Source organism: Apis florea, unplaced genomic scaffold (genome assembly GCF_048593485.1).
Source record: "Apis florea isolate Af1SG1 unplaced genomic scaffold, ASM4859348v1 contig_3793_pilon, whole genome shotgun sequence".
NCBI lineage: Eukaryota > Metazoa > Arthropoda > Insecta > Hymenoptera > Apidae > Apis > Apis florea.
In genome coordinates, this window is record NW_028256856.1 from 733383 (window position 1) to 1017500 (window position 284118).

General features: G+C 40.2%; 19 protein-coding genes, 9 long non-coding RNA genes and 2 other non-coding genes across 61 annotated transcripts in view; 19 read left to right on the forward strand and 11 right to left on the reverse strand.

Annotated features, from left to right (window-relative positions):
- The window catches only part of ND-51 (NADH dehydrogenase (ubiquinone) 51 kDa subunit), a 5651-nt gene extending 4933 nt beyond the window's left edge, over window positions 1-718 (reverse strand). For both annotated transcript variants that reach the window (XM_012484142.3, XM_086915710.1), the window contains exon 1: window positions 672-718. In XM_012484142.3, coding sequence (XP_012339596.3) covers window positions 672-693 — 22 coding nt within the window. In that variant the 5' untranslated portion in view covers window positions 694-718. The remainder of the gene's footprint in view (window positions 1-671) is intronic.
- A 1343-nt stretch (window positions 719-2061) lies between these two features.
- Window positions 2062-13739, reverse strand: verm (LDLa and CE4_CDA_like_1 domain-containing protein vermiform). Of its 2 annotated transcripts, none has more exons than XM_012484151.3 (6): window positions 13604-13739; window positions 11612-11744; window positions 10173-10285; window positions 5599-5748; window positions 4209-5131; window positions 2062-3061 (listed from the first exon to the last, which is right to left on the reverse strand). In XM_012484151.3, the coding sequence occupies exons 1-6, from the start codon at window positions 13677-13679 to the stop codon at window positions 2825-2827; spliced, it is 1632 nt and encodes a 543-aa protein (XP_012339605.1). In that variant the 5' UTR covers window positions 13680-13739; the 3' UTR covers window positions 2062-2824. The 2 variants fall into 2 exon arrangements, with proteins under 2 accessions (XP_012339605.1, XP_012339604.1); XM_012484150.3 differs by lacking the exon at window positions 10173-10285 and adding an exon at window positions 10355-10485.
- On the forward strand, window positions 8587-10512 carry LOC105734935 (uncharacterized). The gene is made up of 3 exons (XR_001111723.2): window positions 8587-9161; window positions 10058-10339; window positions 10393-10512. It is a non-coding gene; the product is annotated as an uncharacterized LOC105734935 (long non-coding RNA).
- On the forward strand, window positions 10564-11083 carry LOC147656363 (uncharacterized). Of its 2 annotated transcripts, XR_015294580.1 has the most exons (3): window positions 10564-10722; window positions 10810-10887; window positions 10963-11083. It is a non-coding gene; the product is annotated as an uncharacterized LOC147656363 (long non-coding RNA). The 2 variants fall into 2 exon arrangements; XR_015294581.1 differs by lacking the exon at window positions 10963-11083 and having other exon boundaries at window positions 10810-10961.
- A 192-nt stretch (window positions 13740-13931) lies between the features above and the next one.
- LOC147656364 (uncharacterized) lies at window positions 13932-14600 on the forward strand. Its single transcript, XR_015294579.1, has 2 exons — window positions 13932-14162; window positions 14237-14600. It is a non-coding gene; the product is annotated as an uncharacterized LOC147656364 (long non-coding RNA).
- Window positions 14601-22252: 7652 nt separating this feature from the next.
- LOC147656365 (uncharacterized) lies at window positions 22253-26927 on the forward strand. Its single transcript, XR_015294582.1, has 2 exons — window positions 22253-22751; window positions 26616-26927. It is a non-coding gene; the product is annotated as an uncharacterized LOC147656365 (long non-coding RNA).
- Window positions 26928-28477: 1550 nt separating this feature from the next.
- TRNAY-GUA (transfer RNA tyrosine (anticodon GUA)) lies at window positions 28478-28581 on the forward strand. Its single transcript has 2 exons — window positions 28478-28514; window positions 28546-28581. It is a non-coding gene; the product is annotated as a tRNA-Tyr (tRNA).
- A 597-nt stretch (window positions 28582-29178) lies between these two features.
- On the forward strand, window positions 29179-29279 carry TRNAY-GUA (transfer RNA tyrosine (anticodon GUA)). The gene is made up of 2 exons: window positions 29179-29215; window positions 29244-29279. It is a non-coding gene; the product is annotated as a tRNA-Tyr (tRNA).
- Window positions 29280-31753: 2474 nt separating this feature from the next.
- serp (chitin deacetylase-like protein serp) lies at window positions 31754-37495 on the reverse strand. The gene is made up of 5 exons (XM_012484053.3): window positions 37235-37495; window positions 35422-35820; window positions 34997-35318; window positions 33510-33809; window positions 31754-33358 (listed from the first exon to the last, which is right to left on the reverse strand). Exons 1-5 carry the CDS (start codon window positions 37281-37283, stop codon window positions 32830-32832), a joined length of 1599 nt encoding a protein of 532 aa, XP_012339507.2. The 5' UTR covers window positions 37284-37495; the 3' UTR covers window positions 31754-32829.
- Window positions 37496-43171: 5676 nt separating this feature from the next.
- On the forward strand, window positions 43172-53324 carry LOC100866446 (uncharacterized). The gene is made up of 4 exons (XM_086915724.1): window positions 43172-43299; window positions 49437-49652; window positions 50142-50431; window positions 52565-53324. The coding sequence occupies exons 1-4, from the start codon at window positions 43294-43296 to the stop codon at window positions 52857-52859; spliced, it is 807 nt and encodes a 268-aa protein (XP_086771850.1). The 5' UTR covers window positions 43172-43293; the 3' UTR covers window positions 52860-53324.
- A 4085-nt stretch (window positions 53325-57409) lies between these two features.
- On the reverse strand, window positions 57410-70149 carry Ac3 (adenylate cyclase 3). 2 transcript variants are annotated; one of them, XM_086915721.1, is made up of 9 exons: window positions 69459-70149; window positions 65618-65997; window positions 63373-63657; window positions 62511-62797; window positions 61170-61498; window positions 60748-61086; window positions 59917-60222; window positions 59281-59619; window positions 57410-59212 (listed from the first exon to the last, which is right to left on the reverse strand). In XM_086915721.1, exons 1-9 carry the CDS (start codon window positions 70008-70010, stop codon window positions 59030-59032), a joined length of 3000 nt encoding a protein of 999 aa, XP_086771847.1. In that variant the 5' UTR covers window positions 70011-70149; the 3' UTR covers window positions 57410-59029. The 2 variants fall into 2 exon arrangements, with proteins under 2 accessions (XP_086771847.1, XP_086771846.1); XM_086915720.1 differs by lacking the exon at window positions 69459-70149 and having other exon boundaries at window positions 62511-62794; window positions 65618-66793.
- Window positions 70150-70699: 550 nt separating this feature from the next.
- On the reverse strand, window positions 70700-76529 carry LOC100866333 (alpha-tocopherol transfer protein). 4 transcript variants are annotated; one of them, XM_031915333.2, is made up of 5 exons: window positions 76222-76529; window positions 72978-73266; window positions 72820-72914; window positions 71883-72197; window positions 70700-71305 (listed from the first exon to the last, which is right to left on the reverse strand). In XM_031915333.2, the coding sequence occupies exons 2-5, from the start codon at window positions 73147-73149 to the stop codon at window positions 70949-70951; spliced, it is 939 nt and encodes a 312-aa protein (XP_031771193.1). In that variant the 5' UTR covers window positions 73150-73266; window positions 76222-76529; the 3' UTR covers window positions 70700-70948. The 4 variants fall into 4 exon arrangements, with proteins under 4 accessions (XP_031771193.1, XP_086771849.1, XP_003691963.3 ...); XM_086915723.1 differs by lacking the exon at window positions 72820-72914 and having other exon boundaries at window positions 76222-76357; XM_003691915.4 differs by lacking the exon at window positions 76222-76529 and having other exon boundaries at window positions 72978-74017.
- A 3716-nt stretch (window positions 76530-80245) lies between these two features.
- Window positions 80246-93156, forward strand: LOC100866215 (alpha-tocopherol transfer protein-like). 3 transcript variants are annotated; one of them, XM_086915733.1, is made up of 6 exons: window positions 80246-80460; window positions 82251-82408; window positions 90930-91103; window positions 91191-91744; window positions 91852-92002; window positions 92184-93156. In XM_086915733.1, the coding sequence occupies exons 2-6, from the start codon at window positions 82393-82395 to the stop codon at window positions 92210-92212; spliced, it is 924 nt and encodes a 307-aa protein (XP_086771859.1). In that variant the 5' UTR covers window positions 80246-80460; window positions 82251-82392; the 3' UTR covers window positions 92213-93156. The 3 variants fall into 3 exon arrangements, with proteins under 3 accessions (XP_086771859.1, XP_086771858.1, XP_031771195.1); XM_086915732.1 differs by lacking the exon at window positions 82251-82408; XM_031915335.2 differs by lacking the exons at window positions 80246-80460; window positions 82251-82408 and adding an exon at window positions 89218-90364.
- On the reverse strand, window positions 92666-99246 carry LOC100866101 (alpha-tocopherol transfer protein). 3 transcript variants are annotated; one of them, XM_086915735.1, is made up of 7 exons: window positions 98816-99246; window positions 97436-97682; window positions 96129-96220; window positions 95783-96028; window positions 95283-95477; window positions 94769-94940; window positions 92666-93739 (listed from the first exon to the last, which is right to left on the reverse strand). In XM_086915735.1, the coding sequence occupies exons 2-7, from the start codon at window positions 97638-97640 to the stop codon at window positions 93699-93701; spliced, it is 951 nt and encodes a 316-aa protein (XP_086771861.1). In that variant the 5' UTR covers window positions 97641-97682; window positions 98816-99246; the 3' UTR covers window positions 92666-93698. The 3 variants fall into 3 exon arrangements, with proteins under 3 accessions (XP_086771861.1, XP_003691961.2, XP_086771860.1); XM_003691913.4 differs by lacking the exon at window positions 98816-99246 and adding an exon at window positions 97922-98231; XM_086915734.1 differs by lacking the exon at window positions 98816-99246 and having other exon boundaries at window positions 97436-97782.
- An 835-nt stretch (window positions 99247-100081) lies between these two features.
- On the reverse strand, window positions 100082-104835 carry LOC100863209 (retinaldehyde-binding protein 1). 2 transcript variants are annotated; one of them, XM_003691740.4, is made up of 5 exons: window positions 104390-104835; window positions 101290-101630; window positions 100968-101096; window positions 100508-100742; window positions 100082-100408 (listed from the first exon to the last, which is right to left on the reverse strand). In XM_003691740.4, the coding sequence occupies exons 1-5, from the start codon at window positions 104517-104519 to the stop codon at window positions 100377-100379; spliced, it is 867 nt and encodes a 288-aa protein (XP_003691788.1). In that variant the 5' UTR covers window positions 104520-104835; the 3' UTR covers window positions 100082-100376. The 2 variants fall into 2 exon arrangements, with proteins under 2 accessions (XP_003691788.1, XP_086771862.1); XM_086915736.1 differs by lacking the exon at window positions 100508-100742 and having other exon boundaries at window positions 104390-104833.
- A 2506-nt stretch (window positions 104836-107341) lies between these two features.
- On the forward strand, window positions 107342-109738 carry Tmem18 (transmembrane protein 18). Its single transcript, XM_003691726.4, has 5 exons — window positions 107342-107722; window positions 108400-108517; window positions 108617-108671; window positions 108765-108858; window positions 108952-109738. The coding sequence occupies exons 1-5, from the start codon at window positions 107660-107662 to the stop codon at window positions 109087-109089; spliced, it is 468 nt and encodes a 155-aa protein (XP_003691774.1). The 5' UTR covers window positions 107342-107659; the 3' UTR covers window positions 109090-109738.
- Window positions 109739-111505: 1767 nt separating this feature from the next.
- Window positions 111506-113316, forward strand: mTerf3 (mitochondrial transcription termination factor 3). Its single transcript, XM_012484054.2, has 2 exons — window positions 111506-112715; window positions 112811-113316. Exons 1-2 carry the CDS (start codon window positions 111749-111751, stop codon window positions 113086-113088), a joined length of 1245 nt encoding a protein of 414 aa, XP_012339508.1. The 5' UTR covers window positions 111506-111748; the 3' UTR covers window positions 113089-113316.
- On the reverse strand, window positions 113150-116605 carry LOC100865900 (endoplasmic reticulum-Golgi intermediate compartment protein 3). Of its 3 annotated transcripts, none has more exons than XM_003691989.4 (8): window positions 116394-116605; window positions 115830-115988; window positions 115638-115754; window positions 115505-115545; window positions 115323-115387; window positions 115030-115253; window positions 114827-114955; window positions 113150-113824 (listed from the first exon to the last, which is right to left on the reverse strand). In XM_003691989.4, the coding sequence occupies exons 1-8, from the start codon at window positions 116476-116478 to the stop codon at window positions 113487-113489; spliced, it is 1158 nt and encodes a 385-aa protein (XP_003692037.1). In that variant the 5' UTR covers window positions 116479-116605; the 3' UTR covers window positions 113150-113486. The 3 variants fall into 3 exon arrangements, with proteins under 3 accessions (XP_003692037.1, XP_086771856.1, XP_086771857.1); XM_086915730.1 differs by having other exon boundaries at window positions 116360-116531; XM_086915731.1 differs by having other exon boundaries at window positions 116259-116406.
- LOC100872802 (reactive oxygen species modulator 1) lies at window positions 114053-114814 on the forward strand. Its single transcript, XM_003691736.4, has 3 exons — window positions 114053-114169; window positions 114409-114542; window positions 114615-114814. The coding sequence occupies exons 2-3, from the start codon at window positions 114415-114417 to the stop codon at window positions 114721-114723; spliced, it is 237 nt and encodes a 78-aa protein (XP_003691784.1). The 5' UTR covers window positions 114053-114169; window positions 114409-114414; the 3' UTR covers window positions 114724-114814.
- Window positions 116537-118855, forward strand: LOC105734923 (uncharacterized). 2 transcript variants are annotated; one of them, XR_015294584.1, is made up of 5 exons: window positions 116537-116662; window positions 116720-116851; window positions 117029-117062; window positions 118256-118492; window positions 118588-118855. It is a non-coding gene; the product is annotated as an uncharacterized LOC105734923 (long non-coding RNA). The 2 variants fall into 2 exon arrangements; XR_001111709.3 differs by lacking the exon at window positions 116537-116662 and having other exon boundaries at window positions 116672-116851.
- On the reverse strand, window positions 117088-134431 carry vari (MAGUK p55 subfamily member vari). 8 transcript variants are annotated; one of them, XM_003691924.4, is made up of 8 exons: window positions 134188-134431; window positions 129603-129718; window positions 122013-122312; window positions 121039-121275; window positions 119878-120352; window positions 119387-119721; window positions 118679-118753; window positions 117088-118448 (listed from the first exon to the last, which is right to left on the reverse strand). In XM_003691924.4, the coding sequence occupies exons 1-8, from the start codon at window positions 134291-134293 to the stop codon at window positions 118272-118274; spliced, it is 1821 nt and encodes a 606-aa protein (XP_003691972.2). In that variant the 5' UTR covers window positions 134294-134431; the 3' UTR covers window positions 117088-118271. The 8 variants fall into 8 exon arrangements, with proteins under 8 accessions (XP_003691972.2, XP_003691971.1, XP_012339504.1 ...); XM_003691923.4 differs by lacking the exon at window positions 134188-134431 and adding an exon at window positions 131329-131845; XM_012484050.3 differs by lacking the exon at window positions 118679-118753.
- LOC105734924 (uncharacterized) lies at window positions 123585-128218 on the forward strand. Its single transcript, XR_015294585.1, has 4 exons — window positions 123585-124170; window positions 124693-125142; window positions 127441-127611; window positions 127684-128218. It is a non-coding gene; the product is annotated as an uncharacterized LOC105734924 (long non-coding RNA).
- Window positions 131776-132225, forward strand: LOC147656366 (uncharacterized). The gene is made up of 2 exons (XR_015294586.1): window positions 131776-131909; window positions 132109-132225. It is a non-coding gene; the product is annotated as an uncharacterized LOC147656366 (long non-coding RNA).
- Window positions 134432-137309: 2878 nt separating the features above from the next.
- Window positions 137310-144448, forward strand: LOC100865726 (venom dipeptidyl peptidase 4). Of its 2 annotated transcripts, none has more exons than XM_086915737.1 (13): window positions 137310-137417; window positions 138983-139046; window positions 139380-139621; window positions 140332-140406; window positions 140519-140571; window positions 140851-141047; window positions 141109-141278; window positions 141400-141500; window positions 141577-142040; window positions 142353-142635; window positions 142747-142941; window positions 143567-143727; window positions 143800-144448. In XM_086915737.1, exons 1-13 carry the CDS (start codon window positions 137403-137405, stop codon window positions 144117-144119), a joined length of 2340 nt encoding a protein of 779 aa, XP_086771863.1. In that variant the 5' UTR covers window positions 137310-137402; the 3' UTR covers window positions 144120-144448. The 2 variants fall into 2 exon arrangements, with proteins under 2 accessions (XP_086771863.1, XP_086771864.1); XM_086915738.1 differs by lacking the exon at window positions 137310-137417 and adding an exon at window positions 137855-138022.
- A 10264-nt stretch (window positions 144449-154712) lies between these two features.
- Window positions 154713-237420, forward strand: LOC100867195 (A-type potassium channel modulatory protein DPP6). Of its 7 annotated transcripts, XM_086915740.1 has the most exons (17): window positions 154713-155118; window positions 155225-155402; window positions 208463-208707; window positions 223176-223282; window positions 224743-224941; window positions 227457-227531; window positions 227983-228035; window positions 228117-228671; window positions 228790-229108; window positions 229184-229362; window positions 229424-229646; window positions 229725-230169; window positions 230272-230477; window positions 230593-236330; window positions 236426-236636; window positions 236729-236885; window positions 236977-237420. In XM_086915740.1, the coding sequence occupies exons 3-14, from the start codon at window positions 208606-208608 to the stop codon at window positions 230692-230694; spliced, it is 2565 nt and encodes an 854-aa protein (XP_086771866.1). In that variant the 5' UTR covers window positions 154713-155118; window positions 155225-155402; window positions 208463-208605; the 3' UTR covers window positions 230695-236330; window positions 236426-236636; window positions 236729-236885; window positions 236977-237420. The 7 variants fall into 7 exon arrangements, with proteins under 7 accessions (XP_086771866.1, XP_086771867.1, XP_086771868.1 ...); XM_086915741.1 differs by having other exon boundaries at window positions 154713-155402; window positions 236981-237420; XM_086915742.1 differs by having other exon boundaries at window positions 154713-155402; window positions 208463-208698.
- On the forward strand, window positions 186969-188761 carry LOC147656367 (uncharacterized). The gene is made up of 3 exons (XR_015294542.1): window positions 186969-187430; window positions 187507-187856; window positions 187919-188761. It is a non-coding gene; the product is annotated as an uncharacterized LOC147656367 (long non-coding RNA).
- Window positions 193135-194032, forward strand: LOC147656368 (uncharacterized). The gene is made up of 2 exons (XR_015294588.1): window positions 193135-193710; window positions 193922-194032. It is a non-coding gene; the product is annotated as an uncharacterized LOC147656368 (long non-coding RNA).
- Window positions 236847-238704, reverse strand: mei-W68 (meiotic W68). The gene is made up of 4 exons (XM_003691909.4): window positions 238595-238704; window positions 238042-238475; window positions 237534-237894; window positions 236847-237245 (listed from the first exon to the last, which is right to left on the reverse strand). The coding sequence occupies exons 1-4, from the start codon at window positions 238702-238704 to the stop codon at window positions 236945-236947; spliced, it is 1206 nt and encodes a 401-aa protein (XP_003691957.4). The 3' UTR covers window positions 236847-236944.
- Window positions 238705-276847: 38143 nt separating this feature from the next.
- Window positions 276848-284118, forward strand: part of LOC100866509 (uncharacterized) — a 7747-nt gene continuing 476 nt past the window's right edge. Inside the window, exons 1-6 of the mRNA XM_086915787.1 lie at window positions 276848-276960; window positions 277530-277632; window positions 277917-278147; window positions 278362-278633; window positions 278957-279069; window positions 279575-284118. The exon at window positions 279575-284118 is cut by the window's right edge and continues 476 nt beyond it. Coding sequence (XP_086771913.1) covers window positions 276848-276960; window positions 277530-277632; window positions 277917-278147; window positions 278362-278633; window positions 278957-279069; window positions 279575-280929 — 2187 coding nt within the window. The 3' untranslated portion in view covers window positions 280930-284118. The remainder of the gene's footprint in view (window positions 276961-277529; window positions 277633-277916; window positions 278148-278361; window positions 278634-278956; window positions 279070-279574) is intronic.
- Atg17 (autophagy-related 17) overlaps window positions 281295-284118 on the reverse strand; it is a 39993-nt gene continuing 37169 nt past the window's right edge. For all 3 annotated transcript variants that reach the window (XM_086915558.1, XM_086915557.1, XM_086915559.1), the window contains one exon: window positions 281295-284118. This exon is cut by the window's right edge and continues 4275 nt beyond it. The gene's annotated coding sequence lies outside the window, so the exon portion shown is untranslated.

The following is a 284118-nucleotide window of genomic DNA, read 5'->3' on the forward strand; positions in this document are numbered from 1 at the left end:
GATAAATTATTTTTTAAATAAAATTTATATTCCCATTTCTATCTAATTGTAAAAGTGTAAGAATGGTAAGTATTTTTAGAGAAAACTACTGTTGAAAAATATTTAATAAAATAACAATTATGAAAGTTTTATTCTTGAAAATATCGAAAAATTTTTACGAGACATTTTTAGGTTATATTCACATAATATAAAGTCTAAGCTATAAAAATTTTTTAAATTTCAGAAATTTGATATTATTTCCAAAAATTTCTTTCAAAATCAAAACAAACAATACAAAAAAATGTAAATTATTATTATTTCTTTTTTAACAAAAGAAAATTCTATTTCTCTTCCTCAAGATCGAAGCTTAAAATTTTTATAAATTTTCGGAAATTTTTATAAATAAATAAAGAAACAAATCTTTCTTTGGAAAAGAAAATTTTAAGTTTGGATTTCGAAAATATTGAAACTATTCAAAGAATTCGATATCGTTGTTGAAATTTTTCATACTTTTGTATTGAAAGATGTAATACAAGATAACATTTGAATTTTTTTTAGAATTTAATGTACTTATCTTTTGAACTTATCTTTACTATTATTATATTTATTTTTGTAGATATTATTCTCAAAAAAACATTTTTTCATCACTTTACTACTATTTTAATACTAATTATGGAATTTAACATATTTACCTGTTTCATATTCAGCTGTCATGTTTAAAAAAATACAAAAATATATAAAAAAATGTATGTATTTTATTTATATATCTTATATATATGTATATATATATATCTTTATTTTAACAAAATTTATTATATAGAAAACAAATATAAAATTTTTGTTATTATTGAAAAATATATACATACATTTTATACACATTATTTATACATTATACTTTCTTTTTTGAATTAAAAATAAAATTTACTTGTTTTTAATTCGATAACTTATAATATTTTATTCTTAAACCAATTATTTAAAGTATATTTTTTATTTCTTTTTAAAAAAATAAATTAAATCATTTCTTTTCCCTTTTTCGAAATTAGCATAAAAGAAAGTAAGAATTAAAGATTACTGCCATCTATCGACTACCAAGATTATCTTTTTAAAATTAGTCAGAAAATGGCGTTCTAAATTCTTATTCTACTTTACCATGCTCTCGAAGAAGTATCATTAGCATTCAAGAGATGGCGCTGATAGTTAATTCTTATTCTATTTCTATCCTTTTTCTTCTATTTGTCCTCCTTTTTTATATGTGTTTCATTTTCGGCACTCTGAAGATGGCGTTGATTTTCATATTTTAATCATATCTCTATCCTTCTCCCACTTGTTATTCTTATCTGTGTTGTCAAGAGAAGATTCTTAAAAACCTCACGCTTAAATATGTGCCTATTATAAAATATAAATGTGAAAATATATTTGAAATATCTATCAAATATGCAAAAATTGAGGTTCTTAATTAAGGTTGTTAAGATGTACGATGTATTCGGCAATTGACAAATCTTTATGGACAGAGTAAAAACATCGAAAGATTGCCAATCAAAGAAAGTGCAAGGAATTGCTTTTTCGAACGACGACTCGTGGTCGAAAAGGAATGCTATCTGAAATCGAAAGGTATCCTCGGGCTTCTGTGCAGGTGGGGAAAGGACGAGTTATTAATGACATTTTACGATCTTAACGTTGGCGTTTATCGATGATTTTCAAGGCTGCCAAGAATGTATCATCACGTCCAACAATTAAATCGTTTTCAACTCGATTCTATTTCGAGATTAATGTTCTTGTTCTATCTAAAGTTTTCGAAACTGACTTTTACACGTTGAATAATTTCGAAAGTTGATTCCTTCTTTTTTTTGCACACAGTTTAACTGTCTTATATTAAATTAATCGCTGAAAAAGGTGGAATTTACTTTATCCATTTTTTTTTTTTTTTTACTAACTTTACTTATTTTACCAATTAAAAATTAATTCTTAAGAAGAATAAGAATACGTGCATTAGAAATTATTATTTATGTCGATAGAATTTGTTACGTGATTAAAAAACTATTCTCACAAAAGTGTAGATGGTAAGAATAAAAAAAAGAATTCTTAGTTTCGTACAACGTTTATTGTGAAATACTTTAATAGGGACTCTAAGAATTACACACTTAATTACTCTCACTTAATTATTCTTTCTTAAGTGCTAAACGTTAACCAAGTGAACACGGCGCCTCAACGATCGATGAATCAATACGCACTACGCGCCGCAGAAGAAAGGGATCGAGGGATCAGAGAAGGGCAAGGATACGGTGGTTATGTACAAGTTGAATAAACTTACACGAAGAACTCGTTCCTCCATAACAAAGAGGAAATAAATCCCTTCGTTCTCTTTTTTTTCCTTTTCTTTTTTTCTTTCTTTTTCCTTTTTCCTTTTTTTTTTTGCATCGATCACAAAAACGTTTCGCGAACGTCTTCTACGACGGGAATTCGAACTAACTTTCTTCTGCGACAATAATAAGAGAGAGAGAGAGAGAAAAAGAATCTCAAGGATAAAAACGACGATTAATCAACCAACCAATCGTTCAACTTGTTATAAAATCCCATTCGAAAATATCACAATTAGAAAGAAACACAGTTTAAACTCGTACAAAATTTCGGATAACCTAAAAAACAGAGATGGGATGACAGGTGAATAAGTCGTTCGAAAATGGCAAGAGATTTTTTTCCTTTCCGCGTTTCCCGTTCGCGACACGTTTTCAGCGCGACACCACGTTCAGGCGCGTGTGCCTCGAGAAAATTTCTCTTCTTCCTTTTCCCGAATTTTCATCGAGGATACGCGCCGCACGAACGACCGACCGTTTCTCTCGATCGCTCATTTCTTGTTCGCGGTGAAACCGTCGCCAGTCGGGTCGAGCAGCCATGGATAGTAGTTCGGGCACTCCATGCAAGTGAACAGGCGAAGGGTCTCGCCTGGAAGCTCTCTGGTGGTCAACGGGCAGGCGTTCGGAAGGGAGCAGTAGGGCTGACCTTTCTCGTCGCAGGTCTCTTTCCAGTCCTGGAAGTCTCTCAGCGCCGAGAGCTCCGTCGGTGTTTGCATCCATTTGATCACCTGCAAGTGGAACGAATACGCGTTCGGTCAGACGTCTTAACGGAATTCTCCTCGTAAAGTGATTCGAGCAAGATCATTTTTTGCAACTCTGTTCGATTGAATACCAGAATGCGTGAAACGCGTTTTTGCTTTAAATTTGATTATCCAAATCGATTCGATTATAATGTATGTGCATTTATTTGAAAGATCCAGGCACATTTCTTGTAAGTTTGATCGAATATCAATATGATTGGTTAGGCGAGTTTTTAAATTTTTAAATTTGAAATTAATTCTTAATAAATTTATAGAACATGTATCGATATCATTTGTTGTGATATTAATACAATTTTTCCAGATCTATCAATATTTAATCCACGTGCTTCTATTATCAAAATAATCGAAGCGGAAATCCTGTTTCTCCGGAATGAAACCAGCATAATTGTAAATTACGAATCGATCGTAGGGGCGTAGCAGAAGTATATACGGTGAATTCATCCAGAAAAAAAATAGAGAAAGAAAGAAAGTTCGTATCGCGGGGTTGGATTGAAAACGGAAAACGAATCGACGTAAAGAGAAATAATAAAAGCAAGGTTTGATGGATCACGAATGAGAAACGTCGTGATGCGGCGAGATTGGAAACGTCAGATAAATTGAACTGTATCAAGGGGATCGTGATAAAGGTTCCAACGAGTTCCACCCTGCATTAAACGATATCCACGCAATATCTTTAAAAAGCAAGAAAAATTTTACTCCCTTTCTTTCGAAACTCGATTCGAAAATATTATATCTTGCAAACAGTTCTATAGTTTTACAATCACTTCCTGAAAGGAGATTATTAATAAATAAGTAATTAAATTCGATTGGAAGGATTAATAAATTAAATAAACATCATTTAAATTTTAATCTAGATTTAAAGATAAATTTTGATTTGTAACTTAATAATAATATCTTTTGAAAAAACTTTAAGATAAAAATGCAGAAATCATTACGTTACATACATTTGATTTGAGCTCAAATCAGTTTGGTTTCCATCTACGATAAAATAAGAATTAATTAACACGAAAGGACAATTTAATCTGTAAATTAATTATAATAATATTTTGCCTCTTTGTAGGGAAAGATCTTTCAAAAGATACATTCAAGAGGAGAAAGAGAAGGACGTGCTCACCTGGACCATGGTAACGAAGTACACGTCGCTCCTGGCCAGCATCTCCTCGATGAACTTGATCAACTCCTCCCTGTATTCCTTCTTACTCTTCAGCCACGAGGCGTGGAAGTGAAGGCCGAGAGGTGCCCTGTTGCTGTTGAAGTGCCTGTTGAAATTGTGCCTGAGCAGCCTGGCGAACTGTTCTCCCGTCTGAATGTTGCTGCACGAGTCGACCATGTGACAGCCGGGCAGGGACTCGTCGAAAGTCGGGTCGTCCCTTCTGTCCAACTCGTTCATCACCATTTCCCACACGGGATGGGACCTGGACGGGCAATTTCCACCGTTCCCGTTGCACTTGTGGGGCATCCTGAAGTAGAGAGTGTAGGGCCAGATGGGCACACGGCCCAGGGACGCGGTTATGGACGCGTCATAGACAAAGAACTGGTCGGCCATCATTTCGAACTGCTTGTTACCGCCCACTCGAAGGTAGGGGGCTCTCATCCCGATGATGGAGCCATCTGTGATGTTTGCGAAACGTTCGATGATCAGCCTCGCGCCGGCCATTTCCGCCAGCCAATCGTCGTAGCTGCCCTGGGTCCAGTATTGGGGATCGTCCTTATGGGTCAGGGAGAACACTGCTATTTCGTGGCCACGACGGTGGAGATCTTGGACCGCCGAGTAGTTGGTGTACTTGTGAGAGACGAAGAAGGTTCCTCTGATCTGGCAACCGTTGGGATTTTGTCGCTGCCCGTTGAAAATCTCCTCGTAGAGGTCGATGTTGTCCACGTTCACGGCACCGTTGAACGTGATCGTGATCATTTGGGGCACTTGGGACGGCTCGATGTTCCCAGGGATCCTGGTGCCGTCGGCGGAACAGTAGCAGTCGGGGAGCACGCATTGGGTTGGGTCGCAGTCAGGCGCACGGTTCGGGTCCGTTTCCACCGCTGAAAAGAAGGACGAATTAACTTGGATGGAATCGTTGGGAGGAAGTTTGAGAAATTTAATTTAGAAGAGATAAGAAATAGATTCTTCTGGAAAGATAAAAAAAATGTATATATATATACTTTCGAAAATGATATATCGTAAGAAGAAGAATGTCGATTTTATATTCAGAGAGAAAGACAAAAAAGAAAATACAATATTAATCACAAATTTAACCTTTTGATCTTTTCATATATTCGCATCGTGGAATGTTGAAGAAAAGAAAGTAATAATTTTTACTCGAACGTATCAGCACGTGTCTCCTCTACCAGTGGTTTTCAACCAGTCGAAAAAATTAAAAAATATTTTTTCTTCGCAAAAAAGAGATAATAATTACGAAAATTCAAAGAAGGTTAGGAAACCACTATCGTACAAATTATCGGTGTTCCAATTCGATTACCAAAAGGAGCGCTATTAAATCGACACTTACTGCACGCATTCTCGTCGGATTCGTCCTTGCAATCCGGTTTACCGTTGCAGAAGAGCTCCTTGTCGACACACTCGCCGTTACCACACGATAATTTGCCCTCTGGGCAGACTGGTTCGTCGGTCCTCAGGATGGGCAGCACCTTACGCGGTTCTGCAAATTGTAATCCTCGTTAACAGGCCGATTTCGTCGCCTGGACGATAACCAACACTACTTTGGATCGGTGTTTTCACCACAGCTGCAAATTCTACTTTTACTTCGCCCAATTTATATGTACAAATATCGTGGCGCGTTCACCAGTGGCGCAGGAACCGGTATCATTCTACTTGTGGAGGAATTGTATTACGAAGGAAATCGATCGATCTATATGTATTAAATGTATTTGTGAAATATCTTTGGAGGATTTTAAAATGTCGGCCATAAATCGATTAAACTGTAAAATATTTTTATAATGTATATAACTTTTGCATCGATATCCAAACATGTCTCACAAATATATTATTAATACAATTTTACAGAGACCATATATTACAATAATAAATTTATTTATTCTCCGTGAATAATACTCGAAAAGATTAAAGGTTGTTACTGTGCGGGATTAATTTGACCCAAAGCTACGGTACAATTACCAACTCGATACTAATCCCTCGCCTTATATGCTCTTTTTATTTTCAACAATTATTCAAAATAATATTAGCCTTTTATCGCAAATAATAAAGAATCGAAGCTAAAGCCAGAGTTAAAAATAAACTTTCTTACGTGATATTATAAGGCAAGGGATTAACTATAATAACCTAATTCATCTTGTAAGACCAGTTTCCTCGGGCCCCCGTGTAATCTGGTATTTATATACACGTGGACTTTATGTACAGGTGTGGGAAGTTCTCTGAACACCTTTGACTTCTCTCCATCGTGGCTTTCAATATCGAACATGTTAAAATCGATACATCTTTTATACGATAAAGCGTCGACGATCGTCAAAGGTATCGAGCTAAGAGGATTCGAATTATCCTTGCGTCAACAGTTCCTACGCCACTGCGTATCAACCAGTTTTTCCGTTTGCCTCTCTTCAATTCCTTCTCGTTCAAGGAATTTCTGACTTCTAGCCGACTGGAAAAGCGAAAACAGAACCAACGTGATGGGCGTAACAAAGAGAACTTTTGATTTTCCATTTCGCTGGGAAATGGAAAAATTGGAAAAAAAAAAAAAAAGAAAAAGAATCCTTGTGTCGAAGATTCTCCTCCCTGGAGCAATCGTAGATTTCTCCACTGAATTATTTATCCGAGAAATCACTTCGAGATCGTTTGCAGAAGGATCTTAATAGAGAGAAATAAAATGGCAAAGAGAATAACGAAATGAAAAAGGAACGAATCACGGTTAGCCCATCACAAGAAGTGTGTCCAAGTGTCGAGAGTATCGTTTGTTTCGTTGGCTCGCAGCGATTTGCACGCAGATAATTCCGTGATAAATATAATAATATGATAAAGAGAAAAGAATAGAGACACTTATACATATATACGCACACAACATATACACTGCACATATACTGCACGTACACTGCACATACACATATATACATACACGCATTGTTGAGATAATAATGAGATAGAGATAATAGAAAATACGGTGATGAAGAGATGGGCTGTTGCGAAAGGCGAAAACAGGCAGCGGAGAAATAAAAAAAGTTGAGGCGGTGCCTCGACGTGCCACTCGTCGAGGGAATACGACGCGAGAAAAGAGAATTGCAAGTGATTCAACACATACACACGCGTGCACACGTATACAAGCATACATACAGTGAGCAAAAGAAGAGAGAAAGAGAGAGAAAGAAAGAGAGAAAAGACGTGAACACACGAGACTGCTCTGATTTAATTTCATTTGCGGCGTTACGCTTTCGAGTAATGCAGTTTGCTCGATACGTAAAGAAATATCTTCGTGGATATATCTTCGTCGAAAAAGAAAAATGAAAGCGAACTTCGTCATTTTTTCTTTTTCTCGTACATCTTTTACATTTAAGAGGTTATTTCATTTCTCTCGAAATTATAACTTTCGACTAATCGGTCATTTTTAATCATTTATGACGCAATGATCCATTGTTACGATCATTGATGTTCAAGAGGATATTCAGAACGAGGTTATACGCAAAAATCAATTGACTGTAAAGTAAATAGATCAATAATTCACGATGTATCGTAAACAGAAAATTTCAATATATTTCTTTGTACGCTACGCGATTAACTCTGTCAGGGCCAAATTATAAAGAAGAGAAAATAAGTAAATTTATCTTTACGAAATAATTAACAAATGAATGAATTTGTCTTTTCTGAGTACAGTATTGCGTATACTAAACAATTCAAAAATGAAAAAATTAAAAAAGAACAAAAGCTAACCTATAAAATTCTCTTTTGATCAATGCCATCGACATCGATCGATTATATCCAAATTACATCGAAATGTTGAAATTTTTTTTTTTAACCAATCGTATTTCTTTTCCGCGAGATTAAATCAGAGCAGGAGGTCCCACGGGAAACACTGAAAATACACGAATCCTTCGAAACGGAAGCGAAAGAATATAACTCGGTTGCGACAAGCACACAACTGAAGTGACGGTGAAATAATGGCGGTCAGCGCAAGAAGGAGAAGAAAAAGAAAAAGAAGAAGAAGAAAAGAAGATAGACAGTTACAAAATATCGCCTTAAACGAGAATGAGATGATATTAATTATTCCGTGAGATAGAGAAAGAAGGAGGGAGAGAGAAATTAATGAGATCGATTCGCGGCGATTACTCGCGCGAGTTTCGAGTTCGATAAAAGCGAACGAGTCGACTAAAATAACGAAGGAGCCGTTATAAGGAGGCCAGATCGTCGAAGCGAAACGGATCTGGACAAACAGAGCGAGAGAGGCAGAGACAGATATAGAGATATAGAGAAAAGATAAAGAGAGAGAAAGGTAGAATGTGTGTATATATACGTATTGCGAGCAGAGAGAGGTAGAAGAAAAAGATATCAGCAATTGAGAACGTGCTACCTCGTACCACGTCGTAGCGAGGAGAAAGAATTGTGTTTGTTGTATATGTTTATGCGAGTATATGAACAAATACGTGAAATATTGATATGTACAAGTGAACAAGAATGTGTTAGAGTGAATTCTATACAAAGCTGAAAAATCGCATTGCATGTCGAGAATCGATTTCGAGAGACGTATCGAAGCGTAGAATAACTTTATTCGTGATTACGTATTTTATTTCATAGATTTTAATTGATGTTAATATTTCATAATTATTATAATAAAATATAAATAATCCTTTAATTTTCATTTTTAATATTCGAATAACTAGAAAACTCAACTCTTTTTCGTCGGCTTTTTATAACCTGCATCAGGAATTCAATCTCTCGAAACGACAGGCGTGGAATGTTAATTAAAAATCGCTTAGGAAGCGAATCGAATTGACGAGAGATGGGGAAAAAAGCGAGGCGGAGTTTTCATGAGTATTAGTCGTGCAACATGGATCGAGAGAATTGCGTGAATCTGGCAGGAAGAGAGCATCGATAGTCTCGAAAAATTAGGTTAGAACGCTCGAGACACGAGCTTCTCGTCTCCACTTTCGCTCAAAATCGAAACCAGTCTCTCTCGGCAGCGAATCGAAAGTGGCTGAACTGGAGATTACGTCTCGAAAGTGGTCTCGTGTTTGTAACGATCGTGCGTTTTCACTCGGCGAACGTATATACATAGAGCGTTACTTAAACTCGCGTAACTGAAAGATATGCACGAGTGGAAAAATATCGAGTAAAAAATCGCAAAACCGATCTCTTTTGCGTGACTTTAGAAAGTATAGGAAATTAGATTCCATTGAACGTATTTCGAGATAACTGTAATAATAATTGGAATTTCGTTTGTTTGATAGTTAAACAAGAATTTCTTATTCTTGTTATTTAAATAAATACAAGAATGGTTTGGTAATTAAATGCAACAATGTAAAAATGATGAACTTAACCTAAAAAGTAAAATTTAAGAGAAATATACAGGTACGTGATTTTTGATTAATTCTGATTTTGGAGACGAGAAGTATCGTGGATGAATTTTAAAAAGTGCGTGAGGATAATCGTGCATTAGTACTACTATCTTACGAATGGTGCGTGCTACGTTGCGAGTCTACGAAGGAGCCGGGCTTCTCCGTACATTTTTTAAAGAATTTTTCATCATTCTCAACAGGAGAACGAATGAAAAGAATCTTGTCAATAAGATGTTCTTTCCATGAATGTGCGTTATATTTCATTTTATCCTTTTCAAAAAAAAAAAAAAAATCCGTCTTTTGAAAAAGAAATTCAAATTCCTTTCTTAATGGAAAAGAGACGAGAAGTTGTTTCTCATCGCTTCTCCTATAATATCGATATCGAAAACAGTTTAAAGCAATTTCAAAAAGAATCCGATATTTATGTCTTATATCTCTTTCTCTTTTCAGAGATATCCTTCTCACAAAAGGAACGAAAGATCGCATTGAACGCATTCCTTGGAAAGAGCACAACGGAAATGAAGACAGAGTACACCGGCTCACCCTGGTCGATACATCGACTTACTCTCGAGCTTGTCACAGTTGGTGACTTTGCCCTTCCAGTCGCAGGTCTGTTTGTCCAAGTCAAAGGCCAACCCACTGGGGCACGTGATTTGCTTCAGGCCGGATTTCGTGCACCTATACGTGTCGGACAGAAAACAAAGGGGACGCCGTTTAATCAAATAGAAATCTGTATGTATCGCTTACTCTCGAGTTGGTCGCAATTCTTCACGTTCGTCTTCCAGTCGCACGTTTGCCGCTCAATGTCGAACGCCAGACCTGTCGGACATCGGACTGTTGCCAACCTGGTCACGCCAATCTCGCTTGCTTTGTCGCATCTGTGATTCAATTTTATATATATATATTATATTTTTTTTATACGTTTGATATTTGCAAATTATTATTTCTTCTTCCAGATTTTGGATAGCTGGTAATTTCTGCTTGCCATCATCTCAAGACATATTCTAATTAAGGAAGGTTGAGAATCATAAGCTACGTGGAAATTATTTTGAGAAATTTATATTTATAAATTAATATTTAAGCAAATAACAGATTTCTTCATATATTTTTATATTGTATGATCTCAGTATTAGTTTGTAATTCTATCGATTTTTAATTTTTTAAACAATTTTAATATTATACATTACATATTTTAATTGCAGGTACTATTCAATAAAATTGTCAAGTCAAATTATTATCCATTAATATCCAATTGTTGTATCCTGAGAAATTTTAAACTAGTACGTATAAAAAATTGTAACAAGTAAATTTTTGTTAAAAATTAAGAAGTTGAGATAAAATTATCATAAACACAGTTAAGGAAACTCGTCGATTTCTTCCAAGACGCGTGACATTCTGCGACAGGATCTGCGACAGGATTCCTGCTCCCGAGATATTTTTGTATGTCCTTGACGATGGAATACTTTGCCTATTCGTGTGAGTCAGGATACACCGTCTGTCGTCATCGTGTAGAAGGCGAGTCCTGTATCTAATATCAGGCTCACCTTGAACCTTCTAACGCGGAATTCGATCGCGAAGGAACCGAAGGAATTCAACGTTTGATCCTTCGCATAAATTGCTGTTTTTACCGTTAACTTGGCCTTAAATCTTCAAGATTTCTCGTTGCAAAATCGATTACGATTTGATTTGTACGATCGATCAGAAATGTTTCTTGTAAAAAATTTTGATATTTTTGGACGATGATGCGATTTCTACTCGTTGTAGAATCGACTCGACGAGCCATAAGGGAAAGATTACGTCTTTAATCAGAAATGCTTGTTTCCTGTGAAAAACTTTGATATTTTTGGACGATGATGCGATTCTTTAACCTTATTTTGAAGAAGGATTGTTCATATTGAATTTTTTAAAAGTCGTTTTCTCAACGTTAGTTCGACGGAATGACGACAGATGGCGACTCGAAATGGTTACGTTGAGCTTTATTGGTAATTCAGCGAAATAAATTACCTTACGACGTCACGACAGTCCCCTTCGACGTTCAACCGGAAATACTCGTCCCCTGGCCTATCTTGACACAACTCTTCGGCATTCGCGTCGATCCCATCCGCGCCTTCCTCGTCCTGTGCTCTAACTTGTGTTCCTGAAAATTTAAATACGACGTTAGACAAAGGATAACAATAACAATTAATAATAAATTTGAGAAAAGTAATTGCGTGGATTTATTATTCGAAGTCGAGTAATGCAAATGTGAGAAAAAAGAAAAAAGAAAAGAAATAATGGAAAATGTTGGAAAGTAAAAAGACATTACAGACAATTACGTACTACTTTCTATCATCGATTACATAAACGACTCTCGATCCATCAGCACAATCTCTAACGCAACTTTTCAACATCCTTCTCTTCCATGCTTTCGTTCCATAAAATTCCATAAAATCTAACGACACTAGATTCTTGATAATTTGAAATTACTAAACAGAAATTTCGCAGTTTTTCCCTTCCATGAAAATATTACCAAACCAAAAAATAATCTATCATACGTCAAACGTAATTTTCAATCATACACATCTAAAAAATATTATTCCATAAAGAGTGAGAGGAAAAACTTTTCTGATAACTTTTCTAATTTCTCAGATTTATCATCGATGGAAAAGCAGAAAATCAAGAGAAATGGACGCATCGACTCCATCGATCTCCCCCCGTCCTCGCCATTTTTCGCGATTGAATTAGCAATCGAAGAAGAAGAAGAAGAAGAAGAGGAGGAGGAGAACGAATTGACATCGAACGTGACATTTGAATAAAAAGGGCAGATTGGCATTGCTAAGATCGTCCGTGGAAAATGTCGCGACGGTTGGAAGCCACGATCTCTCGAGATCGTAAACGTACACGACGGGGTCGGTGAACCCTGATAGAAGTAGAAAGTCTTGGAAATGTCAGGGCAACGAAGTAGAGGAGGAGGAGGAAAGGGAAGCGACAGTGGTTCTCCAAAGTAGGTTCTCTCACACAATCCTCTCCGCAGTCCTGATCGAGCAAACCTTCGTTCGTGATCAGCGATCGTGATCGACGCCACTTCCGGACGACTCGTCTTTGGCAAAACTTTCACGTCCCACGAGACCGTGTCTCGTGAATTTTATTTTATATTTGTCTGGGGACAATGGAAGGTTATTTTCCAACGTGTCTATCCATCTTTAGCGAACTTTATTTCATCGTGTATCCATTAAGTATTTTTTAAATATTAACTTTTTGATCGAATGATGATGTTGACAATGATCGTTGAAACTTCTCGAACAATAATTTCGTAAAAATTGAAAATAGTCGTCTTTGGATTGGCGTTCACCATTTAACCGCGGCATCAATCGTTGAAGTCACCAGAACTTTCATCGCGGCGAGCCAACTTCTCCATTCTCGAGACATTTATGGCGACAAGTATTCTCGAGACAACCTTCGTTTAATCCTTTGCAATTATTTAAATTGAGACATATTTTTAACAGAGTCGTTGAATCTGAGAATCGGAAATTCACGAAACAATGCTCGGTTTCCGAAAGTTCTCGTGTGTGAAAACTCGTTCAAAAACAACTTTCACCTGCGTTTACAGAATCGGAACGTAGATTTCCAACGTGTTTCTCCTCAACGAGAAATCAAATTTATTACCGCAAATATTCTCTCGATTCTTTCGAACAAACTTTCACCCCAAACGTTTCGCGAGACTTCAAAATAATTATATCATCCAATAACCCTCAAATCATTCAACTTCAACTTTAAAACCCTTCCAAAAACTATTTTTCGTCGAAGAGAATTCTAAACATCAAATCTAAATCTCTAAACCTCCCCAAACGAATCCAAACAACCCCCTCAACTCCTAACTCTAACCCTGCAAACAAACTCGAGCCAAATCCCTCCACGCCTGGTCCAAACTTCAAATTTCGTGGAAAACGAGCCCCAAGAAGAGAACCGATCGATCGAGAAAATCGATCGACGAGACACGGTCGAAGGTGTACTCACCGGCAAGCAGAAATAGGGATCCAAGAAGGAGCAGGAACCTCGGCGACATGGTGGCCGTCGTGGTGGTCGCCGTCATCGTCGTTGTCGGGACAAAGAGCGTCTGGACAAGCCGCGCCCTCTCGCCCCTCTATATGTGCACCACCACTCCTTCCTCTTCGTCCAAGGACTTTCACCATCCGGATGGTGCTGCCACCTTTTCCACGTCGTAAAACTGGCTGGAGAACAACAACAAGGGGGTCCGTTCCTTCCGTTCCCTGCGTTCGTGGAAAGACGAAGTGGGGAGGGGGAGGGGGAGCGGAATTCCATTCTCGATCCTCTCTCGTCTCCCCCCAACCGTTTTCTCGATTTTCGAAAAGATCCGGGAGGAAGAAGATTGGCGGTGGTTTTCTGTTTTCGTATCGCTTCTTCTGTACGGATTGCTTCTCTATTCCGACTATTTCCCTTCCTTCGATCTTGTTTTACTTTTTGACAGGGAAGAAATGCAAGTTTTTATCGTAGAAACCAAAAGATTAAAGAATTGTAATGTGACAGAGGGTATGATAGTAGAGAGGATAATTAAGTAAGTGATACTTATATATTTGTTTTTTAAGATATTAATTCGTAGATACAAATGTCGATTTTTTCTTGTTGCAGGTAACAGTAAGTTGAACAATCAATTCTTCGAATCGTAGGAGAAAATGGACAAACGTGAAAACGGAATTTTGCGGATCGTTGACAGAGGCTCGTATCGTCGAGTAATTTTCCACGGAAACTGCTCCACACGACGCTGCTTTTGTCGACTCGATGCTCGAAACCTTGAACCTTTTTCTTTCTTTTTTTTTTTTTTCTGTCTCAATCCACTTGCAACGAATTTCGAGTTGTGAACGAGTCTGTCCCTCGTTTCAACGGGAAAATAATCAACGATGTCGAAACAATAATTATTTATGTTAATTCTACTCTGTTTGGTATTCTCTGTAATTGTTGTTGTTAATAATGGATGTTAATAACATTCTATGGATTAATGTTGCGAAATTATTCCGTATTTAGAAACAATTGTATTTTCCATTGTTTCATCGTATAATAATCGTTTCAAAATAATAGGGAGGGAAGAATTTGTTTTAATACAATTTTTGTTTTTTTTTTCTTCCAATACTATTGGAAATTTTATCGAGTATTTTTAAACACTTTGAATATCTCTTTAGATATTTTTTTTTTTTAACTATTTTGAATAATTTCGTTCAAATATTTTTTAATTTATTTGCACACACCTCTCAAATGTATGAAATATTAGTTATTTAGCATCGAGCGTTCTTTCAATTCCTTCAATACAATCTTAAATTCTATTGATATTCAATTTCTAAGGATCAGTTTAACGTTTCGTTAAATGCACGAGTAATGCAAAATACGCGCGTAAAGTAAATCAATTAATAGTCAGATGAATAAAGATTAATTAACAGTTACTTTCTCTGCATTCGCGTTTTCAATCTTATTGAACATGCTCTCCGAGGAAACGACTTCTTTTTCTACTTTCTTTTCTGCCTTTTTAAATGTCACACCTCTTCCTTTATGAAATTTTAGTTTTGCTAGAGATAACATCTGTCATAAATATCTCGAATTATCGATCCACACGTATTTAAATATTTTCCAATATTCCCCGGTCATAACGTTATATTATCAGAGATTTTTCATTCAATTTCTGTCAATCACGATCCCAGAACTTCATTAAAAATACAAATACGCGTCTCGATATCTCTAACAATGTACAATGAATCCATCCTCTCGATGTTCTTCAAAGAGGGAAAAAAAAAAGAAAAAAAAAAAAATTAAATTTTCAAGAGAAAAAGTTAATAGCAAAAAAAAAAAAAAAAAAAAATATACCAAAGAGATGTTCCAAAATTCTAGAATTAATCTCAACTGACACTCCGGAATCGTGGATCGTATCCCAACGACAATGGAATTTCCAAGATAACAAAAGAAAGAAATACGTCAAAAATTTTAAACACACTCCGATGGAATCATCAACTCACCCATCGTGAAACTCAACTCAAACTAGTTTCAAAAACTTCCACACGAATTCTTTATTTTCTCCGGTTTCCATTTTATACCACTGACCTCGATGCCGCGTGAATTATTCGCGTGCTTTTAAACCTGCTCGCCAAATAATCCTCATTTTTCATTCTTCCACCCCCTTCCACGTGTCCAGCGTGGACCCTCCATCCGTGGCTGTCAGCGCGCCACGCGTTTTACGCAACGCGTTTAATATTCCGGCCGAGCTGGGCCGAGATGTACCGGGTGGTTAATAAATTTGCGGTTTACGCGGTAAAAGGTTATCGACGTCGTTCAATAGCGGGATGCGCTATTGCGTTAGATCCTGCATACCGCAATTCGCCGCGCAATCATGCTCGTATTGATCCTCACTCCACGAACGAAGAGTTAGCCGAGCTCGATTATTATCGATCGATCGAGTTCGATTTAAAAACGACCGAACAGTTGAATATCCTCGTGCAGGAAGGAAAGAAAAAGTAGCATAATGTCTCGATATAAATATACAAGCAGTTAATAAACACGTGACGCTGGTGCCGCTTTAGAAAAGCTTAAGATCTTGCTTAAGATCTTTTCCTTCTTCTGAGGAATAGAAACTTGAAAGGAGAAGAAGAAGAAGAAGTGAAAATACAAGCGTCTGAAGCAAAATTTCTAAGATTCTCCAACAGCGAACTCTCGATTTTCGCCGATGACGTGGCGAAACGTTTCGCGAAAGCAAGGAAAATGTACAAAACGGTTTCGTTCTCAATTTCGAAAGTATACGCAGTAGAGTTCGAACATTTGTCTCCAACGAGATCGATACAGGGAATACGCTCGCTTTATAACCGTTCTGGAACCGTGTGTTTCCTTATCTCGACACGTTCCTTGGACAAACGTCGAGCAACGCGCGCGAAGAGGATTTAGAGAGAGAGAGAGAGAGAGAGAGGCGTTCGTGCCAGGATCAATAAATCCCGAGATAACTCGGACCTGTTGCGGGTATAATGTTACAATAACACCGTGTACAATCGTTCGAGACACCTAGGATAAATTGTTGCGAGAAAAAAATATCGAACAATTCGTTCGTCAAGGATAAAAAAGAAAAAAAAAAAGGAAAATACACATTGAGAAATCGAGATTACGAGGGATAACAATGATATTAATCTCGATGCGCAAGGAGGGGAAAAAAAAAAAAAAGAGAAGAAAAAGGAAGACAATGAGATTCGAATCGACGATTTCGCATTGAGGAATGGTGTCGAAAGGTGTCTCTAATTAACGAATCTCGTTGGCGAGAAATTCTGAACGGGGGAAAAGAGCGTTAGAAATAATGGACGTAATCGCACAAAACAGTTATTTCTTCTTTTTTATTTTTTGAATTTTAAATTGATCAATCGTGATTATGAACAATGATTGACGTTACATGTCGGAAATGGAAAAAGCTTTCGGTTACTTTTCGAGGAGAAAACGAAGAAGAAAATATTGAGAGTAGTTGAAATTTTATTGGAAGGACTATTAACTCGAAGGACGAGTGGCCCAGTTTGCCAATGGGATGAGCAATGGAGGCGTTTATTTTTTATACACCTCCTCTCGAGCGAATTTATCGGCGATGTTAAAGTTACACGAGCCACTTTGCTCGTTAGAAACACCGTCGTAAAGTGTACATCGAGTGTGTATCGTAACGTGGCAGCGACATAGGATCCTCCCCGTTGGACTTCGAGGTTTAAAGGAGAACACCGCCGACGCTCTTATTTCAACTCCGTCCTCTCGTTCGATGAAATATTCGAGAAAAAGCGCAGTTCCATTTCATTTTATCGTATATACATATATATTTCCGAATCGTTTTCCTTCTCCTTCCGTCGAAAAATATTCCAAAGGTGAACTTTCACGAGAGGCAGACGAGAGGCAGGAAATGGAGGATCGTAAACGTAATAATAAATATCGGAGAAAACGGGAGAAAATCGAATGCATGGAATCCGTCGTCTCGAGGAGATAGACAAGTTTACAATGAAATTACCGTTATTCGACGTTGAAACACGGATTGGAGGAGAGGGCAGAGAGAGATGTATTAATTTTCAGCCAAATGAAGTTTTTAGCCGAGACGAATACACGTTTGTGTGTGTGCACGTGTGGACACGTGTCTCGTGTGATTAACGACCAGGAAGTGGCTATTTCCTTATTTAATCCGACCACGTAAGTTCCGTGGGATCGATCGAGAAACGGTTGCTCGAGAAATCGCTCGAGTGAGTAACTAACCGTATTCGTAAAAAATGTGAATCATTTTCTTTGTGTCGTCCTCCATCTTTAACAACGCTACGGCTCTGTTATTTCTTCCCGAACAATCGATTTTTTTCTTCGAGTCCTTCGACAACGATGCTGTTAAGCAAGGAAAATTTTCTTTTTTTAATCCAATTAGATCTCATCTAATTTCGTTCCATTCATCGTAACAAAAGTCTCGCTCGCTTAGAGAGATCGATTGGCTTGAAATTTTCAAAATTCCTCAAAATTCGAGATCGATTATTTCTTCTTCGATTAAATTCGATTAAATTAAGTTTCACAAGGAAGAAAATTTTCTTCTTCTTTAATCCAACTCTTTTAGAGTTTAGATATCTAATTTATAATTTCCTTTCATTCAGAGCGAATTCATTTCTCAAAATTCGGGGTCGATCGATCGTTCTCGGAACAGTGGAGATTCTCGAGATGAACGATCTTGGATGCAAGTTTACAAATCATTACAAATTGTCGATCCTGGATGATTTCTAAACCGAGTCCTTGGCGGGATGCCGCACGTTCACCGCGTAGAATAAATACAGGGAAACCAGTTTTCAGCAGCAGTTCAATCCCGCGCTTCGTATTCTTTTTCAATTTTTATCGCTTTTCCTTCTCTCCTCCGCTCGTCTGACCTATGCGTAACAAAAATAATCGAGAAAGTCTTTGAACCTTGATCCCTCGGCTGACTTTTTCCATCATCTTCCTCCTCGCGCGTCGTTGGCCTTTTACGCGCTTTCGATCGAGTTGATTGATCAATTGTTGCCCGCCGATGCGACAGCTTGCCCCTCGTTTTTATCCTTAAGAGATCGATGATTAAACGGATTTTTCTTCCTCCTCGGCCACGGTTTCGAAGGAGAAAGAGACACCTGAATCCCATGGAATTTATCTTTCCTAACCTAACTTTTTTTCGCGTTTCTCTCCTCTCGATTTAACGTCCGTCGCTATTTATTATTACAACTAGTGGCTGTATAATTGGCTGGAGGAATGTTTTTAACACTTTTTTCTTCCTTCTTCTTCTTTTTTTATGCAAGAAACGCAATTGAGGAGATAAGAGAGAAACGATGTTGCCGCGTGACAAATTTTTACTTTCGACAGTTAATTGGAAATGTCGGATAAAAGGATGACAAAAGTGGCAATCGCTTGGGATGCGCTCGAAAGTGTGTCAAAAGTGTGATCCGCGGCGAGTTAATAAAGTGAGAATAATTGTTATTCGCGTGTATATTGTTGGAAACGAATTGGAGAAATTCATTGGATGGAATTTGTATTAAGAAGAGGAAGAAAAATGTCGATTGGGAAAAATTGTCGATCAACAATGAGTTTGCACAAGAGTATCGAACGCTGAAGGTTACTCGCCAATTACGTAATCGGATAGCACAGTGACCCACAGACCTTTTTCTCCTGCTCTTTTCTTCCTCCTTCGGAAGATTGCTTTCTACAATCGCAACCTCTCCTTGAACCATCCTCGTGCCACCTCGAGATCGTCGCCGGATCGAGGAATCTTGGATCTCACGTTTTTCGATCCACGCTCGATCTATCCAGATCCAGATCGATGGAGTAACATCTTCGATGACGATCAATCGTTTAAAATTAATTAATTCTTTTTTCTTTCTCCGATGAAAAAAAATTATGTGCGACCTTCTTCGACCATCCGTTCAACCTTTCAACGTTGATATGCGTTACGAATCGCACGTAACGTTTTCCTTCGCCGATGATAGATTGCATTTCTCGACGAGCGTGTTGGAATTTCGAAATATTTTTATAATCGAAGATGTACAAATCTGATTTCTCGAACTTTAGAAATATTTGAACGTTCGTACGACGGAAATTTACTTCCCCCCCCCTCCTGCCTTTTTTTTTTTTTTTAATTAAAAATCTTCATTTCAATCGAAGCAAACCGAAGAAGTTTCGAGGCGTCAAAGAGGCGGACAAAAGCAGAAACTTTGGTGAACTTTCTCCCAAAGGAATATTCGTGAGAGGCCGCTTTAAAGCGATCCTTCTCGTTCGAATAGAAAGCGCGTCGAATTTTGATTTATAGAGGACCTTTTGAATATTTATACATACGCGTGTAGAACTGCTTCGTGGAACAATTCCAAAATTTATTTTCCATTCCTTTTTCTCCCTCGCCTGTTGCTCCATCTTATCGAATTCTCTCGAATTAATCGATCTTTAATGAAATTAAAAAGAAACGGGGAAAAAAATCACCGCGAAGTCGAAGCTCTGATCTCAAAGAAAAAGAAAAAAAATCGCAAACGCTTTCTCTCTCTCTCTCTCTCTCTCTCCGTCATGGCGGACGGGAAAGTGCGGAGGGCGAGGGGAGGGGGAAGTGTTTCGAAACACGAGATGCGCATAATTATGCGCGCCTACTTAGGCTGCATCGAGAATGCAGCCGTTTTTCTGGCACGCCCCGCGACCACCTTTCGATCGGCCTTTGTGCACGCTAACCATTTACGGCCTACGAACGCTTCCTCCCGTGTTTCAACGCCCTCTCGATGCGAGACTCGCCGCTCGTAGACTGTGTCCACTCGAAACGAATATCGAAACTCTTCGAAATTGAAAATTGAAAAGATGAAAGAACGAGATCGAAGAATTAAAAAGAGAGTCGTACTGTTCAAGTTTGAGATGGGAAATACGGGGTTATACGATGTGTCAGGATGGGTCGAGGAAAGGTTAGGAGACTGGAGGATGCCGATCACGCGTCATCAGCCGGAAGAAGGCTGTTTCGTATGATGGACGCGCACCGTCGGCCACGTGATTCTCACCTTGACCGTGGACGGGTCATCGTTCCACCTTCGTTCGTGCCTCCTCCGCCTTTCCAGCCTCGAAATATTTTATTTGGGCCGTTTCCCAGGTGGGGAAAGTAGGCTACTTTTTTTTTTTTTCGACGAAATATTGGAATAACGGATGGTTCGATCGAGCGGGTGAATATTTAATTATCGTCGAACGAGATTAACTCGGCGTTGACCGACGCGGTGATTGATCGATCGGTCACCGTTCCGTTACGGAATTAACCTCGGCTTCATCGTGATTTATCGATCGAATAATTGCACGATTAAAATTGTTGGCCGTTAATTGTCCATTCATTTTCTCCTTTTTGCAAAGTTACGAATTGTAGATCAATTCGATCGTGAAATTCTAGCGATAAACAGGGTATTTTTTTTTTTGTCGGGGGGAAAGGAAGAGAGAAAGGTGTGGAGGAATAATAATAAATTGGTGGAATTTATCGAGGAACAAATTGCAAAGAAATTCCTTTTTATGTTAATGACCAATCCTCTGAGAAACACGGGTTTAATTACCCCCATTCTGGCTAAGCGTAAATTATGGAATGCTCATCCCCGTTGGGGAAGAAGAAGAAAGGTGGTTTACCTTGTAGCGACAGCCCACATCGGTCACATCGGTGAGAAGCTAAGCTTTGCTTCAGGAGAAAGAGAGAAAAGGCGAGAAGAATGGAAAGTGACGCTCGCGAACCTCCTCCTCCTCCTCCTCCTCCTCCTCGCTTCTCCACGATTGCGAGAACGACGTTATCACCTTTTAATTATCCTTTTCGATGGTATTTCTCGTATAACGATTCTCTTTTTATTAACGTCCCCGTTCGATAGAAGAAGAAGAAGAAGAAGAAGAAGAAGAAAAAATCAGCGATCGCAATAATGGATCTCAAGCGTGAAAATTTGAAAAGATAAAATCCGGGAGAAAGATTGCGAAGATTCGAAATTTTTGTTCGAAATATCGTCGACAAGGGGATCTTTCGATGTTAGAATTTCTCTTTCGAATTCCTTTTCGTAGAAGAAACGATTTTAAGGGATAAGAAATCGGTGTCGAACGTGGAAATAACAATCGTGAGAGCCTCCCTCGGATTGCTTGCACGAAGGAATGAGTTAATTAGAAGGCGATCACTGCGATTAGATCGTGCGGATGCTCGCGCAACTAGGAAATCTAAATTCGCGTAAAACACGTGTGAAATCCTTTGCAATATCGAAATATGTAATATGAATTCTATTTCACTCTTTTTTCGAATCGAATTAAAAACTTCTCACCTCCATCTCTTTATATACTTTCCATCCATGTAGATAAGCAAAGCTCGAAAATCACGGAGCGTTTGGAAGAAATTTTGCCTCGACCGAAAGCTACGTGCGTAATAAAATCAGACCGCGAAAAAAAAATGAAAAGAAATTTCACGATAATATCCCCTTCAAAAATCTCTTCTCTTCCTAAACCATGATACGCATATCCATGTGGCGATATCGAGTCGGTTTCGAGAAGAATTGTTGGAATCACGGACTGGAATACCGGTTTCCTCGCGTCAAACGGTCTCGATCCACGAGAAATAGAAACACGAGTACAACATTGGTTCCAGCGGCCATTTTGTTCTTGAAAAAAAAAAGAAAAAAGAAAAAAACGTTCGAATTTCTCGTCACGCGCACTCTCGATCGGCGTTCGTCCGTTCGTTCCACGATTCCAGGGCGAACGAGACAAAGGAAAAGCGACTTTTGAAGTCTCGCTCACAAAACGAACAATTTCACCGATTCCTCGCACGACCTGTTCCTGTTTTGTTGCCGGCGTTTGCCCGACGACGCGATGCCCATCCCGATTAATTTGTCGCGATTCCAACGCCCATAAATATTTTCGACTTGCGCCTCTCTCGACGTCACCACGCGACCAGTCGTTTCGAGGGATTAAACCGCTCGTATCCGGCTTATCCGTCCCGTGTAATCCGATTTAAAATTTCTGATTTTCCCGGGATTCTGTTTTTTACAGGGCAGTTTTTCATAAATTCGAGGTTAAACCAGCGGAGTGTTTATTCGAATGTTTGGTTTTAATTTTAAAGTCCATGTAAAAAGAGTCTAAAGTCATTGTCAAACAGGTTTCAATATACTTTAAAATAATTGTAAGTATAACATAAGTAAGTTACGATTTGATTATTTCTTGAGAATTATTTTATTCCACTTCTTTTTGAGACGTTCGATGTACGCAGTGTTTGATATTCCCTGATGGAAACTATACCATGATCAATGACGTCTCGTTTCCTCGATCGTGGAACGATTTTATTTTGTCTATTCGAAAATTCTTTCTCCGTTCTCGAACGATTTACGATGAGAAAGTCTTTTTCGTCGTCGTGTTTCACTTTTTATACTCGAAAATGAGGTAATGTTTGATTTTGAAATATGCTACGACTCTAGATATCGGGAAAAAACATAGCGTTGTGCCATCGTTAATGTTAACCTAAAATAATCTTTCTTTCTGAAAGATGTACAAATTAATTCTAATCTTCTTATAGATCACACACATCGTTCGCAGCTTCCTCGAGATCGTAGCTATAATCAAGAAGATATCACGGAAATCCTCGGTGCAGGTTTCACGTCGTTCTTCCACCTTTCTCCGCGACTAACTTTATTATTCTTTACGGTTACACGAAACCGAAACGCGCACTATTTCACTTTGCTTGCACGCCTGCGCATCCGTGCATTCGTACGCATCAAGCGTTCTTGAAAACATCGTTTTTCGACGTGTCTTCGAAACGTCGTCGAAAATATTCCATTTGTGGAAAAATCACGGGACAAATACGATATTTTAAATATCATCCTCCTCGCCTTTCGTTTTTTCTTAACATTTTTTACAAAGATTTATCACCACGACCGAAGGAAGAATCGAGGAAAATTTATTCGATATTTATAAAATATTTCTCGATCGCGTTCAACCGCGTCCGACCTTTCAAACGCGATTCCTCGCCGCGTAAATGTTTGTTTACATTCGCGTATCGACTTTCCTTTACCTCAGTTCGATTCGACACTCTCGAGAGGATACACGTAAATTACGAACGTTCTCTTGCAAATAAATTTTTATGATTTTTCCATTATTAATTAATTTCATCGTTTAAACATTAATTTTTCGTAAATTTTGTTCCATGCGCCGCATAATTGTGCAACGTGTGTTGAATCATGGTCAAGGCGATTAATGGAAACCGTACGAGATACCGTATTTTCGTCTTTTCCCCCACACTTCCCCGCGAAAAAACGTGGAGGGACGTCGCGTGGAAATCCGGGTGAAACTTAATAGCATGTTCTAGAACGCGATGTAAATTCCTTATTGTCTCGTAATTAGAAACAATTTCTAACATTCGAGAAAAAAAAAAAAGAAAAATTTCTCTCCAATAGAAGATCCATATCAAGTCGAGATATTATACATCGTTAAATCTGCAATAACGATATTTATAATTTTCGGTGCGAATAAAATTCATTTATTTTCGAATGGAGATTAATTACTCGGCGTAATTAATCAAAGAGCGTGTAAGAGAAAAATTTTAAAATCCTCGTGATTGAGAGAGATTGAATTACGAGACACTCCGTCGAAGGCTCGCCGCCACTTTCGTTGTCTCTAATCGTTGTCTACACGTATTCTTCCGCCAATAACGATCAATTTACCGTATTAGCGGTTTTCATTCCGCGATGTCGATTGCGCAACGTGTTTTTCCCTCGGCCGGCGCCGAGCCGTTTTCGAGAAATTCCCGATTTTGTAACACACGACCTTGTTCCTTGCCACTTTCACTCGAGCTCGTCCACGGGCCCACGAGCTCGTCGTTGCACAGCCCCATTTGTCTCGTAGATTGAACCCGGAGAATTCGGCCTTGCCCTTGAGAAATCTGTCGAAAAACAGCATCTTTTTCTATCGATTATTATTTTCTTAAGGGATGACGATTCTTCAAAGAGTTGGAAACACGTGGAGCACAGGTTTCATTTCGCTACGAATTCCTTTCCCGTTCACTTATTTTTATTGGAATTTCCTTTCGTCGAGTTATTCCTCGAAATTATTCCATTATCAATGGTGGTGAATAATTTCTTCTTCTTCCATCTTGGAAATTTTTTTTCTCCACTCCATCGCGCGGTGATTAAAGTAAGTTCGATCGATCTCGAGTTTCTCGAATTTGTCGTTGCCACGTTTTTCAATCTCGCCCCTTCTTCGTCCGCGAAATTCGAGCAGTAACGAAACGATACATATATAATAATTTAAATGAATCGAGAGCCAACCCTCGAACAAAAGAGATGGAGGCTCGATGCAAATTTTTATACACACTCGCGATTATCTCTCTCTCTCTCTAGAAAAATAAGAATCATTTGCATCTCAAACGAGATTCGTTCCCCCTCAATATTACATTTTATCCGAGTTATTATACATTTCCATCCCATTCTCAGACGGTTCAAAACAGAACGGCAGTTCTGCAATGTTATTCCAAGTATGCTCGTTGCAATAAGCGATCCGCCATTTATATCGAGAGGGATCTCGTTAAAAACGGGAGGAGGAGGGAGAGAAAGAAAACTGGTTTATTATTAAGTCGCGTTCGATAATAATCGGTTTTCTTTCTTTTTTTTTTTTTTTATTAAACGTAATCTTTCGAAATTACCATAAACACGTTAGCGTCATCGCGTATGATGCAACGCGCAAGGCGGGGCGCACCACTCGATTCGAATGGGAACGTTCGATTGCGGGTCTTCGCTCTTTCAAGGTGAGCAGAAATATCGAAAATCGCGCGTTTCTTAAAATACCAATCGTATGCATCTCGTTAAAAGTAAACTTTTCGATTCTCGTCTCTCGATTCTCGCTCGGATGTAAAATTAACGTATCGTATTAATTTTTCTCTCGATAAAAATAGAAGAAATTAAAGGATGTATCGATCTTGCAGAATCCTTCGTCTGGATTTAATATTGGACGAGGCCGAGAGTTTTCGCGTTGCCCAGTCACGGTTAACTTTCGCTGTCAAACGTCACGTGATCCAGGGTCGAGGCGGCTCGAGAGCTTATCCATCTCGTAAAACACGAGAATTACGCCCCGCCTTGTGGCGATTTTGCAACGAGTCTCATTTTCAAAATCGCGGATTTTCCTTCTTTTTCAACCGCTCCCTCCTCCTCCTTCCTTTCTTTTTTTCTTCTTCTCGCGAATATCCTCGTTGTCTCGTCAATCATCTCGTCCCCCATTTCGAAAGAAGGATTTTTCAAACGAACCTCGTATCGTAAATACCAAACGCGAGAGAATGTACAGGGAATCTTGTTGCGTAATTTTGAATTTTGAATTACAATTGATAGCGGGTTGGCGAACGAGACGTATTGACAAGTCGAAAAAAAGAAAAAATATTTTTTAGAAAGTTCCATCTCCACCGTTTAAATCGTAAATCTTACTCCATCCACGAGTTGTGTGTAACGTTTAATAGATTCGATCCCGAGATAGATTCGAAAACCAATATCCCGCGAAATAAATTCGATGCATCTTTCAGCAACGAAATTCATTTTTTTTTTTTTAACGAAAGTATCGTCATTTCACATAATTAATAGTCGCATGATTAATAAATTTTGCAACTTGTTCTCCTCGTTATCGAGCGATAACGGAGAGTAGCCAGCGAAAGTGATAATAAATCCTAACCGCAAAAGTCTCTCGATAACGAGGTTATCGGTCTCGTAAAAATCCCACTCTTTTCTCCATAATTTTGTGTGACGATTATTTTTTTCAATTAATTTCTCGGGATGAAAATATAAATCGATTTTAAATTATTATAAAAAAAGAATCAAAGGAATTATTTAATGCGTTAATTTCGTAAATGATATGTACATACATACATTGTACACTTCCGTTCCCGCAAACTTTCACGCCGAGAAAAAGATCGTCGAAATTACGCAACTGCGTCTTCCGATTGATCATCCAATTTGTAGGAATTAGAGAATTGCTGGTTGACATCCTTCTTCTTCTTCTTCTTCTGTTTCAGGATGTCGTAACGCGCAAAGTGTGGGCAAAGAAGGAAGAAGAAGAGAAAAATAAGAAAGAAATGGCGATTGCGGAGAGGAGTTGAAAGCGACGCACTGCTCGGATCTTACGAACCATTGTTGGAAATCATTTCTTTTATCCTTCAAACTGTGTATTAATCACGAGTGACGAGCCAAAGGGATCTCTATACACGTGTTTTCCAAACGTAGAGTTTCTTCTTTTCACGATGGCAGGACGAGTAATTTCGTTCCTGTCCTTTCGAAAAATTGGATAATTTTATATGAATATATTAAAGGAAGAACTTACCTCTAAATATCGTAAAGCGCTTCTACTTCGAATAAATATTGGAGGAAAGGAATGAGAGTGGTAAATAAGTATGCTTAGACTTTCACCCTTTAAATATTAACAATATAATCTATCTCGTTACAAGCGTACACAAATTTTCCACGAACTGAAGAAATTTATTTAAAAATTCCCTCCTCTTGCAATTTCTCCAAACGTTTTCATCCGTGCCCGAAATAACGCAACTACACCACTTCCTTTCACCGTAAAGGCTCTCAGTTCAGAGGGAGCAGAGCCTTCCCCATGATCCTGACAGTGAAGGTGTTCCTCGACCTTATTCGACCGAGGCTGTCCATCTCCGTGACCCGCCGCGAGGGATCGAATTCGTCGAGCCTCCAGCTTGGACGAAACAGGCGTGCCTCGAGGACGACGAAACCCGACTCGATTACGAGTGAAAACGGGTTACGAGAGATTTGCGCTCGTTTATCATTATTTATCCTTCTTTCTAGTTTGCCGGGAAGGACGATGAAACCGTGAAACTCGCTCACCTCATCTGCGAATCGGGAAAACCTTGGCGCGTGCCGATTTCACGGAGGTGAAAAAACGAAGGTTGGATCGATCTGGATATTATTTTCAGTATTTGGCTCGAGACGAAGTCATAAAAACTATATCAAGAAACTATATAAATATTATTAATTGGTTTAAGCATTGTGCACCTCCAATCTCTTTCGTAAAACTTGCATCGAATTTATTGCAACAATACAAGAGAAGAAAAAAAATTCTTCACTCGCAACGATCGAGGAAATTTATTAACTTCTCACGGAAACGCGAATTCCCTTATATCCCGCAAACGGTCGGTAAATCAATCGTGACGGGACAATTGAGCAAACGATCAAGTTCCCCTCCCCTCCCCCCTCTTTCGCTGTCAACCAAACGGAGACGCACGAAACGTTGCAACTATCGAGATCCCGAGGCGAACTGTTTTCGAAAACAGTTCCGATCTGCATAATCACTTTCCATTGAGCGAGTTTTTCCTCGCTCGCCTGTATCGATTTATTCCTCGTTAAAACCGCGGAACCGTGCGACAAGAGAGAGAGAGAGAGAGAGAGAGAGAGAGAGAATTTTTGCTCGGTTAGATCGTAACGATCCCGTAACACGGGTAGCGGGATACAGAGAGCAAGGTTTGTTATTATGCGTTGCGTCGCCACCGGAACGCGGCGAAGAAACGGGGCCCTCCTCCCCTCCACTTCCGCCCACCGTGCTGTTTTCGACCGTCACGGGTGAACACAACACAACACGGTGTTTTGAATCAACTTTTGAACCGAGTCGATGTTTTCTCCCTGCGATGAATTTTGGTGGAGAATATATGAATATTTCGAGGAAAAGAGGTTAGGTCGATGGAGGTGAAAATAAATTGTATTGTAACATGCGATTCAATCTCGTTTCTCAGAAAATCCATTCATCCATAGGTCGAATCCGAAGGGGTTTTTACCTTGTCGGGAGAGGTTCCTTTCTCTTTGACGGTTTTTTGCAAACCGTTTGAATCGTAGATATATCAGCCGAGGAGAGGACGGTTATGTGCCTTCGATAGCTCAGTTGGTAGAGCGGTGGACTGTAGTTGGTTCCAAGTGATCTTAAATGAGAGAGACATCCATAGGTCGCTGGTTCGAATCCGGCTCGAAGGAATATTTTTACACGTGCACAAATTTCTTCGATCGAACAGTTTCATCGAATCAGTATCATTCGATCGAGAATTTTCGAACCGAAATACCGAGCTCGCCTCGATAATAATTACGAACGGGTAGAAGATTTTTCAATTTTGCCGAGCAGAGGAATATTTTTATTATGACGTGTTTTTGAGGGGAAAAAATTGGAAAACAAGTATAATGCAACAAGGGGAAGTGAAAAAATTATACTCGTAGATTGCCCCCTTTGTTTTTTAAAATACCAAGCGAACGGGTCGTTAAATTAATCGCTACAAAAAGTTGGAATTGAAAAAGCAGTAGAACGTAAAAACAGTTCGGTGAAAACAGGTATTCGTCGATCTTTAATTCAAATCTGGCGCGTAAAAATTGCTAGTTTGTCAATAACGATCGATATCGTTGCCACTTTCGTCGAACGCCTCTAATTCAACGTTCTCTTAAATACGTATTCCCATTGAACAATAATTTATATACCGTTTATCCATTGATAATAATATTTTAACGATAAAATTGATGAAAATTATCAATATCCGATATACGTATCTTATTATCTCTATTAAAAACACCATCTCCCAACATCCTTCGATAGCTCAGTTGGTAGAGCGGTGGACTGTAGAGGTTATGTACGGTGTTATAGAGAAGACATCCATAGGTCGCTGGTTCGAATCCGGCTCGAAGGAAATTTTTTTTTTAATATCTCGAAAACGAGCAATTCTTCGTAAACTGGTCGTCAAACGACGACAATTTAATTCCTATCATCAAATATCTAAATTTATCCTCCTCGGAAAAAAAAAAAAGGGAAAGAAATTCGTAAATGAATTTCATCGAAAGATAAAATTGCAAAAATTGCAAGTTTCAACGTGTGACTTCATTTCTCGCACGGATTAAGAGCGTGTGCCAATTAAACAGCGAGTGAAACGTTGCAGAGAAAATTCAATCGCCTTCGATCGACGTCGATACGCTTCCTCTCTCCCTCTCTCCTCTCTCTCTCTCTTGGAACGAGAATTTCAATTAGCGGATCACTCGACGCGGAGAGAGAGAGAGACGAGCCGCGTAATAGTCGAGACAAATAATTCGAGCCGCATACATTCGATCGCCCACTGACCCAATAGAAGTCAATTTCACCATTTCTTCTGAAAGGCAAAGGCAAATGAAAGTTCAAATGTTTCTGAATCGTTTCAAATACACGATCAAATACACAGGCCATCATCAGATATTATTATTATTACGTTCGATCAACGTTATCGTATTCGAAGGAAATTAATCGACAATGGACGATCGTTATCGATGGAGCAGAGATTGATAGGAACGTGTTTCAGGGTCAAACACGTGTATCATTGCGAATACGTCGATCGGATGAGATATCGGATCGAAATTGAAATGTCAAACTCTAGTTATAGACGACCAAGTTATTTTTCTTTCGAAATTGCATTCGAAACGTGCGTCGAACGAACACCACGACCTATCATGGAGAAGAGGATGTTAAAAGAAACGTTTGTACCGCGGCGTTGCACAATTTCGTGCAGCTCTATTTACACTTATTTCTATTTATGTTTCGAATGGAGTGCGCGTGCGCCGAGAAACAGCGCGGAAGAATGTTAACGAGATTCCTGCATGATCAGGCAGGCCGGTATCCCGTGGAAGGAGTCGGAGACGGCCTTGCCACGGCATCAAGACACGCAGCTTTCTCTACTTTCGCTTATGCGAGATTTTCAGACCGAACTGCCGGCAAACTCGTGCCGATTCTTTACGCTGTTTATCGCATTCCGATCGAGGAGTACCACTACCGTCTTTGTCCGTCTTCGAGTCAATGAAAAGGGGAGAAGAAAAATTGTTTCAATTCGATCGATAAATGAAAAATTAAATTTCGCATCTCGATCAATTTTTCGTCTCGTCTTTGAAGAGGAGTAAGGTTAAGCGTGGAATGGGAACGCGTATGGGAGAATGTAATTGCGACATTGGTTCGCCTCCGCATCGATCCTATTACAGTTGTTCATGCGTTTCTTCGCATACGATTCTCGCGCTCGATTCCTCCGTTATTTCTTTCTTGCATTATCGTCGACACCAGGACGCGAAATAAAGATCGATCGAAACGTAATCGCCAGCATGTAAAAATGTCCGATGCGTCGAATGGCTGCGTCGGAATGCAGAAAACGTCGCCTCGAGCAAGCTCGATCGTTGGTATTTATGCGAGGTTGCTGCATTTTCCCCTCTCGCGTGCCCTTTCTTTCTCCTTCTCGCGCGGAAAATAACGGGACTCCTCTCCGATTATTTCAGAAGCTTCAGAACGCAACAATTTCAATCCGATTAAACGCGCCCATCTCTTGGATCGTGACCGATCGAAACGGGTTGTTGAATCGTTGCAATTTCAATTTCGATTGCACAACTTTTCTTGCTACCGTGCGATTAATCGACGAAATCGTTGCGCTGCCAACAGTTAGGTTTACGTACGTAGGATAAACTGGGTTAGGCGCTTTACTCTTACTCTTTTTTTTCTTTTTTTGCCTTGGATAGGATTGAACAAGTATTTATATACTTTGCTGCCTCGATTGCTATTTTATTCTATTTTTCGTTTCCAGGAAGGCTGGAACTCGAGACCACGCATAAGACGTGTCAAAAATCACTACTCGTATTCGTTTCGATCGAGCTTGAAAATCTTCGAATGCTATTTTTTCACCTCTCGATTAATTCGAGCAAATGAACGGTGCAAAGCAGCGAGGGGGAGACCTTGAGCCGCCATTTCGTTCGACCTACAGAAGAATGCAGTGGTCGAAGGTTTAAGCCACGTTCCAATTTCGAACGTGACGAAAATCTTCGCCCGATCTTGGCCAGGCCTTGATCTTAAACCACGCACCTTTTCTCGCCCCGAGATCTCGATCATTCGACGAATAATTTCACATTCCAGAACCGATACTTTTTGGATGATCGAGACGAGACGAGGACCGATCGATAAGGATTCAATTTTAATTTCACGAACGAAATACAAGTGCACCTTCAGATAAAAAAGAGGCGTCTTCTCTGGGCTGGAAGACGTTTCTCACGCGTTTTCGTTCGAGACGAAGGGTCTACGAACCTCGCCCCGCTCGTTTCGAACCTGTTCCACTTTCCTCCTGTTGGATGGGGGAGGAGAGAATGAGAGACAACACGCCGGTGGTTTCCGCTGGTTTCTCTTTTTATTAAATGTTCCCATCACGAGGATGGTAGAAATGATAGTATCACTTAGCATTAAAAATATACATATACGCGATATTATTTATATTTATATATATATATATATATTTATTTATTTATATATATAAAAGTATTTGACTCTTGGATACCCTTAGAAAAATAAGGGTACGTCCGCCGCTCGTTGTTTCTCACAGCTGTTTTCGTGCTTTCGACGGCCGTCGATTTATTTTTTTCCGTCACGGAGAGAGAGAGAAACCTTGCCAAATCCTTCCATCGTGTCCACCTGTACTCATCTGTCTCCGACAAGGTTTTCAGGATTCCAGGTTTTTTTCTTTTTTTTCTCTCCCCTCTCTCTCTCTCTCTCTCTCTCTCCTTTCAGGGACACGTGTCGTTTATATCACACACCTTTCCATTCCTCTATTCTCACTACATTTCTCATTTGCCCTTGTTTCTTTTTTTTCATCGCTCCTTCGCGTGATCTCCCTCTCCCTTTCTCTCTCTCTCTCTCTCTCTGTCTTCGAGATAGCAGATTTCAATCGTGCAGATGGCATCAGAGGCACTCTGGAGATCTAAGTCTAAGTTAGGGAGAGGAGGAGAAAGAGAGAGGGAGAGAGAGGGAGAGAGAAGAGAGAGAGAGAGAGAGAAGAACAACAACAACAACAACAACAATAATAATAAAGAGAATCTCCCGATCCTGAATGTCGCTGAAACCGTTCGAAACTTATCACAGATCGATTGGTACGACGCGACGGACTTTCTTTCGTCCCTTCCCTCTCCCTCTCACATTACACGTATATTATACACCCCACAATTTTACGCGCGAATCTTCTTCTACACGCGATTACCCTGTTGCGATTCGACGAAAAAAAAAAAAGAAAAGAAAAGAAAAGAAAAGAAGAGAAGAAAAAGAGAAGGAAGAATCGTTCATCCCCCCCCCTCCAACGAGGGATGATGTCGTCCGTTCGTTCATCCTCGACAAGAGAGAGAGAAAGATCGGTGAAGAACGACATAGGGAAGGAAGAGGAAGGGAGAAGAGAGGGAGAGAAAGGAGGGATGATTCTAGAAGAAGCCGTCGCCGGTCGGATCGTTCACCCAGGGATAATTGTTGGGGCAACGGACGCACGTCTGAAGATTGATGGTCTCCCCGGGCACCTCTTTCGAGGTGAGTTTGCAGGTGTGGGGCACCCAGCAGGCGGGCGGGCCGTCGACCACGCACTTCTCCTTCCACGGCTCGAAACTCTTCGACTCGGTTATCGTGCGGGGGTTCTGGATCCACTGGATCACCTGGGTCATGGTCACGAAGTAGACGTCGTTGTGGTTCGAGAGGACCTCGTCGATCCAGTAGAGGAACGCGTCCAGGAACTCGGGGTTGTTCTTGAGCCAGGCGGCGTGGAAGTAGAGGCCGAGCGGGGCCCGATTCTGCTCGTAATGCCGGTCGAAGTTGTGGTTGAGGAAGTTGTAGAACTGGTCCCCGGTCAGGATGTTGCTGCACGAGTCGACCATGGCGCAGCCGGGCAGGTACTCGTCGTTCTGGGGATCCTCGCGGCGGTCCAACTCGTTCATCACCATCTCCCAAACAGCGTGCGACCTGTGCCGAAGATATCGAGTCGATGGGCCTCGAGTCGAGGACGTTTCTTTCTTTTCATCGAAATATACTTTTTTGACCGATTTTGAAAAGTCGGGGGGATCGAATCGAGTTTTGTTTGTCCGAGCAGGCGATAATCTGGGAGCAATGTTACCTCGTGGGGCAGTGTTGAAGGTTGCCGTGGCAACGGTGGGGCATTCTGAAGTACATGGTGTAGGGCCAGAGCGGGGGATTGTTGAGGGCAGCGGTGATGGTCGAGTCGTAGAGGAACGCCTGCTCCTCCATCATCGTGAACTGGTTGTTTCCACCCACCCTGAGGTAAGGGGCCCTCACACCGACCACGCTGTTGTCCGTCAAGTTGGCGAATTTCTCGGCGATGATCCTCATCCCGGCCATTTCCTTCGCCCAGTCGTCCACCGTGGCGTCCGACCAGAAACGCTCATCGTCGTTGTGGCTTGAAACACCATTATTTTATTTCACAATTAACACCTGCTTCGAGCTCCCGTGAATCGCTTAAAAAGGAATCTTTAAAGGAATTATTTATCACTTAAATCTTAACATTCCGAAAATTAGTTTTACTTTTTAATTCGCCTGAACAATCGCGCAAAGAGTTGATACACATAAAAGAGTTGAAAATTTTTAAAAATTATTAATCGATACTTTTAATCTTAATTAATTTTACTTCTTGATTCGCCCAAACAATCGTATAAAACTGGTATCAAAACGATTGAAAATTTTTAAAAATTATTAATGGACGAAATTTTAAACATTTATAAAACTGAAAATTAATTTTACTTTTTAATTCGTCCGAACAATCGCGTAAAGAGTTGATACACATAAAAGAGTTGGAAATTTTTAAAAATTATTAATCGATACTTTTAATCTTAATTTAAAATTAATTTTACTTCTTGATTCGCCCGAACAAGTGTAAAGCCATGACACCATGATAGCAAAAGAGTTAAAATTATTTTAAAATTATTAGTAGACAATCACGAAATTTTAAATATTTATAAAACTGTAAATTAATTTTACTTCTTGATTCGCCCGAACAAGTGTAAAGCCATGATACCATGGTGATACCAAAGCATTGAAAATTTTTGAAAATTAATAATGGATGACGAACAAGCGTAAAATTGTTCCCATGGTACGAAAAGAGTTGAAAATTTTTGAAAATTAATAATGGATGACGAACAAGCGTAAAATTGTTCCCATGGTACGAAAAGAGTTGAAAATTTTTGAAAATTAATAATGGATGACGAACAAGTGTAAAATTGTTCCCATGGTACGAAAAGAGTTGAAAATTTTTGAAAATTAATAATGGATGACGAACAAGTGTAAAAATGTTCCCACGGTACGAAAAGAGTTGAAAATTTTTGAAAATTAATAATGGATGACGAACAAGCGTAAAATTGTTCCCATGGTACGAAAAGAGTTGAAAATTTTTGAAAATTAATAATGGATGACGACAACAAAGTTGGTACCACGGTACCAAAAGGGTTAAAAATTATTAACGGACACTGAAATTTTAATCTTACATTCTGAAGTAAAACCGAAAATTAATTTTAGATTGGGCCGAGCAAAGTTGGTGTCGCGATACGAAAAGAAGCAAGGAAAAAAGGATCTCAAAGATCATTCTCTTACGAGATGGAGTGAACGGCGATCTCGTGTCCTTTCCTGTGCATTTCCTGGACGGCCGAGTAGTTGGTGTACTTGTGGGAGACGAAGAAGGTGGCCTTGATGTCGCAACCGTTCGGGTTCTTTCGTTTCCCGTTGAAGATCTCTTTGTAGAGGCCGATATTATTGTTGTTGATGGCGTCATCGAACGTGATGGTGATCATCTGCGGCACGTCCTTGGGCGGCAGGTCGCTGGGGATCGTGGTGCCGTCCTCCGAGCAGAAGCAGTCGGGAAGGACGCACACGGCCGGGTCGCAAGGCGGCGCTCTGTTCGGGTCGTTGTCCATGTCTGCAATTTTCATCACCCAAATCCGCCGCCATGATCCACCTTATCCTCCACCTTTAACAACTTTTCGATCTCATCTCGTTCCTCTCTCTCCGAATCAACTCACCGCAGATATTCTCGTCTGATCCATCCGTGCAATCCTTCTCCCCGTTGCAGAACAGGCCCCTCTCGATGCAAGAGCCGTCGCCACAGGCGAGGAAGCCGTCTTGGCAGAGCGGCTCCTCGGTGTAGAGAAGAGGCTTCGCCTTCCTCTCCTTGTTCTTCAGCTTGCAGTTGTTCACCGAGTCCTTCCAGTCGCAGGTCTGCTTGTCGATGTCGAAGTACAACCCTGCCGGGCACCTGATTGCCTGCAGCCCGGAACTCGTGCACTGGATCACGTCCCGGCAATTGTCGCCCTCCCCTGCCACCAGTCTGAACCACTCGCCCGCATCCTTGTCCTTGCAGATCTCGCTCTCGAAGCTCTCCTCCTTCTTGTCCTCCTGCCGCTTCACGCGACTCGACCCCTCTGAAACATCGAACAACGATAAAAGTTGCAATAAAAATGAACGAACGATGAAAAAATCGATTTTCTTTTTCTAGAAAAGGAGGAAGAAAGCCGACGAGGATGCATATAACGAATAGAAGTATCTCGTGTAACGATGACTCGGAAAGAAGACGCGACGTTATCTGTTGTATCTTTGATGTAATTTCAACCCACAGATGTCACCGGATAAAATACCGTTTACATAAAACATCTTAACGATTCCTTCGAGTGAAATTTCGAGTTGCGCAACAACCGCGAGCGTATCACCGAGATTATGGAAAGTGTGAAATTAACAACCAGCCACGTCCGTTTATTTTATCTTATGTTTGCTCTTCGATCAAGCGAGATTACCTTCGCGCCGTTGTTTCCTCCCTCTCGTTAATCCGTCACAAAAATCCACAATTATCCTTCCACTTCACGCGGAAACTAACTCTTCCTCTTTCACAAATTTTCTCTTCCTCGTGGCCAAAATTGTTCTCTCGTGGGACGAGGACACGTGTTCTTTTCGTGACCATCGTTAATTTCGAACATCAAAGCGGAGAAAGCTGCCTTTCGATTTGCTTTACGCTTTATTTTACCGCGATTCTACCTTCGTTTCGCGACGTATCGTTAGAGCAGCGCCAAGGCTGCATCTTTTCGAGAGAAAGTCGCTTCTTCCTCTCGAACAAGTTTCAAACTGTATATATATATATATATGCATGTACAGATAAATCGTAGATAGGAACGATTTCGAGAATAAAAAGTGAAACGTTATAAAGAGACGTCTGTCCCTTAATTTTATTTAGAAAGAATTGAACGAGCATTCACTGACCTTTCCAAAAACGGTCTTTCCAAAGCGCCTCCATAAGCGAATCGAGAAATTACATAAACGACCGGTTTGTCGAAACGGCATTGCAAATTTTCCCCCACTTTCCTCCATGTTTCTAAAACTTTGCCACCACTCTCGAGAAAAGTCGAAAAACGAAAATTAAAGGGAGACCCTAAATTCTCTCGAATCCCGTCGAGCAGCGGGGAAAGTTGAACGCCTCCCCTTCCCTCCCCCCTCCCCCACCCCTTGGTATTTTTCAGGGCACGGCAGTGACGTCACCCATCCGGGACCGAGCACACAGGCTTTCACGCTCTAATCTCTTATGCAACCTGTCTCTCTCCTTCGAATCTTCCACCATCTTCCAATCCATTCTTCCACATCCCTCTCTCTCTCTCTCTCTCTCTCTCCCTCCCCCCGTTTCAATGTTAAACGCGAGGAGAAAAATTATTCTGGACGAGAAAGCGAAAGTGTCCCTCCTGAGGAGGAGGGGGAGGCTGGTCGAGATTGAATCCCATATTGAAAAATTCGTTGCCTCTCGTTCTCATTGAAAAATAAGGAGAAAACTGGCGGAGGGGTTTCCTTACTCACCGGCGAGGACAATGGCCGCCAGGAGGAGCAGCACCAGCGAGGACCTCATCCTCGCGTCGAAACCGAATTCCTCGTCCTCTCTCGGAACAACCGTGTCGACGCGCACACGCGTTCGATAAATCTCTCGCGAGTTATTTATTCCACCACTCCCCTCTCTCTCTCTCTCTCTCTCTGTTCTTTCTCTCAGTCGAGGTGGATCGCGGCTCCAAGGACGCGGGCTTGGAAGGCGCAGGGTACCCGTTCACTTGACTGACCGAGGCCCGCCACTCGCCGCGCCTTATATTTCCACCACCACGATCGTGGTACCCCCGTGCTTCAGCCCCCTCTTTCTTCGATCGCTGCGCGATGCCGATCCGACGCAATGGCGTAGGAGTGGGCCGGCAACAGTTTCGGTTGTTCCAGCATCATCGGATCGGTTGAAGTGAATAATTGGATGGAACACAAAGGGCACGCTAGTCGCGGTCTCTCGTTTGCCGGACATTTTCGTGACATTTCGCTTGTGGCTCGTCGTAAGAGATTGAAAAAAAAAAAAAAAAAAGAACGTCAACGTACGTGGCTACATCACAACGGTGGGAAAGAAATGGTGGATTAACTGTATCTTACCTTACCTCGAGGTATTACCGATAGAAGATCCTTCGGAGAAAAATTTGAATTGGCGATCGGATCGAAGATATTCTTCGATGGAGGGGTGGCGTGCAGGAGATACGCGCCTGTTGCACCACCTTCTTCGGCCGCCACGCTCTAAATGCCAGCAACGTTGCTGGCCCAATCTTTCCCTCTCGAGCGGATGATCCGACCGGATGGAATTTTCGAACGATTTAATAACCGCCTGCTCTCTCCTTCCTTTTTTCTTCTTTGCAATCCCTCGATTGCTTCGATCGTTTTGCATCGCGATTAGATGCACTGTAATTGTCTCAGGAGAAAAGAATGGGGGAAAATTTATTCAATCATCTCGAAGAAAATTGGAATTTCGCGGAGGGGAAAGAAAAGTGAAATCGTCTATCTCTGGTTGGCACATCGGTTCTGCGAACGGTCGTGTGTATCGAAATTTCATTGTGAAACGAACCGGCTCCCCCCGCAGGAATTTGCCCTTTGAGGAGCACGTCCTCGTCCACGTCGATCCTTCCACAGTCCTTCCAAACTCGTCTGGCAAAAATACACCGGGATAAATGAATCGAATGTTTCCAAGCTGGAACGAATTATCGATTGACGATTGGAAAAATATTTCACCAACGCCATCTACGTAAAGTGAGATCCGTAACGGATCGAATAGAAAAACGGGGGGAGGAGGAGGAAGTGCACGTCTGTCGATTAGATGTTTAGAAAGCGATCGAGGGACAATTACGAAGGGATCGATGGACATCCTTCGAGTATCCATCAAAACTGTAAAGTTCACAGATGAACGTGTCTGAAAGCGAAAGGTTGGCAGGCGCCGTGAAACCGAAACTCCCCGTTTAGCGTAATAAATTACATAATCCCCGTTTCTTTCTATCGCGACGATCTCGACGAATGATTAATCGGGATGAAGAAGGAAGGAAAAAGAAGAAGAAGAAGAAGAATGGGAAAAAAGCACACCTCGAATCTCATTCCTTTCGAAAAAGATTCTTATTTTTGTGTCGGCGTGGAAGAAAATGGAAGAAAAATGGAGATCCTTCGAGCGTCTATTTAAAGAAATGATGATAGCGCGCGATGAATGCCAATGATCGAAAAACTTCGCGGCAAACGATTAATCGATCGCGAATTTATCCATCGTCGTCTCTTTGTTTCCGAAGGATCTTCGTAATCGAGTGAAACATTCGACAATTTTCGTCGAGTCGAATCGTTGAATTAATTGAAATTGGGAAAATCCTCCTTGCTTTACGATCCTGTTTATTAGACGGATAAACCCGTTTCTAAACTTTGCTTCACTTTGAAATTAAAAAATAAAAAAAAGTTGGAGAGAAACTGTTCCAATGCAAGAAGCAGACGTTTCTTCGACACCGTGTATCTATCCTCAAACACCTTCTTTCGAAAAAAGAAATAGAAGAAAACGTATTTTAATCCAATTAAAATGATTCGATAATAATGTCTGCTTTCTTCCTCGAAGAAAAAGAAGAAGAAGAAAATTAGCATCGTGATTACGCGTGATCGATTGATTAAACGAATTGATTAAATGATTCGTTCGAGAATGGCAAGATCAAAGCCGGCCGGTCTCGATCACGGTTATCACGGCGATCCCCTCGAGTGAACTTTGAGGCCGCGGTCTCTGGCCACGTTATCAGGCCACGATCCCAATCGTGCGGCCATGGCGCGACACACGGTGAAAGGGAAAGAAGAGGCAACGTATCAGCCTCTGAACGCGGCTTCCAGGCTTTCTCTGCCCGCGGCAAACGCGCCAAACCTTTTCTCGTTTCGTGCATCGAGCTCCATCTCGCGTGCGCCGCTCGACCTACGATCCATACAGCTTCGATCGATACACGACTCGAGGGGATCGATAATAATTTCTCGTCGAACGACGATTGAAGAAATAGAAGATGATATTTAACTTGTCAGAGTTGTAATTAATTAGACCGTCGATATTCGAATGATAATGGGAGACTTGATCGAAAGGGGAAAGAAACAGGTTGGTTAATTCGCTTTTTAATCTTCCTGCAGAGATTGCAACTGTTGCATCCACAGGACTTGACCCCGCTCGTCCTTGGCCGAACGCCCCTCCCCTCGACGTGTGCGTCCCTAACGGCATTATCATTGTTCACAGACAGAGGACCAACTGTTTTATTCCCTCTTGGATTTAACCCTGCTTTACCTAATTTTTATTTTACTACCTTTTCCTTCCTTCTTCTTCTTCTTTTCTCTTAGGTTTCGTTTAATCGTCTTTCTCCGTCCATTTTTTAAGGTCAACGAATTCGAGTCCTATATTTTTCCAATGCGTTTCGATGCAATTTAAGCATCAATTTCTCGGGTGTGGATCCAATCTTGTGAACCATTAATGTATCGATTAAAAAATCTCTCCTGAGAAATTTACAGAGTAAGTAAGTAAGTAAGAAAGAAGCATCTCGCTCGAGTTTTAATTTTACCTCGTGAATCATTGATCCTTCCAAGATTGGAATTTCCAACGGATGAGAGCTTTTTGGAGCATATATATATATACGATTTTTCGACCGAATCACCAGAGGGGAGGACAAACGACAGCCAGCGATTAAACTGGGTTGTTAGCCTTATTAAGCAAGAGAAAAATAAGAGGTGAGAAAGGAAATTATTCATTTTCGAACGACGTTCGATCAAAAAGGAGACGCACGAATGTCGCGAGAAGAATTATTTCGGATAAGCTGGATTGGTGGAGAATTCGAACGAGTTAATTCGGGAGGCGTTAGTCGATAATACTGCGGAACAATGCGGTTTCCTTCTCCCTCTTTTTGCATAATGCTCTTATTATCTTAGGCCGCTGCTTCCCTCAGAAGATTGGCAAATTAACAAGTTACACGGAGAATGGAAAATATTTTGTTCCCAAGATTAATTCGTTTTAATTCGTCTGCCCCGTGGAAAGATTATTAACACGAACTTTGACTTTTCACTCTGATGAGATCCATAATCGTTGTTTAACACCTCGTTTAATATGTGGAATTTAATCATTTTTACGGATACATCATTGTTTCTTTTCCAACGTTCACAACGTTGGCAAATCTCTGAACGATCCGATACATGGAGATATTTAAAAATACTATTCCACTGATATTATATAGAGAATATATCGAACGGTTTCTAACTAAAAGCAAGGATCGAGAGGAAGAGAATGGATTCGTTGCTGCTTTTTGAGTTGGGCGAGCAAAGATCGAAATCGAAACTAAACTAAACGAGGCTCGAGGAGGGGGATCCCCTCGAGAATTTTATTCCGATTCGATCGACTTTTCGAGGAAACTTTGGAGAAATGCGAGGAGCTAAGATTTGTATACGGATGTAATGTTTCTTTACAGTTTCGTTCCATTAGATTAGATAGAATTTAGAAGGATGCGTAAAATTGTTTGCTCTTCTCTGTTATTTTAGAGCTTTCTTCCGAATCGTAAAAACCACAAGTTGAACTCTCGTTTTCGAAAAACGACAAGGAATATTTTTATTTAGCCGCTAATTAAAACGAAATTTGTTCAACGAACGATCCCGTTTCTCGAATCTGTCAAATATCGGCGTAAAATGATCAAAAATTCAATTTACTGTGACATTCATTCGAGGAAATTTAACGTTCTTTCCTCAACATTTTCTTTTTTCAACGTCTATACTTTGATCATTTTCTTTAATCGTCACCTTACCTTAGACAGATAAAGGAAGAATTACTTTCAGCAAAGATTACGGAGGATTGTAAGAGAAATAGGAGAGAAAGAGGTTGTTACTTTAAGATTATTCCAATCGTCGATCATTGGAAATTTCGATTTCAAAATACGAACGAATCGTGAAATAATAATTACGTTTGATCGTATATCTCGTATCCAACGATCCCAGAGAAAATGTCGTGAAAAGCGTTACGATCACGCGTATATATATGCAATGAAAAATTTCCAACGGCATAAAGAAATGTATATTTATTATTATATGACTGCGCGAAGAATTCCAATTCTTGAAGAAGGCTTCCTTGACATGGAAAAAGAAAAAAAGAGAAAAAAAAAGGACGTTCATCTTTATAAACGAATCTAATTTTCTCCCTCCCTAATTTTCAACAACTTCCCCGCACCATTATTTTTATTTCGATCGAGCGAATTCGTCGTCGAATGCATCCAATTCAACCGAAATCGTCGTTGATCTCGATGATATTTGTGAAAACGATCTACCAGACGACTTACAGTAAGATGAAAATATTTCAGGAATATTTCCACAATCTAATTTTAAACTACTACGAAATCATTCTAACACACGAAGCTTATTATGCTTAAAGCCGTTTCTTAAAAAAATTGCGAAATCGAAGTTTCGAAAAAAATCTAAACGAGATATTGCGAGATTAACCCCGCGAAAGGATCCTCTCTCGACAAGGCGCTCTCGATAAAGCCAACCAAGCTGTCTAAACATCTCTTCTTCCTTATCCTCTTCGAATCCACCAAAACCTTCACGTATCCAACGATTTCTAGTTAACTGCACATACCGATATAATCAAGTTCGTTGGACTTTACTTACGCTCCAATCATAAAGATAATAATTTTCCATTCCAAAATTCTCGATGCAAATGAAAGGTAAGGAAGGCAACAGCGACTCGACAACTTCGAGTTCGAAAGAAAAAGAGAAAAGAAAATCACGAACGAGATAAATAAATAAACCGTTTCCCCTGCGGAGAAGAGACGGCATATCGATCTCTCGAAGATCGGCCTGCACGAAGCGGGGCTTCAGGGCCGTAGCCACGCTCGACGCCACCTGCCACGACCTTGACCCAGGGGGCTCCTCCCGCGCCGGCGTCGCCCTCCCTCCCTCTCTCTTCCACCTTCTTGCACCGGCTCCCTCCCCCTTTCTCCTTCCGTTTACTCATCATTTTCGAATCGAATCAATTTACAACATTATTATTTATTATTTGTTGCCGTAACGTCGCGACGAAGTGGAAGCTGATTTTTTACTCGAAACACACTCGATTCGGCGGGGCTCCCCTTCGATTTGACGATTTTCCTTTCCTAATTTTTATTGTTAAAATTTCTGAGAGAGAGAGAGAGAGAGCTCGATTCTGATTGCCAATAATTGATAGATTGATTGATCTTATGTTAGAACACATCGAAATCTTGTTAACAGTTTAAGAAAAAGTCCCTCCTCTGCACGACAATCGTTCGTCGAGCACAACAACAACAACCAACCTCCACTCTCCTCGAGGGAGCACAATCCTTGTGGACCCCTCTCCCTCTCCCGCCACGAGGGACACACGGTCGTCGTCCATCCCCACCGGCGGCGCAACCACCCCTCCCCCTGAGCACGCCGCCGTGCCGACCACGAGCGGAACCACCAGTCGCAGTCCGAACTTGCCCGAGGAGAGAGAGCCAGGATACAACCCCCTCGGTGCGTGTGGAGACGAGCGAGGAGCGACAGACGCTGGCCATGAGCCCGCCCTTCGAAGCATGCAGGTGGGTTAGTCTCAAACTCGAGGATCTTCTTCTCTGGTCTTCTTCCTCTTGTGGAAGTTTTCGAAGAGGGGTGGTTTTGGAGAGTGGAAGGGAATTTTGATCGTGAGATTGTTAAAATAAGCAAGATATTTCGATTGATTTATGCGAATTTATATTTCGTCGCAGGTTCGTTATTCGAGAGTTGCAGAGTTTCAAAGTTTCCTCTTTTTTTTTTTTTTTTTTTTTCTATTTTACAATCACAACGTGTTACGCTATTTTATTAATTCGCTTGCTAGAAAAATTACGCGTTATTCGCGGCTAATATATTCGAGGGTGGGAGCAAAGGGGCGGGTTTCTTTTCTTTTCGATCGTTGTTGTTTCTTGATGAAACCAAGTTCCACGATTAAATTGTTAATCGTTCGTCTAAACTGAAATTTAGTCCAGCAAAGAGTTATCCTTCGTCGCCGGAAGTTTGGACTCGTTCGATTTCCCAAAAATTCTTATCTCGGCAATTGAACTCGACGCACTTGAATTGTTCGCAGAAAGTGTGCCCTCGTTCGAATCTCGGACGAACGAACCCTTCTTCTGATCGTTTCCCCTTAATTTTGCCTAGATCCGGCCCCGCGGGGATTTCGAAGAAAGGGGGAGCCGGTTATAATGAGATCCTTCCTCTACAAACGAGGGAAATAGCGTCGATGCCTTTTCAAAACCTGCCACCCGTCGATGATGAGGGGTGTAGATGACACTTTTGATTAATTCCTTTCCCCAAAGAGTATCTGCTCCAACGCCCTTATTCGGATGAATATGTAAATATTTTTATCGTGGACTTATCGTCGAGAGAGAAAAAAAAAGGAAGAAAATCGTATTCGTTGAAAAAAGAATTCGAAAAAGAGACAACCTTTCGCCACCCAACTCGAAGGGTAAAGGTTAATTCACGTCAATTAGCGACCCCTAACTTTTCCATTCCCATCAATTCCCTTCCCTTTGTGATAATAACAAACTTTCTGATCGCCGTTCACGCGATGGAATTAATAATAGAGGTTTAATCTCGATCCTTTGAAAGTTTCGTTTCACCTTTTTTAAAGAAAGAAAGAAAGAAAGAAAGAAAGAAACTTTTAATAAAAAGAAGAAGAAGAAGAAGAAACGCGAGTCGTGTTCAACGTCGTTTGAAAAATTAATCGAAAGGGTGTCCACCAGCGTTTAACCAGCCGAAGGAGGAGGATATCTAATGTGGAAAGAAAGCAACACCCTCTCCCCCCATTTCTTCATCGACCGTGCGTCGTGTCAAGGCTGAACGTGGCAAGATTCCTCAGTCACGGTCACGAACGATTCGCGATCACGGCTTTCCACAAATTTCCAACGGGTTGCTCCTCCCCTTTCCACCGTTATAATTATAATTCGCCAATTTTACATCTTTTTCTTCTTTTTCCAAGGGGTTCCAGTTCCAAACGAAGCTTTAAAACGCTTCGAAATTGCTTCGTACACGATTTTATCAAAAAAAAAAAAAAAAAAAAAAAAAATAGGAAATTGGAAATAATTTTTTAACAGATTTTTAACGAATATCGAAATTGATCGAAACTAGAATGCGTGGTAATCGCGGTATATGAATTACTGCTACGAAACCGGGACTCCAGTTTGCGAGCAAAGAGAAATAGAGTCGAAGAGGAGTGGAACGTTTAATTTGCATTATTCAGCCAGACATGAAATTCGTTCAACGAGTTCGTAAATGCGACGATTTTTATCGTCGAAACGACTACTAAAGTTAAAGCTCGAAATATCCTGTATACGGTTATAAAATTCGTTACGTCCGTATTTTAAATTAATTGCAGCGCGGCATAATCTTTCTTAAAGCAGGTGGATCGATGGATAACACGGCCGAAAATGATATATCCGACGCGACAAATTTCTCAACTCATTCCCACCGGGATGCGAATTTAATTTTAATTTCGCGAGTCTTTTCCAAATCCAACGATTACCGATTTTAGACCGATTTTTTAATTTTTACTTTCGCTAAGAGAAAAAAAAATTACGAATCTTTCCTTGGCATTCAATTTTCAATTCGGTCAACGCGCGATCGATAAAAAATAATAATTCAAAAATTCCTCCTTTCTTCCTTTAACGTCCATTAAATCGGAAACGAAAGATAAAAGCAACAAATACATATACACGTAATATACACTGATGATACAATGGCGCAGTAAAGATAAAATAAAATGAATAGCTTGGCGAGAAAAATTCTCGTGAATACGTTTTATTGCAAAAATACGTTTCTCCCGTATTAATTCACCCGCGTATTCGTGCCAAATGTGCGAAGCTGTACGCGGACCGTTACAAAAAAAAAAAAAAAAAGGGAAATATCGAAGGAAAATCGTGAATACAGCCGAGGAGGATGTTTCAATAATGGGGCGCGATATTTGCACATTCCGGTGTCATGTTTCACGCAGAATGGTTCGAATCGCGGCCACCAAGGCCCTCGTTTCGCTCGAATTATCGCCGTTTTATCGCGTTACGCCACGAGTCGTTATACTTGGACGTACGAAACTTTTTTTCTGAAAAAACCGGTTGCAGCCGTACAAGGGGCAAAGAACAATGGAAAGAGAGACAGAGAGAGACTCGGTTCTTAAATATTTCCATTGTCGATCGAGTTGTATTTTTTTTCTTTTCCCTTTCAAAAATATCGTTCTTCGAGTGATCGAGAACACGAAAAAAAATTTCCCCATTTCCGAGCGTAGATCCAGGGATACCGAGGATTTGTATTTGCATGATAATCACGAGTTAAAATATTCAACGAGCCTTCGGACTAATTGCTGGAAAGGTGTCCCATGAATTTTGAACAGATTCGATAAATATTTAAACGAGTTAATCGAGTTTTCTTCCTGTTCCGTTTGCTTCCTGCGCGTGAAAATATGGAAAGAAGATCTTTCTGTCATCGATTACGGCAGTAAAATTCTTCGTAGTGAAACGAAAAATTCATGCGCCCTTCTCGCGCAAAATTGAACAACGGTTGAAAAGCTCGTAAAAGAAGAAGAAGAAGAAGAAAACGTTAAGATTTCAAGGTTTTACAGATTGTAAAAATGATCCGTAAATGTTTAACGCGAATTTCAACAGCGACGTTTCGCGCAATCGGTGGTGGATTTCAGTTCGGGAAATTTAGACAATCTCTAACCAACCCCCTGGAAAGGGGATGTTTCGAACTTTCATCATTAATTTCTTTCTTTTGTTTCCAATTTTTTTTCTCTTCTTCCTTTTATTATCTACTTTTATCTTTCGTCGGGTAAAATTTCGCGATCCCCACAAAAAAAAAAAAAAAAAAGAATCCAGCTTCGTTACGCTCTTCCCGATCGCGCTCTATCGATCCACTTTCGCATCGCCTTTCGTTTGACCAGAAGCTTTTTTTACACGAGGCCAGACTAATTATACAGACTTTGTATGAGACAAATCGGTGAACACGATAAAAATGCACCGATAAATTTACATTATAATCTCATTAAAATGTCGCCGCCTTTGAATCGAGCCGAGTTGTGAATCGCTTATCGTCCAGCGAACTCGAAGAAGAATGGCGACAGATCTCTCGAACGATTTTTCTCCCCTCCCCTCCTTTTGGAAAAATTGGAAAGAAAAAACTTTCGATCATAACAGCACGCGCGAATTGAATTTCTGAAAATTTTTCTCAAAACTAGAAAGTGACACGATAATTCTTCGAAACATGGATGCAGGATGTTAAAGAAGACACTGCCAGAAGCCTTGAACCAATGTTCAAAGGATCCTTCGAAATCGTTTTCGGAAGGAAATGGGGATGGCAAAGCGCACGAGTCGCTTCTCTGAACTTTGCACTTTTATTATTCCACCGTTATTAACTGTTGCCAGTTCGATTCTCCCGTGAGCCGAACGTCTGCGTCATCGTGTCACAAAGAAACAGCCGCGTTACAGAGACCTTTCTCGTGTTGGTGTAAATACGCCTTAATGAAAATCCGATCGAGTGGTGTATTCCAGGTAGAAAGAAGACCGGTCGAAGATCGTCCGTGCCTTGAGAAATATCATCGATCCGAATATTATTCGAACACCCTGCATCGATATCCTTCGTCGATCTTGCTTAAATACTTATATCACATTTATTTTTATCATATAATTTTCGCTCTTCAAAACTATAAATAAGTATGATATAATAATAATATAATAATAATTATTTATAGTATATAATGATAAAATATTATACTTGTTTATAGTTTCGAAGATATTCTTCGAATCTCTCTATTGTTCGATTTAAAATTAAGCAAGTGGGATTTCTTCTCTCGTTGGAGCTAATAAAGTTTCACCCAACGATTATATTGCTGGTGATTCATTAGGGAAATCAAGTTTGCAACGAAACGAATCTGGAATTCGTGATCGATAATGATCTGTCGGATATATTCTCTATGATGAATATAACGCCCTCTTCTATTCACTTTTCAAGTTATTCTTGGAAGCGAGAAACATCGAAGGCTGTTTAATATTATTCAGATGTTCAGGTTTAAATTTCCTCGAGGAAAGGAAGCGATCTTTTCGAATGCTGCCAATCCATCGATTTAGTTTATACACGAACGAGGATCTCTTAAAAGGAGGAGTTAAACGTCGATATAATTTTCTTTTTTTATATTCATTTGTTATACCTACGACGATCGAGGATTGAAATCGTTCGTTCGTTTCATTTTTCTTGGGAATAATACGATTGTAATTCCACATTTATTTGTATTCCACGATTGCACGCCACATTTCCAACATTTTGAAACTTTGGGCGAAAAGCTACACGCGATTGACAAAATATACGATAACACTTTTAACACACGAGCCTCTCCCTTGCCGATAAACGTATCAAACGTAACGATCATTGCCAACGACGGACGAAAACTAGCCAAATATCGATGGAAACCTTCACACACATTCGCACGTGGATCGCGTGTTCTCTCCATATCCACCTTATCTTACATTTATTCGCCCAAATTCCAACCCTCTCGAATGTTGATTTAATATTACTTAAAAAAATTACTCGGTTTTAATTTTTGAAAATTAAATCCACGATACTTCGATTCGCCCAAATCCTTAATCCTCTCGAGGACTTGACTCAATATCTAATTCGCTCAAATTTCAACCCTCTCGATTTAATATTATCCCGAGAGATACGAATGGAAATTGTTTCAATTTTTAATTTTCAATTTCCGATCAATTCTCGAGAAGGAACGGGAAAAATAATTGGGATAATTTCGTTGATGAAGATCAACGCGTGCACATAAACAATACGATGAATAATTAGCCTCGAAGCCCGCCCAATCGAATTTTCGCGAGGATTGAAACTCGAGCGGTGGACAAGCGGCGGAGAATGAAACAGTCGGTTCGTGAGAAGGATTTTCCACGACGAAATGAACATTTGACAATCGGTCAAGCAGTGACATAATTTCACAGGGAATCCGTTTCTTATTTATAACGAGGCAGGATCGTGGTTCGTGAAATTTCCGGTTTGGCGACAGGCGAGCGACCACGTGACGCGGACGCAACGTTTGCATAATGCGTTTGTGCACACGTGTGCCTGACATAATGCTTGTTATCAGTGGTTGGACGCTGTTATGTCAGGAACAGGGGAGATTCGCGTGTATCGGTTAATGTGATATTCTTCGATAATAAGAAAGAAAAATTAATCGCAAATGTAACATAATACGTAATAAAATTGTGATCCCCCTTTGATCCGATTAATGCACGCGTATCGACGCGTTCTCTCTCGATTGTTCGTTCGTTTGCTCGTTTAATTATCACGAAACAAAATAATAATAATAATAATAATAATAATAATTTATACAAAAGCTGGAGGATCGAACGAATTGCGAAGAAGAAAAAAATAATTTATTCAATCCTATCAATATTCGGATTATTATTTCCTTCTCTCTCTTATCCAATCCTTGCGATTATATCGAGTTTGATCACGCTTGGTTAAATATTAACCTTCGTCGATAATCCCTGTCGCGCAACAACAACAACAACGAGAGTTGTAAAAATTGCATAATCCTATCGATCATCCCGCCTCTATTAATAATTATCGGTTATTATATAAAGGGGAGGAAGAGGAGGGAAGGTGTGTATATTTATTATACAATGGTTATAATAACGCGCACATCGTGAATGTACAGAAGCCACTGAGAGAGCTGGGCCGACTGTGCCTGAGCGCGGGCGAGCAGAGCAACGAGATCGCGACCGAAGTTCGAGCAGAGCCCCGTGCCGGCCTTCCCCTGCTCCAAGTATGGCCGAGCGACTCGCCGAGGGGCGAGGCCGACGGACAGGCCCAGGCATTCGTGTTTCCCGACGTCCAGGAGAACGTCAACGACAGCGGCATCGAGTCCATACAGGTAACGTGAGAAAAAAAAAAGTTTTCTAAATTTGATCGAACCTTTCAGACTCGATATAGAAATTAAATTGTGATAAAATTGAATCGAAACGGTATCTTTTTAATTGTATTTACAGAATTTTATAACGTCGTTGCAAAATTTTCGTAATTTTCGGTTAAAGTTCGGCTATTGAATTTCAAAATTCAATGGGGGACAGTTGAAATTTAATAAAGTCGAGGCAAGTTGAGAAACCCGATAACGAAGGTTTAGAGATAACGAACTTCTGAAATTCAACAGGCATGCGGGTTCATCAATTCCAATGATCAATTGAAAAATCGTAGAATCCGACAAACGGAAGGAATCCCGACAACGAAGCCGTACACATTCGTTATATCCCCGAAGAAAATCCGTTTCTAATTCCACGGAATTAGAATTCTACGTTTAAAAAAATTAAGCCGGCTAATAATTTGCACGTGTTCGTTTTTTTTTCGAAAAAAAAAAAAAAAAAAGGCATCGCCCTCGCCGTGCGGCGCAGCAAGCACCAGTCCAGCCGCCACGCCTCAACAATCGCGACGCGCCAGCCTGCTCCATCCGGACCACGCTCGGCTACAATTGCACCACTTGCATCACAATCACCACAATTCCGGGGTTAAGAGTCCACCGACACCGGACCGAACGTCCATCGACGAGGAGCCCCCACTTCCGCCCAGCCCTTCGAGTTCGACAACCAGCAGCCTCCGCTCCATGCCCAGCTCTGCGAACGCCCAAATGCACTCGCAGGACAGGAGACGTAGCAGCAGGTGATACAATTTGCAATAGCTCTTTGCATTTTCGTTTTCGCTTGCGAAATTTAGAAAATGCGATGTAGATTTTCGGCGACAGCGAATGAGAGGATTTTTAAACACGTTCGTGATGATTTTTTTTTTTTTTTTTTTAATTAGGTTAATTAACGTTGCTTTTGTACGTTCACGAAAATGCCATTCTGAATTTATCGTCGTCGTCGTAATACAACGCGATACAAGGGGATAGATAACAGTGTCCCTTCGTCCGAAATGTACGAATACAAGCTGACCTTAATATACGTAATATCCTGCACGAATTTCCAAATACACACCCACGAAGCTCACTCAACAACTCGTTTCGAGTAATTCAAGCCGAATCTACCTATCTGTATGAAAATAGCGTAAAAGGTTGTCCCGCTTTAAATGCTAAGGGAATTAAAAGAGAAATATTAACACACGTACAAAATGAAATTTACTTTTTCGACAACTTTCAATTTTTCAACTCGAAATTTAACAACGAAATTTTCGTCCGTCACAGAATTTCTATTCCCTCCTATATTATATTCGCCCATCGACTTTCGTTTTCGAGACCTCGAGATAAGACGATAAGGACGATATCGACGATATCGTTTCGCAATCGAGAGATCCCTGGTACGAAAGGGAGAGGAGGCCCTGAAACGTGTCTGTTCCCGATCCGTGAAATTACCAGGGCTGTGGAAATAATCCCCCGGGCTGATACGGTCTGACGTCGATCTTGGCTCGTGTCAAGGCGCGACCCTGGCACCATGCAAATACGACCACCACACACAACGCGTACACGTGCCGGCTCTCCTTTTTCATTTATGCATCTCGGGATATTAATCGCGCCCGTGGTATCCCAGTGATCCGGGGCAAACCGTTTCCTTTCACGGCAAGGCGGAAATCCATCTTTTAAACGAAGCGAAACCTTCGTATTCCGATCGATCCGAGAATTCGTCTCAAACACGAACTGGTGTTTGAATAGCGAAGAATTCGCATTTCTCCCTTTCTTTTCCAAATTCAAGATTTTTTTACGTAAACAAGATTACAAGATTACCTGATCGTTTCAGTCGGATAGACGCCAATCTTTCTGATTCTTCTGGGTCGAGCGATTCCTTCGATTCACCGCCAATCGAACTTTCTCGATGCACTCGAACGATCGTCGTCTTCCAAATTAAAATTTCCGGCTCTAAAATCTTTGCTATCACTTTTCGCACGTTCCGTAAGACACACGTTCTCTCCCAGTGCCGCACACAAACCGTTTCGGTAGTTTCAACGGTCGATTTTCTAAACTGGAATACAAAAATGACGCCTTCCCGCACGCCATATCACTCAAAATCGTTGCACAGAACTGGAAACTCTTGGAGCGCTCGTAGCGACTCTTCTTAAAAACAAAAGAACGCTGTTTCAGATGGCGCCACGAACGAGAAGTAATTCGAATTCGATGAGAAGTTACGTAGATCGTAGAGAAAAAGAGGAAGGGATTTATTTGCACATCTGATAGATTCGATTCAATTTCTACAAAATCGATGGATAATATAGATTTTGGCGAATCGACTTGTCCTTCTCGAGTCGGAAGTAGTAACTCGAGTTGAAACTGAAACGATACAACCTATTGAACCAAGTTATGAAATATAGTTCCAACTTCTCGTAAGTTCATTCCTTCACACAAATTCTCCCGACGCGACTTCTCTATAGTACTTTACTTCTATAGTTCAACTACGAATTGCTGATGAGCTGTCTCGACGAGATCATATTTCTCTTTCTGTATATATATTGTTCATATCATCACATAACCAGTTACCGTTTAATTCAGATGCTACGACATACGCTCTGAAAATAACTCTTCTCGAAGCTACCATATTCACGCAAAGCAAAATCATAGACAGAATCGTGTCCACTGCTATCCTCAAACCATCCTTGTTTTAACTGCGGATATACATTCTAATTCAAGTTGTTTACACTTAATATGCAATCAACGATAACAAAAACAAAATGAAAATAAGTGTACACGTTCTAATTTAAAATTTATATTCCATTCTAAAATTTTATTCTTATATCCTGATGTGAAATACATCCTGCCAATATTATCGTTCACAATCTTTTCAATCGGAGATACATTTCGCTCGACAGGTACAGCATGTTCGACGCCCTGGACCTGGAATACGCCCTGCTGAGGGCGGCGGCACGCGGCTCCGTGGGCCCCTACTCCCTCTCGGAGTCCCTGCACAAGCTGACCTTCACCCAGAGCTTGGCCTTCCCCGCGCTGGCCCGCGGCCTCGCCTCGAAGCAGAGCGTGCCCGCGAGGAGGCCCCAGCAGCACACCGAGAGCGGGCTGAACGCGTTCGCCAAGGTGGTGACCGCCCTCGTACTCGTGCTGGTCAGCGTGCTCGTGTTCGGCGTGGTGTACAAGTTCGTGAGGACGTGAGGATGGCTTCTGGTGCCCGATCGACCGGCCGACTCCTCGCAAGAGTTCGATCGACCGGGCACCGGCGACGCCTTCGACCACTGATCCAATCAATCGTTTCTCTCGGAGCATATACGCGATCGACTCGAGGACGAAGATCTTCGTTCGGGTGGCGAAGGCCTACTAAACGAGGATGAGATTAGGAAGAGCAGGAATATAAGTTTGAATATAAGGTGAATGTATATATATATATAATATATATATATGAGTAAGATAGTATAAGATAGTAAGAAGGACCGTGTCGCGAAGAAAGAAATTTCTAAATCTTGTTACCGAGCATTTTTACCGAGCGTGCTTGCTGCGAATATTTATCGCCTCTCGGCGGCATTTTTACGAAAAATGCGTGTAATCCATGCGACATTTACATTTCGTAAAAAAAAAAAAAAAGAAAGAAAAAAAAGGTATAGTTTTTCTCTCTCTCTCTCTCTCTTATAATAAGCAATTAGCTGTAAATTTTATATTTACTCTTTTTCCTTTTACCATGTAAAATCATAATACGCCGAGCGTAATATTTCAGTTGTAGAGAGATGTAGGTAGGATAGCGAATTTCCAATTACACGAGCAATCGATTTTATAAACAATACTCCTCCTCAATATTCCTGTTTTCACGGATGAATGTCCTCCCACCACTCGAATCATCGATCGATGATAACTGCAATCTTTGGTGAAAGAGAAACGAACGAGCGTTTTTAATCGGATCCGTGACTCTTCAAGTGCTTTACAAGTGTTTCTATCCACGACAATCGCTCCGACTCATGATCGGATAATGTATTTATAATATCGAATTGTATCCATCTTGATCGTTCCATCGTTTCTTCCCTTATCGAGAACGTTACCATGGAAACCATTGTCGAGTCGTAATTACTTTTTATGTATGTTTCACATCGATCGTTACTCACGTTCGTTACATTATTACATTCTCAAAGTATGCTTTCATTTTCAATCGGTTGGAAAACGGTCTCTATTATATATATATATATATATATATTTTTGGTACATTGCGCCAATTCGTTGTAACATATTAATTACGTAAAATGAAATTTTCTTTTTCCAAGCTTCACCCGTCGACACTATACGCAAGATAATCGTGAAATGTATACACGTATATTCTATATATTGTAAATATATATATATATATACAAGTATCAACGAAGGAACACCTTCGATTCTTTCGATTCGTTGTGTTGCATGTCAAGCAACGAAATTTCTAAGATAATATCGACCACGTGGTGGAAGAAATAGCGCTTTTCGATCTTATTGTCGTTTCTTTTTAAATTGAAAGACACTGAAAGTGTATATACATACGATATGCGCTACGAAACAGGGAGAAAGAAGGAGAAGAAAGAATTTTTTTTACCTTGGATAGAAATTATAGAAAAAGTTCGAGATAATTATTCGATTTAATCTGGCCGAATCTTTAGACGAGGAGATATTTTTATCGCATTGCTGTAAATAATGTAATAGCCGATATAGTATCGCTATAGTCCTTTCTTTTTTTTTTTTTACTTTAAGAGGAGAATCTCTTTTCTGGAAAGACACCTTCACGTCGATCAATCGCTTCGTACTGTACAAAACAAAAAAAAAAAAACTCTCGAATTTGTTCAAAGTAATATTCCGAATAAAGATTTTTTTCGATAATCCACCATTTTCCATCCCTTTGTATCCTTCGTCGAGTCGAATTTTTTAAGACTCTGCCGAAAGTCGATCTGAAATTCGTCGTAAGTGGATACAAAAAGGAGAAGTAAAAGGAAAAATTAAATCGCCACGGTGCAATTTTTGCAGGGCCAAACCCGACAGGGAAAAAGGTGGAGGGGGAGGGGATGATCGAGACAACAACCGATTCACATCGGCTAAGAAGGAAGCCGTTTATTATTTTTTTACAGTCCATTCCCCCCACCCCACCCCGGAGTATCCCTAGTCTGAAGAAGTACAACTTTTTGAAAGTTTACAACGAGTGTTCCCTCTTCGAAGTCTCACATCTAAGGTGCTAAGATATCTACAGTGATATAATTCCCCTTACACGACTATACAACGCATCCATGGGATTGGATGTTGATCCAATTTTCCACCTCTTCCCGACCCAGTCCATTTTTTCGTCCATTCCCTTTCCCCCTTTTATATATTTACAATAGATTTTTCTCAGCTTTATTGCTACTTTACAATCGTATCTCCGTCTTGGCAAACGTTTGTATACGCGTGTACGTGTGTTTGTGCGTGTGTGTCTCTGTGTGTTCATCTTTCGTTCCCCCCCCCCCCTCCTTCGTGATTTCTTTCCCATTGTGCGGAGATGTATCGAGCGTGTGGACTGCGCGCAATATATCAAGTATTGGAAGTACGCGAACAGTGGAGAAAGATTCAACGAGCCAACTTTCCTCCCTTCTTCTTCCTCTCCTCTTTTTCCTTTCCCCGTTTTTCTTCCAGGCCAAATACGCTCTGGATGACGATTTCGACTGGAAGGGAAAGGAAATTTTTCCCCTTCTCCTTTCTCTTCTTCTTTTCATCTCATCGTTAAGAATTTAATTATCTCGATCTCGAGATGCGTATAATATTTTTCATTCATCGCGTAGTTTCACGTAGTAGTAGTGTTCTTCGATGGAAAAAGAAAAAAGAAACGAAAGTTCAAATCAACCCGAGGAAGGAATGTTGAAGGAATGTTGTTGATTCATTTCTAAAATGTGAATGATTTTTAAAAAAAGATCTTCCCTTTTCTATGAAATTCTTCGCTTCCTATCTCTCCCTCCTTACCGCTAGGTCTGACCACTGTTGTCGCGCTTAGGCCGTTTCTTTCTTCTATTTTCTCTTAAATCGCACCCCCCTCTCTCTCTCTCTCTCTCTCTCTCTCTCACCCTTCGTTGATTCGTCTCTCTTTAATCCTTTCGTGACGCGCGAAATCGGTATCGTTAGAAAAAGGCTATTATATGTAAAAAAGCAATGAAAATATCTCGGATTTAAAATTTAGATTTTTTTTTTTAGGTGTGGTAATGTAATAATCGTCGTTTAAAAATCACAGTTATCACGAATTACTTTTTTTTTTTGTTTTTCGCTTCTTTTCGTTCTACGCTTGTATATTACGTAACACTCGAACTCGTGTTTTTCTCTTTTTTTTTTCTTTTCTTTTTTTTGGTTTTTTTTTTTTTTTTTTTTTTTTTTACTATCCAGTTTAAAAGTGTTTGTTGCGAATTATAAAATCGGATCATGAATAACTCACCGACGAAAGGATTAAATCCCAACACCACGCGTGTGCGTTTTTCTTTTTCTTTTTTTTTTTTTTCCTTTTTTTTTTTTTTTTTTTTTTTCTTTTCACGTACTCGAGTCATCTTCGTCTCACGATTTATTATTATTAATTAACTCGGCTCGACTGAAACTGTAGAAAAATAAATTATATTACATCGTGTTCGAGAATTATAGTCTACGTTCCCGTGGAATCGTCCTACGGACGACGACGTACCAGACGTTTCACCAGAAGCCCACCAGTTGCAGGAGGACAAAATAAGGGTATAAATTTTAAATTTTATTTTTCTCTTCCCTATCGAAATCCGTACAACGATGTACAACAAAAGCAGGATTGTGTTTTCCAAAAAAATTCCAAAATTCTGGTCTAAAAATAAGACGAGAAATATAATCTTTATACTTTTTGTAAAATAAAGGAGAAGAAAAAGAAGAAATCGGAAGAATTTCGAATCGTCTTATTTATATTTGATCTCAGAGATCAATGTTTCGATGATGCTCGACTTTTGATGGGTGGTGAAATCTGGTGAAATCTCATCGTGTACGCTCGCAATTAAATCGGATCTAAGCTCTTAAGAAACTTCTTCCTACCCTCGTACAAATCGGATCTGCTTGCAGAAAAAATATAGTCGGATCGAAACTAGAGGCAGGTTCGTCCAGAGTTTTCCTGGCGAAATCTCGCTAATAAACAAGTGATATTTTTAGTAATAGTTCAAACGATGACGAGAACATTCTGCACGTGACCACGTAATGAACAGTAAATTTCCAACCTCCCTTTTTTCTCTTCCTTTCTTCCTTCCTTCTCCTCCTTTCTTCTCGATTCGATGATGCTTCTTAATTAATTTAAAACGACAGTTTTTTTTTCTTTTTTTTTCTCTCTCTCTCTCTTAAACATTCAGAGTTAGACAGGATTTTATTCGCTCTCTTCTCGTCTCCCTTATTTTCGGATCGCAGTCGCGTCTTACCGTTTAACCGTCGCAGAAGAAAATGAAAATTTTCTATTCTACAATCGTATGGGTTCGTTCGTCGTTCGTGGGGAAGATTGTTAAAGTTTTTTTCTTTTTATTTTTTTTTTTTTTTTCTAATAAAAAACGGTATCAAACGTTGACGAGGTAAAAGCAAGAGGATGGATAACAATCGATAATCGGCTGGATCGATCTTGCGACAGTTGCAACAGTACGTTCATTGAAAATTTTCCCTCTCCTGACGCATTTTTCCATTCCATTTTCTTTTTTCGTTTTCCTTTCTGAATTTCATTTAATTTTTTTTTCTTTTTTTTTCTTTTTTTTTTTCTTTATATACATATATATATATACATCCTCTTCAAAATTCTACGAGAACAGAGCTCTAGTAATCGACAAAGTTTTTTTTTTCTTTTTTTCTTTTTTTCCTTAGAGCTTCTACGAGATTTTTTTTTTTTTTTTTTTTTTTTACACAACAATTCTTTTACTTTCAATTTTTCGATAATTTTGGAATATATTCCTTTTCTTCTTCTTCTTCTTCTTCTTCTTCTTCTTCTTCTTCTTCTTCTTCTTTTTTTTTCGACGATAGTCGATTATCTACACATCGATCTCGTACACCGCGACTCGATCAATTTACACGTGATAATATAATTTAATTATCGTAACAATTACAATACCGCGAAAAATCGGGTTCGATTAATTTAATTGTATGTCGATCGATGTCGAAAAATCATCACACAACGATTAGACTCTGAAATTCCTCGAGAAAAAGGAGCAAAAAAATTATTTATCCCCCTTGAGAAGACGTTCGAAATATTACTCTACTCTACTCGTACACTGCCGCTCGAAAATCTCACGACATTTGCAACGCTTAATCGTTCCAGAAAAAAGAAAAAAAGAACGTGTCGCAAGATTTTTTAGCAGAAGCGTATGTAATCTCGCTCGGGCATCGTGCGAATGAACGACGAGAGATTGAGATCGTAAGAAAGCACATAGTCGTGGCACGTGTCGATTACATTAGTTCGAAGGAACGGCCGAGAGAACGCGCTAGCGTGAAGGGATACATCTCGATTCTGTCTGTGTTACAGCCACGCGTTAGGAAAAAGACCTGTCCCCTGATTGGCCACGCGTCCCCACCCGTCGTGGGATCTAGAAAAATAGAGTCGACGATCGCGTAGTGATCCTGCCACAACGATTATACACACACACACACACACACACACACTTTCTTAATTTACGTATCATCGATTCTAGGCTAGGATCGATCGACTAGACACCGTTTCTCATTCTCGAGTTTAGTTTTTCAAGGCTAATTAAATTTAATCCTAGATATGCAAGATTCGACTGGACTCTTCGATCGATTTTCCTCTTCTCCTATCCTTTTCTTCTCCTCGGTTCAATTTCGTTTTCGACTCCGAAACTCCGAGTTGTTGCTCGAAGCCAGCCTACTACTACGAACGACGCTTCAATCGTATAGATAGATTTCTTTTCATCCAGCTAAGTCAATCTTCGTTCGTTTTTTTACATTACATTATTCGTCTCCCCTCGAGTGTCGTCTTTCTAATCCTAATTTTGTGTTACGTCTTCGATTTTGTACCCTGTTCTTCGTGCTCGATGCACGATAATAGCAGGCCACGGTTTGCGACAGAATTTTTCTTCTTTTTCTGGCTGACATTTTTTTCCCTTCCTTTCCAGGACACGCACGCCTCCTCGAGGTTAAAAACAACGATCGTTTGATTATTCGTGAAGAATCGTGGCGGCCTTCCAAAACGATCCCAATCAGCCAACCAAGTTTCTCGGTTCCTCCTCCTCCTCCTCCGAGTTTTCCCCACCTCTCCGCTCGAGGGAGATCTTTTATCGAGAGAGGGGTCCCCTCTCCTCCTTCGAAGTTTCTTCTTCTTCTTTTTTTTTTAGAGCCTTCGAGCGTCGTCGTCCCAGCCCCTACTGATAGATGATCGGATGGGTGGGCTCGACCGGCAGGTCGCTGTCCAGGTTCAACGAGACGCCGTCCTTGGAAACCAGATAGTGGGTGAGCAGCTGGCCCTTGCCCTTCACGAACACCAGGCCGCGCTGCTCGAAGCCGAAGCCGAACGGCTCGAGGATCTTGCGGGTCTCGTCCGTGACCTGCGACCGATTTTCTTCGTGATTTTCTCCGAGAAAGGAAAGAAAGAAGTTTTTTTTTTTTTTTTTACCTGGATGCAGCCTACTTTCCCGGTGCTCTCCATCCTGGACGCCACGTTCACGGTGTTCCCCCAGATGTCGTAGTGGGGCTTCCTCGCCCCGATCACCCCCGCTGTGACCGGGCCGTGGTTGATCCCCATCTTGAGGACGAAGTGGTTGAAACTCTGCTCGTTGATGCTCGACAACGCTTTCTTCAGCTCGAGGGCGAATTCGACCAGGGTGGACAAGTGGCCCCATCGAGGGGCGTCCTCCCCCGGCTCGGCCGACTCGGTGATCCCGGACGCGGCCATGTACGTCGACCCAATCGTCTTGATCTTGATTATGTCCTTGAATTTGTTCTGGTCCAGGATCTGGCAAAAAGACGAGGCGTGCTCTTTCCAAATTCGAGCTGATTGTTTCGGATCTTTCTGAATCGAAGATCCTCCAAAGTCGATCTTAAGCGTATCCCGAATATAACAAACTCTCTAATATTGGCTGTCCAATTATCCTTTTTATACCGGTGGAAATTCCAGGAAATTCTAGGGAATTCTAGCTCGATCGGTAACCTCGTAAACACAAAAGTAGGGTTGAAATGTTGTTCCCTCTCGAACGACGAGTTCAAAATTCAAGAGTGAGAGTTGAACAATATTTTTCTTCGAAAAACTCACCGCGTCGAAATCGGATATGACCTCGTTCAGGAATCTGAGACACTCGAGGCCCTGGTTGTTGATGCTCTCCTCGCTGTAGAAGTCGGCAAAGTTGGGCATACTTGCGAACAGGACGCCCACCTCGGCGTAGCTCTGGCTGTACAGGTCGTCGTGGTGTCTCGCCCTCGAGAGGAAATAGGCGGCCACGTGGGGTGGAAGGATGTTGTATATGAGGGCGCCGTTCCTTCGTTTCATGTCGGCCGCCCTCTCCCTCTGCGCCACCACCTCCCTCCCCCGTAGATACAACATCCTCCTCGACTTCTCCGCCTGTGGAGGATCGTTCGATCGATCGAGCATCGATTCGACAAAAGCATCGAGTCGTCGAAACGACTGTGCTGTGCTGTCAACTTAACTTTACCCTTAACTTAACCTTTTTATATATATATATATATATATGTATATTCAATCGGTTGGGTCGAAAGGTCGATGGTTCTTTTTATAAAAAAAAAAAAAGATATTCATCGACGAGGAAATTTTTCGAAGCTCGGATTATTTTCTCTCTCTCTCTCTCTGGAAAAGAGAGAGGTTCTTCGAAGCTCTAATTGCGATCCTCGTCGAGGAGGAGTGTCGACAGAACTGGGGATGAAAGATGGATCCTCGACTGTCGGGGGCTGCCAAGCACGCCCTCGACTTTGATGAATTTGTTCGAGAGGTGGTTTCGACCGAGCCTCGATATTTATTTTTCCTTTCCACCCGTTCGAGGATATCGAATTTTTCCCCTCCCCCCCATCGCGATTTTCTCTTCCTCCCTTTTCCATTTATTCCATTTTATTATTCGTTTCCAAAACTCACGTATCTGGACACGATGACCAAGGAGGTGGCGACGGTGAGCAGGGTGACGGATAGGCAGAATTTCGAGGGAACCGCGGACGGTTGGAGGGGGGAGGAGGCGTGGTCCTCCCAGTCGAGCTTCGAGCCGAGCAGCCAGATGTTGATGAAGCATTGGAAGCCCGCGATCGTATACATCAGGTACGCTTTGCCCAGGTAGCATATGTAGGTCGGCATCGAGGTCGCCACCAGCGTCAACACGCCGATGTACGAGTAGTAGGAGGGATACGGGCACCTCGTCGACAGTGTTATCGTGGTCGAGTTTAGGGACGGGATAGCTTCGTCGACCACCACGCAGTTGAACTGTGTGGAAAATAATTTTGTTTTTAATTTTCCAATTCTGAATAATTGGGCAACGATTTCGGCAGAGTTTTAAAACGACGCACCATATCGAGGAGGAGAAAAAGGCCGAGGGAGAAGACCATGAGCGAGGCGAGGGCTCTTCTCAGCCACATGGCTTTGATGGAGCTGCCCAGGCAGGTGGCGCCGGCCAACACAACGGCGAACAGCACCACGACCCCGATCCCGCCCCACGTGAAAGGCCCCCACGGCTGATACCTCCAAACAGGAGCGGAACAGACCATCACCAACGGGCCCCCCAACAACGACAGGGGGGAGAACGCCTCCTCGGCGTTGTGGAACGCCGATTCCACCTTCGGGTCCTTGAAGCGCAGGCTCAACCAGTGTGCGTGACCCTTCAGATTCACTCCTCCGGCTACGATTCGACGTTTCTTTTTTTTCTTTTTTTTTTTTTCCAAGATTATTTTGCTTACACGGAAATTCAACTGAGAGAGGATTCCATCCCTCGCAATCGATATTTATAAAAAAAGGGAAAGAGTAAGTAGCTCGTGATCGATGGTAAGAATGGCCTTTTTTCTTCCAAAATTGTTATAACGAGTTTATATTATTAAAAAATTCCTCCAAGGAATTGAATTGAATTATTCACATCACAAATTTATCTAAAAAATTCCTCACAAATTAAATTGATATTCATAAAAAGAGAAAGTAAATAGCTCGTGAAAGATATTTTTTTTTCAAAATTATTATACCGAAATTTGTCCAAAAAATATTCGATCCCTCGCAAATTAAATTGATATTCATGAAAAGAAAAAAAAAGCCCGTGATCGATAGTGAAAAAGACATTTTTTTTCCTTTTCAAAATTATGATACCGAAATTTGTCCAAAAAACATTCGATCTCTCGCAAGACATTCATAAAAAGAAAAAGTAAAAATTTATCCAAAAAATATTCGATCGCTCGCAAATTAAATTGATATTCATAAAAAGAAAAAAAAAGCCCGTGATCGATAGTGAAAAAGACATTTTTTTCCTTTTCAAAATTATGATACCGAAATTTGTCCAAAAAACATTCGATCTCTCGCAAGACATTCATAAAAAGAAAAAGTAAAAATGTATCCAAAAAATATTCGATCCCTCGCAAATTAAATTGATATTCATGAAAAGAAAAAAAAAGCCCGTGATCGATAGTGAAAAAGACATTTTTTTCCTTTTCAAAATTATGATACCGAAATTTGTCCAAAAAACATTCGATCTCTCGCAAGACATTCATAAAAAGAAAAAGTAAGTAGCTCGCGATCGATGGTGAAAAAATTTGTCCAAAAAACATTCGATCAGATGCATTTACAAAAGAAAAAAGAGAAAAAAGAAGAAGAAGAAGGAAGCGGTTGTGGCGATCGACGGCTAAAAACGATGGTCTCAATTTGTTTACTTTTGCTGTCGAGCTCCTTCCTCAGCCTCTGCCTAAATTCCTCCGAGTCCTCCTTGTTGTTCCTCCCATCCCCCAAGTTCTCCATCGCCCTCCTGCTGTTCTCCGCGTCCGTGAGCGAGGCCAGACTCTTGGTCACAGCCGGTATGAAGGGCTTCAACGCGCGGACTATGAAGTAAGTGACGATCCCCGCCTTCTGGAGTGCCTCTTCTCTGTCCTCGCCGTGAGCCGGTTCGACCTCGAACTCCCCATTCAGGAAGCTCAGCGTCGCGTTCGAGATGTGCACCCTCCTTCGAACAACATCATTATTCCTTTCTTCCTTTCTTTTCCGTTTCGTAGCATATTCGAAAGAAGAGCGAAAAATATACTTTGAATAATATACACAAGATCCAAGATAGATGATACCGTCCCCCACGAATTCTCGATGGAAAATTTAACAAAAGTTTTTACTCTAAAAAGAAGAAGAAGAAGAGAATCTCTCTCTCTCTCTCTCTCTCTCTCTCTGTTTGTCACGACACGAAGGGAACGCTTAGCCGGATGGAAGAAGGAAAGAAACAATTGGCAAGATTACACCGGCTGAAATTAAAGTTACAGACAGGGCCAGTTGAAAAAAAGTGCCAGGCAGGCGTTTTTAATACCGGGTAATTAATGTCGAAAGATATACACGCGCTCATTACGTCGCCAAGGACGCGTTTTGTGTGTCGCCGCATCGATATCCCGGAATTTTACTCTCCATTTTTCCTCTCTCTCTCTCTCTTTCTCGAGCTTGAAACAAAAGGCCACTTGTTCGTACGTATAAATATATTATATCCATGATTGATAATTGATCGAAACGAACGTACAACGAATAAAAATTAATTCTCACCCCGCCATTCCGCTGCTCTCCATCTTGTTGGCCAACTCGACGTCCTTGCTGTACACGTCGAATTGCCACTGCCTCTGGCCGAGGACGCCCGCGAGCACGGCCCCTGTGTGTATTCCCACCCTCATGTCGACGGGGCTGTTGGTCGTTTGTTGCACGTACTTGATGGCCTCCACCATGGACAGGCCCATGTAAACGCAGAGGACAGCGTGGTCCGGCCTCTCTATCGGTGCCCCGCTGATGCAGTAGTAACAATCGCCCAGGATCTTTATTCGCAGCTGCTCGAACCTGGAGAAGAGGAAAGAACGTGGTCGATCGACGGAAAGGAACGAAATTTAGAATAGAAAGTTTAGAATCGAGGGAAGCTTGGAGTAGGAATGTTAGAAGGAAGAGGATCTGCAAGCCAACTTCTGTGATTGTATCGATTGAGCAATGAAGTGGGTTGAGTGGGGATTTCGTGGGTGAAGGTAAGAGAAAAGGAGGATTTAATTTTGAATCTCTCCTCCTGTCCGGCAAATACACGTCGGGGAACGACGTGTTGCTAAAACTGAGGAGGCTGGTTGGATTTATACGTTGACCCGTACCACTGATCTCTTTCTAATAACCGATTTAATTTCCAGAGTTCAATTATTGCCGAATCTTGTTTCGACAATACTCAATCATCTCGAATCACTTTTCAACAGGAATTAAATTCCTACTTTTTGCCAAAGAGTTTGGATTAAAATTCAGTTCTCGATCGATCCTCCCTACGATAATATATTCTTTCAATATATAAATTGGAACCGGTTAAAAGTCAAGGTGCCATGCTTTTGTGAAATTCTTCCATTTAAACAACGATATATTCTTTCCTCCTCGAATGCCACGTGTTGTTTCGTAAATTTTAAAATGAAAATATTAATAACTTGTAATAACCTTTCCAGAAGGAGGATAAGGGAAAGGAAATTAGATTGGAATAATTTCTCGAATCTGTCACGTGTTGTTTCGTAAATTTTAAAATGAAAAAATTAACCGTGATCACGAAACAAAATTAGGCTTGTAATACCTTTTCCAGAAATTAGATTGGAAAAATTCACGTGTTGTTTCGTAAATTTTAAAATGAAAAAATCAACCGTGATCAAAAAACAACATTAGACTTGTAATACCTTTTCCAGAAATTAGATTGCAAAAATTCACGTGTTGTTTCGTAAATTTAAAAATTCTAAAATAAAAAAATTAATCGTGATCAAAAAACAACATTAGGCTTGTAATACCTTTTCCAGAAATTAGATTGGAAAAATTCACGTGTTGTTTCGCAAATTTTAAAATGAAAAAATTAAACGTGATCGCGAAACAAAATTAGGCTTGTAATACCTTTTCCAGAAATTAGATTGGAAAAATTCACGTGTTGTTTCGTAAATTTTAAAATGAAAAAATTAACCGTGATCACAAAACAACATTAGGCTTGTAATACCTTTTCCAGAAATTAGATTGGAAAAATTCACGTGTTGTTTCGCAAATTTTAAAATGAAAAAATTAACCGTGATCAAAAAACAACATTAGGCTTGTAATACCTTTTCCAGAAATTAGATTGGAAAAATTCACGTGTTGTTTCGCAAATTTTAAAATGAAAAAATCAACCGTGATCAAAAAACAACATTAGGCTTGTAATACCTTTTCCAGAAATTAGATTGGAAAAATTCACGTGTTGTTTCGCAAATTTTAAAATGAAAAAATCAACCGTGATCAAAAAACAACATTAGGCTTGTAATACCTTTTCCAGAAATTAGATTGGAAAAATTCACGTGTTGTTTCGTAAATTTTAAAATGAAAAAATCAACCCAAAACTGTGATGACGAAACAAAATTACGACAACAACGTTGCCACGGTGTATGAATTAAAACAACGTCCTCCTTCGTGCTCGACTCGAGAGAGAGAGAGAGAGAGAGAGAGAGAGAGAGAGAGAGAGAAATATGAAACGATGTCGCTCACGTGCCAGGCCGTATCGATTGCCAAGCCTCGCGAAGGACTCTTTCTTCGAGGGGCGGAAGAAGAAAGGATAAAGTCAATTTGGCGGCGGCCAATTTCAGGATTTTCATTATTCGCTGGGAACGAAAAGGGGGTCACGGCGAGTTCTTCTTCGCCTCGCCGATTAATCCGTTTGTTCGTTTATCGATTAATTCGGCAGCTAAGAGGAGGCTGCACAACAATCTCTTTAACAGATTCCAACCCTTCTCCAATAAAAATTCGATAAATTCGATTCGAAAAGGACCTTTCGCTGAGCTGGTCGAATCTTGCGAACAGCTCGTTGAGGATCTTGACCAGCTCGCTCGCGCTGTACGTGGAGGAGATGGCGGTGAACCCGACGATGTCCGCGTACAGGATCGAGACGTTCTCGTGCCTCGACATGTAGATCTTTTTGAACTGGGTGTCGAGCGAGGCGCCCAGGTCCTGCCTCATCTTCACCGCCACGTGTTCCGGGAGCACGCTCAGCAACAATCTCTCCTGCTCGGTGCTCTGCTCCTCGATCACCAATTGCACCTCCAAACTCTGCCTGGTCTCCAGGAACGCTCTACGCTGTTGGAACTCCGTCAACGAGTAACTGGATACGCCCAGGATCATGGCGCTCATGGAGAGCGTGACCGTCAGCACCTGGAGAAGAGAATTTCTTCTTCTTAGAGTTGGAAGGGGAAAGGAAATACGGAGAGAGAGAGAGAGAGAGATGAATTATGCTTATATCATTCGTGTGATATGTTATTGAAGAAAAATGGAGAGAAAAACGAGTGGAACGAAACGATTTATACACGAGAGTTGTGAATATAAATATGGATGATGATGTTGAGCGCGAGATATTGGAAAAAATTGTTTTCAACGAATTTTTATCGCGGGATATTACACGGTTATTTCCAGAATATAAATGCAAATATGATGAAATAGGGAAGATTATAAAGTGAAATCAGCCAACGTTATTATACATTTTGCACGTGTGGAATATCTGTAAACGAATGATCGTAAAGAAACGAAAAAAAGGAAAAGGCTATTTGTAATTTAATGAATCTTCTTAAAGCATTAAATCAACTCGAATTGTAAAATTGTTTCGTGTATATGCAAATTTCGGTTTACTATTTCGCGGCAACGATATAATTTCTATGAATTTAGAAGAGGAACGTTTCGTGACGTTCAACCTGTCCTTCGATCTCTCTGGAATTCGCCTTCGAGGATGATGAGATCAAAATCACTTGCGCGATTCAACGCGAATAATTCGATTAAAGAAAAAAAAAAAAAAAGAAATCGGAATTAATTTAAAATTCCACGAGTTTTAACGATCAAAGAGAAATCAAAAAGATTTCCTTCCCATATGTCAATTTCTCATTAAATTGCCCCAAAACGAATTTAATCGAATGCAAAGAATTCAACAACTTTTCCCTGCGATTATAATCTTCTAAATTATTCCCACGTCTTCGCGTCGATTCCATCCGAATAATTAACGCCACTCTCACCCTCGTTTCGAAATGTGGCCTCGCACACGATCGATAATCGTCCCCTCCCCACCTCGCTCTCGTTTCGATCGTCGAGTTCGCAGCGCTCGAGATCGGGACGCCAGCGCCATCCCCTCGATTCCCACAATTTTCCGTTCCACTCGAGCAGAGAAGAAACGCTTTTGTGTTGCTAAGCGTTCGCTCGACAATGGGATCGTAATTGAATCTTCCTCTCTCGTTGGAGGGGAAATTGGCTCTTTGAACGAATCTACTAAATTTTTCTCCTAAACATTCGATTTTTAACTCACAATCTTTCCTCTCTGAGAATTATACAACGATGTATACAACGCGCCCCATTAATCGAGAAAAGGATTGGACGCACCCTTGATCCAACCCTTGGATGGAGGGGTTGGTTGAGCATTAGAACAGATTGATGATTCCGATTGTCCTGTGAGAGGATGGATTGCGAGGATGGATCGTTGTTTCATATCGAGCGGATGAAAGAAACGTTCGACTGCCCATTGAAAACCGATCGTACGTCGTGCATGGAAAGGCGGCATGTCGCGTCATTGCACATCTCTCTCTCTCTCTCTCCTTCTCTTCCTATATATCTCTCTCTCTATTTTAAACAACCATTGACCGAACTCTACTCGAGCGTCACTAACGATAGAACGAGCCGTGTACACGAATCGAACTTTCGCTTTCGCGATCGTCCGGCCAAATTTGTAACGTAATTGCTGCCCTCCTCGTTCACGGATCCGGAACCGTCCCTTTGTCGCGATGAAAGGGTTCGAAACGTTCGACGAGAATTCCATTTAACGATTCGTGAAGAAGAAAGGAAAGAAAGGAATAATCTTGCTCTCGAGCGTGCGCGTGTAAAAATTTATACAACCTTGAATTTTACAATCCCCTGCTTCCGTAGCCTTGAATTTTAATCTCTTGTGAAAGGGAAAAAAGAATTTAGATCAGTTTGATAGAAGGAATTCTCGCGACCTACATATTCCAGATCTCGGAAGGGGGATTAATCGTCGAGTTGATTTCATTGTTGCAAACGGTGAAAAATTTTCCCAGATAAATCGAAAAATCGATCTTCTCCCTAATAATCGCGCTCGTGGCTGGGAGAACGATTCGACGATTGGGAAGGTTTAATTACGGGCTTCCCCTCACTCCGTTCGCCCCTTTTCGCGGGGTTACATCGGCTGTGCACCGATTAGGGAAACTGATTAAGCGGTCTTGTTTACTTCTATCCCTCTTTCGAGTGTTGCGCGATCTCTGACAAATTTTTGTAGAATACTCGGTTTTAAAATTTTCATCATCGATGATAATTTTCTTCATCCCGAAAATATAAATATAAATATACTCGCAAATTCGATTAAATCTATCTTTTGAGTAAGGTTGATAAATAATCGTTTGTTGTTGTTAATATTCTTTCGATTTAATGGAAAAAAAAACTTACACTCGATACGATAATTGGGTCATGCAAACACGAATATAACCATATACAACCAGTAGGATTAAGTGTAATTATAAAGAGAAAGGTATCGCGATTTTATCTGCAACCGCGAACTGTACATTTTTTTTTTTTTTTTTTTTTGATTTTCGGAACGCGAGTATTTTCACAAGCTTCCACAACGAGCGTTCGCGCTCGACATAACCTAAAATTCGCAACGAGAATAATTCGATCCATATCGAAATAAATTCGTTGGAAAGGAAATTTTTCATTTTTAAAAAAAAAACGATAGACACGGAGCGTTTCGTGCAGTTGTTGAAAACACACGCGTCAGCTACCTCCGGTAAAATTAATGTCGAGATTTTTATTGTGATAAAAAACACGATCATATAGCACGTCTATTTATTTTCATCGTGCCGCTTTAATTCCAATCGTCTATTTATAATATATTAAGGGACGGTTTACAGGTCGATAATTCCAGTGTTCAAGATTTGATGTAACGACGGTTCGCCGAGGGGCGGATTAAATGTGTAAAATTTCTAGGTTATATTTAGATGAAAGGTTAGAATTTTTTCGAATTAATCCCCTCTCCCCCGTTGATAAAATGGATTGGAAGTTAACCAGGATCCGGGTGTCTTCGAGATTGCACTTTGCTACGCTGGATGGAGAGGAATAAAATCGTATCCTATAAAAATATAAAATTGCGAACGCGGTTCGCAATCAGCCGAGACGGTTAACTTGTTGCGCGAGGCGCCGCGTTTCGTCAATTTTCTTGCTCGAGAAAATTTTCCAGTCTACGAATTCTCCAAACGTTTGATTCACACAAGATTGAAGGGGCACATTTTTTTCATTCGCAAATTGCACACTCATGGAGAAGCAACGGCTCCGTTCGATCCAAAAAGACGTCTCCGATCCGTCGTTATTAATCGACGCATCGAGTTCTATAAATTGCACCGGCTAAAATTAGAACATCGTGGAAACTACGGCGCGCTGTTGCGAGACAAAACTGCCCGAACACGCGAAAATGTTTCGACCAAAAGAGACAATCGCGAATCGTATCGAGGGAAGAGGAGGAAAACGGTCGATTCGCGTTCTCAAAAGTAGCAAAGTAGAGAGCAAAACCGGCCGCTCGCGATCGATCGAGAAAACAAGGTTCGCCACGGATTCCACGTCTCGAAACGTACCAGAACGTCGACGGGTATCTGTGCAGGCGCCCTGGACAGTCCCACCACGGACACCACGTATACGGTGGCGGTGGTGCACGCGAGCAGGACGCAGAGGGAGAGCCTGAGGGGCAGCGTCGCGAAGAGCAGGTAGAGCATGAGCAACAGCCAGCCGAGGCCGTCCCTAGGCGTGACCTCGGTCGACTTGAGGAACAGCTGAGCGAGTAGGTGCGCGGTGGACAGCTGCCAGGCCATGTGGGGCACCAGGGACCAGAGCGCGTCCTTAGCCCTCGGGTTGTGCTTGGCCCAGGCGAGGAAGCCCAGGTTCAGGCCCAGGAACACGGCGGTCAGGCCGCGGACGGGCAGCCCCTGCCCCGGCGTGAACAACGTGTTCGCCCCGAACAGGAACGCCGAGAGCAGGAAGTACTCGAGCCCGCCCCGCCTCTGCTGAAGGGAGGAGGCCCTGTACAGCGTCTCTAGCTTCGCGCTGCTGAAGCTCGTCCGCAGCAGGTTCGACGGCCTCCCCGCGCTCAGGTACGAATCCTCGTTCGACGTCTCTTGCCTCCGTAACATGGCGCCGCTCTCCCCCTCTCTCTCTCTCTCTCTCTCTCTTTCTCTCCCTCCCTGTTACTCTCACATATCGAGGTTCGCCGCGATTAACTCGAGCCGGACGATAATTTTCTCGCTCGAGGAACACGGCCGAGCATCCGTTTGGGCAGCAACAGCGAAGGAGGATCTCGCTCGCTTCACGCACGCATGTGGATTTGGAGTCGACGATTTGTGTCCACGATTTCCAACCGGTTGATCTGCCTCCCCTTTTCTGGAGGGAGAACGGCACGAGATAGGGTTTCACGCACACACGCTCACGCAGATGCAGCGCTGCACCCGCGCGCGGGGTACTGGCCGGGTCGCTACTGGCGGTGCTCTTTCTTCTCCCCATGCACGGAGGGCCTCCTCCGCCTCTTCTCTTCTCTCCGCCAGGCTTGCGCCATGCGGAACCTCGCCGCCCCCTCCTCGGCTCTCCCTCGGCGCGGGTCGATATCAGCCGCCGGACCCTTCCTCGCCTACCCCCAACGCGCTCCCCTCGCCATTCCTCGATCTCGGTCACCCGATTTTCGCGAGAACAGGGTCGAGGAACCCGAACGAGAGGGATCGTATCGAGAGGGATAAAAGCGAAACGGATTTTTTTCTTTCATTTTTGCTTTCGAGACAATCGCAATTATCGATCTTCTGCTTCTGTTCGGCAAATTGAACTGCGCCGATTTTCCTCGATTTTTCCGTTTATTATTATCTCATCTTTATCAGGAGGATGTCGTGTTGCAGGAGGAGGAGGAGGAGGAGGAGGGTTTCGATGATAATGAAAAGAAAGGAAAGGAGAGGAAAGGGAGGAGGAGGAGGAGGAGGAAATCAATACCTCGCGCCATGCCTCCTCGAAAAGTTGTACGATTGTTTAGAGATTGAGGGAAGATTGAAGGAAGAGAGGGGGGACGAATTGTCCACGTATGGACGATTCAATCCTCGATCAATTGGCCCAATTGTTCCAGTATCTCCTCGGGGACGATGTAGCCGAGCTGCTTCATCTCTTTCACGATCTGAGGCACCTTGCTCAGGTTGTCGATCCACTTGTAGTAGGGCAACTCGTCCCTGATCCCGCCGTACCTCTTGGGCAGATGGAAGGGCGAGATGTGCTTGTGAAGGCTGTCCATGTTCCCGCCGTGGAAGAAGATTTTCTTCTGCATCCTCGGGTCGAGGAGCGGTTTGAACACGGAGAACATCACGTCGAACACCCACGACTGGTTCAGGATGTGTATCGCGTGAGTCTTCATCGGGAACGCCGACACCATCAGGGCTATCACCATGTTGGCCACCTGACAACATTCAGATTCCGTTAATTAGAGGGAAGAATTTACATCTTTTTTTTCTTTCCCTCGAGTTCGACTCGAAGAAATTGGAAAGATCTCTCGATACCTCTTGATCGACGTAACGACGATCCGTCGAACGTTGGAGAAAGAAGAGAAAGAAGAAGGATGCGCGAAGAAAGAGAGTGGAGAAGTTTACGGATTGTTGAAGTTTCAAGGACACCATCAGTGGCACGACACTCCACCGGATATTCGGGATGAATAAACGTAACGGAGTGGAGGGAGATTGTTAGTTTCAAGGGCGTTATGGATGGTTTAAGTTTGAAGAACGTTGGAAAGTAGATCGATAGTCTCTCGCCCGGAGACCGTCCCAGTCCTCGATTCCGCACCGACGGATAAACAATATTTCTTCCTCGCGTTGATTGTCACATTTGCGCCATTCATATATTCCTCTTATCTCTCTAAATGTGAGAAACTTTGCAGAAATTTTACGAGATTAAACCGAATCTCGAAAGAAGTAAACCAGAGAGAGAGAGAGAGAGAGAGAGAGAGAGAGAGAGAGAGAGTACAATAACCGAAGAATAACCTGAGGAGTGATGGTCCACGCGTGGGCCATGGTGATGCCCTCCAGATCGAAGATGACCGTCCCTCCAAGGATCTGCGCCCTCGGCTCCAAAACGCCCAGCTCGAGAATGATGATCGTCGCTTTGAAGATCTCCTCCACGGAATACTTTCTCGGGTCCCAATTGCCCAACCGATATATCATTATCCTCCTTCCGCATTGGGTTCTGTACGGTGGCACCGAGACAACGTCGTCGTCGCCGATGTACTTCATCTCGAGGGGCCTTATGTCCTGATGGATCTCCGGGTGTTCCTCTTTGAAGTTGCAGTAATTCACGATCTGTGTGGTCGAAACGTGTTTTTGAGAAGACGAGGCACACATTTTCGTCGATTAACGGATGGGAAGAGAGGGGGAAAATTGTTAAAACGTTCGTTCGTATCGACCTCGTTTCGAAGTCGAATCCGCAAGAATTGAAATCAAAGATTTGAAATTGAAAGACTGGAAGCCAAGACGAATGCGGAAAATGCAATCAACTCGTTCCTTCTCATCTTTCGATTCTCGCGTTACGATTCTTTTCCAACTTGATTAATCTCTTCGCCTCTCTCCCCGAGAAATTGGACGATCAAGCTTTCTTATCAACGGAATAAACTTTGATTCGCGTGTGACTCGATCGTTTCGAAAATTGCGATCGGTCGAATAATACGGTGAAAAAACGTGGGAAACTTTGCAGAAATTTTACGAAATTAAACTCGAATCTCGAAAGAAATAAAACCAGAGAGAGAGAGGGAGAGAAAGGAAAAAGATTACATTATTCCCAAGATATTTATAATCAAGTGTGTAGCCCCTTATTCAGCCTCTCCTTGACACGATTGTGCAACCGTATTCGTTTCACAAACCGTGCAACGCTCGGCTGAATTATCATAAATTAAAACGGATCGGATTCAAATGAAAAAGAGCTTACCAATCGATGGGCCCGATTAACGTTGAAATTCCTCGTTCTCAAGAACCGGATCAAAAAATCGTCGTCCATCCTGCGGGGCAGGCACTCCCCCCTCTCTGTCGAGCACAAAATTTCGATAGATCGCGAAACGGGAGATCCGTCTGTCGATAAATCGTTACCGTAAATCATGTCCCTCAGCTCCTGAAGAGTCCTGCATTTCACGTCGTCCGTCTCGCCGAGCTCCCGCCTCGCGTAATCGATCACCTCCTGGGACGGCTCCCCAAGGTCCAAGCACACCTCCTCGTCGTCCAGCGGGTCGTCCACCTCCCCGCGCCGATCGTCCTCCGGCATCCCGTCGCCGCCGCGCTTTCCAACATCGATCCTCCTCTCCACCAGGACTCTCCTTCTCGTCGCCTCCCTCGCCTCGACCTCCCTCAACGCGGCCGCTATCCCGCTCGACTCGTTCCCCTGCGACGGCATCTCGTCAACGATTTTTCCGATACCGATTTGTGCGAGAGACCAAAATTGTGCCCTCTCTCTCTCTCTCTCTCGTGTGTGTGCGTGCGCGTGTGCGTGTCGAGGGGTTACGAAAAATTATCGGGGACGAGAAACGATGGCGAGATGTCGAGAGATAACCTCGACAACGCGATCGCGGCCGGTCCAACTGGCCGCGCTTCGCACCGTTCGCGGCTACCTTTCGACCGGTTTCGCTTTTGTCCCCTTTTGTCTCGCCACCGATTTAAATCCGCATGCTCGATGAATGCATGCGAGGTGGTTTTCTTTTTTTTTTTTTTTTTTTTTTTTTTTTTTTTTCAATACTTTCGAGCTTTCAATACTTTCGAGGGAATTTTCCCCGTCTAAGGAGATTCGATCGTTCAAACTTCGTTGAGAGAGAGAGAGAGAAGGAGAAAGACGATTGCACGCGCGGGTAAAATTCGCTGTCGTCGGCTCGTTTTTTTCTCCTATCGCAAGCGATAAATATTGGCGACGACAAAGGCAAAGGTCTTATCGGCGTGCAACGTGAGCCACTCGAGTCACGTGACGCGTGCCAATCCTTCCGGTTCCCGTCCCCGCCCACAGTTTCTCGAACGAAACACGCGCACACTTTTCCTCGCACTTTTCCAGAAAAATTACAGTTCGAAAGATTGTGATTCTTGACTGATCGGAAGAAGGGAACGAAGCGGAGCGACGATGTCGATGCAAACCCGCGGCGAACTACGGGTTCGGCCTTGTTGCGTCGAGTCAACACGCGACGCCTCTTACCTCGCGTCCCTTCACAACAACCTTTGCTATATTCTCGGCCGTTCTCTCTGCCTCCACTCCCTCGCTCGAGAAAAGGAGGAAACGATCCATTTCGAATTCTTCCGAAGCTTTTCTCGATTCGACTCCCGTTCGAACGATTTAAAATCGATCGCGAGCTCGTTCATCTGAAGAAAAATTTGGCGACAACTTCAGAATTTTCTTAGCGCAAATTAACGTACAAAACTTTTGTATTTTCGTCCACGCTTTACGTGTTATTACGCGATATTTTCATAACAATTACTGAGAAGATACAATTACTTTATTCTCAAGGCAACCTGTAAATCCCTGTTATAAAACTTTACGTGCTCTCGCCTATCGTCAATTATTTCTTGACGAATAACGAAGTAATTTCTTACTGCGTCTCTATTTTTTACCACTATTTCCTTGACGAATAGAAATAATTTCGTCACTCAATAAGGAAATGTATTCACAGTATTCCACGCAAACTCGAGCGTGTAGTTCGAGTTTCTAATTTTAGGACAAAAGAATCTAACGCTTAATAAGATCGCATTAGGGAGGATCTTTCGACATTTTCAAAAGAAATCAAACGTAAATGAATATCGATCGCCGCCGTTCGAACCGCTGCATCGATCCAACTGGTGCGTCAAGGCCACGATCGACGAAGCGTGAAAGAACGTTTAACTTAAACCGCCAAGAAAATTTGACCGTTAAATCGACTCTCTCTTAAACTCGATCCCGCCGCTAGACGCCCCTTCTAAATCAACAAATATTAATAAAACCCGAAATATTCACGCATCGATAATTGGCCACGTGCCAATCCTTTCAACGATCTTATACATCGCAAGTTACGCGTACAACCGGCTTTCCAATCCTCGTTCATCCAATGTTTATTAACGGTTCTTCTCCTGAAAGAAGCGCGACATCTCGGTGCTCGCGATCGGAGAAAGCTCAAACTTGAACCGCCGAGTCAATAGACGAAATAACACGGCGCGAGATTAGATACGAAACTCGTGTTGTTGATCTGCGGATGGATTTTACGCGGATCGAGAAAGTAAAAGGAAGCGCGTGTAAAAATAAAGAGGGAGGGAAACTGAATGGAGAAGACGTGGTGGGTGTAAAGTTGCCACGGATCAATGGATAACACGGTTCAGGGAGCATCCTCCTTCGTATCTCGAGGCATTTCTCCAAAAGATAGAAGATAATATTGATAGAAAGTCGAGACGCATCGTATCTGTTTACCATTCTCGGAATTAGCGGGACATAATAAATCTGAATTACCCGTTGAAAGTGCATGATAAACAGCGCCGCGCACTTTGGCGAAATCAACCGGTGTTTCACGCTCGTTATATTTAATTTGATCCGACGGAAACAATTAGCTCGGTCAATGAGAGTCATAATTATTCTCGTTATCTCGAAAGGTCAAAGAGATAAAAAATTCTCCCACAAAGTATCGAAATCGAGGTATTGGCCAAATAATCATGGCGAAACGTGTCACGGCCATCCTGTTGCATCCACTCTGTTGTGGTGCTGACGATCGCGTAAGCGGCGCGTGGGCGGGGAGAAAGTAAAAGCTGTAACTCTCGTTCACATTTCCTCGTTCGCGATTACGAACGGTCGGAAGCCTGTTTCCATTGCAGAAGAAGAAGAAAAAGCCCACTTTCGTTTAATTTAATTTTGCTCGAAAAATTGATTCGATCGAGAAAAAGTGCATAGGATCGATTTTATCACGAGCCCCTTCCGTTTATTTTCAACAACTTGGACTGTTGTATTTTCTAAAATTTCGTTCCGAACGTGGAATTGTAATATGACGTAACCGGTCGTAATTACGGCTACGGCAGTTGTAATCTCAACCGAGCGCGATCACTGCTACTTTCTCTCCCCTTACAGCGGACTCCAAGCAAGACACTGCGATTCTTTTTTCTCGAAACCTGGTATCTTTCCTGCTAGCTAAGCTCGATCATCGATTCGAACGTGTCATCAATCTCTGTGCGTTTATTATTCCTTCCCTCGCGGCAACAGATCGATAATTTATCGCAAGCTTTTATTGGAGGAAGAAAAAGTCGATGAAACGAAGGGAAATCTACGATAATCCGAAATAATCTGAATAATCTTAATAATCTTGCAACGGTTATTTTTCTCTGGAAAAAAAAAGGTACTCACTCGGATTTGGAGAGGCGTCCTTTTCGATGGTCCGTGCGCTGGCGCGAGCCTGCATGCACTGTGCCGGCCGAGAGCCCCTGCCAGCCCTCGCTTCTAGCCTTCTTCCGTGTTTGTAAATCTGCGCCCGAGAAAGTCGTACACGCCGATCGCGACTATTCGCGTGTTGGCTCGAGCCGATGGTGGTGGCTCGAAATCGAAACAATTTCCCAAGTTTTCGAGAGAGGGCAGGAAGCGTACAAAGCAAATGTATAATTTGTAACGCGTGATAGCGTGCGAATGGCCAGGTTAAATGAAAAAAAGAAAAAAAAAACGAAAGCGACAGAGCGAACAAATTTGATCGAGAGTCGTCGCCGTTCTCGAATTTTATTAATTTCAATTCGTAACCATTTGAAATGTACACGAGGAATGTTTCGAGGTTCGTTTGAAAACAGCTTGGAAAGAGAAGAGGAAAAAATGTTATATGATGCATATTTCAATAACGATCTTCAATATGCGAGGAGATATATTTTTTTTCCGTTTGTTTGTTTGTTTGTTTGCGGTCAAAAAAAAAGTCAGAAAAAAGTATTTAAATATCGAGTTAAACTCGAGAGATAAGAGAGGAAAAAAGCGTGATTATCCGAATAACTCGTTACGCGACTTGTTACGTTGAAAGAAATTTTCCAATTGAATCGATCGAAGAAAATTAATTATCTTTTCGTTTCGAGGAGTTGCGACTAATCTCCAACTTGGTGATCCAGTTTCAAGGGGGTTGCTCGCCGCTTAATGGGTGGATAAGCCGTTCTGCAGAGATTCCAAATCGGTTCGGTTAACGAAATCTATCCCATCCCGAGAAATGCGAAATCGATGTCTAAATCGATGTGAAGCTGTTAAATTTTTTGGCGTGGCAAAAATCAGTTTGGTGAAACGGATACGTTGGAAGTTTTTTTTTTTCTTTTTTTCGTTTGATTAAACACAATATCGTGAGCAAAGTTGTGAAACAACTTTCATTTTCCGATTCTGTGTTCACGCATTTACGCGCGTGTCATTATTAAATGCGCAATAAATTTCTCTCGACACGGATTACGAAATTCTTTTTTCAAACCTAAGCTCAATCTGGCCTTTCATAACCTAGAGATACACGCGATAACGTAACAACGTTGTGCGTCTCCAATTCGTATTGCGTAAATCGAAAATTGGCAAAAAAGATGAGGATGATTCGTATAAAAATATCGTTGCTTCGAGAATAGAATTTAACGAGCCAATGAAAAATACGTTCTGTGGCATTGGTTTTCATGCGAAAAAAAAAAAAAAGAAATGAGAAGACAAAATTGGAAAATTTATTCGACGTTCGGTTTAGAAAGGGAAATCGAAATATAATGGAAGCAGGAAGTCGACTTTAGATAGATGGAACAATCTATCGTGAATGTGCAGAAGAGTTTCCCTTTCTTCGCGATTCGACGATTTTTTTAATCGTTCGTTCCGTGAACTCATTTACTCATTTTTATTCTTTTTATTGTTATTTAATTTGTTATTATAGTTACATTATATTTCTTCTTTCTTTCTTTTCCTACGTATACGAGAAGGTAATTTATTAAAATTTCGATCGAATCGTTTCACGTAACACGCCACGTTAAATGGAATAAGTCGTCACGATTCTAATTACGAGATGATCAAACGACTGTATGAATCTGGAAAGGGAAGAGGAAGAAAAAAGAAAAAAGTGCAGAGAGGAGAAATCGCGTATTCCATATATCACGAAACAAGAAAATAAAACAAAACTAAAGTAACTTGAAACTTTCTAGATAAGCTTCGTCCACGTAAAGCAAATTAATTATTATCAATTGCTCGAAGAAATCTAGAGTGGAACATTGGAGAGTGTATCGCTCAGATCAGAATTTAGAAGGGAAATTTAATAAAAAAAGAAACATCGTATTAAAAAAAAAAAAAAAAAAAGAAAACTTTCATTTATCTCTTCGTATTCTTTTCGATCTCACGAAGATCAAGAAGAGGAGAGAGAAAGGATTTTATTCATCCAAAGAAAGACCTCTCCGGGATAAAATTTTTTCGAGATCGCGCGATTTTTAGAATTTTACGAATCTCTCGGTTGGATTGAAAGAGAGAAATTACGCAACATTTCACTGGGGATTTAAAGAAATTAGTAAATTATTATTGAAATGTTAAACAATGAGTCGAGGAATATCGAAGAAAAATTAAAAATCTCGAAGATATAATTATATTTTAATATAATATATATACATTTCCATATACAATTATCACGATCGCTTATTTATCTTTTTTATTTAACAATCTGTTTCCTGTTTCTTGTTGTGTTCCATTTATATTAGCATTATCATGCGTGATGATATATTTTTCCTCAATTTTTCCTCAATTCCTCTGTTCTGTCCTCGCTTAAGATTGAAAACGTGACGTTTCTTTCCACACCGATTGAATACAAATGTTCGTAGCAGCGAACCTAACCTAACATTGTAGCAACATGGCGGTGGATGTCCAACCTTCTCACTTCATACACCGACCTCAAATTCTCAATTCCGTGTGCAATATTGTGCGTTTAGCAAAATAAAAAGAAGTTCACTTTCCGATTGGTGATTGGTGTTTAACGAGATTTGAATGGAAATTTACAAATATGAAAAACTTCAATTGTCGAGTTCTCGATTTTTAGAAAGGCAACACGAAAACACAAATTTATTACTTAGGCCGAGGAATACAATATAACGATTAGTTCGTGGAAAAAGAACGAATTAGAATGCAACAATATAACATTCTATTGTTACAGATTTCTCTGATACTCGATATTACAATATATTACTTGCAATTAGCAGTGCGATATAAGTTATAATTTAATTGGAGCAGTTGCATCATCTTGTTTCCATTCAATCATTATCGGTTTTTTTCCTCTTTTGGAGGATTGAGAAAATTTCTTACTTCGACGATTTCTTGCGTTAAACACACATCGATGTCGATTTGCATTTATTAGAGCAACGATAAAAATCGGACTTTACTCGTATATATTACTCATATATTTATATAAAAGTAATTTACTGTTGACGTACAGGATGTCCTTGGTTCAGAAGATAATAGATATGAATAATTATTCTCGATTTTTTTTCTCGACCACTGTGATTTTTTCTTTTTTTTTTTGATCAATTACGAAACACGATAATTAAGGATCAAATCAATGAACGTTACCATATATTTCCATATTTCCATCGCATTGTTCATTATAAATATCAGTACGAACGACTTTTCTTCGCTTCACGCCCCGAAAAAACACGTTCCAACCTTGATCTTCGTCGTTGACGATGATTTCTCGGATCACTCGTCATCACTCTCCCGTTTCGTATTTTCAGCATTTTATATTGAATTCACTTTTCCATTCGGCGAAATTATCATCAATTATTAAACGACTCACTCGTAATTAATAATCATCGTTTGAGAAACGGCTGCTTAAAATTCAACGAGGAGCAATATCGTTTCCAATTATTATTGATAACGCTCACAAGTCATCCGTTATCGTCCAAACAAACGAGGCTGCTGAATATTCAACGAACAAAACTCGATACTCGACAGAAATTTTATATACCTATATAGGGAGGAGAGGGAGGGGGAGGGAGAAAAGTACCAACCGAGCGCACCGTCCTGACCAACCCCAACGACTACCTCGGATCCCTCGGATCTTCCAAGTTCAGCCAGACAATTTTATTTATATAAGTATCCCGATAAACAAACATCCTCCTTCTTCCTTCTTCTTTTCCAGAAGCGTGCAACAGATCCCGATAAACACGTCGCAACGCCCCATTAATCCCATGACCGACAGAAATCATCCGTTTCGCGTTCCTTCGTTCGTTCGTTCGTTCGTTCGTTCGTTGGTTCGATCGATCGATCGTTCCACTTGGCGCGTGTGCCTCGTCGTTGGTCGCCTAACCTACGCTACGACGCCGAGGGAGGGAGGGAGGGGTAGGAGCGGCGGAGGGGCGGCGGGGGGAGAGGAGGGCGAGGCGCCGATCGTGAACGAGGAGGGAAGGTCAGAGAGCTCGAGTCATCGGGCGGCCGACGCGTTTATATAGAAGAGTGGATCACGTTTTATGCATCTATCTATCCATTAGTGCGCGACGTATTGGTATTCCATCGCGGCGACGGCAACGGCCTCACTCTCGATCGCGATCGAATCGGATCGAGACCGAGATTTATACTCGTACATAAATCGCATCGGGACGATGATGGAGACATTGAAATCGAACGGTGAGTCGGGGAGGATGAATGTCGCCGCTTTCGGTCTTCGAAATTCGGCCGTGGGGGAGGGGAGGGAGGAGAGGAAAGTTAAAATTGAAATTGTGTCGAAACTTGGTTTCTTTCTTTTCTTCGATTTATCCTCGTCGTTCGAAACGGTTCGAAATTCGACGATTTAAGATTTTTCTTTTTTCGAAATATACGAAATATAAGCGTACAAGTCAGGCGCTTCGAAGAGACTCGTTTCTTTCATTTTCTTGTTTCATAATTTTTTCTTATCTACAAATCGTCCGTGACACTCTTACGACACTCTTGTTAACGGGAATTATTTTTACTCGCACGCAATCGAGAACTAAAATTTGTTTAAAAACTAGTTCCTGCTCGTACGAATTTTGTGATTTTTGTGTGAGTAATAAAGGAGAGGGAGAGAGAGAGAGAGAGAGAGAGAGAGAGAGAGAAAATCACGTATTTTGAAATGTTTAAGAAATCATTTCGAGGAATCTAGTTGACTACGCTTTAATGTCAAGTTTTTCGATGACTGGCCGTTTCTGATTCATCGTGCCGATCACGTGTCGAAAATATATATTCTTGACGCTCGAAAAACGCGGCTCGAACGATTTCTCAACAAATGACGCCTCTAATTAACTGATTTATCATTTCGCGTTTGATCGATTGGAAAAAAAAATTTATAATTATCATTTATATACAACGTAACGCGAGAGGGATAGAATAATTTGAATAATTTGTCAAATAGATCGCAATGTAAATTTTCTTATTACCATAATTATATTCCTAAAGATTTGAATTTGCATAAACAATTCCGGTCTATAAAAAAAAAAAAAACCAACGTCAATTATAAATAACCTAGAAGGAAGTTATGTTATACAAGAAACTTGCATAATGTAATTTCAAAAAAAAAAAAAAAAAAATACATAATACCTCGTAAAGATACGAGGAGATATTAACGCTTCGATCCCCTGTTCGTTCCTCCATTTCCTGCCTACACCGAACTTCAATCTCCCCTCTAACGCGCGCGGTTCTTCATCCATCGACGAATCTCTCGAAATCGGCTCGATCCGTTAAACCCATTTCCTCTCTCGTCCATCCGGACACACGGTGTCGGAACAAAACCCCGTTTCCCACCCCACTGTCACGAATCTCGAAAAATTTTCCTCCGATCCGATCATCGATCGGTAAAGAAATCTTCTCTGTTAACAGGGTTTTAATACAAAATGATTGTTTCTAATCTTTTTCTATTATTAGCTCGAATATATCGCCACAATCCTGGAATGTTTCACGAGATATCAGGGATACGACTGTCGGAGAGGAGTATCTAACACGGTTCACGTCCAACACGAATTTTAATTACTGTTCATAAATTAGCGGAGCGAAGCCTTGACCGTTCCACCGATATTTTTGTATCGCCAAGTTTTTGTGGTGCTGCTATTTTTAAACAGAAAGAATTAACCTTTCAAACTTGTCACGCGAATATATTAACACCCTGTACAGTACATCGGAAGATATATCATCATCGAGTTTCGTCTTTCCTCGTCCCTGAAGCAAAAGAGGCTCGTCGAGGCAGAGTATAAGAGGCAGTGGCTGGGCCCAGGCCCCATTTTCGTTCCAACGAACGAATCGTGGTTATGTACACCGGTGAACATACGCGCCTCGGTCGATCTTTCGATCGCAGCGCCCTCTGAGACGCCCAACAACGACTCTCGACCAACAATTTTTTTTTTCCCCCCTATATCCCTTTCCCGTACGCGGCCCCGTGCCTCACCGAGGAAAAATATCTGTTTCAGTTGTTGTTATTGACGTGACTCTGTGACGTGACGCGAGTGAATCATATTCGCCCGATCTCTGTTAAATTTCTGAGAGGAAAAGGAATCGGAAGAGAGACTCGTTTGGATATAAATTTGGGACGTCAATTGTTTGGATATCACGATGGCGATATACGAACGTGAGTAGATATAATATATAATATTTTTAGACTCGAAACGATGCTTCCTAATGTTATTTAATCGTTTGATTTAATCTCGTTCGTTTGTTTGCGATCGAATTGAATTTGTTTATAATCCATAATCTTCTTTTCTTTTTCGACTAATTTTAACGAACAATTCGATTGGCGAAATCGATCGAATATAATAATATTGACTTGACATTTCCCCGCCCCCCTCCCCCCCTCCTCTTTTGAGTTTGACTCTCTCGAGTTTGTAATTTGTAAGAGTAAACACGACATTGGCCAAGACAAGCCTTTCAACGAAACGTTAAATTAATTTGAACCGATCCGTCAAGCTTCTCACTCTCGTTACTTTCTTTCGCTTTATACTTTCGTCTAATAATCGCGATGCATCACGATAACAACTTAGTAAGAAAGAAAAATTCTGTTGTTTCAAACATCGAATGCGTCGAAAGATACATACATTACGTTAATGCGAGCAAGGAGGAAAATTGGTTTTACCGACCGTCTCTTTTTTTCCTTCTCTGTCTCGAAATTGGTCGAAATTAATAACAATTTTTCTCGCGCAAATAAAATACGTGTGATCAAAAAAAAACCGTGTCACGTGTTCGTTTTCCTCGGAAAAGGAAAAAAAAAGGGGGGGAGAAAAAAAAAGGAAAAAAAAAAGTTAACGATTATCGCAAAGTGTCGATCATCGGTTCAGGGGAGGGGAGGGGGGGGGGAAGAAACAAAGTAATAAAAAAACGAAAAAAGAAACCAATTCCAGGTATGCAAATGGAATTCGTGCGTCGATAGAATTTTCATCTAGCGTTGATCATAAATTAAAATGAATCATTAGAAAGTATGATTTGTTTTAACATTTTTAATTAATATATCGACTTCGTGTCGATAGAGAGAACGAACATTAAAATAATAGTAGCATCGCGCTATAATAACCGCGATGTACGATGTATTTACATAACAAACTAAGAAAATATTATTGACGTTAGCGAGGAAAGTATTACGCGCGTTTCACAACACTGTCTCCACCGTGCGTTCGCTCTTCTTTCTCTCTCTCTCTCTCTCCCTCTCCTTTCCTTTTCTTTCCTTTTCGTTTCCCTTCGTTTTACTCGAGATTGCAGTCTCGTTTCGATACCGATTCACTTGCAATCCGACCGACTCGCAACGAATCTCGTAACACCTGCCCGATCGTGTGCCTCGATCTCCTCGATGTTCCTCGAGCAGCGATAGAACAACTTGGACGACGCGCGCACGGACAAATTCTCTTTGTGTTCATGGCACGTGTTCGTCTTGCGAATGTGCCAGAAGTTTCTTCGCGACCATGGCACGCTTGCTACGCGCGTTACGTCGTATCGAACAATGTTTTTCCCGCGTCCAAACTTTTCTCTCGAAGAAAATTCGAAAGATTGGCGACGATTCCGTTCACATCAATGGAAATTATACTCGAACGATTCTGTTGTTTGCCCGTAAAACGAATTCATTGATCGAATTCGTGTACACAATTCGTGTTCGATGACCGGTTGATCGACGATTTATAATGTATAGATGTCAATACGAGTTCGAAAGGAATCTCTTTAACGTGTTCAACGTTGAATCGTATTTATTAATTAAAGAGATCTTATTTCTGGATATTCTTTCTTTTCTTCTTTCATTTCGTCTCTTCGTTCGTTTCAAATGAAAAGTCAATCGATAAAATGTAATTAATTTTTTTTCTCGATGATTTCTAAACGCTCGTCGAGCTCGTAATCGAGCTTTAAATGGAATTAATAAGCAACACAATGGGACAAGACAATAAAATGTTAATCTTATTCCACGAAAGGAAAGTTGATTATGAGTCATACGTGCGTAATATCATAAAATTGTTTTCCGCGGGGAACGATTACTTCGTTACTTATTCAAGGTCACTAGGTAATTACATAACGATGAATAAATTTTTATTCGTTTCGTCGTAAAGAGTGTCCAACTTCAGAATCGATCGATTATATTTTTTTTTAATCGAAGAGTTTTCAATTTTCACTCGGGGGGAAAAAGAAATATTTCGCAACACTCGCAATTATCCTCTCTGAACCGCGTTTTCTTTAAATATAATTTCGACGTAATTTCGACGGCATTCGTTCCCACGGCAATACACACTTTCTAACGCGTTTTCGCGTTTTGCTTTCGGCTCTCCCGAAGATTAGAATCTTTTCTTATCTAAATAACTCGATCAAAAATTAACGTAACCAACCTGTCTTCGTTAAAATTTCCCCCCCCCCTTCTTCTCTCCCTTCTCCCTCTATGTGTATTTTTCCTCTAATCTCCCCCCTTCGTTTCTCGTCCAAATGAGAGAGAATCGGGCTCCTCTTTGAAATTAAACTTTCTCGGCAAGGTGTAATCAACGTCTGAACAAAAGACGGACTAACGAGAAAACGTATCTTCCTCTTCGAAGTTTCAAAATTAAAAAAAAATATAAAAAATGGAAATCGTTCGAAATCGTTTTAAACGAATTAATTAACCCCCCATTTGATTTTTGGTCAAACTACTTTTCGAGGAAGAATTTTAACGTAAATTTTATCGGAATCAATCTCGATCCAATTTCTCATTCGTTCGCATTTACTTCTTCCCTCGATTATCCATTTCCATCGCGCCCGACTAAAAACCAATCAATTATCCGATCCTAAACTCGACTAATTAACTCGAGTAGTTTGTTTCTCGCCAAATCCCCGAGCGGCGCCCTTTGGTCGAGTGCCAATTGTTTGCAGAAGCGGCGATCGATGATCAAGTTGAGAAAAGTAAGGCGGACTCGTAGGAACGCGACGAGCTCCCGTGATCGAATTATCAACGGTTTTCTCGGGGCAGTGGTGGCCCGAGCGGAAGTTGGAAAAGCTTTTTCTCAAAATTGGGAAATACGTCACTGGGCGTGAAAGAATTATCTCTGGAATTAAAATTTACACTCGCTCCTCTCGAGAAAAATCGAGGGAAAAAAAATAATAATTTTCTCGAAAGATCGAGGATGCTCGCTCGAGAATAATTCATCAGAAGAAACGCAGCCTGTTGCAAAAATAAAACCGATCAGCGCGCCGATCGAACGTGAGCAAAATGCAAAACTCGAAGTTGGCACCGGTCCAACTTCTATTTCAACGTTTCAACGACGCATAGATCCTTCCCTGGAAGAAGAAGAAGAAGAAGAAGAAGAAGAAGGTGGCCGATTTAGCTCGTTACACCCCCCTTTGGAGGCAAAAGTTGATTGGTCGGTTGCCAATTATAACGGTGGCGGGTCGATGCGCGCCTCCCGAGTGGAGTTTGCTCGATGAAATTTTACAACCCCCTTCCTTTCGATCCTCGCGCCAATAAATATCGACCTGTACCGTGGGGATGGAAACGTGAAATCGATCGTGCTAAACTTCTCTCGGCTGAGGAAAAACATTTCATTAATTTGTGTTAAAAAGAAACCAGTTTTCGATCGTTGTTGCCTTGCAACTTTGAAGATTTCGAATTTTTACGATGGATGATCGGAACGTTTGGAAAATCGTCGACGCGAACCCAGGTCAATATACCTTTTTTCGAATTCTCGTGCAAGCATTTTGAGCCGCGGCGTTATTTGCAGTCGGATCACGAGCGCCTTCTCCATCCATCCGCCAAAAAATGACATCGTTGACCCTGATCGTGGAACAGGTTCACCTCGAAAATCTCGGGTCTCTCTCTCTTCTTTACGACCGCTGCATTTCAAGGTTGATGGGAAAAAAGCAAAAGTGTGTCCATCAATGTCCCTTTCAATCCATTAACTTTCGCGACCGAGTATTTCGAGACACGCGATATTTGTAAAATTTAATCACACTCCTCTTAAAACTTCGAAAACGTCTCTCTTCTTTTAATATATGCAAATTATCTTGACGTTACGATGGAAAACGATAAAAGAAATTTTTTTTTTTTTTCACGGAATATTTGTTCCGACTCAACAAGAGAAGAGAATCGATTCTTCATCGTTCCTTAGCGAAGGCGAATATTTAAACGATGAATCCTATTTTAGACAGGAATAGAATTTCACTAGAACTTGTGTTTGACGATGCAAAGTACACTTCATCCGACGCGATCTCTTCCATTTACAAAAATCATTAGATCCACATCCATAGAGCAAACCATATCCGCAAAGTTACATTACGCGTCGAGGAAAACTAAAATTTGCTTAGACGTCATACGTCTTTCCTTTCGTTCCTCTACGAATTATCGCCTTATCGATCTTTCCTTCCCCAGTTTCTTCGTGCGAAAATTCTGTTTTACAACTCCAGTTGTAAACTTTTCATTACGGGAACACTGAAACACTGATCCAAGAAACGAATCGAGGAAATCGAGCATTACACTCGATCGGGATTAGATCAGCTGCAAACGAGCTGCACGAATTATTATATATTGTTCATGGTATTCTGTGGAGGGACAAGATGTTGGTTGGCTCGAGTTTTTTTCATGGAAAGATTCTAAATTATCATCGGTCGCTTATGCAAGGCTTGGATTCCACGTTTCACGAGCGATTCGTGTTTTTTGCCCGTCTAGACCGCTGTTTTCCATCAATATTATTCACCTTGAGGAATTAAAAAGAAAAAAATTACAATCTCGCATTCCAGCTTCATCCACTTCAAAAAATTTTATACCCGCTCTAAATTATCCATTATCGGTAACAAAGGAAAAAATCGTTCCAAGCATATCCGTTTCCGCTGTAACGAATAAAATTACAACAAATTTTCGACGAAATATTATAGATCCGATTTAAGCCACGCGCAAATTAATATGCAAATGCTTCCTTGAATTCCTTCCTGTCCACTTCCGTGTTGTTAAACGGTCGACGAAAGTACACGCATCTCCTTAAAAAAAAGGGAGAAAAAAACCTGCTTGGATTTGTCCCATTTCCTGCCCGCCACGACGAGCATCGACTTTCTTTCCCGCCGCGTTGCACAAATCCTTTAAATACTTTTTCGTCGTCGGCGCATTATCCGAGGCTGCACAAAAGGCAGGGAGAAAGACAAGGAGAGGGAGAAAGAGCGGAACGGTGTCGAAATGTTTGCCACCCGGAGGACGTTGATTCTTTTGTTCTCGCGTCTAAATGGAAGAAGAATCAGAATGGAGAATAATAGTCAAGGGTGTGCAAACTGCTCGTTTGGTCGAATTAACGAAGGGAGAATATTAGTCGTAGTGCATTTTGCGGATGGAGAGAGAGAGAGAGAGAGAGAGAGAGAGAATACAAGCGTGTACATTATTATCGATCGAGAGAGTATAATTTCGTCGCCTTGGTAATTTTTTAATTTTTTTTTTTTTTTTTTTTACTGAGTTTATTAATTACCACGCGAATGAATTAATTAATTTAATAGAGAATTTTAATTTATTTTCTTTTCCTTTTTTTTTCTTTTTTTTTTTTTTTAAATGTAATGAAAATTTAGTTTTCAAGCGCGTGTAGCGGTTCTTGTCGGCAATGGAACGTGGAATTATTTTTATTTCGAGGATCCATTTGTTAACAATGCGAGTACACAAGAGAAAGCAGTGGTATGCGCGCACATATGAATGTGTATTAGGCTGGTGTATGCGAACGTCGTTTTCTCAAACGAGACTTTAATTTACACACACACACACTATTTCCTTTATTATTCTACTCACTTTTTCTTCTATTATTCTTTTTCAAGTGCGAATTCATCGGTTAAAAAATTAATCCAAATGGATTAATGCAGAATATATTTTCATTCTCTGTGATCAAATTTATATAAAGAAGCTTGTTTATGCGTTAAATTGTGATAAAACGACAAATTGAAATATCGTGTGCAAATAAATTCTTCGTACGTTAAAAAATAGGAATGCAATCGAATCGCTTTAACATATTTACGTAATGTATACAAAATGATGTATCGAATTCGTCTCCATTGTAAAAATATTTGCGTATATTACATACACAAGATTTCTTTTTAACACTAAAACTGAGGATATGTATTTTAACCTCGATTATTCCAACGATATTTATTCTTGTATTGAACGTGACAATGCGACAGTGAAACATATCTGCAACCCGAATAACATAGATAAACAAACGAATAAATTGGAAATAAATATATTCGTATCGAGGAGAGTAAAAAAAAAAAGAAAAAAAATAAACGTTTCCCTTCATCTTCTCGGCGTGTATTAAATACGTTTAACGTTATATTAATCAATCGATAATCGATATAATGTTAATCAATATATAATTGCATTGTATCTCTTTATGAATACCGTAAGAATTAGTAATTGTAGATAGTATCGTTCTGCTAATTAACACTTTGTCGTGTTATCTCAATATTTATAGTGTCTGTTTGCTCTTTCAATAATCTCTGTCTCAAAATCATCGTTGCTAATTTTTTTCTATCTACGCGCACATGCATGTTAACATATATATATATATATGTATATATTTTTCATCCTCAAATACTACTTCCTCTAAATTTCACAGACGTACAATATTGCAATACTTCATCCAAGAGGCAATTTTTTTATCCTTTATTTTTATTTTCCTTCCCTCTTCAAAAATCAAGAGAATCTTTAGAAGTATCATCATTCATAAAATCGTGTGAAAGGAACGAAACCTGGCTTTGAAACCTGTGTACAGCGTTTATTTACGCATCGACGATTCTGTACCGTTGGTTCCACGGTTCAGCTGCAACCGGGAAGACGTAATTACACGAGGAGGAGAACGAGAAGGAGAACGAGGAGGAGGCGAAGAGGGGAGCGAGGGGGAGAGAGAGAGAGAGAGAGAGAGAGAGAGAGAGAGAGAGAGAAACGTGTACGTATAGAAGAATACACGAAGAAGAAACTCCCTATAGTTTATTGCGCATGGCGCGGTTCAAATATCACAACAAGGTTTCGAAGAATTTTCACGTGTAAACTCGGCTTAATGTTGCGAATTCAATCGAGTGCGATGACCCTTTGAATTCACTTAATTGCAATTCCTCGGACGAGGAATCAACTCGGTGGAGAATTTACAAGAATAACACGATAAAATTTCCAACGTGGAAAACCGATACCATTACAAGTGTACAGTTAAAACGTGAAAGTAGGAAAACAAACAAGAATTTGCCCGTTGTCCTGTTCTGTAAAGAGAAAGAAAAGGAATTAATCAAGAACAACAGGTGTCGTTTCGACGTTGAATTATGGCCAGTGAAAGTGTATATGTAATATTATATTAGATATTAACAAGGGGAATAAAACGTGCAGGTAAAACACAGGAGAAACTCTTTTTTCGAAAAAAAGTTGTAGAATTAATTATTCATGAAATCGCACATTGCATCCACCCACCACGTTACGTAGGTCGTACATGCACGAAGATAACGAACCGAGATAAAATTGTTTTACGTCCGTTCGTTATCCTACGAACCTTTTTATACGACAACGATTGACACATTTTTCTCTCTCTCAATCGCGATCTCGAAATCGAGGAGAGAAATGGAAACTGGAAGGGAAAAAAATTCATCGCTGAAACCCGATAAACCAGTATATAACGCGTGGTAAATAAGTAATGGTAGTGTTTTCGAAATTATTCCGGGAGTTTGTTCCACTGGATATCCACTGGAATATGGTAGGGGGATACCGATTATGAGAACGCTTAAAGGAGAACGCACGGCTTCGTTAAATGAATTCTGCGAAGTTAGCAGACTAGTCCAGTAGCGAACCGGCCTCGTCCAAGCCGGAGTGAGTCACGATCATGACAAAATCGTCCCGCTGTCGTGTGATTACTCAGCTTATCTGTATATACAAGTGAATTAAAAAAAAAAAGTGAAGCGCGCTCGATCGGTAGTAGTAGCGATGCGAGCAAGCTGAATGACACTCGGCCGAATTATAATTCGTTTCTTGGCTGAGAGAAGAACCAAGTCGTGCGAACTCGTCGCTGTGCGCGCATGTGCGAGAACGACAAGGAGGAGAACTACACGAGGGAAGAGAGAAAGGTGAAAGATATGGAAGTGGAAAGTTAGTATCGAGTTGTATTATACCTTTGTTATTTTGTCGCCGTGAAAGTTTCAATTTTCGCTCGATTCTATTACCTCTTCTTCTTTGTATTTGCAAAAGTATGGACGAGTTGGATACGTTTGTTTGTATTGAAAAATTGAATTGTATCAGGCGAATGAAAGGAGTTGGATGGAAATTTTTTTGAATCGAATACGCGTATATACATCGCGTTTAGAAACTTCAAATGTTGTTTGCCCATAATCATCTTATTTGAGATATATGTGTTTACGAAATGAATGAATGATTTACGTCGATGATATATACATTGATAATCGGAGCCCCAACGAACGCCAATTATGATGTAACGTAATTAGAACGTAGTGTATTCTATACGAACACGAACTCCTATTAATTGCACGAAAAATCCATTGTTGTAATGGGAATTGGACTGATTGCTATTATTATATAAACATAACGTAACCCTCCCCTCTTCCTTCTCCTCTCACACAGATGAAGTTCCGTTTAATACGAGCGATGATAAATAAACGTATTTACAATGTATAAATTCTAGAAATTTGTCGTTTAGGAACCACGTTGACCGAATGGGATAAACTTCCTTCCATCAAAGTCGGTGACTTCACCCTCGAGGTCGAATTCGGTCCACCCAGCAAGGAGTTGCAGGATGTAGCGAAGAGCGAGCTTCGAGAGACGCCTGAACTTCAGAACGAGGCGATCGCCCGACTCAGGGAATTGCTGAAAGGTTAAAAAAAAAAAAAAAAAAAAGTATAATCGAAAATAAATAATGGGAAAACCACTATTTCTTAATTTTCTCCTCTGATTCTGACAGCCGAGACAGATCTGAAATGCCCCCTGGAGAACGACGCGTGGCTGATCCGGTTTCTCAGGCCGTGCAAGTATTACCCGGAATCGGCGTTGAATCTAGTGAAAAATTATTACAACTTCAAGGTGAAGCACTCGAACGTGTACGACAATCTGAAACCGAGCAAAGAGAAGAACATATTCGAGCAAAACATTCTGTCCGTGTTGCCGAATCGGGATCAAAACGGGCGGAGGATACTGGTGATAGAGCTCGGGAAGAAATGGAAGCACAACAAGTGCAACCTGGACGAGGTGTTCAAGGGCTGCGTCCTCTACGTGGAGGCGGCCATGCTCGAGCCGGCCACGCAGATCGCGGGCGCGATAGTCGTTTTCGACATGGACGGGCTCACTCTTCAACAGGCCTGGCAATTCACCCCCGCGTTCGCCAAAAGGATAGTGGACTGGTTGCAGGACGCGGTCCCGCTGAGAATAAAGAATATACACATCGTCAATCAGCCGTACGTGTTTAACATGGTGTTCGCGCTGTTCAAACCGTTCCTCAGGGACAAATTGAAGAACAGGGTAGGCCTTCATCACTCGTCCAACATTTTCTGGGAGAAAAAAAAAAAGAAAGGAGAATTAATTAAGTAGAAGGTTTTAATGATATTGGCTTCTTTATATACTTGCAGCTGATTTTCCATGGAACAGACAGGAAATCGTTGCACCAATACATCTCGCCCAAGTGTCTGCCAGCCTGCTACGGTGGAAACTTGCAACTTCCTCGTATAACGGGGCCGCAATGGTTGGAATTGTTATTGTTATGCGACAAAGAATACGATGGTACGTAATGAAATGAACGTAATATAACGACAATCCTCTCGAATACCTCTTCCAGTTTCCGGAATGAAAGCACCGTTGCTGGAAATTGGACGAACATGTTATTTTACATTCTGTATTGCTTTTCTGTATTAATTGATATCCTCTTCTTCTTTTTTTTTTTTTTTTTGTTTTTCTTTTTCAGCGATCAATTCGTACGGTTACAAGAAATAGAAACACATCCCCGCATTTCGAGGATGCGCTTTCACGAGGATGTGAAAAAGAGGGATGATCTGAAGATGATGAATTTTTTTTTCTTTTCTTTTCTTTTATTTTTTTTTTTTTTTTTTTGCGAAACTTTGTCGGCTGTGGATTTTCTCGTTTAACACGCTGATCTGGATTCAGCGCATGGCCTACTTAGTTATCTCTATTATAAGCGGTTATTATCTGCTATACAAGCGTTGCTGGTTTGACCTTTTTTGCAATATTATTCCAATTTAAATTATAATACGATGAATTAAATTAAACAAATAAACAGTGGTTACGAGGAGAATGGGAAAAGAAGTACAAACTTTTCCAATTTGTCGTATTGTCCATATTACTCGAGTTGATAGAATTAGAATTAGAATTGTTTTATCATAGGGAGAGTGAGTGAGTGAATGAGCGAAAGAGAGAGAGAGAAGCGAATTCTTCCAAGGGATTTTATTATATAAAATTATATAAAATTATATTTTATAGATTAGGATAATTTTGTACGAAATAATTTTATTATTTATAATATTATTTTTATATTATACTTTAATGTTACTTTTAATGTTTTTTTTTTTTTTTTTTTTTTCTAAACTTCTCTGTTAATGATGATGAAATCGTTTCGAATTTATCGTTATATCAATTAACTTGATAATTTAACGTGAAACCTTTCCCAAAAAAGGTTTCAAAAGTTATTACCAGCTGATATATTTAATAAATTTGTTGTTGATTAATTTATTGTATCAGGACAAAGAGGTTTATCTGAAGGGTATACGCTTATGAAATATGTACTTAATTAAGAAAACCTGTTATGTACGTACGAATATCCTTAATTATATAATACGATAATTGTTTCACTTCTTCTTCTTCTTCTTCTTATTATTATTATTATTTGTTTCTTTCTTTGAAGTAAAACACTTTTATTCCAACTGTTTTTAGTCAAAATATTTCCCCACAAACGTTCCTCTATATATATAATCGATCGACCAATCATGTAACAAACAATTATCGCAATCACACGATGCGACGTTATTATGTATAATTTCGCGGATCAAGCATAATTTTTTTTTTTCTTTTATCGAAACCGATTAAAAATATCGAACGATTATCGCTCAAAGTCGATTGAAAATTTTATTTATTATATCGGTAACAAAAAGAAGAACAAATACAAACTTTAGTATGCCTTTATCATTTTTCGTTGCTTACTTTTATTTTCCAGAATAAAAAAAAAAAAAAAATTACCCACACGCAAGAAAGAATAAAGATCCGTTGCGGCAATAACGATTTGGATCTCTCGACCATAATCGTTTGATAACTCAAGTAATGATTTATATCGAATTCTTATCATCGGTTTACCCATCCACCCTTGTTGTTGTTGTCTCGACCCGATTGAGATCCATCAGAGACAACGTTACCTTGAATCTCGTTACCTCGTCATTTTCAAATCACAAATTCACAACGATCCTGCTCCTCATGATTTTGCATTCACAGCATATCCAAATTTGTTGAGCTCTGTAAAGAAAGAAAGAAATAAATATCATATCCTATGCTTATTGAATAGGATATCGATCCAATTATTAATCGCACGGATAAATTGTTTCTTTCCAGTTTCCTATTATCAGGCCGAAATGGAGGCTATCTTATCCGTTTATGCGAGAAAAAAATTTGAAACAGATAATTTTATCTTAATTGGAAAAATACTGTCCATGAAATTATATATATATCATCCTTCCTGAAGAAAATACAATAAACTTTTTTTTAACATCTAATCATTCTTATAATTTCTACTACTTTTGTAAAGAAGCAATATAATAATTTTCAAGAATAAAAATTTTCAAATAGTATTTGTTATTGACCGAAGAGTCGGTAATTGCAAAAATTATAACATACTTAAGAATATATTCAACCAATATTTAACTAACCACGAAGCGTAATTAAATTTTTTATGCGACAAACAATTTTATATATCCTGGAGTTGTACGAAGAAAATTATACGATTCATTATTGCGCAACCAAGTTTACTCGGCAATAATACACGTTGTAATGTAACACATACGTCCATACGTAATTGCACGTGCTACGAATATCCACAAAAATAGGATGTTACCCAAGGTTAATACCGTCAGTGAACCGATTCGACTTATGTGTCGACATTTTTAAATTTCGAAGGATTATCATATCGAAGAGAACATTATGGACAATGTGAAAATAATTATTATCGGATGGACGAGTAAATAATAATTAAAATCATAGTTGACAATTAATCGTAGAGAAAAATATGAAAAATATATTTAATCGGGAAAATTCATATCATCGAAGATTTATATGCTACTCGAGGAGAATCGATTCACAAGTATTATTCGATCGATAAATAATTCTTTTTCGATAAATATTCTTTTCTTAATCGATTTACCGTGTTTTTACCTTGATTTTACCTTGAATCTCGTTTATTACTGCTATCGCTTATGTGCGTTTCATCAATATTTAATTTTATTTCAATAACATAACAAAAAAGTAAAATAAAAGACAAGTGTGGATTACCTTCGAATATTTTCTCGAATTTGTGCAGATATTCGTAAATGTCTTGGCCAATCGGTTTGTTCGGCATCTCGAGTTCACCGCCAAACTCGATAGGTAAATTTTTCACTCCGACGAAAGAGATCAATGCCTCCCTGTCTGTGCCGTGAAAGTGAAGCCTCTTACGTGTCTTCTCCTGTAAAACGTCGACTTCGATTAAATCAAACGCAACTTTCAAACGCAAAACAAAAATATTAAATATATTCGCAAATCATCGCGAAACATTATGCATGCATTTTCAGTCCATCCTCAATTTATATTCGCACATTAATTATCCATAGTCAAGGACAGATCAAATTATTCCTTTCAACAAGAACGCAGTTCTTTCTTTCTGTTTTTTTTTTTTTTTTCCATAATTTATTATCGATCAATCAAACAATCAAGATTTTTTTTTTTTTACTTCATTTAAAGAAGAAAGAAATAAGTGTACGCATTGAACTTTACGAAATTGGTAAAATTGAAATGGAAAAAAAGATACCAGAAGAAAAGGTTTGAAAATTGCGTAGACCATCTTGAATATGAAGGGTTGATTCACTATGTGTATACCCTTTATTCGACATGGCAAAGATCTCTGTATCCATTCGGTCATCGCTGCTGCGAAACTCGGAGTGATGTGCGTAGCATGGCTCAATGAAAACCCGGCCATATTTATAATCGCGTGGATTCCGCAAATCTGGAAATCAGATCAAATAAAAGGGGCAAATAAAAGGTGGGGAGAAGAGAGAAATTTTTCTTTTTTTCATTCTCCCGTTGATTACGAATTGGAGAATTTTTTTTCGAGTTGAACGAAATTATACTTTCTTAACGACACCAAATTACGTAGTCGTACAAGGACAGCGCCGCACGAATTTATTACGCAATTCCTCCTAGAATATTCAACGATATTTCGAACAAGCTTCCAAGTCTCTACGTTTCAGTTCTACTCATGTTTTGATAAAGATTCCAGAGATTGAAAATTGAAAGAGAAGAAACCTTTACCTGCGTCTTCGCCTCGATCGCAGTCGCCTCCATCAACAATATTGTCGCTCGAAATATTTCATCGCCGGTGATTATTTTCGGATTCCATTGTTTTCCAGTGTTAAATAAAATTACTCTGCAACCGTCTGCCGTTCTCTCTGGTAACGGGATCGCGATCTCTGAGATTAGCACTTTTTGCTCGTTGGTTGGTAAGAGATCGAGGCAGAAGCGAGGATTGTTCAATTTGAATTTGTAATATCTTTTCAACTGCGAAATCAAAATTTCGCGTGTTACGTTTTCGTATCCGAGTTTTCTGGCCGATCTGGCTGATAATTTTAATACAATCGATGGAATACAATTTGCTCACCAATTCGAAACTGCTCTTTGGATACCATTTGCAAGGACGCAGGAATTTCTTGCAAAATTCATCGTCGTCCGGGACAACGAGATTGGATTCGGCTGAAAAAGAGAGCAACGCATTATTTCCGAAGAATTATCAGATTATAATGATCGTGATTATTTGTGTATGAAAAGAATATTTTAAGAGATTTTTTTATTCTTTGAAAGAAAAGAAACGGAGGAAGGGCAAGATCGAGGGCGAGAAGAAGAAAACGATTATTCGTCAATTATATTCTCTGGATATAATAAACCTTGACTTTCGTTTTAAGCTCTTAAACGTTCTTTGGAGAAGGAACGTTAACTCGAGATAAAGTGAAATTTTCGCATGACCGGTTTTCAACATGTATCAAAGTACACTGTGGCAAACACAGATTCGTTTACGACACGTTCCTTCCTTCGATACACGTTCTAATTTAAATTATAATTTTTACTGGAAAAGATAATTTTCATACAAAACCTTTACATTCGATCTTGGATATTTTTTTATTGAGAATTTACAAAGTTCGCGATAAATTCGATAATATATTTATCGCGATCGATCATAATAATAATAATTTTAATCATTTTTGCAAAAAGATAAGAGGCTTTTGTTATACGCCAAACGAATACAAATTTCAATTGGAAAGCTTTCAACGATATCATATCCGATTGTTCCTTTTTTACAAAAAATTGCAGACCAATTCTTCGATACGTTTTTCCATTTTCAATCTAATTTGAAACGTCACACGAACATGAAGTGCAAAGAAAGCAAAACAAAAGTTGTCTACGTTTGCCATGTTTGCTGTCGGTATCTCGGAAGAGAAAGCTTCTCTCGCATTTCGATGTCCCAAAAAATATTTCCTCCTCTCTATTATTCCAGTCATCTCTGTCTATGTTACACAACGACGAGGACGGGGCGAGAAAAATTCTAGAAAAAGTTATTTCCTTCCTTTCTTTCCGTTTCTGAATCGTTCAAAACACGATTGATAGCCACAGTCATAATTTATTAATCATTCATCATTAATAATTAATTCTCGACCTATCCGATAGTTTAACTTCCATTCCATGTTAAAATCTATTACGACTTTCCCAACATTATGCAAAATGATTTATTGGAACTTGCAGCTTGCATACTAATCGATCAGATCCAAAAAGGATCCGCTAAGCCTTTTCAAACCAGATCGAACGTTCATCGATATACATATATATATATCAATCACACTGCAGTATCGAGTGAACGATCGAGACGGCAATGGAATAGAGCCGCCATTTTCTTATCCCTTTTTATTCTTTTACCTTTAATCATCGCCCTGAAGTCCTTCAAAGATTGCTCCACGATCTCGGGTGTCTCGCGCAGCTCGTTCCTCGCCTTCTCCCTCGAAAACTCGTCCTCCTCGAGCTCTGCCATCAGAACGAAATTACCTATTTTTAAATAAGGCACATCCTCCTTCATCCATCTCGATTGCACGCGTTTCGCATCCTGTCCTCCTTCTCGCTCCATCTCGTGATATACTTATACTTCCCTCGGTAAAACAGGTTTTATCTGTGGAGCATAACAAGGTAAAGAAGTTAAGAGTTTATTGTCGTCGCTATGAGAAAAACTGTATCTTCCTTCCTTCCTTCTTTCGCTCGATAATCCGTAATCTCTTCTCTCTCAGAAGATATTTATTATTATTAGTTTGTACGATTCTTGTGTCGCGTTTTTCTTTTTAAAATGTTTGTCGATACACGTTAAGAGAGGTGATGAGCTCAGTGTCGATGTAACGGAGATTCGATACGAACATCGTTTCCAATTCGATCCTCGGATTTTCGTGCCGATAGGATGTTGTTTCAAGTGTTGCTGCACGTCGGATTCGTCGCGACGAGTTTCAACTCTTTTTCCTTCTTTTTTTCGGATCGGTGAAAAGTAGTAGGGCAAATATAAATATTTACAAAAAAGTTCGAGTCTCTTGCGAAACTTTGTTTTGTTACTATTTTTATCGGCCGTTATCTAATCCTAAAATTCTAACTCATCGTTTCCGTGTGAATTAAACTTGAAATGATCTTAAGGGATATTTAAAGCTTCGCAGCAACTTTGCTACTGAAATGATTTTCGACACCGATTCACTTCTCGACGAGATTCGCACCGTCACCGTTCCTCCCCCCTCCTGCGATAAAAATATTATCGCAATGTTTGCGCTCTTCCTCTCTCAATAAAAAATGAAGTTCAATTATTTTATATATATATATATATACACGTGCTCGTGTGCACGTTGTGTACACCGATTCATCGACAGATAAGATAATTAAACATTCAGGATGGTGCAGTAACTGATAATAATATTTTGTCGCGTAATATATTTCTCTCTCTCTCTCTCTCTCTCTCTCTCTCTCTCTCTCTCTCTCTCTCTCTCGAAAGAAAATATTTACTTATAAAAAACTGAACGACGTTTGGATCAATCTTCGTCACATTACAAAACTAAGGTAAGATAAATTTATCCTTAATTTCGATTTTATATTACAAAATTATATTTCTAAGCTTCGTAAACATTTTCGTAAACAAGTTAAAGTTGAACATTTGACGAAAAAAAAAAAAAAAAAGCATCTCGAAACATCCTCTCCGAAAATCATTTCTCTCGATTACAATTGTGGGGAGGGGGGAGAAGGGAAGATAGATAGGAAAATTAATTCGCATACCTGTAACACAACCTTGATTGTGACCAATCACTGAACCGCTCGACAGGGACGATCGTTGAACGATTCTCCTCGAGGAATATATTTTATCGATCTCTCAGGATCGTGTCATTTCACGCGCGAGAGAAAATTCGCAAGACGGAGAACGTAAAACGAGGGTACTGGCCGAGTAGAAGAGAAACAGGTTGAAGGGTTCCGGATGTGACTCGCGGATACCAACGTTGCCGAGACACTGGCTCGAACACTGGTCGAAGAAGCAGGAGGAGGAAATCGGTTGGAAAGCGAAAGCGTTTCTCCCACTGTAGTATCGTAGAATGTGACCGAGATCGTGAACGTGGTTGAGGACACGGGGAATGGTGGTCGTGAAATCTATGATGGAGGTTAGGTAGCTTCGTTGGAAACTTTTATTTTAAATTGAATTTCAAACGCGATTGAAACGCGAAATCGAGTACATACCGCTTCTTCGTCGTTTAATTTGCATTGTCGTTAAATTTTTGAATCTTAATTAGAAAAATGAAATTGATGGCAATATAATGCGTAGATATTGTATTATGATGCCCGATTTACATTTCTTCGAGTTGCGCACAATGATAAGCGAAAATTTTTTATAAAAAAATTTTTTTTATAAAAGTTGACCCGAAAAACAATGCCTTTCACTTTTTTTCATCTTTATTCATATTTTATTCGTGCCTACTTTAAATTCTAAGTATATATTTTAAATTTTTGATTAATCGAATAAAACAATTTACATTTTGTTCTTGTGTAATACGTGAAAACGTATTAATCGTGATTCCGTTAAAATTGCTTCTCTGGCATGTTTCTGATAAAAGAAAAAAAATTAAAAAAAAAAAAAAAGAAAAAAAAAATAAAAAATTCATTTGAAAACACAAAAAATTATTATTTTCAGCGAGATATATAGGAAAATTGAAGATCTTCCCATTGGCTATACGTGATAAACGATATTTCCTTTCTTTTTTTTTTTTTTTAATTTTCTTCAAATCTTTCATTTCACAGGTACAAATAAAAAATAATTTTAATTAATTCTGTATTATTAAAAATAAATATTCATTTCGGTTCTTGGGAATTGACATCAGGAAATGACTCTGTCAATCTTACTTCATCGTCGTTTCAAGTAATTTTCTTTTTAATTCAAATTTTATTTAATTAATTAATTTAATTAATTAACCGTTCGATATCTAATTTCTATGTATATACAATGTATATATATATATATTATATGTTAACTAAATTGCATATATACAATATTAATTATAACATCTATTAAAAATAATATATTTTGTCGAATACATTGTACATATATATAGACGTATGTATGTAATAGAAGAAATCATTATTTTACAGATTTATCGATTTACTGCATCTTATAAACGTTAAAAAAAGGATAAATTTTATTTATTGCCGAGAATACTAATTAAAAATATTTTATGAGTTAATCATACTTACAATTATAAATTTGGAATAAGAAAAATCGGTAAATACTTAAAATATTTTGTACAACATTGTCACGATCACAAAGGGAAGAAGATTTTCAATGAATTTTTCTTCATTGTTGTCGAAATCCGTACGTGTTCCACTCTGAAAATAAAATTGCGTCAATCCTTCGATTCGATCATTTGTAAAATTTATAAAACACACTCTACAGATACGTTTATTGAATCTATGAATAAAACGCACGTTTAATTTTATCTTCGTGCTTCAACAAGACCGGATACCAATCGGCGCTTGTGTAATTGATTTTCGGCAATTCACCGCCATAATTCTCCGGTAGATACGTGGCTGGGATGTAATTATGAAACGAAGACATCTTGCTGCCGTGGATGTGTATCCGATTCTTCAATTTTTCTTTGACAAGGGGCTTGATCATTTGCCACACCATGTTGAACAAGAACGGTTGTTTCACTACGTGCACCTGTGAATCGATCCACTCGTCAACCTTTCCCCGAGGGATAAAATCTCTCGATCGACGAACAATGAAAAAGCAAGGATAAACGCAAGTTGCAGAAAATCCATCGTCATTGTGCATTATTTGCACAATTGTTTGCTCGGCCTTCGATCTCAACTTGTTTTCATTCATCCTATGATAACTAGAACCGGGAAAAGGAATGAAGTATTCTGAAATCGCGAACAATCTCACCTCTTTCAAACGCAGGGGCATGGCGTCTTGGATAAAATTCAGAAGCTTCATGCAAAAAGACGGCGTGATCCCCATCACTTGCTTCATCGACAACCCGTCAAAGTCCATTATCACCACGCTTCCGTGTATCTTTGAAAAAAGAATCGTTCCTTTTTTTTGTTTGCAATAAAGTTTTTAGAAGCCACGAGAAGAATCGAGAAACAGAATTTCAATTGCAACTACTTCACGTAACGATAAATAAACGGCTTATTATATAAATTATATGATTGCGAATTATTTGCTATAGTTACAAAACGCAGCCATGATTTTTATCGAAGCTCACCTGAGTTTCTGGCTCCAGCATGGCAAGCTGGTGAATCAGGTAGAACAATCGAAATAACTGGTCGTTGTTCACAGCGGATGGATTCCATGTTTTTCCGCAGTGAACCACGAGCATTCTTCTCCCTTTGTGATCTCTCTCCTTGATCACGTTCACCACGTTGTGTTTAGTGAGCGGCACCTCCTCGTCCTTTGGCATCAGGTTGTGCAAAAGAGAAGAGTTCTTCTCCTTGAATTCTGCGGTCCTCCTCATCAACTCGTACGCGCTCTTCGCGTAGAACTTGCATGGTCGTAGAAAAATAAGAAGAAAATCCTCGTCCGTTCTGAAGTAGAGAGTCTTGTCCTCTGAAAATGGAAAAATGGAGAAAAAGAAAATGAATAGAAATTATCGTGAAATTATCAATTTTATCCCCTTCTTTTTTTTCTTCTTTTCCCAATCGAAGAAATATGGATCGCTGGACGTAAAACGCGAACAAAAATTTACAATTCGTGGTATATAAGCGAGCGAAAAATTACAATCGATGCGTGATTTCACACGGTGGAAGGTGGTGGTGAATGTCATCTCGTTAAATTTAAATAATCTGAATTTATAATCTAAACAAAATCTAAATTTCATTATAAAGAATTATAAATTATAGATTCTGTCTGAAATTTGATTGGCAATATTTATACTTGTCATCTATGATGTGAAAAAAAAAAAAAAAAGAATCGATTGATTTTTCTTTCTCTCATTCGAAACGTTCAATAAAACAATATCGTAATTGAGATTCGTTCGTTGCCAACATTCATTGTAAATCGCGAATAATAATTTTCATTTCATTCATTCGGATGAAAGATCGAATTGTCCTCGCGTGATAGCAGCCAAGATCTCCCCCGTAGGAAATTGTCTCGGTCTGTGTTCCTCGTTAAGGAAATTGCGACGATTCCGTTGCTGAAATCACGGAACGGAACGGAATATTGGATAACAGAGTTTTCGAATCTAAACACTTCGAAGTGAGTGAAAATAGTGAAGAACACTGTTTCGCAAAATTCTGAACGAATTGCGTTACGAAGGTAGAAACGAAAAATTTGTCTATCGATAAATTACAATCATATAATTTCTTTATATAGAGAAAAGAGAAACGATGTAATAAAAGAAAGCTTCAATTTGTGGCCAGTATTTTTTCTTAATCTTATTTGACTTTAATACTGAGATAAAGTTCTATCTCATACTTTAACAAAAGAAATTTATCATTTTATCATTTTCCAACGATTTAAGAACTGTCAAAGAGATAATTTTAAATTAATAAAATAGCATAATACTTTAAATAAAATCGTGTTATATCTGTGTGTATCGGATCTGAAAGAATTATTAATAACCGGAAATAACTCTAATTTTATTTTATTCTCCATTATGATTCCAAATAAAAAATTTCAAGTGCTCGAACACACTAATCTTCCAATCTTCGTATATCTTTCGAGAGATATCTAAAGAAATTATTACGAGTCTATATTTTCGTATTATTTTTAATTCCGCCATTTATCTGACGCTGTCTATCTTGTATCGATTACAAATTCACGATATGTCTTGAAAGAAAGAAAGTAAAAAAAAAAAAAAAAAAATAGATTCTGTTCAAAAATAAACTTTTTTACGAGGAAGATTTGTAAATTGTAACAAAGAGAGTAAATTTTTCATTTATCATTTTTCGGCACGTGTGACGAATGCATACGATAGCGAAATCATCTCGAACGATTATCGCAACGATTATTATTATTATTGGAAATTTATTTTATCGATATAGATGCACGATTCTTTAATCCTTTCTCGATCAGCGTTCGTTCGTGATGGCCAAGGTTCGTGATCGTTATCACAACGGACTTAGAATCGATCTTATCTCCGATTTTTGATCAATTTCATTCACGTAGCTGCAGATTATTTACATTATTCGATGTACAAGAAAATTGTCGTTTAAACAAAATATTTAACCGTGTCTTGCTGTGTCCATAGCGATAAATTCTTATCTAAGTAACGAACGTGACCCCAAAGTTGACGTTCTTATACGCACATGATATAAATTTCTATAGTTTCGAAGACCTTACTTGGAATCGCTTACTTCACGATAGAATATAACGCGAAATTCTGTGAAAAAGTTACGCTTGAAATTCACCGATTATATATTATTTTTCAATCTTTTTCTTTTTCTTTTTTTTTTTTTTTTTTTTACATAAATATTGACCTTTCCATTTGTCCGAGAAACAACGTTTGCCCAAGAAAAAATTTTTCAATTTTTTTTTGCGTCATTTATTCATTTTCTTTACAATTCAAATGAAATTTAAAAAACAATCCTTTGTAATCAAATCCGTTAGAAACCGTGAGAAAATATTTATAACGTATATATAAATACGTGTGTATAAATTACATTACATAATTCTTCAAAAATCGAATATTATTTAGATATGAATGCTTCAAAAAAAAAAAAAAATTTCACGATACAATAACAATATGTATGAAATGTATGAAATATTTTTATACTACTGATTCAATTCCTCCTCTTTGTTATTATGTATATATAATATCATTCAAGTGTACGCTCTAAAACATACAAGATAATTTATCATCGATGCACGAGAGGAAGAAGAAAGATAATACAAATTCGTTTTTGATTCGTTTTTATTTATTTAAAAGTCATCACACTTACGAAAGTCGAGTCTGAGAAACTTTTTTATTAAACGATATCAAACATTATTTCTATAAATAAAAGAAACATAAAAAAACGTTGACGTCAAAAAAGATTTCGCTGCTTCACACAAGGCGAATGAAAATCGCAGATTATCATTAGATTATGAAATGATTATTATCGATGTAAAGAACGTCGATGATATTTTTAACTTCGTGTTATTGATACGAATTATACTCTTTCAAAAAAAAAAAAAAAAAAAACTACCGTTACTTAGATATTTTACTCTTCAACAAATTTCCGAGTAGATTAGAACAATTAAAGTTACGAAAATGTCAATAAACGAAAAGAGCAGGGAGATCCATCTCCCTAACGAAAAAAAAAAAAAAAAAAAAAAAAAAAAAAATCACCAGAAGAAAAATTAAAACGAATCCCCCGAAAACTCACCCTCGAGATAGCTCCTCAACTTGGCGAGCCCGTCTTTCACGTTCTCCTCCGTCTCTCTGAGCTCCTTCTCGGCGACGGCCAAGGCTTCCGGTCCCGGGAGTTTCAAATCCAAATCAAACGGCGACATCATCTTTCCCTATTTTCGATCGACGATTGAACGCGTTACGACGAAACGATCCTCATAGCAGGACGACCACAATATAACTGTGACCTAATATATATCGCACGAGAAGGAGGTCTTCACTTGTCCACCATCTCGATCCAATCTTTGACCGCTCAAAGTCCAATCGGCACGTAGCTAAGGCTCATGATTTCATGACTATTCCACCGGTCAATTTCATGCTGCTTATAATGCTATATACTAGTAGTAGAAGACAAGGCATGCAGCTATTTATTCGCCGCTTGATAAAACTCGTCACTCGGAAACACGTAAAACACGTATGCATGCATCGACGAGTCATCAATTGATAAGGCGTAATCGAAAAGAGGAGGGTCTCTCTCCGTCATCTTGTCGAATTGGTCTCATCTTAACGGGGGAGGGGATGAGAGTAAGAGGGAGTGCGGTGATCCCGAACGAGTTTATAAATTAAATAAAATATGATTCGAGGATACGAGATATCGATTGAAAATGAGACCAGAGTTTTTCCTTTTTTTTTTTTTTTTTCTTTTTCTAAACTGACTGTTGTATTGTCATTTTAACGTGGATCGAGAATACACGTCTCGAATAATTAAAATATTGAAATTGATGAGGAGAGTTTTTATTTAATTTTTCAAAAATTCATAATTGATAATCTCGAAAATTTTTTTATCCTCGATTAAAATTAAAAATTGTATCGATGCGGAATAATGTTGGTGTATTTTATAAATGAAAATGCATATAATATTGTAATCTTGTTTGTTATGATATACGACGAGTGAAAAATGCGTTTTTGCATTGCATGTGATTGCATTGCGTAAAATACTACGTGCTTTGTTTTTTGAATTTGCAAGTTCAACAGTTGTTTTTTCGTATTCTCGAGCAATTGATTTTTAATTTTTAATTACCCTCGATTTCGTCATTATGCCACATCGATGCGTTAATATTTTAAAGATAAGGAAAAATTTTTAAAGAAGAAAAATTGTAAAATACGATTATTATTTATAAATTTAATTTTAAAACGTAATAATCGCTCAAATAATTGGATCGAATAATTAATCAAGAAAATTTATATTGAATTCACTCATTAACAAGGAAATTTATACATTGAATAATAATTAGATTATAATTAGATTAAATTTATTTAATTACATTTTATAGATTATATATATCATATCAATTATATTTGATGACTTTGTTTTTAATTATAAAAAGTTAAATTTAAAAAGAATAATTGTCTATGTATATTTAGTATGCAATATAAATTTATAATTTTTTCGAAAATCCAATATCATTAATAAATAACAGTATAATATCCAATGGTTTTTTTTAAATTATTAATCTCGTTTTCAAATTATCTCGTACAGTTTTAACAAACATTTGTAATCTTTCATATTTATACGAGTAAAATACAAGATGTGTAAAGATGTGTCATAAGTAGTTATTGAAAAAATTACTATCAATCGACTTCAATAATATATTATATAATATATTATTTGTCAATAAATTACTTGTTGATAAAACATTTACTTAAACAAACTCGATTATCGTTTCTTTCGTGAATCGTAAATCTCTGACTAACAATATGCTACAGAAGAGTAGTATATAATTATTCATTCAAATTTAGAAGAATAAATTTCTAGTCATTTTTTTTTTAAATGTGATAACCATATAATTATATTATTCGCAGAAAATAATAATAGAGAATAAATAATTGATTTATGAAAAAGTCACAATTAAAAAATTAATCGAAATTAACAAAAATTAACAAAAACTTTTGAAAATAAGACATTTATATTTTAAATTTACTTATTTACTTATACACTTATGTTATGATAACATTATCTTAATATAATTTTTTTTTTTAGATGGATAACTATCGCATTTAGATAATCATTATAATCTTCACAATCGTAATATTTGTAACTCGTCATCAATAATTATTTACAGAGAATTTATAACTTTACATTCTTGAATCTTTTTTTTTTTTTTTCTATGCTAATTTAGAAATACGACAAAACAAGAGAATAAATTGATATCATTTAATTTCAACTGAATGTTTAAATAATGAAAAGATCTTTAATCTAAATATTTCACCTTGTATCGTGCATGTTCAACAAATTTAAGATAAAAAAAAATATAGAGTACGTTCAAAATAAATTTCAATTATGAAAACTAGAAATTCTTTCTAATATTCCCTATTTAAATTTAATTTTTTTAATTATTCCAAACAACATGTTCAGTAATATCATTATTGAATTAAATATTTTATTAATTAATTAAAAAATATCATTAATTCATTACATTACAATATTGAAATGCAATATGTAAATGAATTTTAAAATAAATTGTAAAATTAAAATCCAATAATTACATTATCATATGAATATTTGTTGCATCTATATCTGCAATGCGCAGTAATGTGGAATCAAACATATGATTTCAATATGTGGAATAATTTTTCTTTTCTTTATAATAAATTTCGTAATATAATCAAATCAATTGTCTTAAATTAAAACGAAATTTCATATTTTTATTAATTAATTTTATTTTTTGATTAGCTCGATGTATAAAAAAATCACATTATTATAATTTAAATTTTATAATTTAAAAATTATGCGATAAAACACTTTATCAATTACAATTTATATTCATTGAAAAAAAAATAGAGGAAAATTGTTATATACATGTAAAAATTTAATGCCTTGAATCAATTTATTTTCAACCTAGTTTTTTTATCATGCATTTTAAAAGTAAAGAGGTTTAGTCTTATCGACTAAAACTATTGCTTGTAATTCTACAGTATAATCACAGATGGCAGTGCATATATATATATATATATATATATACATATACATATATATGATGAATTATATATATATATATAATATCTTCACGTATGTGATTTTGTTAAACTTCATTAAGTCGCTTGCATGCGTCAGAAGGAAGAAGATAGAAACAACAAAGAAAAAGAAATAAAATCCTTCTCCTCCTCTGTGATATTTGTTTTTCCAGTGTGTTGCCGTGTTAGCGGCATGTATCTGCATTTGGCATTGGTCGTTTCTTCTGTTAGCGTCCAAGTCGATTAAAAGGTTACAATAGGGCGCCGTGGCCCGAATTTTATCAAGAACACAATGTCGGAAGATCAAGTAAATCCACCGTCTCCAATCGATGGTATTTTACCATTTTTGCAAAGTGTAAGTGTAACAATCACTTTTAATTTTACTACGCAAATTTCGATTTTTGTCCATGCTGGTATTTCTGGATATTTCCTTTAAACGTACTTGAGTTGTTCGAAATGTTTCGTTCTATTTTTTCGTTTTCAACTTTCGTTTTCAATATAACCGGTAAAAAAATATCAAAGCATTGACGTACATATTAACTCGATCCCTTCGTTATTATATATATTTATCTATTCATTTTTATTTGCATATAATATCCAAAAGAAATATCAGAAATAAATCGAATGATATTTAATTCACTCAAGATTTACTTTTTATATGTAGCTTAATTATTGTTTATTTTAAATATGATTTCATTTGTATTTTATTTCTGAATATTTAATATTATTATACATAGTTTAAGACGACCGTGATATTGATACGATTCTCGCAATTTATCAAATACAAATGATTTATGATTTTACAAGATTACATTATGCAATATAATATATATATATATATATATATAAATTATATAGATATATAATTTTAAAAATTAATATATATGAAGTATTGCAAATTTATGTTTTTTAATAGCATAGCATTTGTGTCTTTGAATATACTATTCTTATTTTATTATGTAATATCAATTTAGAAAGAACACAGCTTCATTATTATTCATTCATTTGCAAATAAATTGCAAATCATTGCAGATTGAATGGAGAGATCCATGGCTTGCGTTATTATTAACTTTTCACATTGCTGTTACTTTGACTGCATTGATGACGCGAAATCATGCCAATTTTCAAATTATGTTATTTCTTGCACTATGTAAGTATATTTCATATTGGTTATTATATATATTCTATATTAAATCAGTAATCAATACAGAATAATTCATTTATTATTTTAATATTATGTCTGTTATAGTGCTTCTGGTATATTTTTCTGAAAGTATCAATGAAGTTGCTGCATCTAATTGGATGTAAGTATCTTAAGATAGCTAAATATAATATTTTAATAAATATATCAGTTCAAGTAGTAAAATTTAAATAATAAATCTATAAAATTGCAATAGGTTGTTCTCAAGACAGCAATATTTTGATTCCAATGGTCTCTTTATATCTGTAGTATTCTCTGTGCCTATCTTAATGAATTGTATGATTATGATTGTAAGTAGATATAAAATTTCAATAAGATTAACAATAAGATAAATTGTATATAGTTTTAGAAGTTTTATTTACATATTTTATTTGAATTTTTAGGCCAGTTGGCTTTATCAGTCTAGTCAATTAATGACCAGTTTGAAAAGAGCGCAATTAAGACAACAAGCAAGAAATCAGGAAATAGGAAATGAATCAATAAATACAAATGGCACTGCTGCAAGAGAAAAACAGGAGTAATATTTCTAGTCCGACAACAATGAAAAATGGAAAATACTCTATAAGTAGAGTCGTATATAACGGCATTGTAAAATTCGACGAATATTTTCAACATAGTATTTTTTTAAAACGTTACTGCCGACACTTGTTATCACTGTACTTCAAATTGATTAATTTCACTGTCAGTTAACACTATACTTCCAACTTTATGCCGTATATACATATATCGATAATTAGAATGTAAATTCAAAATCTCGAAAATAAGTTATTTATTTAATATCAATATTGTATTAAATTGCGAATCGGCACGCAATTTAATAATCGCGAAGTATTACTGATTCTCGAGAGAATATTGTTATCTTATATTAAGGTACATTCCGATATTTCTCTATTTTTATTTTAGTGTTGAAATATTGATTATTAATTAGTGTTCTTAAAACATCACCGATGTACTTACTATTGTAACACATATTGCTTGTTACGAAAACTAAACTAAAAAAACGGCATAATTAGATGATAATGGCTCTAGTTATATAAGTATGTATGTCTGTGTGAATGAATATAATTTTTTTCAGAACCAAGATCTTAAAAAATATTACAAATATATTATATGCAGTCATTCTTTGTGTTGTATATTTATATAAATAAACAACTTCTTTCTGATCTAATATTTAATATGTGAATAATTTTGAGTAATAAAATATTTCTTCTTATCATATATTTTTTGTTTTATTTTTAATGTTATATATTAACAAAAAAAAATTTTATAGTAATAATAATTAAGTAATTATTAATAAACTTATTTATAAATTTAGATTTTTATCTCTTTCCCTCTTTCTTCTCCCCCCTCCGCCTCACCCCATTATAAAATGATACAATTATGAATTATATAACAAATAATAATTCCCCAGGTCTCATCATAAATTCTTCTTTTGTTGTTTATTTGCAAAACATTCAAATTTTTGATCATTGTGCAAAACAAACAACAAAAGAAATTGTAAGGAAAACCGATGTGATAATCTAAATCTGAAAACAAAAATTAAATTACATCTTAATCTAATTGTATAACTCTATGTGAGATATACATACTTTATTTCATATGTATACTAACATTTTATATCTTCATTGAAACGTAATATTTTGCGTCACAAAAACGTGAAATATTGATAATAATATAAATGGAAAAAAATTTAACTAATAAGAGTTCTAAAAAATATTAAAAATATTTTTATATTGCAAATATTTCTATTAATCACATTGCACGCAATTAAAATAATTCTCTGTAAATAAAATTGTGTTAGTGAGGATTGGTAATAATTCGTATAAAAAAAAAAAGAAGTAAAATATGTTTTCAAAATGTTTGTTCAGAAAAATACTGCTATTTTTTAAAAGTTTTTTTCAATTAATTTTCTCATTAATAAAAATTAAATATAATGAAGTGATTATATGTGATATACGTATATGCTACATTTTATAAATTTTTACAATTTATGTATATGATGTATAAGAAACGAATATAAAAATGATTAATTATATATTCAAAGAAGGATATTAATTTTATTTAATCTTTTCTAATAGTGAAATTTATAAAACTATGTAATATTTGTATAATCTTAAAATAAATTTTACGTTACCAAATTTCCATAAAAAATTCAAAAAATTAAATCGTCATTTATGCTTTACATTTTTGTCATAGTCTATGTTATCTTTGCAATAAACTAATAATTTAAAAAGAAAATTAAACAAATAGAATTTGTTATTAACAGAATTAAAATAATTGAATTTAAAATTCTATCTGAAAAGATGATATATATAACTACCATTAGAATCTAATGATTTAAGATAATTAAAAGAAAAAGTATAAAGAAATTCGATTAATTAATTTCGCAATTATAATATCCAATGAGTTATTAAGAAAAGAAAGCTGATATTAATCTATGAATTTAATGACAAAATAGAAATATTAATATTTACAGAATTACAGACCGGTAGAATTGCAGACACGTCCCGTCACGATGATTTCTTACAGAAAAATGACGCCTCCCGCCAAAACTTCACTTAGTTATTCTCTGATTGGCTGAAACGGCCCAGTTTCAAACTACTCAAAATAAACAATTTCCTAATTGGTTGGAACAATGTGGTTTTTTATTCATTCAAATTCGCGCGAAAAATTGAATTAATAACTGCATAATTATAATTCTTACATCAAAGTTATATTCATTAAAAATATAAAACAATAAATTAAAATTACCAAAATTAATTTAACATAAAAATTAGTTAAATTAAAATATATTAGAACATAACACAAGAATTTTAAATAAAAATTGTAATATTGTAATGTTGTACATAATTTAAATTTTGCAACAAAGAGAAATTTTACTATTTTTGTAATATTGCAATCGAAATATTGTATTTATTAAACTACATTGTATGTGACATCAAAATAAAAAAAATCATTATGGAAAAGATCTATTCTAACCTTGTTTGATATAATAATGTATGGTAGAAAGAATAACCTATTTTGTATTTCTATACTGTATCTATACCTATGTATAAAAATGGTATAAATATTACAAATAAATTACTTTTAATGTATTTTAAAATTAAAATAATATGTATTAGTTTTTAAAAAATTGTAGTGCTTGTGTATTTGTGTATTATAATATTTTTATTATAGAATATGGTTTCACAAATGCGTATATTTTTACATTCAAAATATTGTAATGTCAGTAAAATTTCGAATTTTATTTTTCGAAATGTTTCCAAAAGTTCCAAATTATTTAATTGTTCTACAGTAGATATGCTTAAAAATAAAATATCAAATACTGATACTAAAAAGCATAATGATACTTTTAATAATATAGATTATTCTAAGAAGTTAATAAATACTATAGTTACAAAAAATAATGAAAATATTGAAAATAATAATAGTCTTACAAAGATAAATAATGAATTAGAACAATCACATAATATTAAATTTTTAAATGTAAATGATTATAAGTTAAATGATAGTTTGGAAGATATAAATGAAGAATTACCAGAACCATTTGATCGTTGCAATGAAGATTTGTCTCATATTGAACCTTATATAACACCAACTCATAATTTAGCAAAATTTGCAGATCAGTCAAATACAATTCAGCAATTAGTTAAATTAGGAGTTGAATTATACAAAATAGAAAGAGACAAAGAAGTAATAGAAATGTTTTTGACTTTAGATTTTGACAAAAATATAAAACCATATATACAATTTTTACATGATTGTGGTGTAACTTCAGAAAATCTTGGACATTTTATTACTAGAAATCCTAAAATCTTTAAAGAAGATATAGATGATCTTCATACAAGAATAAGATATTTAAGATATCATAATTTTTCCGTAGAAATGATAGAAAGCATAGTGAATAAACACCCTCCTTGGCTATCTTTTAAAACACAAGAAATAGACAAAAGATTAGGTTATTTTCAACACACTTTTAAATTAAATGGTAATCAAATAAGAATCTTAACTGTAAAATGTCCAAAACTTATAACATATGATATGAAGCGTATAAGAAATAGTACTTTTGCAGTAAAAGAGGAAATGGGATTTAGTAAATTTGAAACACAGCATATTTTGCTTAAAGCACCACGTGTATGGATTCGTGGTAATTAAAATATGAAATATTATCAAATATTGATATAATATTGGCAATATTTGTTAAATTGTTTAAATATAAAAAATTTTTTGTTTTTATTTCAGCCAAGACAGAAGTGGTGAAAACTTTTGATTATCTGCATAATCAAATGGAATTATCACATAGTTCTATTTCTAGAGAACCGAAAGTTTTAATTTGTAGGAAAAGTAGACTTGAAAGAAGGCATAAATTTTTAGTAGAATTGAAAAGAAATCAATATGATCCTACAAAACCATTATATGTGTCATTATTTAACTTAATTTCAGGTACTGATGTTGATTTTTGCGAAAAAATTGCAAAAGTTTCTATTATAACTTACAATAATTTTTTAAAGTCTTTTTAATATAACTAAAATAAATATAATTATTTAATCATAAATATTTATATATATATATATATGTATGTTCTTTTTATAGCAATGTAATCTTTATTGTATATATTGTACTTAAATATTAGATATTCTTATACATTTCTAGAAATCTTTATGTACAGTTCTATATATCTTACACATCAGTATTTAATTTGTTGTGCCAATATTATTTAAGACAATATAAAAACTTTGTAAAACTTATATTATTATATCATCAGTTTTTCCTTTTCAATTTTTAATAATACACTCGATAAAAGATCAAATTATTTGATCTTACTAACTCTTTTATATAATTTAAATTATTATTCATCGTACAAAATATCTTCAAATATTCTATAATACTTTTCAAATTTATTAAATTGATCTGAATTTTAGTTATATTTTCCTAATTCTATTTTTTTTTGTATTGCTCTGAGTGAATGATATAATAATGAATCTATCAATCCAGCAACTGTAAATACGCCACCGATAATTGCACAAGCATTCGTAGCAAAATGACCGAATGATTTTGCTTTTTCTGTATATTTTACCATTAATGGACTTAATTCATAATTAAAAAATATTCCTGGCATTCCTGATTCTCCACTAAATAAAGAAACTTGTCTAGCATGTCGAGTTACAGAAAATTGATTTGTTAATAACGTAGAGCCATCAGCGCGAACATAGGTTGTAGGTACAATCTTGATATAATGATAAAACATCATCGCACCTGAAACAAAAACAATGAAATATCTATATAGAATTTTAATTATAATGACAAATATATTTTTAAAATCTAATTTCATAGTTTAAAATTGAAAGTAAAAGAACATTTTATAAAAAATTATTTGATCGAAATATTTATAAATATTAATTAAATAATCTGCTATTGAAATCATATAAAACGGAAATAGGAAAAGTAGCCATCTTACATCAAGAAACTAACATGGCACCTTCCTTATACTATCCGAACGAATTGTGTTAAGGATTTACAAGTTGTAAAATACGAAAAATCATTAAAAAAAAAAAACATATTACATATTCATTATAAGTTCTAAAATCAAACATTTAAATTGTGAGTGATGTTAATTATGTCGAGCATTTATAAATTTCTTTAAATGCAAAATAAATAAAATTTATTCGAATTATGTTAGAGACAATTAATTTATAATGTGTTAAAGATAATTTTGACATTTTGTGTTGAATAAAAGTTAATTATATATAAAGTTCATTAAAAGAGAATCATAATCCATATTTGTGAGGTATTTTTATAAGAAATAAGGTTAAATGTTTTTATATAAATTATATTCGTAGAAAATAATGCCGGCCGTACCAGGCATGTATCAACAAGCTCCTTCATGCTGGGATAGAGTAAAACTTGGTTTTATGATTGGATTTTGTGTTGGAATGGCATCTGGTGTTCTATTTGGGGGATATTCTATTGTTAGGTGGATATTAATTTATTATGACTAAATTAATAATATTTTGAAAAGTATAGCTAATGATATATTTATTATCAGATATGGATTAAGAGGAAGGGAATTAATAAACAACGTTGGAAAAGCAATGCTTCAAGGTGGTGGAACATTTGGAACATTCATGGCCATTGGAAGTGGAATAAGATGCTAGTAATCGAAGAGTGTTACGTTTGACATTTAGGATACAAAAAATTGTAGTATCAGAATATTCTATTAATTTCTCAATAAAATATTTCTACGAAGCAAGGGCATACCTTCCATTGCAACTACAGTGGTATCATCCATAGGATTTGTTTTTCCTGGAATATTTAATCCAAAACTTAAGTGGCGAATCTTGTGAGTCATATTAAATTGTGTTGATGTGTATGGTTGGACATCATGTACTGTAAGCAAAATGAAAAATATCATAATATTGCATAATTTAATTTATGTCAGCAATAGTAATATATTTTTTTACCATGTACATGATTTACAGAGAAGCTATCTCCTGGTGCAATATGAAAACTTCCACCTACTCTATTTACTTCCATATAACCATAAATTTGACATCCTTGAGTAAAAGCAGTTTTCATTTTTTCTACTGATTTATCATTTTGACATTGTTTTATATTTCCTAGAACAGGAGGTGCCCAATTCTTAAGTCTATAAGCTTCTCTTACATCTTCACAAGTATTACAACACCTATAAAGATAATTTAATTATATAAAAAGTTTTCATAAATTACATATAAATTTTTGTGTGTTATTGTACTTGATAATTTCACTAGCAGCACCATAGCAATCTCCACATATTTTCTCTGTAGTACTTTCTAATGTCTATAAAAAAGTTATTAAATTTTATTAGCATTAACAAAATTATATTATAGCAATTAACAAAATTATATTATAATAACAATTATGTAATAATGACAAATAATTCAATAATTCAAATACCTTTGCTGTTGTTTTACTAAGTGCTTTTGTGTCAGTAATATCTATATTAAAATAAACAAAAAATTAATTAATTTTATATTAGTTATTATAAATATTTGAAATCTTTTATGTTATTATCATCCTGTATTATTACCTGTTCTTTGTGGATCTTCTATAGGCTTTCCATTTAAATCTAAACGTCTTTTAAATATATTATGTTCTATTTGTAAATGTTGTTCACCTGTTGTGTCCATTGCATCTATAGATAAAACTGTAATATATTTAATATATTTGTTAATTTTTTTATTATTATATATTTGGGAATATAAAATATATATATACTTACGATCACACGATATTGTAGGTACAATTATATCTAAGTTAATTCTTAATTTTGAACCTCTTGAAGTATCTACAAATAATTCTTCACTCAATGTTGGAGTGAGATAATAATTCACTTCAGATAGAAATAAAATACCCATGATAATTGTACTAATGATTGTCACTGGAAAACAATTGTACACAAAAAATAAATGTAGGTTATAAACTTTATTTATGCTGGATAACAAATATAAACAATAGTTATGATGTAATAAAAACTTTTACTAAATACAATATCAAAAACTTAAAATATAATTTTAATCAATTATATTTTATATAAGATGTAGTAATATTTAATTTAAGAAATAGGAAAGTAATTCTACATTTGTTAAATATTGTTCCTAGTTGAGGTTAACAACATCTCTTTATCATATTATATTATATTTAAAATTACATGCAACGATTCAAAAATTTTCTAGCATTATGACAATCAAAGAAAATCAACATAATTCATTAAATAATTTATTGCAAGCTAATAAAATTGATAAGCGATACTTGTCTAAGATTTGACAAGTAAAAAACGCTTTACCAACAGCACCACTGAAAGTTCGCACAAGAATATCCGCCTCTTCGCGCACTTTTGGGTGCACATCCAATTGTCGTAGTATTTGCATGTTCAGTTAATACAATAAATTTGTCAACACGGCTAGCACCGTGCTCGAACTACACTCGGCTAACTTTTCCCGCAACACAATTATGACAACGCAACAGTCAGGAAACGTGGCAGATAGTAAAATGTGATTGGCTATTGCTAGTGCATCAATGCATTCATTAACCAATCATCTTTTAAAATCATTTGTACGTATCATTTAAAATTATATAGATTGTTTTACTAAAGTAATTCTTTTCTTGCAGATTATTACTCAAAAATTCTATAATTTTGAATGAATAATTATTCAAGTTCAAGTTTACTTACTTTACTGAGAATTGAAGTAGTAAAAGCATTATAATTTATATTTTTTAATATTCAAAATTGTTTTAACAAATGTAAGTAAACGTTGTAGAAATATAGAAAGTGTTTAAATATAAAATAACCTCTTCAACTACTACAATTATTTCGTTTGCATAAAATTAAAATGTTTATTTTGCAATTCGTAAAGTAGAAACTGAAACAACAGATATAAGATGTAAAGTACTCAAAAATATCATAATCTATAATTCCAGATGAATAAGGATAATGGAAATGACGAAAGTGAAGGTAATATTAATTCAAATTCGTAACAAACGCTCGATAAATTTTATTTTTCCATGTATCACGTGACATGATCGGAATTATCCGATTAAATGCGTATACAGCAATTTGCAATAGCTGTGTTTTCGTGTGAATATGGGTTAGAGTATTAGAAAAAACATATTATTAAATGTCTTATGTAAAACTCTCGAGTATAAGAGAATATCTCGACATAGTAGGTCTTCGCCGCAAGCCAATTAAAGGGTTGCGCTATTAAGGCACTCTATGCCAGGAATATATTTAAGGTGCACGAGCGGTACAAACAGGATCCATGAAATATATAATATATAATGTTTTATATATAGATATCTCTAAAAGAAATGAAAATACATCATGTATGACAAATGGTAAATAAATGATAATAAACGTACATATACAGATTCGTGATTTAAGAGAAATTAAAACTAGATATATCTTAAAAATAATTGGACGGCGATCTAATGTATATTTTAATAATGATTAATTAATTAATTATTCTGAACGATGAAGGGGAATGTATGCGAAAATTTTTAAAATTACTATAGCAAATTAACCATAATGTTAACAAAATTTACATCAATTTTTTGTAATCTTTCTATTATTTTCTTGTCTCTTTTAACAATATCTTTATCTATTTCTAGTAAATATCTTATTTATATAAAAATCTTTTACAAAATTTAGAAGATAAAAGGATCGTTTCGTAAATTTAAAACGAAATAACGTAAATGCTCTACGATTGTACTTGTTAGAAACGACGTCATCGATATTATCTCTTATTAACTCTTTCATAGTTCGATTTCACTATTCGTAGTAGCACAGTGGGCGTATTTGAAAGCTTTTTGTTTTCATTTCAATAAAAGAATTCTTTGCTCGTTTGAAAAACCTTGGATACCATATTTTTCTTTATTCGAGTCGAGTGCGTCATTCGCTTAAAAATATCTATACATTCGATCTAGACAATATACACAACACACTAAAATTCTGTATACACATAGTACGATCATAAAATTGTCCCATTGCACAATGCTATAAATATAATCGTAATAACGATGCACTCGACGTCGAACTTGATAAGGTATTAAAGGTCGCATTATCACGTATTTCACAATACAATAATTCATTTATTCACTCGAAATTTCGAGTGTTTTAGTCAAATTTTCTGAAACTATTTGTTTTCTTAGGTAGTCTAAGTGATATTTAATATATCCAATTGACGGGAACCCATTGATGTTCAGTGGCCAAAGCATCTAACGCGGCGATCACTTGTCTAAATGTATTGTCGAAATCTTCATTCACAATCACCAGATCAATATATTTTTCGTAAGCACGCTGCAAGGCCGCAGATTCTTCCAACGTAGCCTTCAAATCGTCTTCCTGAATCAATAAGAAATAGATTTAATTTAATTGAACATTTTGAGGTACGTAAAAATTTTAAATACATTTGATCATTGTATGTTTTTTATTGATAATGATTTCTCTTTGAATACATTGAATATTATATGATTTTGTACAGTGGTAAATTTTTAGCGGTTACTACGTATCTACAAGCAATTACACTACATTAAAAAAATGAAGAAAAAAATGAATTTGCATGCAGTACAAACCTCGTACAACGAAGCAAGGGATTCCAATGTTCTGGCTCTTCTCGAACTGTATCTGATGGAACTCTGGCGGTCAAACTAGCAAAGCCAACATCAAATACATACAAAAGATTAAATAAAGAACGCTACATAGTTTGTACGATGGGAAATATATAAGAATATATTCAATATAAATCTAAATGGAGTAGAGAACATAATATTTAAAAATGAGTTTTATGCAAAATGAGTTTTATAGGAGAAATAAATCGTTTTAATCGAACCAAAGTGCATGCGATACATGTACAGTAGGCAAATTACACGCATTTACACAACGACGGCAAACAGACTGGCAGGCACAGAAATTTGAAAAATTGTATCATAAAATATTTGATAATTATTAATGTTTATTTGAAACGATCTGTGCCGTCGATATGTTTCTTTTTTATACAAATTTCATCCATCAAATTATTCTTTTATTCAAACTTCTCCTTTTTATTTCTCATATAGAAGTTGGTTTCATATAGAATAAATTTAAATGTTTTTTTCATCCAATTTACAATAAGATGAATAATAAAGTAGCATTTGCAAATAATATTTCATAAACATAGATTTTTTGATCTTTAATATTGATCACAGCAAGAACAAATTTATAATTTTTATATTAGAAAAAAAAAAAAAAAAAGAAAGGAAAAAAAAATATATCCGGTTATAATTATAAAATTATATAATTACCGTCAAGTTTCGACTGCTCGTTCCAGTCGATCTTTGTAAATCGTACAGCCATTTCAATTGTTCCATTCCTGGCGCTGCTATGAAGATGACATAAGGCATGAACTCCGTGCTGTTATGAAGTATTTTCAAAGCTGCTGGACTACAATCCAAAACACACATTTTCCCTGCTCTAATTAATTCTCGCACAGAATCCAATTTTGTACCATACAAATGGCCACCATGCTCTCCGTATTCGAGATACCGATGCTCTCTGATGTCCGTTTCCATCGATTCGCGATCGATAAACCAATAACTTTTGCCATCCTCTTCGAGTACTCTGGGTGGTCGTGATGTATCTAAAACGATATCAGTGAGTATTACAGCTTGCTAATACTTGAGAGTGAATTTTTGTATATGTTATTAGCTAAATGTGATTACAATTGAATAAATCGTCAATTTTGTGTATCATTTTAGTCAAGATTTTACCATCATATAAAAATTATGATATTTACACGGGACAATGGTACCAAACTTCTCAGGATCGCTATTTATCAGCCTATTCTTCAGTGTCCTACGACCAACACCTCTCGCACCGACTAAAGCCAAGGTTTTACGTCTAAAAGGCGGCATCCTGGCTACTTCTTCATATAACAAAAGTTCTGCACTATCAAATTCACCGTTAGACTTCGATTGGTACATCTTTCTTTTCTTCTTTTTGGAAATCTTGGTCCCACAAATGCTAATTTTGTGTACAAAGTCAGCTTCCGGTGGGACAAATGCTTTCCTTCGTTCTTCCAGTTCCAAAGATGGAATTAGCCCAGGTGGACCTAAACCCTCACCTTCCACTCTTCGAGCTTGCCACCAATTTGGATCCACCTGATCCACGATTTGCAGTACATCACCTTTTTGGAACGGAAGTCCAATCTCTCTACACGGTAATAGAGTATCTTCTGACGGATCGTAGTCGAAGAGCGCTCTCATGTAACACTGTAACGGAAAATAGGTATTTTTACGAATGAATTTTATTTTATTAATTTTGCTATGTTTGTTTCTGGAGTTATGTTTTAATTTTAATTTTTGTATAGTTTTTGAAAACTTTTTCCACTCATATTTCCATTCTTATTTTTAAAGTTTAAATTTTTGTAAATTTAAATTGTTTTCTCTTTCCATGATTTTTATTTTTAAAGTGAAATTTTTATATTTTAATCTTTTTCAATTCTAACTACAAGTGTTTTTGCTTACCATTCTCAATTCACTTTATTATTATTTATTTATTTACACGTGAAACCCAAAACGATGGTACTCAAAGTGCTATTATTTACTTTAGTTTTCAACAATTATTTTTATATCTAGAATATAACTTTAATAGCAGGTTCTATCTACTGACAAAATTTTATAAGCAAAACAGTAAAATCTATAATTTAAAACTAGTAATGTTAATAAACTGTTCGTTGAAACCATATGTTCCATATGGACGTCATTAAAATGAATGTAAAGAGTTTTAAGAGGATTAAACATATTTTTGAATATTTTTGTACCGCACAAACACAAATTTTCAAACACTACTTCAAATTCCGACAATTCAAATTTATTCAATAATTATTCAAGAAATAATGAAAGTTCTTTATTATATATATATATTGTATATACATCAAAAATTACCCTTCTCTTACCGTGGATTTCACAGGTCGATTGCCATCGGTGGCGATACCAGGCGCCAGCTTCAGCGACAAATTCTCCTTTGCCTCGTGAATGGCTTCCTGAAGCTCTTCAGGGTTGTGAACTTCCTTTCCATTTACTTCGAGAATCACCTCACCGGTTCTAAGAAGTCCTTGGCGGGCGGCCGTGCTTCCGCCCAGGATCCTGGCGATGATCAAGTTGCCAGATTCGTTGACTTGCACTGTTAGGCCCTGTGCAAAAACGGACCAGTGAAAATAAACTTCGTTTCCGTTGAACATGGCCAGGTTTGCCATTTAATACATTTAGAGAACAATTGATGATTCTCTATTGATTCTAATTCATTTTTGTTAGTAGATTCTCACAATTTGGCTTGTTTACGAAGACTTAATGCTTCTATTTGAATATAAACGCCGATGGAAGAGAATATTCACGATCACGACTCTTGCACTTTTGTTTGTCGAAAATACATTTGGCGGAGGATTGGTGCTATGAAATGTGTTTCAAAAAAACTTGGATAAGGGAATATAATTTTTTTGAACGAGAATTTAATATAAAATGAAAAAATGAACAATCAATTTCATTCGGACGAAAAACATTTTCTTGATATAAAGTTTGGAACTTTAATCTCTGAAAGAATGTATTAGATTCATCGTAGAAGCCACGTGGCCTCGAATCATTGCGTGGATAATAAAATGGTTCCGAATTATTTATGAATTGCGAGTATGGGAATTTTCTCACGTGATGGAACAGTAAACCTCTAAAACTAGAATCCACGATTGAGAAAGTTGGACAGTTCTTGGTCGAGATATGTCCTCGTCATCCACGAATCGATAAGAAATTAAAAACATCCTCTAATATTCTCAACTTTCGGGGGATCCAATCAAGAAATTTACAAATCCACCGAAAAAATTTTCAAATATTTCCTTTCCGAATTCTGTATAAATCTGTTATCAATACGAATTCTCACCAGAGGTTCATCAGGTTGCCTTCTAAGCCCGACGACTCTCACGGCTTCCATTCTCTCGTTAGTGGGCATCGTCGGTAACAATGGTTCCGGCTTCGATGGCGGTGCCTCCTTCCTCTCGACGACCGCGTCGTGGGTCTCCAGAAGCGCTTTCAGATGCGAGCTCCTCAGCAATCGCACGAGCTCCCGCGCGTTCTCGTCCCTCGAGGAGCGGAGCGCGTGGCACACCTCGTCGACGATATCACAAACGGACGAGCATACCGGTTCCACGTGGAGTGGAGGATCCTCCAGACGCTCTTGGACCTGCAACAGTCACGAGTTAGTCGAGCTAACCTTTCATAGGAACTGGTTTTCGTTCCGGTCTCGTCTCGTCCAGCCGACTTTTTCGATTTTTTTTACTTTCAAAATCCTCAGATTAGATTCTTACTTCTTGGAAAGTTTATCTTGGCGAGATTATTTGGTACTTTTAATCCAAAAATTTGATCATCGATTCCAAAATATGAAATTTTCGCATTGTATAAATTATTTTGATACGGTGTTCTTGTAAATAATGTTATTTTCATTGACGTGATAAGTCAGAGCCCATCGTCTCGATCTCCTTTCTGGGCTACGTGTATAGCACAGCCAAAGCCACAAACAGTGAACGCCATCGCCAGTTGTGAAAGTCGAAACGGGTTTCCGCATTAAATTCACCGTACGAGGAACCTTGATTGCTCTTCGTCGAGAAGAGAAACGAAAGTTCTTAGACTACTTTTGGCTCAAATCATATCGTGCACGAAGATATTTTTTTCCTCTCTCTCTCTCTTATTTTTTTTTTTTTGCCCCTCTCCTTTTAGTTTTATAATTCGATAAAAATGATTAGAATTTTCTGCCAATTGTGTCAAAAGTGAAATTATTATTGCGCAACAACGAGCCGGCGTCAACGAGGTTTGATTGGATTAGTGTCGACTACGCAAGGCTGGTGTACTCCATCAGGCCAGCCGATGCAACGATACAACAATGAAAGAGTAATTACGAAAGTAGGTCGGTGTTTCAGAACCACCTTCGAGAATGCTTGATACCTGAACGCCGCGACGTGTGCACGCCAACCAAAGAATAATCACCTTTCTGAAGAATAATTTCTTTCTTTCGATACTTGGAAAATCAATATCGTAGAAATCATAATATCATACACAATTTTACGCCACGCCATCGGAATTATCATAATGAAAAGAATGATACACGCATATACAACGAGATATTATGAATATAAAAGACTTGTTAATAGCCTTTTTCGATGCCAATGCTTATTGACTCATAGCCTATTGATCAATCTTTCGAATTTTTCGATTGCTCATTAATGAGGGATAATGATCGATCGTGATAGATAACAAGTATCAATAATGACATTTTAATGAAAAGTACGAGTGTTTAATGATGGTCTAATTAACTCGTGTACTAGAATGTGTAAAGTGTTACCTGAAACATTTCACTGCGAGAAGCTGGTATCCCACGATTTTTCAATCACAGTTTTTCTATCCAAATCTTTTTTTGAACGTTGTTAAAGTAATGGGATAAAAAACTTTTTTGTTACAGAGTTTGATACGAAGCGAATGGAAATTACTTGGCGAAACTGTCGAAGCCGCTTGTTATCCACGGCCACGATGATTCATCGTCGAATCATTCGCGTCGATGCATGTGCATCGCAGATGCACGCTGCTTTTCTTTCCACGATTCAGTTCCAGCATCGAGGAAATATGAATTACGGTTGTGAAAAAATTGCTCGCGTATCAAAAAAAGAATCTTCACCGAACTTTGACTTTTCGATCTCTACCCACGCATTTACGACATAAATCAACAATCACAACAATTTGAAACATCAAAGAACAGAAGTTCGAGTCGTGTTTTCTTCGAGACTTGGGAAAATAGAGTGTGATTTACGAGGACGGTGTGATTTCGAAAGTCGAGGGATTCCTTTCCATTAACGTTTGTTTTCCCCGTCTTGTGAATTATTAACTCAAACTTTGATTTTCTGTTTGAATAATCTTTTTAATATTTTTATTTTTTCTACTTTCAAATTATTTCTCGACCAAGAAGAAAAGAAGAAAGAACGATTCGAAGAGGATTAAGTGGGAGAAAAAATTGGCTGTACAAATTAATCGAAATTCGACGTTGAACGAAGGTATTTATCCATATGTTGCAAGATTAACATGGATATGAATTATATCGCATTTATCATGGAAATGATGATAGAACAGCTGGCATTCAACAAACGTTGCAACCTATAATGAATTCTTCTGTTCTTCCGTGACGTCCCTGAAAAAAACCTCTCGCGAAACAAACACCAGGATTTCTGTTCACGAAGAGCACAAATAGCAGGTCCCTTGTTATCAATATATTATGTAAATTATTTATTATTACCACGATTCGAATTACTACTGCCCGACCATTTATAACCATTCCTCTTAGCTTCGTTTCCACTTCGATACTTTTGAAAAAAAAATCAAATCAAATCTGTTTCTTTAAAACAATATCACGAGAACAACACAATCGTTACGATTGTTACATACGATTTCCAAGAAAGCGCTCAACTGTTATTCACTCGTTCCCACGAAAAAAAAAGAAAAAACGTCACAAATAGAAGGATTCATCCACGACATTAAAAGACATTCCTCATCTTTGAAAATTCACGTTTCGATCGCAGATCGGTCTACGAAATCCAGCCACCCAATCTCGAGATCCGCTGATCACACGACGCCAAGAGGGGCCAACGGTCAACAAATCCCGCTTTCTCCCGATCTCACGTGTCGCTGTAGCGATAACAGTACTCCTTCGACGCCGAGGATCCCCATCGATCCATCCACCAGATTTCTATCCCAAACTGCGGCAGTCTGAATTTATCGAAAAGGAATCGCGACTTACACACGAAACGTGAAGAAACGCCGAGGCAGAGGTCGCCTGTCTCCCAGCTAGGACGCTTCTGTTTGGAGAACCGATTGGCCGCTGTCCTGCAACTGGATACGCCGTATCGATCGGCCAGGGACGTGAGGGCTCCACTCGGCCCTGGATCCACGGGGAGAAAAAAACTGACGAAGATTATTCCACGAGGATGGAGCAAGGCCTGGATGACACGCACACCGTGTGTGTTGCTTAGGTAAGCGGCGTCAGAAAACTGCCGCGCCTACTGACGTTTCTTTCGCCCCCACCTTCGAGCCAGCTCGTTCAGGCTGCCCGTCTGAAACAGGTGGGGGCCCTTCTTCGGATGGTATGCAACACTCCGCTACGTTTAGCGCAGGGCCGTCTACGCGCAACATTCAGACCCCTCCCCTCTCTTCTTTCCGATCGCTTCATTAAATTTGCAGCAATTTGTAAACACAATCGCATTTTTGAACAATTATTTCACGATCTTGTTCGAATAATTCGCTTAGTGAAAGTGAAGCTTCATTTTTTTTGGAAAATTTGCAACTGCATACCACGCGACTGGGTAAAATTTGTTTCATCGAATATATAGAATGAGAAGATATGCTTTGAAATGTTTTAAAAGTAGAGAATCTTAAGATTCGAACAGGTTAACGTGTTACCTTACAGATAATATTATTATCTATCTGGTATCATTGTCGGGACTTCTAGCGCGTCTCTCGAGACAGGAAAGCAACGATGTTCAAACGAAGTGGTAACATGTAAACGTGTCTCGTTGCGAGGAATGTTAAATATCCTAGAAGAGGTAGAGGAGGGATTGCACCACTCGAACATTCCGATTGCGTACGCTATTCGAAAGTACACGCACCGACGAATCTCTCGTTTCGTATGTCCTTGGACATATTTTCGTGACTACTCTAATCGGCTACTCTAATTCGAGATCGTTTATTGTCTCCGATCTAAAGAATTGTGCAACTTGGTTACAGCTAGATCGATGTAAAAAAAAAAAGAAGAGGAAAAAAGAAAGAAACTCTGGTCATCGACACCGATCGGTTTGTAGATGTTGCGACACAGGTAGACCCTTCTCAAGATACTCAATAATCCGTTACGCGATACAACGGGATCGTATGGCTCCGGTGTTAAAGACACTATCGCTGCCATAACGTTAACGAGATTGCGGCGCATTGATGATTAAGACGGAATTCAGTATACCTTTGTTGCACGTTCAAAAAAATTAAAAAAAAAACGTTTGTTGTCAAATTGTCGTATCCTCCTTACGAATATTTTCTAAAACAATTCCGCTTCAAAAATTACTTGCTTCGTGAATTACGACGCGATTAAGAATCTTACATCACAATTTTCTTCCACGCATTGTGAAAATTTCATCGTCCATATTTCACACGTGGCACTCGGCGAGGTCGGCTACGCCCCTGCCCACATACACGTGGACGTCGGTGTCGCACACGCGTGCTCGTCGTCCCTTCGCGCGCGATTACAAAGCTGGTTGAAATTACATCGTGTGTGTACGCGAGTGCACGCGACGGCCTCGCGATTTCTAGGGGGGCAGATGAGCGATGACTCCGGGCCAATTGGACGGGTCCTCGCGGTCAATTAGGCCGGATATCAAACTAGGCGACGATTAACAGGAGGCCACGGGATCACGGAATGATTCCTCTCGATTCACGCTTTGCTTCTTCTTTCCTTGCTTCGCAGGAAGCGGCTTTGTTCCCTGCAAGCACCCTCGCGGTTTCCGCTTTTCGGCGAGCCGCCCGTGAAAAAAGGTGATTGGAGGGAAGAGCGGAAGGAGGAAAAGAGGAGGGGAGGAGACCGGAAGAGGAGTTGGTTATTAGTGGCGGGGGCAAGCAGGTATTACTTTTATCGAAAAACAAATTATGGTCAAGGTTTGATTATTAACTCTGTCAACTTGAATTTTTTTCTTAAGCTATGAGACGATTCTTGAGCCCAATTAGATCTAACGACGTTCCTCCCCGAGTATGATTAAGACACAAAACGTAGGAGCTAATTTTCCCACAAGTTATTCACAGAATGCAGCAAAACAAATAGGAAAGAATCACGGTTCTCACACTTTTCCCCAAACGGGCGGGTTAGCCGGTCAAATTTACTTTGGTTAGATCTCGCTTTTCACGCTTATTTTCGACGGTTTTCAAAAGGCACACCGTCTCACCGTGTCTCTGTCAACTGTTCCCTATTGTTATCTTGGAGTCGAGCCGGAAACGGACACCGGTTTCTTAACGACTTTTCGACACCAGACGGGACTTCTACCTGCCGAGAGCTCAGAATGGAATGTGGGCCTGGCAGGTGCGTAAGGCGCGTGTACATGTGGACGAGCCTTAACGTCTCGTAGGAAAGCTGCGTGCAGTCGATCGAGAACGAGATAATACGAACGAATTTTGGGTCACGGATATTTCGAAGAGAATATTGCTGGCTGGCTCCAAGAATTTTTCCTCGTCATTTTGGAACGTTTCTCAAAGATATAACGTCAAAGTTTATAGTTTTTTTTTTTTTTTTATAGTTCCCCGAGAATTTCCAAGGAAAAAGAAGTTGACCCGTTGTTGGAACACTTCCAATGGAACTTTACCCAAGAATATCGAGACACATTTTTCAAAAAATTTATTAGTTAACGTAGTTAACTAGTAATGGATGAAGATAGATTCGTAAAAAGAATAATATAACGCATAATTAGGTATATTTTAAAAATTATTTAGAAAGAAAATAAAATTATATGGTAGAATAATAATAAACGTAAAATCTTCAGGAGATCGAGTATTTTTCGAACCAACTGTACATTTCCACGTATATATTACGCGATGGAGGAAAAAGATGAGAGAAAAGATGACGTAGATGACCGCGTCGCTATACGATTTACGTATATTCACTCGTTCGACGGATAACATATTCATCGAAAGTATGGATTCCACGGCAAATTTGTGTCACGACCGAAATAATACGGCTGTTTCGCGTGGCCATGGATGCAAACGACGCGTGAAAAGAAGTTGGTGTAAACCCTGTTTCTAAAATTTCGTCAATTGAACCTTGCGATCTGACTTTTTCATTCCATAATGGTATAATTATCTTATCTTGAATTCCGAAGAAATCGTTCGTTTACATATAATGAAATGTTGACTCATCGTTGGACAAGGAGGATGATGTTGCAATAGAGGAGAAATTTGAATGAATATTCAAATTTTTTTTTTTATGAATATATTGTTGAAAGGATAATTAATAGTTGGTAGAACGATATTCTAAATTCATAAGTTTATTGTATAAATAAAGTACTTTTCAAAAATTCATATTTCGTTGCTTAATTTTCAGAATTTTATAGACGAAGCAAGATTCGATTTTGATATAAGATTCAAGATATTGAAAAGTTGATGTGTAGACGATAATATCTTTTGTAAGCTGCTTAAATAACGCGTTAAACGAACATTGATGGATTGTATAGTGGAACGATTATTGATAGACATTGTATAATGTGGATTAAACAATGGAACGACACAATAGCACCTTGATGAACAGAATACAGCTGTCGAAACTATTTCTTTTTTTTCTAACTGCTAAATGCCGCTAAATGAAACAAGAGATTGAAACTAAAAGTTGAGTGAAACAAATTTGTGGTGTAATTAATTATAAAATTGAAGAAGACGAAATCGAATACGAACGACGACACACTTGTTAACAGTGGCAGAAAATTACACGTAACGAACCAAGTGATATTTTTATTAAAGAAAAGATAAAACGTTGGAAAGTGAAGAGAGAGAGAGAGAGAGAGAAAAATACATTTTATTTAAAAAGATGAAGATAAAAAAATTCTCTTAACAAAGCGCAACAATCGAACAATAAAAGATAGAATAGCAACACGGACTAAAGCCAGCTGTTCCAGCACGCGAGTATCTCTTTCCTATTTATAAGAACGAGCTAAGAAACCGATCCCAGACGAGTCTCGAGGAAGAAACGGGTTCAACGACACGAAGGATTTTTACCGAACGCGGCGAAGAGAACGGGTTACGTTTTTCGTTTCACAATGTTGAATATATACGAGGATTTCACGGCACACGAGCAATCTCGTAAATGAACAATCTCGTAAAATCGAGCGGCCGTAGTAGTAAACACGTGGCACGTGCATGCGTCTCGAGCTATCCACCCTCATCGCGCATGATCCAACGACGCACGCTATTGTTTATTTCATCGATGCCAAAAATAATACACAAGCGCGAATAATGATCGCAATTAATCGAGTCGAAGGTAGATCGAAAAACTTTTAAGCTCGTTCAACCGCTAAATAAATCTAAGGAGCCGGCTAAAGAGCCGACGTTCGTCGCAAGAGTCACACTGGTATACGCTTGGAAACATATTTTTTTCTAAAAAAATCTCTTTTAAATAACTTTGGAATAACAATTTTCTAAACGTTAATTTTAATTTTAGCGCAGGAAATTCCTTCAATTTCTTTGTCGTGGAAAATGTCTGTGAAAATAACCTTCTTAACGTTTAACGGAATATGAATTAACCTCAAAACTTCTCTCGAAATGCAGTACAATGTTTTCGATCATTCGAAGGGAATTTCAACAAAATTATCGATCTCGCATAGATTTTATCGTAACGATTGAAAGGAAAATGGAAGGAAGATGATGTAATACATCAGGAGGAGTTGGAATACGAAAACTGTTGTTCACTCACCTTAACCAGAGACGTGACCACAGGGCTGTCCAAGAGGCCTTTGAGAAACAACAGATCCGTGTCGTCGGCCACCTTGCCCAGTTCCTCCAGGTTGTCGCGTACGTGCATGAAGGCGGCTGGAACAGTGACCAGGCACTTTTCCATAACACCGTGTTACCTCGTCGTGCGCGAAGGGCAACGACACTGCCGGCACGAGCGTCGTCGTCAGGGTGCTAAAAGAGCGACGCGAGGGGGTGCCGGGTGTGGCCATTCGCCGGATCAATATTGGGACAGCCACAGGTGGCTGGAGCCGGAGAGCACGAGACGTTTTTCAATATTAATTTTACAATAGAAAATTCATTAGACGATTTTTTATACACGATTCGATTTGTCAAGATGACGAGAAGTTTTGTTGTTGCAGGTTATGTAAGAAAAGAAAAAAGAAATTCTGAAGTAAAATTTTGATTTTATCTACATTTATCGGATTGAATGAACTTGTGGATCAAAATAGCGGTAACGTATCGTTGAAAATTTGATCTTGAATAAAAATTTTTGATAATTATTCGATATTATGAATGTAATTTTACGCCAAGATCCTATTATCTTCTTCCTTCATACATATAAATGAATAGATCAGATTTCGAATTCGACACGCATTGCTGGCAGTACCGTTAACGACAGGTTTATATTTTTTCTTTTTTTCAGATCAAGCGGTCTAATTGACGAGAATTATTTAATTCTCGATTTTAACTTGTTATACGAATATACGTATAACATATGAACTGTAATCTAGAGCAAGCTCAAGGATCAAAGAATCATTGTGCCGCTAACAATAGTTTTCAGTTGGTGTCAATTAACATTGAATCCATTCGCAACGTGCTAATTAGTGCCACAATCGGACTTCGTTCCATCTTTTCACTCTCGTTCGGAACAATTTTCAAGAGGAACGTATTTATTTCGAGAGAGAGAGAGAGAGAGAGAGAATTTATCGGGGAGGCAACTCGTCAAACCAATTGTATCTCCACGCTTTATGATGTTTAATTATCGAAAGGAGGATCGTATTTCAGGTTCGAGTGGCTGTGATAAACGATGACTGGCCACTCGAATGTACGACGATAAGTAATGTCGGCGAGGAAACGTTTGCATGATAAATGCATGTAGCTACACCAAGCTATCGAACCACGAATGCATAGAGGCGGACTATGGCGTATCGTCTTTCCAGAGCGCCTCGACCTATTTCTCGTCTGGTTTAGAGCGAGAAAGAAAGAGAGAGAAGAAAAAAGATAAAAGTTTTTAAACCAGTTTGACGCCAAAAGGAACGACGATGATGAATATTTTTCGACAGAAGTTATAGTCGTTTCTTTGTCTCCTTCCTTTTTAGATTATTTATTTCTTTAATATAAAATCGAGCAAAGAAAATAAAGAGGGAGCGAATAAATTTGCAAGAGGGTATTTTGATTCGCCAAGGATCAGAAACGAAATACGTAAACGCGGAGGAATAATATTTAGATACGGGTAAAGTTTGTTCGCAGCGCGGACCGAGCTGGAGAAAATACCGAGGAAATACTTGGATTCGTAAAATCGCGAGACTAAATATTTTAGACCTTAATTTTCAAGGAAATCGTAGGCACGGCGAGCATTCTTCGATTTCCAAGTAAGTGAAAAAAAAAAAAAAAAAAAAAAAAGAACTAGAACAAATTCGTAAAATATCTTTGCCTTAGTTGAATTATTATTATCGTGGCTTTACCATTTTCTATGTGATACAGTTTGGCGCCATTCACAGCGTCGATGCTGGCCAGCAATCGCCGGTCCTCTATTTTCTCCTTTCTCCCGAAGAAAACCATTTTCACGCTCTTCTTGTGTTCACCGTGTTCACTATAAACTCTTCACAACTCAAACTTTGAAGAGCCGAATTTTGAAGTATCGACAAATCACGCATTTTCACACTTTCTCCCCCTTCCCCCCCCTCCTTCATTTATATTTTTATCATCGCGTACGAGAGCGACAGAAGGGAACAACGATCATTCTTTCGTGAAAATAGTTGCCTTTACACGCTAAATATTGCCACAAGCTCGCGATAAAATGATCCGCACAACGGTGATTACTGTTCCTTTTGCAGCGCGTGTGCTCCCGGCATATTCATCACTTTCGGTAGTCGAGCCAGGTTTGTGTTTGCAAAGCGGCGAGCAAACAAGAGGACGTTTCCTTCGAAGACGTAGAAGCGTGCACAGTGGTCCGTTCCAGGGCACCACGTCACGGTGAATGGAAACGCCGTGTTACACCTGCTTGGGGCCCCGGCCAGGAGACTGAAAGCGACACCCTGTGGAGGTGATGGAACACAGCGAAGCTAAGCGAGTGCTCGCCTCGCTCACTTCTTCTCGGGCGTTGGAAAACTCGTGGCGCTTTTTAATTACATCGCGACGACCACGGTGAAAGTGTTCTTCCCTTTGTCACCAACAAAATATCTTTCTGGTCGTCGCGTTCATTCTGTCTGCATGATTCTTCGGAACGGAATTTTTTGTTTTAGGTAGAAAAAAATCCTCGAGTTCACTTTAAGACGAAAATCGATTCGAAATGGAATCTTTCTCGACCGATCGTGTTTATTTTATATTATCTGTTCTTTAATTAATCGACGAAGCTTCGATCAAAATTTTGAAGCTCATTCATCGATCGAATTTCATCGAGAGAAGAATCGGTCGCTTCGAGAAAAAGGGAGAAGTAGAGTTCGAGACGCGTGTTGCCGTGGGCGAGGAACGATCGAAACTGGCGTTTCCAAGAGATTTCGTCGGGGAACGGTGGATCAAAGGAAGTGGAGAGCTATTCTTATTTTTCCAGGCAGGGAGGGAATACACGAGGAAGCGTGAGCACTACCGGTTAACAACTAAATTCAAGGCTTCTGACGAGCAAGAGTCCAGAAACGAAAGTTGAGGTGGAGGGAGGCCGGTCTCGTGGAGGCAACGGGAGAAAAAGAAATGTAGCACTTAAGACGAGGAGAGTCGTCGACGTCTTGACTCTTTTTCATCGTCAACCCTGTTCTCGTTCTCCCTTCTTACAATCTGTTCTTCCCTTTCTTTATTTCTCTTGCGTCGTTTTTCGAGTCGTTATAGTAGGAGAGTTGAAGTCAAAAACGAATTATTTATTTTTAGGAAAAATCCACTCGAATTATAGATTTTTTTTAAAATTCGTGTATTTGTTTATTTATCTCTCTCTCTCTCTCTCTTTTTTTTTAGCAGTAGAAGTATCAAGATCATCGAGAGTATTTTTACACCAGTTAATTGTGAGAGCCAGGCTATTTTAGCATGAACAGATGTTCAACATAGTATATCGATTTTATTGATGTTTATTTTGTCCCAACGGTAGAAAAATATATAATCTCGTGAGACGTTAAATCGATCTTTATAGACACTCTTCCATCCAAAGATGTTTCGAAACTTCTTATTATTAGCTTTATAAAATGCATCATAAAACGTGAAATATGAAACGATAAAACAGTCTGATCCATCCATAACATTTTTTTTTTTTTTTTTGCAAACTTTTTCGATAAACTTTTTTCTGGGGGGGATTAAAATCGTAAATGCGTAAAGGAAAAGTTCAAGAAGGAGATGCGAAAAGTGCTAGTATTATAAAAAAAAAAAAAAAAAGAAAATTCGAAGAAAAGAGAAGAAACGAATTTCAACAAGCAAGATTTTTGAGCGACTCTTAAAATCTATAGGAAAATAAAGTGTGAATAAAATTGGAATTCTAAAAATGATGAAAGAGAGAGAGATCGTGAATTTTAAAAAGAAGATTTCGATTAACGAATTAATATTTTCACTCAAACCGTTTTATGCGGTAGTTTTTGTTATGAACTCTATCGATCGTTCAAGTTTTCCTTTCCTTCGAGAGCACGTGTGTTAATATCGATCGCCCCTTTGTTGCAATTTTTCCATGACGTAAAAAGTCTTAGAGATTGCATGAAGTCAAAAAATTTTTTTATCCATTATCAGATCGATACATACATTTCGTTTAAAAAAAGCTTCTTCAACGTTCAACTCCAAGCCCTTTAAATGAAGAATAGATTAAAGAAAAAATTTAATAAAATATAAAAAAATGTTTACAGATATGTCTCAAAGTTTCAAGTTATCAAGTTAATTTAAGCTTAACTCGCTTGTTATAACACGTGCGTGTATCGCGGCGTGAAAAAAAAAAAACTGGCGCAAGCCAGCATCGATGGTGCTTCCACAGAAATCACGTTAAAGAAATTTAACAAGATCATTTCGTGTCAAAAAGGAAGAAAAGAGCTTCGAAGGATGGAAGAAAAAAAGAAATGGAAGAACGAAAAAGAACGAAAATTTCGGAGATCGAGTTCGAAGAAATTGGCAAGAATTGGCGAAATGGAATCTGTCCTCTTGAAAAATTTCAAGAGGAATCGCAAATATAAACGTAGATCATACATAAATCGTGAAAAAAAATCACACGCATAAAATTTAAATTCGATCTCGACACTCCGCAATAAATAAATCACAAAATGTTCAATAAATAAATCTCCGCGCAATTCGCGATCCGAATGATCAGATATTACCAAAAACTCTCTCTCTCTCTCTCTCTGCATTTGCACAAAACTTACCGGAAGTGGACCTCAAGTGCGGCAACTCTTTTCTGGGGATGATCGAGGGCAGCCTCGAGCATCCGCAGATGTCCTCGATGTCCATCAACGACTTGCTGTTCTTCATCCTGTCGGAAGAAGGTTAAGAACTCCGCCCCGAGCGGCTCGAATCGGCATCACGTATCATCAGCATGGATCCCAGCCCCGAGCGTCCCACCGACGGGGTCGAACTTGCCTGTGTCGTCCACGATCGGCCGGCGACCTTGTCATCCTCGCCCCTCTCGAACGTTCCACGTGCCTTCTCGCCGTCTCGTCAATCGAAATCAAAATGGTGGCAGTGGAGGATCTGGGGATCTATTCATAGATCACCGTTCGATGGCCCCCGGGATCCGCCTCGAGGAGAGGAAGAACGAACGAGGAAGACCGCAACCGGACCTATAAGCCCGCGCTCGATTCGTGTCCGGTACTTATAGCGAGGCATCGCGAGGGGGGTGGGTTTTTGCACCCTCTCTCTCCCTCTCTCGCTTCGCCTAGACGATTTCGCGACTCGTGGCAACGAGTGCCGCGTGCGTTAGGATCGATCGATAGTAAACGCGCCCACGAAAGGGTAGAAATATTCCGGATTACGACGTCACCGAGTTGCAGCGGGTTGGAAGAATCGAGTTTTTACACGAGAGTTTGAGAAAACTTTCCGTCCGGGCTTATTTTGGAACGATTTGCTACGATTGTTAGGAGGTGATGATACATCGAAGAAAATTGGATTATTGGATGCTTCGTTTAATTCGTTGATCAGTGTTATTGGAATTGTCGTTTCATCGCGTGTTGTATTACGTTTTACGTGCAGGAAACGTAAGAACGTGTTGAATCGCGTTTAAATTTCGTATCGATCGGTGGAATTGTTTCTCATCGATTGCCGTGAAGCTATAGCCATCTGGTGGGAATTATTTCGCATTCGATTAACGGGTAAGAGCACCGAATGAAAACTCGTCGGTTCGACGAGTTTACTCGTTTTTCGCAAGAATTAATAAACGGATCGATGAAAGATATTTTAGATGGGAGAAAATTTGTACGGATGAAAGTCAAATTTCGAGAATCGATCGTCGATAAGTTTTTTATCGGAATCTATCGAATTGTGTAGTAGAGACATCTATCGGTAGGAAATACGGTTGCATACTCGCAGGCGCTTGAGCGATTACTCGATCGACAAGGGATGACGTCACTCGAGAAACGAGATCTTGTTACATCATATTAACGTATATTACGATATTCTTAATATCCTCGATCCTTATTTTCTCTCCTTTAAAAATCATCATCCCTTGTCGCGAATTTTAAAATCGTACTCACTCTAAATCGCTCTCATCTTTTCGGATTTTCCAGTCCAATTTTCCTCCCTCAGATTCACAATTCTTTTCAAAATTTTTCCAACTAGAACTAGGATAAAATATAATCGCCCACAAACTCTTTGTTTCCGCGCAATTGTTTCTTCCTGACGGTATTTCTATAAACCAATTGATAGGATTTATAGAAATATCAGCCAGCTTGGGTTTTATCACGCTCGAAATACCGGAACAATAGGCATTCAACGAAGATTGGTTGATTGGGTATGTCGAGGTCGACGATATAAGCGGCTTGTTTCCGGCACTCTTCCGAGCTACGTCACACCGTGAACCGTGTCAAACGTGTTTGAAAGATGCGCGTACTTCCATGCGATTCCGCCCAACAGTTCGCGCCTCGACTTTGCTCCACAAACGTTGTGCCTCGCACGGCATTGACCTAACGAGTTATCATACGCGATGCGTCCTCGCTGCGACCACCTACGCTCTTTATCTCGGCCAGATAGACCCGGTTGCCTATTATCTCCTTCGTAAATAACATTGCTAATTGGAGCAAAAGTATGCGGAACTTGATCGACGCGCGATACGAATTATCACTTTTTTTATTTTTTTTTATTTTTTGCCTCGATGTCATCACTTTTTTTTTTCTTTTTTTTTCAAGAATACGAAACAACAACCGAAGATCGTGCCTTCGCCTTCTTTCGGTTCGAAAGAAACTTTGGAAACTCGCGAGTTCCCACTTTTAACGAGATTTCGTAAAATTTCTGTATCGCAAACAAGTTTCAAGATTGTTTTCGAAGTTGGAAACGAAGGAAACATCGAACAACGCGTGCCGTATCGTTCTCCGACGTATAAAATAGAAGTAATTTTCCATAAGCTTAGCAATTGAAAGATTGACTGGCTCGAGAACGACACGAATCACGTCCACACCATCAGAGAGCTTCCTCTTCCACCAATTCGGCGGAAATTAAATTTTTTTATCGCCTTCTAACGGCCTAATCGCGACTAATGTATAGCCTGCCTCGAAAGATCGAACGATTTTTACAATTTCGGCGAAACCTGAGCCGCGCAAGAGAAAGATGACCCGATAATTTCGCCTACTCGCCAATCTTATCGACCGAGTATCGTCTCCTCGAATTCGCCAATGTCAAGTTGTCGACACGTTGGCCCGTGGATTATACGGTGACAGAACCGACGACGGGGCAAGAATTCCCCTTCGTTTTTTCTCACTCTCTCCTTCCTTTTTCAACGTGCATCCTTCACGCTCCTCGACGGATAACGGAATTTTTACGCTGCATTTTTTAAAAAAGCATCGTTATCGATTATTATTGGAAGAAGAGCAAAGGGAGGGAGGAGATTACGGTTGTTTTGTTGTGAACAGCGATCGAACAGCGCCAAGTCGATATCGTCGTGATAAACATTGGGCAACCGAGGGAGATAACGAGGGAGATAAAAGAGAGATTGTAAGAAGATTCGAGGATAGCGAGCACTTAATTAAAAAAAAAAAAAAAATCATATCACATTTTCGAGACACCATTCTTCTTTTACTTTTTTTACACCTACTTTTGATATATCGATCATCCTTTTCGAGCGAGCAACTGGATTTCGACTCGTTCCATTCTTTCCCCTCGAATTTCAGAGGAGGGCCGAAAGAATATTTCCCTGTTTACTTGAGGGGATTTGCCTTCGCGGAATGGACGAAGGCCAGGAAACGGGAAAACGAGGCATCAAGATACGATGTTGGTTGGCCGAAAGTGGGAGTGATCGCGGCCTCCGTCACGTTGGAAAACTACGTGATGGATCAGTCGGTGTTCGACGTACCCGTGGCATCCATCGTGGCATCCTCTCTCACTCACTGAAACGAGCCAGCACAGGGAACACGAACGCCGCCACGTGGTCGCCATGCCGTGGAACAGGGTAAGGTTATCGAGGAAGGAAGCGTGGATGCCCTCTCGCGTGGGTTTCAATTTCTCCTCCCCCCTCCTCTCGCTTCGTTCGTTGTTGGAAGGATTGGAAGGAAATTGGTCGAGATTCGGGTTTGGAGAGAGAGAGACTTTTAAGGCTTTTTCAAAGTTGAGGGGAAGGTGAAGGTCGGATAGATATCTGTTTTATTTTTATTGCTATCAGTGATAAGTGTTTTAAGTTATTAAGTCGTTGGATAAAAGCGTTGTAAAGACGAGATCTTTATTCGTTTTTCCTCCTCACTTCGAAGAGATATGGTCATTCGTAATCTCCTTTTATCCGTGTCTTTTAATTTTTAACGCTTTCGAGCGAAGTTGTGCGAATGTAGTTGAACGTAACGAGATTCGATCAAATTCGATATATTTGCTTCTCGAGTTATTTTCATCTTTTAGGGCACGATCGACGGATATGTTGCTGCTTCTCGATGGAAGGTCGCGGAAAACGGATTTCGAAAATCGTGAAAATTGCCACGCGAGGGAACGTGTCGAACGCAGGAACCGTTAACGAGCGGAAGTGTTGGTTGGAAAAGTTTTTCAGCAAGAGAACCAGATAAGATGGAGGTTAACTTGTAAAATGTACAATTTTGATCGGTTTAATAACAGATGGAATATTTTATTTTCTTTTTTCCATCGAAGCTGTTCCACCTGTTGTATTTCTTTTTTTTTATATAAATAATTAAATACTCGTTAAAGGGGTATTAAATCAGGACGATTTCCATACAATTTCAACAACAACAACAACAAAGAAAATACGAGTTCACAATTTTAAACCGACTAAATTCTCCTTCATCCTTTTTTGAATCGAACTCATTTCATTTTCCTTTCGAACACGTGCGAGCATAATACACGTTTCCAACTCTATTTTTAACCGGTGGAAAAATTTAATTTTATCGCTATCCAACCAGTGCAAAAGTTTTAAAAACTTTTCCAGTGCCTTTCGAGTTACACGTTTTATCATAGCCATTTTATCGTGAATCGTGGACAGACACTAAACCGGCCGATTCGAGGAAGAACAAATAATCGATTGAAATCCGTCCAACTTTCCTTCGATGGGAAACGCGTTTTGTAACGCGTCAGATCCGCTAAACATCGAGTTAAACATCGCCCTAAACTCGAAGGATCGACAGAGTTGGCCCCGTCCATTTATCCGCGCATTTTTCGCGACCACAACCAGTCCTTCGACCGGTTCTCCTCCCCCTCCTCCTTTCGTACGGTTTAACCAGTTTCCTCGGATAAAGACGGGCGACGAGAAAACGTCCGATCCCTTCGCGACTTTTCCCTCCATCGATTAGGTTTCCAGCCGTTCCAACTTGGATGTAAGAAGTTTCGAAGAAATTGCGCGTCTAACTGAGCAACGAATCGAGGAGGAATCAATACGTACACTCCTCCTTCCTTTTTTCCCCTCTGCAGCACGACAAGATGTCTCGACACAGCCAGAAGGAGGCCGTGTTAGAATTCCTCCTCCCCTTCCTTTTCATATATATTTCTCTCCCGAACTGAAGAGAATGAAACGTTTTCCAGGTACTGGTGCAGCTGGTGCTGGTGGTGCACGGATCGCTGCTCGTCCTTGTTGCTGGAAAATCCAGTAAGTCTTCCGCCTCTTTGAGATGATCGCGCCTCCGTTGAGCCGCTTAGGGACCTCGAGATCGGGTTTAATAAACTCCCTCCGCCGATTTATTTAACTTCTTATGCTTCCATCGAAAATCAAGATTAAGATGTCGTCCTTTGCACCTTCGAATTTTGTAAACACGGGGGGGAGAGATCACGACGTTATTGATCGGCCAGTTAATGAATAACGAACCCGCGATTAATCTGTTTCTCTCTTGGAGCTACGACTAGCTACATCGATTTCTCTCCGTTTTCCATATTTCGTGAAAAGAAGCTCCGAAATAAGTGTCTTATCTTTCTCATTATTCAGTTCCACGAGTGATCGACCAGGACTTGGAGAGATACGAGCCCCTCGAACAGGAGGATCATCAGGGTGCAAGGGTCCCTTTCAACCTGGAGGAGACTTACGATCAAAGCTTCCGGCCGAACAATTTCAACGGTAGCTGGAAAACGGACAGGGAGATCCTTTATTCGGATAACTACGTGGGCGATATTCGACTGTTCGATGTGACGAGCGGAATCAGCACCGTTCTCCTCGATTCCTCCGTCACGGTACGATTTGCTTCCCTTTCTCGCGGATTACCCTATAAGGAACGATTTATAGTAAGCGATCGATAGGAAGAGAGAGATCCCGAGAGGAGAAGAGAAGCAGAGTGTGGACTTTGATTATTTGGGCAAATTTTCGAGGAAAAATTTCGAGTTTCAATTTCGAGGACAAATTGCGTATTAATTAAACACGGTTTAATTAATCCGTCATGGAAATTCTCCTTCAATAGGTGTCGAATCGTTGTTGATTTAACAGAGACACGCTCTTAGTTTCACCGCTCAGTTCTCCTTCGCCTCTCGTTCGATAACGTTCGCAGAGACTCTTAGATACAACTCTATCGGCATATAATATACACACATTCGCGGATTTAAGTATTTAGATAGAGATTTCTCATCGGAGAATTCGTCGTATACGAAATCAATAACATCGATTCATTCCGGCGTATTTGCCTTTACGTGCCATATATTCGCTCCTGAATGTCGATTACTACCGATGCGCTATTAGCGTTCATTTCCTGTTACCATTATGTCGATGAAACGGGACGGTTAACGGATCGAATACCTCGTGATCGTTTCTCTTTCACGAGGTATTTTCAACGATTTTATTATTGTTATTATTATTATTTTGTTTCTTTCTTTTAATTCACGTTTCTCGACTCACTCACTTTTCTAAAACTCTCCCCTCCCCCCCCTAATTGACTGTATCGTGTTTTCAGGCCGATTTCGATAAAGCGACCGTAATGTTTTCTTTCGACAATTCCCACGTTGCCATTGGCCACGACTACGTAAACGTGAGTTTTTTCCTTTTTTTTTTGCAAATAATGCTAATCAATAATGCGATTTGCTGTTTTTCCCTCTTTTTTTTTTTTAATTTACCATTCCCTTTCTGGGAACGTTTTCTAGGCATTTCGATACTCGATATACCAAAAGTGCACCGTGTACAACATTAAATCCAGGTGAATTATCTATCTTTATATTACCTTACGATCGTAAACGCCGCTGATAAATCAAATTTCGAAACGATATCGTATCGTTGGCAATAATGATAATATTAACGTCACGATACATATATACAAATATATATATATATATGTATATATGTATATATACTTGTGTCACGAATGAAAAGAATTGTTGCTTGGAAATAATAAAATTTCGCGAAAAAAAAAAAAAAGAAAAAGCAAAAACTATTCTCCCTCTTATAAAAATTATCCCTTCTCCTCCTTTTATCGCAGAACGTACACGGATATCGCGAATGGCGATCGAATACCTCTGTTCAAATGGTCGCCCACGAGGAACGCTTTGATCTACGTTCACAAGAACGATATCTATTATCAGGTGTTCCTCGAGGGTGGCAGCCACGTGCGAAGAATAACCAACACCGGCGTGCCGGACGTCGTCTTCAACGGGATACCCGACTGGGTTTACGAAGGTGAATCGACAATGATCCTTGAATCGAGTAACAAACGAATATTAACCAATGAACTTCGCAGAAGAGGTGCTGGCTTCGCCTGTCGCGTTCTGGATCTCGCCCGATGGCCAACATCTCGCCTTCGCCACGTTCAACGACACCGGCGTGCACGATGTCGTAATATCCAGATACGGCCCCCCTGGAAACTTGAAGTATCAATACCCGGAGGAGGTGAAGATAAAATATCCAAAGGTATGCGATTAAAATTAATGAAATTGTAAAAATAATATAATTATTTTTCTGTTTATTATACCTGTTTGCAAAACGATATATGATAAAGTTTGTAAATACTACATTTCTTTTCAAATTCTAGGCGGGCACTACGAACCCACTCGTGTCCCTGAGCATGATCGACTTGCACGATCCCTCCTCGAAGTCGGTCGATCTTGGGCCGCCTGTCGATGTCGTTGGAGCGTGAGTATCACAAAAATCGAGCGACAGATCTTGTTCGATACGAAGGAGAAGGAATTTTCCGGGTATTCGTTCGCAGAGACAACGTTCTTTACACCGCGAACTGGAGGAGGGACGGGGAGTTTGTGGCGACGTGGACGAACAGGGTGCAGAACAAGGCTGAAATAGTGGTCTACGACACGAAGGGTAACGCTAATAATATTTATTACGAGGAGGAGACCGAGGGTTGGCTTCGTATCCAACCGCCCCTCTATCACAACCAATATGTGATCATTGTGAAGCTTCAAGACTCGGGAACGAAGGCGGGACGGTTCCTGCACGCGACCAGGTTCGAGTATAAGAACGGTGTGCTACGAGGCGAGACCGATTTGACCCCAGGAACGAGGGAAGTCGTCTCCCTGTTGCTCGTCGACCACGCGAGGAGCACGCTCTATTATCTCGGCACGGAGCTCGATAAACCTTCCCACAAAAATTTGTACTCCGTGCAATTGGCCGGCGACGAGCCGCCCATCTGCCTCTCGTGCCAGCTTCTCACCCCCGAGGGTAAGCGTTTAATAAGCGTTCCAACAATGTCCAAGAATTATTTTTGTCCTCCATGAATAAACCAATGAGAGCGAGAGAGCATAAGTATTTTCCCGTTGTGAAACTGTAGTTTGGAAACTGCCATTTATTCAAAAATAACAGATTGTCATAAGCTACGCAAAGTAAACTTATTTCTATATTTACATTAGAATTGCATTCTAATTAGATCGAACCACACCCAATTAATTTCAATTAAAGTATTCTCATTTATGAAACGTAGTTTCGAGACTCGTTAAAATAGATTCGATGGTAAAAATTGTAATTTCTCATCAGGGAACCACTGCACTTACGCGTACGCCTACTTCTCCGTGAACGGTTCGCACTACGCGTTGTATTGCGCCGGCCCTGATCCAGTGTTTGTCACGATCATGAACGCCAACCACAGGCAGATCTTCATTTGGGAGGAGAATCGATCGTTGAGGAGGAAGCTGGCCGGCCGCGCGCGTCCGATCCTCAAGAATCTTAACGTGAACGCGAACGGGTACACGAGCAAGGTGAAACTCTACCTGCCCCCTGATTTCGACGAGAAGAAGAGGTATCCCCTGTTGATCAACGTGTAAGTGCTTCAATTTCTCCAGAATATATTTATCCTTCCTGGATAGATAACCTTCCTTGTGACGAAGAATCCATCCCAGGGTGATTCCTTGAAATTCTTAAAATTCCCCAGCTACGCAGGGCCGAACACCGTTAGGATCACGGAGGAGGCGACGTTCGGGTTCGAGGCGTACATGGTGACGAACAGGAGCGTGATTTATGGGCGCATCGACGGGCGCGGGTCGGCCTACAAAGGGAGCAAGATGCTGTTCGAGATCTATCGGCGGCTCGGCACCGTCGAGATCGAGGATCAGATCGCCGTCACGAGGCACGTTTCTTCGATCTCTCTTCCTTTTTTAACGCGTGATTTCCTCGCGGGGGGGAAATGTCACTGTCGGAGGGCCGTCTTCTTAGTCTTCAATTCTGTAATATTGAATTAGTTGTTTTCGGTTTCCTCTACTTCTTCGCTCCCTACTTCGTTCGTTTCCAAAGTCGGGTTTAAGCATTTTGATGAATATAAGATGCCTCTAATTGGCATCTTAAACTCACTTCTATATTATCAGTGGTAACAACACCCTTCTACATTGACATACGCCATATAATTTTAGATTTAAAATCGTATAAAAATGCAGAATATGATTCGCTAACAACTATCATATTTGCCCCATATTTTCTGTTATTCTTAAATTTTCAATTCCCTGAAGTATATTTACATGTCGCTTACCTGTATAATCGCTATCCTGCATTTTTATTATTATACATTATATTCGCATGAATAAATATATGTATAATATAATACAATAACATTCTAGAAGGCTCTTCTTACTTGATCGATAACTTTCTCAAATACAGATATAAACGGTTAAAATCTTATTTTTTGGAGAAGAAGAAGAAGCAAGCGTATATGGGTGAACGTGTTAAACAATTGAAAGAAAACGTTTTTTCCTCCTCAGAACCCTGCAGCAGAGATATTCGTGGATCGACTCGAACAGGACGGGGATATGGGGCTGGAGTTACGGCGGCTTCTCCACCGCCATGGTGCTGGCCACCGACACCGAATCGGTGTTCAAATGCGGCATCTCCGTCGCGCCTGTCACCTCCTGGATCTATTACGGTGATCTATCTCTCTTGGGATGGAATCGAATTCCATATATTTCTCACCGATCGTAGTTTTCTCCAACCGTAGATTCTTTGTACACGGAACGGTTCATGGGCCTGCCCACCCCCGAGGACAACCTGAGCGGTTACAACGCCACGGACGTGAGCAGAAGGGTGGAGGGTATCCGTGGGAAAAGGTACATGCTGATACACGGGACAGCGGACGACAACGTGCACTACCAGCAGAGCATGGCGCTGAACAAGGCCCTGGTGAACAGCGACATAATGTTCCAGCAGCAGACCTACACGGACGAGGCGCACGCGCTCGGCAACGTCTTCCCCCATCTCTATCACACGATGGACCGATTTTGGGCCAACTGTCTGGGATACTCGGTCGGATACCACTGACCCCGTTGTTTCCACGAATCGATTCGCGAATTTCGCGAAGGGGGAGCTCTCGAAATGGGAAAAAGGAAGGGCGTGTAATGGCGTGTAAGTTGGCTTCAAAGGGGACGCGAATCGATACGCGAAGAATGCTCGATGCGTGAGTAAGTGGGAAATGGAGGACGTGTATTATTTATTTCGTTCGTTCCTTTTTTCGTGGATATTTCATATGCGAATTTTTATCTCGTCCACCGAGATAAATCTCGTTGAAACGATTGTCAATAAATCCCTCGATTCGTTGTTATTATTATTTGTGAGTTTTTAAATTAATTAATTAATTAATTCGTTTGAAATGAGAAATTATTTGGACCCATGATATCGATTGATTTTCATTTTTCAGCGAGAAGATCGACGATCGACGGTTTAATTATATTTCAGAAAGTGAAGAATTATGAAACGTATTTTTTTCGAAAAATTCCGACACTCGAACCAAGATAAAAACCAAGAGATCACGATCGATGATACTCTCGTTTCTCTCTTTACTTTCAATACGCTTTTTCAATACGAATTGAATGAACAACGTGAAAGCGCATTCATCTAGAATCGAAGGATTTCAACCGGAAATTCGATTCATCGGTGACCATTTATTTTCAACTGTATCCACAGGGATTATGCGTATTTTTTTCCTTTCCTTTTTTTTTTTTTTCTTCTTTCATCAATTATCACTCTTCGCGCTATTGGAAAAGAAACCATATTGCTCGAGATAAAAAATAAAAAAGTCACAAATTTGACACAGTATCGATAAAACTTTGAAACTCTTTCCTCGGATTCAATCCCTTCAAAGGAAAAAGAAGAAACGTTCTTCTCCGCATCATCGGTTACCATTATTTATTTATTTCGAACGAGCATGCGAAACGCACAGAGGATAGACTTGTAATGTCATTCAAAACTGATTTTGTTAAATAGATTAAATTTCTCCATCCCTCCTCCACCACCAGTTGCAGCGATTACCAGGGGGTTGAAGAAGAAATCATAAACGTTGGAAACGAGTTGTTGGCAAACGCGTATAGAAGGAAAAATTGAGAGACGAATGATCCTCGCGTTTTATAACTCGTCTCTATTAATCGATGATTCGTCGTGCGAGCCGAGTTTCTTGTTTGCACGCTCTCTCTCTCTCTCTCTCTCTCTCCACACTCGCTGACCCAAAACGCTCTTTGCCTTTTTTCCCCTTCTATATCGTGTTCTTCTTTTTTCCGCGTTCCTGTTTTCACCAGTTTTCACTCCATGTCCTCGTATTTCGCTTTGCTTTCTCTTCCTACCATCAACGCTCCTCCTCCCCCTTTTTTTTTCACATCCTCCTCCGTTCTTCGATTCGGTTCATTTTCCGTCCGTGTATTCGTCATTCGTTTCCCTCGTCGATTTTTGCGCGGGTTCGTAACGCAACTGTACATTAATTCTAAGTTTAATTAGAAAGCGATTACATCCACCATTACGCGTTTTCATCCTTTTTCTTCCCCCAACTTTCAACCACTTCTTCCAACTCTTCCAACTTTCTCCGATTCTGCAACTTTGTTCCTTTTCTCTCTTTCCCTCCCTTTTCTTCACTCATCAATCTAGTTTTTCTCTCGTCCTCTCCTCGACCCCTTCGATTCCTTCTCGTAGGGGATAAGAATCTCTCGAGAGTGGAAATTTGCAGCGAAAACTTTGAAACTCTGTCTCCGTTCGAGACCGAATCCGGGCGAGATTAATATCGCGCGACGAACGAATTTATTATTGCAAAATTACTTTCATCACCGGCATCTTCTCGCCTCGAGAAACTTTACCTCGCAGAATATAAACAGTGGTGAAATTAATTTCACACGCGCCCCCAACAAGCTTCGTCACTCGGCTCCGAAACGAGATATTTCGTGATCCTGCTACGCGGTGATTTCCATCTGTGACCGATTCGGTGACCTGGAATCAACGAGAGAAAGAAAAATTCGACCGACGAATTCGTTTGACAAGTGAATCGACGATGAATCGAAGAATCGATTCGAGAAGATTCGAAAAATTTCGATTCCAACTTTATTAAACTTCGTTGAATATGACCGCCGATTAATTCCAACTGCACTATTGTTTCAAAGAGAGGAACGATCCGAAAATTTTTCGTTCGAGAAAATATGTTAGAAAAATTATTGAATTTACAATTAATAATTCTGGAATTGGTAAAACGAAAGAAGTGGAAAAACGAGTGGAAATTGGCTTGGATGTCTTTATCGGGCGATGAAATCGTCCGCCCACGCGATGGCACCCTGAACTGGGCTAAGGCCTCGCCGCGTATGCACGGCTTAAGCGCCGCTTTAATAACCGGGGAGCATCGCGAAGGGCGAGTTGGCACGCGAGCTGGCCGTTGATTTACAACCAGGAATTGTTCTTTCGTCGGATCGAGGCCGCCCTCCAAAAATTGTTTGTCCAATGATGCACCCCCCTTTAAACATTCGTATGAATGCCAGGGCGGGCGCTAGATTAGGGGATAAATTGCGCGATTCGTCCAAGATTAAAATTCGGGGCAGGGAAGGAAGGAGAGGAGAAGGAGGATGATTCTTTGCCTCGATTAAACTCATAATTCATTCTCCTCCATTAACCGTATGATTTAACAAAAATCCACGAGCGTTGCAATCCATTAATAACTCCTTGTTTCTTACCTCACTCCTCTTTTCTTCTTTTTTAAAAATTCCTGGAATTACCTTAACCTAAGCCTAACGATGATCAAATTTGTGATGCTAGCTTCCGACTAGACACGCATTTTTCATAATTTTTTTTTTTTTTTTATAGTAATACCATTTTTAATTGGAGGATTTGGAAATTGATTAATTCCATTAATATTAGATTTTGATTTATTACTATTATTATTACTATTAATAAGAAATTTATTTTATCCAAGACTAAGGTACAGCACGAACAGTCTATCCACCACTATCAGCTTATTATTATCACCATCTGTGGATTTTGCAATTTTCTCACTACAATTCTTCTTTAAATTATGATCAAATTTCATTATTTCCATAAACAGTATTTATCACAGCTATTTTACTTATTATGTCACTTTCACTTCTTGCTGGAGCTAGATTATGATACTATTATTTGAACGGAATTTTAATACGTCATTTTTTGAATCAACAGGAGGTGGAGATCCTATTTTATTTATTCTGATCTTTTGGCCATCCAGAAGTTTATATTGGCTCAACTTCTCAAATATTTCCCCTGGAATGTAATTATATATGACGACGTACGAGTGCAAATCGTTGCAGTGAAATACGAATATAAAATATACTTTGGAATCACAGAATTTGAAATTTGGGAACAATAGAGATACAAAAGAGGGACAAGTACGATCGAGCTAGCGAACCACGCTGCATTTTTATACGGTTTTAAATTTAAAATTATATCGTATGTGGTAAGAAGGGTGTTGTTGCGAATTTCCATCGATAATATACAAGTAAAAGCGAGTGATTCAGATGGTTAACGAAAACTAAGAAATATGATATATGAATGTATTTCCCAACTAAATTTTATTTTCCGTTGAGAAACTGAATCGAATCAAGGTTACCAATCGAGTAACAAAAGTTCCTAGACTAATGTAAATACACAAGGTGCAACAACAAGGTGTAGAATGAATCCTCCAAAAAGGAAGAAGGCAGACCCATTCGTCCAAAAAGAAAAGACGCGCCACGTTGAACGATCCCAGTGCAAATGCAAATCTGACGTCCAGAGACGTCCGACGACCATCGATTCCTCTCTCAGTGAGGGAGGGAGAGGAAGGAAGGCGAAGAGACGGTATCCGATGGGGATGTCTTCCTCTCTCGTCTCGCGTGGCGCGTTCACGCCACGATGAAAAGCGCCACACGGGGAGGGTGGCGTTGTTGGAAAGAGGGTTGACAATAGGGGTTGTACCCCGTTTCCTCCATCGACGGGAACACTTTCAACGCGGGGGAATAGACTTGGTTCCCTTTGTCTACCGATTCCTCCTGCCTTTTCAACCCCTTCTCCCTCGTTCCTTTTGCTCTTAAACTTTCCCCTCCATCTTAATTTCTGGTCGTGTTTCTTCTCTCTCTCTCTTACAATAGTAGGATTCGCGGAAGCCTAAGTTTAAGAATTTTTTTTTTTCCTCCTGTCGAGGAAAAATTGTTTCCTCTTCTTAATTTTCGATCGATCGAGTTTCAAGAGATCGGCAGTTTTTAAGAAATTTTCGTTGACACGGCCAATAAGTTTGCAATGGTGACTCAAAGTCGCGAAGGATGTGTTCAAAGGATGGTTTCCATTCCAAGTTTCGTGAAAGGGTCTCAACATCCGATTCTTGGCTATTCCCCGCGTGGGACAGCGGGCCGCCACCAGGGGCTGTTTCCACTGGACGGAAGAGGGGGCATCGTGCAAGTTTCCGGAACGTCTTTTCCAAGCTTTCAACGTCGCTCAAATATTCATCGACCGTCGGCTAATGTCCCACCCCCGATCGGACGAAATCCAGCTGAATCTTTCATGAACCGTCTCTCTCTCTCTCTCTCGCTATTGTCCGTAATTATGAATCCGTGACTCTTCAAAATGCTTCTTTGCGATTCCCAAAACGCAAATTCATTCGTATATGTATGTATATATATACAACTAGAGCCAGGAGTCTTCTTTTTCTATCGTCGCACATTTTAATACAACGATTATCCAATCCAGGAAGCAACTCAGGAAGGATTACTTTTCTTCGAGTAAATAAGAGAAGCCAACTTAGTTTTAGATTATTTTGTGTTTCATTAGATTGATCGTGGATTCTAAAAAGAATCTACTTTTACTAAATATGTAAAATATAAGGAATTATTATTCTTCTATCATACTTGAATGCAACGATTATCAGATCCAAGAAGAATTATTTTTCTTGTATCTCGAATAAATTGGAGAGGCCAACTTAGTTTTAAATCATTCTATATTTTATATTTTATCACGATTCAAAATTTATCTGGTCATATGATGGTCATGGGTTCTAAAAAGAATCTACTTTTAATAAATATATGGGATCGTTGCACATTTTAATACAACGATTATCCGATCCAGGAAGCAACTCAGGAAGGATTACTTTTCTTCGAGTAAATAAGAGAAGCCAACTTAGTTTTAGATTATTTTGTGTTTCATTAGATTGATCGTGGATTCTAAAAAGAATCTAGTTTTAACAAATATGTGGGATCGTTGCACATTTTAATACAACGATTATCCGATCCAGGAAGCAACTCAGGAAGGATTACTTTTCTTCGAGTAAATAAGAGAAGCCAACTTAGTTTTAGATTATTTTGTGTTTCATTAGATTGATCGTGGATTCTAAAAAGAATCTATTTTTAACAAATATGTGGGATCGTTGCACATTTTAATACAACGATTATCCGATCCAGGAAGCAACTCAGGAAGGATTATTTTTCTTCGAGTAAATAAGAGAAGCCAACTTAGTTTTAGATTATTTTACATTTTATAAGAATTACTATTATCATAGAATTTATATTGTTGCGATGAGCAACGTATATCCCTACGATTATCTTGCCAGATCGTTTCACTCGAATTTTCTAATCGTCCTTTTATTATTTATCGCTTCGATCGCTGGAAACACGAACCAAGCTTCGAAAAGTAAAAATGAACTATCCCAACGTTCCTCGATTTCACGAGCCATCCTCGACGTCGTGAGTCGCGTGACAAATCCATCTTGCCGGGTAGAAGAGCGCGAAGTTAGGCGCCAAGGAGAGGACTCAGCCTGGTCACGTGACGGGTGTTATCGCGGTTGGCGTGACGCGAACCCATCAATTACCCCCGATTCCTTCATCCTGGAATACCATCCTTGAACTATAAACCGCGTGGCCGCAACTTCCGATGCACCGAGTGTTTCCTCTCCTCGCCTCCCCCGCATCCGATTGTCGGCGGTCTGAAAAGGCGGCCGAGGAGGAAAAGGAACAGAATCGAATTCCGCCTCTTACGATTTTTCCTTCCTCTTTTTCGAAGAGAAATATTCGTAAATGGCGCCACAGAGGACAACGGAATTGAAAGTGTGCGCGTTTGTCCCATCGACGAAGAAACAATAATTCATGATTTGGAAAAGTTTGGATTTTAGAGGAGAGAGAAGGAAAGGGAGAAAGAAAAGAGGTGGATAAATTCCAAGAATCGCGATAACACCGCCATTGGTTCGAAGCAATTACCGCGAATACCATAATTTCTGGCCGTCGTTGGATGGATTTCGCGAGTCGCCATCACTTTAGGAGAAAAGGAAAAACGAATCCCATGCTTTATCCTCAACTTTATTAATTGCGTATTCAACGCCGAGAGAAAAAGAGAAGAAAGGGAAAGGAAGGGAGACGAATTACGCTTCGATTCCCTCTTTTTCGTATGAATTGTAACGAAATTACAACGAGAAGAACTCTTCCCTCGATCTCGTTTAACTGGGATACGAATGATACGCAGAAATCCGTAAATTCTCACCTACTCGAAAGCTCGAGCAAGAAAAAAAGAGAAACAGAGTTTCCCCTCCAGACGATCTAAAAATCATTCGCGGAAGGTTGGATTTTACTTACTCGTTATTTCTTACCCGATGGCAGAGGCCGTCTAACGACGTCGTTCGACGATCGGTGTGCCGACGTGGAAATCCCGCCATCGTTGCCCCATCGTGATCGCCGAATAAATGTCACTCCAGACAGCGAGAGACAGAGTGTTGGATCGGCACCAGCAATAATCCGGTTTGCTAAATTCGTTTAAATTGCTCCTTTTCTTAACGAATCTCGCTCGAGTCCCGTCCTTTTTCTTCCCCCTTTTCGACGAAGCTTGCGGCGAAAGGATAAATTCAAGCAGGATAAAGCTTTTTTATGGGGGATCGAGTATTTTTCCTCAATTGTTATTATTAATAGGAAAACTAAGTTAAAAAGATCGTGTCGAAATTTTCCTTATTTTATTGCCTCGCTTCAGGAGGCAGGATAAACTGTTTTCTATTTAAACTGAATTTTCTCGCTGGATAATTCCGTTCAGGTGGACTTAATCCTGTCACGAAGCGTCAACGAGGCTCGTCCTCGCTCGATACTTAAATTTCATTTCTTCCCCTTCGAGGAGGAAGGCGAATTTTTCCGGACAACTTTTCCTTTTCGATAAATTCCACTCTTCGAAATACTCTCCCGATCTTTAAAAATTGCCGCAATTTTCTTCGAAATCGAGAGGATCGATCGAAAAGGATGGAAAAAGAGTTTTTATCGCCTATTTTTCGATACCGTGCGTTGGAAAAAAAAAATGGTAGGGTGATAGATTAATTGAAAAATTGTCGACAATGGAGGGCGGACATTTTAGCGGCCGATTGTATATATATTTTAGAGGGAGGGTTGACGGGTGTCGCGATGTCCCGTTCCATTGTCCCCGTTAATTTCACGTCAACCCCTATTTTTTCCCCTCCGATTTTAAAATCCGATCGAAATCACGTTACTCTCCCTTTGTCTCTCCTCTTTTGTTTCGGGAGGAAAAATTTTTGCGGGAAAAAGAGACGGTTCTTCTTCCTGCCCCGCGAATGAAAAATTTCCGCTCATTTGTCTGTTTTTCTTTTTTTCTTTCTTTCTTTCTTTTAAAGTTTCTTCGAAAAGGAGGATGAAAGAAGGAGTCGTCGAGCGAGTCCGACTTTAAATCGTGGCGCAATTTGTCGCACGGGGAAATCAACTTGACGCTTTCTCCCTCCCCGTTTCTAAAATATTTGCAGTTTCGTTATCATTTTAGACGATCCGTGCCTCGAAATACGACTCGACCGTTTCATTATTTCGTCACTTTTCCAACGAACAGTAGGGATAGGAATTTTTGCTTTCAAATTAAGAAATTGGCCAGATATTCTCCGTGAGAATGGGCAAAACAAGTATAACGTTCTACTAAAAAGCATCTAAGCGAAGAAAAATGCTCCTGAGAGAAAGAAAAGTGAAAGTATAAGAAATAAGCGAAATTACTAGCGACGACTGGTTTACGCAGTGATAAACAATAAATAAAACATTGGGGCTGAACGGATATATTTCAATTATAACGCGTCGACGTTTCAATAATAACAAAATTATAACAAAAATTTTAATATTCAAGAGAGGATATCGCGTGCAACCGACGAGGAGCACATCGTTATTCCGCGCGACATTATCACGGCCCGTGAATTCGAAGCTTGCGATCAGAAACGTCCGTCGAAAGGCGGATCGTAAATCTTCTCGCTCGGTCACGCAAAAATGGAAAGTCGCGGATCCAGCCAGAGCTCGCTTGGCAAGGATCGATTTTCGCGGGAGACGTTGCACGCGCATCCTTGACTCTGCCTTCACCTTTGCCGCCCCCGGGGCCAAGGGCGCCAGGTGCACGATTAATCGTCGAAGAAGTTGGCCGCCCCAAGGTTAGATCGTCAGATCGAGGGTGGATCGATTCTTTCGAGAAGTGTAAAAAGGAAGTGCTCGGGACGAAGTTTCGGTTTGTTAATTGCGCCATTTGGCTGCGGTTCCAACATTCGATTCAAACAGGTGCAAAAGCAAGGTGTTAGCGTGGCGACGCAGCGGCTTCTATTCTATCCTCGTTATAAACAGGGGGAGGAGAAACTCGTCGAGTCTTATTTGCATCGGCACAAACAACGTCGGTTGTTTGTCATAGGGCGATAATTGCACGCGTTCTTAATCGTCGGGGGTTGGAATTCGTTTCATCGCGATAACGGTTCGCGTAATTTATCAAAGCTTGGAGCCTTGGCGGCGGCCAGCCATCTTGGTGGCGCATTACGCCTGGATCGTGTGCGCCGCGCACTTGGCGTTCGCAGTTAGCCCTCGAATCGAGGGAAATGTCAAATTTCAACTTCAAAATCGCTCGTTAGAATCGATTCCTCCCGCGTCTCTTTGCGTCATTAACAAACGTTCGATGTTTCGTGTCCACGAGAAGAGGAAACGTTAAAATTAAAAATAATTCACGACAACACCGTTCGTAAAACAAAGTATTCGAGGCTTGGAATCTTTGCTTTCATATTCATACAAGATACGAACCGTTTCGCTTCCTAAACTGGAATGCAAAAAGTAAGACTGGACTCTTCTTAAATTCGAATTCGGTTTATTTGCGCGGCTCGAGACAATTTTTCTCGAAGGGAAAATAAGCGGTCGAAAATTTCGCATAAATTCGAGTTGGTTAAAGTTCGATTTATGACGCAGACGGAATCCGTATTTCCGTCCACCTATCTATCTATCTTTATTATCGTCCGTAATGCGATTGCGAGGAATTTCGAAATCTTTATCTCGCATCGCACCGCTCGAATATTATTAGCATAATAACGGGGCTAAGCCGCGATTCAGGATTTTATGTCCGATCATATCGCCGCTTCGAAGGTCGTGAACTATTCTAGGGATTTTCTTTTTTCCCCCAAGCCTCGTTCCTCTCGCCGTCTATTTACAAAGAACGAATTCTCGAAGGAAATTTCATTCGTAATTGCATACGATCTCTCTTTCGATCGAATCTTTCTCGATAATTAAAATTGTTATTATTATTATTATTGTAATAATTGCAAAGAAATTAAATCCAGTCCAATTGATGAAATGCTACAATCGTACAATTTTTCGTATTTATTTTATCAAAAGAGAGAAAAGGGACGGAGAAAAAGAAGAAGAGAAGAAATAAAGTATATATTGAATCGAAATTAAATATTTCGCGCTCTCATCGGATTGTTTGAATCCGAATGAATTTTGTGGCGAGACGTTGGACGAGAATCCTTCATGATGACACGTGGGAGGGGGTGAAGAGTCCGAAGAGGAAAAACGAGAAAGAAGAAAAGAATTGTGGAAAGGAAGGAAGAATAGAAACTTGGGAGAATCGATAAGATCGAAATAGAGGTGAAGGAAAGGTTGGAGAAGAAGATTATATAAGAAGAAACGGATTAAAGTGGGAAGAGAATAATGGAGTCGGTGATCGAACAGAGGAAATATCGAAATTTACGCAGCAAAGAGAAACAAAAGAAAAAAGAAAGAAAACAAGAGACGAGAATAACGAGAAATAACGAGGAGCAACCGTTGTTCTCGAGGAGATGCCCGATATCTCGAGGAAACTTGGAAAACCCCGAGGAGAGCACGTTGGCGAAGAAAGTTTTTTCGGCAGAAAGAATAAGATAACCACGTTACCCGAGCAGGGGGGGGGGGATAAAGATAAAAACGTGAACGAAATCTTGGGAGAGGAGAAAAAGGAATATGAACAACCGGGTCGTGGGAAGCGCATTTAAAGAACGAAATTCAAAGGAAGATGTAAAACCTCGTAGGAAGTGAAAAATTGAAAACGAGGCGGTTGCAAGGGAAGAGAAGATAGGCGAGAAGATGCAAGAAAGCGAGCAAAGCGAAGGACTGGATGGGCGCGTTCGAAAACACGGATCTCCTTCTCTCGCGTGAGCAGGTGAGGGGCGAGCAGGAGGGGGTAGAACTGCGTCCACGGTGGGAAGAGAAGAGGGGATCCGAAAAGAGAGAGCGAGGAGGAGGTGTGCAGGAGAAGAGAGGCAGACGCGTGGAGTGGTGGCGAGAGGAGGGAGTAGGAGGAGAGCGAGGCTGCGGCGTAGCCTCAGTGCCGGCGCAGTGGCCGGGCCATCGTGTCCTGTGCCTAGTTCTCTGTGCTCTCTTCTCTCTGATCCTGTTCGACAGCCGACCACCAACCATCATCACCACCTCCAGACACCTCGTCCTTCTTATCATTTTACCCTGGTGCGTGGCCCTGTCCGTCTCGAACATCCGCCTCGGTGTGATTCAAGTCGATCAACCACTTTTCCTCTCTCTCTCTCTCTCTCTCTGTCTGTCTGTCTGTCTATCTGTCTCTCTCTCTCCCTCGCTCTCTCCACTCCTCTCGCCTCCACGATCCTTCGATTATTCCCCTCTCGCTCACGAAACGTGCTACTGCTCGCTCCCTTCCTCGTCGACGTATCTGGTATTCGCGGTCCAAGAAGTGGTGGTGTGAATAGAACGTGACATAGAACGAGGAAGAATTCGTGGCGAATGAAATTGTGAACAACTCCTCGGTGAGAGGATCATATTTCGGTTCATATTTCTGGTGGTTTACATATATATATATATATGTATATATATATCCCCTGTTGTTGATATTTACTCTTCGTGCGAGCGTAGCAGGGAAGGGAAGAACCGGTGGAAGAAAGAAGGCAGGCTGCCGGGCAGCAGTCGGGAGGATCACAGGGCGAAGAGGTGGGAGCCATGCCGCCCGGGCGAGCTTCCCTCGAGGTAGCCAGGATCGTCCGGCATCCCTGTTCTTCCACGGTGCTACCGCGTTTTCATCGCCTCTTTTGAGGTAAGAATCTCTCTCTCTCTCTCTCTCTCTCTCTGATCGAGTGCGAGCGACGAGGAGAGAGATACGCTCGAAGCGTTGTTCCAATTGTTGTCTCTTTCCTTCTCTCTGTACCGTTCTTGCGTTCCACCAGAGAGAGAGAGAGAGAGTGAGAGAGATGGTGGAGAGTGCGGAGTCAGTTTCACGGAAAGTCGTTTCTCTCCGTAAAATAAAATACAGTGGAGATTGCAAAGAGTTGTTGGTATCGACACGTAATTTCGTGATATCGAAGCGCGTTGGTATCGATGGAAAGGATCGTCGGGAAAGGTCGTCGTCCGAAAGTCGACTTTGTTGACATTCGTTTCGAGAGTTTCGGCCAGGTTGGCCGACAGACACACATGTTCCAATCGGGGGGAAGGTGGAGTCGGTTCAATGAAGTCGGTTCGCGCCGCCGCCTTCTTTTCGCCCAGAAAAATCGGATTTAATTTTCTGGAAAAGCAAAATTCAAACCAATTCCGCGTTCCAGCACGCTTTCGAATCTCTCAAAGCGTTCCCCGAAGAAAAATGAATCTGTTAAATGGCTCGACTCGTCGAATTTCCGCAAAGGGAGAGAAAGAAAGAGGGAGAAATATACGTTTCGAGTATCCTCGTCTTCCAAAGGGAAAAAGACAGCAGTCTCCTCGACAAACGGCCAACAATTGACCCAAAAATTTCCCCGGTTTAAGAAGCCACGCTCTAATAAATTTCTGGAGGAGCCTGTTCGACGGCGGAATTCTTCGCCCGGATTCTTGGCGAGCGTGTGCGTACGCGCCACGATAACTCATCCTCGTCGTATTCGGTGAGACTATCGTCCTGCTACGCAAATTTTGCCAGCCAAACTAATATAATCGAAAGACTTGCGAAGATAAAATTTCCAAATTTTACACGAATCTCGAGAAATTCTCTTTCCCTCGTATCGATTTTTACGTGGGATGCAAAGAATCATTCCGCGTTTCTCCGCGAAAATTGTTACGAAACTTTCGAACGCGATTCGAGACCGTTCTTTTTCGGAGGATATTCAATTAATTGCCTTTCCTCCAAAACTATCATCCCACGTTACGAATTCGTGATTCGATTCGAAATCCGTAGACTTTTCGCGGCGACCGAGCAACAGATTTCATTTCGAGGAGGAAAGGAGAGCACGGCGAAAAGAGAAGGGAGAAAAGGAACGAAAAGGCTCGCTTTGTACGCGATCCCCTTTCCATCTCTCGATTTTTCCAGGCGGAGTCGAGCTTCCTGCGTGGAAAGAGACAGAGCAGTGCCCTCTTTCTCCACTCCGAGAGTGGAGCTCTATTCGAATGGATCACGCGGCCATTTACCTGGCCCGGATCGATTCGAATTTGTTTCCGAGATGGAGGTGAAATTATATATTTTTAAATCCTCCTCCTTTTCTCCTTTCCTCGAATTCGAAGAGGATATTTAAGGATTTTCGTAGAAATCGAATAGCGAAGCAAAATTATCATTATTAATTGTAAATTCGTCTGCAATCCTGGTTTGAAATTGTGGCTACACGAAGAGAGCTTGGATATACAATATTGAATATGTATGCGTGTTATAAACATGATTAATACCGGGCAAAATTGGTTAAATAATTCTATCCTATATATATATATATATTCTACCATCATTTCTCGTACAATATTATGCGAGTAAATCACATTTCGCTTTGAAATTCGCTCCCCAAATGATCCGTAAACGTTTCGAAACCGTGCTTTGTCCAACTCGATTCGAGGATATCCGACGTCGAAACGGTTGGTAATGCGGTTAATCGCGTCTCAATTTTCTTACTACCCTCTCTCTCTCTCTCTCTCTCTCTCTCTCCCTCTCTTTCGTCCACTTCGAACTCTGTCGAAGGAAAAAATTCGTTAAAATTTACACAGAGATCCGAAGAGAGATTTTCTTGGACGAATAAGATTAGCTTGCTCGAGGCTGGATCGTGGCTAATCAAATTAGCCCCGGGATAACGTGGCTAATTCGGACGTCTTCGCGTTAATTCGCGTTGATGTACGATCATTTCACCACCACCCTTGCGTCCTTCCATTGCGTCGGGGAACATGGGACGGGTTCGACTCGGTGGAAGAACGTAGCCATTTTCCTTTCTCCATGGAGGAGGAGAGGGAATAAAAGTCACGATCGATGATCTCGAATTATTTCGAAGAAAGCAAGTCTCGAGTATTATAATTTCGTTTTCTTTATCCACAACGGAAGAAATCGCGCGTCGATTCGAATTTATCGATACACGAATTTCTGCGTGGAAAACAAGCGTAACAAGCTTCTCATTCGGCGATTCCTCGAAGGCGCGATTAGCAGCGATCGAATGGTTCATCGACGAGGAAGGGGATAGCGTGTCGAGGTGTTTTCAGACAGAGGTTAATGGAATTCGTGTGGAATTCGTAAAGACTGGGAATAGCCTGATTAAATTTTCGTCCCCGCGCACGACGATTTGTATCCTCCGCGAGAAAATTCGAGGAAATTCGAGAAGCGGCAATTTCGAAGCGAGCGATGGAATCGAAGGAATTAACCGAGGCGTGGAATTATCGATAACTCTGTCCGATGTTTACGATATAAATCGAAAACGATTTCCGCTCAATGGTCGAATTCGAAAGTCTCTCGTCGTTTCAGAGATACGACAACGCTCGATTATATTGGAGGAATAGGCGAAAAATTCGGAGATACGTTTTTAACCTTGCCTTAATAAAATTTAATAAAACTACGTGTCGAGGGTCTCGTTTAATTAAGAATTCAATCTTGAACGCTTCAAGATCCTAAGGCGACGACCTGATATAATTACGTCGAAGATGATACGAAGACAAGGGGCGGATACTTGCACCACTTGTACGATATTCGAAGATTCGACAACAAAAATTCTCATCCCTCTACCATCTTTAGAAAATCACTGATCGAATCGTTTGGCTTAACCTTGTTATCCCATGATTTTTCAAGCTGTGCACAATCCGAAGGATTATAAAATCTTCCGTAAACGAGTTAAGCGAGTTAAACGTAAACGCTTTGAGAGCGTCGTATGGTAATAAGAAAAAAAAGGGGATTCTAAAAGAGAGATAACCGAGTTTCGTCGGGGATAATACCTTCGTTCGAAAGTATCTTTTCCTCGAAATAAAAAAGGAGAAAGGGACGACTCCCGGTTGGAATTTCACCCATCGGCAATCACCCCCTTCTCCATCCTTCGACGAAAAGTTTCGCGTGGAATCTTTTCCCAGGAGGAAGGAGGGGGGACCACTTATCCACGTCACGTGTCACTCATGAATAATTTCCGGCCTTCGTTCCATTCATATTTCATGACTCGACCCGTATGTATCGGCGACATAAAAGTTAAGAAAAAAATATCTTTCCCCGCGAAACGATTATTTCTCCGATTATTGACAGAGGAGGGCGGGCGGCTTTCGTCAGAAATTTCGAGTGGAAAAAAAGAAAAAAATGCGTGGCAATTAAAAGCTATTACTATCGTTTCGCGAATTTTCTCCCGCGTTATTTACTCCTCTCCTCGTTTCACTCTCGTAAAAAAAAAAGGAAAAAAAAAGTCCTCGTTAATTGTAAATTCGTCATCGCTCGAAAACGCGGGAACTTTGTTTTCTTCTCATCTCTTCCTTCTTCTTTTCTCGAATCGAATTAAGGGATCGAGGAGACAAGCGGAAACGAATACGCGGTCGTCCAATTGTTGGGGAGAGGAGAGGAGAGAAGGGGTGGCAACGGCAGAGAGGATATCGCGGAAGAATTGCCGATAATGAAATCGAGATCGGTTTTGTATTAAAACGCGAGAACGAGCTCGGTTTATTTTTCCCGCCCCATAGGGAATTTTTTTTATTCCTATATCCTCCAGTCCATCCCCTCTCACGCGCCTCGTTCAAGACATTTATGCGCGCTTTGTTCACCATATTCTCCGAAAATCCAGGGAACGAGCGAGAAATTTTTACGCGAAGTTGTACATTTTCCTTCGATTTCTTCTTCGAACAATCTCGAAACATTCTCCTCGAGATTTTTTTTCAAAAGGAGATTTTCAACGAGGGGCAAATACGTACGATTCGCACGCACACGTTGACCGAGGAAACAACGAGACGGAACAATGGCGGCGATGATATCTCGCCGGAGGAGCGTGCGGGCCAAGTTTGTTATCGCTCCTCCGAGAATTTCGCTCGCCCAACCTTGCTTCGCTTCCAATCTTGCCGGCTGTTATCTTATTATCGGCCGCATTGTTCCACGAGAGAGCGCGTCGTTTCTGAATCGACGTTTCTGGCCCCTTTTTGGTGGACAAGATAGGGACGGTCCCACGATTTTTGTGCAAATAGAATTCGGGTATGGTAATCGATGAGATTTTCTTCTTTTCTTCTTCTACAATTTCGTTCCCGAACCGAAAATTAACCGTTCTTCTCTAATCATCGGATCAATTCCAGTCTGGCTTGCGTTATTTTGAAACGAGCGGAGATTCGTTTCTAGATTCGTCGTGGTAGACGATGGGATGAAGGGATAAAACAAAATCGGTGCCTTGTTTTTTTTGCAAATTGTTCTTTCCAACAACAAGTCGCGAGACAAAAGAGAAGAAAAGTAGATGGGGATAAAGAAGAAGAAGAAGAATTTTGAAGGTTGTGCAAATTCTTCACACGGTTGCTCTCTTACGATTAATCGACTCAACGTTTCGAAAATTGATTTATGCGTATCTTTTTTTCTCTCGCTCTCCTTTTCAATTTGTCGGATTACGGCGAATTGGAGCTCGTTGATGGGGCCGCGTGTGTTTATTTCGTTAATTTCACACCACGATTGGACGATTTATCATATCGTGAAACTGGACCGCTTTATCATATTACTCTTCGTTTGAAGAGTAAACTTTCCAACTTGTTCGAATCCGTGATCTTCAGAATTCTTCGGAATAATATTAAGTGAGAGTTTGATCGAAAAATAAAACGATTCATACGAATCCCCATTTTGCCCGTTTCGTGTCAATGTATTATATTCGAACGGCGTTCGAGGTGAATATTATCTGTCATCGTTCACGTCAATATTTACGTCACCACGACATTCGATGATATCTCGCTAGCTTATGCATCTCTGAGAACGAGATCCCAGCGTATCTCCTTCCCAGAGATGTCGTTTTCGAAATAACGATAATCAGGATAGGGTGCAATTTTCCTTACTTAAAGCGTGCTCCTTCGAAACTTTTAACGCTCGTTTAACGAGTTAAGAGAGCTTCTACTCGTCCGATTAGCATCGTCGAATTTCGAAAGCTTCTCGAAAAATTTAATATCGTTCTCGAGTCGATTTCTCGAGCTCGACTCTTCGAGCCTTGCGCGAATAATTCGCACAATTATTTATTTATCGTCGAAAAAGAAAAAGACAAATTCTCGAATAGAAAAGATCAAGACCCCTCCGTTGGAGGAAGGGAAACTAAACTTCAATTTAAATTACGAACTTTAGGGAGGGGAAGGTTTAAGAAGGTTTGGGGCTCGAAAGTGAAATTTCATCTCGCTAATTAAAATCTATCCGTACGTATAAACGACGGGGGAGGGGATTGAGATTGAGATGATCGATTCCAAACTTTCCAACAACTTTCCCCTCCCCCCCCCCCACGATTAATACCCCAAATCGTCCTCTTCCACGATCCTTTCGCCCATCCTCGAGATTCGATCGAACTTTTTTCACGCACGGGATCGATAATTGTGTCGCAAGTTTCCTCAATCTTATTATCCTCCCTTTGTTCGAAAATTGTTCTCTTTCGATTTTCAATTTTGGCTCGATTAAACCGGTGAAACATTTTCGCAGTGAATTTTACCTCGACTTGAACCCCGTTACGATTATTATTAATTATCGCGAAATAAATTCTTCTTCTTTGCGGATCGAGAGTAAAAATTCGACTTGGAAATTGGCGTGAATGGCGGATTAATTGAACGGAAATTTTGCCCTGTTTTACACGAATTCGATGTATAATAAAGTGATAAAGCGGTTAAATATTTTTCCCGTTCCTGTCTCAAAGTGGAATTTAATTTGGGGAAACACTTTGTTCCCGAGATTACGGGAACAATTTACTACTAGCGGTAACTGTAATTGCTTTTATCTCAAACTTTCTCCCTCTTCTTCTCTCTCGAAGCGATCGTTTTATCGAGCAACGCGATTAATCAATCGTGGCTCCTCCCAATGTTTCTTTTTTGCTCGGGCGAAAATCGGGTCGGTTATTAAAAAAAAAGAAAAAAAGAAAAAGGAGAAACAAAAGAAAACACGTTGAAAGTGTAGAAAAGAGGATGAATCGACATCGAAAATGAAAATTAATTAACACGCGATCCGTTAATCTCAACACTGTGTGTTTAATTGTAGCGACAATCATGGATACGCGCGAATTGACGAAACGAAATTGCTGGTTGCTGAGGCGAAAAGTGGTCGTAAAAACGATTCACTTCTTTTCCGATTAATTATCCACCTTTCAATCGATTGAATCGAGAATTCTTGGAATATCTCGCGATGTTAAACATAAACGAAAGAAGAAAGTTTTCGATCTTTTAGAATGAAATTATAAAATTACACAAACTTCCCAAGTTTTCCATTCCCTTTCGAATATTTCCTCGAACGTTTGAAAATCACAAGTAAGATTTCCATGCCGATCGGGGAAGAAAGTCAATTTGTATCCGATTCTCGTCGGTCGAGTTTCATTTGCGAGAAGGGAGAGATTCTCGATGGCTACGAAAGAGGAGAATTAAGCTGAAGAACGGGTTAATCGCGAGGAATATTTCTGCCGTGGGAACAAGACAGGAGGAGGCTGTCCTCGAGTCCCTCGTTCAAATGGAACCGAGCATTCCTTCTTCCCTAAATAAGGAAACGAGAAGAGCGACGATCTTAGTAATTCGTAATCGCCTCACACCTACTCGTTTTCCTTCATCTTTAATAAAAATCCTCGACGAGAAGATTTTTGAGAGAAGAGGAAAACCGATCAATTTTAAAATCTCTTTCAACTAATTAATAATATTATTTAAGAATGATCTGCCCATAATCTTTTATTTTACCATTAGTAATTTTATTTATTTATTTACAGCAATCCTATTTGCTTAACAGGATCATCCAATCCTTTAGGATTAGAATTTTAATAATTATTTTCATATATCCTTACTTCTCTTCATCAGGATTTTTACTTATTTTTATAACATTTGATATTTTTTATTCACCTATTCAATTTTACGAGCTAACGATTTCAATCTTATTATATCGCTATTTTTTACAATTTTTAATAAAATTCAATTTATTCAACAAAATTTCTTATTGATTTCTTATCAACAATTTTATTAACAATTAATTGAATATCCTTTTATTAATACGTTTTTTTTTCTTTCATTTTATCTTTTAATTGTTCTTCCATTCCAATCGATCGACCTCGTGGTTCGAGGAAAAATTCGAAAAAGGAAAAAAGAGGAAAGATTTAGGAGACGTCGTACTCCATAATTTGTTCTCGCATCAAACGAAGGAACAAACTCGATCGAATGATTCCATTTGTATTTTAATCCGTGGAAGGGGAAACAATTTTGGGGGGAGCGGCTGTCGTTGGCGAAAAACGCCTCGAATGGAATGTTGACGGTTGACACCATTAATTCATTACGCGGCGACGTGGTCGAAATGGTGAAAAGGTCCTGGCACTCGTTCATCTCTCCGACACTCTGGAATTCTCGCTAATAATCGAGCGTGCCCGTTTCAACGACGTTCGCTCGCAATTGTATCCTCCTTTCCCTTTCTCTCCAGCAGAAACGAGCGAATTTTCAAACGCTATAATATTCATTCCTTCACTCGGTTCCTTTTCTTCAGTTTACACGGAACGAAGAAGAGGTGTCGCTCGATCGACGATCCATAAACAATACACCTTCTTATCTCTATTATTTTTCCTCCTTCTTCAAATTCTATAAATTCTCACACAGCTTGTGAGAATCCGTTACACTTCGAAACACAGTTCGAGACACACAGCTGTGATAAAGGAGGACCAATCCTAATGAAATGTAATTTGAATGACCAATCAAAACGCATCCCGATCGATCGAAATCGTCGAGAAATTGGGGAATCGGCTCGAAAATCGAAGGGAGGGGAGGAGGAAGAATGGCGAGGCCGAGTTTGTTGGAGGATGTTGGAGGAGAGGTTGAATTGAAATTCGATCGATTTCCGTCTCTTCTGTCCATTTCGTTCGAAAACTTTCCTCCTCTCCCTCCTTTCCTGATCCTCCGTTTTTTTTTTTTTTTGAGAACAAGATTAAATTAGATGTAGAAGTATAGGTTATTAAAGGGAAGATTAGTGGTGCGAGAAAGAAATGCGAAGCAATTCTTTTTATATCGCAAAACTTGTTGTTCGTTAAGAGAATTCATTAATCAAGATCTTGTTGTTCGAGCAGATTCGAGTAAAAAGACGAACGTGCGATCGTAAAATCGTGGGACGTCTAATCCGATCGGATAACTTGCCCACCAAGATTTCCGAATCCGCTGGAGGATTCAAATCATTCTTCGCGAATTTTTTTTGCATCTCTCGAATTATTTGCCCGACTCGATGATTGGGTCGATGAAATTTTCATTTGCAAAATTTCGAACAAAATTTGATCCTTCGATCAGTTGTTTCATAATAATCTCTCTTTTTCACGTTTACGTTTTCTACTCGAAAAAGCAGAACGTTCACAAAACGCCTGTTTTTCCATAGAAATTTTAATTGTTTCCCTTCACTCACGTGCCGCTTTCGCTCTGGCATTTTGCATAAAATCTCTCTCTCTCTCTCTCTCTCTTCCGGATTATCACTCGATATTCATCATTTGGAAGAAACGTTGCGCGACGAAATATCGAGGAATAATAAACTCGAACTCGAACTTGTGCGTGTTTTTTGACCAGCTAATTTTTTACACGGATTCGAATCACGAACAAAAAGCGATTGTAGACAATTGTCGCGTGGGTATAATACATACGTTTGATTCAACGACCGATTCCAATTTTTAATATCAATATTGATAACCGATCATCGCTCGATGAGAAAAAGTTGCGAAAATATAATATTTTAAATCGCCCCTTCATTGGGGGAATATCGCAATTCTTCCCTTTTTTCTGTTGCAAGCCTCGTGTATCTTGGGAGGGGAGAGAGAGGGAATCTGTGATCGTTATACAGCGTCCAATAATGGTCGTGTTTTGTCGATTCGGAACACTCTTACGCTCGATTACGCCGCCATTACTTTCGCCAAATTCACCGCATTACGGCTCGAAAAGTATCGTACGCGTTTATTTACGTATCGTAAATAACGTGTGTGTTACTTTTTACTTTTTATTCTTCGATTCTTTTTTTTTTTTTTTTTTTTAACGAAAAGCGATAATACAAACTCGGGAAAATATTTCTCTCTTTTCCTCCTTTTTTGCACGTTCGGCAATTTTTGTCGATGAAAAGGTTTCCTTGTAATGAAAAAGTAACGATTCGATACCACTTTTTTGTTTTTTCGCCGTTCGAAACAAGTCTCGATAAGATTTCCAATCCAAGCGAGTAAGCATTACCCGTTTTCTTATTTTACAAAATAAAAATTCGCTTGAGGGGGAGGGGGGATAAAAAATTTTATCGATCCAAAATTCACGAATTACAAGCAAGCATTACGCTTTTTCTACAAAAAATTCGAGGGGAGGTAAAAAATTTTATCGATCGATATAAAATTCACGAATTAAAATTAAGTAAGCATTACGCTTTTTCTTATTTTACAAAATAAAAATTCGTTTGAGGGGGGGGGACAAAAAATTTTATCTAAAATTCACGAATTACAAGCAAGCATTACGCTTTATCATTGCAAAAAAAATTCGTTTGAGGGGGGGGGACAAAAAATTTTATCTAAAATTCACGAATTACAAGCAAGCATTACGCTTTTTCTGCAAAAAATTCGAAGGGAGATAAAAAATTTTATCGATAAATCCAAAATTCACGAATTACAAGTAAGCATTACGCTTTTTCTACAAAAAATTCGAGGAGAGATTAAAAATTATCGATCGATATAAAATTCACGAATTAAAATCAAGTAAGCATTACGCTTTTTCTTATTTTACAAAATAAAAATTCGTTTGAGGGGGGGATAAAAATTTTATCTAAAATTCACGAATTACAAGCAAGCATTACGCTTTTTCTACAAAAAATTCGAGGGGAGATTAAAAATTATCGATCGATATAAAATTCACAAATTACAAGTAAGCATTACGCTCTTTCTATAAAAAATTCGAGGGGAGATTAAAAATTATCGATCGATATAAAATTCACGAATTACAAGTAAGCATTACGCTTTGTCTTCTTTCACAAAAAATTCGAGGATGGATAAAAAGTGAATTTTATCGATCGATACAAAATTCACGAATTACAAGTAAGCATTACGCTTTTTCTACAAAAAATTCGAGGGGAGATTAAAAATTATCGATCGATATAAAATTCACGAATTACAAGTAAGCATTACGCTTTTTCTACAAAAAATTCGAGGGGAGATTAAAAATGATCGATCGATATAAAATTCACGAATTAAGTAAACATTACGCTTTTTCTTATTTTACAAAATAAAAATTCGCTTGAGGGGGGATAAAAATTTTTATCGATCTAAAATTCACGAATTACGAGTAAACATTACGCTTTGTCTTCTTCCACAAAAAATTCGAGGATGGATAAAAAGTTTTATCGATCGAATACAAAACTTACTCGATATCACGAGTTACGAAGGCACGGTTTCGCGCGTGTAAACACACTTACGATCCACCGGCGCGCGTACACGTACGAACTACGACACGAGGAGGAAAACAAAGGATCGGAGAGGGGAATGTCGCTCGCCTCGACGTATAACTCTCGTCGAAAGTCATTACATCGTCGTTCCTTCCACGAGGCGTACGAAACCACGATTCCCTCGTCGAGAAACGCGGCCAATTTTTGGGGGACAACGGTCCGTCCCCCCTTTCGTATCGATTCCAACTCGTATCGAAGTTGATGTTGCTCGAGCCAGTTTTCTCGAATGTCTCTCCCGGACAAGCGTCTCGGCCCTCGAGTGTCGAATAGGTCGCCACTTTGTCGGATGACACGCCGTGTCGGCATAAACAGGCCTCGTTAAACCTCGAAAGTGGCCGCCGGGCGATTTTTGTTTTTCACTCCCCCGTCTGACCTTCCTTTGACACGTGCCAATTAAATGTGTCGACAGAAAAAAGGAATGCCGCTCGAGAGATTTCTATACGTGGTGGGAATGATTATTTCGAATCGAAAGGATTTTAAGAGGAAAGTTTCTATTTATATAGAGGATACAAGTCGATACAAGTTTAATCGCCTCTATGCTCGGTCACAGAAGAATCGAAAGGGAAGAGTTTCTGAGAGGAAGGGAGATGTTCGATTATTTTGTTAATTTAAAATTTTCAAAAAATTTAAATAATACTCTATTACTCGTATTTTAAAAACTATATGATAAAGTATTGGTATAAATTTACAAATTAAGATATTATTTAATTTATAATAGTAATAATATCGATACGCAAGTTGGAAGGAAGAAAAGATTAACGAGGGACGATTTAAGGAAGGAATACAATCTCTGTATGGTTAATATACGATTTTACGATCCTCGTTCGAAGGAAGAACGAATTACCATGCTCATTCACTGGCTGGCAGAGCGTTGTTGGCAGGCCACAAGAATCGAAAGGTTTTTTACGATTTTTCTCGTTTCTGGGAAAGTTTGGATGTTCTATCGCAACAAGTCGAAGGAAGGAAAGAGGACAGGTGGGATAACGTTTAAGAAGGGAATTATTATAGCTAATGCAATTGCATCCATGCGCATCCACGGCTGGAACGAAGGTTGTTGCGGTCGAGGCAGGCTCTGCCTCGTCTCTGCGCATCGGCTGGTGTGTGGCCACAAGCCGGCCAGCCGAACCACAAATCCCATTACGCGTCTATGTTCTCCTTGGCCGCCTCTCCACTCTCGTCTTTGTCTCTTTATCCATCCTGTTTCGTCCGAACCTTCAAATTTCACCAATTTCCTTCCTCCTTCCAAACACGCGAGTTTCTTCGTTCTGTTCGTCGATTCAAACCTGTATTCGAAGCAGCTCGTTTCGTTTCTCGAAATTATAAGGGTTGGATCAGAATCTTGGAGACGGAACCTTGAAAGATTTCGATTAATTCCGATTTGCGAGGTGCCAAAATTCCAAAGTTTCAAAACATTCTTCTTCTTTCGAAACATCGTCGCGCTCGAAATTAAATTATAATAACAACCCTTGGAAAAGGAAACGAGATACTTTTCCACGAAATCGCCCGAATTCCGTTCATTTCCAACTTCTTCGAAAATTCCGGGATAAGAGAATTCAAATTCACCGATTTTATTCTCTCGCGATCGTAAAAATCTTGCGACATTCAAAACGAACTCGATTCCCTCGGCTCCCTTAGCAGCGCGTAATAACGCAAACTTAAGAAGTCGAAGGAGGGAAGTGGAGAGTCATTTTTATGACTCTGTTTTACGCCAAGCTACTCGTCCATCAACTTCCCCGCGGGGCGTAGATAAGGCACGTAGTCATTAGTTTGGGGGCAACACGCGCGACCCTCTTTTCTTACACCACTCCTCGTGCAACGCACAACGCCCCGTGATTCGCATTTTCCTCGAAAACTGTTGGAAAATCGCCGTGAATTATTGTCGACTGAATATCTTTAAATTGAAAATGAAGGGAAACATGTATCGACGTTTCTTTCTTCTTCTTCTTTTCCTTTTAAATTTGTGATGAAGATCGAAGAAACTTCTTTGGAATTTTAAATTTTATTCGAATAACAATATTTCTATTCGTTGCAGAGAATGGCACCAAAAGTTTTATCCAAAAGTTGGGGCTTCGAACCGATTCGATTTATGGATTATCCCCGATAAACGAACGAGCTTCCCACCACCAACTGGCCGATTAATAACGAATGTTTCGACAACGTTTCGACCGGAAGGAATCGCATCTTGGCTATCCAGGGCACGGTTTCGGTATAATTGAGTTTACGTTGGAAGGAAACGGTTCCATCCGATTGATTTCTCCGATCGATCATCGCCACGACTTATCTTCTTCTTCCACCGTTCGACTCCCTGATTTATCGCTCCTCCTATTTCCATCCTTGCTCGATCAATTACTTGCAATATTTCTTTCGAATCTCGCGAAATTCCGTATTTCCTTTTAACGAGTTAACGAGTTTGTATTACGTGGAACACATTCTCCGTTCAATCGCGTTTTCGTTTCACGTGCGCGGATATATTTTGAAATGTCTCTGAAAAGCATTTGACACGAGCGCCCCCTCCATTTTTGCTTTCGATCGATCGCGAAACATTGCTTGCCGTGGACTTGTACTCGAGAAAAGAGGATTCGCAAATATTGAACGGAGAAGGAAATCGAAAGTTTTCGACGAGCTTACCGTTTCGAGCAACAGCGGTCGGTTATTCCGTTTTGGGACGATTCTGGTTTGTCAGAACGCGGTCTCTGACAAGATACGATCTTGTTATCTCTCTCTCTCTCTCTCTTATTACTCAAAGCGAAGAAATTCTCGTTCCTTTCACGAAGATTTCGACAGGATCTTGCACTTTTATTACGCTTTCATTTCGCTCAACTTTCAAAATGATCCCTCGCACTTTCGTTATTGGAAACTTTTTTTCTTTTTACTTCGATTCCTCATCCCGAGGATGAAACGCAAACACCGCTATGCAAACACCGCGTGCATCGATCTTCTCGCGATTTTTCTTCCTCGAATTCCTCTTTTTTTTTCTTTCGTCGCGTTACTCGATCCTCTCACGAAATCTTCTTTACGAATAAATTCGATGAAATTAAAACCTCTCTTTGTTCACCTTGCTTTCTCTTCGTTGAAAAAAATCACTCGTCGTTTCGTTTAAAATATCTCTCCAAAAAAAAAAAAAAAGAAGAAAAATCCAAATTCAACGTAACTTCAATCCTTGCTCATCACTGTTTATCCAAGAGCAACGTTATTTAAGAGAATCGTCGCGCTATGAAGCGAAGCACGCACAGTTATACCGCACCGTATCAAGAGCCACTAATCCAAACCTGCTCCTGATTAAATGCGCGCCAAGTTCTTCGCTTAATCCTTTCGCTGAACGAGCCGACGAGGGCTCCAGAAATGCGCACAGCGCTCGAGAAAGAGCGGCCGCGTTCCCGTCTCGCAATTCGAGTTGCTTTGAAGAAAAATAGTGATGATAAAAAAATATCGATGCGCAATAATTCCAATCGCTCGTCGTATCTTATTCGGAACGACTACAGTCACCTGTAATCTTGGTAGCATCTTGCAGAGCAACTATAGTCATCCATAATACGTCAATGGCATTTTATGGAGAACGACTATAGTATCGACCGTAGTATCTCAATCGTCAGACTATAGTCGCCTGTAGTATCTCAGTGACATCATCTTATGTAGAGCGACTATAGTTGTTTGTAGTATCTCGATGACATTTTATGCAGAGCGATTATAGTCGTTTGTAATATATCAATGGCATTTTATGGAGAACGACTATAGTCGGCCGTAGTATCTCAATCGTCAGACCATAGTCGCCTGTAATCTTAGTAGCATCTTGCAGAGCAACTATAGTCGTAGTATCTCAGTGACATCATCTTATGCAAACTGATTATAGTCAGTGGTATCTTATGCAGAGTGACTATAGTCTCCTGTAGTATCTCAGTGGCATCATCTTATGCAGAGCAATTATAGTCATCCATAATACGTCAATGGCATTTTATGGAGAACGACTATAGTATCGACCGTAGTATCTTAGTCGTCAGACTATAGTCGCCTGTAATATCTCAATGGCATTATTTTATTATTAGAGCGATTATAGTCGCCCGTAGTATTTCTCATTAGCATCTTATGCAGAGCGATTATAGTCGTCCGTAGTATCTCGATGACATTTTATGGAGAACGACTATAGTATCGACCGTAGTATCTCAATCGTCAGACTATAGTCGCCTGTAGTATCTCAGTGATATCATCTTATGTAGAGCGACTATAGTTGTTTGTAGTATCTCGATGACATTTTATGGAGAGCGACTATAGTTGGCTGTAGTATCTCAATCGTCAGACTATAGTCGCCTGTAGTATCTCAGTAACATCATCTTATGTAGAGCGACTGTAGTTGTTTGTAGTATCTCGATGGCATCTTATGCATAGTGATTATAGTCATCCATAATATGTCAGTGGCATTTTATGCAGAGAGATTATAGTCTCTCGTAATACATCAGTGGCATCTTATGGAGACTGACTATAGTCGCTTGTAGTATCTCAGTGACATTATCTCATGCAGAGCGACTATAGTCGCCCGTACTTTTTTCGGTAGGATCTTATGCAGAGCGATTATAGTCGTCCATAATTTTAGCGGCATCTTATGCAGAGCGACTATAATCGGCCGTAATCTTAGTGGCATCTTATGCAGAGCGATTATAGTCATTCGTAATACATCAGTGGCATCTTATGGAGACTGATTATAGTCGCTTGTAGTATCTCAGTGACATTATCTCATGCAGAGGGACTATAGTCGTCCGTAGTTTTTTCGGTAGGATCTTATGCAGAGCGATTATAGTCGTCCATAATTTTAGCGGCATCTTATGCAGAGCGACTATAATCGGCCGTAATCTTAGTGGCATCTTATGCAGAGCGATTATAGTCATTCGTAATACATCAGTGGCATCTTATGGAGACTGATTATAGTCGCTTGTAGTATCTCAGTGACATTATCTCATGCAGAGGGACTATAGTCGTCCGTAGTTTTTTCGGTAGGATCTTATGCAGAGCGATTATAGTCGGCCATAATTTTAGCGGCATTTTATGGAGAGCGATTATAGTCGCCCGTAATATCTCTAATTGGTATCTTATGCAGAGCGATTATAGTCGTCCATAATTTTAGCGGCATCTTATGCAGAGCGACTATAATCGGCCGTAATCTTAGTGGCATCTTATGCAGAGCGATTATAGTCATTCGTAGTATCTCGACTATAATCGGCCGTAATCATAGTGGCATCTTATGCAGAGTTATTACAATTTCGTAAATCGTAATACGTCAATGACGTGTTACGCAGTCGGCCATAGTATCTCGGTGGCATCATCTTGTGCAGAGCGAGTATAGTCGGTCGTAGTAGGGTTAAAAGCTCGCTGTTTCGGCGTAAAGGAGACCCCAATCTAAATATCCCCGGAACGCGAGTTTCTCTCGTCGGATTCAATTATTCGCGTCGCCTCGATGCATTCCGCGCGCAACGCAAATATAAACCGTGGTAACCGTGGCTCGAGGGTAAACCGAGTGACGTCTTCGTTGGGGTTGGATTAGCGCGCGTGCTCTTTCCCCCTAACGGGAGAATTGCCTCGAAGGCAAGCAGCGATTTTTTTGTTCTCGCAGAGAGAATAAGATAGGGTATGCAAATGCAGGATACGTGTACTTCTCTTGATTTAAGCGCGAGAGATGTTGTTGGATCGGGAATGATTTCGAGGGACAGGTTTCAAGCAAAACTCGCTCGTTCCTTCTTTTGGAAAAGTTTTTCAGAGAGAGCTAATTAGTTAAAATTTCGTAACACTTTGAACGTCTTGAACTTGAAAGTAATATTTATTCGATCGTTCTTAGTTACGATCGAATTATTGGTTATTCGAAGTCTAATGCTCGAGATTTCTTCCAACGGACGTGCATTGAAATTTAAATTAGACAGGCTACCATTCCATATACTAATAAATTGAAAAACTGACCCGATTATTCGGGTCGAGGTGTAAAAGTATCCGAGTCGTCTGCGAAAGAATAAGGGAAGAATACGGAATAATTTCAGTTTGGGCGCAGCTGCGGCGAAATAAAATTCAATGCCGGCTGCCTTTTTTGCACCGTGGCGCGCATTAGAGCCGGGCACAATCACGCCTCCTCCCCCTTCTCTCTCTCTCTCTCTCTCTCTCTCCCCTCGCCTGGAAGCACAGGCGGTGGCCGGCTGAAAAAGCTACAGGCGTTAATTTCGCGAGAACGAGGGAGAAGGTCGCGGCAGAAGAAATCTTCCTCCTCCTCTTTGCCTCTTTCTTTTCTTCTCTTCCTCCGCGGGGAAAATTTTCCAAAGAGGGTCGCTCTCTTTCACGCGAAATGCATATGCATCGAGGGCGGCCCTCGTTTCAGAGTCGAAAGGGTTAATTACGGGCCCTTGGAAGAAGAGAGAATCCACGCGGTGGATTTTTCCTTCTTCCCAACAATTTCTTCTCGAGCCGAGAATTTCGAAGTTCGCCCCCGACTTCCAAATCCTTTGCGGAGAAGAGAACGAATTGTTTAAGAAGTAATTTTAACAGAACGCGTTTAAATTTTGTAAATTACAGATTCTTGTTCCATACGTGCGCCTCTTCTCGCTTCTGTAGAAGAGAAGAATTACTCCCCTTTTGGCCGACTTATTCTCCAATATTGTCGCTCGATGCACGATTATTTCTCTTTATTATCTCGTCTAAAGAAACAAAAGGAAGAAGAAAACGAAGAAACTCGTTCATCTCTCGTCGTTCAACTCTGAAAGAACGGAAGACGATGGAAGATCGAGGGGCGTGCTCAAAACTCGCCATTCTCTCGGACGATAATTACAATTATTGTAATTGATATCGCCTCGCTGCCCCAAGCACGCACACAGAGATAGGCAAAGCTTACTTTAACGAGCCGCTCTTATTAAAGAGAAGTTTGCATCCGAGTCAACACGCTCGAGCGTGGAAATTTCGAGAACGCGGCCGAGGCCGTCCCCAACAGGAAGGGGACGATCCATTAACTTCCTTCCAGCCTGTGACGAACGAGGTGCCGTAAGAATTTTCGCCCCACACAGAAATTTTGCCGATTTTCTATTATTTTCAAAGCAGTTACGAGAGGGAAGAGGAAACAAGGCGTTGAGAAGTTTTCCATTTATTATTACACGCCTTGGTGCACTCGAATTCTTTTAAGGGAAAGGTTTGGGCGCCTGTTTCGAAAATTAGAAGATTGATCGAAATGAAACGCTTTCTCGCGTAAATCTAATTTCGAGGCGGCCTCTATCGAAATCGTTTAATCGTCCCTCCCCTTGATGAAACGAAATCGAAATGAGCCGCGTGTATATAATCAAACCCTAAATTTCGTCTTAACGGGAGAAACGAAGCGATTCTTTTTTTTCCTCCCAGCAACAATTCGAATTATCCGGATCATTGCTCCCCGTTCCGCGAGATTTCCCTTTGACGATTCGCCACGCTCGTGGAATGCTCGGATAATTTCCCGCGTTCCATCGTGACGCGTTTCGACCGATTCGTGCTCTCTCTCTCTCTCTCTCCTCTTTTCTTCGATCGTCGAAAGCGCGTCAAAAATTTTTCGACGATTTCGAAGATTCTCAAAATGAAGAAAGAAGAGAAGAAGAAGAGGAAGAATTTTGAGCAGAAGCGTCCGATCTTAATCTTAACCGTGATTCGACTCTCTCTCTCTCTCGTGATACTAATACTAATGATAATGCTAATTAGAAAAGTGTGAGGGAACGCATCAACGATGCTAATCAGATGGATCCAGAGTGTGGAGGGAAACAAGTGGTTGGGATAGGAGAGAGGAGTAATTTATCATCGGGAGAGATGTACGTAGAGATATCCAGCAATATCCAGCGCACGAGTGTTTGAGCGTCCGAGAAGATCCCATCGAATCAAATACAAAATAACGGAAACGAAACGCTTTAAAACTGACACTCGAAGTCTCCAGTAATTCTTCTTCCAAAGAAAAATGTTAAGATGCCAGCTAATCGAAAGTCATAGAGGGTTAAGTTCGATCGATTGATCAACGAGCCGTTGAATCAGTGGTGTTCCAATGTTGCACAACACATACATCGGACACGCAAACAATCGGTGGCCGAACGCGACGACAGCTCTCGTTTCCTTCGTTAACACCACATCGAATCGAAAATTTTCTTCCTCGAAAACTGACTGCGTCCAAAATCAACGCGAGGAATAAATTTCGTCGTGGTGGAGATTCGTCGTGTGCGTTAATGCGGAAACGTTGCCGCATTTCCAGGGGATGCTCCACCCCCGCGGGTAATGCGGCAACGAACAGCAGCCAAGACGAGACGTGTCAACCCACGGGAATTCCAGTACACCAATTTCGCCACCGTGTTTGCGCGCCTTCCTCCCGCTCTCCTGTTGCCACTCTCCTCAGGCCTCGTAGTTTCGTGACACACGGAGAATTGTATTGTTTTTTGGAAGGCAAAGTGCCTCGAAAAGGGGGAGGGATAAACGTAAGGGCGAGGTCTCTGAATGATGAAGATCGATTGCTTCCATCTCGATACTTTTGTAGACGATTCAATTATCCTCAAATCTTATTTTAGCAGCAGCCTTGGAAATGTTCATGTGAAGAGAAGTAAAAAATGATTCATATTTCGCGCCAAGACGAATATATATTTATCGACACGTGTCCACGATTTCGCCCACGGATTTTCGTTTCCTTGGATTCATCGAAACTGCTATGATTTCGAACCTTTTGTTCGTATAATAAATACGATGATGAATCATCGTTATTCCCTCATGAAAGTTTGGAAGTTTCAACCCTAAAATATAATTATATTTTTTGTCACTTGATTGGCAACCTCTTTTAAGTACGAGTGCAAGGGGTTAAAATTATAATATAATCTTTCTCTCGTCCACGGGAAGATAGCGAGACAAGAAAAGAAAAGTATCGTCACATAGGTGGACACCACTCTCTCTGAATAATTGCGCAACGAACGAACGGAAAAAGAGGATCACAAGAATTTCATTCGAGAATATTCCTTAAGGGAATCTTCCAATCTCATAGTTTGGAAGAAGAATTCCTTTAAGAAAAAATCTTGAGAGAGACAAATTCGAAATACATTGAGCATCGATCGAGGCTGATATCGGGGCGAGGTCGTTCCGAAAAGGGGGATCGAAGCGGGGCGAGAATTGAAAAGCATGCGGGATGAATGGGGCAGGATTCGTCAAAGGGAACACGTTGCTTGTAATTACAGGAGGAATGCTTGAAACCGGAAGGGGACACGGGGCCAATTTCAGCCTGCCGAGATAATGCCTTTTTTCCCTCTCTCTCCACGGCTTTCGTTCGAACGCAGGAAATGCTTCGTGCAGCTCGAAACAGCGGAGCATCGTTTCCTATTCAACTTGCATTGTATCCCGCGCAAATTCCTTCGAGCCTCCTTTCGTTTCTCGAAACCGTGGCGCGAACACTTTTGCGAAGAATTTCGTTCGAGATGAATTATTTATAGTTGAGGACTGAAGCAAATATAACGTGCAAAGTTGAACAATTATTATCGCGTTCTGCGATCTTGGGAGAACAGTCCTCTCGAAGACTTCCGATTAGAACGTAATATGGAAAGTAGAGCATTTTATTACACGATCTTAAATCAGAGAAGAATATTTATAAGAATAATCATCGACGCTCTCCAAGATTTTTCGAATAAAAAGAAGATTTTTCGAATAAAATATGGAAAGTAGAGTATTTTATTACACGATCACAAGACAACTCTGGAAGACTTTTGACGTAATACACGTTTTCTGATCATAAGACGACCGAGAAGAATAGTTGAAAATTGCATTGCACGAAGAAGTGAGAATATTCTTACCTACAGGGTAAAATTTGATACTCTCGAGGCACTTTTTAAAACACAAAGATGGAATAATTGTTACTGATTCTCGTGTTAAAACGTTAAGATGACTCGGTTAAGATTAACCTGCATTTATGAAGCAAGAAATTTATTTTTCTCGTTAAAAAAAAAAAAGATATTTACACGTGTAACTCACCTTCATCCTTCTCTCCCCCTCTTAAACAGTTAAGAGGCTCGTGAAAAGAACAGCCTTCTTATCTCGTTCTCGCAGCTCGAAGAAATCTCGGAAGGACGTGGTCGCAGGAGGATCAGGGACAAATCGACGAGCGGATGACGACTTGGCACGTACACGGCCGAACCCTCCCGGGATGTACAGCGTTTCCGGAACTGGCGTGCACTCCCTTGGCGAATCCCCTCCCCTCTCCCTCGTTGAAATTTTCATGATCCCGTGAAAATGAATTCGTGGAAAAACATATATATTCTCTCTTGCGCGAGCGAGAGAGGAAAAAATATATAACGCGGGAATACTTTTGAAATTGCGGAACTTCAACAAACAGAGATCGAACGTTTTCAAAGGGAGAAGCAAAAAAAAAAAAAAAAAAATGAACCTCGAAAGGAGAATAAAAATTGGTTAAAAAAAGAGAAAAATAATAAAATAAAAAGTTAAAATAAAACGACAAGATAGCGAGAAACGAATTAAAGATCGTAAAGATAGCGCGGGCATTAACAAGCAGATCAAATATCGTGCCGGATAAGAGGGTAGAACACCTGGCACGAAATGGATCTTCGAGTTTTTCCAAAAATTTTATTCTCCGCCCAAAAATATCGCGTTCGATTTTCTCATCGAAGTCGAGCGTTGAACAACAAAAGAGAAAAACCTGTGAACTGTAAAAAAAAAAAAAAAAAAAATAAGAAATAGAACGTCGCAAGGAAATATACGAGGTAATCGAAATAAGATAAAATTCATTCCGAGTGATGGTACGGATCCAGAGGGCAAGATTTTATTTCCTCCTCCTTAAAATCCTTTCCTTAAAATCCCGCAGGATTGAGAAATATATATATATATATATACATAAGTAAGCTTTAACGCGTGTTGTATCTGCGTTGAGCACACGTCGAAGTATCCGCGGAAAAGTCGACTTTCCGATAGATAAAGAGGGATGATGGTAAAAAGAGAGAAAGGAAAACCCCCCTTTTTTCCCTGTATCATTTTATTACAGACTTAGGAGAAACTTGAAATATGATCTGCGCACACTCATCACTTGGAAGAAGTCAGTCACTCGAATTATCATCGCGTGTCGAGAGAGGAATCAGATTTCTCTCTCGAAATTATCAACAAGGAAGAGGTCTATCTTCGCGTAAAAGTGGCGGCCATCGGATAGAAATCATCCGACTCGTAAAAGATTCCCTCTGCCACGCTCGCTTCGATCGCGTTCGAGCTTATCACGACACTTTAACGAAATGCCAATAATTCTCCGCGAACGGGTGTTTCGAAAGTGCGATATTGGCAATATCGCGCGCGGGTCAGTGTTTACGAGGCGGCGTTATTAACATTATCAGCCTATCTCTTGGATCCCGCGAACTGTAAATCCGTGAGGATTCTCTCGGCTGGATTGCAGCAAAGTTGATCTCGGATCTCGGATATTTTCGAGAAAGGACCTTATAACGGGTGACGCTTTCTTCTTCTAAGAGAAACAAGATTTTTAACCCTTTACACTTGTGTTTATATATTGAAGAAGGTTATCAATCGAGTAAGAAGAGAGTCCCTCGAGAATGTAATTACATTATACATATATTTATTAATGTAAATATATGTGTGTAATAATAAAATGTAGGAAAGAAATTTAATAAGCAGTGAAATATACTTTGGATATAATATCGCAGAATTTAAGAAAATTTAAGAACGATAGAGAACAGAAAAGGGAGAGACAAATCATGATCTGTTGAAAGAAATAAAAACAGGCCCGTTCAGACCAAAATACTTAAGATTGGAAACGAACGAAGTAGAGAATACACTGAAAACAATTAATTTGGGAATCGGTGTTACAGAATTGGTTAATTGGAGAACTAAGATACTACAAGTAACATTCGGGCCCCATTTCGTATTAAGAATGGAAGCGCATAACAAAATATCAAACGACTCGTTTCTCGTCCCCCTTTTTCTCTACTCAGAAACCTCTCACGCGTTGAAAAAGTGAGAAAATCCAGAAGACGGAAATCTCGATATGTAGATTAGTGGAGCGGGGAACGAAGAAGCCGGGTCCAATCGGAGTGCAGGCTCCGGTTCCTGCGCCCTCCGTCCAACCAGCGTGGAATATTCAATTGCTCGCCCCCCTCTTGGCCGAACCGACCACGTCCCCTTTTCGTTCGCCTCAACGCTTCGCCCTCTTTCGCCCCGGTTAAAAGCCACTCTCTCTCTCTTTTCTTTTCCTTCGAGTTTCCTTTCCATTCCATCCTCGATTCTTAACTTTATAATATATCGTGTCAACATTTCGTTTTCAACGAGAATTGTAATCGGATCGGTCAAAATGATCTTTTCTTCTCTTCGTCAAAAACATGGAAAAGTTTGGAAAGGACGGGAGAGTCGTTCGTCATATACATATAAATATATTTAATTATATATAAATATTTAACAGAAGAAATATAATTAATTATAATATATTATATATAATTTAATCTATAGTTTAATTATTTAACAAATTAAACAATTTATAATTTGAATTTTTATTTATGAAAGTGGAAGGGGGAATTTTTATCATCGATCTACGTTCGCATACACGTTCAATATTCAAGCTTAAGATTAAGAACTTAAAATTAATCCTCTCCTCTCTTTTGCAAAATTATAAATATTCCTGCTCGTAATTTTCGAAACGATTCGACCCCCTTGACACACGAGATATATATATATAGTGTGGAAAAATAGAAACGAAAGAAGAGAAACGTAACGTAATCGAAGGTAGACTCCTTCTTCGCGAAAATGGACACGCTGCTTTTTACGAGCGTACGTGATTCCTGGCGCGTCTCGAGAGCCTGGATTCGCGCCGGGAAAAGGGATAATCCACTCGGGTCTCGTGCGCAGGCAAGAAACGCTTACGTCCTCCCCCTTAATCGACGACAATGGAGGAAGAAGAAGCGATGGATAGAAATTTCCACGGCTATTTACATCCCGCCATCAATATTCATGACAATCCCCCTTTACTACATTTTCAAAATATCCGCAACCCCCGATGAATATTCGAACGAAATTTCCTTTCCTAATCGATCTCCTTAACTCGTTACGCGTTTCTCACACGGCTCGAAAAGGGCCAATCTCGATCTCTTTCTTTTAATCTCGATAGTTGAAAGGACGAGCAGGTGTCTGAACCCCGGCCGTTTTTGGAAAAGTTGATCGACGAGATAATCCTCTCAGAGGGATTCGCTATAGGGATTATCTTACACCGAATTCCAATTCTTCGTTCGATCGCCATAATTGAGATTTTTCGAAAATTCTGCGTAACTCGTCGAGTGTGAACGGCGATTTTAAAATTTCGATCAAAACCGATATTTCATCAGAGGATTTTTCGTCTTGCCACAATCGAGATTTGGAAAGCTACAATTTTCAAATCGAAAATCGGCAAGAATCGACGACAAGCTGATCGTTTTCCTATCGATACGTTTTGAATTCTCCATCATTGAGAATCATCCGACGACTTCGTTCGAAAAAGTACAATATTCGACGCTTTAACTCGTTCCTTCGATTCGTCCTCTCGCATTCTCTGAAAAATCAATCGAGCCGGGCGGAAAAATTGCACGATCTTTGCGAATTCAGCAAACTTTCTCTCTCTCTCTCTCTCTCTCTCTGGGGAAGGAGAGGTGGCGAGAGAGATCGTTCAACCCTTCGTGTCGAACGCTTGATGATCGACTTTCCACCCAACGAAGAGATTCGCCTCTTGGAATTATTAGCCGGTTTCAACATGCAAAAGTTTCGAACGGATGTAGCTCGTGAACAGGGCGGATTACTTGTATTTGTGGAGTGGCGATAATTTGTGACAATGGTTTACACATGCGTCTCGAACGCTCTTCTATTTCTTTTCTTCTTCTTCTTCTTCTTCTCTTTTTTTTTTTTTTTGAGGATTTGTTCGAACGGGGATTTGTAATCGCGTTCAATTCATTGTTCGTTTAAAAGCAAAGGGAATTGCTTTTAATTTTGTGAATTGCAATTCTTTCTGATGTAATTGTGAATTAAATTAATAATTTCTAGCAATTGTACCTTCTTTTAGAGGACTGTCGAGCCGTGCAGGGAAGAATCGTAACGACTCGAAGAAGCTCGGCTAATCTTAAATCTTACGTGGCTGATTCGCCACGTTGTGCTCGCTCTTATCGCTTATTGTTTACTGCGTAGATTTTCCTTTCCTTCAGAAGAGAGATAACTGTGCGGTTTATCGATCAACGATCGATGGAACGATCGTGTTGCGTGGAGAGGAATCTCTCGTCTCGCCAAGAAATTCAGCGACGAACGAATCTTTTTATACAACAAGGGAGGGAACAAATGCGAGATTGAAATAATAGCTTCGAGATATCTGCAAACCGTGGCCTGGACACACACACACACACACATGTATTTCCGCAAACTATAAATTTCTGGCTACGTGCCTGGCTACGTTCGTGTCCAGTTTCCATTTATCTTAGGAAGGAATAAAACAATCCATAATTTTTCATTATCGAAAAATATATCGTCGAAATACGTTGCTGCCCCCCCCCTCCCCCCTCTATTATTAAATAAATCATCCCATCGGATTCTAATTTAATCCGCGAACGTTGCTCATCGAATTTTCATCGAGTATCTCTCTCTCTCTTTCTTTTTATTTTTCAATCCTTTAAATCGAATTTGTTTAAACAAGACGTAACAAATACATTCGAGTGGTTGGATCGAGATAACAAAATCTAGATCTACGATCCCAACGATAGCGAAGCGTACGTTCGTTCAAGCTTCGTAAAAGAAGAAGAAAAAGGACAACAATCTTCTTCCTGCAGAAGAAGATAATTGCAGAAAGTTTGGAAGAATCGAAATCGAGGGTTTCTGGAAGGATCGAAGGGGAGAGTTGTGAGTCTAAAGAGTCTGAAATTACGGATTCCGTTTATCCTGAGAGGATAAATAAAATATCGGGACCGAATGATCCGCGATATTCTTTTCCATTTCTTTTTCGGGGAAAATTCGTTGTAATTTTTCGTTCGATGATCGCGCCATTGATTAAACGTTTCTTTGATCCAGGGATTAATTTCTTCTCTAAAATAAGAGAGAGAGAGAGAGTAATCGACCCGAATCGGCAATTTCTTGGCCGATTCCTCGCGGAGACGTAGTGGATCAGGGATGGCCCCGAGGGGGGTCGAATCTGACTTGCTAAGTCGTAGATTCGGGGACGAATCTATTGTACGAAGACAAGTAACGCGATTGGCCGCTCCCTTGGACGTATTTGCTCGAAACGTTTCTGGCCCATTTACTTTCAAGTTTCAACGCCCTGTTTATCTTCCGATTCGACCAACGCTCCACTCTGTTTGCGCAAGTATCGCAAACAGCGGGGGAAATTATTTTTTACTCGGAATTGTAATTTTCCTTTCCTTCCAAAACGATCTTTAAATCCGATCCGATTTTCGTCGAAACCAGTTTTCGAGCATCTTGGTGAACCACTTATTATATATCCACGAGTTTCACTGACTTTCTGCGAATTGCAACCCTTTAACAACAAACCTACCGACACTTCATGTATACCTATTCCTACCATGAGCGGGGAAAAGAAAAAAAAAACATTTGTACCTTACAAATACAGAAAGGGATTTTAGCTGATTGGATATTAAGCAAAATATTTTTCTGGTGCTGTGTAATAATGTGCGATCGGTTATGTCTACACCGAATTTTGTGCTGCTGTTGTAAAGTCATATCCAAGTAACTTTGTATACAAGAAATTCTAAAGGAAATTTCAAAAATGGTCATTTGAAATGGATAGGTTTAGCGTTAATATCGTTATTCGATCTTCCAAGTGGCTTGCGAAATGTTTACAAAAATTATTCACCCGCGTTCGATTTTTCATTCGGCAGGCGAATGAAACGTGGCGTATCGAATATAATATAATCGATACGCGTACTACAAGCCGTTCAATGTGGAAAAATCGTGATGCGATCTGATTATACTCGACTGAATTATACAACTTTTTCGCCTCGCTCAAATTAATTATTATCGTTGAAACGAGCGAAGCAATTTTCACAGAGAGAGGGAGAGAAGAAGCCTGTTTGTCGGAACAAACTGCTGGTTTTTAATACGTCGTAACGAAATTATAAATGGAATTTTAACGGTCTGTTTTTGCGGCAAGCTTCGAGAATTACACCCTTTTCCTGCTTGTTTGCACAAATGCGTTGAAAAATAAGAATGTCTCAAAAACTCGTGGAGCGTCTCTTAATTGCAGGAATAGAGAAGATATAGTAATGGAATACTCTGTTTCATATTTCGACAGGGAAAAAACAAAAACACCACTCATATTTTACAATGGTAAATTCGAATCTACCATCTTCGTCGTTGGTGAACAAGAACCGGGGATGGGTTATTTTCGTTGAATGAAAAAGCGGTGAATGGTGGGCATGCACCACCATTGAATCACGACGCCGGCCAGCCAGGTGGTTGGAAGGATCGATGCGACACGCCACTTCGAGATATCGTCTTCCAGGTGAGGGTTCCCATGGAGACCGGACTTGCTTGCCGCTTCTCTCCCCTAGGTCAGGGCCATCCTTCCAGGACTCCCTCGCATAACAGGTGTGTGTGTGTGTGTGTGTGTGTGTGTGTGTTTACCCTCCTCGAAAAATCCGCCCAATTTTTCTTTTCCTTTTTCTTTTTCACGAGGGGAATTCTTCGAAACGGAGACCGATCTCTAGGGATTTTTTTCACGATTTCTGCGAGCGGAGGGTAGGACTGTTCGAATTTGATGCTCGAAGACGCTTAAAGGGGGATCATGATGGATCGTGGAATTGTCCACGATAATTCTGTCAACGAAATACGGGGGATCGTTTTACCCGATTCTCTGCCAAACGAAACCGGAGCTTCGTTCGGCTCTCCTTCCCCTCCCCCCTCGTTTTGTTGCTTATTCAATGGAGGGGCAGAAAAGAGAAAAGGAAAAAGTAGGAAAGTATTATTTTCGCCAACGAGGCTGTAAAATAACTTTTCGCGGATTATCAACGGCCGCCGGCCTATTTGTCGACCCGCATTTTGCTTCTCCGATCCGCCATTTTTTGCGGTTTCCAACTTTGATACCGTGAGTTGAAAACAATTGGGGGAGAGGGTTGAAGCGATAAAAAATAAATATCGGGAATGGAACTCGATAGTTTCCTCTTCGATTTATCGAATTTCGCAGAAGAAGAAAGTATTTTGGTGATCGTAGTCGAGTCGTTGCTCTCACTTTCTCCCTTTCTTTGCTCTCGAGCAAAAGTATTTTCCGCGTAATTCCGGGGAATTAATCGACGAGATATTGTTCGAGGAGCTTTCCCTCCTCGAGTGCTTCTCTCGAAAAATATCAAATTCTCGTCCAATCTCGATATCGAATCGTCGAAGAAAGTATGGTGGTAGCGATTCCTCGATTCAATTTCTGCATCCTCGATCGTCCCGGCTAATTTCTGCCGAGCAGTCTAAAAGGAGGAGTCGAAAGCGAGCCGTTTATCCGGCGAGCGTGGAAGGGGGATGAAGCGAGAGGGGAGAGAATGAGACAGTGGGCCCGAGTCTGTTTATTCAGTAACGAGGACGGAACCGGCCGCTTCGGTTCGGCATCGATCCGGCGTGGACGCAACTCTGAAAAATCCTCCTCCTCGTCGTCGATACGTGAGTTTTAATTCCGCCCCTGTTTTGTCCGCGAAATCCACCCTTTTGGCCTTCCTTTCCCCTCTGAAATTTAAGATTAATTTCGAATAAATTCGAATTTCGTGTTATTTGAAATAGATGCATGAAAGAGGCGAGGAATATTATTTCTAGACTGATTTCTAGAATCAGAAGGTATTCTTATTCTTCCTACTTGTGCTTGAAAAATTGAAAACTCGAAGAATCTTTGAGAACTTCGCTTGAGAGCCAGGAAAGATTTCCGCTTGGATATAAAAAAGGATGTGTGGAAATTATATCGAGCGTTGCCTCCCGATTGCTTCCTGATCGATGAGATTTCGGTTTTTAAACGTCCCCGAAAATCGAGGCTTTTGTTTTCATTTCTTCGCAGTAAAAAATCTGCACGAATTTCCGGCAGACCGTTCGCGACGAGAACCATTGTCGATGATTAAACAGGATTGATGGATCTGGCGACGGGCAATATTGGAAAATATCGATTATCTCGGCTGTCGTTGGAATTAAAAAATTTCTTGTCCTCGAAACTGGAGTCAAACGGATTTGTTCAACGGATCCACAGCAAGGTCCTCGTTTCGAGATAACGAGGGCCGAGTTGAAAAGGATTTTTTCGCGTGCAAATAACTTCCGCCTCGAAATCGGCGAAAGAAATTCCGCGCCGATCTTTCTGTAACGATCGAATTGAGACGGACAGCGAGTTGGAGAAACTATATTCTCTACCAATAAATTCTTATTCGATAAAAATTAACCCAAGATGCGTTGATGAAAAGAGATTTGGATATTCCAAGGGGTTGTAAGAAGAAGAAGAAGAAGAAGAAACTGACGGATCTGAAATTCCAAGACCTCGAAGCATATTCCCTTCTTCTCTATCGAAACATGTGTACCTATTCCTATTCCATGACCGCTGCAAGAAAACATTTGTATCTTAATACAGAAAGAGATTTTTAGCTAATTGGATTCGTGGATAAAGTAAACGATACAGAAAGTCGTGAGTATTGAAAAATGGGTTGTATCTGTACATTACATACAAGAAATTCTAAAGGAAATTTCAAAAACGGTCGTTTGACCGCGGAGCGATCATGATTGAACCTTTGGTTGTTGCACCTTTCTTCCTCTTTTCTTCTCTTCACTTTAAGCGACGACACGACTCGGAATGTTTTCAGAATAGAACGCGAGAGACGGAAATATTGATAGGCGCTAGCCTGCCAAGAATGTCACGGCTAAGAGGCGGCTAGATCTTGGATCCGTGTGCGGAGAGAGAATTTTTTCCTCAATGGATCCCGCGCGTATCTATGTATAGCAACGATTCGCGCGCCATTTCCACTGGACAGAGACAAATTGACCGCGTATATTTAGCGGGTTGGTTTCCACGGGACGCCAGAAACTGAGATGCGTATATGCTCCTTTCGAGAATCAGGGGTTTCGCGAGATGGCGAATCGAAAACAGGCTCGTCTTCTCTGTTAAAGAAATTTATTCGTGGGATCGGGCGAGATTTAGAATTTTGAAGCTGTCGATAATTGTGGATCAAATTCGTGGGTGAAATAAGATTACACAGCAATGATGGAAGGATGTATATTGCGAAAAGAATTGGAGAAACTTGTGTTAATCCCAGTCACGAGTATAATGCGATGCCAAGCTTCCAGTCGCTTTTCAAGATGACGCAACGTCGCATAACTCGTACACACGTTTTTATTTTTATTGCGACCCGAGTCAATAACGATATTTCAAAGCGGTAAATCTTGGGACAAAAGTCGCAGGAGGTCGTAAATCGAGTCCATCGAATTAAATATAAAGATGGGTCGCCACCTGGTGACGATTTGCATAAATACACCGCTTTCTTCGCCAATTATTCCCACCCGTTTCGTGGTTGATCGAAAATCGCTCTCTCACATTCTCCATAAGGACGGATCGAGAAATGGTCGAATCGTGTAACGAGTCGGGAGAGGAGGGAGTTCGTTTCGCGATGGTTGGCAAAGCTCGGAGCTCTCTTGACTTAACGACGAACAGAAATATTGGCGGGATCCTCGAATCAGACTTCCAAATCCGCTCGAAATCAGGAATGGTTCATCTCGGTGGAAATTGGAATTTTTCACCGAAAATCGTTCAAAACCGGCGTCAATCATCCCCGTTGATCTTTATTCTCTCTCGTTTTCGAGATGATGAACTTTGGAGATTAATAGATTACGGCGTGGAGGTTATCGGGGTAGATTCTACTTTCATTGTAGACCGAAACAGCGATACAAACCGTGGATAACGTTTCATCATCATCATCATCATCGTGATTTCGTCATTGAAAGTAGCGAGTCGGATCGATCATTGAGCCGTGGAAATTCGAGAAACCCGTGCGATCACCTCCCATTCCATTCGTTCGATTAACGATGAGTCATTGTTGTGCCGTGTTCTGCTGGGGAGGAAATCCGAGCGATGCCAAGTACGACGAGTGAACAACGAGTCCATCGAGGAATCCGTCTCTGTTTCTTGAGAGACGAAAAAGAAGAAAGAACGAGGGAGGAATTTGCATTCGAGTTGGAGTTGGTTAATTGTGCGTTGTGCGCGAATAAAACGGAGGAGGAGGAGGAGGGGGGAAAATGCGAGCAACCTGTTCGCATAATGAAATCTCGAAAGTCTCGAAACGGAAGTTTGAGGTTAGGTTTTTCCATTGTAGCGAGTTTGCCAGATTCGAGAAAAAGATTGTAATTTCGAAGAAGGGGAACAATGGGGAATCGAGGAAAATTTTTGGACAATGATCGTTTATTTGTCGAGCGAGGATCATCGTCGTTTGTCATTCGTGATAAAAAAAACTTTTTCTCTTCTTGGAGTGGAGAAGGGATCGACGAAGTGGAAGAACAAAGTTGGAAAACCTCTCTCTCTTCCGTTTCATCCGATAATTACGGGGGGATCCAAGAGAGATTTTTAATCGAAAGAATTTAAAATATCCTCCCGTCTCTAACGAAATTTAATCGTTAATCGTGGACGGAGGAGGATCGTTAAGAGAAATTCATTTCAACGGAGAATGATCAAACTGTTGGATGAAGTGGAAAAACAAAGTTGTGCGCGGTTAATTAAACGGGAGTTGTTCTGTTTCTCCTCGGATCGTCGAGAAGTCGAGGTGAATTCGGCGAGTTTTCCGCTCGAAATTCGGTTGTTTTCGATTCGAAGCGATAATCGAGAGAGATCAGAGAATTAGGGAAGAAAAGAGGTTATGAATTTTCCTGTCCACAAACTTTCCGCTCCAGAAAGGGGGGCCGTGTTCCCTTCCCGAAGTTGGAGATTGCGGAGGGAAGAAGATTGAAATTTCGTTTCCTCGAAAGTAGATTCGTCCAATTTCTATTCTTCACGGAATTTGACTTTCGAGGAACAGCAGGGGGAAAGAAAAATAAAATCGAATTCCCCAACTAACCTCTTGTAACATGTAAAAGTAATTTCCAAGCGAATATTTTCACAAATTTTCAAAAGTTATCCGCTCTGTAAATTAACCGATTTCTTGAAAAAACGAATCGTTACACGCATCGGTCGGGGATACGGCTATTCAAACATTTGTCAATTTTCTTTATCCAAACACAATATCTAAACCCAAAGGAGTAGAGAAACGAAGGAGAAAGAAAGGTTTGCAACCACGTGAGAAAATCGTACGCATCTACGTCATATATTCAAACATTTGTCAATTTAAAAAACTGAAAAATTGCGAAAAATTCTTTATCCAAGAAACCCAAAGAAGTAGAAGAGAAACGAACGAAAAAAGGAAGCTTTCCCATTCGCAATCACGCGAAGAAATCAGCTATTCAAACATTTGTCAATTCAAAAAACTGAAAAATTACGACTCCTTTGTCATTGTACAATAAACTCAAAGAAACGAAAAGAGTCGCACGAATAATTATCTCGAATCAATCAATCCTAATCTGAACATCCCAAACCGAAGAATCGATCGATGTCTCCGTGTTCTCAAGTGCCGCCTGTGCAAACTCGTTCACGGGATTATTAAAAGGCACGTAATGGGGGACGTGATCGCGGTTATTAATACAGGATCGCGGGGTACCCCGACTTAATCGCGGAAGGTAAACAACGCCCGAAACTTACATCCGCATGCATAATTAATGGTTTGCACCGATTTCGATAGGTGGAATTATGCATGAGCTTGGCTCGCCTTTTCTGACGGCTTGTTTGTTGCCCTCCTTCTGCGTCGAATTCGTTACGATCTTCGTTATTCTTGAGACAGAGGATGGAAGGAATATGCGCAATATGTGTGCTTTATTAATTTAAATTTGATCAGATTTCGAATATTCGTAGGAACAAGACCCAATCAAATTTTGATTATCATTGTTTCCAACAGACGTAAAAGTTGTCGCCACCACAAGGAAAAAGTTTCCATTTCCAATCTTCTTAATTTCGATCGCATACGAAGAGAGCGCGACACGTGGATATTGAAACTCTCTCTCTCTCTCTCTCTCGAAGCTTCTCGCCCACGTCGCGATAACGAAACATGTAAATCTGGCCGTGACTTGGTTGTTCACGGTGATTGGAAAACTCGACGGAGCGTGCCGTCTGGTATAATGAAGTGCCATATCACGCAACAAACAGATCGATGCATCGCCCACGCGGTTTTATATTCTCGAGGAAATTCCACGAGAAATTAAAACGAAACGAATGTTGGATCGTCATTTTGAACAGGTAGCGTTCACTCGCTCTCGAAACTGTTCGAAATCCAACTGGCTGTTCTCGAAACGAAGGATTTATACTTGTTTTTTTCACCCTGTTTTCCACGACAATTCGATCCGTAATCGATCTAAAATCGTTTACAGTAGAATTTTATTTTATTACTAAAATTCACGTATATTCGCATATAACCCACCACTGATGAATCTCCACGACGATGCAAAAAAAAAGAAAAGCAAATTCAAGTAATAAGAATTCGATCGAAGCAAACTCGATGAACTTCATAATTAAATAATTTGTATATATACGCATATTGTTCGATGAATTTTTCTGATCTTATTACACCGCATTATCCTCGTCGAGGAAACGGTCGAGCACTTCGTAAGGAACTTTGGGCTTAGCTCTGGAAATTGGGATGCATCGTGTCGTGGCGACAAAGGGTTCCGCGATGCAAGATGAATTCCAATCTGGCGCACGAATTCGAGCACGGTCGAGCACGTGATTAATAGCTCGATATTCCCTCGAAACGCTGACTCGAAAGGCCTCCCCGCGTCACCCCGATCAGAGCTCCGGTTGCGATATTAATAACAAGGACGCGTGAAAAGAGGCGAACGCTTCCTTGTCACCTGTCGTGTCGTGTTATCCATTCGAAGAAAATTGACACCGATATTTCTCTCGAGAGATGCAATCTTTGGGATTTGACAAAAGAAAAAAATGGGAAGGGTGTTGTGAATTGGCGTTCAGCTTAGACGGAGTAGAAACTTTGGATCCAAATTATGATATTAGTGATATCGTTCGTTAGTCCAAGTTGTTACTTGGATAAGTTTCTTACGATAATTTATCGTTCGAAACGTAGCGATAATTGGAATTAATTGCCAAAGTTGTAGAAGGAAAATGGATCAGCTACGAGTAAATGTTATTACTCGAGCATTTTCCTCTGATTCGAAAGGTGAGGATTCAAAAAACACTTCTCGTGCGCTTTCATACGTTGGATAAACGATCGAAATTTCATCGACGATCAACCGTGATATCGATTTTTAATACCCGATTGGTAATAACATTTCGTTGCGAACGTATAGGAAGACGGATGATAGTTGGAACGAGCGATCGATTCGAAAACCATCAAATTCCGAATTATCGGCATTAACGATTATATCTCGAACGCGTCCTAATAATTCCGCGCTTTTCACCGACCGATTAATTATCTTTTCGATCGAAACGAGCGAATTAATTTCGCGGAAAATTTCAAAGGAAATCATTTATCGTGAAGTAGAGAAGAAGAATAAATCGGATCTCGAATGATTTGATTCGTTTCGATTAGTTTACGACACGGTTGGAACAAAAGGTGGGAGCATAAGGTGGTAAAAATTCCCCGCTCATTTTACCACCCTTCACTCCATAAAAGCATTGTTGTGCAAATCGCAGCATCACTCGAAAACAGGAGTACCCCGAATCGATAGATCGTTTTTTGCTCGTCGCCTCCCACCGCGCCACTCGAAAATTCTGTCAATAACATCCATCCTCGCGCGACGTCGGTGTTACGTAAATAACCTACCTCGTGTCACGATCGCATTCTGGAAAAATTATCCGTGGATCAAATCGCGGATTCTACGCGAATTTCATATATATATATATATATAGGAATGAATTTTTGCCTCGAAAACAGTCGAATTCGTTCGATTAAAGCGATCTGTCTTTATTCGAAATTTAATAATTTTGAAAAGAATTGGAAGCGAATTGGAAGGAAGGAAATTTGCTCGAGGAAACGTTTATGGGAACGTTTCGATGGGATCCGCGGAACAGGTATCGCGTTAACTTATTTCGCGACCTATATTTCGGAATTCTGAGCGTCGTCGAGGCGGAAGTGGCTGACAACCGGAAGCGCGGAGGAGGGACGTTTGTCCGCATCTCGGCTTCGACCATAATAGGAAAACTTTCAGCGCCTGTGTGTATTGAGAGAGAGAGAGAGAGAGAGTAACGTTTCGTTAATTCTTTTTTTCCATCGTGAAATTTCGACGACGGTAACCGGTGCCAAGTCGTTGGTCGAAACGAACGGCCATGTCGATGAAATAAAAAAGGAGTTTCCAGTTGGCAACGAATAACACGGTCGTTTCGAAAGAGGGGGGGACAAATGGGGAGCAGATCGCGATCGATGAAAGGAGCTTGTTCTTTTCATAAATTATTTCGCGTGAAAATTTCACGTTCAATCCATCTCATCATTTCTCTTTTGTACTCGACTCGAATGATTTCAGAGACAGAGAAAAATTAATTATTTTTTGAGATCGATGAGATAATTGAGGTAAAATGAACCTAATCTAATTTTTAGAAAGACGGTTAGGAGAAAGGATTGTTTCTCTCCTTCAAAGAAAATTTTGATGGAAAATGAAGCAGTCTATTCCAAGTCTATTTTCGATTTTGATACTTACTCGACGAATGATTTTCAGAAACTTAGAATATATATAAGTTCATTGCAGTAAATCAGTTTATCTCTTCAATTGATTTAAAAACCAATATCTATTTTTCTGCCAAACAATAGAATATATAGCACACTTATAAGAGAAAAATTAATTCAGTGTCTTTACGATCGACGAGATAATTGAGGTAAAATGAACCTAATCTAAAGGATTCTTCCTTTCTCTCCTTCAAAGAAAATTTTGATCGGCTCGAAAATGATTCCCCCGCCGTGGAACGATTCCTCTCGCAGTCGAGATCGAGAATAAAGAGAAATAAAGGGAGGAATGGGGCGAGCTTAATTAAACTCGAAATTTACAACCGGGGAGGGTGGAGAATCCGGCTAAATTTTCGCCGGATCATCGAGCCCTGAACTCGGCGAGGGGAGGAGTTTTTCCAGGAAACGACGCGCCTTTTTTCCCCAACCTTCGAAACGAAGAGCGACGTGTGTTCCAACGTGTTTCACCCCTCTCTTCGTGCTTTCCTCTTTTCGTGGTTTTCGTGGCGTGGACTGGCATTTTCGAATGGGGTGTTCCTCGACGGGGTCGTTGGACAGAGGGGAGATGATTCTCCAATTTCGAGGAGAGTAATGTAAGACGAGAGGGATTTGTTGGGGAAGGATTTTTCCGATCTCACAATGAAAGGAAGGAGAGGATTTGTTAGAGTTTCTAAGGGAGCGAGTTGCGAGTATATCGTTGCTAACTCGTTTTTAAATTATCTCAAACTCTAGTGCCTTTCTTTTTGATCCGCGATAAATTTGTTTAAATCCGACGAAGCCGACTTGTACTTTTATAAGAAACGGGAACGGATGAATTTGACGAATCGGCCTGTTATTGGTCGAAATTAGTTCACGAGTGGATGGACGGGATCAAAGGAAAAGTGGGTGGAAAACGAAATGGAAACCGAGTGTTGAGAGTTTCCCCCACGCTTAATTTTCTCCTCCCCCGTTTTTCTCTCCACGTGACTAAATTAAAATCCACAGAGTAACTCGAAATTAACCCCCCCGCTGCTCGGATCTTCGACCCTTGTGCTTCTTCTCCGCCGGATGAAAATTTCCGCACGGATTATTCGAAATTTCTTCCCGGTTAAATTTATGCATTACACCGTTTCGCGTCGCCCCGATTACAATTCTTTCGCGCGCAGGAGATGGAGGGCGTTCTCGTGCGGATGGGAAACGCTGTTATCCTCGTGTTATTAAACACGCTGGTGGAAAGTCGCGTGCGAAAGAAAAATATTTTCCAAAGAGAGAGTAAATTTTCGGTTTAAAAAGGGATGCTCGAGTATAATCAGTGGAATTATCCTAATTTTAATTCTTTCGCGGAATAATCTAGCAACGTTTGGATGCCGATCGTCGAAACTATTATATTTTACATTTTGTTACAGTTTGGAATTTCAATTTCGAGGAAAAGAATGTACGCGATCGTGCATTAGCCTGATTTTAATTCTTCCACGATAATCTACCAACGTTTGGATGTCAATCATCGAAACTATTATATTTTACATTACAGTTTCTATCGAATCGTTTACGGAATTTCAATCTCGACGGAAAGAATGTATTCGAATTGGAGGGCGCGAGCGTAAATTAAAGATAATCAATTTCAATCAATTTCAGCAATTTCGAAGTGGGATCGAGTTTATGTACGATTGAGCGTAAGTTTAATTTATATATCCGCCATAACTTCCACTCGCGTCTTACGCCTCGATCCCACCCCGGGGTTAAAATTCGATGCACGAACTCGTAATTACGCGCAGCAGCTAATTAAATCCGGAAATGTACGAGATAAAGGAAGCTCGCGCTCGAGTTCCTCCGTAATTGTCCTACTTTTCGCAATTAACGATCCATGCCTCCCTTTATTCCCCGACTTTCGGTGCATGGACACGCGGGATCCGTCATGAAACCATAAAAGAACATCGTGCCTAATACCGTTCAGCCTTGTTCGACGATACACTGCTTTCCAAATCTGTTGCTCGAGACTCTCCAGAGAGGTCGCTATTCTCGTACTTATATCGAAACGAAGTGAATAATCAACTACTTCTACATTTTTTTTTTGTGTTATACGAATATTATTAGAGGTTGTGAAACGATTTGATCAAAAGTAACAGCAAGAAGGAATTGTTATATAGGGTATAAAGTTCACTGAAATTTTATCTATAATTTTATTATCGAACGTTGGTAGCAGTGTTACTATTCTGTAGTTGGCATCCTTTTATCTTCGATACGCGATCTTCAGTTCAGTTGTTGTTCTGTAGCCCGACACGTGCACTCGCGTGTATAACCAAAAATATATCCATTCAGTTGAATCCGTATATTTCTTATTTATTGTTCATTCACCACTGCGTAACCAACCAACAGGAATATTTGTAATAAAGGAAATAGTAAACTGTGTTATATAGATCCTTTTGTTCTGACTCTGGTCGATTCGAAAAGGGAAACGGAATCGAAACAGAAGCGAAAGCAGCGATACGAGTTGCACTTTTACATATATATAAACTCAACAAGGAAATTGGGAAGAAAGTTTCAGACGGTGGAAGATATGAAAGTTTGTAAAAAAAAAAAAAAAAAGGAAAAAGGAATTCTCGCGATGCTTCTTCCCTGTTTTCGATTATCAAAGCTTCGATGCAAACGACTGACCTGGAAAATCTGTTTTTCTGAGGATCCGGACCGCGGCTCTGCTTTATTGCGTTCCTCCCTATTCTTGGCAACGTGTGATCAAGTTGTTTTCCACATTCCAGAGAGAATTTATCTCGAGGGATCTTAATCCGTGAGATCTCACCTGATCTCCTCTCAGACCTTCCTTGGATCACGTACGTCCCGCTATTTTCTCGAAGTCTCGAAACGTGAGAATCATGGAAAGAGAATTATTTCGGGAATATTCAAATTCAAATTTATATAAATTAATATCTAAAAAAAGAACGCCTCTCTTTCTTTGCATTCTCTGGTTTCCATTTTCTATCCGCATCATTGTGATCCTCGTCCAATAATATTTATTCATAACCTTTGTTGTATTCTATTTAGAATTGCGACAAATTTAACCAGTGAAAATATCCCATATTCGAAATCTATAGAAGGGAATATATGGGGAAAATACAAAAGCTGTATAAAAATAAATCGTTCCATAAAATTCAACATTCGTATAAATCTCGAGAAGTGAGTTCTGTTCCATTCCGCTGTATAGCGTCTAAAGATAAATTATTCCGGATGATATTCGTGAGAATCGATCCATTCCTTCCGAAATAAAATAATTTTCCGTTCGCAATCACGATATCCCCTCCTCCTTCTTCGACGTTTAAAGTTGGTAATACCTCGCAGAGATTGTATTGGAGGAATCTCAGATCGAGACGGATCGGTGAGCGACGCGATAAATCGACTGCTCCTAAAATTTCTTTTTTCCAATATGGAAAAGTTGGAGATATCGGTGACGTTATAGCCTTGCGGGGAACACGGCACGTACGGAATGGCGGATTACGCCGCGACACGCTTATCCTTTCTTTATCTTCTTCGAGAACGCGACGATTCACCTCGCTATTTTCTTCTCGATTCTCTCCCTTTCTCTCGTTGTAAAAGGGCCGGAGACTTGTTCCTTTAAAAATCCATGATCGGGGAAGGAGAGGAGAGGGGCTCTTTTGAGACCCGTTTAATCCTATCTTGGGGAGGATGCGCAGTTTTCGAGATTGCACAATTTCAGAATTATTCGCCGCGTCGATGTCTACGCGGTTTAACAAATTGCCGCTAGATGTCTCGCCAATGTCTGTTTTCTAATCTCGCGAATACGAATCGAGGAATATTCTTTCACGAGTTTCACCTCTCCCCTTCCATTATCCATCGATCGATTTTCATTACAACAAACGTGTCTAAACGTCCTGTTATCGAACAAGATTTCTCGCCGGAGAAAATTCCAAACTCGCGATTCCTCTAATCTCACTGCTCGACGTGGAATTACGTACGGTCCACGATCCTCGCATATTTCACTATTTACAACCCGCGACCCAGAAATCCCACTTTCCTCCACGGCGAAGCCACTTGAATCGTGGAAAGGATAGGCTGGAGAACAAGCGTGGATGCTAAACGTTGCAATAATTATCCCCCTGTTTTGTTCGCGCTGGCGCGCGAGAATTAGAGAAGAGGAAGGGGGGAGAAAGAAAAGTCGAGGGAGTGGAAGTGGCGTCTCGTGGAGGAGGAAAAATCCTTCCGACGGAAGTCAATTGTCCCGCGTCACGCTAGGAAAAAACAAGATATGCTAAAAGCGGAACAGGGGGGTGGGGCAGGAAAAGTGGAACACGTGTGTGCGCAGCACAAGTTTCCCCTCGTCGAGTGCGCGACGACACGAAGTGGTCCTCCTCGACCGTCGCCCTCTTTCTTTTCGCTGTCCCACAGGGGATGAGAAGGACGAGAGAACGGAAAGAGGGGAAAAAGGGTGAAAAAATGGAAGACGAGGGATTTTGAAGAGTGTTTGGAAGAAACCGTCGATCGAAAATGAAGAAAATGAATTATTGATCGAAATAAAATGGGAATGAAGAAATGATAAGGACGATGCGAAGCTTTTTGGAAGCAATTGTTAATCGATATAGTACGCTCTTCTTTCTCTTGCTTCATTTATGTTTCTAGTCTGGTAAAACATATCGATTCTCGCGTTAGCAAATAAAAAGTCTTAATTATCAGAAGTATATTTTCAAGAGTGAAAAGTTTCTTCGATTTGTAGAAAGTTTAAAAATTTATTGGATTAATTTCAACAAACACATAAGCAAACTATAATCTGATAAGCCTTATGACAAGGAAAATTAACGATTCCGCGACAAAGTTTCTTCGTTTTCCGACGTGTCGAAAGTTCGAAAAAGCGGAAGAAGAAGAAGAAGGTTGGCAGAGGGCCATTTCACCCGTGGAAATCGAGACGTACACGCGTAAACGTCGTGAATACACACGTACACGAACACGGATTCCAAGTATCCTGGAAGGAATTGCTCGATGTAAGGCAGGTCAGCCGTGGGAAGAAATTGACGAAATATCGCGTGCATCGATGCATCCATCCCGCGGAATCCTCTTTGAGGGGGTGGAAGTATTCGAGCGAGGGAGACGGGCTTGACTTTGAAAGCTGATACGTGGAAGGGATCAAAGAGAAGTTGCTCGATGAATGTAACGCAACGCTGTTCTCGATTTTTTTCAAGTTTGTGCATCTGTAATATCGTTGACGGTTTCACGAGAATCATCTCGAGCGGTTTTCGAAGGGGAACAAAACGCTGTTCTCTTCGAATATTTTACGAATTAATCTTAATTGTCAAGCGTGTGATGTTGAAACAAAATTTTTCCACGTGGAAAATAAAGTAATGGCGATTATATTTACGAACTGGCAAACGGCAGCGGATTTTCTTCCTTACCGTCTTATATCGTTATTGGAAATTCGAGTGAACTGGCTCGCAACGGGACGTGGAAAATGAAGTTTTATATCTCGATAAAGCACGATGGCTTTTAAAATATGAACAAGTCTTGTCTAATAGAGATGTATATATCTGGGGAGAAAGCAAGAGTAATGCTAACAGAGAGAGACTTTGTTTAGACCAAGATTGGTAATGCAAAAAACAATGGCCAGAAGCCAGCATCCTGTCCTCGGCTCAATAATCGAATTGTCTCCGCATTTATTTTATTAAATGTCGAAACGCGATAATATGATAGAAAAAAAAAAAAAGAAAAAAAACGAAGAGAAAAAAAAATCGAGGCGAAAATGAAAAAAATAAAACGATAGAACAAAGATCCAGTTTGAAAAGCTATGGTTCCGTGCATTTTATCACGAATTAAAAAATAAAAAAAACGAGGAAGAGAGGAATTTGTAGGAAACACTTTTGCAATGGAGTCATCACTCGGCCATTAAAAAAAACGATTTTGGAATTGCTCAACGATCTCTGTTAAAATATATTTATTCTGTTGATCGATTTCAGCTGATTCTAAAATCGACTGTTGCTTTTATTTCATTTCATTTTATTTTTTAAGGATCGTTCGTGGAATTTATGGATTCCTCTCATAAATGGATTCATTTCGGGTAACAACAACACGGGCAATTATTCGTCATAATTAGCCTATTAAAAATCCGCAAGCGGCGTTGCGGATCCTACTCAACATGGCGTCCGCAAAATTATATTAAAACGCGTGCAAAACGTTGCCGCTAATTTGTTCGTGTAATAAAGGAAAAGAAGAAAGAAAAAGTACGCTCTCGAAATATTTCCAATAATAGTTAGAGAAAAATAAATTTCTCTGCGTGATGTCGCAAAGTCGCGAATAGAGAATAATTGAAAGTTGATCCACGATAGAGCAACGATAATCTCTCGTCGCGCATTATAGGGAAATGGATCGAGGTTGCTGGTAATTGTGTTTGGTAATTAATTTAGTCTGGTCACCGAACGATACCGACCGGGCGAAATTTTATCGTTTCGAAAATATTTCACGGCCTGGTGTCGACCGTTCTTCCGGAACGTTGGCCCGCGGACTCGTTAATAGCGTCCACTATGCGGCCGTTCCTATTCTTCCCTCCGCGTGTCTGGTCTAATTTAATCTTGGTCGATCCTTTCGTCGAAAAATACCCGCGTACACGGAGACGTGTTTGCGACGATCTTTTGCTATTTTCGTTTCGAGTGGAATTGAGAAAGACAAAATCTTTCTCCCTGCTGTTTTACCGTTTCGAACGAAGCAAAATTTTAATTATAAAAACGAATTTGTCCAATTTTTGAGTAAACGTAGGAGACACATGGAGATTTCACCGAATTTGAAAATAACGATTCATCAACCTCTGTCAACGATCTGTCTTTGTCTTCCTGTAACGTTCGTGCAATTATCGATAAAGACGTAATAATGGTAATAAAAGGAGGAATAATATCGGCTCATAAACAGATGACGTAATTTCCCCCATCGAGGCCTGTATATATACACCTAATTCCCGATACCAAAATTTCTATCCCCGAAGAGTACTTCCGATTCGTCCCATCACTTTCCCGATCAATGGGTCCACCGCAGCGCGAATAAAATCTCCATCCCTCGATATTCATCGAACCAATTATCTGACTATAAGCCAGATCGTGAATTCGATCGTCATATCGACGTAGCTCGTCCAAAGTTTCGAATTAATATCTCAAAGAAACTGTGAGATATATCAAAGAGCATCGATTTTATAATTATTTTATAATCGTTCCTCCAGTTTACGAAGAGGATTCGTGCGAATCTCACGATTTTTCTGGTGGTGGTGGTGGATTTATCGTGGAAACAAGGGAACGAGAGGGAGGAGGGGCGCTCATTGATGAGCGCGTTAAAGAAGTTTTGCAAAGATAACACGGGGGGGAATAGATATTCTCGGTTAATTAGAATATCGATCCGGTGATGGAGTGATAAAACTTTAGGATTCGTTTTAAAATCTATCGAAATGAGAGTCGAACCATCCAACCCGATAATATAAAACGAAAAGATGAACGAGAGGATGAAAATGAACGTAAAACGAAACGCGACGAGTTTGAACAATCTTGAATGCCTCGAAAAATCGATTTCGACTTTCTCGAGCGTGCAAGATAACAAATTCGATATTTCGAATATGGAGAATAGCTTCATCTTCGAGAAATCCTTTTCTTTTTTTTTTTTTTTACACCTTTGTCGCTCGTCCTAAAATTCTTCTCTTTCTCTGGCCACGATCGATGCACTTCTTCCCCTCCCTCCCGAATAATTTCTTCGTGCCGGAGAAATATTCTCGAAGAATTCAATGCTCCCAGGGGGAGGAGGGGGCGAAACCAGTCGCTGAATTTTTACGAGGTCGGGAATTCACGGAATTCGGCTGCCGATCTCGTCCCTCGAAACAAGTCTTTCCTCCGTTCGTTTTGAATTTTGCGTGGAAATCCCTTTTCCATTTCGATTAAGAATCCACAATTATGAGACGAGAGAGACGAATCCCTTACTTTCATTTTCTTCTGAAGAATTTATTTCCGAATCGATAAGCTTCTTTTATAACCATCGATAGATATCTATCCTAGTATTCTATCCATTTCCTAATCTCGACATGTGTATTGATTGACGCGCCAATCGAAAATAAAATTTTCGAGAAGAATTTTCATCGAGCTTCGGGATTATTAATGGATTGTCCCTCCAAGGGGGGGAGATAAATTGGGAAGGGAGGAGAGGTTTCGCGCAACGCCCTCATTATTTCACGCCGCATCGCGTGAAATCGGTACGAGAGCCGTAAATTTCACGCGAATCGGTGTTGCCCGTCGATTAATCACGTTGGTAACACGTTGTCTGTTTATTCTCGACGACTGGCACAAAAGCGTCCGCCTTCTTCTTCTTTTCTCTCTCTTTCGTTTAGGCACGCCAGAGGGCCCGTGACGGGGATATAATAATTTCGTTGCAGCTCACAGCGGTCATAAATTAAAGGGACGTCGGGCAAACTCGCCCGAAGGGGATGCTTCCCTCTTCGTTTATTATCTTCTTCTTGCTGCAAAAAAGATTTCTCCGCTTTTTGGGCCCCGCCATTGCGGAAAGATAAACGAATGTCTGTAATAATTTTTGACCGTGATGCAATCACGTCCCTTGAAAAAGTGAAATTCGAAGTTTCGTCTGGAATCGTATAATATTTTGATAAAATTAATCGAGTGGGCTTGAAGCATCTGGAATCTGCTTAATTTCGTTAATGCGATGCAAGTTATAAATATTTTAGCGGGGATTTAACAGATGTTGGAATAGTTTTATAGATGATCGTTTGCTGATGAAACGATATATCTTTCATAGGTGAAACGAAATATTGACATTATTTCATATAGGCATTCTTTGATAATTGAAATATCCGAGGAGGCTAATTATTAACTGAATTATTTTGCTGCGTGTTTTTCCCCGTTTCACTACGAACGCATGCAAACATTTTATTTAACAAATAGATAGGAATCCCTTTGTATTTATTTTCTTTACAAAATTAGCGCATCAGCACTTTTCTTTTCTTCCTTTTTTTTCGTTTTCAAATATTATGTGCGGGAAAAGGCAGCAAAATTCTTCGTACTTTTTTACGACACAAAGGTTAATCAACGCTTCTTTAGATTTTTCATCTTTCCTGAAAAAGTTTGGAACGCTGAAAAAGTTTCGTTCTCAATTTGCTTAATTTTCCGGCGAATTGACCCGATAGTTTGTTGAAGCAATTAGTCTGATTTAAAATTCTCTCGTGAAGTAAGGCAGCAAGAATTTCACGTTCGAGAAACTAATCCTGTTGATAAGGCTGCAGATGGTCAGAGGGTACAACAGGTAGTTCTACGAGTTAATAAACCGATTAGAGTGTGTGGCGCGCACACTTGGTCCTTGATTGGCAAAGAGTTCGATAAAGAGCTCAGTTTCAGAAATATTTATGGAAAAGTACGAAGAGATAACGTATTCTGGAAGTATAAGAGGAAAGAATCGAGATTCAATTCAATCGTGAATTTTTACAAATACATTATTATATATCCAACGATTGTTAGTCGATTATCATTAAAAAATAATAATTAATTCACTTTCGATTTCGAAATAACAACCGACGATAAACCGGGAAGGGAAGAGAAACCGTAATTTGTAATTAAAACCGACACGACGAATGAATCTAGTGAATTACGAAGCTTAATGAAAATAAGAGCTTCGTGGATTAATTAAACGAACCGAATGAAATTCGGGTTCTCCTTCGTAGACACGATTCGATTCTGTCTTCTCCAGCTGCAACCTCTCGTCTTCTCACGAGAAGACGAATACGAATGATTCCTCGCGTAATTCGTAAAATCGAACCTCTTTGTCTTCGCAAACACCAACCTGGATTCAGTTTTCGCAAGTAGCGCGATAAATTCTCGCGTGGGAGGAAGAAAATATTTGGAAAAAGAGAAACTTTTCGTAGGTTCTCCCCCCCGTCCACACCCTCGATACTTTATGCGCGGCGTAAAGTTTTCGTGCGGTTCCCGAAAGTTTTTGATGATATAAGTTGGTGGTGTTTTATGATCCATTGGATCCGATGGACTTTGTCGATGACGTAGAATCATTCGAGATGATATATATCACGTCTTTATTATATCCGCGTTAAGAATTTGAACGCTCCACGTTATTTTAATTAATTATTCTCTTTACGAATTTTCAGATTTGAATTTGCTCTGTAACTAAAAACGATAACGAGAATACGTGAATATCAGGATATTCGATTGGAAACTTTACACAAAACGAACGAGATCCTTGGCGAAAGGTATGTAGACCCCTGATAGTTCACGGGGTTCACAGCCACGGACTCGAACCACATTGTCCCGTGTTTCTTTGAAGATTTTACGATACGATTTATTGATCGAATCCTAGCCAGAAATCCTACAACAAGTTTCAAAATAAAATATTCAACTTGCTCTTTCGAGTAATTTTTGCAGGGAAAAACCCGTTCCCAAAAACTCGAAACCATTTTTCTCTACCTGTCCAAGAGTTAGCCAGAAGTTATCGACCGCGTCACGCAAAGTTTTCCAATCATTCTCGTCGATACAGATTGCAACACCGACGAATATTTTTTACATGGCGAGCATCGAAACACGCTCGTTTCCGGAAACGTCGAGTTAATGCTCGGTCGCATGGGCGTCGACAATGGCGTCGAATCAATCAAATACGATCCGATTCGTGGAACGTCGCGACACTGCTGACGCGGCAAAAACCGAGCAGCCTCGATTCTCGATTCGGAATTGCTACAAGCTGCATTTAAACGCGCGTTCTCATCGTTTCTCGTACGCCAAGTCGCCAATTTCCGCTCCTCGACTAGGACAAATGAGTTTGTTTACACGGTGGGTAAGTTTGACGGGACATTGATTAGGAGAATTCGAGAGGAGGAAGGCGAGAGGAGCTAACTTTGTTCCACGTCCACGTGGACAAGTATTTATGGCTGGCCGAAGCTTTCTCGACCCATCTCGAGGCCAATGAAATTCCGATTTGGCCGCGGATGAACGAAGCAATTCCGCAATTTCGTTGGAGAAACTTGGAGCTTTCGTTGGAGGATGGCCGTAATAAGAATGGAACTGGAAATGGTCAGCTCTGTTGCTCGTTTTAATTAAAAAGACAATTTGGCTCGGGGAGGGGAATGGAAGTTGGAATTGCTAAGTGAAACGTGGTCGGGGCGTGTTTATGTTAAAAACACTTGATCGCTCTCGCGATTCGTGAACCACTCATAAAAGATAATATTCCCGTTACCGTATCCTCGACGATTTTTCGCTATATCAGCTTAATTTTCAGAAAGGATCGAGACGATAGCCTCGAGCCGACTTGTTTTCATATTCGCAAGTTCGAGCTACTTGTTGAACAATTCCAAGAAAATGGATTTTACTTCTGATTCCCTCTAATTTCGTGCGCTCGAAGGAATATAATAATTAATTCACCTGACTTCGGTTACGTTAGTCTGTTTGAGATAGGAGGAGGGGGAGTGGAGAGCAACTATAGTCGAATAACCTCGCCATTTTGCGTCTCGAGGAATGTGTAAGCGGCGTGTAAACGGCGGAACGACCGCCTCGTGAAAAGTTGCCCCTCCCAACGCCGAAACGACACCGTCTATGCAGTGGAAACCGGGCCTGGATGAGTTAGTGGAAGCTATAATCGGCTTTCGTGCGTTGATAAAGTAGTTGCAACCCGAAAATTACAACGATCCCTTACGAAACGTTTAATGATGTACACACAACGCAGAGGCTGGAATAATGATCAAATTGCGTCGTAATTAATGCCTGGCGCGGGACAATATCATAATTTTAATTAAAAGATGGGGGAATTTGGTTAATAATATCTCGTGATAAATCGAGGAAAAGAAGATATACGTTGTTGTTCTGCATCTGGCCAAAAATCGTGTCTTTCAGGGATTGCCCGAATTCCTCAGATTGGCACGATTTTGACAGAATCGATTTAAAATATACGTAATTGATAACTTTAAACCCATTCAAAACATTTTAGAAAACCAGAGAAAATTTGGTAAATTGTTCACGATGTAACAATTGATAAACTTGGTGCAATTTTCCCTTTCAATTTCAGTTAACTTGAAATAAGAAACGAGAGAGAGTTTTAATGGGGGTTGTGTGCAACACTCGATACGTATTTCCGTGATATAATTTCGAAATATAAACGGTCGTTTATAATTATCGAATATTCGCGGGAAATATATTTCCCTTCCCCGCCGAAATACCGTCCATAAACAGTGGAACGAACGTGGCAGCCGCAACTGCCTTAATATCCGCAACACTAACCCCGGTTTTCCGGCTTTCGATCGAGCATCCCATTCGATATCGAGGAATCGCACGCGTTCCAATCAACGCTGAATATCGATCAGAGAGATCTCCCCAATTGATTGTACACGCACGTTGGAGCAAAAAAATGATAAGCAACAGGATAATTGATTTTCAAAAAATACTTAAAAGAAATCTACTGAAAAATCATTTTATCAACACGATAGACTACTCGATATCTGTTTTGTATTTTGGAGGAGTTAAAAATTTCTACAAGTTACATTCCTTAAAAAATAATATTACACGAGAAGTCAAGAGAAATCGAATCAGTTGACTAATTTACTCATCGATTCAACGATTTGAAAAAGAAAAAAAAAAGAAAAAAAAAATAAAGAAATTGTCGAATCATTTTCAGAGAACAGAAAATATATATCAATTGACGAACAGAAAATTCGATACTTTTTCACGGACGATCGAGCGAAATTTCTGAGACGGTAAATTTCGAACACGGTAAATCGTGTTACCGTGGGCATTGATATGTGGTTCCCTCATATAGTTGAGGGATGGGATCGAAAGTCACGTAACGCGTATTCGTGGCCGAGTCGAATATATCTGGCGAAACGTGGCAGAATTATCGCGAAATGTACAGTGAGGTAACCGGTGAGCAACCGTATGCGATATTCTTCACGCCGGTCGTAAATCATTCGCGAAAACGCGTTGGATCGTTGAGAAAGGCGGTCTGGTGATATACGAAATCTCGTTGTAATATCGTCGTAAGGGACACGATTTGATGCGAATGAATCGATGGAAATGTGGGAATTTTTGTTCCGTGAAAGATGGCGTTAATAACGATTATAAAAGCGTTGCGTCACTCGATTTGTATATATATTGAACGGAGTCTGGGAAACCGAGATGGACCGATGTTGTTATCGTTTTCATGGAGTTTCGGATGGAAAATCGTGTAATTATCCGGGAACATTATGGGGACCGACGGTACTATGTTACTGTTCGTTATTCGTTGGATCATTTGTTGTCCATGAATTTGTTTCGAATTGACGGATGGGGAAGCAAAGTTATTGACATATTTTCGCACGTGGAAGGATTTTATTATTATTCACAACAAAATTTTAATTTGGACAGAAGTCATTTTACAACGATAAAGTAAAGCGTGAAATTAATCGGGTACGATTGAAAAAGAGGAGAGATGCGATCCCTGTTTTTGTCGGATCCGATCCCTTGCAATACGGCGAAATAGAAAAACGCTTGATCTTCGGTCTTGAGATTGGCTGAGAAGATGAAGACGGGAATAAGAAAGGGGATACGCGTCGCGAGAAAAGTTTAACGAGCCAATTTGGCGCCAAGTGGTTGGCGAGCGAAAGAAAATGATGGAAGAGGAGAGGGGGTGGGGGAAAAAAGTTGCTGACGACTGTGTGAAAATTCGATTATCGTCTTTTTTACGTACGCTTCCTGTAAATGTTTTTTTTTTTCTTTCTTTCTTTTGTCAAAGGTGGTATTTAAAACGTCCTCGAATTAGCCGGAAAGAAAATAAATTCCCAAAAAGAAATTTTCCAAATACTTTTATATTCTGAAGTAAGTTACAAAACTTTTTCTTTAAATCTGGATAAATCTACGCGTTAATCTACTCTTCTTATTGTTTCTCCACTTTTCCAGACGACGAAAAAAAAAAAAAAAAAGAATTTTACGGCAAGCAAATCCATGGAAAAAATTCGCCGACACAACAATCCACACGCATGCGTGAAACGGCTGGCCACCATCAATTCGCGTTTACGGTTTTGTCGCTTAGACAGGGCTGAACAACGAGGAGGAGGAGGAGGAGGAGAAGGATTAATCCAGTTAGACCGCTACCACTGTGTGACCGATGAATGAAATTCGGGGTGGCCGACCTTATTTCGCGTGCCTCCCCACCACTGCGTTCCCTTTTCGCAGTCCCCCCCCTCTCCCTTCCTCTCAACCCCTTTTTCCCTCTTCCCTTCCTTTCCCCTCCATCCGGGCGAAGCTTCGAGTCTGCCGCACTACTCTGACGTAATCGCGCCCCCTTCTGACGTCACGACCCACGTTGCATCAACCCTTCCGCGAGGACAACGTTCCCTTTCCGCTCCTCCGTCCCCGCTCCCCTTCCCGTTCTTTATTAATTATAATATTCTCTCGGTTGTCGATAAATTCGTTGGAATTCCCGTTCCGTGGAATTGGAAAGATGGTTATCGTTTATTGGGAGAAGGATTCAAATTTCTTCGAGGGAGATAAAAATCATTTGAAGACAGAGTTGAAAAGTTGAGAGAAAGTTATTACGATGTAATTAGTTATTAGAATAACAGCTCGAGTAACATTTATTCGTGGATATTATACAGTTACAGAAACAATAAATTGAGTTGTTCTTCCCACTTCTTCGTCCTTCCATCATCGATCTTATTTCTTCGCCCGTCCGACTAATAGCGTCCACCTCTACCAGTCTCGTCTCGACCAAATTTTTTCAAATCGAACAGTCCCTAATTAAAGTCAACGTTCTTAAAGAACGGCTGCCGAGTCGGAAAGGAAAGGAAAGATTGAAAAGAAGCCCCCGTTTGATGTAATTAAACGATCCCTTCGGGCAAATAGACGGTTTCGTTATCCAACTTTCCTTTGTTCACAATTCGATGGGCCGATTCCGAATCCCCATCGAGGAAGGGAAGGAGAGAAGAAAACGATTTAACGGCCGTGCCCTCCTCCACCCTGGGATAATATCGTTAAAAGTTGGACGATCCCCTTATCGCTCGATTCCGATGAAAAATTTTCAACGATCCTAATTTCAACGGGGCCCTATATCGCCGTCTTACGACAAAGCGAAACAAACTTCTCGTCACAATTATTAAACTTCGTTAAATATTTTAAATTTTAACATTCGACGAATTTTAAATTCAAAAATTTGGAAAAATTTCGGCGAGAAAGATTAAGTGGATAGAGAGAGAGAGAAAAGGAAGAAGAAAAAGTCGAATAGGTTTGACGCGAAACAGCGATTCCGTGATAAAAACGACGTGGCCCCCGTTGAAATCCAGGGGATGGGATTTTTACGAGGTCGTGTCACGTCGAAACGCACGGGAGGCTGAAATGATGCATGCGGTCGTACGTGTACTGTATTTTCATGCAATTTCTCTTTACGAGGGCAACGATGCGCGGGACGATAGAAAAACGGCGTCCAGATTACAAGGCTTCCGCTTGCACAAAAATATAAAGCATATATAAAGCGTTTATCGCGTTATTCGACTTTATGAGAATATTCTTTTAAATTTTTTTTTCTTTCTATCGATTATATATTACCCGTCACGTCGATTTCAACTTTCGTTCCCTGGGCTCGCGAAGTGTCACTGCTCTCCCTTTCAATCTCCTTATTTGAACCGGCTGCACATTCACTTTCTCCCTCTCCATTCAGTCATTCCTAAACGACATTCAGCCACTTTCGACCGAATCCTTGAATGCCCGTGCAATGCCGTCCATTCGTTCCAAGCATTTTTCAGGCTCAGGTTATTCCATTTCGTCAACGTGTTAATCCGTGTAGATAATCATCGAGCTGTGTATTATTCCATATACTGTATTCCCTCCAACAGTAAAAATGAATGGAAGGGAAGTGTATTGAAAATAAATTCGACATGGAGAAGTGCGCCGTTTCACGAATTGAACGATACGATAAAGGGGGATAAACGAGCGAACGAAAACATTGATACAAAGTTAAAATACGTTACAAAAATCATGGAGGGATAAAAGTGTGTGGATGGTGGTTGAATCCGTGCGATCGAAACAGAATTTTTAAACGATTTTTAAAGAAGGAAAGGAAGTCGTCGCGTTCCCTTTTCACAAATTCCCGCCTGGCTGGATCGTTACGAAGCGCAGATCGATAATTTTCCACGCGATGGGCGTGGAACAGCTTCGAAACAGGTTTCAGGATTTTTAAGAACGGAATTGCGTCGATCGGAACGATATCGAATTGGACAGAGAGGGATCGATTTGAAATTCGGACGAGCTCGAGTCACGCGGTTACGCGTCGACTCCTCCGATATCGAGTTTCGTGGAATTGGAAAAGCCGGAACAAAGAGCGTGAAATCCATCCTCTTCGCCTGGTATATATAGTATAAAAATCCTGCGCCTGGGGCAGTATCACGTTCTTCTGATTGCCGATGATACGAGGTAGTAAGGAGTAAATGGAGTCTCTCGACGCGTGCTCTTCTTCGCCTAGTCTGCGTCGAGCCTAGTTTCTCTCCTCTCGAGACCCGTAACTTTGAACTTAAAGCTGTTCGGACGATTTTCCGGAAGTTTCGTCGAAAGTCCTCGTTGGAGGGATGTTTCAAGAGGTGGAGCGATCGGTCAGATCAAGCGGGAAATTCGAAACGATTCGAAACTCTGGTAACTCCGCGTTAGAAGACACGGCGAGTTAAAGGCGAGTGTGAAGTATAACAGGGCTGTTAATCGGGCCCGGCTCTTCGAAATTTGCATGCCCGCCGCGCCGGAACTTGAATTTGAAATTTAGATCGAAAATAAACTAATCTGTGCGGGGAAATTTCGACTTTAATTAAATTATTCATAGGGGTTCGGCGGTGGACAGGGATCGGGACAGGGTGTAATCCTTTATTCGGGGAATTCGTGATTACCCTTTGTTCCTGTCCGTCTCGTCAATGATTCAATGCCCTCCATTCATACTTTTCCCACTTGAACTTGTGAATCGAGCGGCACGAAACGGGACGAAAATAACGTAGGAAGAAATTTTTACCGCGCGTATAAAGGGCGTGAACGTGAAAATTTTCGAACGATACGGAACTTTGTTGTTGCATCAATGAAATTGCCCGCGCTATAAATAATAATTGTGAACGTGTTTGTGGGGCAGGGATATAAGGGTAAAAATCGGGGATAAGGGTAACGAGGGTGGGAGAGGATGAATTGCGTCGGCCGCGCAAATTACCATGACATTTCACGAGAATCGTCCTTAACCTTTTCCTCCCCACTCTATCGAGCCAAGATCGATATTAATCGCCGTGGAAACCGATTCGAACCGGTTCGTTCGATCGACTCAGAATAAGATTTATTTCGATCTCGGATAACTTTTCGATCTGCTAAAAAAAAAGAAGATTTTAATTCTGAAACTTGGAAAACAAGAAGCAAAGACTCATTGATCAAGACTCGTAGAGAGATGATACACATCGAGAAGAAAGATATTTTGTTTGTCCACGATCTCAAATACCCTTCCCCCCTCCCCCCCCCCTTCTTCGCGAGACCAAACCAAACTTGACACAACTCCGAACAAACAATTCGCTTCGAGACAATCGGACAAATCGAACGAATCTTAACCCCCTCCCTCCCGTTCCAGGTGAGGAACTGTGGATTGGTGGTGTAGGACCTCGGCCCCAGGAGTGGCCCGGGGGTTACCCTGGGGACCTCGGGGAATCGTTGGCGCGAGGACGAGGCAGCTAAGAACGACGAAGGACACGGGAGGCGGAGGAGGAGGCCGCTATGAACGCCAGCGTCAACATCGAGAGGAACTCCTGGCGGCTGCCTCCCGACGAGACCGTCCAGGTCGCCGATCCCCGTTCAAAATCAGCCCAGGTAAAAGAGGTAAATCGCTCCAGCGGTCCATCCTTCGTCTCCCCCCTCCCCCCCCCTTCTCGTAACGTTCGTGAGAGCCGGTCGAGGTCGTGTACGAGATTCGTCGAGATAATTCGTCAGGTTCTCAAAGCATGAGAAGAAACCTTGTTACGCACTGTCGATCAGTCGCTGTCAACCAGTCGCTGACAACCAGTCGCTGTCGATCAGTCGCTGACGACCAGTCGCTGTCGATCGGTCGCTGACGACCAGTCGCTGACGACCAGTCGCTGTCGATCGGTCGCTGACGACCAGTCGCTGACGACCAGTCGCTGTCGATCGGTCGCTGACGACCAGTCGCTGTCGATCGGTCGCTGACGACCAGTCGCTGTCGATCGGTCGCTGATGACCAGTCGTTACGACCAGTCGCTGTCGATCAGTTTGGCGATCGGTCGCTGACGACTATTAGATTCTGTTCGAAGTATTGTGCGTTGCTGGTAAGTTGGCACTCACCAAATATAATACGCATTGGTGGTATATGTTGTTGATGGTAGTTAATAGATGTGACGAGTGTTTAGCCAATTATAAGAATGCGTGTGACTGTATGTTTGTGTTTGACTATGTGTTTGCGTAGGTTGAATTATCTCGCTAGATCCTGTATTTTTTCCGCCAACTTACCAGCAAGTATGATATGAGTATAGTGGCGAGGATCTTTGGAGATTGATGAAAGGTAACACGAGCGATGTGACTTATTGCATTGAATCGAATGCATCGAGAAGAGATATGCACATACGTATATTATGGATTTCCGTAATATTTACAATTTTCGAGTTTCAACGCGTTTGGTTTAGTTATTAACGATTTAGTCGTTATCGATCTGGCCTACAGTTTGCGACGAGTCAACAGTGCGTGACGAGAGTGTAAATATGTCTTGTGTCTAAAATTATTCTAATTTTTAAATACGACAATCACCGATCGTAGTTTGATGAATTTTTTGTATCAAGTCTGGCACCATCATAGCCCAGGTTAGAGGGGGATTGTTTTGTGTGGAAAATAAAAATGAAACGATTTTTATTTGGAATTTTTTTTAGATTTTCGTTACACCGATGATTTGCGGATCAAGAGGATTTCGGAATATCGTTTCATTTTTGTTGGTTTCATAATAATCCAATGGATTTATTTGTACATGATGCAGTTTGCATATTTTTTTTTTTTTTTTTTTTTTCTATAAATGTTTCTGTTTGTCTTTCTCACGATATTGTTAGAGGTAAACACGATTATAGTGGTTGACTGGTAGCAATGAACACGGGAGAATATCCCGGCCATGAGTAAATGTAATTAAAACGCATGCTAGTACGAGGATTTTGCATTTGAGGTGGAATGAGATTGATAGCTGTGAGCGTTAGAATACTTGTGAGCGATGTAGCGCGCAGCACACTACTGTGCCACCGACAAAATACAGAGCGTGCCTCGTTACAATTAAAGGTAACGCGTTAACATAATTCCAAGGTGACACGACACAATTTCCACGAGTGGAAAATTCGCATTCAGGTCGTTAATATAAATATTTTATACTTGTTGAGCGTTTCCCCTTCTTGGAATTCGAAACTATTTTTTCGAAGAAACTTTAAATTTTCTTAAAAAAAAAAAAAAAAAAAAAAAAGAAAGAACACTTTTCTTTAATTAAAACGATCGCGATCAATTTTCTCTCGGAAGGATAGAATAGAATACAAGAAGAAACATTAAGCGCGTTAAAACCGGAAATTGCACGTGCATCTGTTTCTATTAACTACCCTCTTTCGTACTCGAAAGAAGCTCACGAGTTTACGAGTACTTGAATACAAAATAAAGTAACGTTGCATCGTTTCCGGGGTGGCGGTGTGATCTAAAGGAATTAACAAAACAATTAATGCAAACGAGCATGAACGAACGACTCCGTTAAGTCGTCCGTTCTTCAACAAGCCAGGATTTTCATCGCGGCCATTAAATTTTCTCCACCGAACTTTACACGACTGAAACTAGCCTATAAAATGACGAATTTAAAAGCCCACGCTCTCTTCACGTAACACGTTCGCGCAAAACAATCTTCGTGATCAACCTTTTTAATTCTCGAATTCCCAGTGGAAACACGCGATATCTCATAAAGATATATCCACAGCTGCGAAAGAAATATCGCGCACGTGTCGAGGCATCACGTGCTAAATCGACAAGAATCACTATCGAAGCACGCGCTTCGACAGCGAACGAGACTTATTACAATATTATGCTGTTACGCTCTCAACACCTGTTCGCCATCATATCGATAATTAAATCTATCAAAATTATGAGTAAATATAACGAGCAAATGTTAAACTCCACTCGAAACAGAAAAATTTAAAAAGCCTTAATCAATTCCCAACGACGCGCCACTCGAGCCACTTACCATCGATTGAATCAGACTTGCAAATGCGCAAGAGCGTTCGATCTTGGTTTGAGAGGAGAACTCGATAAAAAGTTCTGAAGGATTTCTGAAAGAGGAGAAGGAGAAGCGCTAATTACGAGCCGAATTGGTGGAAAAAGAGAGAGAGAGAGAGAGAGAGGATTCATTATGCAGAGCCGCTGGCTTCAACCCCCTTTGTTTTCTCAGCTCTCGTCACCGACCAGTGAGAATTCACTCGCCGCTGCCGACCTAGGACACCTTCGACGGCTCCTCGAGGAAGTTACTTATGCAGTGTGGACGATGGTTATCCACCCTAAGAAAGGAACAAGTCGCGGATAACCGAGAAACCGATTTCAGCAACTCTCGAATTTTCGTCCAAAAATTAAAATTTCGAAGCTAGGAAAAGTTTCGTAGGCCTCGATTTAGTCAACTTCTCTCAGAAATCGAACGGAAACGCGCCAATCTTTCCACTTCAGCAACGGCTGATTCGCGCGAGCCTGTCGACCACTTAACTGATCGACCGACCGTACACTCGTGCCAAGTGGCGTTTATTAACCGATCATCGTCTCGATTGCACAACCGAGATCGATTCAAAAAAAACGCTGATGGCTCGATAATACGGCTTATCAAGAGGCTTTCCATCGATTGATCCGCTCGAAGGGCAAAGCGAGATTCTGAGAATTCTCTTACTTCTCGGCAAGGAAGGAATTTGGAAACGGAATTTGAATTGTTATCGAAATGCTACTCGTTTCTGAAACCGCAGCCTACAACTTTTTCCCTCCTTCGTTGGACGGCACTATTTATGCGCCACCAACGTCTCGTAGATATTACGTGTACTGTACGGTTATGATTCTCGAAGGGGGGGCGGGGGGAGGCGAGAGAAGTGGCGCTGGAATGCCAGGATCGATAAAACTAGAAGGGTTCAGCGGGAAAATCTAAATTTATACCGACTGTCGGAACATACAACTGCGTGTTTGGATAACATTTACATGCCGCGCGACAATGTCGGGGGGGAGATCGGCAAATTTTCAGACGAATATGCAGATTTATTCATGAATACTCCCTCCGCCCCTACTGACCTAACAAGGAATCGAATAATTTTCATTCACTTCCGAAAATTGTTTGTCATACAAGCAATAGCAAGTCTTGCTTCTTCTTTTGGAAAAGAAAATAAAGTGTGTAAAGTGTTATTTCTCAGAAAGTGTATAGTTTATAGGAACAAGTTGTGCCTCGTTTTCTGTTATACATTTTATTGCAACGAAATTTATACGTACGGCGATATAATAAAGGCGTACGTGGAGAACGAGTCGTTGCTGATAATAACATCTCGTTCGACTGAAACTCAAAACGATACACGTGCTTTCAAACGGAGAAATCAATTAACGATAAACCTTCGAAACCAACAATCTCGGCCATCTTTTTCGAAGAAAGGCGGGTTCCGGAGGTCGAGGAGACAGCAATTTACCCATGCATCGCGGAAAATCCTTTCGAGAATTCCCGCTCCTTCGGGGAACACCTCTAATTGGTCGTGGCCTCTGACAGGCTCTGACTTTTCCTGCCCTATTGACGGGGCGATTCCCCCGCGCGAAAACGACGCGTTTAACGGCCGAGAGCGCCGTTACAGTGACGACCCATTAACGAGGGCGATGCAATTTTCGCGAAACGGCCGCACAGCTCTCGATTTTCTCCCCCGATCGACGCTTCCTTCTCCAACCTCGTATTATTTTCAACCTCGGCTATAATCCGCTTTTTGGATAACGAGATTTTCCCCAGAATTGCGAAAAATGTTTCTTCCAAACAGCGCGAAAGAGGGGATACGTTCGAAGGAGAGAGAGAGAGAGAGAGAGAGAGAGAGAATTAAGTTGGAAGTTTTATACGAAACATCAACGCGTTCCATAATTTAACGCGACAGTTTATCCCTTGTACTTTGCGCTTCGTGCTGTCTCCTCTTCCTGTTAAAATACCGTTCTGAGGTAAATAAGATTTAGAATTCGTTGGTTGGAACTTACTTACTTTTTCCTGCGAGATGCTATAAAATATCACTCGGTATATCTTTTTTTCGTGCATCTTTATTGTATACATCGTATGTGTATACCGTAATGGTTCTTTTAAAACTTTGTATCAGCGTATTTTTTCCAGCCACGTAGCTCGAGTTTCTGAAAAAATCAATTTCGATCTCAGAAGAAATCTTTCTGCGAAGCGAGATACCAGTTTTCGCACTGTTCAGACTGGTTGCAAACCAGCCGTTTCACGGTTGTCGTCCACGAAAAGTGAGGGCGCTAGACCAAGGCCAACTATGGAATAACTTAATCGTAACGGGATGGGAGCGAAAGTGAGAATATAGCGCAGCCAACTCGGGTGTGCTCTAAATCTCTTTGAGTCCGGAGAGGATACGCGAGGGAAGCTAAAGCAAAAAAAAAAAAAAAAAAAAACGAAAGAAAAAGGGGCTCGATCGTTTTATCGTGCGCGTCAACCGTTGAGCCTCGCATCTGATAAGCTCTCCTCGTTGTTTTTTCGCTTTGAACCGGTTGATGGGTACAATTGAAAGAGATAATCGGTGGATGGAAGCTCGTTGGAAGATTGTTGGACAAGTGTCGATGAAAGGGAAACGAAGAGAAGAGCGAGGGTTTCTTCCGTGATGGATGTCCGTTTGTGGAACAGTGGTGCCCTCTGTTTGGTCGATATCGCCTCTCCACGCGCGTTTTTCATCCACGATGAAAATGTTAAACTTTGAATTACTCTCCGATTGGAACATCTCTTGACAAAAAAAAAAGAAAAAAAAGGAAAAATCAAAAGGAGCAAAATTAATCGAAATCTTCATTTCTCACGCAATTACAATTCTATCCTCCCTTTCCTCTCTCAACAAAGAGCCACGAAACATCCGAACCTCCTTAATTTATAAAATTCTAATAACTCACGATATTCAAATTCGAAAAGAATTACGATGATTATTGACGCAAGAGTTCAATTTGGCCCGCGAACGGTGAATAAAATTGAATTTAGAGGAGATCTCGAGATTCGACGAGATTATGCTTCTTTCTGTGAGCGATTTTTTTTTTCTTTCGAGATCGTTTAAACAGGCGCGTAATATTTTCTTTTTTTTTCAACGGTGTTGTGGGAAGGTAACGGGACAGGGAGAGGCGGCGGATGAGGCGAACTCGTTCGATTATCGACCCCTTTCACCGAGTGCTCTCCTGACCCCTGAAGGGTCAGCCGCGCGAGGGGAGAATCGGCATATGTTACCCCTTTGAGCATTCTGGCTCGGGCAAAAAGAGACGGGCGACCGGAGAAGGGTCTCTCGTCAAGCGGTGAAAAGGCAAGCCAGTTAGACATTGTCTTTCGGGCTGAACGGTGCTGATCTTCACCTCTTCCTCCACGATGAAAACTTGCGCGCGGCTCCAGGGAACGTTGGTGAGCTCATTTCCCTCAATTTTCTTAATTCCTTTTTCTCTCTGATCCACGTGAGTTTGATTATCGTTGATATTTCTTTTCCAAATTTTGGAAGATACGATGAAATGACGAGACTTTTATAGATAAACTTTATTGTACCAATGCAACGTAGGAGTTTGGGAAATATATCAATTTGATAATGACATTTAAGAGATATATATATATATATTTTACGAAACTTTCTTTTTTTTTTTTTTTTAGGAGAATTTATTACAACCGTTCTATTATTAACCGTTGCACGACTGATTTTAATGCAAATCGGCGAGGGAAAAGGTTCACGGGTTATTTGGTTGATCACGAAACGGGGGTTCAAAAAAAAAGTTGAAAAATACCGTCACGGTTATTTATAGTCGAAATTAACTTTGCGGAAAATTTCATCCAAGGATTTCCAAGCGCTAATTTATATCCTCGCTATATCCGCACACACTTCCATTAACCGTCTACCGCTAATTCATCTGCGAAAGGCTGGCAAATTTGCTTAACCTGTCGCGAAAAAGAAAAAAAGAGAGAGAGAGAGAGAGAATCAAAACATCGTTACTCCAACATTGTTATTGCACTTTTACCTATCCGCACGTTCGACCGAGATCCCCGATGATTAAACAAAACCGTGACGTAACCGAAAATCGATATTCCACCCGAAATCGATACTCTCCTCCTCCTCCCCCTCCCATCGTCATTCGAACACAATCAGCTTCGCTCTATCGATCCTCTCTGTCCACGATCCCCGCGATTCATCGCCTCGAAGGGTGAAGAAAAAAGGGAGAGGGGGAAAAAGAGAGAGAGAGAGAGAGAGTTGCTGTGAACGATTTCCACTACACGAGAGAGCTTATAGCCTGTGTATATAATTTATAACACGTTAAGAGAGGCACACCGGTGTGGGGACAAAGAGAAGACCGAGGTGTGGAAGGGCAATGAGCCAGAAAGTCTGGCAGAAAGATTCTTCTTCAGTCGAGGCTTGCTGCTCGATGACGAAGGATTAGTTGCTCGTTATCCGCCTTTGCAACACGCGAATTTTGCCAGAGGGGGCGATGCGTGGTCGCTGTTCTAATCGTCCCCGCCTGTGAAACGTTGCGTTGACTCGTTGCTTCTATTTCTGGAGTTCCAGCAGTTCTGGAGGCGGACAGCGATGGCCAATACGCCGCTCAATTTGTCGGAAGATAAGCAAGCTATTTCGATATATTAAATTTCGATCGAATCGCGCTTCCAAGATTTGCTATATACAAGATCTGTGCCGTTTGTTTGGGGAGGGAGTTTCGTTCGATATCTCGTTATTATTGTCTTGGGTGTAATCTTCTGTGCTCTTCTTGTTTCTACGTGCTTCGTGTTTAACGCCATGTTTTTTCCAACCTTCCAACGTTCTATAATCGTGCGTTGCATGGTCGTTCGTTTCTTTCTTTTTTTTTTTTTTTTTTTTTGGTTATTTCGTGGAAAGTTCGAAACTTTGAAACTTTTACTTAGTTATTACTTGTTTTTTTTTTTTTTTTTTTTGGTGGAAGGAGGGGATACTTGTGCATGCTGATATTTTTGAAAACGTAAACGGAGGGTTTAGAAATCGATCGAGTGTATAAGTCTCCGAGAATGTGACTTATGTAGGTCACGAATCTTTTTCATTGTTTAAATTTTCAGTCGGACGAATCGATAAGTCGACGTTAAATTGTTGTTCGATCGATTCGTTTCTTAATTGAAAATTAATTGAAACAATACATACATATTCAGGAGTATTTAAACGAGTCTTACAACATTTCATTTTATTTTTATTCCTCTCCTTAAGCATTTCTTCACGTATATCTTTATAAATTTTATCATAAACGAACAAGCATCCGTTCACTCGTTATGATTGAACGTGTATTAACTTTTTATTACTTATTTATAATATTACTCCATGTTGGAAAAATGAAATAAATTGTGAAATAAATACAGTGATCTGTCATCAATGGATATACATATATGGATATACGCAACACGAGTTTAACGGAGTGAAAACAAATATTTCGAATAGCTCGTCGATTTCGTCGAAAACGCAACGTAATTCAAAAGATTCTTTGTTATTGCTCAATATTCTGGCTCGTACCAGCATTTTCGCAGTAGGTTGTCTCGTTAACGTCGAACAGAACAGAAACCACGTCCACACGATATTACTGTTAGACGGATTAACGTCTTCCGACGGGCTGCTGACTTTGTGCAAGGAATTATTAGTCCTCGAAGATAATCCGTTTACTTTGCATATCGATGGACAGTGATAGATTAGAACGTGTTTTCAGCGTGTGCGCAATGTGATCCAAAATTAGATCTAATCGGGAAATCTCGGTGCTTTTAACGCGCATTAAAATTTTACGCGAAAATATTCGAACGCGTCGAATATAAACACACGTTTTATGACTGCCGAGTTGTATACACAACAAATTTTTACTTTACCAAAAGATCCTCTCCTTCTTTCTTCCATACATTTATTTTTCGTTCGTTATTAATGCAACTTTACAATGAAACAGAGATGCGGAAAAATGTTGAATTGCAAAATTCTCAGAATTTTATCACCTTATGTCGCTGCAAAATATATATCGAAAAATGTATTGACCTCGAAACGCACGTATTATAATCCAAAACATTGGTCGAGAATTATTCTTTCGAGAAGGCTTCAATTGGGTTAAAGTTAGCAAAAATATACGATCGTTGGAAATAAAGACGCGGATGAGCTCGGCGGGTTACAAATTTAACTGCACAAATCTATAAACGCCGCCTCGGCGAGCTTACTTTTATCATCGAATCAGGAGCCACGGGGTCAGTATTTTCTCAAGTGTTCCACGAGTGGCCTGCGCAACGATCTTTCTCCCTCGGAGGATAACAAGCCCGGTTCGATTAGCGGCAAATTTCTCCCCGTCCATCCATTCGCGAAATTTCAATCGATCGATGTATTTCCCTGCGAGAATCCTTTCGAAATGAGAGTATGCAAAATTTTTCGATCAAGGAGGAGGGGACCGTATATATAATTCCGAAAACTCGTGGAAATACCGATAAAGCCGATATACTCTCGCCAGCCAATAAAAACGTAAGATTATCTCGAGGAATTTTCCGTTCAACCCCGTCAATGAGATTCGACGGGGAAGATTCATCTCCTCGCATGGATCATCCGTTTCCTAACGAACGTTCAATTACTCGTCTCGTGGAATTTTATTTCCGATTAAATAGATCTGGTTTCGAAAGAGTTTCGTAGAGTTTGAGAAGAAATAATGTGACGCGGAAGATTGCGTGGAATCCTTCTTTTAGATTAGACGTCTAATTTCCTTTTTTTTTTTTTTTTTTCGTTGTGTTAAATAATAGATGGATACAAAACGTTTCAAGGGGAAGAATTTGAAATTAATAACTCAAGTTTTTTTCAGGCTATTCGTCATCGGATAGCAGGCCTTGATTGAAACCTGTTTCGAATCAATGTTGAGGAGAAGTTGAGAGAGAATTTGACAGGTGTCAAGAGTCAAACGTTTCAAAATAAACATTGCGAATCGAAATTTAAAACGCGTGGAGAAACACGTTCGCGTTCAATTTATTTCTACGCGATTTATACGCGTAACGTAAATAAATGACAACGCGCGGATAATTAATATTGGAATATTGCGGATGTTTGTGCTGCATTTATGGTAAATTTGATTCCCCTTGATTTTTATTCCTATAATAATCCACTCTCGTAATTCTTAAATTAATAACGCCACTGTTTTCGCAGTGAAATTTCATCAGATCGTTGTACTTCTTGAGAAACATCAGGTGAATGAATTTTTTCTCATTAAGTTGGTTTTCTATTTATACAATTCGTGTTCACCGTTTCTTCGTGAACAAAGATTCTTAAAGATTCAGAATAAAATTCAAACGAAAACACAAACGTAAAACCTAAAATACCCAAAGTGAAACATTTAGAAGGTGAACTTCTATTTCGATCCACGCGCGTGAAAACACGAATTTGCATAAACGCTACACTTTCCTTCCTTCCTTATTTTATTCCCAATCTTTATCCCATTTCCCCCGAAATCTTCGTTTTCTTTCAAATTGAACGTGCAACATTCAAACACCATTGCAGGAGCCTTAAACCACCGAACTTGTGATCTATCGATCGTATAGAATTTTATATATACACATATATATATATCATCGCGACAAAATGCACGAGAGAGGCCAGGATTTCTCATTTTTCTAAAAATAGGGGAAAGGGAAAAAAAGAAAGAAAAAGGTAAATAACCAACAGGCGGATCGATAACGCTGCAATTCGTGCAGGAGGAATCGTCGCCCCAAATCCAAGGGCCCCGGATGTCCTCGGTAATCCTTGATCTCTTTATGTGACGTGAAAGTATAGCAGCTCTGGACACACACAGCGGAATTAAAGTAAGCTCGTATCAAAAATAGATTCGATCTGTGACGAGAAGTTGGCGCGAATATATTATTTGGACGATTATTTATATTTTCGATCTCTCGATCCAACCAAGAATTTATGCAGAATTTACGCGAACAAATAAAACGTGAATTAATTCCTGCGGGATATATATGAATAAATTCGTGTCGATTATGTCAATCGAAACTGTTCTTCGTTCGAGCTTAAACCGATAACGGTTGTAAACTCGATAAATAAGTTTGACTTTTTCGCTTGTTTTAACCTCTCAAACATATATTCCACGGATATATCCACACACCGGCTAATTGCACGGTTAATTTCTCAGCGAAGCCGAGCATTTCATCCGAAAACGCGGACGAGAGATTAAAGTTAGTTGCTCGAAAAGTTTGGCGGCCACGAGCCGAGGGAGTTTGGCGTCGAAAGCGTTACTTCTTCCAAACATTAGCGCGTTATATTATGTGCAACGAGGAGCACAGGTGAAGCGGCGGAAGTTATATATTGCAAAAGTGTGAGAGTTGGTGGACGCTGGAGGCTCGGTTGTTTTGCTCGGATGGAAATTGGATTCGAGGTGTCGAACGAAGGGAAATGAAAAATTTGGATTAGATAAGAAACGTTTGCGGGGGTGGTTGTAGATGGAATGTAATATCGTTGGAAAGTAGATCGAAGTTCGGCGTGTGAAATGGTTTCGGGGAACGGCTGCGGTTCGAGATTTGTTGCGAAATCGTGCTCACATTTCTTGAATCCGTATATAGAGCTTGAGGTTTTGCTTGATGATATGCTACACGATATTTGGGTCATCCTAATTTAATTTAATCGAAACAATCTCCACCACCATTTAGAAAATCCTTCACGTTCGTTATAAAAGTGTATGTAATAAAAAAAACGTCGACAGAGGAAGCATTATATTTTCTCGAAGTTCATTATCGAAGAAACCATGACGAGAAATCCATCGTTCCCATTATCCCCTCGTGCTCGATTAAATTCGAAGCCAACGATCAACGCGACACTATAAAGGTGTCTGCTCACTTTTGAACGTCGTTGAACAGTCGGGAAAGAAGGCATTTCGCATGCGAGAATCGGTGGTTCCAATTTCTGGCCGGGTGCACGTAGAAGATGGCCGAGTTGTTGATGGAATATAAACCAGAAAGCGTCGGTCGAGGAAGGCCACTCGATATGGAAAACGTCTAAATCCCTTTGGAAGGCCGATCACGGGATGCATCACGGGGACGAAAACGTGACACGCGTGAATTACCTTGGAATTAGCTGTTTAACGCGGCCGAAGCTCATTTTGCTCGCGCCGTTTCTTCTCCAATCTTGAAAAAAGAGGATTTTTGGAGAATTTATCGAGAAAAATAATAGAATAAAAGAAATATGAATATGAAAAACTTGAAAAATATCCTCAGAAATCCTCAGAAATTGTTAAGAAAATATTGAGAGGGAACGGATGAACGGAAAAATTTTCCACGAAATTTTTATAAAATTTGAGAAGAGGAATTAAGGAAGTGGAGGACGTACGTAATGGCTTAACAAAACGGAGAAAGTTTCAATGTCCTCCCCTGAATTCTGAACAGTGGACACCGTTCGTAACGAGGGACGCAATTTGAATAAGAGAAACGGATGAGGTATGAATTATATTTAAATCGGTTTCATCTTCGAAGATGGGAGTAATAAGATAGAGTGGCTCCATTCGAATTCAAATTTATTACAGCGAAGGGAAGATTATATAGTTTTCCATTTCGACAAGGTTATTTTCAAAATCAGATTGTTTCGATCCAGGCTGCTCTATCGAGATCTCGATCAAGAGATTCGATTCAGAGAAATCGCTTCGAAAGAAAGATAAATTTTTCAACGTAAAATTATTTTTCTATCGATTCCAAGTACATCACGGAATACTTATATACGATTATTGCCCTTACCACGATCGAGGAATATATTTTCCTTGGGCACTCTACTTGTAACATCGCTATTTTACCATTCCACGCGAAACGCGGCCGACGTGTTTGCCGCAACTTTGGAAACACGTTTCCAACGCTCGTGGTGTCGGCTTTCTCGCGTGAACGCATCTTAAAATGCATCCACGATGGAGCAATCTCGCGTCCTTTTTTACTCCAGATGGATTTTTCCTTGACACGCGGCTTATATTAATGCGTACAATTATCGAGTTTATGGTGATTGGTTTTGAAAAAGTAAGCCTCGTGCATACATTTTACTTATTTACTTTTTTTTCTCTCCAATTTGGAATTAATTTTCAACTACGATACGTATTAATTGCAGATCGACGCGGATCGAAATTTACGTGTTATTTTATCCAGACAGGAACTTTGACTTTTCGATCGATACATCAGAATTCGCGTCACACGAAATATACCCAAGAGACATACGCTGGAAATCCGAGGATGAGAACCGTAAGGTCGAGAAATCAAATTTCCAATATAAAAAATGATATTTGGGCGATTCTGTACGGCATTCCACGTACCAATATACGCGTAATAGATTTCTCAAAATTTCGTATTATTAACAAGTGGGATAAAAAGAATCGTGATCTGCAATCTTAACTGCAAACTGTCCGCACATTCCTTCCAAATCGCGAATAAAATCTAACTAACCAACCCCAAGACCCAAATCCTCCGCTTCTCCAAAAAAGATTTCAAACACGATGATCGGGCCACAATGAAATGACATGGGCGGTTTAAAAAATGCGCGTCCCATCCGAACACGTCAATTTAACCGCGATACATTTGCACGGATGATCAATAGGGTGGAAAGTCTATACGAGAAAGAAACAATTGGGATCCAGAGTGGAGGAGGACGCATCGAGGCGAGCAGATAGACAAATAAACATTGGACGGTCACGTTTCATCGTGATGCATCCTCGATACTGCGTATCGAAAACATTATACGTGTATCCTTCCGCCGGGGGTGTGCACGTGCACACGGCTGCATGCCCGGAATTCAAAGGCGGCGAATCGATCAGCTCGCGGGTGGAGGGAGGGGAGTGGAATCGAAACAGAAGAAAAGAAGGAGGAGACGAAATTGGGCGAAGGGAAAGGAAGGAATGAGACGAAGGCGATAAACAGCGTCGATTATCTTGTCGGGAGGAGGCATGGAAGATTTCCTCCATCGTTGTTCCTCTCTTCTTCGAAGCAGGAGAAGTTTTCTTAAATTTCGGGACGACTTGATCCGACAGTCAACGACTTCTCACCTTTCTTCGGTACAAATTAATCTCGTAATATTAATTCTTCTTCTCAACGCAATTAGAGAGAAGGGAACAGGTTGAAAAGTGACATTGATCGAGAAACGAGTGAAATACGCCCACACGTATCGGGCGGATTAGCGGGCGTTTACGGGGAGGAAGGGGCGAATCGATAACTCCACCCCCTCGAGGGGGGGCAAACACGCGTGTGCGTATTCGACGATTCAAACAGGTCCCGAAAATCCAGTCGGCACCGCTATGTGTGTTACACAGGGCGGGACGCGTGTTATCCGGCTTAGCCGTGCTGAACAGCTGCTGAATGCAATAACATCCGACGCGAGACCCTTCGATATTCTTGACGGACACCGTCGAAAATAAGCGTGATTGGAAGGAGATTAAATTGTTTTCCTCGGTAACGAAAGTATCGTAGAATTTTTTGCATAGCATCCTTTTATAATTACATTCTATCCTTTGTCAGTTGATTGGCAACCTTTTGTAAAAATATAAATACGAGTGCAGAGCAAGTCGTAGTCAGTTGATGAATCGTGTGAAATCGTTTTCGGACACGATACTTCACGTGGGAGACACAGGTCACTAATAATACCTCGATAACCACCGTCGAACTAGTCCTCAACGACTACGTTAACCCGGCGAGAACACTTGGTTATTTTATTGCAATTATATATATATATATGTATTATTATTTTAACGTGTTATTGGTTAATAGGATTTAGTAAAAATTGTTGAGATTACTTTGAAAGACACTGAGAAGAGGTTGACAAATTCCACGAGCTATCCACCACATCTTAACATCCACGGGGAGGGGAGAGAGAGGGAGGAAAGTCTCCGGCTAGAACAAAAATAAGATCGGGTGCAAGGATCGACTAACAAACCAATTACCGTGCATGGACCGTCTTTGAATCGTGTGAACGTTCGTTCTTCCCCATCTTCTCTCGGATTGCATGCATGCGGGCTTGTGCATTCGATATAGTGGTAGTAAGAAGTAAAGGGGTTGGATCGATCGATCGATCGCTGACGAGGAGGATCTCTGGCTCTGTTCACAGGATCTAACGTACGCGGAGGGTGGCCACAACTGGCGAAGCATAATCTTCTCGCTTTTGGTCATCGGCTTCGTTATCGCAGGGATCGTCACGGCCATTTACCTCCTCGGGTGAGTATCCTTCCCCCTTCCGTTTTTCCACCACACTGTTATTAGATTTCCTTTCTACAGTTTCCGCGCAGGGAAATACAGCTTCTATCCTGGACACATTGATTAATCCTGCCCGATTCTCGAGAGAACTCTTCCTGATCCTTCCTTTGTATCAATGAGCCAGGAGGGGAAATCGACGAATGAAAATATATCAGATATGCAACTTTTTTACGGGGTGAAATTATTGTTATTCGTTACCTGTTAATGAAGTAGCGTAGAGTCTCGATTTTAATCTCAATTTTTGGACGATTCGTTCGAGGATTGTTTCACGAGAAAAGATTACGTACGAACGCGTTTTCGATTTTTCAATATACTTTTTATTCCATTATTGAAAGAATCACGATCACATTTGATCGCATTTTTGAAGGGAAGAAAATAGAGACGCGTAGAATCACTCGGGATATAACCGGGTAGCAGAGTTAGGATCAGCTATTGGGATAAAAAATGTTCACGGCAAAGTTATTATTTCGTTTATTAGGGGAGAGAGAGTTTCTTTCCGCGTTTCATATTTACCCCGTAACGAGGTTTTTTTTTACACGGTCTAAAAGAGAACTAATCAGGGTGGCTTAGAAACAGGTTCAAACATCGGGTTTATTCAAAGAGCCGGCTCGACTTTCACTTTTTACCTCCTTGCTCATTTTTTTCTTTTTTTTTTTTCTTTTTACGAGGAAATCCTTCCCCGGCACGTCCAGCCTTCGTTCCGCCAGAAAATCCCCCGTTTTATCATCCTTAAAGCCACGAGAACATCCCTTCGCTTTCTATAACATTAACCACCCCACCGCTCTTTCTCTAAATTCCCTGAACACCGCCATCTAGCGTCGCAAACACGGAAGTTTAGCCCGAGAATCTTAAAGAGCATCGATGACGTGATTTAAACCTGCTAATCTTACGTTGTAAAATTTCGTTGTTTCTCTACAGGGTCGTGTTTTTTTCCTTTTTTTTTTTTTTCTAGAATATTCAACATTGCATTGGAAAACTTTCGTGTAAACGTTTCTTCAATTTAAAAACGCGTGCGCCGCGTGAAATAATGAGGATCGAATATTCGAGCGAAATTGCAAAGTTTCGAGGGATAAAATTTTCTATGAAAATATTTTTCCAAAGTTCGATATCGTGCTCGTGGAGGAAAATCAATAAGAAGAAGTGCTACGAGTTGGCACGCGTTGTAATTAATCAAAATTGCAAATTTAATAAAAACAATCGAGAAATCGAATATTAGAGGAGATTTCTTAAAAGTCGAAATTTCTGGAATTTTGAGAAGAATTAAATCGCGCAGAATATTTAATAACACGAAAGTTTGGAGAAGGATTGAAAATACTTTTCTTAAACTTAACTTTCGATATTACTTGCACGGATAACGGGTGATCGAATGATCGAACGGGTCGATATCCGGAGCTGTTATCAAATTAGTGGGAAACTTTCAGGTACGTGGACGAGCTGTTGTACTGGAGCGGCAGGCGGCTCACGTTAGACGAGTGCCTTCGTGATGATCTGACGCCGCACAGGTTAACACCGACCTGGATAACCCACGACAAGTTTGTCTACCAGGCCGACGACGGTTCCCTCACACTCCTGGACACAAGCAACAATTCCGTGTCCCTTCTCGTCTCTAATCACACGCTCGTACGTATCACGCGGTTCGCCAATGGCCGAGGTTGAACTTTGAGCATCGAGTTTTAGAGTGCACTCTGTTAAATTAGAGCGCACGAAGGATTTTATTTTAACGCATTCGCGACGAGTGACTGTGGTTTTCTCTCTCTCTCTCTCAAAGATGAGAGATGGACAAGATTCTTTTTATATTCCGTTTTCTGCTTCGCGCCTTCTTTCATAATTTATTTTTATTTCGAATATTTCGCCGGAGATCGTATGAAATATTGTTAAAGGAACATTTCACGTTATATTTCACTCGAGTTGAAAACGGTTTCTGCATTCAATAATTTTTTATTCGCGACACATCGAAAAATGGGATGACGGCGTATATAGACGCGGTCTAATTCGGCAATGGTGCGAAAATTCGAGCGAAAATTGTCATGACAATGTCCTGTGAAAGCTTTGGTCGGACAATAGTCGAAATTGCGCGGGCAAAACATTAATTCATCCATTAGAAGACAATGGAGTGCACTTTTTAAAAATCCTATCAATTCGAATGTAGATAAATAATATTCCCTGCGAAATTTTATTAATATCTGATGATCTATTTTTCATTTTTTGGCAACGAAGAAGAACAAAACAATTTTCATTTTCGAAGAAACGAAACTCGTTACGAATTTGCATAGCTCGCAGTCGTGCATTGCATTTCAATCCCTCTCTATGCATCTTTATGAAGCTAAAAGATTTAAGAGACTCGAGTAAAATGGACGAAAGATTCTTGGCTCGAATCGGTTTCGAATTAAAATCGGCGCAGAAGCAGCCACGACAATTAAAATTGTCCCGGCTGTTAATTAATCGAACGTCCAAGTGCAACGGCCTCGTTCAACCGAGCGTTGAACAAGTATTTCAAGTCGAGTCTAATACAATTTCAAAATTTCGATCGAACGTTTCTTTTTGTTAATCAGAATTTCTTAAAGCTTAAAAAATTTCTTGGACAAATCTCCAAAGAGGATTATAAATTTCATCGCACGAACGAGATTAATTAAACAGCCGAGAAACCATCCTTGCGGAATTCATCGTCGAGGTTAATCGCAATTAAAAAGCACTTTTTCTTAAAAAAAAAATTCCAACGACGCCTATTCTCGTTAGAATATAACAATATATATATAAACAAACTATAACTTTCAAAATAATTAATAAATATAGCAGATAATCTCAGATAATTAATTCAAATTGACAACACGGAAAGATATCATTATGACAGAAGAGAAATGAATTCTAATTTTCAATAGTATAACTAATAAATCCAAACAGTAGAAGAAGAATAAACCTTGAAATTTCAATATTTTCCCCACATTAATTCGGAAATGGAGGAATGGAAATTAGGGGACGAGAAAAATTGCTGCTCTATAATTATGAAAGAGGACAACAAAATAAAGGGATCTTAACATCGAGTATCAAACGTCCTTTCGTTCTTATCTATCGGTGGAGGTGAATTTAGCCCGCGGCGCGCCATAAAACAAAGAGACTAACTCGTATATATATATATATATAAAGGCAAAGTTCGAGGTATTCGGTTTATTCAAGAGAAAAGGGGGTCGCTCCCTCGTCCGCCTCGGCGCTATTGCATTTTCCGCTCGGCGGAAAATGATGCCCGCGTGCCCGTGGGGGAAACGATCGCCTCGTGGAACGAAAAAAAAAAGAGAAAAGAGGAGGGGAACAATGAAGGAGTATAAGTAAATTTTGAAAAAAAAAAAAAAATGGCGAAAAAATCGTTCTAAAACGGGTCGCTAATGGACGAGGAGAAGGGGTTTTGTTGGAGAAGCGACAACGTCAATTTGCCACTCGTTAACGAAGGATCTCGTTCTCGTTTGGCCGACAAATGGAGGAATATGAGAATACGATTGAGGGTAAATAGTGTTGGTTGGCTGCGGTTGGCCTGGTTAATGAGCACGCAGTGTCGACGATCGCTTGTCGATGCTTTTGCTGATTCGAGAAGAAGCAGTTCGATGCGCTCGTCGACGGATGGAAGAGGCTCTCTCTCCTCTTCTCGCTTGCTTTAATGTTAACGAAATCGAACGGTGACTCGAGGACTTTCCTCCTCGGCGACGAGTGAAGTGTGATCGTTTAATCGGGCAAATGAGATCTTTTTGGGGATTGCTTCGATAAGAGAGATTTCCATTTCTTGAGAGATCAACTTTCAAACTTTCTGTTCACTTTCTTCTGTTCGATAAAATGATTCGATAATAATAAAGTGATTGGATAAACTTTAAAGAAAATTTCGGGAATAAATTTATAATAAACGCGTCATCATCGAAAATAAGGATAAAATTAATGCGCGTAGATAGATTGGGAAAATAATAGGGCGTATCGTTCGGGTATCTGATCTAAAAGGCCATTGCACGTGGACCGGCGCTTCGAGGGGTTGTTCCGGAAAGTTGGAAGCTCTGCTAACTTTACGAGGGCAGCTAACGATCGTAAAATTGGCGCTAGCCAAGGGAAATGGAAAATGCATAAGCCAGTAAATCTTGGCCGACTTTATTTCCAGAGACAGCTGAACGTCCAAGGCTACCAGTGCAGCGCCGATCTGCGTTACGTGTTGTTCAAGCACAATGTCAAACCGGTGAGTAACGAAAACGATTCGAATCGACTCGTAACTTTAACTTGTCGTTCTCTTCCTCTTCTTATATAATTCAGCTTGAAATGAAAAATTCCTCTTTTATCAATATTTCACATTTTTGTATCGCACGAGTATAAATGTAACGAAACGAAGTTCGATTTAATTTTTCAATACAAATGAAATTTTCGTAACCCCGACACGTGTCATATCATGAAAATTTCTTATTTCTTCTATCGCAGCTGTGCATCGTTGAATATTTCCGAAATATCCGGCTTTTTGTCAACACGTGTTCGGTACAAGTGTTGCCAAAAATCGGTATGCACAACCATTTTATATTCCGTTCCATTTTTCACGACTTTTCGAAATCGACACGAAAGAATTCCCCCCTTTGATTTTTAATTGAAGAAAATTTTCGGACACGTTCCCCTTAAAATAACAAAATTCCCGTTTTCAGGTGTACAGGAATACCTTCACCGCTTACTACACAGTCTACGACGTCACGAACGAGTGAGCAAGCATTCCAACCAACTTTTTTCCCCATTTCTCCTTACCTTAATTCTACTTATCCAACTCATCTTTCTTCCCTAGCCACCACACGCCTCTCCGTCTGCACACGTCGCGGGGGATGCAGCAAACGCGGCTGCAACACGCCGCCTGGTTGGGCAACACGTCCGGCATCCTGATGATATCCGAGAACGACATCTACGTGAGGATAGCGCCCTCGGCGGCAGAGGACGCGAGGATAACCGACACAGGTTTGCCCGGGGTGATTTACAACGGGGTGCCGGACTGGTTGTATCAGGAGGAAGTGTTGCCGCGGCCGGAGGCAGCCTGGCCCAGCTCGGACGGCACGCATCTCCTCTTCGCCTCGTTCAACGACACCAAGGTCACTGCCCTGGAATTCCCTTGGTTCAGCACGCAACCGGGTCAGGATGGGCCGAGCTCCAGCCCCCTGTTCACGCCTAGGAGAGGCTCCTTCCCGCCCTCGAGGTCCGTCAGATACCCCACTCCCGGCTCGCCCAATCCCGAGGTCGAACTGTGGATCATGGAGCTCGGCAACTTGACCAACTCGATCAATGGAACAGCCAACTCGACGAGCCTCTCCAGGATAAGGTTGAAGCCGCCCACCGCTTTGGACGGACAGTAAGTTCGAAAAGAAAGATCTCGTTAAAAATTGGACACTCTTCCCCAACGATTTATCCCTTACATAGTGCGAATATGAACGAACAACTTTTCATCAAACGCGCCCCCTCTTCCACAGGGAATATTATCTGATATCCGCGGGCTGGGTGGGCGACGACTCGACCCAGGTGGCCGTCGTCTGGATGACCAGGTCGCAGAATCTCTCGTTGGTGACGGCTTGCCGAGCGCCAATGTGGGAGTGCGAGGAGACTCATTCGGAGAGGGCGCCTGAAGGACAGTGGTTAGACGCCCAGCCTCATCCCCTGTTCGCCCCGGACGGGGACAGCTTTCTACTGCTGGCCGCCGTTCAAGAGGGCGACAAGGAACACTTCACCCACATCAAACACGTGACCTTGACTCAGCAGAGGATAGCGGTCTTGTCTCACGGTCGTTACGAGGTTAGATTGAATCGATCGATACGAATCTATTTTTAGAATTTGCGTACGCTTATTCTTCCCTCCTCCATCGCGAAGGTGAGCGAAATCTTAGCGTGGGACACCAAGGCCCATTTGGTGTACTATTTGGCCACGAGGGAGAGAAGGCCCGGTCAGAGGCATCTTTACATTGTTCGAGACCCCACTGCTGACGATCCTCGACACCTCGAACCGTTATGCGTCACGTGCGACCTTGGCGAAGTCCTCTGGAGCAGTAGGTGAGCATCTTCGTCGTAACAATTTGTTCGTAACAACTCCGATACAATCGTCCCGTTGCAGATTTTATTACACCAATTGCACCCACTTTGGCGCGTCCGTAAGTCCTCCGATGGAGAACGAGTCATCTGGCTACTACGTCCTCTACTGCGAAGGTCCGGGCCTCCCTCTGGCCGCTGTGCACCTGATTACCACCCACAAGATGATCCGCGTGTTGTACGACACGAGGATCCAAAGAGGAGACAAGCTTTCGCAATTGGCGCTACCAACTCGAAGAAGCTTCGAGGTAATTTGTAAATCCAAAATCCATTTCCAATTTTCTACAATCCCTGACTAACTACTCTCAACTACTACCCTCGCTCAGGTGTCTCTACCCCAAGGCTGGAAAGCTCAGGTACAATTGTTGTTGCCACCTTCGTGGCGAGAGGAGTTGAGAGACGCCGCGTTCCCCGTCCTGGTGGAAGTGAACGGTCGGCCGGGCAGCGAGGCGGTGACCGATCGGTTCAAGATCGATTGGGGGACGTACATGTCCAGCCACAACGACGTGGTCTACGTGAGGCTGGACGTGCGCGGGGCGAGAGGCCAGGGGAAACGTGATCTGTTCAGAAGGATCGGCGGTGTCGAAGTTCAGGATCAATTGACCGTGTTGAAGCATCTTCTCAAGACTCTCAAGTACCTGGACGTGACCAGGGTGGGTGTGTGGGGTTGGGGATACGGCGGCTACGTGACCGCCATGGTGTTGGGTAGCCAGGAGAACGTGTTCAAGTGTGGCGTCGCTGTGAATCCTATCGCCGATTGGCTCTACTACAGTGAGTTGCCGAAAGATCATTACCTTGGACTGTATATTGTACCGTCGAGGTTGTTTACACTCCTGTTCCCCGGATGAGAGTCCTCCTGATCTTTTCGTGCAGATTCCGCGTTCACGGAGCGAGTCCTTGGCGCTCCTGCAGAGAACTACAAAGGTTACGTGGAGGCTGACCTGACCCAACGCGCCAGGTTGGTGCCCAGCCACAGTCTCTACCTTCTTCATGGTCTAGCCGACCTCACAGCGCCTTATACGCACGGTGTCGCCTTCGCTAAGGCTCTGACCGAAGCGGGTATCATCTTCAGGTACCAGGTACGTGATCCTTTAAAAAAGTGCCAGAAACGCGTTTGTTCCATCGCTTCGTCGAAGCATTCTACGCGTCTCTGACGTAGCACGGTTGAGCGATTGACAAAGTTTTTCTGAACAGAGTTACGCGGACGAAGACCACGCCTTGTCAGGCGTGTTGGAACACGCTTATCGTTCCATAGAGGACTTCCTCGCAGAGTGCCTCGCCCTGGACGCGTCCTAGTGCCTCAAGCCGAACGCTCCCTCGTTGTCTCTAGCTCGCCTACTTCTGATACATCCCAGATGGATGTGGATGCTCGTCAAGAAGGCTCTCGTCGTTCAGGACTAGACTGTTAGCTCGGATATATATAGAAAAAAAAAAAAAAAAAAAAAAAAAAAAAGAAGTAATCAGACGTAACCGCGAGACCTGGTCCTGGAATGTAATCCGATGAATCGTATAGCGTGAAACGAACCGATTAAAAAAGAAAAAGAAAAAGAAAAAAAAAAAAATGCTAGTCAGAGCCAGGAGATGAGGCGTGAACTTAGCGTTTGTAATAAGTAACCGTTGTATATCAGCCACCTGCATCAGCCTGCGGATTCCTCTTTGCTACTACCAACAACTTTCACTTTTGCTCTCTCTCTGAAAGCGGACATTCGAACATAATTTCTAGTCTATAATCCCCCCTTCTATCCCGACGGCCATCCAGATGGCGCAACTAGCTAGGATTATGGCGCGATTATGGATCGCGGCCGGACACGATTCGAGCACGTGTTGCAGGGTTCGAGGCTCCTCGCGGTTCCTCCTCCTCCATCCTCGCCTCGATCGATCTCTCGCGAAGCAAGAATCGGTGAAGAATCGGTGCCGTGCCTCTCGCAAGCTTGCAAGCTCTCAACTCATTTTTTATACAGCGAAAAACCTTCGAGACACGGACATCTAAGCGAACATCTCGGCGGTATCGAGCTTAGCGCGAGCTTGCAAGTTCGCGTTTTTTTATATCGACACGTACACACGCGCGCATTCATCCCGCTCGAGACATTTGTATATCGCTCCGCTTTCCGAGGATGTCGAGCCTGTGTCGATGATAAGCTTGCAAGCACATCAATCGCCTTCTTCATCTCTCTCTCTGTCTTTCTCTCTCTCTCTACGAACGAGTCGCCTTTAGATCGAATACAACAGACGCAGAGCTTGCAAGCTCGCGACGTTTTCCCTCTTCGATTACATCGGTCTCTACCATGATCCCCCCTGTCTCCTGTACCGACGTGACACACGCACACGCACATACATTTCATTGGTAGAAACGAAGAACGCCTAGTGTTAAGTTTTGCGTTGTGTACAGCTTCGCCCGCCTAGTCTGTGTGTATCGTAATGTTACGCGTGAAGGGGAGGAGATAGAGAAGAAAAAGGAAGAAAAACAGAGGAGAAGGGAAGGAATATTTCCTTCCATCGCTATATATATACATTCATAAATACACGCGCACACACGACTCCTTTCCACCGTTTGATTCCTCGATATTTGTATATATCCTCGTGTCTCATTAAAACGAGTCCCTTGGAAAGCGTTCCCCTTCGACGAGGTGGTTCAAGCGTGTTTCCCGTTTGTCGTTGATCGTTTGTTGTATTATATATGGCTAAGTTGTATACTATAACACAACACAGTTTCCAGATTAAATAAAGTATCGATTAAGTAAGTTAAGCGCGACGCGAAGCTTTAGGATAACCTCGTTCACCTCGTATACTTTAGCCCGTTCGAAAGGGAGGGACCTCGTCGTCGAGGGCAACGTGTACATCCCTTCATCGTATCTCCTTTCTCTCGATCGAAATCCCCCATCGATCCTGGGGGGGGGGGGGCTGAAGAGGATTCATCGATCGTAAGATCGATGATCCTAGAGATCAAAGATCTGGAATTCCTTCAGGGAACGCTCGAGATCAGACGCGGTTGATGTTGGAGGATAATCGTTCGAGATCGATCGATCTTGCGGGACTTCCACGAATACACTCCTCGGCCCTTCTCGTTACTCGAAATCGATCCACCATAATTGTATCTCTATGTGTCTTTTCAAATTTGTATACCGTGAATCGGATTATTCCTATTCCTAACTCTCTGGATCATTCCGGGTATCCGAAAAGGTGGAGAAGTCTTTTTCGACTCGTAAGTTCGATCGAGACGGGACAATTTTTCACGGTTGATAAAAAGAGAGAGAACTATAGGAGGAAAAAAAAAATAATAATAATAATCGAACAAACTATATCGCGCTCGAACGAAGAGAGTCGCACGTCGCCATAAACGCTGCCTGCCAAGCAGCCCTTAAATGCCGACAATCAAGGCTAGTGCAACTAATCAAACGATAATAAATAGAGAAAAAAAAAACGGAGAGGATGAAGAAATTTACCTAATAATAATTAATGAATTCTTAGAGATGAGTGATCGATGATGGTTCGTCCACGTGATTGATAGGCGTGGCTGAGGACCTCGGCGATGATCGAAGGGATGAATTAGAAGAGGATGATACCCTTCGATCGTACGATAGTAGACGTGGCAAATCGATTAGATCGAAATTACGTGCTTGATGTCGATCGTAGAGAGTACAAAAAAAAGTGAAACCGCGCCCGATCAAGGAATCTTTCCTCGAGCATTCGAGAAATTCGAATCAACGAAGTGAATTAAATCGGAGATTAATGGAAATTATAGAAGAAAAATTTGATGTATCAGCTTTTCTCGATCCAATTTGTTTTGTTACTATATATATATATAAAAGAAAGATTTAAAATCGTAAATAATTGTTCTTGTAAAAATTAAAAAAGATGTTTCTTACCTTCTCAAGTTTTTCCACTGTGATTTTCATGACGTTGAATACCGATAAAAAGAAATTGAAGTTCTTCTCGAGGAGGGGTTCCTTGATCGCGCGAGAAGGACAGACACGCATTAGTGTTAAACCACATTGTAAAAGTTCATTTTTCGTGAGTAATCTTCCTTGAAAGGGAACGTGAAGGAAGAGAGGGATGAACGGAAGAAAGATGGAACGAGAGTGGAAGCGAGAATGAGAGTGAGAGTGAGTGAGAGTGTGCAAATCGCAATCAATTATTAACTTATAATAAACGGCAAAAAAAAAAAAGTGCGGCGAAAAACATTAAAACGTAGGCGTATAAGTATCGGTCTCACGAACACGGCAGGCACGCAATAAAAATAGAGAGAAACAAATAGAATTGCAAGCGGGACAACTGCAAAACAGAATAAGCGAAATTGAATTGCAGGCATGCGATTGGAACTAAAGGGAATTAAAGTCGTAAGAAAACTAAAAAAAAAAAAATAAATAAAAATGAAAACCTTGGTAGCAGCGCATAAGGGTATCTATAAGCTTTTGGTAACGTATTATCGCCGCTAGGCTAAAGAGAATTAAATTAAAAATAAAAAAAAGAAAAAATATATATATATATTATACAATAAAGAGGAAAAAAAAAAAATAAATAAATGCGACACACAGAGAAAGAGAAGACACACACGCAGGACATCGTAAATTATTGCAATTGACGCGGAAGACTCGAGTTTAATGTATCGGGCCCGTGCGAAAAATTTCGGACGAATTTCAGCGAATTATTTATATCGATTAATGATTCGCATGTCCGACCACGCGAAATCGCCCGTCGACGTTCAACGATTTCGAGATGACGAGATGAAAAAAGTAGAAAAAAAAAAAAAAAAAAAAATAATAAAAATGAAATAAAATAAAATAAGAAGAGATCGCGAGCGTTTGTGTTATAACGTAACGGAGAAAATTAATCGATAATAATTAATAAGGCGACTAATTGAAATTATTTGGATAATCTGTGATACTCAGATTGACGATTATTATTCGAATTAGACGGTGTTTTTAACGTCTATCCTACTCGAACATCGAGGTATTAATAGATAAGGTATTACCGATAAACGAAATTTTGCTCTTTTTGTAAAGAGCCCTTCGAACCGAGTCCGAGTCTCTCGACGATAATCGATGTTAATTTAATAAATGGTAAACGCGATGCTCAAACGATATTTCTTCAGGATTCTTGAAATTGTTGTTACTAAATTGTTATTCTAAATGTATTAGCGTTTCTAGCTCGTCGAAAATACCACCTCTTCCTTGTATTCTATATTTCTCAATGTTTCATTGTGCGACCGTTTTAAAACTTTTTTTAACGAACGTTTTTTAAAAAGCATGGAAATATATCGCAAAACGTGATCAAATTCGAATTTAACGCGGGTTAAGAAAAATATCGTTACGAAACGATATTATTGTATTCACTTAATTTCACTTCGCTGCGTATACCATATATCTTCGAAGTCTCGTTCACGACAATACCGACTGTGCAACTTTTCACCTAACCTATATTTTTAACTCTTGGGTCGAATATCAAATTATTCCTTTTCATACCATTGATAGCATTCGAATTCTTGCATCTTTAACGAACATTTTCATACGAATCTTCAAATCTTATATAAAATATTCGTATGAATTGCGAATAAAATATCGTGTTGATTAAAAAATCAAATTTAGAGAAACTTTTGAGTATTATAACGTAAGGGTTTACGTTAATTTTCCACGATCAATGAAATCGATCGACGAAATTGGTTCACTCTCGAATGATCTTCTAATGCTCGATGTATGCCAAAGGAAGTAATCAATCGTATCGATGTTCGCATTGTTCGACGACCTCGGACCCGGTTGGCCCGGCCTTTACTCAACGACGTTATACATTACGTATATATATCAGACACTCCTCGATGCGGACAGCATCTCGAAACTACGTCTGAATGATCAGGTTCAATCGATCAGTACACTCGGAAGCGTTGAGTCGAGATAACTGGCCATCGACTCGTTGAATTCGATCGTGCTCCGCGAGTGTGGCCGACGCGATCGGACAATTGTTTTTTATATAATATCCGCTCGGATCATCAAGCGGGCGTTAATTAATCGTTCGAGATAAGAGAAGTGCGTTCTCGATATGTTTCTCGTGGGAGACGAGGGCACGCGGATTGTGTTTCCACACGGTTTTTTACGATATTCGCACGGACCTGGAGACCGAACATCCACGAAATCGGCCAAAGGTATCGATCGTTTCCATTAAAAAAAATCCGTTTTCGTAGACGCGAATTGATTACACGATCGAATCGGTTGAAAAGTTAATTTTATTTTCTCAAGCTTTTCGTAAGTTTAATGTTCAATGTTAGAAGAAATTTTGAAAATCGTAAGTTTTAATAATTCTTTCGATCTCTCACGACGCATATACGCATATATATATTTTTAGGAGGGAAAATCGTTGAAAGCGTGTTAAAGATTAATCTTTCAAATAATGCGAATAAAAAGTAGAATATTTTATAGAAAGTTTTTCCTTTTATTAAAATTCTTTTATTTTCGAAGAACGCCGATTTCGTGGATATCGTTAATAATTCCACGTAAACACCCACGAGATAATCATGTTACTAAGACTCTGCGTTTTTTAATATCAGCGAGACTCGCCCCTGACGGGCAAACAAAAAGTGTTTTCAATAAACTGTTACATTACCTGAAGTCTCTCTCTTGTCGTTTCTCTTTTGTTCCTTTCAATTTAAACTTGCTTTGTATCGATAATCAATGGACAACGCCAATTAATTTCTCTTTTTTTTTTTTTTTTTTTTGCTTTGCAAATGACGTTGACATTTTGAAGAAAAAAAAAAACCTTAAAACATTTTTGCGAAAACTTGGTTGGCAATTATATCCCTCGTGATCGAAAATTATGTCTTTACGACGACATCGCAGAAAGAAACGTTCGAGAAAATATAAATTGATAAATACGCGATATAATAATAATAATAATAATAATAATAATAAACGAAAGGTTCATCCTCATTTCGCAAAGCATAGGTAAAATGTTAAAAATATTTTTAAAAAAATATTCTTAACACTTGGATTGATACTTCATTATTCATTGTTTCATCATTTGATATTTTTTTTTTAAGAACAAGCAAGCATTTCTACGCGACCAGGTCGAAGAGCGTGCAACACATTTGCACGAAAGTGGTTTCGAGTCAAAGGGTCGTTCTCTCGAAACAATCATCGGACAGCAGTATAATTTATTTAGGCTCTTTTCGAAAGATTCCCGAATTAATAAATTTGGAAGAGATCGACGAGTTACCGGTTGATGAAAAGGTTCAGTCTTCAAATATCGAGGTAATAAAATAAAATAAAATCGCTTAGATTTATTTATTGAATTAAACAAATTAATGAATTAATTAACAAAACATAAATTTTCTTTCTTACAGATACAATATAACAAAATTGAAAATTCGTTTCAATAAATTAATTAGAAGTATTTTCTTATTACAAAGTATTTTTTTTTTTTTTTTTTTTTCCACTTTCATCGAAATCATCAAACTGTCATGGATAATATATTACTCTTCCGCAAAATTACAATTAAACGTAAGTATTATAATTTTTTTTCTTTTCGTTATAAATTAATCTGTATTATCTTTCCTATATTAAACGTAATCGTTTCCTTTGATCTTGCAAGGCAGATAAGTGGAGACGAGAAATTTTCTCGAGGAGGATACGTTCTCTATCTCCGCCTTTCCCAACCTTCGCATCATCCCAACTTCTCTGAGAAACGCGCCAGTCAAATAAGGCCTGCCTTCGAGGGCCGTCAATTTCGATAAATCGAATTCCGTGAGGGGGGCGGTGTTCACACCCAAAGCGAGCAACTCGGACGGATGTATTCCAAGCCATCGTACGTTCGAACAGGCCAAACTCTCCCTCTCTCTGGATAACGCGGCCGAGCCGAAACTGCATTTTGGAAAGAGCATATTTCGTGAACTATTTTAACCTCTCCTTGTGATCTTTTTATTAAAAATTTTTTTTTCTTAACAATTGTACATATAACTTTATAAGTATTTATAATATACGCGATGTATAATATACCCTCTTTGTTAATTTTTGTTAATAAAAGTATTAATTTATATCTACGTGACTAATTTTTTTTTCTTTTCTTTTTTTTTTTTTTTTTTTAGAGAACAATCATTGAAATATCGCTCATTTGGAAAATTTGTAATATTGTTCGATGATTGAATTTACCGGTAAACACACATGATGTCCACGCCGAATGGATCCGCGTCGACGATTATATAAACCGGAAGTTCCAATTTCTCGGACAGCAGTTTGACGAGCATCCTCGTTGCAACATCCGGGTATCCTTTCCCCGTGACCAGGATGCAATTCAGAGAGGAGGTGCAATCGTCCTCTAACAATTTTTGAAAGACAGCATCCTTCTCGACGATCAACACCAATTTGGCCCTGCTTCGAGCGGAAATTACATAGTTTGAGGCTAGGTGAGGGATCAATGCACCCCCTGGCACGGTGCAATCGATAATTCGATCGTCAGCCAGCGCAAGGGTTAATTCACCTGCCACCAGTCCCTTCGACGTTGGCAACAAATCTAAGTGATCGATTTTTCAAGCAGAAAATGTATTTGCGAAGAGAAATATAAAAAAAAAAAGAAAAATTGTGGAAGTCAAATTGAGGAACGAAAATGAAACTTGGTATAATTCGAAATTGAATTTTTTTTAAAAGGGAAGAGACTCACTGAGCTCCCATGGCGCGCAATTAAGCAAATTAGCAACGTGATGCACCGCTTGGTCCAAGCATCTTTGCTCTGGAACTAAATTCGAGGTCCTCTCGTTTTTCAGGTCGTAATAAAGGGACCGTCTCGTGAGGGTTGTGTTTGTAATTAGCAAACGATGCGCTGTGGCCATCACCGTCATCATTAAAGCAAACTTGTCTTTGCCTCTTTTGCTGGCAAAGTCTTGCGTCACTCTTCTCGTTCCCTTTCTTTCGGTTTCTTCGGTGTTTCGTTCAGGTTCTTCGTAAAATTGTGATTCGGGATCGTTCTCGATCATTTCAACCTCTGCTCGACCGTAATTTCGTGGTTGGGAGTATGAAATTTGCGGTAGACGACCCGAAGATATTTGTTCGATTATGGTTAAAGTTACATGTTCGATACGCGTTATTAATTGCTTCCTATATGAGATAATGTAAATATATCAAAAACGATAAATATTTCTTTAATTCTTGAAAAGATTTATAATTTTAATTCGATTGATTAAAATATATCGTTTCAGAATTCGTTTTTTTTTCACCTTAATTCTGTATTATTTATCACAGGTAAATCGATTTTCTTTTCCTCAACGTTTTCTAATTGATTGATAACGTGATTGGATATTCCCATTCTCCGTGTGTTTCTATTCATTTTTCACACTTTGTCTGTAATTAATAATTTAATGCTATATTTTGTTTTCGATAATGATATGCAAAAAATTTGAATATTTTTTGAAAAGAAAATAATTATAATCGTTATTCATCTATATAAAATGGAACATCCATACGAGGGAATAGATGTGTCGTAAGTATATTTAAAATATATTTCTGTATTTTTATGTCGTATATATATTTTATACTGTACGTGTATTTTTCAGAGTGGCCATCTAACTTTAACACGTGGAATATTTCGTTTGGTTTTGATAATATTAAAAAATGTTTTAGATAAAAGTTGAATGATTTTCAGAAGGGTATATTCTAGTCTTACTAATTTTAGCGTAAGTGAATGCACAAAGATAATATAAAAATCAACTTTGTCTTTTTAAATAGGATTATATATTTTTTGATACATTGGTAGATGCAGTGTATTTCTATAAAAAAACTACTAGATCACTTATAGGAAAAAATCTCTAGTTTATTCGATAATCAGAAATAATCAAATATTTCTTAAACTTATAACTCTTTGCTATAAGTGGTCTGGTAGTTTTCTATAGAGAATATTGAATTGCATCGAAAAATGCATTAACAAATATATGATTCCATTTATAAAAACAATGTTGACTTTCGTATGTTCTTTAGGCATCCCTATATAAAAAAAAATTCGTAAGATCAGAATATAGACCTATTAAACTATTTAATTTCTATCTAAACCATTTTTTCGGTATTACCAAAACCAATTGAAATGTTGCAGTTGATAAAGTTAAAAGTCTATCCTGTACATCTCTAAATCTTTAGAAGTAAGACAAAAAGGTAAGTATAAAAGGTAAGTATCTCTAGAATTAAGGAAACTGTAAAAAAAAAAAAAAAAGTTCATATCATAAATAGAAGCTGCAAAAGTTAAATATCTAAGGTAAGTATAAAAGGTAAGTATAGGTAAGTATTTAAGTTAAGTAAATGAATCCTTCAAATTATATTCTCCTAATCAAAAGTCGAAAATTTTAGCCAGAAATTGAATTTTTCGAAAATATTCGAGTCGCTACCTCTTCACACATCATATTTTCCTAATCAAAAGTCGAAAATTTGAGCCAGAATTTTTGAGAAATGAATTTTATGAAAAATTTCGAGCGCTACCTCTTCGCATATCATATTCTCCTAATCAAAAGTCGAAATTTTTAGCCAGAATCTTTGACAATTTGAATTTTACGAAAACTTAAGTGTGCTACCTCTTCACGTATCATATTCTCCTAATGAAAAATCGAAATTTTCAGCAGGAATTTTTAAGAATAAGAATTTTACGAAAACATTCGAGTGCTACCTCTTCACGTATCATGTTCTCCTAATCAAAAGTCGAAATTTTTAGTCAAAATCATTGACAATTTGAATTTTACGAAAACTTCCGAGTGCTACCTCTTCGCATATCATATTCTCCTAATGAAAAGTCGAAAATTTAGTCACAAGTTGAATTTTACGAAAACTTTCGAGTGCTACCTCTTCACATATCATATTCTCCTAATCAAAAGTTGAAAATTTTAGCCAGAAATTGAATTTTTCGAAAAATTTCGAGTGCTACCTCTTCACATATCATATTCTCCTAATCAAAAGTCGAAAATTTTAGCCAGAATCTTTGAGAAATGAATTTTACGAAAAATTTCGAGTGCCACCTCTTTGCATATCATATTCTCCTAATCAAAAGTCGAAAATTTAGTCACAAATTAAATTTTAAGAAAAATTTCGAGTGCTACCTCTTCGCATATCATATTCTCCTAATCAAAAGTTGAAAATTTTAGCCAGAAATTGAATTTTTCGAAAAATTTCGAGTGCTACCTCTTCACATATCATATTCTCCTAATCAAAAGTCGAAAATTTTAGCCAGAATCTTTGAGAAATGAATTTTACGAAAAATTTCGAGGGCTACCTCTTCACATATCATGTTCTCCTAATCAAAAGTCGAAAATTTTAGCTAGAATTTTTGAGAAATGAATTTTACGAATAATTTCGGGTGCTACCTCTTTGCATATCATATTCTCCTAATGAAAAGTCGAAAATTTAGTCACAAATTGAATTTTACGAAAACTTTCGAGTGCTACCTCTTCACATATCATATTCTCCTAATCAAAAGTTGAAAATTTTAGCCAGAAATTTAATTTTTCGAAAAATTTCGAGTGCTACCTCTTCACATATCATATTCTCCTAATCAAAAGTCGAAAATTTTAGTTAGAATCTTTGAGAAATGAATTTTACGAAAAATTTCGAGTGCTACCTCTTCGCATATCATATTCTCCTAATCAAAAGTTGAAAATTTTAGCCAGAAATTAAATTTCTCGAAAAATTTCGAGTGCTACCTCTTCGCATATCATATTCTCCTAATCAAAAGTTGAAAATTTTAGCCAGAATCTTTGAGAAATGAATTTTACGAAAAATTTCGAGTGCCACCTCTTTGCATATAATATTCTCCTAATCAAAAGTCGAAAATTTAGTCACAAATTAAATTTTAAGAAAAATATCGAGTGCTACATCTTCGCATATCATATTCTCCTAATCAAAAGTTGAAAATTTAGTCACAAATTAAATTCTAAGAAAAATTTCGAGTGCTACCTCTTCGCATATCATATTCTCCTAATCAAAAGTTGAAAATTTTAGCCAGAAATTGAATTTTTCGAAAAATTTCGCGTGCTACCTCTTCACATATCATATTCTCCTAATCAAAAGTCGAAAATTTTAGCCAGATTCTTTGAGAAATGAATTTTACGAAAAATTTCGAGTGCTACCACTTCACATATCATGTTCTCCTAATCAAAAGTCGAAAATTTTAGCTAGAATTTTTGAGAAATGAATTTTACGAAAAATTTCGAGTGCTACCTCTTCGCATATCATATTCTCCTAATCAAAAGTTGAAAATTTTAGCCAGAAATTGAATTTTTCGAAAAATTTCTAGTGTTACCTCTTCACGTATCTAATTCTCCTAATCAAAAGTTGAAAATTTTAGCCAGAAATTGAATTTTTCGAAAAATTTCGAGTGCTACCTCTTCGCATATCATATTCTCCTAATCAAAAGTTGAAAATTTTAGCCAGAAATTGAATTTTTCGAAATATTTCTAGTGCTACCTCTTCACGTATCATATTCTCCTAATCAAAAGTTGAAAATTTTAGCCAGAAATTGAATTTTTCGAAAAATTTCGAGTGCTACCTCTTCGCATATCATATTCTCCTAATCAAAAGTTGAAAATTTTAGCCAGAATCTTTGAGAAATGAATTTTACGAAAAATTTCGAGTGCCACCTCTTTGCATATCATATTCTCCTAACCAAAAGTCGAAAATTTAGTAACAAATTAAATTTTAAGAAAAATTTCGAGTGCTACCTCTTCGCATATCATATTCTCCTAATCAAAAGTTGAAAATTTTAGCCAGAAATTAAATTTTTCGAAAAATTTCGAGTGCTACCTCTTCACATATCATATTCTCCTAATCAAAAGTCGAAAATTTTCGCCAGATTCTTTGAGAAATGAATTTTACGAAAAATTTCGAGTGCTACCTCTTCACATATCATGTTCTCCTAATCAAAAGTCGAAAATTTTAGCTAGAATTTTTGAGAAATGAATTTTACGAATAATTTCGGGTGCTACCTCTTTGCATATCATATTCTCCTAATGAAAAGTCGAAAATTTTAGGCAGATTCTTTGAGAAATGAATTTTACGAAAAATTTCGAGTGCTACCTCTTCACATATCATGTTCTCCTAATCAAAAGTCGAAAATTTTAGCTAGAATTTTTGAGAAATGAATTTTACGAAAAATTTCGAGTGCTACCTCTTCGCATATCATATTCTCCTAATCAAAAGTTGAAAATTTTAGCCAGAAATTGAATTTTTCGAAAAATTTCGAGTGCTACCTCTTCACATATCATATTCTCCTAATCAAAAGTCGAAAATTTTAGCCAGAATCTTTGAGAAATGAATTTTACGAAAAATTTCGAGTGCCACCTCTTTGCATATCATATTCTCCTAATCAAAAGTCGAAAATTTAGTCACAAATTAAATTTTAAGAAAAATTTCGAGTGCTACCTCTTCGCATATCATATTCTCCTAATCAAAAGTTGAAAATTTTAGCCAGAAATTGAATTTTTCGAAAAATTTCGAGTGCTACCTCTTCACATATCATATTCTCCTAATCAAAAGTCGAAAATTTTAGCCAGAATCTTTGAGAAATGAATTTTACGAAAAATTTCGAGTGCTACCTCTTGGCATATCATATTCTCCTAATCAAAAGTCGAAAATTTAGTCACAAATTAAATTTTAAGAAAAATTTCGAGTGCTACCTCTTTGCATATCATATTCTCCTAATCAAAAGTCGAAAATTTAGTCACAAATTAAATTTTAAGAAAAATTTCGAGTGCTACCTCTTCACATATCATATTCTCCTAACCAAAAATCGAAAATTTTAGCCAAAATCTTTGAGAAATGAATTTTACGAAAACTTTCGAGTGCTACCTCTTCACATATCATGTTCTCCTAATCAAAAGTCGAAAATTTTAGCTAGAAGTTTTGAGAAATGAATTTTACGAAAAATTTCGAATGCTACCTCTTCACATATCATATTCTCCTAATCAAAAGTCGAAAATTTTAGCCAGAATCTTTGAGAAATGAATTTTACGAAAAATTTCGAGTGCTACCTCTTTGCATATCATATTCTCCTAATCAAAAGTCGAAAATTCAGTCACAAATTAAATTTTAAGAAAAATTTCGAGTGCTACCTCTTCACATATCATATTCTCCTAATCAAAAATCGAAAATTTTAGCCAAAATCTTTGAGAAATGAATTTTATGAAAACTTTCGAGTGCTACCTCTTCACATATCATGTTCTCCTAATCAAAAGTTGAAAATTTTAGCCAGAAATTGAATTTTTCGAAAAATTTCGAGTGCTACCTCTTCACATATCATGTTCTCCTAATCAAAAGTCGAAAATTTAGTCACAAATTAAATTTTAAGAAAAATTTCGAGTGCTACCTCTTCGCATATCATATTCTCCTAATCAAAAGTCGAAAATTCAGTCACAAATTAAATTTTAAGAAAAATTTCGAGTGCTACCTCTTCACATATCATATTCTCCGAATCAAAAGTCGAAAATTTTAGCCAGAATCTTTGAGAAATGAATTTTACGAAAAATTTCGAGTGCTTCCTCTTTGCATATCATATTCTCCTAATCAAAAGTCGAAAATTTTAGCCAGAATCTTTGAGAAATGAATTTTACGAAAAATTTCGAGTGCTACCTCTTTGCATATCATATTCTCCTAATCAAAAGTCGAAAATTCAGTCACAAATTAAATTTTAAGAAAAATTTCGAGTGCTACCTCTTCACATATCATATTCTCCTAATCAAAAATCGAAAATTTTAGCCAAAATCTTTGAGAAATGAATTTTACGAAAAATTTCGAGTGCTACCTCTTTGCATATCATATTCTCCTAATCAAAAGTCGAAAATTTAGTCACAAATTAAATTTTAAGAAAAATTTCGAGTGCTACCTCTTCACATATCATATTCTCCTAATCGAAAGTCGAAAATTTAGTCACAAATTAAATTTTAAGAAAAATTTCGAGTGCTACCTCTTCACATATCATATTCTCCTAATCAAAAATCGAAAATTTTAGCCAAAATCTTTGAGAAATGAATTTTACGAAAACTTTCGAGTGCTACCTATTCACATATCATGTTCTCCTAATCAAAAATCGAAAATTTTAGCCAAAATCTTTGAGAAATGAATTTTACAAAAAATTTCGATTGCTACCTCTTTGCATATCATATTCTCCTAATGAAAAGTCGAAAATTTAGTCACAAATTAAATTTTACGAAAAATTTCCAGTGCTACCTCTTCACATATCATGTTCTCCTAATCAAAAGTCGAAAATTTTAGCTAGAATTTTTGAGAAATGAATTTTACGAAAAATTTCGAGTGCTACCTCTTCGCATATCATATTCTCCTAATCAAAAGTTGAAAATTTTAGCCAGAAATTGAATTTTTCGAAAAATTTCGAGTGCTACCTCTTCACATATCATATTCTCCTAATAAAAAGTCGAAAATTTTAACCAGAATCTTTGAGAAATGAATTGTACGAAAAATTTCGAGTGCTACCTCTTCACATATCATATTCTCCTAATCGAAAGTCGAAAATTTAGTCACAAATTAAATTTTACAAAAAATTTCGATTGCTACCTCTTCACATATCATATTCTCCTAATCAAAAATCGAAAATTTTAGCCAAAATCTTTGAGAAATGAATTTTACGAAAACTTTCGAGTGCTACCTATTCACATATCATGTTCTCCTAATCAAAAATCGAAAATTTTAGCCAAAATCTTTGAGAAATGAATTTTACAAAAAATTTCGATTGCTACCTCTTTGCATATCATATTCTCCTAATCAAAAGTCGAAAATTTAGTCACAAATTAAATTTTACGAAAAATTTCCAGTGCTACCTCTTCACATATCATGTTCTCCTAATCAAAAGTCGAAAATTTTAGCTAGAATTTTTGAGAAATGAATTTTACGAAAAATTTCGAGTGCTACCTCTTCGCATATCATATTCTCCTAATCAAAAGTTGAAAATTTTAGCCAGAAATTGAATTTTTCGAAAAATTTCGAGTGCTACCTCTTCACATATCATATTCTCCTAATAAAAAGTCGAAAATTTTAGCCAGAATCTTTGAGAAATGAATTGTACGAAAAATTTCGAGTGCCACCTCTTTGCATATCATATTCTCCTAATCAAAAGTCGAAAATTTAGTCACAAATTAAATTTGAAGAAAAATTTCAAGTGCTACCTCTTCGCATATCATATTCTCCTAATCAAAAGTTAAAAATTTTAGCCAGAAATTGAATTTTTCGAAAAATTTCGAGTGCTACCTCTTCACATATCATATTCTCCTAATCAAAAGTCGAAAAATCAGAGTTTTGTGAAAATTTCACTATTTGGTATCAGGAAAGTATGATGTAAAAGAAAGTGGCATTAAAATTTTATGGAATTGAAGTTGCTTTCCTATTTACTTACCTATATACTTACCTTTTACTTACCTGTTAGTTGTCTTCCATATACTTACCACCTCCTTGAAATTTTTTTTTAAAACCTTTTTTTTCAACATTTTACTTAATTCTAGTTAATAAATTTAATATATATGTCTATTTTATACTTACATTTAACGTAGATATATCTTGAAATTATGATATCTTTAGAACCTGCAACAAAAAGTAACAAGTATATAGAAAAAATTACGATTATTTTAGTATTGATTATATAAAATCAAAATTATTGAAACACAACGAAGTTTCATATATACAAAGATCTCTTATGATTTATAAAAATACTACAATAAATATATATCTATATATCTATTGCTTATAAAAATTGTTAAAGAAGATTTTATTAGAATTTTTAATCAATAATAGAAGCAAGGAACGCAATAAAGCTAGTCAGAAATCAGTGGTATTTGAGTGCTTAAAGTAATGCAATTCCAAAAAAGAAATAGAAATTACGAAAAGGACAGAGAAAGAATGAAAATTAGCTAATCAATACCATTCTTAGAAAATACCGTAATAAGACTGAATTATACAAGGAGGATAAATAATAGAGGACAAGACAAAGGACAAGAATATTTAAGAATTAACTGGTGGTGCTATCTCTTGAAAATTAAAGATATTTTTTTAAAAATAGGATAAAATAGATTAAGAATTAAGTTTCAGTGCCATCTCTTGAGTGTTCCCGAAAAAACTTATAATGCTCGAAAGATGACACCAATGGTTAATTCCAGATCTACTTTATCTTAGTTCTTAAAAAACTGTTTATCTTCAGGAAATGGCGCTGAATGTCAATTCTTACTTATTTCTGTCCTTTTCTTGGCATTTATTCTCCTTGTCTTGTTACGTTTCACGTATGACACTCTGAAGATGGCGCTAATATTTATTCTTTTCTGTCCCTCTCGATCTACCATCTAGTATCCTTATTTGCATCATTTCTAAAAATTCTCTCATTCATTCTATCTAATATCTCAGATTTTTCAATCGGAAATCATATCTTCATTGATATTTTTTTATTTTATAAAATACATATAAATATATATCTTCCGCGATATAGGAAAATGTAGCGATAATATATTAATAATTTTTTCCTTCATAGATGGCACAAGGAATAATCTCAATGGTCTATCTCAAACTTCCTTATCGACGTTAAAAAATTAATTCTATCTAATATTCTGTCTAACAAACACATTCGTAAAATATTCAAAGCACGTACAATCGTATAAAACGTTTAATCTGAAATTAAAAATTCTTTCCGCTACACGAATCATTAATACAATTTCCCCATCTCCACCCATTGTTTCCATTAAAAAAAGAAATCCTCGAAAAAAGAGCTTTTTTACCATCCTTAACCACGAAAAATAGTCCAATCACCTTTTCAACTTCCAGCTAGACGAGGAGAAAAGCGGAAACCGCTTTATCCGCAAAAGTGGAAGCGAAAAGGAGTCAAGAGGCGGGTCCGATTCGAATAAAGAGATTCAAAAATCGGATGCTTGGATCGGGTCCAGTTTGTTCGAACGCGAGTTTAGAAGGCAGCCAGGGCCAGATAAAAATCTACCACCTATCCGAACGTAACATTCTCACAGCAATAAACATATTAAGTTGTTCCACGGCCGGTTAAGTATTGATCGGTGGCGCGCGGCTCGGTTTACGGAACGATCGACAACGATTTCCCCGGTCGGGGCACGACTCTCGTATCGAGTAGCGAATCTCGAGTCGGACACCCCGCTGCGCATTTGTTGAGCGGCGACCATTGAACGCCGCACTACCGAGTGCACTAAAGACACTTCAGGATCTCATTGTGCCGCACAAAACAGTGGCCGTGCTTGCAAAACGCCCGATTGTAACGAAATTCGGCGCAACGTGTTTCTTTGATCGAAATTCTTCTCAATCTTCCATTTTTCGTACGGACTAACTAAATTTAAATCGATAAACGCAAAAATTGAAAGAATCGCAACTATTATTATTGAAGATAAGAATATATTTTCTTCGTTCGATCAAAATGGCGAGAAAACGCATTTCACGCGTTCGACTCCTCGACTATCCGCAGATGCAACATAAATTTCCACGTTCCACTGTCGCAAACCAGCCGAAGGGACAATGAATACTAACGAGCCGCCACGGACATTTGCGACGCGTGCCAAAACATTTTAGGGTCATCGAGGAACTGGCCCTGCAGCTCCTCTCTCTCCCCTCGAGGAACATCGAATTCATGCGCACGTCTCGAAATTTCTCCTTCGTTTCGTGTCGAAAGTACACGAATGGCTTATTACCTTAGAAGAACGTCTTTCAATTCCAACTTACCAGGCCACGATCCACCATTTATCCGCAATTTATCACGTGGAAATCTGTCGCGCTCGGATCAATTTCGTCCCGATATGATTGCACACATTGCGGTGGCTCGAGGCGATTTCTTGCATTCTCGATTCGTGAAACGGTTCCAGGAGTGCAGAGATATCTCGATGCCTCCTGGCCCTTCTTTCGCATAGGGCCGCGGATAAAGGGATTATTCATGACAAAATAATACGAGACAGAGAGAGAGAGAGAGCTCGGTTTCGCATTAAAGACACTCGAAGAAGAAGAGGGAGGGGGGATAGCGTTACATTGTGCGCGACGAGTGCACGAGAGAAACACACCCCTGAGAATGTATAAGCCCTCGAGGAGCTCAAATAGGCCCGTATACGTCTCCTCCTCAAAAAATATCGGTTGGAGTTTTCCTACCGCCACGGAATAAATATAAATAAATCGGCCTAGATCGATCGTGAAAAATAGAACGAATAATCCTCCCTTCTGCAGGATTTCTTCCTCCCGTTTAGGATTATTCAGGATATGGAGAATATGCGCGGAATCATTTTTCGTGTCGTTCCATTGTTGTTACACGAGGTTCCAAGGTTATTTCATCCCGGGAATAATAAATAATAATCGGCGAGTGTAAGCCGGGCAATCCGGCTGTTCAGGTTGTTTGGCCCCGATTTCATTGATCGCGATACTTTTCCACGCTTTTCAACCTGATCGCCGCGAATGCGGGGAGGACGGGCTGAGGTACCTGTTCGATCTGTGTGATGCCCGAGCGAAGCCGATTTGTCAAATCTCTGACGTTCGCATTCAAATTTGAAGAGATTGGGAAAGGACGAGGGGGAAAAGGAAATTTTTATAGAACGTTTTTATTTTATTTTTAATTGCATCGCTTCGGCTCGAGAAATCGTTGCCTCGAGGGGGAAAGAAGAACCAAGCGTTGTTTCCAAGCGTTGAAAAACTCGGTCGAAAAAATAGATCGACAAATGGACGGTATATCTTTTGTGGAAAAGCTATAACTGGCCACCGACACGGAAAGATCGAATCTGTGCGTCACCTCGTGCTGTTGCCGAGGTAAAAAAAAGAAAGAAAAAGAGGAAAAAGCAGATAGCATCGAATTTGTCCAAACAGTGGGGGTTGTTGTCGAAGACGCAGGGGTTGCGTAACGTACACGGGGCGAAGGGGCAGCTCTTGGAAGGAAAATTTGTAATTGAAATCGAGTTTTCAACGTGGCGAATAATTTCTCAAAAATTCTTCTTCGAGAATCGAAGAATAGAAAATTTTGGAAATAACGCAAGTTGTTAAGTAACGAAGGGATTAGAAAAGATGGCGAAGAGCAAGAGAGGACATTCGAAAACTAGACTTTTCGACTCTCCCTCCGCTCCCTGAAACTTTCCCTAATTTTTTCGACACGCAGCCGGTTTAGACAAAAATCCAAAGTGCACTTAACACGGGTGCTCGAGCTCGATTTTTTGGGGGAGATCGAGCGAGGTTATTGTAGCACACACCGGGAAGAAAGGGCACTTGACACCGGCCCTGGGAAACTCTATCACCCTAAACGTCCAAATTCTCGCCGCCAAACGTCTCTTTAACACAGCAACTCGCGACACGGGAAATAATACTGCTACTAAATTCTCAAATTCCGAGAGAAAGAAACGAATTCTGTCCCAACGCAATAAAGGAAATCCCGTTTGCACCCGATAAACCTGGCTGCGAATAATTCACGGCAATTTGGCTCATCTTTCGGGGCATAATCACTTAACGACCAGTCTGCGGCTCCCTTTAAGTCCAACAATCCTTAACAACAGTCCACACCCCTCTCTCTCTCTCTGAGTGCAAGACTTACCTAGCCGTTCAACGAGCAGCGTCAAATATTTTCTTCAAGGCTCTTCGCGAGGGCTTCCTTCGAAGAAGAAGAAGAAGAAGAAGAAGAAATTGAAGAAACGACGAATGCCAGAGAAAAAAGAGGAGAAGAGGAAAGGTTGGTCTCGACACTGCTCGGGGCAGATTCGGCGGCTGTTGCAATGAAGATCGGCGGAAGGAGCGTGGCCCGTCCATAGGAGAGGATCGGTGGTCCGGTTTTAAAGGAGCGTGGAGATGGAGGGAGGAGAGGGCGTGCCCGGTTTCCTTAAGTGTAGGTCAGTTATACCAGACCGACCGGTACGATCGGCTGCCAATTAAATGGCAACCTGTTATTTCCCGACACGCTTCTGATCGGCGCGCGGTGGAAGGAAGGAAGGAAGGTCGTTCTCGCCTTCCTCTGCGAAACGAGCGCCGTTTCGGGGGATGATGTGGGCCTAGATAGAGATCTCAATCGCGGTATCTTTGACACCGAATTTCTTCACCGATCGAGTCGAGATAAATTGTTGCTCGTCCCATTTTTTCTCCATTACTCTATATATATATTTCTCCTATATTTTTTCCATTAGATTTAGATATTCGTGGAAGAATGTATTTTTGAAATTTTTTTGAATCGAGATAAGGCTAGTGGAGTATGTTTTGAAGCGAAAAGAAATTGCAAAGTGAGGCGTGAATCAAAGTAGAAACTTTTATATAACAGCCAATGTACAATCGTGGTTGTGTAGAGAATTGATTGTATAGAGAATTCGATCGAAGTTGTAAAATGATAAAAATTGGGACGAAATTGGGTTGTCATAAATCTGCGAATAAAGAAATGAAGAAATGGATGATATTTCGATCCGATGGAGAAATCTGAGAAACAGTAGCGGAAATGATAAAATGGAAGGCCTTGGTTGTAGTCGTCTGCATATGTTGCAATGCTTACAAATTGTTCGATTCGTCGGCGACGATCACAGGCGATAAAGCGACGCTTTTATAAAATATAATTCTTCGTGAATTATTTACGATCACTTGTCCACTGAATTGTGCAAATCTCAACTTGGCTCCCCCCGATATTTCTCGTACACGGTGGCGAAAATGATTTTTACTCGCCTTCTTTTTTTTTTTTTTTTTTTTTTTTTACTTTTTTAACACATCACAAGCACATTTTATTATTTATTATAATACGTTGAAATTTTTAATCGAACGACTCGATTTCAACATCGCGTATCCGCGATAACAGTTACGATATTTGCATAGCTAGTAATTTTTTACTTATATATGTATATATATATATATTTGTTTTTTTTTTTTTTTTTTAACCAGGAACACGATTTCCCAATAACGAGAATGGTCGTTAAATGAAATTTGCCTGCTGATTTTCAGAGACCAACTACTACTAAGACTTTGCAATTGGCCATCGCCGCTTCATAAATTATTCGATAAAAATTACCGGCTCCTATGGCCTTCTCTTCTCCTCACCCGTTCACAGAAGCTGTAAACTGTTTTTATTCAGCTCTCGTTTCCACATTGATGATTTCGGCCGATTTATATCGTCGTAAAAGCTCGTATCGTCGATATATAAAACGAAACTTTAATTTCGAGGTCGCCAACAAAAAATCCGCGATCGAATAAATAAAGAAGAATCCATAAAAAAAAAAAATCTAGTCCTCGATTCTTACTAAAAAAAAAAAAAAAAAAAAAGATCCCAGAAATTTAATCAAAAATCCATTTTCCAATAATAAGAAATGATAAAAAGGGAAAAGGAGCGTAGAAAAGAAGAAAAAGCGGGGGCGGGAGGGAGAGGAGGCGGGAAAGGAATCAAATCGCGTGTAAAAAGAGGCGAGAAACGAGAAGAAGTTGAGTTACAAGTTTCGAAAATTCAAGGACGTTCCTTTCCGCGCTATTGTCCGGTCGATAAGGAGGGAACCGACTTTAAAAAAAAAAAGAAAAAGAATCGTCGGACGCGTGTCGCGTGCAGCTGCTGGATTTTTTCCGCGAATTTTTCGCGATTCCTCGAGGCGAGCAGATGCGTCCTCGAGAGGAGACGCGCGATTCCTCTCGCGTATCCCCTCCTTTTCGCTCGTTCCACGCCCAGCCGGATCGACGCCTTCCGATCAGGCAGCAGATCGCAGCTCCATCGACCTTTCACCCCGCGGATCACTTCTCCATCATTTTTACTTTCGATCTCGTCTTGCTTGATTCGAACATCGATCGATCCCCCCCTTACTTCAAACGCAGCCAAGATTATACCAACCTGAACTGTTCACCAAAAATGTTGAAGATATTGAAGAAATATCCGTGTTTAAAATTTCACGATTGTTTTTCGAGAATGGAATCGAAACGAGATTTCATATATGAAGTTTCGATTCCAAAAGAAGAAATTCCTTCCGTTTGGTTATGCGAGAAAGTAGAAAGGGAGGAAGAGAAAGAGAGAGATCACTTCGGGGTGATTCGGGGTTGCAATAATTAAGCGAAAGAGCCTTAAGGGCGGTCTTTATCGAGGGGCTTAAGGGGGGGATTAATCGCGAGAAAAGCGATCATTGGCTCGATAAGAACGGGCCGATAAACTCGCCGAGTTAAGACGAACCCGTCGAATTCACTCGATATTACCGAATCATTTCAACCCTCGAAATTGCCACGCCACGCGTTTCCAACCTTCCCCATCCAACCTTCGAATCTCATCCTCGACAATACAAATCGAAACTGCGTGTCTGTCGCGCAACTCGCGGAGGCGCGATCCTTTCTGTTTGTCGGTTTTTCGAGGGCTGGCGTTATTGTTCATCGGACATATGTTCCGGTGGGTGTTTCCTCGCGCGACACAAAAAGAGGAAAGAGAAGAGGACGACGAGCGGCAGACAGCCAGTCTGCCGCATCACCTGGACGAGGAGAGGCACGCGCCTCCACACGCGTGAATATCGATGCGGAACATGCGGTTATTGTCCGCCGTAAATGCCGATCCACGCAACCGCACAATTCGCCAAGTCTCTGCGCCCATCCGAGAAATCCGTCAGTAATGAAAATCCTTTTAGGGGGGAGGATCCGTATGAATGACGGAAATAGAAGTCAGGATGGTTGTCGAGAGGTGGACAAAAGGTTATTTTTGCCTGGAATCGTCGTGGCAAACGTCGTGATGGCAATTAAGATTCGAGAGGGGTTAGGATTTGGGGGATGGCCTGTTATGGGAATTTAGGGGGACGAGAGAGAGAGAGAGGGAGAGAGGTTTTTGGGAGGAGGAGTCTCGGTGCAAGCGCAGAGCAAGTAGAACGGTTATAAGAAATTTGAAAAATGAGACGCGAAATTTTAATTAATAATCCGAAACGAGAAAAAAGAATCGGAGATATTCGAAAAAGTCGTCGGCCTTCGGCCCCACGCTCTTTAACGCACAATTCACGATTTCAATTTCCAATTTCTCGTGGTGGCTACTGATAAATGTATCGTGGTAACGTGGCATTCGCCTCGTTGAACAGCTGTTAAGCAACTGAAGGCTAAACGGAAAAAGGAAAAGAAAGAAGTTGAGGTGTATCGTTTTCCAGCACGAGTCACCAGATTTTTACGATGAAACGTGTACAAGTACGCATTGTTCCGTTGTAAAGGATCCATCGATAAATTACGAAGCAGAAGGACACGCGTGTACGCGTCCTTGGCGTCCGTCAGAGAGCATTTATCTCGCGGAGATAATCGTGAGTGTTTTTCCCTTCCACGGGGCGAGATTCTCATTTCTCATCATTTTTCTCCTCGCGCGTTTCTGGTCCTCTTTCGAGGTCCAGGCGCAAAGTTGGACAGATTCAGAAACGCTCTTCTCGTCTCGATCGTAAATAATAATATCTGGCCATCGAAAGGTGGACCAGGTGGATGTTGTTAAACCGACGTTTAATTCCGGACAATGGAACACGGCTGGATCTAAACGTGTTGCTTCGCCTCGAGAAAAGTGTAAATCACTCTCTCTCCCCCTTTCCTTTCCTTGTACATTTTTTAAAGACGAATCTCTCCTGCTTCTTCCCTCGTTTCCCCAACACGTTCTCTGAAAATTTGTCAAATTTATTAAAACGTCTCCCCGTTGCTCTGTGGATGTAACGCCGATACACGGAGGAAAGAATCCCAAAGAAGCGCGAACGGCGAAATAAAAGCAGCAAGATCGTTTAAATACTCGCTGGTTAACCTTCGCCAAGTACACGCGGTTTTTACAACATCCTTGACTATTTTTTTTTTTTACCGCGTCGAAAGATAGCGGTATACGTGTTTCGAGATGGTGTGCATGCAGCAGGCAGGCCGAGAGGCAGGAATGAGGTGATTACGCGCTGTAAATATCAATTAAACTTTAATAAAATTGTACGTCTCGAAACAAGGAATCTGAAATCGTAATCGAAACGATTCGTTACGACCGGTATATTATCTCTTCTCGCTTTTGAAAACGTGGAAAAAAGAAGGAACGAGCATCGAGAGATCGTGGACACGGATTAATTTTCCATTAATCGCGATTTCAGATCGATTCAATTCCCAGATAGAGTCTATTATTCAGGATAACGATACAATTAACCATCTCTTTAACAGCCGTTCACGGAAGAAGAGATGTGCCTCTCACGGCACAACGACCTCCCCCTACCCCCAACGTGAGAAACTTTCAAAACTCGTTCCAACAAATCATCAACCTGCACCACTGTCCCCACTGTCGTTCCGAATCTGGGCCACGCGAACAGTAGCACTTGTCGCGAAAGTCGTCCCGAAATCGCACCTTGCAACCAAAAGCCTGCCTTCCTCCTGAGAGGTAGAGAACTGGTTCAGAAGGAAGAAAAAGAAGAACAAGAGGAAAGAAAGAAAGAAAGGAGGAGAGAAAAAAAAGGTCAAGGTGTGAGAAAACAGAACGCGTGAAAAGAGGGAGGGAGAAAGACGAAAACGACGAGGAGGAAGGAGAAAGAAGAAGAAGAAGAAGAAGAAGAAGGGGACCCCTTGAACCGCGTAAATAAAACGTTTTGTAGCCGGTTTCGTGAATGCGGTCGTCCCACCTATCGTCGAAAAAGGGCTACCTGCCGCCTTCCTTTTCCCTCCACCTCCGACCAGGGCCCAAAACTTTGAGGTCTTCATTCAAGGTCTGGATTCCTTCTCCGCTTCGTGGACCATTGACTTTTCTCCTCGAACTGGGGGGAGGGAGGAGGTAGGTAGGTGAGGTATATTTCTCGATAAAGGGAATCGAGGGACGACTCGCGTCTCGATACGGGGGACGCACGACAATGGGGGACGACGGGTTCAACTCTTCGTACAGATGTAATCGCCTGGGAATCCGCGAGCCCGGCCCGATCTTTGGACGGAGCCTTATTCTTCGACTTTTTTATATTGGACGGGGGCGGAGGGGGGACAATGAGAGGGTCGCCCATATTAGCGATCCATCATACGTGTTCGTAAAAATAGGAGGGGGGGGGGGGAGGGAGTTTAACATTTTCGTCGGGATGGAATCTAGCTTGGATCGAGATAAGACAAGTTGGTGGAGAGAAAGGAAAAGAGGCGTTTTTGCGGTGGAAGAAAGTCGATAAAGTGAACGTTCTGCGAAAAACGTAGAGGGGAATGTTGTTTTGTCAAACTCGTGTCTTGAAAACGTGGAGCACGATGTTTGAGGTAGGAAAGCAAAGCAGGTTGTTACTTTCGAATCAATTTCCAATTAAAATACGAAGATCAATTTAAATTGATTATTTTAATAAGATGAAAAATAATTGATCAACGATCGTTGCATGGCGGGCAATCAATGCGAGGTGGCGTGCCTTCCCAGACACGTAAGTAACGGTCGTGCATAAGCTTCCTCCATCCTTCTCCAGTCGTAAAAGCTTTTGCAGCTGCGACATTTTTCTAGTCGCGGGGAAGTCTGAGTGTGCGCGCAGACTGCGAAGCGATTTTTTCTTTTCTTTTCTTTTCTTTTTTTTTTTCTACCAGCGTCAGGATTCACCTGGCGCTGAATAATTGAGTTAAAAACCGCAAAATAATGATTCGTATAATGAATCGCCTCCCTTATACACTGCTTATCGTATTATTGACACGATTTAACGGGGAAATTTTACGACGGAAAAATTTCTATTATTTTGTCGCTTCGTGCATCCGTTCTTCTCGTTCCATCGCGTCGATCGAATTCCTTGGAGAAGAGGCAGGTGAAGAGGAGAGATCCGCAAAGAAAATAAGGCAAAAGTCGATGAAAGTGTAAGGTAACAGATTCGAGCGAAAGAAGAAACGAGGGATCCCTTGGAACAATTCCAATTGACTTTTTGTCAAGTCATGAATTCGAAAGGGTTTAAGGAGCGTCTCGACGCACCTGTGCTTCCTCCCTCCAAAAGAAAAAAGAAAAGAAAAGAAAAGCGCGAAGAGGAAAAAAGCACCGGATGAGGAACAGATGCGACGATTATTATTATCCTCGATCGAAGTATCCAGAGAGAGAAGGAACTCGTGCACACATGCATGGGGAGAAGAAGAAATTTCCTCGCAAACTGTCCGAATAGGCGGACAAATTATCATCCGGAGTCACAACAGAGCGTGCCCTTTTCTTCTGCTCGCATTCTCCCTTTTCTTCCACGCACCATGAGAATTTCCACCTTGCACCTTTGATTTATCGCAATCTCAACGTGTCGACCTCTCTCTCTCTCTCTCTCTCTCTCTCTCTCTCTCTCTCTCTCTCTCTGTGTGTGTAAATGTCTCCACGGGACTCCCACGTGGACCAGGTCGCAGGATCTTCGTCCTCCTCGTCGCACGAACGCCCCTGCTACTTCTCCTTTCCTCTTCGAGTCGTTCCTCTCTGAATTCCTTGGTGGTCGTGCGTGTGTAAAGATCGATTATTCAGGCTCCTTCTCGAGGAGGATCGATTCGAAACGACGCGTATATAAATATAGCCATTTCTGGGACTGCTCTCCATTAAAAGTTTCTCAACGAATCTCTATGGAATTCTTTTAACACCGATCGAAACACTTAAGGGATGCGTGGATGATGGACGACGCGGAGAAGAAAGGTAGTTTTCACTTTCGAAACACGATTTTATAAGGCTGTTAAGACTACTGTTAAGAATTACACAACATTTCCGTTCGAGTTTCTCTCCAGGCTGGAGAACGTTAGGGCAGATGTTGAAGATGTGACACAAGATGCGCCCAGATCGAGCCGACGATTACGACGTTATTTATTTTTTTAAGGGGTTGCGATCGAACGCTGCCAAAGAGTTTCGTGCCCACCCCCTGCAGGCATACTCGATCAGATATACGAATAGGCCTCCTCCTATCTTTCGCCGGAACACCGTGGCGAATATGCATTACAATGCTCGTTTGATCCATATTGTTGGACAGCCGTCGATGCTCATCCTTCACTTCGAATCATCCTCTCGCGGCGGCCATCCAACCCTTTTCGAAAGATCGTTTCCTCGAAATTTCTCCTCTTCCAGAAATATCATACGAGATGTTTCGAAAAAGATGTTTATTCCTTCAGCTTTCAGGGGGTAAAAGGGAAGAGGCTCACTTTCTCACGTTTGTGAAAAAAATAATTGAGAAAGGAGGAGAAAATTCGAATTTATTTCGAAAAAAAAAATATTGGAAGACATTTTTAGAAGAAAGAGGGGAGAAGCGGAGGCCATCGAAGAGAAGGAGAGAGGGGGTTGCGGCACGCGACTGCTGGGAACGCATGCGTCGGGACGTGGCCTCCCGACAAATGTGCGAAAGGAGCCGCGAGCATGGAGCGGGGCGAAACGTGGATGGTGGATGAAAGAGTGGAAAAGGAGAAGAACGCGACCTTGGGATCCCTAACCCACATCTAATTCGCGAGAGAGAGTCGAATTTTCTGCCGATAATCCACACTTTTCCTCGCCTCGTTCGTTTTTGAAAAGCCGATTTTTAAGCGGCGAGACGAGTAGATTTAAAAATGAAACGAACGTGCAATAAAAAGAGGCAAGTTTCGTGCGGTTAAGGACACGCATATTGCTTTTAACGCGTTGCCCGAGTAACTCGTTCTGTAAACACAAAGCATTTAAACATTCTCGAGAAAAAGAAAATAATCGATGATTTATCGGCGGATGTAAATCCGAAAACAACCCGTTCGCTCGCCTTGAGCATCGATATACTATAATAAACGCGAGTAGATCACAACAGAAGTTTGCAAAAGCGAGACTTACTCTTTCTTTCTGGATCGCCGCGACTCCTTCGAGATTCTCACGAGCGAGCCTTACCTACTTAAGGATGCACAACCTGGTTCGATTACCAAGCTTCCCTCCACTCTTCACAAACGAAATAACGATAGTTTCGAAGTTTCTTTTAAATCGTATACCACGCTCAATCAACATCGATTGTTACAAATTGTTGCAAACGACATTCCAAATTCTAATTTTCAACGACTAATGAGCGACTACAAGCGCATTCCTTCGCTTCGAAATTTATCAACATTCGCATGGTAAGAAAAAAAAGAAAGATGGTCAAATCTTTCGAACATCGATCTTAGGGAACGAATTGGAAAGAGACGCGGTGGATGGATACGTTCGATCGAATTCGGTACAGGATACGAAACGATTCCGTGGTGGACGGTGGCGATGGTGGGTTGACGAACGGTCGCGCGCGCTTTGGCTCGTGCCAGTAATGAGCCCGCATCGCCACCCTACCGACGTGTTTCAAATACACAAACGGGCACACGAACGGGCTTTACATACAAGCGCGGAGACGTTAACATAAGCGCGGACTTGCAAACGGCCGCGGCAGACAACGCAAATAGACTACCACACGGGGCGCCTGCCACCTGCCCACCTTGTCAATGGCAGCCTCGCGGCCCGATAAAAGTCTCGAGACCGTAAAATCGAAACAAATGAAGAGTCTCGACTGAACCCTCTCTCTCTCTCTCTCTCTATGTTTCCCAACGATCGATTCAGCAACAGCTGAAAACGCTCGTTCGCGGTGAACCGCGTTGTAAAAGAATACAGGAGATGGTCACGAGTCGGTGGATGGATATTTGGAGGAGCTTAGATCGTTCGATATTGATTTTGCAGAATTTCTGACGAGCTGAAGAGGTTCTTTCGGCGGGTAGAATTTTTAATTCCAGGATCCTTGCAACAGCCTGTTGCTCGCGTGAACCGGATGAAATGACTGTTGCGATTAAAATGACTCATCGAACAGGTTATCAGGGTCATTTTATATATAAATTTGTGAAACATTTATTCCTCGAATCTACTACACGTAGGAATAAATTAAATATTGCCAACATGCGACGCACGACCGGTGAAGAGGACGAAAGAAAATTCGCATTTTTGCTTAGAGATGCTCGGCAGATGCTCGATGGAGTACTCGATGTGTACCGTACTCGCACCTGTCCTAAGTCGTCGGCAACACGATTATATATTACAGTATTGAATACGTGAAAACGTATTAAATCGAAAGCTCGAACATCTCTTGCGATTTTATACGAATTTGCATCGATAACGAACATGTTGGTTTCCCATTAATAGCTTTATCTCGCATGGTCAGACGTGTAGAAGAGAGAGAGAGAGAGAGAGAGAGTAATTTGAATAATCGATTTTACCTTGCGACATCCACGCGACCTTATTCTTGCTGAACCTCGATAAGGAGGACGCGTGGCAACGACGATGGGAATAAAACGAATTTTCAACCGCACTTTATAAACTTAGTAAAATTAAAATTTTAAAATTACCCGTATAATTTAATTTTCCATATTAATCAAATCTGAAATATTCAAGCAAGCGATATAATTTTATCGTTTTTGTTTATAACTACGAAACAGCCATACTTCTTATATGCTTGAGAGATATGGACGAATTGAAAATTATCGTTACATTATCGTTCGAGAATCTTAGGTCGTAAACGGCACGGGGCACACGTGAAAAGATGACGAGAAGACGGTGAGAAGGGAAGAGGGTCCCTCTCCCGGCCGTTCGTAGAATCGCGTGCAGACGAAACGGAGCATGCAGGCTCGCCGTCCCTTTTAGCGCGTATTTAGCGCTGGTATTCAGTTTCGCACAATAAAGCGCTTTGTGAGGTATCCGCTTACCCGGGGGCACGTGGTACGCGTGCCAAAATGAAAAAACCGCAAAAACGGCGCCCCGCCATCCCCTTTGTCACCGCCCTGCCCACCACGCAATCCATTGCCCCACCTTTCGATCCCTTATCTCCAAGGGGTTATTTCCAGGGGAAGAAGAAAAAATGTTTCTCGTCGCACGCGGCGGCGAGTTTTCCTCGCCATTTTTCCTCGATTTGTTCGAACGATGCAATCTCGTGTAACGAAGAGTTGGATAATTTGTAACGTCGTTTTCCAACAACCGCGTTCGATAAACCGCGCGATTTCGTTATTCGCAGAAATAACGAAACGTTGCGTAGTAATTTCAATTTCCCTAACACCTGTCCAACTGTGAAAAATTATCCGAAGAAACCCAGGATCGTGATCGTGAATAAGAAGCACGTGTCCGACTTAAAATTCATCGAACGAGCGACACCCTTGGACAATGGCCCACATCGTCGAATCGAACTTTCGTGACGCGGGTGTAATTATATCCACTCTCCGCGGAATTGAATCGAATTTCAATCCACTTTGGATTCGCGCAATGTATATCGAATCATTTTCGACCAGGCCATTCGCAGATGGCGTGCTGGAATGATTCCGCGGAAGCGAAACGAATCGCATTTCGAAGCATGTCGCGGGGCCATGCAGGTATAAGCACGAGCCAAGTGCCACCCTCCGATCGAGCGGAGGGTTAATATATCGAAACAGAGGCTTGTTTCGTTCACGATCGTGAACGATGGCTCGACCATGACGCGGGGATAATATTTCGAATGTGGAGGTAATCGATCAGGTCATTAGTCAATGAGATGGTCGCGTGCTTGAACTCTTATATTTGGAAACGCTTTCATCGTCGATACTTTTAAATATTCGTCCGGAACGAGAAATTTCAGAATAGAATTGCAATCTGGCCCGCCATCGTCAAAATTGGCCGACGTGTGGTCGCAAGTCATCGCAGGAAATACGGTAAAAGCCGATGTGGAAAGTCCGGAGAAGAGATAATCAGCCCGTATGCTATAATCGTCGGTGTATTTGTTTCATTATCTATCCTGCTGCTTCACCTGCCCGCCGCAAAATAGAAACGCGTGCGCGGCTACCAGTAATCGTTAATGAGCAACATTACCACCGCTTTTATTATTACGCGACGGGTAACCGGAAAAAAAATCCCTCCGCGAATCGAAACTTCAAAGCTGCCAATATCATCGATATTCCAACTCGATCCAAGGAGAAGATACTACTTCACGCTTTTGTATCCACGTATATAATTTCACTCTACGTTATAAATTTTCCTTTGCTTCTTTTACCGAGAGGAAAAAAGAAGAAGATCCAGGAAGCAAGGACATTGAAAGTGATTCACACACGAAGGGGGTGGACGAGTGGAATCCGCGGCGATATTTCGAGGGGGCGGCTGTGAGAGCTATGAATCGCGTATTTGCCTATGAAAGGGATCGAAGACACCTGAGGCGCCACACACGGCGACGGTAACCCAAAACCCCCCGACCGCAGCATCGCGACAGACATGTCTTGCGCACAAAGGATCTCTCGAAGAGAGAAGGCCCTTTTCAGGCCGCGGCCTCAGATCATCTTTCTATTGATGCAACGCGCAAGAGTAAAACCGCCACGATAATGAAGCGCGTCACGCGAAAATCCCGGCCGAAAATTCACGCGCGCTTCGTTTACGTCGAATCGAGTTGAACTACTCGATCGAGCAGCTGTCGATGATCGAATGGAGAGGGCCAGTTGTCAAATAGTTGTCAGATGGCCCGATCGAATAATGGAATCTAAAAAAATATTTTTCTCTGATCGATTAATTAAAACCGGTAAAAAAGTTGGGGTAAAAGGGAAAGGAAAGGGTACACTTTTCCCTTATATATTTCAGTTTTTCAACTAAAAATGTGTGGCGCTGGACGATGGAAAGGTTGAAGAAAGACAAAGGGTAGTTGGACAAATCTCTAGGGGGGGGTTGGATGGACTCGTGGAAACCGGTTAGCGGTCGTCGAACCGTGACGTGGAAAACGGGGATGTTGCTCGAAAAATGGTCGGATGAATCAAGAATTTCCATACGTAATTGCAGCGATTATAGCATCGAGCAACTGGTGTCGTCGCAGTCTGGGTCGATGGTGGTCCCACCCTTGACTCGTCGCGATCACAAAGCTGCACGTACTTCCTTTTTATCTTTTTGCACGTTCGGGATGTCGAGCGTTTAAAACGGCATAAATTAGAGAGGTATTTCGCGGCAGATGCGGGGGTGGCGCGTGTCAGTGCAATATGGTCGTCAAACTTCGCCCTCTTTCCATATTGTCCAACTCTTCCAATCCAATCGAATCAAATCGTTAAATTGTTTATCGATTTCTTAAATCATTTGCTTAATTTTCAAAGTGTAACACCAGTTTACTAAAATTAAAATCACGATATCAAGGATATCGGACGAGAGTTAAAATCGTGTCTTGCCTTCGTGTCTTCTTACTCGATCCAATCATCATCCACCATTAGCGACCAGGGACGTAATTGAATTCCCGAAAAAACGAGGCGTGCGGACGTAATTTCCGTGGCGTGAAAACGTTTCACGCGAGAGTGTGGAGAGGAGGAAAAGAGAGAGAGCCGCAATTATACAGTCGTTACTTTCACAAATTACGCCGCGAGGCAAAGCTATCGCACGGAATCTACCCTTCCTGGTCCCTCCGCGACCATTGATCGTGCAATTATTGCGGGAGGAAGGGAGGAGAGCGCGGAGAGGAGAGCGTGGTCCCCGTTCCTGTTAACCTATGATTCACCTCTTAATGCGGCTCCTTCTGCTCGATTATTACGGCCACGGAATTAAATGAATATGTACACGAAACTCGGCACTAACTCGATTTATCGCTCGTTCACCGACGGTATTCTTTTCTCGCAGAGTTTGCGTAAACAGACGACTGTGAGGCGGAGGATTCTCGATAGAGCTCTGATCTCTCTATCCGACAAGCTTGTGAAAATTTCACATCGACGAAAAATATTTTTTTCCTTGAGCATTCGAATCGAAGATTTGGAACTCTTTGGAAGACGTGTAAATAGATGATTTCGTCGTCCATTTAGTGAAACTGTAGAAGGATGAAGCAAGATGAGGAAAATAAACTTCTAAAAAGAAGAATGCCAAAACATAAAAGTTCATCGATTCGGAATAATGAACAAGAAGAACGCTAAAAATTGTAAAGCTCGAGTAGTATTAGAGTAGGTAGGAAATAGGTGTGGCTATACATCGGTAAATAACAAATTGCGTTGATTCAGAGGAGAATGGTCGGTTGGAATAGCTTAATTAAGACGGGCAGCTTGCATCGTGGACGAAGGAAACAGAATCGAGGCGGGCGAGGCTCCGTTCTTCGAAATTTTTCGAGTGCACTCGTCGCACTCGAGACGACGCCGTTAGAAAAGGGCAAGACAAAGGGCACGGCGGCGAGCATTCACCAACATTGTTTGCGCCACTCGGTGCGATCCTGAAGACCGGGCAGGAAGTGGTGTTCGCGAAAATAATGGGCGAACAAGATGGAGAAGATTTCGCCTTACCTTGAAATGGCAAACAGAGAGCGCGGTCACGGCGGTTAGGCAAATTAGCAAGTAAAGAGCATAAATTCTTCACGGTGGCCGTGCCCGCTTCACAGGGGGTAGATTCGCCGACATATGGCCGCCGAAATTCCAAAGCTGTCGTCCTCTTTCCTCTCTTTTTTTGCGCCGGTGCAACCGCGTTGAATATCAATCAGACGTTTCCATCCAACGACGAGAACTGAGAACTATTTATCGTGATAAAAATACGCGTTACGAAAGTACAAAGAACAAAGTATGAAGACTCTTCTCGATAAAAAAAAATGTTAGAAAATTCTCTCTCTCTCTCTCTCTAGCATCGTGTCAATAAATTAATCTACGAAGAGGGAAGTCAAATGAGGTCCAAAGCGGTAAAAGCAGTGACGTCTATGTCTCACGAGAGCGAGGCATCAGAGAAAGAAATTCCTATCCTCGCCGCTTCTAACGAGTGTAATAAACGAATTAAAGAAGGGTGTCCGCCACGCCACTTTACGGGCCTTTACTGCCTCGCATACAGGGTAGTCCTTTTTTTAACTGGTTCAATTAGATCCTATCCCCCAAGGTGGGGATCTTGAGGTGGACTTTGATGGGCGCGCGCGCGCATCAAAAGCCAACGAGACAGCAGAGATGTGTGTGCCGCTCGCTTTGTCCTGCTCGCCGCAAGATAAACATCTTGAGGCGTTGCCTTCTCCCTTCGGAGCTGGCTGCCGACTTCGTGCAATTTCTGGGTTGCAACCGTTGTCAGGGGGATCCCCCGTGCATACGAGAGCACGTGCACCAACACCGACTCGCTTTGTGGCTTTGAGCCGGACCACCGAAGACAATGGAAGGAAGCCTAACTAGAGAAGGCGTGTTTATGACACCCGGTAGATAACCCGGGTCCCCCCTCCAATTATTTCGCCCTCAATGAAAATCCTTGATCATTCACGTCGTCGTGTCTTCGACCGATCTTTCTCGCGTTTCACGCGATGGAAATATTTTTCTATTAAATTATTAAGCTGAACGAGTTTTTGGAATTTCTTTTTTTTTTTTTTTTTTTAAATTTCGGTGTATTTTTCCTATATGCTACTGTTACGAAACGAAATTGTTATCATAGTTGGGAATATCGGCGAAAATTATTGCAAAATCAATGGGATTTTTCGAAAAGGAGAAGAATTCGAAATCTTTCTCTTCCGGTGTCGATAGAGGTACGGGATGAAGAAATTCCCTAGGAGGAGCAGTCACTGACAGAGCTTAACTGCCGGTGAATCTTCCCACACCAATCAAACAGCACCCCTCGAACGCTCTTCCTCTTTCGCCGTTTCTCCTCTCACCCCCTCGTAATTCTCTCGGGAGTTATCTACCCCTGATGCGTGCCGCTCTGTGTGTACACGCTCCTAAAAGCCCCTTAATTCCGTTCATTTGTACCGCTGGCATCCGTATCGGTCGAGGGTTTGGATTGTCGTCGTTTCTACCAGCCGATCTTTCCCCTATGCATCTACGCGCCCAACCAATCGATCATTCCGTACCTTCTTCGACTTTCTTCTTAAAGACATCGCTGTTCCAAGTGTCGATTTTTCGTGGTTTCATCAACCATTGAAAAGAGGAACACCTCGTTTCAGCGCGTACGATTTCGAAAAAAAAAGTCAAACTGGATCGAAACTGGATCCCTTTATTTTTCAACGAGTGAGCGCGAGAACGATCGGATGATTTGTTGTCCTTCTAAAAAAAAACCAGTTGAATTTTCCTTTCTTTTTTTTTTTTTTTTTTCAAGAAAAATGCAAAATCGCATTTGGAAACATGCCAAGCCAGCTCTCGCTAACGAGATCGTCTTTTCGATAGGATCGAAATGGAAAAAGGGGAAAGGAGAACGTGCGAGCGGCTGGTTCAACGTTCGAGAGATTGAAATTTTAATGAGGCAGGTTTTCGAAACGGTGACTGTTAACAAAGTCTGTTAAAGCGGTAACGATTCGATTCGCGAGACACTCGAGAATCGTATTCAACGACGAGCGTACGATGCTCGAAAGTCCGAATAACGCGAACACGGGATGTTTATGGGGCCGTATTCGGACTGGTATTGCTTCACTCAGCATGGGGCATGTACGAGGCGCACCCGTACCCCCATGCTGTCAGTGAAGTGCCCCCTCTCGTCCTACGAATCGCTTATGTATATCCATGGGAAAAATATTGGTTTATTTATCGGACGATACAAGACGCATTCGTCTAGAATATTAGACGTTTTGCGGTCACCTACTATTTGCGCCAATCGTGTGCGGAATCTCTCTGGGAAAAGGGGGAGCCAATAACAAATTAAATGCCCTACAATTGTTTCCAAATTTCTCGTAAAGTTAATAACTTTCACCGAGGACGAGGGTGATTAAAGTGTGGAAGGTTTTTCGAAATTACAAAATAAACATTTAGAAAAAACTTTTTCGACATATCGAACATGTCAACTATGTTAAACTAACTATTATTCGTTTCCTTAGATAACTTTGGATGGAGGAAGATGAGCGGTTTCACTCGAAACGTAAATATGCGAAAGTGGCGAGTACCGTTTTCCGAGGGAATGTGGCATGGTGGACACGTGACCACCAGGTTCGACACGTGGTTTCGAACGCCAGGTGGTCCTCCGGGCGTCACGCACCGCATCGTTAAACGGCGATACCGTGATAAGAGGCCACGTGGGGGTTGATGCACCCCGCGAAGAGTCGTTTTTCCGCAACCGTCTTATCACGCCCATCTACGGACCCTCCAGACCTGCTTCAACTTTTTTGACAAATGGAAAGTGTGCCGTGAAATGAAATCTCTCTCTCTCTCTCTCTCTCGATGTTTCTCCATGTTTAGAGTGAAATCGCACGCGATGTAAAAATTGATTTCACATCAAAAATCGAAAAAGAATCGAATTCGAGAGCATCGAAACTGTCTAAATAAATGTGGGTGTGGGATTGAATTTTCGAATTTTGTCAAAAGAAGAATTCCAACGCGCGCTTTTTGCCGAGAAATTTCGTTTCGTTGAAAAGGATGGAATAACGGCGGGTCGGAACATTGAAGGGAAATCGTGGGAGGCTCTGAAGAGTCAATCGCACACGGAAATGAATACCTTAATCGTACAGTCGATGTGGGCGATCTGACTCGCCAATAAACCATGACATGACCGATCAGTTTACCTCTCTCTCTCTCTCTCTCTCTCTCTCGGACAGCATTATTTCCTGGCGTCGAGATTTCCACCATCTTTCCTATCTTTTCCGCCTATAGTTCACACGGCTACGCAACATTGGGAAGGGGGATGACTGTATAATGGAGGATGATTGCCGTTTGACAAGCCCCTTTTCATCTTCTCTTCTTAATTCACAAACGATAGGGTTTTCATCGCCGTCAACTTTCGTATTTTCTTCATCGTCGTTACCTTTTTTTTAGAAAATTTTTAGAAAGATTCATTCAATGATCTGAATATACACACATATATATATATATAACGCTCGATCGACAATCGATCGTCGAAAAGAAAAGAACGAAAAGAATGCGTTCCCTTTAAAGGATCACTCGGACAAGAGCAACAGAGAATCAGGATCGGATCCAAGCCCCATTATGGACTTATTAGGACGTCTAGGTAACCGCCCCATATGCTGACCCAGAACCCGTACTACCAGACTCCCATATAGAATTACCATGGAGCATCCCTTCTTCACGAATTCTCGGTCTGTCAGTGCCTCGGATAATCATTTTTACTTTAATAGACTGTGATCCACCATTCACAGACGCTCCGTTTGCGCGTGCCGGCCCAAACAATCGAGAGGAAACAGCTTCCTTCTTTTTCCCGTCGCTTCGCGAAAATCCAGCACGAGAATCCACCGTGTTTCGATGATGTACGAGTTCCTCGATCGAGCGCGCGCGTGGGCGAAACGCTTCCGGATCGATCTGCTCGACTCGTGTCAAGAGGATTTCTGCTGAATTTCTTTGTGCGCCTTTTGTGGAGGCGCGTGCGGATCGAAGAATGCCGCTGATCCATCACTAGGCCAGGCTTGTTAAAGGCTATTGTCGCGAAGACCAGGAGGAGCATCCTCGTGTCCTCCATTTTTGAGGAGAAAAATTTCGCGTCACCTTTCTTCTCCCGCTACGAATATTTTCTCTTCTCTTCTCTTTCTTCAGAAATCGAAAGACGACTCTTGGACGGAATTTTTTTGCAATTTTTCGTTCGATACAAATGAAATTGTAGAGGAATTAAGAAGTCATTCGGAGAGCGATTCTCAACGGTCATAAGCGCATCAGAAGAGGATCCCTCGTGATGGCGAAAGGATTACAGGGTTGATTATTGACACAAGGGGTTGGTCTGGTCTTAGGCCAGACCCTTCTCGCGTCTGGTGACACCCTATATGTTTGAACACATTTGTTGATAACCCCTTCGTAACGATACCCCGCGTGTCGAGTTACAGGGATTTATGGAGTGCAAATAAAAGGATGCGTCGAGACATTAATTCCCATACCGCAACATCTCTCTTCATTTAAATAATATTTCTCTCGAGTTCGGAGAAATTCGTGAAAATTCGGAGGTGTAAACATTTCTCTTCTTCTTTTTTCTTTCTTTTTATTTAAAATTAAAACGATCCGTGATCGAAATGAATCTGTTGGGAGGAATTAGGGGCCAGTTTTTAAAAATTGCAAAATTTATATCGTCCACGCGTGCCAAGTATCAAAACTGGAGGATCTTCTCGGCGGGACGTCTCGGCCGGCCTAAAATATGGCGAGTTTAATTTATGCAGACGCCGGCGGATCATATCCTAAACGGCTAACGAACCCCTACGAGCTACCGGTCAAAAAAACTGGCCGGCGTGTGTTCGAACAAAACGACGGAAGCAACGACACTTTAATGAGAAGGAATAAACGATCGAGTGTCCTTTTGTCCCACCCCGAACAATAATTCTGACCCCGGTGGAAGGAGAGGAAAAAATTTTCGAAAAAATTCTACTTCACGCGTGTTGTAGTAAAGAGGGATTGAATCTCAACGATCATCGAACGAATCGAGGAAATGTAATAAATTCATTTATCTAAGGTCAAGAATTTTTTAACGAAACACTCGCTAGATTGGATTAAATCAAGATGAATTCGATTTTGAGAAACCTCCATTCATTCTAAAACGAAGCTTTTACTTACTTCCAAGAACCGCACACAAGAATAAAAATTCTTTCTCGCTCACGGTTAGATGCCTCCTCCGAACAAGCTAATAAGGCAACCGTTCGATCAACCGTGGTATCCGAGACGGTTGACGTCTCGTCGATCCTTCCGCGAAGAATAAAAGGATAAAAAGAAAGGATTCGAATCGTCGTCAATCTTGCACGATAAGTCATAAACGTTAGGTCAGTAGTAGGTGCGCGACGATTGAATTCGCAGCTGAGAGCATACGGGTGCCCTAATAGGGGGAGGGCGCGCCACGAAAATTCATCGAAAAAATTTATAATGGCGGACGAAAAGTCAGGTAAGGAGAAGCGTGTATAAATGCTCCCGTATCGTGGAAAGATTCCACGCGGCGATATTCTTTTTTTCTTTTTTTTTCCTTTTTCTTTTTTCTCGTCCCTCCCCGTCGCGGCCAAGCCAATTTAAATCAATTTAGCGGCAACCCTCCCTCCCCGAGCTTAAACGAGCTTCAATTGGCGGACAATGAAACGTTTCGGGGGTTCATCCTTCTCGTGGTGGAAGAGAGAACCAGAGGCTTTAATATCTCCGATTGGATATATGGGGCGAAGGATATTCGTTGTTTAAGGAGCGAGACGGACGGAGAGGACGTTTCGTTTAGAATTTTTCTCGATCCTTCGATAAAAAGGCAAAGGATTTCCGAGAAGGATTTGTTCGCCATTTCCTTGGAACGATTTCGAATGGAATCGCTTTTTGTCTTCTGATTAAATTCTGATTTTCCGTCGTGGAAAAAAAAAAAGAAAGAAAGAGGAAGGATAAAAAATATGAGTAAGGGTGGCGATGAGAGTGAAAAATTGATTGCGTTTAATTCACGACGACAGACAGGCGGTGGTGGTGGACGGGAGTCCCCCGTGAAAATGATTCGACACGTGATCGGGGATGCGATATTAATCGACTACCATCGATCGCTCCCCCCGGCTTACAAAGTTGCCTTCGAGCCTTGTTGACGGGATGCGTTGCCGTTCCGATAAGACAGATAAGATCCTATGGACTTAATGAATGTGAGAGAGAATGGAAAAGTGCAAGGCAGGTAAGGAAACCGTGTGAACCGTGAGAAGGATCATTACGTGGCTATCGTAATTGAACAACCTCTCCCCCCTCTGGGTGATTGAACACGTTTTACGAATATCATCATTCGAGGATGTATAATAATAAGATTGATAAGCATTAATAAACTTTCGAATAAAATATACGGAATTTAAAAATTTTTTCCTCCAAAGAATCGATTCTAATTTCATCCCCAATTTCGAAACGAAAGGCTATTGCCCTCCACGCGGAAAATCCCATCGTTATAAGCTGCCTAGAAGCATATGTCACAACACCCCAGGGACACATCTCTCGAAGGGTGGTTTTTTTTCTCGCTCCTCTGCGAACCCTTGATTTAGAGGGCGTGTTTTCCGGGCTAAATTCGGTTAAACGCGAGGCAACAACAATGGCCTCCGCTTGCCACTTCCAAACAACAACCTGATCATCCCAAGGATTATCCAACACGACGTTTCCCTTTTTTTTTTAACGAGGAAAGAATTCGTTATACGAATAAGACTCGACGATCATTTCTTTCCTTCTTCTCTCTCTCTCTCTCTCTCTCTCTCTCTCTCTCTTTCCATCTCTCCCGATCGCTCGAGATATCGCGCTCAGGACGAGTCCTTTGTACGCGTCTTCGTCGATCTGTAAAGATGACGCGAGTGAATTACAAAGTTTCACATCAAGATCGGATCGAGCAGAAGGCAGCTACGAAGAACCGGAAGCAGCCGGCACGAGCCGAGAGATGCGAGCGGGTTACCAATGTTCCATCAACCTCTTCGCCTCATCTGCCTCTTATCCGGGTAAATATCGTCCCTAAACCCCGACAATACGCTATTTACACGATTCTGCTCGCACGTTACATCCCCCTTCCCGCCCCTCCATACTCCTTCGAACATATCCATAAATATCCTTTTAATTCCGTATTTTACATCCTTTTATTTTATACACGTGGATATTTAACTTTAACACGACGAACACGCTCGAGGAGCGTAGGAGCTCCTACCTACTAGTTCGAGGCTGCGCACGTGGGTGACAGGTGATGGAATATTTTAACTTGTGTGGCGCATTCTATGGAAATACGGCCTATGCAGATGCCGTATCGGAACGATAAAACGCGGAAAATTTGTCGGAAAAATTCGAATGTCGAGAAAAGGAATTGGCATCGCGATCGAGATTAATCCCGTACGAGTATCACGAGCATTGTATCGTGGCGCAAATATGGTGCAAAAGAATAGCCTGTGAAAATCGGGGCGGAACTCGTTCACCGAGAAGTCATAAAAATACTATAACGAGACACCCTACAGACAATGGTAATGAAAGGTAAAAAAAAAAAAAAAAAAAGAAAGAAAAAAAGGAGAAAGAGAGAGGGAGGCGAGAATGGGGGTAGGCGCAATTTTTTTCGGCGATATTTCCGGCAATAATTGTCGGTCGTATCGAGGATTCGCCGGGTTGGAAACGGAATGGCAAAGAGATAGTGTCACGGGCAGAAGCGTAGTTCCACCGCTTGTGTGGCGCTACCTGTGTGCAAGTAGCGAGGCTGCACGGGGGAACAAGTACAATGGGGCAGTGTCGGGGACAATAGCCGTGGCCAACAATCAAATCAGAGCGCTATCAGCCGCCCGCCCACCCCATCCGCGTTTATCCTTTGATCCGCTCGCTCGTGCCCCGGCAAACACTCCTGATTGCACACCCTCTGTGTTTAAACAGACCCGAACTCCGCTTTCTCCACCCCTCCGCTCCTTCCTTCACCTCTTTGCTACTCCCGTTTCTCTTCCTTTCTTTCGCCGATTCGCGAGTGACGGCCATCCTTTTTTCCCCCCCTTTTTCAAGCAATCTCGGGAGATAGACGAGCGAACACGGTTTGCAATTTTGCACGGATTGGAATAATATTTTAATCGAGCGCGTTCTCTTTCCACGTCTCGACACCATCCAACCCTTCCCTTCCCTTCCCTTCCCTCTCGAGGAGAAGGGGTGAGAGAGCCATCACCCGGCTGTCCTTTGACCGACTATTTCTTCTTCGCCTTTTCTTCTCTCTGGCCGTAATTCGATTCGAGCGTAGCATTCGTAAGCATCTCCCGATTCCGTTAATTAGCAGCCGTGTTCGGGCACACCTGCGAACACGTGGTAGGAAGTGCAGTTATCGGGCACACGTGCCCGATACTCGAAATAATCGCACGTGCGGTTATCGACACGCGTCGTTGCGCGAGACGACGTTAATAATTCGAATTATTCTCTCTTGAATTTTAAGCAACGATCAATTAGACTCGTCCCCAATTCGAGTTATTTCACAAATTAATTTCGTACAATTTCGTATAATAACAATCGTTCGGATTATAAAACTACTCGAATCGAGTTCGACTCGAGAATCGCTATTACCGAAAGGTAGGAATCGTTGTTAACCTGTGCGCGTCCTTAGGCGCGGAATCGCGGCAACTCTTCAATTCCGAGGACGCGCTCACCTCGGCAGATATGTTTGCGCGGTGGGTTCGATCGAAGCGTAACGGGCCGTTGTCTTGGATGCGGGTATCTGGGGTCGGAGGCAGAGAGGGATGGAGGAAGTAGGAGGATCCTACGAGGGACACCCCCTTGAAGCGGAACCAGCTGATTGCAACCAGCTCTCTTTCGATTAATAACAATCAATATCAAATCCTTGTTTCGACTTTCATCGAGAGTTCCAATTCCAAAAGAAGAGGAATGGCGAAAAAATGAAATTCGGATCGACTTGGAAAACGATTGCAGGGAGGGAGAGGAGATCGATAGCCCCAGAAATCGAGGAGGGCCCCGATTCGAGGGAGCGATAAAGGCCGTGTCACTCGAGGAGAGTGGTGGTTGCACGGTGATCGATCCTCGGCCAGGTCGAGAGGGGTTGGTGTCCGCGATTAAGCACCCTCCGGCGCGCGGCAAAGCGAGCGGATTGGTCGGGCATGGCCACTCCTCTAGGCGTTTCCTGATGCCGGCCAGGACTAACCACGACGTGCACACCATCCACCGTGCTGGCAACGTGCTGCCTCAACGAGCCTAGTACGCGCCCGAGCGGAGGCGCCTCAGTTCACGTAGCGACTTCGCGTCGCACGCATCGATGCGTGCTGTCTTACGCGCGATATATAAAAATATACGCCTCTTTTCCTTCGTCAACGCGAATCGACCAGTTCGGATGATTTGATACGAGATCGAGAGGTCAGGAAGATCGAGAAGATTAAGGTTAAAGGGGTTGGAGGAAGGGGTTGTGAATTTGACTGGGTGATTCGAAGGATTTGGAGGGAAGAATGGGGGGACGAAGTTAGTTGATTTCGGGCTCGATAACTCGGGTTGTGAATCGTCCAGTTGTCTGGTGCGACGTCTTCGAGGAAGCAGCTACGACTATGGTGGTACTGTGAGTACTATTTCATTTTATCTTATCATTTCGAGGATAGTAGATCAGAGAGATAGATCGTGACAATTGGCCGGTTGGAAGAAATTCTTCTCTTCGAATGGTGTAGATATAGAAGGAGTGGGATGGACTCGTCTGAGGGCATCGTTACAAAGTTGAAATATATTCTTACGATCGAAATTCAGAGAGGCTCGACAAGTTTGGAAAAGTTTGGGAGCAGGTGGCGACCATTTCGGCATCGATTTCTCTTCCTGGACGAGAAGCGAGATTTCCCTAGTATCTAATCAGTGGGCGTTCTGCGGGTTTCTCATTGGTGTGTGGGCGTTATCACGGACCCCGATTGGTCGATGGTCGTATTCTAGAGCTCTCTGCCGCATACATGCGCACTTCTCAAGGCTCCGACTTCTCAATCGCTTAACTACGCTCGCCTATTTTACGACCAACACTTTCTTGTGAAAAATACTCCGATTAAAAATATATTCTACTTTTTAAATTTTCTAATTTTCCAATTGTTGCGTACAAATACATCACTTGAACCTTCTTCTTGGATTTCATATTCCGATACTGATACTCGATACACTCCAATGTCGTTGGAAAATACTCGATTTCAAACTTGAGCGTCTCCTAGAAAACATACTCTGGAAATAATCTCGAACTATTAAGGAAAAGTTGAAAATCAAAGTCGAAGTTAGATATCTCGTGGAAGGGAAATATATTCGAGAATACATTTCAAGAGAAAATGGGCGATCGAACGTCCCTCAATTCTTGAAAACCCGATTACGGATGTTGCCGTGGCTCGCTATTGATCACGGCCCAACACCTCGGAAGACAGATTAAACGAATGTCCGCGGGTAAAACGATCTCCCTTTATCTCGAATCTCAAGAACGCTCTCCCTGCCCGCGCCGCTCAAGAACTCTTTGAACCCGCTCTCTCTCTCTCTCTCTCTCTGTCTCCGTCCTCCGAGCAACGATCCTTTTATACGGTGGCGGTCGAATGGAAGCTGACAGTTTACCAGGTATTAATTATGCCGAGGGTAACGCAACCCTCCAGCAACCCTCCACTCGCTTAACTCCAATCCACTTTTCCACTATTTTCTCCTCCCGATAACGAGCCCCCCGCTTCCACCGATCCGAATCGAAGAAAACTCGTAACTTTTCCCGAGAATTCGAATTCATTCGGATTATTCATTCGTTGGACGTATAATAAATTTAAAAAAAAAAAAAAAAAAAAAAAGAAATTACAATTCACGGATGAAGAAGGGTTAAATGTAAAATATGGTGTCGAGATTCCAAAGTGTTTGCTCCTCGACGAATCAAAACGACAAATTGTTCGACACGGTTGGTGAAAATTGCATCACCGCGATTTATTTTCTGCTCTTTCTTCGCCTCGTTTCTTCGGCAAACCGCGAAACGTTTTTTCTTCGCGGCGAGGGGGCGCGAGAAATCGCGAAGAATGGAAATAGGAGGGGGGGGGGAGCTCGATGAACCTCAATGAAACGCGATAGAACCAAACAAAACCGGTCCAGCTGGATTTTTGTAAGTCAGGTTTTTTTGCCCTTCGAGAGTAAATCGAGAAGAGTGCGGGAAGATGCGAGACAAGAGGAGACGTAGGGGATTCGAATCGCCGTTTGGGCTAGCTCCAAATTTAGAGGGACACGCGTGTGGGCAACCTCGCCGTGCCATCAATCTTCCATTATTCGTCGATGATGGAAAGAACGGGGCGAGCGTTCTTTTCAATTTTGCTCCTCCTTCGAAAAATTTCGACGAGAACGATCTTGCCTCGATTCGGATAAAAATATCAATAATGACGGGACGGGACGCGCGTAATCTTCTATTAAAATAATCCATGTAAATAATCCAGTGTAAATATTCTGCCTACGCGACGATGCCTTCCTCCTCGATCGAAACGAGGGGAAGGGACCGGAGCTTGTTCATTGCGCGTTCCGCTCACGATTCTTAATTTTCGAAATTCTTTTCTAAATTCGATTAATTCGTTGAACAAAAAAAGCACACGTGTTAAATTAATCCCGACCGTGTTAGATACAAGCATCTACTCGCAGAGAAGAATCTCAACACCTCTCCTAAACCACCCCACGCGGCTCATAAACCTAGGAAACATCTCGACTGCGAATTCTCCTCTTCCCGCTCGTATCGAAGTGGCCACAGCCGCGAGAGAATTAACTCGTTTAGACGTAATCTCGGTGGACGATCCGTTCCTCCATCGAGGCGAAGAGAAATCTCTCGTCGAGGCGACACTCGCGTGATATTTTAGTGGGATACTCGCGGTATCAGCCTTAATATCTGAAATTCTGAAGGCGCCCATACCGACCGGAACGAGGATACACTCCTCCTCCTCCTCCTCCTCCTCCTTCTCAGTCAGAGAGAGAGAGAGAGAGAGGTAGGTGAATAAAGGTGAGAAGGAGGGACGCGTATACCTCCTCGAACCGCGGGACAATCTCCTCGCAGCATCGTCCGCCGATGTATCATCTTACGCCGGTGCTAAAGGCGATGACTTTATCACCGATCCGGGCAATCATTCACCTGGCAGCCCAGACCTCCCCCTCCCGCTTTTCTCGCGAACGCCTCGCGTGCTTGCCGCCTTCTTCTTCTATTTGGCCGGATAACGGATCGGCCGAGCGGCCGAAATGCCGCTGAAATTATCGCCTCGAAAATTCCCGCCGATTCTCCACGAGGTCACGGCCGCCTCCGCAAGGATCGAAAGGAAGGAAGGAAGGAAAAGGTGGATAATAATAGTTGGTTCTCGATCTCGACCTTCCCCTCCTTCTTCGACGAGGAGAGAAAAATGGAGAAATCGGTTGTGCCGATCGTCGCGGTTTCACGCTTCGATTGCGCGCGACGCTGCTGCGGTCTCCGGCGATGAAAACCTGGCGTGACCATGATGAGGGGGTTGTTTTTGCCGGATCGATGAAGTAGCTTTGTTTAGCGAAAATGTTGGGACTTTGTTGCCCGGTGCAATTGGTCGCAACATCTCGGCGCGATGTTTTGACTCCGGTGGAAATGGATGCGGAGGAATGCTAGAGAACACGTTTCGTTCCCTTTCCGCACAATTCTCTTCTTCCTTTCTTCGACCAGCACAGATGAAATGAAATTTGAGAAACGAGTCTCTCGTTTTATTATATATTATATATATATATATACTTGATATTTATTTAATATACTCGACGAGGTTTCCTCGAGTCGTTCGTTTGATTCCCGCGAGATTGTCACGGAAGCGCGTTGTCTTGAAATTTGAAAAGTGGACGAGAGTAGGTGTTCGAGGCTCGTAAAATCCTTCGACTCCTTCGATAAAATCCACGGCAACTTTGTGCGATGCGAAAGATTTCATCGCTCGTACGAGATCGATTTCAATCGAAATTATCTACGCACCTACGCACGATTCCGTGGAAACCATGAGTGGATTAATTTCAACAGTGGGAACATTTTCCAACGTTTCGAAATCTAATATTGCTGTTAACAAACGGACGGGGCACACACGGGTTAATGAAGGGAGACGTCCACGCTTGTAACCTCAGATAGCAGGTTGTCCCGACCGAACGTAGGCGAACGTCTTCCATGGGTGTCCTCACGGTCAATGACACCGGTATTTATAACGTCGAATCATCGAATTCGTGCTTCCGCGAATTTCTACGAAGACACAATGAAACGAGCCTCGAGACAAACAAACAAACGCTAGTTGGAATAGGTGAAAGTCGAACGAATTGTTTTTCGATTATGTGCGAAAAAAAAATTTATCGTTCGATTTTTATGGAAAGAGGAACGCACTGACTCATCTCGCAGCTTAATGCCGCCACAGATCATAACCACGGACTTTAATGTCAACGAGAGAAAGGCAGAAGCACGACCCGACGCGAGCATATACTCGCCACAGGATTTACGTAGAATCGCGTTGACCCCGTGTTTCCTACATTCCGAGGAAGAATACAATTTTGAATCGATCCTTTCATCGTTTACCCCCCTCCGTTACGACAAAACCAAATTTTAACGAACGTCCGTTCTCCATCGAATCTACTTTCGTCGAAAAAATGAGAAAGAGAGAGAGAGAGAGATGTATTTCAGAGGAAGAGAGAAAAAGGACAAACTCGCGAAAGGATTGGAAAGGAGGATGAAAAGTTGGGGATCGATCTTTTTATCCGCGATCGAGAATCCGGAAAGCGTGCCCCTTGTCGGGCCACCCACGGCCTCCCATAAGTATGGCGCGAGCTACGGCCAGCTACGCGCCATAAATCGGGATTTTATCTCGAAACTGGCGGCCCCTTGCCACGCCGCGATTGCGTAATCCCAAATTGCTCTTTCGATTCGATGCAATTCGGGGAATCTCAAGGTCGATCGTGTAACGCGAACGACTTGTCGAGGGACGTGCCTTTTATCGTGTTCGAATTATCATCGTCTATATCTATATTCATATTTTGCTACTTCAAATTTATGTGTATTCCGTTTCATCGAATTTTCGTCTTTCTCTCTAGGAGTCGCGTTGGGTCGCCGACGATGTCAGCGACTGTTGCCGGCAATCAGCAACAGCAGCATCCGCATCAAGAGTGGGACATCAACGACTCGAACGTGCCGAGGGTAATTGCACCAACGATTTTTCTCTTCTCGAGAATCGTTAAACGTATTATTCATTACACACAAACATGATCCAAATGGAATATCCAATAGTTGCTTCGCGATTCTTTCTAATTTCATTGAGAATTAAGTAATTAAGATATTCGTTCTATCTAAACGCAAAACGAAGAATTTCAAAATTATCTACAATAGAATTATCTAATTTTACGGTGAAAGATATATATATATATATATATACATTTTGAATCGAAGTTTCCGATAATAATGATAATTGAAAATAATCGTAGGTGGTAGAGTACGATCCCTGGTGCGAATGGGCGGACGGCCATGTGAGACGAGTGTACGGGCCAGATTGCGAGGAAGCGAGAAGACACGCATCGGGATGGGCGATGAGGAATACGAACAATCACAACGTGAGCATCTTGAAAAAATCTTGCCTCGGTGTGCTGGTCTGTTCGCAAGAATGCATACTACCTGGCGGCGGAAGGGTTCACCTTCGACCGGCAATTTGTGACAAGGTAAGGGAATCGAAATCTCGCCGAGTAATTCCTAACGCGAATTCTACTTTCTTTTATATATCAATTTCCTTCGCCTGCTTCAAAACTCTGTTCCACCACGTGAAATATTGTTATTTCAGAGATGAAAAGTCAAATGTGCTTTTATATTGCGATATTGTGATTATTACTGAGGCAACGGTACGATTATAAATAACGCGATTTATGTGGTTTTCAGGCGAGGAAAAAGCAACAAGGGAAACCATGTCCCAATAGACAATGCACGGGTCGGTTGGAAATACTTTCGTGTCGCGGCCATTGCGGTTACCCTGTAACGCATTTCTGGCGACATACCGAGCACGCGATATTTTTTCAAGCCAAAGGACAACACGATCATCCGCGACCAGAAGCAAAATCCACGTCCGAAGCGAGGCGAAGCGTGGGTGCCGGCAGAAGGGTACGCGGATTGGCGGTCCTTCTTGCAAACGAAGCTGCTTTGGGTTCCAAAGTACGTTTATCGAAAAATTATTTTATCGATTTCTTTTCAATAATTTTCCACGTTTCCACGTCACTGTACACCGTTCGATTTGCCTCGCGTAAATAAAGAAAAAAATTCTTTCACGCATCGCAGACATCGTCATAACCTCTTCTCGCGGATAAAAGTATTCGAAAGCTCGAAATTTATACGTAATTAATTACTATTGCACGCTTAATACGTATAAGAGGCTTACCTTATCGAGATTTTGGACGAATGACGGATTCCAATAACGCTTTGTTTATTGAGAATAACTTCTTGATTCTTTTGTTAGTTTTACAAGACTAATGAACTTGAATTGTGTTGCACTTTTTCAGTTAATGTCACTACGTGGAACGAAAAGATCGAATTCGGAAGCAATCGAGCAACCGCCAAGAACGACGCAACCACCGCCACTGATACCGGACAAAGGTTTTATTTCCAATCGTTTTATTTCCAAACACACGCTTGTTTCGCGTTGAACACTGTCAATAAATTTTCGTAACTGTCCTAACAAATGGAGTTTCGATAAATTTACTTCTTAAATTCGAATCTCGCCACTTTTACCGTGTTAACGTTCTCGTGTTGGCGTTTACCATTTGCTCCGACAGGTGGCACCAGCTGCTACGGATTGTGCCAATACGCAGCAATGTTCAGATCATAGATTCGAGCGCGATTTTTTAAAACGTTACTTTTTAATCTATTTTCCAACGAAGACGAAATTTTTGTGTATTTGTGATCAATACGCATAATAATTCCAATATCTAAAAAAATTGTTCCAATTCGGTACAAAAAAGTTTTTAACATTAATAAATTACATTTTTTTTTTATATAAATAAATGAAAGAATAAGATTATTATTATTATTATTATATTTATACTTTCCTCGTCCATAATTTATTCGTGGAAAATGTTAATATTTTCATATAACGTTGCAGGATACTCGTGTTCCTGCCCACCGTTCGAATGCATGTGCGGCCTGCAGAACAACGTCTCGGCTTATCAACCGTCTCATCATCAAACAACCATGTATCCCCAACAAACGGCCTCGAACGACACCCCCTACTGGCTCCAAGACACGGTTCCAACCCAAGAAACATCGTTGGCCTACAATCTCCCCAATCAAGTGTCTCAAGAGGCCTCCTACCCCGATTTCCCCCCGTTCACCGGAGAATTGCTCCAACCGGAGGAGATCTTCCAGCTGGATCAACCCCTCAGACCCGAATTCACCATGAATTCTCAAGAAGTGGCCAGATCGCCGCCCACCTTGCTCGATCTTGGAAGCGGTACCATAAAGTACGAGATGAAACAGCACCAGGACCAGACACCATACTGGAACCAATTTCTCAGCGAGGACTCGAGCAGCAGTCACTTGAGCATCCCTCAGGACGAAAGGCTTCAATTCCCCGGCTTCGAAACGGAGAAAGACTCGCCGAGCACCGGGTTCTGCGTGAAGAGGCCGGTGAATCAGTTCGTCCCCGAAAAAGAAGGGAATCACCATCATCACTTGACCGATCCTTTGAACTTTCAAGATTATCAACGACACCCAACCACGAATCACAAGAATTTCGCGGGGAAGAGCGAGCAAGAGGGCAACTATTGGGCGCAAAGTCATCATCAGGACCAGGATCGTTTGAACTTTCCCGACTTCGATCCCCGCAAGGAGGAGGAGCTGTTGCCCCCCTCGACGAGAAGGGGGGACGTCAACTGTTTTCCCAAAGAGAACTGTCAGCAAGGATTGATGGAGAGACCGGGTTACAACGTCTATCCGAAGAAGGAGAACGGGATCGCGGTGGATCGCCCTGCTCGCAGCCCCATGGAGAACAAGCATTACTCGTACGACGGTTACGGCCATCAGATGTTCGAGCAGCCTGAGACAGCGGCCAAGAATCAATTAGCCAATCGAATACCGAATAATCAGAACGCGAGTCGAATGGTGCTCGACGAGAGGTTGTCGACGAATCCCGACTCGAGCGAGAGATTGTTCCCGGACACGATGGACGCCGCTATACCCACGCAAAATAGCCCCGAGCCCTTCTTCTATCCCAGCAACGATCGTTGCCACTACACCTGCGAGGTGGTGGACACGCGGCTACCCCAAATGGCCATCGCGTCATCGGTGGCGCCGTCGAGCGGGATGAACAGTTACGGGGACGTGGCCGATCTCGATCTTCCTCCTTTCGTCGACTACACCCTCGTCGGGATGCTGTGCTCCACCGAGGAGGACACGTCGAGCTTGCTACCCCCTAGTTGCCCCCAAAATGCGCACAGCTACGTCCCCCATCATCATTAGATCGTCAGAACGATCGATCGTTTTCGTTTGTATGATAAATATAGCGATAGTGTCGTGTGCACTTTTCTTCTTTTCACTCCCCCCTCTCCTCTCTGTCCCGTCGATGTCGAAACAGATGACTTTACACGTGAGGAAGGCTCGACAGGAAATGTTGTAATGATTCAGCAATGAGAGAGGAAGGAAAAAAAAAAAAAAGAAAAGAGAGATCTCTGTTATTTAAACGATAAAGGATAAAGGATATTAAATAAAGGAATTTTTGTTAACAGGAGGGAATTTCTTGTTGTTCGATAAATTCGGCGATGGGAGAAAGGCGTTCGAAAAGCAAGTTCGAGTCGAAGTTGAGCTTGGAAAAAAGTCACGAGCGATTTATTCGTAATTTATTTTTTATTCGCAACAGATACTCTCACGATCACAATTGTATGTATATTATGTATAATATAATCATATACCTATTTTGCATTACACTTTCTCGGATATTACATGCGCGATATTCGTTTCTTCTTTTCTCTCTCTCTCTCTCTCTTTTCCTTTTTCCTTTTTTCTTTCTTTTCTTTTGCTCTCTCTTCTTTCCCCTTACTTCTTCCCCACCTCACTCCATTCGAACAATCACTCTCTCACGCCAACCTTCACAATCCTTCGTCGATCGTCAAATATCCGTTTCCACCCCCTATTCTTGTTTTCCTCCAAGCGGCGAGCACAAGGGAGACGAGAAACGAAATCGAATCCGGTGCGAATCCGGTTCGCGTGCATCGCCGAACGATCAACGATTTATCGATCATCGCTTTTCGCGTCTACCTCTCGCATACCTCTCGGCCATTCGTTCGTTCCTTTTTCTTCTCCTTCGATCAATTAATTAATAACGAATACGTGTACACACGTGTTTACCTATTCGAGGAAAAGAAGTGCGATTTTTAATCACTACGAAATCGCTCGTTTCGCGATTGCAAAAGCGTACTACTACGTGGGGGATCGCTTAAGAAAGAAAGAACGTTCGTTGGATCGTTCGATCGATCGCGAAACTCACGCTCGCGGTCGGACCCTCGATTCTCGTTTTTTTGACGCTTGTTCGCGCGAATTATGCCACACAGCTCAGAGCTAAACGGTCGTTCAATAATCGGTCGCTAATTGAATGCGTGCTTTATCCCCCCCCCCTCCCCTCCCGGGAGAATCGCTAAATCTCGTTGGAAAAGTAAGTGCTAAAATACCGTCGAACTCGAAGTGTAATCTCTATCTGTCGATCGTGATCGAGCGAAACGAAATTTTACTACTTTCTACTTCTTTGAGCTAATGATGAGAAATAATAATAATAATAATAATAATAATAATAATAATAATAATAATAATAATAATAAGAAAAGAAAACGAAAGAGAAAAGAGAAAAGACTGTAAATCGAAAGAAGCGAAGAAAGAAGCAAACGTAAAAGAAAAAAAATCACGTTACGCGATATCGCTTGATGATTTTTTTTTTTTTTTTTTTTTTTTTTTACATCCTCTCGTAGTACGATTCTCTTTTTTCTTTTTTTTGTCAAATTTTTCTCTCGATTTTTTCTTGTTTTTTTTTTTTTTTTTCTCTCTCTTTTCGTAATTATTCCATTACTGTACGAATCACCTCTCGCATAGAATAGTATAAACGTATTTCTAAGCGTATAAATTTTGGTCAGTAAAAAAAAGAATATATACTATAATATCGAATTATTATATTTTGTCCTATACACGTCACACGTAAAACAAACTCTATCAATACTACGTTTACATATTCTTAATTTTTTTTTTCCCCTTTTCATTCTTTTTTCTTTTTTTTTCCCTCTCTCTCTCTCTCTCTCTCTCTCTCTCAGTTCACATTTGCTCGTTCACTCATTCATTCAAACTCTTTAGGCGTCTAGGTAAAAAAATGGGGGTGGGAGAAGAGGGTGAACGACGTTTTCGTTCGTAGAATAATCGCTAGAAAAATAAAAACGCGGCTTTATCATCCATATGCATATATATATATGTATATATATATATACTCTTTCCTCTCTTTCCTCTCTCTTTCTCTCTCTCTCTCTCTCTCTCTCTCTCTCTCGATCAATCAATTTCCCTTATCATCGATATTTTCCTCTCGCTTTCCACATCTTCTTTTCTCTCACTCCCGAATCACATCCCGTTTCCCTAAAAGAAACAAATTTCTTCTGAGGTGTGGCTCCGACACATTTTTTTTTTTCTTTTTTCGCGGAACGCATTCCGAGTGAAAAATCTCGTCCCTTCTTCTCGCGTCTGGATCGATCGCTCTCCAGAGATCAGATCGATCGAAAATGATATAAAAGAAGGGGGTGGGGGGGGGGGGGAAGGAAAGGAAAAAGAAAAAAAGGAATCGATCGACGAGTCTTGAAAACGAACGATTATCCAACGATTTTCGATGATACGCTTCGCTACTTGATATCACCTCTTCGATCGAGAATTCTCTGCGACCACGAGAAATTAACACAGAAACGTTGCAGGCACGTCGCTTTGATATACTCGCGCTAAGTGTAATATTTAATTACCGTCCACTTTGGACGAAAGAGCAAATTGGAAAAAATTCATTCTCCATACCGATCGATCGATGTATACGTTTCTTTTTTCTTTTAACGCGCGATTAAATTTAACTCGCGAACTTATTTATATAAATTTATATAATATTCGGCGGCTCCATCGAAAGAGAAGCGTCGAAAGAAGAACGGAGTAAAATCGTATCCTCCTAAGCATCTAAAAGTCCCCTGCTTCCGCGAACATTTGATGGCGAAAAATTCGTTTCGTTTCGCTCGAAGAATTTCGCCATTTTTCTTTCTTTTTTTCTTTTTTTTTTTTTTTTTGATTTCTATATTATATTTGCGATCAATCTCTCAGCGCAGATCACGACTCTCGACGCACGAGCTGCTCGATTTTATATTTATACGCGTCGTATACGTAAGAGCGTTACTCAAGGATGCTGGCTTTTACTCTTAAGGAAAAATAATGGATATGGATATCGTCCATACAGCAGAACGTTGGTTGTACGTTGTTTCACTGCGTCGTTGCCGCACGAAGAATTTGTTTGTTTCTTTGTTTGTCACGATTGTCTCTCGATCTCTCGACCAAGACTTCGAGAGTTCTTTCTTCGATCTCGATGCCTTTCTGCCCGGCAGAAATTTTGCAATCGTCGAGAAAAATACAACGATTGCAAAGCCTCTT

Excerpts from the sequence above, each read along its gene's own strand:
- mTerf3 (XM_012484054.2), top strand. The coding sequence starts at position 111,749 with ATGGTTTCACAAATGCGTATATTTTTACATTCAAAATATTGTAATGTC. Across the intron at positions 112,716-112,810 it reads ACCACGTGTATGGATTCGTG|CCAAGACAGAAGTGGTGAAA; the intron begins GTAATTAAAATA and ends TTTTTATTTCAG.
- mei-W68 (XM_003691909.4), bottom strand. The coding sequence starts at position 238,704 with ATGAATAGAAACACACGGAGAATGGGAATATCCAATCACGTTATCAAT. Across the intron at positions 238,476-238,594 it reads ATAAATAATACAGAATTAAG|GAAGCAATTAATAACGCGTA; the intron begins GTGAAAAAAAAA and ends TATCTCATATAG. Across the intron at positions 237,246-237,533 it reads GACATCATGTGTGTTTACCG|TTTCGGCTCGGCCGCGTTAT; the intron begins GTAAATTCAATC and ends TCCAAAATGCAG.
- serp (XM_012484053.3), bottom strand. The coding sequence starts at position 37,283 with ATGAGGTCCTCGCTGGTGCTGCTCCTCCTGGCGGCCATTGTCCTCGCC. Across the intron at positions 35,821-37,234 it reads GGCGGCCATTGTCCTCGCCG|AGGGGTCGAGTCGCGTGAAG; the intron begins GTGAGTAAGGAA and ends TCGATGTTTCAG. Across the intron at positions 35,319-35,421 it reads ATCAGACGAGAATATCTGCG|ACATGGACAACGACCCGAAC; the intron begins GTGAGTTGATTC and ends TGAAAATTGCAG.
- LOC100863209 (XM_003691740.4), bottom strand. The coding sequence starts at position 104,519 with ATGATGTCGCCGTTTGATTTGGATTTGAAACTCCCGGGACCGGAAGCC. Across the intron at positions 100,743-100,967 it reads TGCCCCTGCGTTTGAAAGAG|GTGCACGTAGTGAAACAACC; the intron begins GTGAGATTGTTC and ends ATCGATTCACAG. Across the intron at positions 100,409-100,507 it reads GCACGAAGATAAAATTAAAC|AGTGGAACACGTACGGATTT; the intron begins GTGCGTTTTATT and ends TTTTATTTTCAG.
- LOC100866101 (XM_086915735.1), bottom strand. The coding sequence starts at position 97,640 with ATGGAGCGAGAAGGAGGACAGGATGCGAAACGCGTGCAATCGAGATGG. Across the intron at positions 96,221-97,435 it reads CTTCAGGGCGATGATTAAAG|CCGAATCCAATCTCGTTGTC; the intron begins GTAAAAGAATAA and ends TCTCTTTTTCAG. Across the intron at positions 96,029-96,128 it reads CAAAGAGCAGTTTCGAATTG|TTGAAAAGATATTACAAATT; the intron begins GTGAGCAAATTG and ends TTGATTTCGCAG.
- Tmem18 (XM_003691726.4), top strand. The coding sequence starts at position 107,660 with ATGTCGGAAGATCAAGTAAATCCACCGTCTCCAATCGATGGTATTTTA. Across the intron at positions 108,518-108,616 it reads TATGTTATTTCTTGCACTAT|TGCTTCTGGTATATTTTTCT; the intron begins GTAAGTATATTT and ends TGTCTGTTATAG. Across the intron at positions 108,672-108,764 it reads GTTGCTGCATCTAATTGGAT|GTTGTTCTCAAGACAGCAAT; the intron begins GTAAGTATCTTA and ends AAATTGCAATAG.
- LOC100872802 (XM_003691736.4), top strand. The coding sequence starts at position 114,415 with ATGCCGGCCGTACCAGGCATGTATCAACAAGCTCCTTCATGCTGGGAT. Across the intron at positions 114,543-114,614 it reads GGGGGATATTCTATTGTTAG|ATATGGATTAAGAGGAAGGG; the intron begins GTGGATATTAAT and ends ATTTATTATCAG.
- Ac3 (XM_086915721.1), bottom strand. The coding sequence starts at position 70,010 with ATGTTACGGAGGCAAGAGACGTCGAACGAGGATTCGTACCTGAGCGCG. Across the intron at positions 63,658-65,617 it reads TTCGACCAGCTCAGCGAAAG|GTTCGAGCAGCTGCGAATAA; the intron begins GTCCTTTTCGAA and ends CCTCTTCTCCAG. Across the intron at positions 59,213-59,280 it reads GGAAAGTAGGCTGCATCCAG|GTCACGGACGAGACCCGCAA; the intron begins GTAAAAAAAAAA and ends AATCGGTCGCAG.
- verm (XM_012484150.3), bottom strand. The coding sequence starts at position 13,679 with ATGACGGCGACCACCACGACGGCCACCATGTCGCCGAGGTTCCTGCTC. Across the intron at positions 10,486-11,611 it reads GACTGTCGTGACGTCGTAAG|ATGCGACAAAGCAAGCGAGA; the intron begins GTAATTTATTTC and ends ATTGAATCACAG. Across the intron at positions 3,062-4,208 it reads ACTTCGTTACCATGGTCCAG|GTGATCAAATGGATGCAAAC; the intron begins GTGAGCACGTCC and ends TTCCACTTGCAG.
- LOC100866215 (XM_031915335.2), top strand. The coding sequence starts at position 90,295 with ATGTGCGAGAACGACAAGGAGGAGAACTACACGAGGGAAGAGAGAAAG. Across the intron at positions 91,745-91,851 it reads GGGACAAATTGAAGAACAGG|CTGATTTTCCATGGAACAGA; the intron begins GTAGGCCTTCAT and ends ATATACTTGCAG. Across the intron at positions 92,003-92,183 it reads ATGCGACAAAGAATACGATG|CGATCAATTCGTACGGTTAC; the intron begins GTACGTAATGAA and ends TTTCTTTTTCAG.
- vari (XM_003691924.4), bottom strand. The coding sequence starts at position 134,293 with ATGAAGAACAGCAAGTCGTTGATGGACATCGAGGACATCTGCGGATGC. Across the intron at positions 122,313-129,602 it reads TGGTCACGTCTCTGGTTAAG|GTCCAAGAGCGTCTGGAGGA; the intron begins GTGAGTGAACAA and ends TGACTGTTGCAG. Across the intron at positions 121,276-122,012 it reads GGCAACCTGATGAACCTCTG|GGCCTAACAGTGCAAGTCAA; the intron begins GTGAGAATTCGT and ends GTTTTTGCACAG.
- LOC100865900 (XM_003691989.4), bottom strand. The coding sequence starts at position 116,478 with ATGCAAATACTACGACAATTGGATGTGCACCCAAAAGTGCGCGAAGAG. Across the intron at positions 115,388-115,504 it reads TTAGTAAAACAACAGCAAAG|ACATTAGAAAGTACTACAGA; the intron begins GTATTTGAATTA and ends ACTTTTTTATAG. Across the intron at positions 115,254-115,322 it reads GCTGCTAGTGAAATTATCAA|GTGTTGTAATACTTGTGAAG; the intron begins GTACAATAACAC and ends TTATCTTTATAG.
- LOC100867195 (XM_086915741.1), top strand. The coding sequence starts at position 208,606 with ATGAACGCCAGCGTCAACATCGAGAGGAACTCCTGGCGGCTGCCTCCC. Across the intron at positions 208,708-223,175 it reads AATCAGCCCAGGTAAAAGAG|GATCTAACGTACGCGGAGGG; the intron begins GTAAATCGCTCC and ends CTCTGTTCACAG. Across the intron at positions 228,672-228,789 it reads CCCACCGCTTTGGACGGACA|GGAATATTATCTGATATCCG; the intron begins GTAAGTTCGAAA and ends CCTCTTCCACAG.
- LOC100866333 (XM_086915722.1), bottom strand. The coding sequence starts at position 73,278 with ATGCCGTCGCAGGGGAACGAGTCGAGCGGGATAGCGGCCGCGTTGAGG. Across the intron at positions 72,198-72,977 it reads GCTGAGGGACATGATTTACG|ATCGTGAATTACTGCAACTT; the intron begins GTAACGATTTAT and ends TCGACCACACAG. Across the intron at positions 71,306-71,882 it reads CGTGGACCATCACTCCTCAG|GTGGCCAACATGGTGATAGC; the intron begins GTTATTCTTCGG and ends GAATGTTGTCAG.
- LOC100865726 (XM_086915737.1), top strand. Across the intron at positions 140,407-140,518 it reads TTGGCCACGACTACGTAAAC|GCATTTCGATACTCGATATA; the intron begins GTGAGTTTTTTC and ends AACGTTTTCTAG. Across the intron at positions 141,501-141,576 it reads CCTGTCGATGTCGTTGGAGC|AGACAACGTTCTTTACACCG; the intron begins GTGAGTATCACA and ends ATTCGTTCGCAG.
- LOC100866446 (XM_086915724.1), top strand. Across the intron at positions 49,653-50,141 it reads GCGGCATCGAGTCCATACAG|GCATCGCCCTCGCCGTGCGG; the intron begins GTAACGTGAGAA and ends AAAAAAAAAAAG. Across the intron at positions 50,432-52,564 it reads GACAGGAGACGTAGCAGCAG|GTACAGCATGTTCGACGCCC; the intron begins GTGATACAATTT and ends TTCGCTCGACAG.